At 48.8% G+C, this 212608-nt stretch overlaps 1 protein-coding gene and 1 long non-coding RNA gene across 5 annotated transcripts; one reads left to right on the top strand and one right to left on the bottom strand.

The window, feature by feature from the left end:
* Positions 1–5223: 5223 nt before the first annotated feature.
* Positions 5224–187297, bottom strand: ABTB2 (ankyrin repeat and BTB domain containing 2). 4 transcript variants are annotated; one of them, XM_027115049.1, is made up of 17 exons: positions 185998–187273; positions 54054–54200; positions 46883–47096; positions 26358–26510; positions 24845–25010; positions 21866–21955; positions 21183–21299; positions 18885–18981; positions 18489–18624; positions 16434–16663; positions 14849–15027; positions 14302–14407; positions 13938–14076; positions 13323–13413; positions 9016–9084; positions 8218–8331; positions 5224–6852 (listed from the first exon to the last, which is right to left on the bottom strand). In XM_027115049.1, exons 1-17 carry the CDS (start codon positions 186878–186880, stop codon positions 6655–6657), a joined length of 3129 nt encoding a protein of 1042 aa, XP_026970850.1. In that variant the 5' UTR covers positions 186881–187273; the 3' UTR covers positions 5224–6654. The 4 variants fall into 4 exon arrangements, with proteins under 4 accessions (XP_026970850.1, XP_026970851.1, XP_026970852.1 ...); XM_027115050.1 differs by having other exon boundaries at positions 21198–21299; XM_027115051.1 differs by having other exon boundaries at positions 13938–14040; positions 185998–187272.
* Positions 187292–189627, top strand: LOC113624845 (uncharacterized). The gene is made up of 3 exons (XR_003434484.1): positions 187292–187736; positions 188756–188941; positions 189293–189627. It is a non-coding gene; the product is annotated as an uncharacterized LOC113624845 (long non-coding RNA).
* The last annotated feature ends 22981 nt before the right edge of the window (positions 189628–212608 follow it).

Here is a 212608-nt window from a genome sequence, read left to right as displayed (position 1 = left end):
GAATCTGATACCATTGTTATTGAAACCTTGACCCTGCATCCCCAACCAGGGATCGAACCAGGGCCCCCTGCAGTGGAAGCGTAGAGTCCTAGCCACTGGACGGCCAGGGAATTTCCTCTCTGCTGGTCCTGTAGGATTGTTCCTCATCCACGTCACCAGGTGCAAGGAAAGCTCAGAGTGGAAGTCAGTTCCGTTGCGTTCTGGTTCTGATCCGCCTTTCTCCCCGCTTCCGCATGTGGGTTAATGGCGATCCTTCGGAGCTCGCTGACCGTGTCGGATTTCAGCTTCTGTATTTTTCCTTATTTAAAAAAAATTCATGTGGTGGCCTTGGTTACTGATCTTCCTTGGTTTTTCATAGACTTTAAAAGGACTGGTCCTCTGTGAGTCCAAATAGGTCCTTTCCTCAGCCCTGATAGGTAATCTGGTTCCTAGAAGTCTAGCGTGTGGACGGGGAAGGAAAGGGCGCTTCTGGACCAAAGAGGATTAAACGTGCAACTCCCAGGACAGATGGCTATGGGGAGACAAGCAGATTCTGACTGCGTACCTGGGACCACCGCGCCTTGTCCCCGTAGGCGTAGGGCCTTTTGTCTCCTGGAGCTGCAGACCCCCTATTAAGTCTGAAGGAAAGTTTAGAGATGAAAAAAAAAATTTGATCCGTTTTTCTCAGGTGAGTGCCTGAGCCTGCCTTTCAAAGAGGGTTTTCTTAAGGAGAGTGGCTGAAAAGCAAAGTCACAGCCCCAAATGGTCTGAGTCGAGTGGCATCTTAAAGCTCTCCAGCCGCATCGTCCCACAGCTGCAGGACCCAGATCGGCCGGGCCCTTGCTCGGCCCCTCTAGCCCCAAAGCCCGTCCTCTGATCTGCTCCAGGGAGCCTTCCTGGCCTTGACACTGGCTCTGCCTGGCCCTTGCTGTGACCTGGGGTACACCTCGTAACCCAGGTCCACATCTTTGTAAACCGCAGGTGGTAATGACAGCACCTCCCTCACGCGGCCGGCCTGAGGAGCTGAGAACGGTGCCTGGCCTGCAGCAGGCACTCACCAAGCCTCTCTGGGTTCTGTGGCATGTGCCAGTATAACCCGGGGAGCTGCTCCGTTACCCACGAGCGCTAAGATGGGCTGAATGAGGCCTGTCTGGCTTTGTTCTAAACCACAGCCTGTGCTAGAAGAGGCCCACCGGGGCAGCTAGGAGTGTGCGCTTTGTAGTCAGACCAGGCCAGCTCTGTTCTCTGAGAAGCCTCTTGACTGACAGCCTTTCCCTCTGCGCATGAAAAGGAAGTGAGCATTTCACCTACTATGTACAGTCTTGGCCTTTTTATTTGCAAAGCGTGTGTTCCTAAACAGGTCTCTGCACTTGGTGGTTGTGATCTTGGGTTCTCCTCCAAACCTGAAAAGGCACGCCTCCCCCAGACCTCACCATCTGGCCTCCAGACAGAGTGACATCTGTAAAGCTCGCTGTCTCAGGAAATCTCACTTGCAAAATGAATTCAGATAGGCTGCCTATGAATGCTGTCACCAGCCTGGGGAAGGGGCTGAAGAAGCCTGAACAAAGAAGAGTCCTCAATGGTCCCCACCCCCCCACCCCGCCCCCACCCCAGCTGGGAGGGGGCCAGTACTGGCCGGCTTCAGCGCTTCCAGTGCTCATCTGTCCCCCACAGTCCCGGAGGACTCCGGGGTGACCAGGAGATGACACAAAGGGGGCTGTGAGGCTGGGGGAGGGGAGGAAATCAGTGACCGTCACCTTGGACAAATGTAGACTCATTATCAGAGGCCATTACACCAGCCGGTCCGAAGGCCTGGAGGGGGCGGGGTTGGCATCCCCAGGGCCTGAATAGGCAGTTCAGACTCCAGACGGCTGCCCTCCACTCTGTAAACAACTGGTGAAAGTTGAAAGGTGGTGTGGATTCTGCAGAAGGGTGGGGCAGCAGGAAAAGGGGATGCTGAAGCTTTTCTTGTGTCGCTTCTGCTGAGGAGAAAGCTGTGATAATCCGGCATCTGGATGCTATCGGGCAACCAACCGGCAGGAGCAGAAAGGAAAGGGAAGTATGGGGAGGAGGAGAGCAGGGGGCCGGACGCTGCTGAGGAGGGCAGGCTCGGTGTGGGCCTTGGTGGCTGGACTCGGGCTCCCTCTGCTCCGGATGGCTTTCCTGTGGAGATTCCGGCTGAGTTAGCCCAGCTTTCACTGCCTGCGGGGCAGCTAGAGTAGAGCCAAGTCCCCCTTGCTTTTCAGGGACTCCTGCTAAGGAGAAGTTCACTGTCTTCTTTGGCTGCCGACAGCCTGGAGCAGGCAGCGGACGAGAGGCGCCCCATGCTCCGGAGCAGCGGCCCGACGAGGAGGCCCGGCCGCCGGGGCAAGTGAGGTGACCAGACACACCCCCATTTCTGTTCTAGTCCTCCTGGCCCCTTGGAGAATGTCTGATGTTTTTCTATTTATTTAAGTGCCTGCTTTAGAGCGTGTTTCTGCTACACGCAGGCTCAAAAGGGTCCCACCCCTCCCTTATCTCACCTTCCCTTCAACCGTCTGCCCCCCAAAAAGAGAAAATACGGCTGAGCTCCCGTCTGGAGCCAGGTGCTGACTAGATCTTGCCTCTTAGGCTGCGTGCCTGACTGAGGCACGTCCTGCAGGGCTGGGGGACTTGTGGGGAGGGTGGACACGGACCTCTGCGGGGGATCCCCTGCAGGTGGCGAGTGCTGGGGAGGGACCACCCCGCAAGCTCCCTCAGGGGCCTCGGACCAGGAGGATGGTGCTGAGGGGCGCGTCTCCTCCCCAAGGCCCCCAGAGGGCGCCATGGTCCGTGCTGAGCCCTCTCCCCACAGAGGCCAGGGCCCCAGGCTGCCCTGCCTGGGCTCCACCAAGCAAAGCCCACAGCAGGCCTTTCCCGGACTGACCCGGTGCGGTCTTCACGTTGTCCCCCAGCTCCTGAGTCCTGGCCTGTCGGTCACCGAACCACAGCCACTCCAGTCAGTGTTCCCAGCGGCCTTAGGAATTTCTCTGCCTGCTGCAGGCAGGAAACATTTTTCAAAGCCTTTATTTCTGCCTGGACTTCACACCTAAGACAAACTACAGCCGACCCCAGAAAACCCTTGGGCTTGAGTCACTGGCTTCCGGTCCTCCCTGCATTAACAGGTAACACAGCCAGCTTGGGCTCGGCAGGGTCCCTCCTCAGGCCCCCCTCTTCCTGTGCTGAGCCACACAGATTTTGACTGTGTGAGGGAGGGTTTGCAAACAACTATCCCAGCAGCCCCCTGCGTCAGGGGTGTGGGGAACCTGGCCTCGGGGCAGATCAGCAAAGCCCTCTGGCAGCTGTCTTTCTAAACAGTTTTAAGTATAGTTGATTTACAATGTTAATTTCTGCTCTACGTCAAAGTGATTCAGTTATATATATATATATATATATCCTTTTTTGTATTTTCCATTATGGTTTATCATAGGATATTGAATCTAGTTCCTGTGCTGTTCAGTAGGACCTAGTTGTTGATGCCTTCTGTATATAATGCTTTGCGTCTGCTAATCCCAAACTCCCAGTTTACCCCTCCCCCACAGCCCTCCCCCGTGGCAACCACAGGTCTGTGCTCTGAGTCCATTTCATAGATACGCTCATTTGTGTCGTATTTTAGATTCCACATATAAGTGATATCATATGGTATTTGTCCTTCTGTGTCTGACTTCACTTAGTACGATAATCTCTAGGTCCATCTGTGTTGCTGAGTTCTTTTTCATGGCTGAGTAATATTCCATTGTATGTATGTTCCACATGTTCTTTATCCATCTGTCCATGGACGTTTAGGTTGTTTCCATGTCTTGGCTATTGTAAATAGTGCTGCTGTGAACATAGGGGTGCATGTATCTTTTTGAATTATAGATTTTTTTGGATATATACCCAGGAATGGGATTGCTGGGTCATATGGCAACTCTGTGTTTAGTTTTTGAGGAACCTCCATGCTGTTCTCCATAGTGACTGTACCAATTTACATTCCCACCAACAGTGTAGGAGGGTTCCTTTTTCTCCACACCTTCTGCAGCATTTATTGTTTGTAGACTTTTTGATGATGGCCATTCTGACGGGGTGAGGTGGTACCTCATTGTAGTTTTGATTTGCATTTCTCTAATAATTAGCATCTTTTCATGTGCCTACTGGCCATTTGTATGTCTTTGGAGAAATGTCTCTTTATGTCTTGTGCCCATTTTTCGATTGGGTTGTTTGTTTTTTGATATTGAGCTGTATGAGCTGTTTGTATATTTTGGAAATTAAGCCCTTGTTGGTCACATCATCTGTGAATATTTTCTCCCAGTCTGTAGGTTGTTTGTTTCATCGATGGTTTCCTTTGCTTTGCAAAAGCTTATTAAGTTTGATTAGGTCCCATTTGTTTATTTTTGCTTTTATTTCTGTTGCCTTGGGAGACTGACCTAAGAGAACATTGGTATAATTTATGTCAGAGAATGTTTTGCCCATGTTCTCTTTTAGGAGTTGTATGGTGTCATGTCTTATATTTAAGTAAGTCTTTAAGCCATTTTGAGTTTATTTTTGGGTATGGTGTGAGGGTATGTTCTAACTTCATTGATTTGCATGCAGCTGTCCAGCTTTCCCAACACCACTTGCTGAAGAGATTGTCTTTTTTCCACTGTATATTCTTGCCTCCTTTGTTGAAGATTAACTGACCATAGGTGAGTGGGTTTATTTCTGGGCTGTCTGTTCTGTTCCACTGATCCATATGTCTGTTTCTGTGCCAACACCATGTTGTTTTAATTACTGTAGCTTTGTAGTATTGTCTGAAGTCTGGGAGGGTTAGGCCTCCTGCTTTCTTTTTCCTCAGGATTGCTTTGGCTATTCTCAGTCTTTTGTGGTTCCATATAAATTTTAGGATTATTTGTTCCAGTTCTGTGAAAAATCTGACAGCTGTCTTATTCCTGGCATTGTGTTCCCGTCCTTCCAGTCCAGCTCAGTGGCACTTAAGTGCTTAACGAATGGGAACACACCTACCCCATTTGACAGAACAGGAAAACTAAGGCCCAGTGAGGGCTGGACCCAGGCTCGGGTACTAAATAGGGTAGGACAGGGGTTGGCAGGTGGCCACAGCACAGCTTCCAGCAGGGGTTCTTTCCCTCTGAGACATGAGTGCCCCAAGTAACCAGGGAATCAGCTCTGGGTTCTCTTCCTGGTCCTAAATGGGCTCCTTCCCAGCTCTGAACTCTGGGTAACCCTCTATCAGGAGCCATGAGGCCAAGGTCATTGTTAACAAGTGTTTATTGTTAATAAAACCATAGTACATTTACAATAAGTGACAACATTAATAGATAGTTACAGTATCGTACAATATTACAGCAATAAAATAACGCCTATTCCTTTGTACATCCAGCTCAAGCAGCTAGTTGAAAATATTTTCCACGGTTGCAAGCCCCCAGGGGTTTTTCAAGGTGACCGAAGTGACACCTCCTAAAGTGCCTGGGGCTTCTGGTGAATAAATAGTTTCTAAGGTACGGCCAGACAGCTGAAGGCGACATCCAGCACAAGCTGTCCAGAAGGTGCCCCCAGTGTCTGGCCCATAAATACGACAAGGGTCTAGGCCCAACGATGTGTCTCCACCCCAGGGGAGCCTGGAGCCTGCAGAATGTCAGGGGCAGGTAGCGGGGAAGAAGTAGAAGGGCCTCCTCTCCCAGTCCTTCCCTTCCACCCCTGCCCCGTCCTTTAAATCCCTAAGACCCGCAGTTCCCAGTGGGAAGTGTGGGCCCTGCTCTCCAATCCAAATTAAAGGACTTTTTCACTGGAGAAACTGGACCAGGGGGGCCGTTTGGGGCTCTGCCCCCAGAGCCCACAGAGGCAGCCTAATTCTAGGCTTGGGATTTCAGCATCGACCCTGAAAACAGCAGCAACAAAAGCTGAGGCCACCAGGCTCCTCCACTGTACCCCACGCCACTCTTGGCTCAGACCAAAAGCGTTAAAGGCGTTCAGGGGAACGAACTGCCTTCTGCCAACCACTCTCTGAGCAGGACGGCGACTCCCCCCGCACCGGCACGACCCCGACTCCAAAGGAGGCCAGACACCAAGAGAACGGACTCCAAGTGACCCTCTGTGCACGATCCCCGGCCCCTTGGAGGCCCACGTCGTCTTTCAAAGGCACAGCCCTGGATAAGTTCAGGGTTCGGGCAGCCTTTACGGACGTGACATTGAGGGAAAATACCAAGTTTTGACTGAAATGGCCCGGGGCCCAGACAGAACATACGTTCTGTACACTCATAAGGATGCCCACACCCCCGAAGAGCCCCAGTTTGGACAGTCTGAGCTGCCTGAGGCCCCAGGGGGAGGGCACGATCTGAAGCTGTGTCGAGCAGAGCTGAATCAGGATCACATGAGGGTGAGTGCATGGCGGCCCTCAAGGTGCGAGCCGTAGGTGTCGGGGAGGGGTTGGGGGAAGAGCCACCTTTTGGCCACACCTGCCCTTGGCCCATCACTGGTTGAGCCAGTGGTTAGTTCTGGGCCTGCCCAGGTCTGGCTCCAAGAGGGCCTGTAACCAGCCTCCACCCAGCAGCGCCCCAGCGTGTCCACAGGCCCCGGCTACGTGCTGGCCCAGGCACCCCGGGAAGCACTTGCTCCCGGCCCTTCCCACCCGCTAGGATGCCTGGCGACAGAGCCTGGCCCAGAGCCAGCCATCCCCCAACATCACACACGTGAGGTGACGTAGAGAGAGTGCACGCGCTCCGCCAGGGTGCTCTGCAGGTCCTGCAGGGGGTCCAGGCCCTGCACTTTGCTGCTGCGGCCGTAGATGAGCTGCCGGAAGGAGTCCTGCTCGAGCAGGGCCTTCATGTGCTTGAGGAAGAAGCCCTCACAGAACAGGGCCAGTTCGGGGGCGCTGTGGATCTGTGGGGCAGGGAGAGGGAGGGGGTGAGACCCACTATGTCAGCACAGCCCTGCCTGAAACCTCCCCCTACCCTCACCTCCAAATAGTACCCATGGGCTAAGGCCCAGCTTCAAGCCTCAACCTGGGGGAGGCATGTCCTATCTCTTGGGGTGACTGGCCCCTTATCTGAATTCCTTCCATAAGCCTCTCCTTGGGGTTAGACTGATCGGGGTTCAAATCCCAGCCGTGCCACCAGGAACATCCCTGAAATCTTGTTCTTGGCCTAGGTCCCACTGGTGATGGCTTATGAATGCCAGTCATCCCTATTGGATTGGCAGCTCCCTCACTAAGGGCAGGGACTGCCCACTGTGGTATGTCCAGCACAAGGCCCAGCACACGAGTGTTCACCTGGTAAACGCTCAGTAACTATTTCAGGTCAACAAATATGGAGTGCCCGCTCTGGGCCACGTGCTGGGCACAGGCCTCGAGGCCCAGGTCTGTGATGCTGTCTCAGAGCTGATGTTCCAGTTCAGGAAGACAGGGAAGCCAGGGAACCAACCAGGCCAGGAAACCACAGACTGTGGTCAGTGCTGTGAGGACGTGAGAGTGGGTGAAGGGGCAGAGGGGGTGTGTGACTTGGGGGAGGCCTGGGGAAATCAACAGGGCTTGGGAAGAGCTTTACCGGAGGGGAGGGGACAGTGATCGCAGGAGTTCTGCGGTGGGAATGAGTTGAGAGACGTGGGCCGCGTGGCTGGGTGAAGGCAGAGGGGCGGCATCAGAAGGGGAGATGTGGACAGGGTCCTGGGGCCCACGTAATGGGCGACAGATAAGGGCTGGATTATTTAGTTTGCAGTGGAAAACCTTTGGAGGGTTTACGTGGGGGAGTGACACGGTCTTTACACTTTTCCAAGAGTCTTGTGGATTGCAGGGTGAAAGCCAGGAAGTGTGGAGGCCAGGGCAGCAGTTGTCCACGAGAGGGGACAATGGAGATGGAGGGAAGGGGAGGGACTGCTGATGTGTTTCAGGAGCGTTTCTAGATGTGGCAGATGACCATGGCGTTTGCTGAGAGGAGGAAGAATAAGGAGGGCCGTGCCGGGAAGAAGATCAAGTAGTGCCTGGGGAGCTGATTTGACTCAGAGAGGCTCAGCTCCTTGGCCCAGGTCTCACAGCCTGGCGCAGCACGGCTGGGATGGGAACTGAGATCCACCCGGCTCACAGCTCAGCTCCCAGGCTGCGATGCTGCCCCACTGGGCAGCAGTGACGCCAGGCCACAGAGGGACTTACAGTGCCCTTCAAAGCTGCCTGGCCACCTGCATTTTCTAGCCAGGCAACAGTGGAGCAGAGTGTGTGTTGGGAGGCAGCTGGCGGGCATCAGGGCTCCTCACCTTGGCATACTTGTAGGTGTTCACGGCGCTCTCCACGCTCAGGGTCTGGGAGCACAGGATCTCGCAGTGCCGCTGCAGGGCGTCCAGCTGGAACAAGCTGGCAGCTGACAGCAGCTGGCAGGAGGCAAAGGAGGCCGTGGGTATGCATGGCCAGGTCTGCGGCCCAGGCATCACGGAACAGACCGCTGCTTTGTGCTGTGTGCTCCGCTTCCTCCCGACCTCCAGGGCCCTCCCCCGCTGCCAGTCAAGTCTGGCGGCCTAGATTTATTTCTACTCTAGGCTCTCTACGTACTGGCTGGGACACCTCGGGTGGCACCGGATGGGTGACAGACGCTGCTTGGGATTTCTGACGTCAGGAGGCCTTCAACTACAAGCTGCCTGCTCATCTACTTCTAGCCAGGTGCACGGCCAGCAGCGGGTCCGTTCTCTGAGCAGTGACCTGGTGAGGGGAAGGCCTCGCTGCCTTCTGATCCTCCTGGGCCTTCCGTCCTCAGGGGTGGCCCTCTCTAACCCCGAGGTGTGGCCCGGGAGGCCGGGCTCCGTGGGTGCACAATTTCCCACTCTCTTGGGATGGTGCTTCCCGTCGCCAGAAGAGCAAGGACCAGCAGGGAACCAGGAGGTCCTTACAGAGGCCACCTTCCTTCCCTCCTCATCTCTCCAAGTGCTGTGTTTCTGAGAGCGGGGTTGAGACCTGGAAGATGTCGCAGGCCGGGGACACAGGCATGGCGGGACTGGGGGCCAGGCTCATGGCCTCCCTGCTCCTCCCCCTGGGGCCGGGCAGACCGGCCAGGTCCTCACCTCCAGGATGTCGCCGGTGGGGATGTCCATGGATTCTGTTCCCCCGTAGTACAGATACTGCATCATCATCTGTAAGGAGGAGAGGCCCGGTGTGAGCGCCAGATGGACCCACAGCACCGAAGTCCTCACCCGGCACCCCTGGAGTGCCACTCCAGCCGCTGCCGGCCTCCTGGTGCCCCCTGACCTCTGTGTGCTGACATCTGCACCTCCCCCGACTCTCGTCAGACATTTTTGTGTTTTCCCTGGAATGCGTGTGGCAAGCTTCCTTCCACAGAGTGGTTTCACTTCAATCCTCATGACAGACCTGTGAGCCCAGGAGGGCAGATACTACTCACAGCTGGGGAAACTGAGGCCAGGGAGGGGGGCTGACCCCCCTCCCCAGAACCCTTCCAGCTCACCACCAGGCACCATGCCGCTCGTTTCTCCTTTTACCGAAATTCTAAGTCTGGGGCTGGGAGAGGGGGAGGTGGGGCTCTGAGGGGGTGACTGTCTGACGGGCCACCCTCAGGATCCCAACTCCTGATCTCCCTGTCGGTGCTAGGCCTCCATGTGGAGGTGACAGCCAGATCCCGACTCCCTCCTGGAAAGTAAGTTGCAGAGCTGGGACAGGGATCTGGTCCAGAGGTCACCTTGCTGACCAGCCCAGGACCTTCAGGATTCTTGGGAGCAGAGCGCCCTGGGACGCCACATGAGGTGGCCTGTGGGGAGGGAGGCTATATTTTAGTTCCACTGAGGTCTGAGTTACAAGCTCTGCCATCATGCTGGACACTGGGGAGTTTCCCAGTTGGAAAAAGAAAAATGATTCTCCCTGGTTGGCTGAAGAAACGGCCCCAGCAAGGAGCTGGCAAGTGTGTAAGTAAACATGGCTCCAGCCAGCACAGTCAGGCTCTGTTAGGACTGGCCCCCAGGCTGGAAGCGGCACCAGAGGGAAGGAGCCCAACCTGGGGGAGGTGGGGAGTGGGGAGGGCCCACCAGCCTCATCCAGGCCCAAGGCCTGTCCAGGAGACATCAGTCTCTCCGCCTCAGAGGAGCGGGGGCCCCCGAAGGCCTTCCCCAGCCCCCGCTGGAGCTCACGTGGCGATCCTACAGTTACACGTATGTGTCCATGTGTCCCACGGCTCCAGGTGGTACCGGGCCCACACCTGGCTTCCTCTGCCATCCCCATGCAGCTGAGTGGGTGCTGACCACAGCACCAGCAGGACAGCCCTGAACGCCCAGGGCTGAGAGTGGGGTAGGTCACATTTGCAGGGATTCTTTGCTAAGGGATGGCCTCAGGGCAGCCCCTAGGTGAGAAGGGGCCCAGGGATAGAGGCTCGGAGACAGGTGACAGCCTGCAGCTCCCCTTCCTGGCCTGGAAGGCAGCCTCCTGCTGCATTTGGTAGCTGGTTTTGGCCAGGCCCAGGCATCTCCCTGAGGTCACCTGAATGCACACGAGTCCACAGGAGTCAGAGCGGAACTGCCTTTTTGGAGGCTGGCTGAGGGAGCTGGGCTGCTGGCGGGCAGCCTGTGGGGCTGGACTGGCCGCCCTGTGAGCAGCTGTCAGGACCGGCTGCAGGGGCTGCCAGGCTTCCTCCTGCCCAGAGTGGGCCACCAGGAATGTGACCACAGGGAGGCCACTGATGCTGCAGGGACAGGCCTGGGGTCAAGAGCCACGTCTCAATGGCAGGGCTCTCCCCCAAAGGCCTGGGTTTAGTCGGCAGTGACCTTGGCAAGTGTCTAGACCGGTGCTAATGCAATAGCCACTGGCCATGTGTGGCTTTTGAGCATTTGAAACGTGGCTGCTCTGAGTTAACACGTGTTGTGTCAGAGCTGGATTTTGAACACTTAGTGTGAAAAAAAGAATGTAAAACATTTCATTAATTTTTTATATGTTGAAATGACACTATTTTGGCTATATTAAGTTAAATAATATTAAAATTCATTTCACCTGTTCCTTTTTGTTTCTGTGGCTACTAAGCGATTTTAAATTACCTGTGTGGCCTGCATTATCTTTCTATTGGATGATAGCACTGCTTAGCTCTCCTTGGGCCTCTGTTTCCTGTTCTAGAAAACAAATAATGACCGCCATTTCTCTTTGTGCTGTGAGAGCCAATGAGATGTTTGGGGGCTGCTCTGAAACTTTTAGGCTTTTTTAGGGAGCACCGGCCCTGGATTGATGGCTTCGGGCTCCCCACCAGTGATGGCAGAGCTCTGTCCCCAGAAGACCCATGGGGCGAGGCCAGAGGCTAATATGCCCAGGCTCACGTGTGCCCCGACGTTAGACCTGTTGTCCCCGTCTACCCTCGTGACAACCCCGAGAAGTCATCAAGGGCTGCCCAGCCTGTCCCGGAACAGGCACCCTCCCCTGCTGAGTGAATGCAGCCTTGATGGCAGCGGTCACCCGAGCCACACGTGTGCCCCCCCCCCCCCCCCCGCGACTCCCGCCCAATCCCTTCTGCCCTTCTCAGACCCACCTCCTGTGTCAGAGCCTGACCCCACCTCATGCTCCAACTCACCTGGACTTTGGGCTTCTTAGCCAAGTAAGTTTCTAGAGCTGCTCCTCTCCCCAGTGAATTTGGCTCAAGGGACGGGAAAAGGGGGGAGGGGAGACACCCCATGCCAGACCCTGGGTCTTCCACCCCGATGAGTCACCGAGTTCCATCCACTCTCCCCTCGCCCACTTCCCTCCATCCTGCTGCCACTACCTGGTCACCATCATCACTTAGCTGGATTTCTCAACAGCCTCCTATCTGGTCCCCTGGCTGCAGTCACGCCCCCTCCGGTCCCTTCCTCACCCTCCAGAGTGAGTGAGGTAATGCAAACTGGACCATTCCACACATCCTAAGATTGAATCCTGGCTCTGTCACTTCTCAGCTCTGTGACCTTAGACAAGTTACCAAACTTCTCTGTGCCTGTGACCCCTCATCTACCAAGAGGGGATAACACACCTGTACCTCCTAGGACTGTGCTGGGAAGCTTAACTGAAGAACAGGGGCAAAGCACTTGGAACCACGCCTGGCTAAGTGTCTGTGATGACGGTGGCCTCCTAGTAGCGTCCATCTGTCCTTGCGTTAAAGCTCAGGCCCTTCATGCTGTGGCTCTTGGGGGCAGCTTCAGCCTCATTCTGGATGTTCTTCTGAATCGCTGCCGGGACTAGGCCAGAGGGCATTTCCTGAACAGGTCGTGGTCTCTGGCTTTCAGACCCTGCGTGCACTTCTTCCTCTACCTGGAGCTCCCGATACCTGGCTGGCTGCTCTCGTCCTCCAAGAAACTTCCTCCTCCGCAGCTTTGGGTTAGATGCCCCGTCCTGCTCTCCCAGTGCCTTCCCCACCACACCTATACCATTAATTCACAACCCTGTCTCGTGGAGGGCAGGGTCCCTGTCCCGTTTACCACTGTCTCCACGGTGCCTGTAAGTGACTAAATGCTAAATGAATGACTACAGGGAACATGAGGGGGACCAAACCCTTGTGGATGGTGGCTCCTAATGCTTCTGTGAGGCTGTGATCTCTCCCGTTAAGTCACAAGCCTGTCCTGTGCAAGGCCAGGTCCTGGACCCACCCACCAGCTGCCTCTTGGCCTCAGTCTCAGCCCCTGAGGGTCATGCCTGCAGCCTGGAGATCACTGGAGAAAGGAGCTCCCCACCAGGGCTCAGCGTAGACCCCAGCCAGCCTCCTCCTGTAGACCCCGCCTGCTGGTGGCCAGCCTGTGGAGTTTCCATTATGCAGCCTCTGAGGTTCTCGGCAGCTTAGAGATCGAAAGCCCTGACCTTGATCTTCCACACCCAGGATGGGCTCACCATAGCCATTTCTGCTTGGCCGGCATGGCTGGGGTCCGATGCTCGCGAGGAGTGACTGACCTACACCAGCGCACGCGCACGTCACCCTCCACCCACCGGGGTCTTGTTAAAATGTGGGGTGTCTGGGGTGGGGCCTGAGGTTCTGCATTCCCAACAAGCACGCAGGCAACGCCTGTACTCTAGGAGCTCACTCCGGGGAGCAAGGACTCACATGCTGCACGTGTGCTGTGCGCCTGTCCTTACACGTCTGTCAGTCTGCCCAGACCCCTCACCCGGTGGTTAGAGCTCAGGGCCCACGAGACAGGCTCTGAAGCTACAAAGTCACAATGGAACGGCTACCTTTGCCTGGGAAAAACCTAGATGCTCCAACCTGACCACTGAGATTCAGCAAAACACAGAAGGCACTGGGGACGGAGGGGAAGATTATGACCGACTCACGGCTGCTCCCGCCAAGACGGACAAGCCAGGGTGGGGCTCCTGGGGGGAGGGGGCATCCCTTGAGAAGCGTGCAGCACTGAGGTCCACATACCTGAAAAATGTGGTACTTCATGTCACCGATCTCAATGGTTTTGCTGCTGTCGCCATCTTGCTCTGATTTATTGGTCATCAGTGTCTTGAACCTGGAGCCAAGGAGATGAGACAGGACGGGGCTTGAACGTGACTTTCACTCCATGGCCACGTGGCAACGGCACCGTCCACCACCTGACTGGCCACCAGGGCACAGGAGCATTTTAGAAATTACTGCCGTGCTCTCAAAATAATTCTTGGCGAGTGACGTTTTACATCGTCCAGACGGCTGGGCTGGGCCCCTTCTGTCCCTGCTGCCCCCTAGATGAGTGACTGTGACGCCTGTGGCTGGAAAACTGACTTTCATGCCAGAACATTTATGTTTTCTAATAATCAAAGGCAGCAAGTTGGCCAGAAAGAATACAGCCTCAGAGCTCCTCCTGGAGAACTCTGGGTCCCATCTCGACTGTCCCTCTGTCAACTTGTCCCATGCCCGCCGTGGGGCGGATGGGGCCTCCGCGCTCTGTGACCTCCCTGTGGGGGGCAGAGGCTCTTCTCCATCCTGTCCATCACCTTGTATCCATATGAAGCTGCCCAGCCTCCCGGCAGCTGAGACTTCATTATCCGGGTTGCCTACCTGTTAGAAGCTGTCACCAGCAGGACTTTATGTGCATAAAACAGCTTTCCTTCCACAAGGAAGGTCACATCCGACATCTCCTTGTTGTTCAAAAAGTGAGGATCTGCCAGTAGGGAAGGAGAGGGGGTGACTGAGGAGCCCCCAGGGGTTTCTTACATGTGCGCCGGGGGCAGATGGGGTGGGGAATGTGGAGAGCAGAGAAACTGAGGCCAGGCCAAAGAGGAGAGGGAGAGGGAGAGGAAAAGGGGAGAGGAGAAGGGGAGGGGGGAGGGGAGGGGAGAGGAAAAGGGGAGGGAGGGGAGGGGAGGGGAGGGCAGGGGAGGGAGGCCTGGCAAGCGCGGGTGGCCGGTGGGGAAGGCCTCACCTAGCCTGGCCGGCAGGGTCTTGCGCAGCTCAGGGATGCTGGGAATAGGGCTGCTGCCGTAGCAGTGCATGAAGATGGCAGCCAGCTGCTGGATGACAGAGTCGTTCTGTGGGGGGAGAGGCAGGGAGGGGCCATGAGCTCAATCCCCCATCCTGTGGCCGTCTGTTTATAGCTCCTGCTACATCGGGCCAACTTCAGAAGTCCAGGCCAGGATCAGAGCAGCCGCTGCCTTTTGCTCCTCCTGGAGGTGGCCTGGTGAGGGAGGCCTGTCCCTTCAACACTGATTCCCCAAATCGCTCTTCTGGCCGGGCTCCAGCCCAGACAGATCCACGGCCTCTGCAGCCAGGCGGTGCGCGTTTGCGTGTGGGGTGGGCAACCACCCGCGTGTGTGAAGGTCCCTGTGTCCATCTGTCCGTGGGAGGAGTTGTCCCTGTGTCTGTCTTCCTATGCGTCCGTCTCTGTGTCCGTCTCATGGTCTGCTGGGGCCGTGGGCTCTGGAGCCTGGGTTCTCTGAGCTTGGGGCAGGGACCTGCCCGGAGACACTCACCTTGCTGGTCTTGAGGATGTCGAACATGAGCTGCAAGCCCTCGGTCACCAGCTCCTCGTTGTATTCCTCCTCCTTGATGGAGCCGAAATCCCGCAGGAGGCTCTGCACCACCGAGTACCGAGACTGGGAGAAGGACGTCCTCAGAGACTCGATCCAGACGTGCAGCTTCCAGGGGACGCCTGGGCCCGGGCAGGGGAAGGGCAGCAGTCACCCCTGGGCAGAGCGCTCCCTGCGGGGGCCACCGAGCCCGCCTCCCAATGAACCCCTTCCTGGCAGGCTCTCTTGCGATGCGCCCAGTGTCTGCAGAGCAGGGGGCAGCCCCCAGCCCCCTCGGTGTAGCCAGTAAGCAAAGCTTCCGTTCACACTGACGGGCCTCCCTGAGAGATCAGAGGGCACCCGGGTTCGTGTCAGATGAGGTGGAGGAATGCCTCCGGACCAAGTGCAGGGAGCCCGAGCTCTGAAAATCCACAGCGCAGCCTGGGGACTTTCAAGCGCAATCCCAGCACCCACACTGGCCCGACTCCTTGTTGGGCCCTGGACTGACTTATGGAGGAGGACCCATTATAATTACGAGGGGTAGCCCGGGAGACTCGGATACCCGGAGGATATGCAGGGTGCTTGGGGACGCAGGGGCTCCCTGCCTGTCTAGAAGCCTGAAATCAACCCCGTCCTATCGCCCAGCTCACTGGTCTGTTTATGCACATCCAGTGCCACGTAATTACTGTTTACCAGCTCCCTGGAGTGTGTCGGCGGGGCTGCAGAGCAACTTACAACTACTTTGTAAACATCACGACAGTAACTAGTGATGTTTCTGATAATTAGAGGGATTGCTTCTTACTCCCCCACCTCACCATGGGTTAAAAAAGGACCGATGGCATTCCCTACCCCCCACGACGACGTGCGTAACGTTAGCATCCCTGGTTGACCGACTGTATGTAGGAGCTCATTTCACAGAGAAGAACACTGAGGCTGGCTTGCCACAGCAGGGCCACGTGGCCTCCCGCTGCCTTGGCCCAGCGCCGGGCGTTCGTGTGTCATGGCCCCCGGGAGAGTCATCGTGCACTGAGTGCTGATGGTGAGCTGGCACTGGGCTCTGGGCTGCACGTGACGACACCACATTCACAGAGGAGAGTCATCAGCACCAGCGAACGTGGCAGGGCTAGGCTCTCACCCAAGTCTGTCTGTCTGACCAGCCTCCCGGGAGGGAAGGAGAGGTCGGCAGGCTTGCAGACCCAAGGAGGTGGGGAGGTTGGCTGAGGGACTGGAGAGCATCTAGTTGACCAGAAATGTAGACCCCTAGTGCTACAGATGCTCCCAGAGCTACACATCCCAGGACTTGACCAGGGAGGTTGGGGGACCTGAGGGCACAGGGCTGGGGTGAGGCTCTGAGACACATCCCCACGGAGGACTGTCTGAGGCTCAGGGCAGCCCCTGTCCTGGCTGTCAGTCACCAGGCCTGGGGGAATTGAGCCCTGCCCTACACTCAGCTACCTGGCCCTCTCCTGGCCTGAGGAGCAGCAGAGCCTGTGTGTGAGTGTGTGTGTGCGTGCATGTCCGTGTGTACCGGTACGCTGCAAGGTCTCACCTAGTGCCCGCAGCTCCATGGTGATGTCCACGTAGCCGTGCTCCGCGCTGTAGTACATGGCCTCCTGGAGGGCCTTGGTGCGCGTCCGGCTCAGCCTCACGGTCCCCTCGCTGCCACTGCCCTGGCTCGACGCATCGCTTTCCTCCACGCCCTCAGCCAGGATCTCCTCCAGGGACAGCACGTCTGCTTTGGCCTGCTGCGGCTGCGTCAGGAGCTTCCTCAGGACGTTCCTGTGGGTAAAGGGACGGAGGGTGATGCCTGAGGCTCCTGCCACGGACGGCGCCTGCCGAGCTGCCTTCTGGCGGCCTGTGGTCCAGATGGGCAGCTACGGGGCATCTGTGGGCACAAAGGCTCACGGTCTTCCCCTCCCAGGCAGGCTGGGCCAGGGCTCCCAGCGACCCCCATCCCTGGCCACCTGGGGAGTAAGGGGAAGGTGCAGGAGACCTCTCCCTTCTGCCATCCATGTAGTGACGAGAAGTTGTGGGCTTTGAGACCAAGCAGGTTCTGCCATCCTGTGTGATCTCGGATAGGTTGTTCTACCTCTCTGAGCCCTGACGGCTTTGTCATCTGTAGGACAGGGCGTCAGCATCATGCTGTCCCAGTTAACGTGAGGCCAATGTGATGACCTCAGATGCAGAGCCTGATACCTAGCAGTCCTCCTAAGAGCAGCCAACTTGACACATGTAAACGTGTCCAAAACATAGGACATGCTTGTACTCACTTTCCCTCCATTAGTAAGAATGCAGTGGAGCCGCATTTTATACTGAATTCATTAACATACACAGATGTGTGGAACACGGGATGCTCGACGGAGCATATTCCTGTGTACCGCTGCATTTAACCTGAGCAATCCCATGAACCTCGCCATTCGTGGGCGATGACCACGTCTTGCTCACGGTCACTCTGAGCAGGATGAAGACTCAGACCCAGAGCTTCAAGCCCCAGGCTCGTTCTGTCACAGCCTGTAGGCTGGGGCGCTGGGCAGGCTGCAGCAGGGCCAGGCCCACAGGTCACCTGGGGCTGAGCCTCCTCCCAGCAGCCCTGGCCACCCCTCCCCCACCCCTTCCCCTACTGTGTGATGGAGGCCCGGCAGGGACCCCCTCGAGGGACCTGGGTCATCCTGCTGTAGCTCTGCCAGTTCAGCAATTTAACAGAGCACCCGGTCTGGCGTGAGCTGGCACATGACGGTGAGCGCCCACCACACCCACCCAAGGGAGCCCGTGTTCCAGAGAGAGAGTGGGAAGCCGATGAGCAGGGGGCAACTCCACGCGGGGTGAAGAGGCCACAGCGGTGGGGAGGGGTGGGAAACGCAGGCACTGGGCGGGGTAGAGAGGCCTGGAGGCCGTGCCCTGCGAGGTGGTACCTGAGGGCAGGGCTGGTGGAGATGGGTGAGAGCGGGGGCCGGGCGCAGAAGGCGGGGGGGGGGGGGGGGCGGGGCGGGGGAGAAGCACGCTAGGGAGTGGGCCACAGCAAGGGCACAGTCTGGGCTTGAGGACGGGAAGCAGGTGTCCCGCCTGCCCTCTCTACCTTCTACTCACCTCTTCCCTGTCTCCCTCTGCCCCCTCAGCTGCCTAACGGCTCTGCTCTCAGCCCTGCCCTCTCGCAGCCCCGGCCCCCGCAAAGCAAGGTCCACCATCCGCTCCCGGAGCGAGACGCGATCTCCTGCAGAGCCACCAGTGGCATCTTCGTGGTGGAGCTGCCTGCTGTGTGGAAGCCTCTAGCGCCCCAGGCCACTTCAGGCACCGCAGAAGCACCCCAGGCATGGGAAGGGATGGGGTCCTGGGTGGCTGCAGGGTGGAGAGCCTCACGGGGGAATGGGAGGGCCTGCTCCAGTCCCACGTCTGCCGGGAACTGGCTGTAGGACCTCTAAGCAGCCCAGCGTCTCCGGGCCTCCAACATCTGGGGCCCCCGAGCTGCCTGAAGCCCCGTCTTTCCGGCTGGTGTGCGTTCAGCCACCCCAGCCCCCACCTCTGGAAGGCCCTCCAGGCCTAGTTCTTCTGCTGAGAGCCTGCTTCACGCCCCCCAGCACACGGGGCAGGAAGCCCGGGCGGGTACCTGTGGCCGTGGGCGGCTGAGTGGCTGAAGCAGTTCATATCCTCGTGGAGGGAGGAGGCCATGCCGTTGGTCTCGAGCATGCTAAGGAGGGGGTCGGCGCCCCGGCTGAGCAGCAAGCTGACCAGTTCGTAGTTCCCTGGAAGACAAGGTGGACCGAGGATGCTTCCACCGCCCGTGCCACTGCCCCGCTGCTGGGCCTGCCTGGGCAGCGAGTGTGGCAGAAACACTGATGATGGGGTGAAGGGGAGCCCCTGGGACCCAGAAGGAGGGGCTTCAAGGCTCGCCACAGTGATCTGCGTGTGCAGCTCAGCCAGGCTGGGTGACACCGTGGGGAGGAGCAGGTGGACCCGTGGGGCAGTAGGGGACCCTCACTGGGCAGGGCAGCGGTGTACCTACCGGCTGCAGAAGCCAGCTGCAGGGGTGTCTCTGCATAGCTGTCCTCGCCACCGGTCACTGCCGAGCCCTCCACGTGGGCACCAGCATCCAGCAGCAACTGCCAGGGCACAGGGAAGACACTTCAGGTGGTAGGGAGTGTCTGGGGCACGTGCAGGGAGGCTTTGGGGAGGGGCCTGTAGTTCCCTCCTGTGGCACATGGTAGGGAGTGTCTGGGGCACCTGCAGGGAGGCTTTGGGGAGGGGCCTGTAGTTCCCTCCTGTGGCACATGGTAGGGAGTGTCTGGGCACGTGCAGGGAAGCTTTGGGGAGTGGCCTGTAGTTCCCTCCTGTGGCACGTGGTAGGGAGTGTCTGGGGCACGTGCAGGGAGGCTTTGGGGAGGGGCCTGTAGTTCCCTCCTGTGGCACGTGACCAAGGACCGGCTCACCCGGGCGTCCAGGCAACCAGAATTTTAGAACTCCTGGTTACCTTCAGGGCTCTAAGTGTCTAGAATCTTCACCTCCACTCCTGTGGCCTTGGACCAAGCCCCTAAGCTATAGGGACCTCTGAGCTATTTCTCCCTTTCAAACAGTTTCCTACAAACTGGCTGCAGTGATCTTTGTAAGAACTCACACAGATGAGCAGAAAAGAAGGCACCACCCCCCAATCAACCGGGGGAAACTGGGGCTCTGGAGGCAGCAGAGGTAGTGGGAACGGCAGAGGTGTTAGAGCTGAGTGCCAGTGCTAGCCACAGACCAGTGGGTGACCTGGGGCAGGTACCTCAACTCCCCAAACCTCAGTCTTCCTCATCTGGAAAATGCAAAAGAGGCCCGCCTTGCAGCCTTGCTGGGGATGAAGTGAAACGGTGCTCACCTCTCCATAGGGGCTCAATAACTAGTGGCTTTTAGGGTTCTCATCAGAGAGGTTCGGTGAGCTACCCAAGGCTGGGAAGTGTGGGGCTGGGGCAGAACCTCACTGTCTGGGACACCAGGTGGCCTCTCCCCATTCTAGCAAGGGCCAGTCTTGCAGGGGACAGATGGGGCAGGGCTAACAGATACCAAGCAGCTCCAGCTGAGCCGGCCGGCTTTGCCTTGGGGCAGGGGTGGGTCTGCTTCACCGAGAGGTGACTTCAGCTCCATCTCACCTTTCCTGACCGGCTGCTCTGGAGGGAGCCGCCTTCCAACCCTCCCAGGTTTCCGGAGACCAAAGCCCCCTCAGAGCCCGTGCTTGGCCAGCTAAGGCAACACCACGGCCCCGCCACCTGGAGACCAGGTCCGAGGGGCCCAGGCTGACCTCTCAGCCTCCCCACAGCGTGGAGCATGGGGGCGGCTGTCGGTAGGAGGCCCCGTCAGGCAGAAAGGGCATCGCTGCCTGAGCCAGTGTGCCAAGGTGGAAGAGGAAGAGGCCTGCCCGTCAGGGTGAAAATGGGCACCAGTCCAGGTGAGTCCAGGGCACAGCCCTGCAGGCCAGTCTGGGCTAGCGTGGAACTCTACTCAGGGCCTTAGGAGGACGCGCACCAAAAAGCAGGCAGAATGTGGCAGTCAGCCCACTGACCACCATTTACTGCATCCCTCCTATAGGCCAGGCCTGGGTGCACAGCGATGAATAGGCCGGACACGACTCCTGCTCTCAAAGGCCCCACAATCTAGCAGACAGCAAGGGTGGAATGGAATACGAACTCCCAGGAAGGAGTCTGGAATCCTGTGGGCCTGTGGCCTGAGGAGTGAAGGAGTCTGGGAGCCGAGTGGCAGTGTCACCATGCCCCATCCACGGCTTCCACTTCTAGGCCTGAACCCCCTCCTCACGCCAGCCACAGCTACTGGGACCAAGGTGGGCACAGTGTGGCTTGGCTTGACAGGCGAGCTGTGCCAATCTGAGTCCTCTTTCAGGAACTGGGGAGCTGAGAGACTACGCCTGCTACCAGGGAGGGGCAGAACCGGAAGGACAGCATGCTGTATAGAGCCGGCAGAACTCATGAGGCAGTAAAAACAGCTAAGGGTTGGAAAGATTACTGGAGGAGAGAAACGGAGCACACCTGCACAGATTCCAGATTCCAGCACGCCCCAGGACTCACCCACAGATGCAGAGACGCCAGGCAGGCCTGGTACTACTTGGGCCTGTGTCTTGCTCCCTAAAATTCTCACATGTATCCTCACACTGAAGCCTGCTCCTGGAGGCAGACCAGGTGGGTCTTTGCTGACCAAGTGAGCTAGCGTTAACTAGCGCCTCTGGTGTCTGACTCCAGGCTGCTGCTCACACAGGTAAGGCTGGGGATACGCCTGGGGCTCAACCCACCCAGCAAGACGAGGGCATGCTGCATACCTGGCAGGAGCTCACCTGGACCACAGAGATGTGTCCATGTAGGACAGCAAATGTCAGTGAGGTCCAGTGCCGGCTGTCAGGGTGGATGGAGGGGTGCCTGGGAGAGTTGCTTGGAACCTGGAAAAATAGCACAAATGATCAGTGTTTCCTAGGTCAGTGACATTCCTGGGCAGGTGACACAGCCACCTGAGCTAAGGGGAGCCCTGCAGGGATGGTGACTAGGAGTCAACTCAAGAGCTTTCTACATTCGATTGGCAATGTCTGCCTGGAGTACCCTGTGGAAAAGGCTCAAAAGGATGTTCAATTAGTGATGTCTGCCCTGGGCAGAGAGATAGCAGAGAGGGAACACTTTATGCCTCAGAGGGAGGTAGAGCCAGAAGTATCTGGGGATGGTGGGGATGGCTGGGGATTAGGTTGATAAAATGGGAAAGGTGCTACAGTAACAGAATTACGGCCATTCTCTCTGCTCGACTCCCCTCTGAGCTCACTTCCTCTCTGACAGAAAGTTCAAATCTTGAGGAAAAACCCTCTTTGCTAACTGTGATCTCTGTGCATCTTGCATCTTCAGTCCTCCGAGACACGCCTAGTTGTCCATAGCATCACAGCCAGCATGGATGACGAAGACCTTGGGGTGTTCTCTTGCTGGGTTAGGAGCCCGGTGCAGCCCTTGGGGGCTTTCTCACCTGGATGTCCAAGTTTGCTCCAGCATCAATTAACATCTGGACCATCGCTTCATCCCCAGCAGCACAGGCATACATCAGCGGCGTCATACCCTACATGAACCAAAGGCAGATGCTAAACTGTCTGCAAACAGAACATGAGGACACGTGTTCCATAGGTGTCTGCCCCAGAAACCAGATCCAGGTCTTCCTGCTTGACCAGCTGCTCATCCTGAACAATCCTGTGTCTTGTGCTGAACAAGACAACCTGCCCCTCCTAGGCCCACTGGACGTATGACACCTGAAGGATGAGGAGGGGACATTTCCATGAGCACTACAGGTCGCCAGAAGGGCAAAGGGCACAGGCCCCATGGCCAGACTCTGGTGCAAAGGCTACTTCTGCTGTAAACTTTGTACAACTTACTTGTACTCCTCTGTGCCTCAGTTTCTTTATCTTTAAAATGGGAATAACACCAGTATCTACCTCATTAGGTTGTTGTAAAGAGTATGAGTTACTATGTATAAAGTGCTTAGTACAGCTAACTAAGGATAAGCTAACTAATTAACATAACACAACACTACCACTGCTACTATGTTACACTGCCACATCCAAACCCACCCCAGGCCCTGTGCTGGTAAATCACCGTGTGAAGTGACTTACATGCATCGTCTCATTTAATGACCATACCATCCTTATTAGGGAGGTTCTGTTATTGTCCCCACTTCACAGACGAGAAGCAGAGAAGGGGATTAACTTGCCCAACAGTCACACGGTAAGTAAGAGGATGAACTCAGCTGGAACCCAGGTCTGCCTCAGCTGCGAAGCTCTCCCCTGAGGCATCTCACGGAGGGTGGAGAGGTTGACTTTAACATCTCGTGCTGTGAGCAGTTCTGAGCTTTTCTGAAAGCTGAGGCCCAATCCCTCCCTGAGTTTAGGTGGGCGATTAACGGAGCTGCCTCCCTGGCGGGGAATCTCCTTGGTGGCCAGTAATAGCAAAGGCAACGGTGGAAAGTGTTATTCCACAGCTGGATGCTGGCAAGCGTTTGTCTGGAGCCCCACGATGTTACTTATTAGGTTATCTGTGTGTAGACAAGATCTCCTTACCTCATAAATCCTTGCCTAGTGCCCAGAGATAAAGAAATGGCCCGAGATTAATCACGGGTGAGAGGCCTTTTTACCCACAGATCGTTCTGCAGACACTGAGGCTGAGGGAACAAACAGGACCGAACATTTAGAGAAAAGCCCGCTGCCACTGAGTGAGAATCTGGCTTTGTTTTATTCCCCTTGGCACATGCTTGACTTCTTTTTTCTCCACACATCTGAACATGATTCGGAGTGTAAACCAGGCTACAAGCCTTCTAAGGAGAAACTGCTTTTTTTGTGTTGGCCCCTCCCCACTGCAGGCACCTAAAGAGGCCAAATCAAAAGAGGCTGATTAACAGATTTCAGGGATGATCATCACCGTATCAACAACACAAAACTGGACGGACCTTTATTGAGCATCTACTATGTGCCTGATGTGAAAGCCTCACGATAACCCTATGGGGCGGGTACTTTATTCCCACATCTTAGAGGTGAGGGGACAGGCTCAGAGGGGTGCTTGTCCAAGCTGCCACAGCTATGACAGGAGGGCTAAACTCCAGGTCTGTCTGAGGCTAGTGTCCATGGGCTTCCCCACTGCACTGCTGGAGGAAGATGATGACCCCCCAGGATGAAAGCCCCATAGCCTGCATTGACAGAGGCACCTCGGGGAGATCCCAGGACCCAGCCTGTCGCCTCCCTGAGCTCGGCTGCAGCATACCTGTCCTAGCACGCGCCCGACTGTCCCGCCCCGACGCTCCTGCCCCCAGCATCTCCTTTCCCTGGAATGCCTTCCCCACTCCTCTCCATTGCATGCGACCACCCCTCACTCCAGCTTGGCCCAGATCCCCCAGGAGAAAGCCTTCCCTGGCTGCTCAAGCCCGACCTGTCAAAGTCCACTCTGGCTTGGGTTTGCCAGGCACCTCATCATGCTCTCCACCATGCTGTCATCTCATCCGAGAGGGCTATGTGACCCTTCAGCTGTCATTTAACTTCCCTCATGCTTCTGTGTGGGTTTCTAAACCCATATAGGAAATCCATTACCTATATATTGCAGAGCTCACAAAACTACATCGAATACACAAACTGCATCTTCCACAGTGGTGAAGAGCCTGGGGTTGGACCACTTGGGTTCTTCTAATCCCAGCTCTGCTCCTTACTAGTTGTGTGACCTCTGTACCTCAGTTTCCTTATCTATAAAATGGGGATGATACCTACATCGTAGGGCTGTGGTCAAGATTAAATGAGTTCCTCTGTGCAAAGTGCTTAGAGCAATGCCTGGAACACAGTGAGTGCTATATAAACGTTAGCTATTCACAGCAAAAACAAAAAACAAAGCAAGCCCAAAAAGTCAAGTTAAATTCTACCTAAAATTGTTAATTGCCTCCAACACTTCCTCTCCCCTTTTCTGGCTTCATTTAACGCCTTAGCACTTTTCACTAACATACTCGTGTGTGTGTGTGTGTGTGTGTGTGTGTGTGTGTGTGTGTGTGTTTCTCAGTATCTGTCTCCTCTAATGTTAACTCATGAAGGCAAGGATTTCTACAGGCCTGGAACGTGGCAGGCACACAGGATGCTCCCAATACAAGTCTCAGTGATTATGATCTAGAGCTCGCTATCAAGCTGACTCCTCTGGACTCTTTCCCAGCCCTGCACCCTACGGGGCAACCTCCAGCCTTCCAGTGAGGGGAAGCAGAATCCCTGTTACAAAGGATTTCCAAGGGGTGTTAGGGAAGTCTCTGAGTTGACATTGTACCTGGATGGCAGGGCACGATTCAGGAAGCAGCCCACCTCTTAGAGCACAGAGCTGAGTGGGCGGGTCTCAGGTTTGGGACAGAAGGGACTGTGCCACCGGCTCCAGAGGTCACGAACCCCTGTGGACTCTGGTCCTGAGCCTGGCTGGCGGAGCGCTCAGAACGCACCTGGTCATCCATGGTGTTCACCCCGTCGGGACCCAGGGCCTCGATCGCCTGGCTGATGAGATCTGTCCTCCCGCAGTTGAGCATGCGGAAACCCAGGTCCTGGTTGAATTTTTCAGTAGCCGCTGGGGCATCCAGCCTCCGGAAGGAACTGAAACAGCATTCGGGTCTGCGCAGAAGAGACCGGGGTGTGTGAGCATGGCTCTTCCTGCTAGGACATGGCCTCCCTATGAGAGGTGACACAACTGTTCTGGGCTGATGTGTGGTGTGAGGATGAGGTTGGGGGGGGAGGACTGGGAATTACTATCTAATCGGCAGTGACTGGCCTTGTCACGCTCGGTGACAGGAAGAGCACATAAGTCGGCTGTTCTACAAACACGTTAAAGACATGCTCTGAGCTCTTGGGAGCTGGTCAGTTGTCAGAGACAAGGTTCCCATCTAACATAATCTCTCAGGGGACTGCTCTGAGGAGGAAGAAGCTCCAGCTTTTGGGCCTTGGGCCACAGCTCTTGGCTGTATAGTTTCTGCACAGAGAAGGGCGCACTCTCACTCTCTCAGTCATAGAGGCCAAGCTCCAGTTCTTGCCTCTCCATCCTCTCCCCTCAGTGCTTCCTGGTGAGGCCCCGAAGCAACAAAGAGACAGCAGAGAGTGGCCCAGACTCCCATTGCAGCCAAGCCATCCTACCAAGGAGAGTCACAGATAAAACCTGCGTCTGCAGAGGGCCCACAGGCTTCCAACAGGTGGCTTCAGCCTGGAGTCGTGATTATGCCAAAGAGTAAAAAGTACATGCCACAGAACGAGGTCCTGGCATTTGCAATGGAGACAGAAGACAAAAAAAAAAAAAAAAAGCAAGGCTCTTCCAGGTCAAGCATGGCCAGGGGAACGCTTCTCTGAAACAACTTCAGGAGGCCAGTCCAATACAAGAGAGGCACATTGGGAAGGTAACTAAGAGCCCAGGCTTGGGGCCATACGGGCCTGGGTTCAAATTCGGGCATGGCCACGTTGCTAGCCGAGTATCTCTGGGCAAGTTACTGTTCCTCCTGACCATCAGCTTCTCCATCTGAAACATGAGCATTAAAGCCCCTTCTTCTCTGAGGTTGTCACGAGGACTGAGAAAGTGCACGTAAAAAGGAAGGGCTCAGAGCCGGTCTGCACCTAGAAAGTGCTCCAGAAAATGGTGGTAACCGCAGGAAGGAGGCCCACTTCTGCTGCATACCCCCAAATGGCCCGAAGAGTCAGACTGCGAAAGCTCTCCCACCCAAATCCAAATGGGAGTCTGCCCTGCGGGCCCGACCCGTGGCTGCAGAGGATGCACCCAAGAGCAGCCAAGGTCCAGAACACATCAGTTCCGACAGGTGCGCTTGTGCAGAGAGCACCTTAGCGCAGCTCGAGCGGACCGCCTGCAGCCCCTGCCTGCTGCCCGCTCCCGACCCAGGAGGAGGAGGGAGCAGAGGGCTGACCGGGGGCTGGGCATGGAGACGCCCCCCCGCACCCCCCGCCTCCCTGGTTCCGTACTTGAGCTGCCGGGGCTCACAGTCCAGGCCGGGCAGCAGCAGCCGCGCCGCCTGCCGGATGTCGCCGCTGTCCACGGTGAGGCTGCGGCGGTGCTCCGCGTAGGTGATGGCCACGCGCATCCACTCCATCAGCGGCGGCAGCAGCATGAAGGGCCTGGGAGGCAGCAGAGAGAGGGGGTCAGGCCTGGGCGGTCTGCTCCCTGAAGTACAGAAGGGGACCCCCTTCGGCACCCACTCTCAGGACAGCCGCGGAGGCTGGGTCCCCTGCAGCCTTCCGGCTGTGGGAGGTGGAGGGGGCCTGACTCTTCTCACGGAGAGCGCGATCTGCCCCATTCTACAGGAACTCAGTCAGGACTCGGAAGGAACCCCTGTCGTGGGCTACGAGCAGAGCCTGAGGGCCTTAGGTGGCCCATCAAGGAAGGGGCTTGCCAGCATGTGGAACTGGGGACTCCTGTCCCCTCCACAGAATTCAGACGGGGTCTCCCTCTCTGCAGAGGGGAGAGGATGCCTGCCTTCTGGGTGCTGGGGTGCAGAGGAAAGAGTCGAACAGACCCAGGCTCCAAACCCAGCTGTGCCCTTCATCACCACAAACCACACCCCGAGGCTGTTTTCTTCTTCACTTGTGAGATGGGGCAGTCCCCACTTCTCAGGATCATCGTGAGGCCACGTGAGACGACACATGGCACACTACCTGTGTGTGGTTGACAGCCACTCCTTCCTCAACTGAGCCCCGGGCTGAGGTGGGCCTATGTCGCTTCCTGTGGCAGGCAGGGTGGCCCCAGGCTGGCGCCCGAGGTCCTCCAGGGAGGACCTGTCCCAGGACCTATGTCACACCCAGAACCCATGGCCACGGTGTGGGGCAGCTAGGAGGAGGCAGGGAGAGGCGGTTGGTCCAGCAAGGCCTCTGAGCTACAAACTCAGGGGGTACCGGTCACAGGCGTTCTGGGTGCCAGCAGGGGGCACCATTCACAGGACAGCGACTAGTGCCCCCTGGTGCTGAGCAATACCATGGTCCTGCCGCTCAGGGCCGGTCCCTCCCCGCCCCAGGCCCTGCCGTCCCTACCCCACCAAGCTTGACTCTGGTCCTCCGCCCATTCCGGCCCATCCCCCACGGTGAAGACCTCGGAAGACCACTCCACAGCCCAGCAGACCCCATGCTGTGGAGGGGCCCCGACTGCCCGTCTTGGCTTCATGCCTACCGCCCCCCATGCCCCCTCCACACCCCACTTCATCTGATACCCTGGGATCCTTGTGCGTTAGGCCTTGTGCTGTTGCCATCTTTCCCCTAGACACGCAAAGAGGTACTCTGTCCAGGAAGACGACCTCCACCCTCTCCCCTCAGCTCCTGAGTAAATCAACTGCGGGGAGTCACCTCAAGATGCCCTCACATGGCTGATCTCAGATCTCAAAAGCTTAGGTCACTTCAAAGTTTGCAAAGCTTCTCTTCTTGAGGGCAAAGGATGCTTTCACTTCTTTCTTTATTTATTTATAAAGAGAATCGGATGGGATTCTTGAACGTGGTTCATTTGGAAATTATTTTGACGTCCTGGTTCTGTCATTTCTGAAAATATTTCTAGGTTAGAGTCATTTCACTGGTGCACTGAGTGTACCAATCGCTATGGTGACAAGGCGGCCACAGGCTGGGAAAGCCTTGTAGCCTTGGCCTTCAAGGATACCCAGAACCTCACTCAACTTACTTTCCAAGCCTGGCTCACACCTTTCATCAGGACACACCTGACCGTCAGGCATTCGTGGTTCTCAAGCCCACCCTGCCCGTTCCCACCACCACAAGAACGAACCAGCTCTCACCTCTGCCCATCCAGATCCTATTGATCCTCAAGGCTTAGTTCCAATGCCACTTCTTTCTAGAAGCCTCCCCACATCCCTTTTCCAAAGAAAATAACCTCTCCCTTCTCCAAGATCCCTTACAATTCTATTCCAGAATGAATGCGTCTCATCTTCCTGACTAGATTATTCCTCTTCAGGACAAGAACGATGCCTTCCTCATCTCTCGTTCTCTAAAATGTACCCAGCGCAGGTCCTAGACACAACAGATCCTCAATAAACCGAATGACTGCAAGGATGGCCAAGCATCAGGAACGTGGCATAATGCATCCAAGTTATCAGTTCTGGACCGAGTCCTGTTTCTGCCCAGAAGAGAATGGCATATACTTTTCAGAGTCACAACGTGGACCCGTTAGAGTGGGAAGCCAGGACCCTATGGGGGGGGGGGGAGCTTGTAGAATCCAGGAAGGAACAACAATCCCTTTGTGAATTACTCCCGTTTCCAAGATCTTCTTTAATTGTGAATGCCCATTTGAATTCCCCCCGAATGTTAGTTTGGAATTTTATAATTCTTACACTCCAATGCTACAAGGCAAGCTCAGAGACATACTTCTACATGTCAGTCCTTCCGACCCAAGGGGAAGGTTTTATCTAAACCACCAGCACTGGAGACTGAAGGGTGAACAAAAAGACGGTTCGTGGATTTGCCAGCCATTCTTCCCTATTGTGGCCAACGGCCAAGACAAAGAGCCGCGTGTGGCCGCGAACACTCTAAGCAGCATCTCCCAGCTGCACTACGGGAAATCCAAGAGGGAACTCAGGAAACCATGAAGTCTAATCAGATGGTGTCATGATTCATTCTCCCGCCTTGTGCCTCTTATAACTCGGCACAAGAAAAGACGCAGTGTTGATAACAGGTGGGCAGATACTGGGGATGGGTTCATTCAGCCTCCATTCTACCATCTTAGCTGAAGACGTGGAAAACTGAAAACTACATTTCCCAGACTTCTTTGCAAATTAGGCTTCACCATTAAGACGAAGCTGCACGAGATCTGGTAAATGGATGTGAGGCGGAGGCCGCCTTTGTGTCCCCTTTGCTTGTTTCTGCTAGCAAGCCAACTCATAAAACAGGAGGGATTTTTTTACCCCTACAGAGCATTCCGGTGTCCATTTCCCAGCTTCCTGAGTGCTCCAGAGGCAGCAGTACTGCTACTGAAGGCAATGGCAGAAGCTTCTTGGCTCCAGCTTCAATCCTGAATTGCAGTTCCCAGGGTTATCTCCGAGGGAGTAGCCACCCTGATAGCAAGTTCTGTATTGTCCTTGGAGTCATTCCTGGAGGTTCAGCCTTGAACCTACTCCTTGAGTCCTTCCAATGATTCTTTTGGCACCAAATTCCCTGCATTAAATCCCTTCCTGTTTAAAACACCTGATGTGTTTTCTGTTTCCTGAATTGCACACTGATTAATATTCTTCAACATACAAAAATCCTTCAGGGTTAACATTGTCACTCTGCCTCTGGGGTGGTGGCTGGTGCCCACCTGTCCACAAACAAGGCCATTGCAGCCCCCCAAATGACCCCTTCAGGCCTTTCTCCTTGGTCTACCCACCTCCCTGACCTGCGGCCCATGGGAAGGTAAAATGATAAGCAATTCATGGACTTTCTCAGTAACATCCTTCCCTTGGCCTGTGGGTTCCAGGCTACTATTTCCTTTCTGGTAATTTCATCTAGCCCACTGGGTATGCTGAGAAACTGGCCTGCATTACTGGACATTCTGGAAAATCCCTATAAAAACTCCCATCTGTACCGGCCATGGCTGCATCCTGACTGTGGAGTGAAAAGGCTCTAGAGGAGCAAAGCTGGGAATGACTGAGTATGCGTCATCCCCAGGGTCTCTCTGCTTGGTTCCCTCGCAGAGAAAAAAGCCTGTTTCCCTCCTCTTGCCCTTTCCCTAGGCTGAGTGTGGCTGCAAGCCACTGACCTCCCCCTTTGCTGGGTCTGGCACCACGGAACAGTGGTTCTCAAGCACTTTGGCCTCAGGATGCCCTTTGTACTCTTACAAATTACTGAGGCCCCCAAAGAGCTTTTATTTATGTGTATTGTTCTAGCGCTAATTATTGTATCAGAAATTAAAACAGAGACTTCAGACATCTGAATACACAAACTCATATCCCGTCAGCCATCAGAGTGACACTATGCTCACCTGTCACACAGCTTCTGGAAGACTCCCTGGAAACTTGTGAGAAAATGAGTGAGAAGGCAAATAACACCTTATTATTATGAATATAATTTTGACCCTGTGGACTCCTGAGAAGTCTCATTGAGAACCACTGCCTTAGACAAATGTAGTCGATCCCTGAGGCAAGGCTGCTCTCAGGCGTGGGGCTGGGATTCTGTCCCAGTCCAGCCAGTTCTAGAATGTTGTGTGTTTTATATGCATGCTCCCGGCCTAAGGATCTGAGGATCCCACACTGAATCCTCCCTGGGAGACAGCCCTGGTTTTAGGAAGCAGCCGAACTGGCTCTGTAACCTTGGGCAGATCATTACCTTCTTTGGGCCTGTTTTTCTTTTAAAGATGGCATTAAGTCAGTGGTTTCTAGACATTTTCCATCATGAGAAACCCTTTTGCTGTTATTTCACAGCCTCCACATGACAACAGCTGTACCTACTATACCGAGGTCAAGAGCATAGGCTCTGGTGGGAGACGGCCCTAGGCTGCAATCCATTGCACTCCCAATGAATTAAACTGTGATCCTGTGCAAGTTATTTTATCTCCCTTAGCCTCAGTTGCCCCATCAGCAAAATGGGTATAAATAACAGGACCACCTCACAAGATGGTCAGAAGTTATGTACATAAAGGGCTTAGCACAGCATCTGGCACATGGTAAGTTCTTGGTAAAGGTTAACTATTACTACCATTTTAGTGTCTGTTGATAGAGAAAATACATAATAGCAGAAAAGGCTATAGGAATCTGGTCCTATTAAATGCCTCAGCTCCAGCCTTCTTCAAGTCCAGCCAATTCCCTCTCCACACACCCCAACCCTCCAGCAAGTATAAACATGTAAAGCTTGCAAAAGCCTGCCAGCGAGCTGCCCACCACCCACTCATAAAACAGAGCAACAAACACAACCGCTAAGTGGAGTGTGCTCTGGAGACCGTTTCTGGCCGTGCAGACACTCGGCCTCGGCTGTCAAGAACCTTGAAGAGGGGAAGGGACAACGACAACACAGACCCAGGGGCCATGGGGTCAGAAACATGCAAGGTGGTGACCGGGTGCGCACGGGATGACTGTGAGGGACCTGCCGCCCCTAAATGCCGTTGGCGGCCTAACCAACCTCAGAAACACCACACACACACACACACGCACGCACGCACGCACGCATGCACGCACGCAAGTGCATCCGCATCCGGTCAGGCTGCTACCGTGACAAACAAAGCCACTTAAAAGGGTCACCGACTGGGAGCATTTGCCTTTGTGTGCATAAAATAGCAACTAATGTCACGTGGGGGGAGGTGTAAAATACACCAAAGAAAACGGGTCTTTAACAGGAAGCGGGGTGAAGAGGAGGAAATAGAGACCCGGGGAGGCCGAGCATCTCACCCAAGGTCACAGAGCCCTTTAGCAGCAACAGGGGGCCCAGCCCCATGTGTCATGACTCAGTTTCTCTTCCTCTCTCTTTAAATTAATCATACAGATGAGCCTGAGAATATCAAGTCAATGGGCTCACAAGGTCCTTCAATAGGACCAGGCCTGCAAAAGCCATTTTTGCCTGTTAAAAAAGTGAAAGAGAATAAACTCCTTAAGGCCTTGGTTTTAAGAGGTCCCTACAGCCTGGGGAAAAACAAAAACCTCTGCCCCACTCAGCATGCATATGATTGATTGGGATTACAGTCCTATAAGCAGTGTCTTAACAACATGAAACAGGAAACGCCTCCAATTTCCAGCTCAAAGCAGGCTCTGTTCTTCCTTGAGGTGGGCAGGGCCTTAGGGAGACAGTCAGGTTGGTAGATGGGGCACAAGGCTGGAACTGGAGGCCCAGGCGTGAGAAGGCCTTGTGCCTCTGTCCCCAACTGGCAGGCCAAGTCTGGGGCCAGCAGGTATGTCCTCTCTGCGCCCACCCACGAGAACTGGGTTCAAATACTCAGGCAGGCAGATCTGGGAGGTGCCCACTGGCTGGGCAGGGCCTCGAGACCCGGCCTGAGCTCAGCCCTGGGAAACCGGGCTGTGGTTTCTTAACTTCCACTGTTGGCTGGGAGGACACAGGACTCTGGGGCGCGGGCCTGGCTGGGAGGGTCTGGGGAGGCCCATGATGCCTTAGAATCCACCCTGCCTGTTAGCATCCTTAGTCTAGGAGAGGATTCTCACAGGGACCAGCTACACAGCTGCAGGTGATGGTCAAGGGAGGGGGCAGCCAGAATGTCTCCCACCCTCAGCCCTCAATTCTTGCGCCGACTCTGCCCCACCTTCAGTGGGAATCACTGCTGAGCACTGGCGTTGAATGGGGTGACCTTCCCCCCAGATCCATCATTCTCAGGGACCTTGCTGGGAAGCACACCGCTTCCACGCCCTACCCTGCTGTGCCGCCTGGGCTGGGAGCTGGCAAGTGGCACCGTCACGAACCTGAGAAGATGCCAAGCTTTTCCCAATCAAGCGACAGCTCTTCAAGCAGAGACTGCTCTAGGAAGGTCAAGGTCGGCTCTGCTCTGCCAGCTCTGAGTCCCTCACCACAGGTCCCCCAAGATTTCTGGAGGGCCACAGCGGCTGAACACCAAGCCAAAACATCCATGGAGAATGAAACCAACATTGTCCCAAATGAAGTCAGATTCCACTCCCAGTACAAAGGAAGCGATTCTAGTCTGGTTCACATCTTGGACTAATTCTTTTTCTAGAATTGCTTGGTAAACCAGAATGGTTTGGCTCAGCTTGGAGTCAGAGCCAGGCCGGCATCTCTCTTCTGACCCCGGGGCCTATCTCCTCCGGCAGCCCCGCTGCCTCAGACCCTGTAGCTGACCCCTGGCAGAATCTCCACGTGGGGTCAGGTGACTTCTGTTAGAGGCAGGGCTTAGGACTTTCTTCTGGGAAATACACTTTTCTTATTAAAACCCATCTGGTACAGATTAGAGGCACTAGAAAACCTCCAGTTGCTCAGATATGCATATGGATATAAATTTAGATTAGAACCAAGTCATGATTAGCTGTGAACCATTTCCCTGCCTCTTCCCATTGGCTGCCCGTCAGGGAACCTAAACGTGAGCTGTGGGATGGGAGGCCAATTGGGTAACAATCGGGGCATCCTGGCCTGGCTCCGAGGCATCCAGGAATAACTGGGGAACACAAACAACTAACGTGTACAGAGCATTTGCTAAACACGTGGCATTGTTTTAAGCCCTTTATATCTATTGACTTATTTCATCCTCATATCTACTTTATGAAACAGGTACTATTATTATCCCCATTGTACGCATGGAGAAACTGAGGGCTGGAGAGGTAAAGTAACGTGCTCCAGGTCACGCACCTAGTCAGTGGCAGAGCTGGGATGTGGTCCCAGGCGGGGTACCCCCCATGTCCAAGCTCCCAAATAGTGTACTCCACTGCCACTTAGCTTAGTAAGCTGGCCCTGGCTTTCCATTTTTCTGGACCTGGACATCCTGGGGACTAGACCACTTCTGAGAGGGAAAAGGAGTGCTACTGCCAACAACACTGGGACAGCAGGCATACATGAGAAGTGTCTCAGGCAAACACAAACACCTGGTCACCCTGGCATTAGGCACTGGGGTAAGGCACCTTGCCTGGCTCATGGGTCTCCTCCAGGCAGTGGGAGGCCCTCCCTCTCTGCCCACCCGCCCCGAGCCTGGTCTCCATTCTGCCCTCAGCACTGCACCCTCACAGCACTTTGCCCATTTGGTATCATTTTGTTTGTTCGCATTCTTTGTGTCTGCTTTCCCCTCGGGCTATAATTTCTCTGAAGGCAGAGACTGTTTTACTTACTGATGCTGCCCATCCCCCAGCACAGAAGCCCATGTTAGAAACTCAACCTTTGAATTCAGAAATGCATAGCCCAGGGAATTCCCTGGCGGTCCAGTGGTTAGGGCTCTGCGCTCTCACTGCCGAGGGCCTGGGTTCAATCCCTGGTTGGGGAACTAAGATCCTGCAAGCCGCGCGGTATGGCCAAAAAAAAAAGAACAGAAATGCATAGAACGTTTCTCACTCCTAGAGGCAAAGCCTCCTGGCTGCTAACATGTTCTCAGGGGTCCGCTCTTACTCCAGGACTCTCTGCAGGGCTCCCGAGCTCTAAGTCAGGCAGGTGAGCTCCTGAAATGGGGACGTGCTTCGTCTTCCATTCTTGGAGGCTTGGGCTGTCTTGGGTATTAACAAATGGTTCTCTTCAGAAAAAAAGAAAATATTTCCCTGATAAAAAGATAAGCATGCCGCAGGAGAATCTTCTACCCAGGAACAGCTTCCTGGGGGAGCTCGGCTGACGGGGGCTAAGGTGGTTTCTGGGAGGGCAGCTAGGATGGCACGTGGAGCCGTCTCAGGGAGGGGACGGCAGGTGTGGTTCGGCAGACGTCCATGTGGCCCTGAGCCGCGATGGAGGGGACACGGCCATCTGTCTTTGGTAACTGGGCCTGACTCCAGGGTGGCCTCTTACGTGGGTGGGATGGTACAGATTTCACTGGAGGCTGCATGCGGGCACCGCCCCTCCACCCTCTCCCCTACAGCAGGGAGGGCTCTGAGTGCTGCAAGGGCCAGGGCATCTCTCTGGCCCATTTCTCAGGCCAAGGCTCCCCTGTGTGGCGGCCTGGCCGGCAGGCGGCCTAGCTGGCAGGCGGCTGGCAAAGCAGGCCAGAGCATTGCTGCTACCCACACAAGTGGAATGGAGCCCAGTGAAAGCAGGCCTCCCTCTCTCCGCGTGGCTGGGGTGTGGCTCCCTTGACCTCGCGGCTGCACCTTACCTTCGGGGCTCACTGCTGCACGAAGATGCAAGAGACTCAGAATCACCCAGGCTCGGCGTCTGTGATGGCTGACAAGAGACCACAGCTCTTTCACCCGGTGGAAGCCAGACAGTCAAGGGCCTCCAACCTGTTCAAACACACACTCCTTCTTTTGAACACACACTTTCAGAATCATGGTGAGGGCACTGCCACCAGCGATTGGCCTCTGCCTGCAAGTCAGCTTGGGAGGGCCCAACGGCTTAGCTCTCCTGCTTCATTGACCCAACAGGCAGCTGCTGGGCAGTGGGCCAGGGGTGGGGTCATTTATTTACAGTCTCTGAATAGGTGTTCCTGTCCGGATTCAGCTGAGTATTGTCACACAGCACCCGCCTTCCCCACTCCCCCCACAGTCTAAGGCAGAAAGGTGACCCATTCACGCTGTCAGGTAGAGAGTTTCCAGAAACTTCCAGGAGGAGGTAGAGGCATGGGGCGCTTGAGGCCTGGCGGGAGATTCCCGACTGGCAGCTAGTGGCTTTGACCTGAGCTGGAGACGGAGGTAACCCAGCCAGAGGAAAAGGCTCCCAGCACTTGACCCTGCTTTCTGCACCCACGGCCCAACTGCAGCCTCAGGGGAGACGCTGGCACTGGCTTCTGAGCAGCAAAACCACATTGCTAAGATTTGCTGAGGGCCTACTACGTGCCAGGTAAGAGGCCATTCTGAAAACATCACCCTCTAACACAGCCACCCTGCAAGGGTGTTTTTACAAATGTGGAAACCAAGGCTTTGAGAGGTTTGGACACACGTCTGAGGTCACATAGCTAGCCAACGGCGATCTGTCTGGCTCTAAAAAGAGAGATTCCGAGGTCCTTCCCGAGACCAAACTGCTATACGCCAAGTGCTCTGAGCCTGCTGGCTGGTGGAGAACTGGGAGGCAGAGCGTGAAGGAGAAAAGAGTCGCCCCAGTGCGCCCACTGCCCCACTCTGCCCAACTCCAGCCTCCGCGCCCATAGCCTCAACAGTCCTGAAGGCAGCAGGGAACGGGGTGCTGGGCTGGGCCCCAAAGGGACACTCTGGACCCCGTAAGAGCTTTCTTCCCCCAAATCTCAAATATTAAAGCAGCAAAGGAAGCGGCTGTCAGAGGCAGTTGGTCTTGAGGGAGGAGGGAAACCTGGGGAGCCGGCTGGCAGGCAAGTAGGAGCAGGCCAGAAACCAGCCCAGCTGGACTCCAGACATCGCCCGAGCTCCTATCCTGGCCCATCCTCGGCGTCTGCAAAGTCCACAGCTCAGCCTAGGAAGCCGCCTTCTGTAAGAAAGCAAACTCCATTCCCTTGAGTTGGGACTTCCCAGCACCCAGGCGCCCTCTGGGAGACAAAGGGCATTGTGGCGCCCCGTGACAAAAACACCCCTGGGGCTGGCAGTTCCCAGTCTTCTTCTCTGTGGGGACCCGAGGGCGCAACAATGGGACAGGAAATCACACTCAACAGGCAGCCCCGGGGGCATTTGTCAACAGCTGGGTCGGGATCCTGTTCTTTCTCCAGCCCCTGTTATCTGGCACTGCCACTTCGTCTGTCCCCCATCCCTGGCTCACTCCTTCTCGGATGCTGGACAGATGCCCACCCTCTCTGACCACCCAGAGCCAGCTAACTCAAGCCTGTGGGGGAAGAGGCCCTGAGTGGTTGAGAGCGAGCAGCCCAAGTCACGCTGGGCAGGAGGTGCTCATGGAGACCGGTTCCCAGGGTCTTTCTCTCTCCCCCGGGGGGGTGGGGGGGGAGGTCTCACCCGCCTGTCTGACACTGTGAATTCACTGCGTTCTTATCGTTGGACCTCCCTGCCTGAGCTCAGATTTGTCTCTTCCTAGCTGTGATCTTGGGTGCCCCTCTTACTCTCTCAAGGCCTCAGTCTGCTCTTCTGTAAATGGGAGTGGAAACGGCTTCCTCTGAGAGCTTGTGAAGATCTGCTAGAGAGTTGTGTGTTTAAAGTGACTTATAAACTGTAAAGATTTGTCCGGATGCTTCTAACCCATGTAAATATAAATCAGGTCATATCACTCCCACACTGAACACTCAGCGATGGCAGCCCGTCTTGTGCAGGCACTGTGGGCAAACCAGCAAGTGAGGGGCCAGGGGCACGACTACACCACTAACTTGAGAGTGCTTCACTTGCTGCTCAGTCTTTGAACCGATGGGTGGATGAAATCCAGTTTTTAGAGTTCTTCGAGATTCTCGGGTGGTGGGTTGCGATAAATCCAAAGTCTGTATGTACCTCCGTTCAAAACTGTCTTTGCTGAATTAAACCTTAGGACCATCTGGTCTACCTCATCTTCTCTGTCATTCGCCTGGTTCCCTGGCTACAGTCAGGGGTGGGTTACGAGGGAATTAAGGGCAGCGACTGAAGGAGGTATATATGAGAGGGAAAGAAAACATGCACTTTGAGTAGATGTGATTTTTAAACTCACCATTGTTTTGGGTTATTTATGCATTAAACATGATTTAGTTATTTGAGTCCCTCCACAGGTTTATGAAAACAGTAATTATACTGATAATCACAGCCATCACATACGAAGAGCTTACTCTGTGCTAAGTCCTTTCAATGGATTACCGCATTTGTAGGTAATGGATTACCTACAAAAACCTATGTAAGTAGATCAAGCCATTTTCCCTTATAAGCTGGGGAAACTGAGGCCTGAGAAATTAACTTGCCCATAGTTACACAGCTAGTAAACGAGAGAGCAGAGACCCCACAGATGGTCTGACTCCAAAAGTCCAACCTTTAGGCTCTATAGCCTATTTCACTAACCAAACAAAATATTTAACTGCCTACTCTGTGCCAGGGAATGTTCTATGTGCTGGAGTCACAGTGGTAACACCGGACCCACAGTGCCTACCTTCTAGAGGGGTGAGGAGGGGGCAGAAAGGAAGTAAACAAATTCACAGACAAGGTAACTTCAGACAGAGGAGGGTGTTCGGAAGAAAATAAAAAGCAGCTAAGAGGATGGAGAATGACTGCGGGTAGGAGGGACAGCTCTCTGTGTGAACTGCAGACCACAGACGGGTCACTTCAGAGGTCACTGGATGCACCAGCCTGGGAAACACATGCAAACAAGTACTTAATTCACCCGATAGCTATTTTTACTTCTTTTGGCAGATGGAAATTCAATGCACAAAAGGGGGGAGTGGAAAGAGAGAAAAGAGCTTAACATTGCAAATCTTCTTGAAATGGTATTTAAGGGAACCACAAGTCAGGAGCATAAAGCCACCAGTGCCATCATCTCTATTATTTGATAAGAAAACACTTTCGCAAGCCGAGCAGAAGATTAACGAGCCCACTTCTTCAGACTGAACGCGCAGCCTATCCGCGGGCGCCTCCCACTTATGTGAAGTGCTCATCTGAGGGGAAACATCCCCCTCCTGCATCTGGACTGGAACAAAGAGAGGCCTCTCTTTGCTGTATACTTCATGTGTGTTGGGGGCCCTGCCCCAGAACTTGGGGGGCCCCCAGGAAGTAGGTGCTGCTTAGATCTTCCCTCTACACAGGAGGAAACTGTGGCTTGGAAGGTAAGGAGACCTGTTCAGATCACACAGCTGGAGGAGGCGGCGCTGGTTTGACCCTCACGCACGGGCGCCTCTAAGGATGCAGGTCTCCACGGGAAAACCACTCAAGCGCTACCTAGGAGCATTTGCCTAGATAAACAACAACCACTGATGATTTAAAAAAAAAACAACACAACCTATTCTGTGTTTTAAAAATGTACATGAAATGTAGATTTCATGTACTATGTCATGAAATATGCCCTTTGAAGCAACAAAAACCCTCTGCGACTTCTGCTGCCAATGTCACCCCACCTGTCCCAGTGTCCTGTGGCTGTTCTTTAAGGCGCAGTTAAAACCCCAGTCTGTTCTGACACTACCTCCCCAAAGACTCCAGGATCCTCTGGGCGATGAGGATGAAGAAGATGATGACTGACACACACTGTGTGCCAGGCACTGTGCTTTGCATATATTAACTCAATCCCCATGACACCCCTACGAAGTTGGCACTGTTAGTCCTGTGTTAAGAAGAAACTGAGGCATAGAGGCTAAACGAACGAGGCCACCAGCTTGTACATGGCAGAGCTGGGATTGGATCCCGGCCGGTGTCAGGGCCTGAGGGCTGACCTAATGCATATCATACAACCAAGCTGCTTCTTACATCGTCTGGTGGTTTGTGCTCATTTTCTCCCTCTGTCTTGTTTTCGTCTCTCTTATGAGGCAGGAGACTCAATCACACAAGGCCTCCATAATTCCCTTATATCCCTTCCCTGCTGATCAACAGAAGTACAGTGAGAAACGTGAGGTAATTAGTGAAGCACTTAAGATGGTATCTGTCACTTAATATGTGCTCTACAGTGCTAGCTATAATTAGCAGGAGTGTTTGTAAGTAGGAATAATATTAGGAGTTGCATTATTAACTATTATTATTGGTAGTGGCACTGGTTACACTGGTAATATCAATAGTAGTAGTGGTAATTGTATTAGCTGTAGTCGTATTACTAACCCAGATGCTGCCTGAGAACCCAGTCAGAATGGCCATCATCAAAAAATCTAGAAACAATAAATGCTGGAGGGCTTCCCTGGTGGCGCAGTGGTTGAGAGTCCGCCTGCCGATGCAGGCGACGCGGGTTCGTGCCCTGGTCCGGGAAGATCCCACATGCCACAGAGCGGCTGGGCCTGTGAGCCATGGCCGCTGAGCCTGCGCGTCCGGAGCCTGTGCTCCGCAACGGGAGAGGCCACAACAGTGAGAGGCCCGCGTACCGCAAAAAAAAAAAAAAAAATGCTGGAGAGGGTGTGGAGAAAAGGGAACACTCTTGCACTGCTGGTGGGAATGTGAATTGGTACAGCCACTATCTGGAGAACAGTATGGAGGTTTCTTAAAAAACTACAAATAGAATTACCATATGACCCAGCAATCCCACTACTGGGCATATACCCTGAGAAAACCATAATTCAAAAAGAGTCATGTACCAAAATGTTCATTGCAGCTCTATTTACAATAGCCAGGAGATGGAAACAACCTAAGTGTCCATCATCGGATGAATGGATAAAGAAGATGTGGCACATATATACAATGGAATATTACTCAGCCATAAAAAGAAACGAAATTGAGTTATTTGTAGTGAGGTGGATGGACCTAGAGTCTGTCAAACAGAGTGAAGTAAGTCAGAAAGAGAAAGACAAATACTGTATGCTAACACATATATATGGAATTTAAGGGGAAAAAGTGTCATGAAGAACCTAGGGGTAAGACAGGAATAAAGACACAGACCTACTAGAGAATGGACTTGAGTATATGGGGAGGGGGAAGGGTAAGCTGTGACAAAGTGAGAGAGTGGCATGGACATATATACACTACCAAACGTAAAATAGAGAGCTAGTGGGAAGCAGCCGCATAGCACAGGGAGATCAGCTCGGTGCTTTGTGACCACCTAGAGGGGTGGGATAGGGAGGGTGGGAGGGAGGGAGACGCAAGAGGGAAGAGATATGGGAACATATGTATATGTATAACTGACTCACTTTGTTATAAAGCAGAAACTAACACACCATTGTAAAGCAATTATACTCCAATAAAGATGTGGAAAAAAAAAAAGAAACATCAGCCTACGTCAATGAAGAAAGACTATTCTCAGCGCCAACCGTCACCTAAGCATGTTTATGACCATTTTAGTAATGGAGGGAGCAGGGGGCGGGGCTGGGGCATGACAGTCACCATTTATGAGTACTTTTAGGTGCCAGGCACTGAGTGTTTTACCGCATTATCTCATTTAACCTGAGTAGCATCTTATTATCTTCACTGTTTTACCGCTGAGGAAACTGAGGCTAGAAAGATGGGCTGATGTGTCCCACTGCTAGAAGGTAGCAGAGAGGGCACCTCCGGGATGACCCAAGAGGCTGCTGGAACCCTCTGACCCTTGGGCAGTACCTGAGGTCGTGGTATGGACTTCAGGTGGAGTGGGTAGGACCCCTACGGGCTGGGACCTTTGCCAGCTCCAGTTTTTCTGAGTTCTGTTCACGTCCTTGCAGGAACCCTCTCGGCCAGCATGACATGGATCAGGGCAGCCAAGAGATGGGCTAGACACCCAGCACCTTCTTCCGGGACCTCACCTGGAAAAGGGCTTTGATCTCAGAGCAAAAACAGCTCCATGGGAACTGGGGACTGATAGGTATCAAAGCAGCACTCTGGGCCACTCGTCTCTCCTGAACCTGCCCAGGGTGCAGGACCACGTACCAGACTGCTCCAGGGTGGATCCTGGTAGAAGTGCCTCTCCTCGCAGCAGCACGGGAAGGGCTTCCTAGCGCCTTCATTCTCAGAGTGGTCCAGGTGCTGAGAGGGGATGTGTGGGGAAAGGGCAAGTGAAAGTCAGCCAGTCAGAGAAACACTGAGCAGGCCAGCGGTCCCCAACCTGTTTGGCATCAGGGACCGGTTTCGTGGAAGACAATTTTTCCACAGATGGAGGTGGGGGGCGCGGGGCGGGGGATGGTTCAGGCGGTAATGCGAGCGATGGGAAGCGACAGGGAACGGCAGATGAAGCTTTGCTCACTTGCCCGCCACTCACCTCCTGCTGTGTGGCCAGGTTCCTAACAGGTCGCGGAGCGGTACCAGTCCGCGGCCTGGGGGTTGGGGACCCCTGTCCTAGGCCGCAAGCTCAGCCCTCCCCTCGTCTTGGCCCTGGAGGCCCCAGCTCCCCCGGGCATCGTTCTGGACCGTGTTTCCTTATTCTCACACTGCTCCTTTCTCTCTCCCCCAGGTCCCACACTCTCTCTTGCCACGTGGTCTCGGCATATGCTATTCCTTCTGCCTGATACTAATCATCGCAGTAGCTAATACTGAGCACTTACTGTGCCCAGGTACCATTCTAAAAGTGCTACCTACGTTAACTCATCAGCGCTCGCCTTACAGGTGGTTGTGAAGACTAAATGTTAGTTGTCCACAGAACCTGGGCTCTGGAGAGACTAAGTGACAGCTTGAAGGATCTAAAATAAGAGAGTGATAAGTCTGATCTCAAATGCGCGTCCTTGAATCGCAGTTTTCCCCTCAGATCATGCTCTGCTGGCTGAGAAACAGAACACCAGATGTTTCCAGGTTCCATCCCAAGTCAGACGCTCTTCCTGGCTTAGTGTTCTGAACACCAGCAGGCCCCCAGCCCTCGGACCAAGCTTCCCTCCATGACGGGGCAATGTGCAGGGCTGGGGAGAGGGAAGCAAGGGGGCCCGGGCTTGAAGTTAAGCAGCTGGGCTGGTTTGTGGAAAAGGAGCCCACCTTCGTTTCCAGTATTCCCAGATATTCCTCAAGGATCTGGCTTCTCTGCTGCTGCTGGCAGCACCGTTCGGTGAGTCTGAGCACCCCAGCTCCCGAGGTTCTGAGGCAGAAAATCAGATCACCCTCTATCTCAGCCCCCTCTGCGTCTCTAGCTGCATCTGTCTCCCTCCGTGTGCTCTGCGGGATGATGTTCTCCTCCAGCAATTTGCTGGCAAGCCGGCAGACCTCCCTCTGCTCCGGCATGTCTACACGGCCTTCCTCCCCACTTCCCCAAACCCCTCATTCCCAGGAGGACGATGTCCTCTGCCCAGATGCTATTTCAGCTACCCATCCCTCTGCCTCCAGGCATGACGAGCAAGGACCACATTTAGCCAGATGTGGCTGTCCATTCTCCTCCAGACCATGGGGGAAGAGGCTCCCCCCATCTCCCTGGGTAACCCTGGATCTCTGACAGCAAGTTCTTTCACTTTCTGAGCTCAGTCCTGGGTGATGACATGCCCTGCAGGGGGGCAGCTGTGACTAATCCTGTGTTTGAGATCCTGCTGGTGCCTGTGATGCAAAGCTGCCAGCAAGAAAGGGATCCTGGGAGGGTGCAGGGAGGCTCCAGCTGCGGGGCTCTCCCAGGACAGAGGAGAGGCAGGTGGGGCTGGAATGGCCCCAGAGAAAGTGGCCCCAAGGGCCATCACCCACCCAGATTATCTCAGAGCTTTAGGACTGGGCCTCAGCAGCTGGGTGGGAAAGCTGTAGCCTGGCATGGCGAAGGGCGAGGGCTTTCAGGTCAGAGAGACCTGATTCGAATCCTTGCCCAGATACTCAGCAGCTAGGTACCCCCTGGCCCCGCGCCCTCGTCTGTAAAAGGCAGGTAATGCTAACACGCACCTTGCTGATTCGCTGTGGAGCACAAAAGAAACAGAAGTCAGAGAGCTGCCCTTTAAAAGGAAAAGCTGGGTCTTTTCACATGTGGCATCTCACTCGCCCTCCCTGATGGGTCACTCAGCCCTGTTTAGCATATGAGGAGCCTGAGGCGTGGAGGGGCCTGTGCAGGAGGCTGGATCGGAGCCCAGGTCCCTGCTTGAAGCTGTGCTGCTGCCCGGCTCGCTGCAGAAGCACGTTCGACTGCCTTCTCGTGCCTCGCAAAGCTCCCGCTGCTTCTACAACTCCCTTCTCCCTCCAAACCCAGAGCAGGAGGCCCTGGGGAGAACGGTCCTCACGGAGAGATACTGAGGCCCCACTGACCAGCGCAGACGCAGCTCACGGCGTAGCAGGATGAGCTTCACACAGAGGGTTGAAGGCATGTCCCGCCTGCCCTGTCAGCACACTTGTGGTCACACACAACCCCCGTGGGAGGGAAGAAGGGTACTTTCTTCAAAGCGGAAATCTATAAGCACAGACCAGAGAGGCACCGTCAGTGGTGCCACGGGCCAAACCCAAGCTGCCAAACTGAGCTCCGGAGCCCAGGTAGGCGAGGCGGTGGAAGAGGTCCCTTAATCCCCACGGGCCCAGACATCCCCGAACCATCGAATCCCCAAGCGGAAAGCCTCCAGGCTACAAACCCACCATCATACCTGAAATCAGAGGTTCTGTCCAATTCTGCTTGGGGGACCTGACCCCCATGTCCCAGACATGGGACAGAGGGAGGAACTTCAAGGGAATGAAGTGGGGGAGGGGAGAGAAAGAGACAGACAGACATCCCCAGACTCACAAAAGCAAAGCTTTGTCACCCTGGAGCCCTAGCAAACGCCGGCTCCTTGGTGCACAGGAGAGAAGGGCTCTGCTGAGGGTATTGGAGTGGCAGTGCCTCGTGGGGACATGCGTCCCAGCTTGCAAAGGAAAGGCCAGCCAGGCTCTCGAAGTCCTGCAGGGCCTGCCCTGTCAGAGTGCATCCAAGCACGGCAGGCCCCACCCTGCAGCCAGGAACCGGGCCACCAGAGAGCTGCCGGGCTGTCTGTCCCCCTGGGTATTTTTAAGGTGTCCTTTTAGTGCCCAAATCTGAATTTTTGGGATTCTTTTTTCCTGATGGTGGTTCCAATTTTCCACATGTCTGACACTCACTTGAAACGATTCACGGAAAAATGCTTTTGCAACCGACTTCTTCGTGCCACAGACAGTGTGGTTTGTAAATAAGGAGACACCTAAACACGTCCTCATGTGTATGTTGTCACTCAAGCTCAGCCATCGCAGTCACACACAGACAAGCAGCTCGTGTAGCACAGAAACCCTGATGTCACGTTTTAGAGCGTCAGGGGCTGGGAATCCCCCCAGGAGGAAAGCCAGAGGGTGGCCACAAAGACATCCAAGGGGTTCTGGGCACAGCGTCCACAGAAGAGCAGCTCCCTGGCCAGCACCACAGCCAGTAGCCACGGTCGCAGCCGAAGGGCCAAGCAGCCCAGCCTGGGGCAGCAGGTCCCAGGAAGGTTCCTTGTCCTCCTTTCCCAGCCACCTTTGCTTGGGTGACCCAGACTCAGGCTCAGTCTAGCACCCTTGGGGACCTCACCACTAACGAGCAAACCTCCCCTCCCCATCCCCACCCCCTCCAGATGTTTTCTTGGCCCTCTCTCCCTCCCAGCCAGCTCTGGCAACCACAACAATTTCTCCACAAAGCAGAAACAGCTGGGGCGTAGAGCCTGTGCTCTGGCCCCATCTCCCTGCTGGATGCTTCCTTCAGGAAACCCGGGGCCTCCACCTGCTGCCTTCTTGCTCCGTGTCAGGCCCCACCTGCATTCACTGTCCAGCTCCCCAAGAAATGAGACAACGATGGTCTAATAATGACACCGGTGATAATAACAGCAGTGGTAGCATTTACGGGGAATCTACTGTGTGTGTGGACTGGGCCACTATTGCTTCACGTCTCTCGTAATGACAGACGGTATGGTACAGAGGTTACGAGCAGAGTCTATGTGGCCTTGGCAAGTTACTGACTCTCTCTGTGCCTCCACTTACCCATCTGTAAAATGGGGCTGTGAAGAGCACCTATTTCCTGGAAGTGTGTGCCCACATGTAAAGTGCTCAGCACGGTGCCTGGCACGTGGCAAAGGCCCTATAAACATCGCTGATCATCATCGAATCCTTAAAACTGCTTCATTACTGCCCCATGTTTATAGCGGAGGAAGCTGAGGCTCAGGGAAATTTGGAACCTTGCACAAAGGTCTCAAGGTTCTTGAATGTCAGAGTTGCTGTGCGTGCCCAGGCCACCTGACTCCTGAGCCTCTGCATCCTCTGCTCCCAGCATTTGCCGTATGCCCACAGGATTGCCAGTGTTTTCACTACGGCTGTTTTTAAATGAGCTGGTGTGGGATCTACCCTCGCATCTTGATCTTTTGTGACTGTGGAGGCCCTGGAGAGGTGGGCCTGGCTGTGAGGACCACACCACTGAGACCCAATGCCTCCCGAAGACAATGGGCGGCGGGGGCGCTGGGAAAGCAGTGGCACTCTCTGGATCAAGGTCTCAGATCTCCCTCCTCTGTGACGGGGCACAGAGACCCTGGGCTGCTCTCCCCCTCTCCTGGGCCCTGCTGTGAGGTGGAATGTATGCACCCAGGGCTGCCTAAACTGGAGGCGAGTCTCTCCCACTCCCTGGACCTTCAATTACACAACCCTCGACCCCTGTCCATGAGTCGAGCCCATGGACAGACCCTGCCTTGGGCGGCCATGTGGTGGCCTCCAGGTAAAGCTCCTGTTAGCATATATACTGGACAAATTATAAAAAAACATCTCCTCTGGGCAGAAAATTGAAAAAAAGGTGGCCCTCTGAGTAGACCAATTAGAATGGGCACCCTGTCCTCAGGCTGACATGGCTCCATGTGTGTCCCCCACTCATGCCCCTCACTGCGTCCCCTCGTGCAGTGTACAACCTGTACACCTGTCCTTAGCAGCTCTTTCCCCAGTTGGGAAAGGGCTGGGACCCCGTGGACAGCACTAGACTGGGGGCCAGCAGGCCTGGACCCTGGGGCTATTTATCCACTAACCTGCTGGAGATCAAATAACCTGCCAGAGCCATGACGTTCCCATCTATAAAACGAGAGAACAGGGCAAAATGTGCCTAAGAATGATGATAACGGTGATATCATCATCATCAAAAGAGGTGACAGCCACCACTGATGGAGGGCCAGTTACCACCCAGACATTGTCCTAAGTGCTTTTTCTGAGAGCACTAGCTCACTCGATTCTTACTGCCACCTTTCTAGGTAGGTGCGAATACCTCATTTTATAAAAGAGGCAACTGAATTTCCAAGAGCCCAGGTAGCAAATGCTAGAGCTGTGAGACAGAGGCCAAGGCCCACCTTCTGAGACTCAACGACCCCACCCTACAACAGCCCGGGGTGAACAAATCCTGCTGCACCCCAGGGACAGGTCTTCATCCGTCTGAATTCGCAGCCGTCGCCCGTGTCAGGCCGCCTCCTCACAGGCACACAGGCCGGGGCCAGGGCTCTTTTTCCACCTCATCGGTCACTCGGTCAGTCAACACACATTGGGTCGCACGGCCCACCAGGCGTGCAGCCCAAGGCAGATCCCTACCGTTCGTTGTTCAGGGCCATCCTCGGGGGGTCCAGGTTGGGGTTCTCCATGGACTCCATCTGTGGACACCGCAGGAAGTAGTAGAGCGTGTGGAGGGCGTCAGGGGACCAGGTGATGGGCTGGGGTGGCTGACGGGCCTGGCGGGCGGGGCTGGAGCCAGGACCCAGCGGGCGGCGCCCCTGCATGTGGTGCATGGCGCGGGAGACCAGGTCGCCTGGTGACGAGGGCAGGCGGGAGGGAGAGAAAAAGGAAAAGTCTGAGTTCACAGCCCACATTCTCCCAAGGATCCTGCCAGCTAGAGGAGCAGCTAAGCCGGCATGCCTAATTACTCTTTACCCAGAAGCGGCAGGTGGAGGTGGAAACTGTCGCCCAGACACATGATAGCAATTTAGATTCCCTTTCACTTCCAGTCCTGCCTTAACAGTTGAACGAAACGCTTGGTAGGGGCCCGGCCCCACCAGAACTTACGCTAATATGGTTTCTTTTCCAACAGCCCCACTCCCTCCAACACCCCATGGCCCTTCCCCCAGCTCTCACCACAGGAATCTCCCTGGGCTTCTTTTCCCAACCTCCAATTCCTGTGCTAGGCTGCGTGCGGATTCTTCCCCGTGCTGTCTGGTGCAAAGTCCAGGTACTTCTGCAGAAAAGGGACCTCCCTCTCCACGGCCTCAAGGAAAACTCCCACCACCATCCATTATGCTTATTATATGCTGAGTGTTCAAGTTTCTAGAAACAGAATTTAATCTGATCCTTACAAGGCTGGGCCCGAGTAGGATCCCCATTTTGCAGACGAAGAAACTGAGGCTTATCCAGTAAGCAAACATTTACTGACACCATGCATTTCCCTGGCCACAGCGATGCCGCGGTGCCCAGTAAACGGTAGAGTCTAGATTTGAATCCAGGCCTGTGTGACTCCAAAGTCCATGAACTGAACTGGGACCCAGGCCGTGGCCTGCGCTGATGAAGTCTGCAGGGTCCTCAGGTCCCCATATCCTGTGCTGTGTTTCTTCCCCAGTTGAGTCTTTTCAATTCCCCACCAGCCCAGGACAGGAAACGTCCCATCATTGTGTGAGGCCACAATGCTGAGAAAGGACGGGTGAAATGGCCCCAGGCACCTGCGGGCCCCTCTTGCTAGGAAAAGTGGTGCCTTCCATTCTTCTCAGGCCTGAGAACTCAGGGGGGCGTCCCCTGTGGGTCAGCTTGCCCCTTACAGATAACCCCTTGGAGAGAAAGCCTCTGAATGAGGCTGAGCTCAAGGAGGGAGAAACATATGGCAGGTGAAGTGTTGTTCAACGTTCGACAGGACCAATTCATTCACTTATTCCGTGAACCTCCCCTACAGAGCCTCTGGGTCTGGGACTCTATACCATGTGTCCCCGGAGCCCTGCACAGCTTCTACGGCACAACGGGTGCTCAGCAAACACTTGGAGGATGAAAAAGTAGCCTTACACATTCATTTCATTTAAGATACAACTTCTGGTGGGGCCTGACTTGAGCTCGTTAGCTGCCAGGTTCTCCCATGACAGCCACAGCGGCGATGCTTGTTTCCAAGCAGGGACAATGACAGCCCTGGAATTGGAGATCTCCACTGGGAAAGAGCCCTCCATGCCACCCCCAGGTCCTCACTCCTCTCTACAAAGCGGACTCTGCTCATCCCGCAGTTGTAGCTCAGCTGCCTGGGTGCCTGCTGCCAGACCCCGGGGCCAGGAGGGCTGAGGGCACTGAGTTCCTGATGCCTGGTTCCCATCCCCCAAACTCTAATTTAATTGGCCTGGGGCAGGACCCAGGCATCTGTATTTTGTAACAGTTCCCTCAGTGGATCTGACCTCCAGTCAGGTTTGAGAATCACCAGGTAAGCGGATGAGCGCATAGATTCTGGATTAAGACTTGCCTGGCTTCCAATCAGGGCTCTGCTATTTCTATCCTGTGTGCTTTACGTAGTAAGTTACTTAACAAAGCCTTGGTTTCCTTATCTGTAAAATGGAAATAATCGTTTCTAACCTAAAAATCCTGAGGATTCAAATAAATAACAAACATAAAGCACTTAACATCATGCTTGGCACAGAGTAAGTGCCTGGTAAAGTTAAATATATCACCATTATTGTTACTGTCTTTTGTTATTAATCCTCTATCCTACAGGCCACCTCGTGGTACTCTTCCTTCCGGGACCTCTGCCTGCAGTCAAGCACTGCCTCGCATTTCCCAGGACAGGAGGAGTCCAGCCCTGCCCTCGGGCTCCTGGGTAGTAGAAACTGGCATCAACAAGCCCAGGCCAAGCTGTCTCCCAGCAGCTAGTTGTAGAGCTAAGTTGGCTGCAATAAGTTGAAATCTGGCTCCCGTTTCTCCAGGTCTAAATGTCATAACTGTTGGCATGACCACAGGACCACAAGGAGGAGAGTTCAAAGAGTCCCCGATAGCATCGAAGAATCTTGTTGAAATATCATTTCAAAGACTCGACAAGGTAGAAGTCATTACCATTAATTACGTTTAAGATGGTTTCGTTGTTCCTGGTGTAGAACCCTTGGCAGCACATTTCCAGCCAGGATGCAGGCAAAAAAATCGAGGAAGGAATAGGAATACCTCCTAACAGCTCCCGAAAAGGGAAGCCAGGAACAGAGAGGCCTTCCGAAGGTTCGGGAAGCCATGAAGGCAGCAGAATGGTGACTGGAGATGGAGTCCCCGGACACTTTGCTCCAGGCCCAGCTTCGGGCTTCGGTGTCTCTCAAAGACCAAAGAGACAGATGCCTGCAGACAACTCTGATCGGGCGTCTAAAAAACTTAAGCTGCACTGCAAGTCCAGGTTACGGGCAAAGACAGCCACTTGTTTTGGATGTTCTCCCAGAGGGATTTTCCTCCCTGACGCCTTCTATTTTCTAGGCTTCAAGATAGACATGAAAAGATAAGACAAAATCTCTAAAAAAAATCTCTTTACAGCCACCCCATAAGGGAGGCATTTCCATTTTACAGATGAGGACACAGGCTACACAAGTTAAGTGATTTGTCCAGTGGCGCAAGCAGGACTTGAACTGGGGTCCCTGTGTCCCAAACGCATGTTCTCGACCAATGCGACACTGCTGCTTGAAGTGTGGTCTGCAAACTGCGACAGGTCTGTGAACTGGGACAGGCGTGCAAACTGGTTACTGGTTCGGAAGTTCATTTCAGAAACTGAGAGTGAGCTTAAAAAAACTTCCAGAGCAATCCGACAGAGTGATTTTATGCCTACGTAATCGAATTAATAAAATAAAATGGCTTGCATCTTACCTGTGCTTTATTTCATATTTCTAAACGTTCCTTTTTATTGTATTTTATAAAAGTTTCAGTTTGCAACAAAGCTGGGGGGATACCATCCCTGACCTGCTACCACAGTGAGTTTCAGAAGCTGTGGCCCAACGGGGCTGTGCTCTTGGTTTGGTACAGCTGGGCACTCCTCAGAGCTGCTTCTGAGACATCCTTGTACTAGAGAATCAATTGACCCTAAGCTTGATGAGACCTCAGTCTGAAGTCCAGAAACACCCACAAGTATGGAGAAACAAGCCCTCCCTGCTTGTTAATCATGAGAGCCCTGAGCAGAGGTGCTACGGCTTCCCTCTGGTCTGTCCAACCTGCATCAGGAGCCATCGAATAAAAAGAGAGTGGGAGGGCCTGGGATTCAGCACTGTCTCCAAAATGAGGCCCATACCATCTGGCTCCCTTTGAAAAGAAGTGTTTTGTTTATTTCTTATTCCCTTCCATTTACCTTCTCCTAGGTAGAGAGGGACAGAGGAAAATACAAGTGCCCGAGCTCCCTATGCAGATGGACCTGATACAAGAATGAGACTTCCTGACCTACCTGGCAGGCTGGTCCTGGCCAGGTGCAGGGAGAGAGTGGATGTTAAAGCCGGGCTAAACTCTAAGGTACGAGGTGCTCAGCGCCAAGTATCACTAGCTTCATTAAGCTCTTTAGTCTTGAAGAGAAAAACTGCAGTATCTGCTTCCACCTTCACCTCCTCCCTCCTTCACAACGATTAGCAGAAACCCTGGTTTCAGAGCGAGGGAGCTCGGGCATCTCGGCGCATGACACAGCCTGCTTGGTTGTCGGTGAAAGATGCTCTGGGGATCCTTCTTCCCTTTGATCTGAGGAGTGGCTGAGCCAGGATGGGGACCAATCCTAGGTGGGTTTTAGGAGACAAAAACTGGACGATAGAGAACTTATTCTCTCACACACACACACACCCCAATACACAGCTCAGGTTCTGTTCTCATCACTAGCGATACGTACACCAGGGGATACAACAGAGAAAGTCTCCATTCTCATGAAGCGGAAGTTCTAATCACATGAGAAAGATGACCAACTATTCACAAGTAAATATATAATCAATGCCAAGTGTCCATTAGTGCCTTGAATAAACCAAAGCCATAAGATGGGAGACAGAGAACGAGGGTGGGACCCTTAACCTCTGCAGGGTGCTCAGGGAAGACCTGTCTAGTAAGTGTTATTGGGCAGAGACTAAGAACGTGCCATATTTGGATAACTGGAGGAAAAGGTCACAGGCAGAGGAACAGCTAGTTCGAAGGCCCTGGGGTGGGAGGATCTTAGCCAGGAGGCCAGGAGGCCAGGGTGGCTGGAGCACAGTCAACAAGAGAAGAACAGAAGACGAGGAAGGCAGATCATACGTCCAATCCTGGACTTCACTGAGTGTGCTGGGAAGCCGTGGGGGTAACTGAGAGGATATTGAGCAGATGAGTGACATAATACAATTTGGGTTTTAAATATCCCTGGTTTGGCCCGAGTTGGCAGCCCTGGAAGCGGTGACAGGGGCAAACTTAAACTTTGGATAGTTTTAGAAGGTAGAACTGATTGGACTTGGTCCCTGGGCTGAATGGTAAGGACAAGCCCTTCCCCTGAGGGAAGTTTCTGAATGCTCGCCTTGTGCCTGACTGTGGATTGTAATGGGCACAGAGACCACTACAACAAAAGGCTCTATGATAAAAGTCAAGATCAGATTCCGATCTTATGTATGTATGTATGTATGGCTGCAATGGGTCTTCGTTGCTGCACACGGGCTTTCTCTAGCTGCGGCGAGTGAGGGCTACTCTTCGTTGCAGTGCGCGGGCTTCTCATTGTGGTGGCTTCTCTTGTTGCAGAGCACGGGCTCTAGATGTGTGGGCTTCAGTAGTTGTGGTGCACGGGCTCAATAGTTGTGGCTCGCGGGCTCTAGAGCGCAGGCTCAGTAGTTGTGGCACACGGGCTTAGTTGCTCTGCGGCATGTGGGATCTTCCTGGACCAGGGCTCAAACCCCGTGTACCCTGCATTGATAGGCGGATTCTTTATTTTTTTAAAAATTTTATTTATTTGTTTATTTATTTATTTATTTTTGGCTGTGTTGGGTCTTCGTTTCTGTGCATGGGCTTTCTCTAGTTGCGGCGAGCGGGGGCCACTCTTCATCGTGGTGCGCGGGCCTCTCGCTATCGCGGCCTCTCGTTGCGGAGCACAAGTTCCAGACGCACAGGCTCAGTAGTTGTGGCTCACGGGCCCAGCTGCTCTGCAGCATGCGGGATCTTCCCAGACCAGGGCTCGAACCCGTGTCCCCTGCATTGGCAGGCAGATTCTCAACCACTGCACCACCAGGGAAGCCCCTGGTAGGTGGATTCTTAACCACTGTGTCAGCAGTGAAGTCCCCAGATACCGATCTTGACCTCAGCTGCCCTGAGATGCTGGTGGCTGGGCTGCTAGTCACGTCTACGAAGCCCCTAGCCCTAAGTAATTTAGAGCTTTGCTAAAGTCAGACACAGCAGGAGTCAAGCCCCCTTTCTGATTCTTATTTGCAACCTGACTGGGGGAAAATGACTTTTCTTCTTTAAGCTTCGGTTCCCTCATCAGGACTACCTTGCTGAGTCGTTCTGCACAGTAAATGAGATCATGTGATGAAGGCACTTCATATAGTGTCTTGCACATAGTAAGTGCTCACTTAATGTTCAAAATGCAAAACAAAATCAAGGTGTTCTCCAGTGGACTGAGGCCTAAGTGTGTCCCTCACTGTTCTCAGGCCAAGAGAGTTCACCAAACAGACTGCGCATAGCCCCAAAGACAGCCCACCGTCCAGGAGACATTCCTCAGGGGTGGGGATCAAGCCATACACCCAAGCCCACTTCCTGCAGGGTCCTCAAGAGGCAGGGGACCCAGGTGGCCATGCTGGAATGCCCCGAGGAGACAGAGAGCTCAAAGTCCTTTCTGTCCCAGCCTTATTACCAATCTGCTCTGTGACCTTGAATCAGGCACCTTCACTTCCTGTCCTGGGAAGGGAAGGAAGGGGGTGGGGGGGGGGGGGAAGGGAGGAAGCTGTGTCCTAAAGAAACAGAACGGCCTGCCATTCACTATTCAGGGGCCAGAAACCTCAAAGAAATCACAAGTGGAAAAGGCTGGAGCAGAGTGAAACTCCATCTGTTTCCACACTGTGTGCTATACGACCCTTGGCATGTGTCCCCGCCCTCCGCTGGGTGGTCTCATGACCCCGGGAGGAGCATGCAGTTTGATTTCTCAAATAGTTGGGATAATGAGAGGGAGAGATCGGGAGACACGGGGATCTCATGCCTCCTAACACGATCTTCTGAAAGAGCTGCCGACTGTAATGACCTAGACCCAGGGGTTTCCCGCTGTGTCCCAGAGAGCCCTGAGGTCCTGGGGGATGCCCAGGGCACCGCAGGGCTGAGACCACTGGTCAGCTCCTCCTCCAGCCAGAGAAGCTCAGCTTTTTTCTTTCTTTTTCTGTGACGAGGTTTCGAGAGGTGCTTTCTTTCAAATACTGCTTGTAAATTCAGAGCCCTTGGGGCCAGGCAGGTAAAATAAATAAATGAGACAGGCCAGCTACGAGCGACCGAGGCACGTGGCAATGTAGGGAATGCCTTCTGTCGCCTTAGCTGCCACTCAGCTCCCCCTGATCACTGCCATGCAGGAATAGGGCCCAGCAGGGCCAGATCGTCTGATTTCTCTAGAGAAACAAGAGATCCAAATTTGGATGTGATTAAATGCACCTGCCAACTAAAGCGCACATGTCTGTGGGCCACCAGTTTACAACCTCTGGCTTTCAGAGAAGGCAAGAAGCGTGGAGGAGAAGGAGGAAGCCAGGACCCGGAAGGTGGGCTCTTCCCCGCCTCTCCCTTGGAGCCAGCAGACCGTGGGTGCCCCACTTACTCAGCTCCGAGATGCTCCCCACACAGGTGGCCAGGAGGGACTGCTCCAGGGTCCGGAGCTCCAGCTGCGCATAGGCATCGGCACGCTCGTCGTGGCCCAGGGACCCGCCGTTGTAGGGACTGAAGTACGCAGGGAGGGAGAGGACACCTGTGGGGAAACATGGTGGACAGTGTCAATGAAAATAATCAATAAACAATCAATAGTAAGAATAGCAAAGAGTTTCATTTGAGCCAAACTGAGGACTAGCCCAGAAGCCCACTGTCTAGGTTACTCCGAGAAGCCTCTCTGGAGAAGCAGCGTTTTCAGCACAGTTTTATATCTTGTCAGAACAAAGAATATTAAACAAGTCTGGGTTACATTTCTTCAAGGTTAGAAAAAAAAAAAAAAAGAACAGACCAGCATGTACATAGCAGGTCGGTATGCCTTAGCACCTGGGAAGGGAGTCTTTTTTTTTTTTTTTTTTAACATCTTTATTGGAGTATAATTGCTTTACAATGGTGTGTTAGTTTCTGCTTTACAACAAAGTGTGGGCAGGGAGTCTTATCATCCAAAGAGGACCAGCATTGGCATCCCAGGAAGAGGGGCATTTAATCTTTATTTTTAACCTAGACGTTATTTACTTCTGGTCAATGTGCCCTTTTCTTTAATAATTAAAGCGGACGTACAATGTATGTTTGATAGGCCACAAACAGGCTATTTTAGTTAGCATAAAACTCAAGTTAACTCATGTATAAGCCAGAATGACTTCCCTATATGTCAATATGTGAAAATGCCTTTTATCAACAAGTCACCTGAGGATGGAAGCAAAGCTCAAAGGCCACAGCTCTGCTCCCTGTATGGTCGAGTGCGGGTGGTGGGCAAATTGCAAGGCTCCACTTAGGACAGCTGACTTTTCACTGTGGACGGTGCTGCAAGAACCAGGATGAGGGCGGCCCACCTGTAGACGTGGTTTAAAGCAAGTGGAGACCATCCTTTCTTGGAGCTGCACGAGGAACTGGCCTCCAGAGGCTGGTGGGCCATATACGCATTCATTCATTCCTTCCCTGCTTCACTTGCTGAATATCCAAAGTGCCTCACTCGGCCCAGGGATTCTGCTGCCTTTAGGATTCCGGGGTGACAAAGAGACCTGGCTTTGTCTTCACGGAGCTCAGTGGATGGGGCGTCAGATGTAAACTGTTCACCCTGCCCACCCAAAGGGCGCATTCGCCCTTGGAGTCCTCCCACTTCTTCATGCTGCCCCCTCTTCCTTCTTCAAGCCAAGAATAGGACCAGGAGAAATCACAGAGAAAAGGATGCTGCTTTCCCCACTCCAGGAAGGGGACTCATCCAGCCACTGGCCAAGGCCAATTAGCGTTTTTCATTAGCACTTCAACAATAGAGGAGCAGAGCTGTCAGAATCAATCCCAGGGGGTGACAGCCTGTAAATTTCTCCAACTCACTGTGTGGCTTCTTAGAAAGTACCAGAAAAGCAAAATCAGACTGGCTTAAAATTACATGTTGGTTCTTAAGAGCATGTGGCCACAAAGATTCCCAATTTTTGGTAACTGCCTCTTCTTCGATCAAGGCTTCTTTGTCCAACCCCCTTGAACTTTTTTTTTTTGAAAGCAAAATACCCACAGGAATTTATTTTAGTCGCTTTTGGGAAAATCTCTTAAAATTCCTTGAGATAACAGAAGAGCCCCTGGGATGTGGCCAAATCCAGGCTAGACTTCCCTACCCTGTACCCAGAAACGTCACAAGGATGACAACAGCCATAGGTCCTGCAGCAGAGAGGTTAACACAGGGCCTTGGAGCTGGAACATTTGGGCTCATGATTCTAGCTCTGTCGCTTAAACCAGCGGTGTTACCTTGGGCAAGTTACTTCACTTCTCTGTGCCTCAGATTCCTCATGTGTTAACTAGAGGTAACAAAAGTTACCTAGCTCACGGCGTGGCCGTGAGTTGCCAGATGTCCACGTGTGGACTGCTGCGTGGCTCAGAGTAAGTGCTCTTGCTATTATTTTTCCTATGTGCTGGGAACGCAGGCTTTAGGTACACTATCTCATTTATTCTTTCAACAAGGTGGGCACTGCTGTCTCCATTTTAGATAATGTGCAGAGAGTTTGAATAACTTGCTCTACCAAGTGGCAGAGCTAGGATTCAAATCCAGGTCTGACTGGCTCTAGAATGTACATGCTTCCCCTCTCTGTAAGCCCAGATTCAAGAACACACCACCAAGCTCGCCTACGGCTGTCCCGATTCAGTGTTATTCCTGCTTGGTTCACCCATGGAAGCCCCAGTGCTGGGCCTCGTGTGCTCTTTTATGGGGCAAACGCACATGGCAGCCTTCCTCCTGCCCAGATCCCGGCAGCGTTCTTTGGCCACGCTCTATGTTCGGCTGCCGGTCAGCCCTGCCCTCCTAGCCTGCCCCTCCCCTGGCCCAGCCTCCCTGCCCTCCCCAGCACTGCCTCACTGCCCTGCTGTGTGGCTGGGACCTGCCGCTCTGAATCTCCCTCCGACTCCTCCAGGATGGCAGCGGCAACGGACTCCCGATCTGGGCGCTGGTTCGGCAAAGCAGGGCATCAAAGCACTTCCTCAAAGCTCTGTTTCCAGTGGAAGGAGGAGGGCATGACTAGGTTCCCCCTGCCCCCAGCCCTGTCCCCACAGCAGAACCTCTCCCTGACAGCTGAGGACCCAAACGCATGAGGAAGATTTGGCTCTGAGCATTAAAACAAGTAGTGAAACAAAAGACCACCCTCCCATCCCCACCCGGAACTACAAGCTCAAACCCACGGGCAGCCCAAATGTTTGGGAGGGGCTTCTACGCATCTACGGGTCTAACTCAGGCCCTGCTCTTCCTCTTCTCTTCATTATTAATCCACAGAAACAACGCTGGGGACGTGTGGACCAAATTTACAGAGCTTAGGGCAAGAGAATAGGAAATTCAGCTGATTTGTCAAAGGATTCCCAGAGAGAAATATTATGTCAATGGATCTAGTAACAAGAGCTTGCAGCTCCATTAATAATAGTCCCCATTTTCCCAGTCATCGCCCACCCAAAGGGGTTTTCATTTAATACCGTGGCAAAAGTAATTCTGAGCCTATTATTACTAATAGTAATTGATAGCATCACAGCTTTTGCATAGTACCTTTTGCTTTTAAGGGACTTCGAACACCGAGGAGTACATAATTTATTCTTCCAGCAAGGGAGGTAGGGAGGTCATTATCAGTAATAGCCACTGATGACATTTTTTTTTTTTTTTTTTTTTTTGCGGTACGCGGGCCTCTCACTGTTGTGGCCTCTCCCATTGCGGAGCACAGGCTCCGGACGCGCAGGCTCAGCGGCCATGGCTCACGGGCCCAGCCGCTCCGTGGCATGTGGGATCTTCCCGGATCGGGGCACGAACCCGTGTCCCCTGCATCGGCAGGTGGACTCCCAACCACTGCGCCACCAGGGAAGCCCCCTGCTGACTTTTAAAGAGTGCTCACTATGTGCCAAGACTGTGATAACTTTATATGCATGGTCACGTGCAATTCCCAAGGCTTCATGAAGTACTGTTTGCACCCATCTTATAGATGAGAAAACCAAGGGTCCCGCCCCCAAAGTTAAGTGACTTGCCCAAGGTTACTGAGGGTCTGAAACTGAACTGGGGCTAGAATCTCAACCTCTTGATTCTCAAGCTGTTGAAATGAAATGACGTCCTAACTTTGGCCCCCTTGTCTTTAGTTAAAGAGCACAAGGATATTTGAGAGAAAAGGGGTTCTGTTCTGTTTGCGCCTGGGGTCTGATAGGAGGAAATATAAAGAAAGACCCAGAAATACAACTTTCTTTTAATGTGCCTGCAGACACTGCCTGCTAAGGAACCCTGGGGGCCTCACGTAAAGCTCTTGCAGACTGAAGGCCATCTCTCTTATTCCCTCTGATCTTTCCAGAATGCAGTTCCACAGGTTGCCTTCTGAATCTGCCCCCTTAAGAAAGCCTTTTTTGGGGCTTCCCTGGTGGTGCAGTGGTTGGAAGTCCGCCTGCCGATGCAGGGGACACAGGTTCGTGCCCCGGTCCAGGAAGATCCCACATGCTGCGGAGCGGCTGGGCCCGTGAGCCATGGCCGCTGAGCCTGCGTGTCCGGAGCCTGTGCTCCGCAATGGGAGAGGCCACAACAGTGAGAGGCCCGCGTACAGCACAAAAAAAAAAAAAAAAAAAAAAAAAAGAAAGCCTTTTTTGGACTTCCCTGGTGGCGCAGTGGTTAAGAATCCACCAGCCAATGCAGGGGACATGGGTTTGAGCCCTGGTCCGGGAAGATCCCACAGGCCGCGAAGCAACTAAGCCCGTGCACCACAACTACTGAGCCTGTGCTCTAGAGCCCGCGAGCCACAACTACTGAGCCCGTGCGCCACAACTACCGAAGCCCACGCGCCTAGAGCCTGTGCTCCAGAACAAGAGACGCCACTGCAATGAGAAGCCTGCACACTGCAACGGAGACCCAACGTAGCTAAAAATAAATAAATAAATTTATTTTTTTAAAAAAAAGAAAGCCTTTTTAAAATGTCAATGTGAAATTCTTCTCTCTCCCACATAAGCCTGCTCCTCAGCCATTCTCACTGGAGATGGAAAACACTTGCCTTAAGTTCTCTCAATACTTTAGTGCCTTCTTTGCCCCACAGAAATTCCCGGCTTTAGGGGATGGGCCCAGCGCAAGGTCTTTCTGGAAAAAGGGACTTCCAAAAAAAAAAGAAAAGCAACCCCCCCCCCCCGCCCTCTGTTTACTAAAATCCTTAGAAAAAAATCTGTTTATTTCAGTCATGACGGAGAAAAAGGCATGCTGGAATGAAACCTGTATCCCTTTATTAATTAATAAGGACACCTCAAATCGATCCCTGCTGAACTCTGTAAAAGTTACAAAGAAAACCCACGTGCGTCACTCAGATCGTTGCTGTGAAATGAACTCCCGAGTGTGAGGCAGGGAAGCAGTAGGCATGACCCAGGTACCCTGTGTCTCCCTTGTCTACAAAATCAGCATTTCTGTGGAAACAAGGTTCCGCCCCAGTGTGCTCTGACTGTAGGTGAAGCCTCCACATTTCTCAGTCTGAACACAGAACCACAATCTTCGGTCGCTCAGTTTTTTTCAAGCAGGTTGCCCAACCTTGAATCTCGGAACTCATTACCTCATTCCCCAAAGCTTCCAGTCCCTTCTCTGAGCACAGCACCACATCCACCCAGTTGCCCAAGAACACATCCGGTGAGTCATCCTTATCAACTCTCTTCCTCCTCTCCCCACACATCCAATCAACCACCAAACCTTGCTGCTCTCATCACCTTCCTATCTCAAAAATCCAGTCACTGCCGGTTCAGGCTACCATCTTCCCTCACTGGATACTGCAATAGCCCCTCCCCGTCTCCTCCCTCCGTCTCACCCCATCCCTGACAATCCCTTACTCTGGTCACGCAATCTTATTTACTCTGGCTTTAAACTCTTCAATGACTGCCCACTGCCCTCACAAAGAGGTTCAAACACCTTTCTACAGATAAGAATAGATAATATTCTTCTTTCTTTCTATGATACTTAGAGATGAAAATAATTCTGCCAGTAAATAGGGAAATTCCCAGCACCTCTCAAGAAATCAGCAGTTAAGAAGCCTACACACTGAAGAAAAGGGAACACTCCTGCACTGTTGGTGGGAGTATAAATTGATACAGCCACTATGGAGAACAGTATGGAGGTTCCTTAAAAACTGAAAATAGAACTACCATATGACCCAGCAATCCCACTACTGGGCATATACCCTGAGAAAACCATATTTCAAAAAAAGTCATGTACCACAATGTTCATTGCAGCACTATTTACAATAGCCAGGACATAGAAGCAACCTAAGTGTCCATCAACAGATGAATGGATAAAGAAGATGTGGCATCTATATATAATGGAATATTACTCAGCCATAAAAAGAAACGAAATTGAGTTATTTGTAGTGAGGTGGATGGACCTAGAATCTGTCATACAGAGTGAAGTCAGAAAGAGAAAAACAAATGCCGTATGCTAACACATATATACGGCATCTAAAAAAAAAAAAATGTTCTAAGGAACCTAGGGGCAGGACAGGAATAAAGATGCAGACATAGAGAGTGGACTTAAGGACACGGGGAGGGGGAAGGGTAAGCTGGGAGTAAGTGAGAGAGTGGCATTGACATATATACACTACCAAATGTAAAATAGATAGCTAGTGGGAAGCAGCTGCATGGCACAGGGAGATCAGCTCGGTGCTTTGTGACCACCTAGAGGAGGTGGGAGGGAATATGGGGATATATGTATATATATAGCTGATCCACTTTGTTATACAGCAGAAACTAACACAACAATGTAAAGCACTTATACTCCAATAAAGATGTTTTTTTAAAAAAAATAAATAAATAGGAAACAAAACAAAACAAAACAAAAAAAGAAGCCTATGCACACCTGATCCTGGTTTCTGCGGGCTGTTTTCCGAGTTTGGTCACTTGGCTCTGCTCCAGCCCCGGGCTCCTTCCCAGGTGATTCTCCACCAGTGCCCAGAGAGGGCGCCATTGAGTCAGCTGGGAAACCCAGCGCACAGAAGACTGGGAGTCCCGCCTTCTTGCTGGCTGCCAAGCAGGAATTCGACCTGGGTTTCAGCTGGCAGAGGTTGCCGGCTCCTCCAAGCAAGCAAGTAACCAGCCAGAAGCCAATGGACTGCACACTGGGTTGACAAACCAGATTTTCAGTGCTAAGGTTTTTCAGAAGCAGGGCTCAGCCCAAAGGCCAAGTCGACGGGGATTTCATTCTCTTCTCTGTAAGACGCAGCGGTTAACTGGGTGGCCACTCAAGTCTGCTCCAGCACTGGCATCTTGCACTCCAGCTGGCCCTTCTGTGGATCTAGCACTAAAGTGCACCCCTTAAAACCTTTCCCCCCACTTTCATTCCACTATTTAATTTCTGAATTGTGGAAACAAATAGGCCCTGTTAGCATTATTTCCTGTGATTTAATTTCCCCCAAGTTATAACAACAGCCCCCCAACAGACACAATACACACAAAATTGTAAACGTAAAGATGTCCTTTTTTTGTGAAAACTGGGTAGATTTACAGTTCAGTTTTTCTAACCAGTCATCGAAAGGCCATCAAGACTGTAACGTAACTGTACCCCCAACCTGACAACCCATTCCCATTCCCAGGGCTCTCCACAGATTTGCAAATGTTCTTTTCAGGGCGCTGTGACCACAGTGGGCCCAGCGACCTGTGCAATGCTGCGTGCCTAGCATCTTCTCCCGCCCCTGCCCCCCGACACGCCCCACCAGACTCACTAGCCCCCCAGCTCAGGGAAGCTCATTTGTGAAGATAGCAAAGGCCACTGCCTGTCGCCTGTTTCTTTAAAATGAAACCCGGCATGCAGAGGATTACTCTTTTACTGCCCTTGAGAGGAAACTTGGCAGGGCGGCTTCTGCCACTTTTCTTAGGAGCTGGAAGCTTGGGTGGGGTTCAATCCATAAGCTTCTGAAAATAAAAATTATATTGCCCCACTGAACAGTTTCCAAAGAGCCCACATAATCCAATCCTTTTTATTTTTTTTAAAGTGTTTCCATTCTCTGATCTGGAATTTTATATATAGTACGTTTCACGCTCGGTTGTTGCGTATTAGTCATACTGAAACAAAGTGCTGAAGAGTTAAAGCTGGAATATTTTCCAGAGAGACCCAAATGGAGTATAAGGACAGTTGGTTCTTAAAAAAACCCACTTCACTGAATGGTATTTCTCCTGATATTCGAAGTCCAACGAGATTGGGGGATGGGTGTTGAAGCAAGGGAAGATGAAGGAAATAAGGAGGAAGACCTAGAAGTGGAATGAAATCTGCTTGACTTGATGAATCATCAATCATCCCTGTAAAAATGATTCATCAAGAGTAATTGAAAGCTCATGTAATTCTCAGCCAGAACCCACCTAAAGATGAGACCGCCATACTGTGAGGCCCAAGAATTCAAGTGAGGGGCAAAGGTTGGGAGACAGGAAGAGAGAAGAGTTGGGGTCTAAACTGAGTTTGGGAAGCAGGTCTTAACCACGGGTTAGTAATGAACGGAGATGGGCGACCCCATACCGAGTAGTACTCTATGCCATGAGTGGGATGAACCAGTATTTGAACCCACATGAAGACCCCACCAGTGGTCTCATTACAATTAGCTAGTACTGTTACTAACCCCACTTACCAATGAGGGACGCTGAGGTTTAAATGGGCTGGGTCACTTGGTGAAGGTCACAGAGCTAGAAAATGGCCGAGGTGGGATTCAGACCCAGCCTGTCCATCCCGGGAGTCCACACTGCCTCTCACATGGGGCTCTGCCCATTCAAGCCCAGGGACAGAAGACTTCCGTCACCACTCACCAGTCCAATTAGCACTGCCCGTTCCCCTTCTTCTTCAAGGTCAGGAAATTAAAAGCAGGCATAATCATGCTCTGGTTGACACCTCACTCTAAGTTATCAGAACTCTACCGGCGGAGGGTGGTCTTCCCGTTAAGAGAGGCCCAGAGGGCCAGGAGCTTACCATTAAACTGTGAAATAAAAATGCACATTTATGACTGCCCAGGGAGCCAGGGGCCAGAGAACCCAGGGCCAGCGAGATCAAAGGCTGTTGGAGTACAACACGCCTGTTGCCAGCGTCCCCAGTTCTCTTAAAAAAAATATACGGTAAAAATATAAGGTCAACACTGGGCTGCATTCATCTCTCTCTGGAGTCCTTGACAGTCTTGGGCCTTCTGGCGGCGGGGCGGGGGGATCCTGCCTGGGGAGCTGGCCTTGGGCTGCCTCTTTTCCCTCCAGTTGGTAGCAGCACCTCTGACCTCAGGGCTGGCTCAGTCAGTTCTCAGAGGGGCTCTAAGCAGGGTGAAGGTTTAAGATGGGGAGAGGGGCCACCATAAAATAATAGCCCAACAAAGCAGTGCGGGTGAGCCCAGAAAGTCCGCTAGGAATGTTGGCTCACTGGCATTTTGGTGATTTGTTTAATTAAGGTTCATATCATGTTTAATTAAGGTTCATATCAGAGACCCGGAGGATGAATATGCCCATAAAAGAACTAGTAGAGATCATGGACTGCTGCTTAATTCTTTTGAAGTGAGAAAAGCCCTAGCGAAATGCAGCCTGTTCATTGCCATTTCCCCACCTTGCAAGAGAATGAAATAAAGCCACAGTAACTAAGTAGATCAATTTCAGGAAATTAAACCTAAAGGTGAACTCTGGAAAACCCAGCAACCGTCACAACATCGGGGGGTATGGAGCGGAGAACTCACACGCGGACCACTGAGATTTTTCCTGTGGAAAAAGATCTCTGTTGTGTTTGGAATACTTTTTAAGAGATTCTGGGTGGCCTCGCTCCAAAGTATTGATGTAACACATCAAGAACTTGAGCGACCCAGGAAGCATGAGTCTTGGAACTGCCACCTCTTAAAAAAAAAAAAATCCATCCCATGACCATGGTCCTTTGTCAAATGCTGTCCTTGACCCATGGTGGCTGAGCATGCCAATTCCTGTGAGCCAAGGACAACATCCAGCCACTTTTGTACAAAGGCAACAACACATTTAAAACATAAACATACACAGTCATCACCCTAAAACATCAGCCCTTCCCCCAACCCATGCACACAACCACCAAGTGGTTGAGAGTGGTTCTCTCTGCGCTAGGGCTATAAGAATGTTTTGAACTACTATGCTTTTTAAACTTTTTACAAATACGATTTATTGGTGGTGTAAAAAGTGATTGTTATAAAAGAAACAGGGGACGTGGTGGGGGAGATGTACTTAGAGAGAGAAGAAGGTGATAGAATGTTTCTTCTGAGCATAGGAATAGCCATAATTTCAAATATGTTAGAAAGTTAGTTAACTGAAATTAAATTTTTATATAGGAAAACAAGAGAACGTTTAAAAAAATTACTATGATCTAATTACCTATAAAGAGCCCAGAATGGAGGTCATCTAACATAAAAGATAGTTATTTCTGCACGGGAGAACTTTAGATGATTTTTTTCTCCATTATTCTTCATGCTTTTTTTCTACTGATTAACTAATGAACATATATATTTTAATAAATACAAAACCATTGTTACAACTGTTGTGAGCTCATGGAGGAAAAAAAAGTAAATAGAAGGAAAACTTGATTGTTTTATATAAATATTAATTTAAAAAAAAAAGGTAAGGGAAAGAAACTCAGACAGAAACTGTTCTATATTCCTAAGCAGGAGGTGAGATTTTGTCTGCAAGTCTCATTCCAAGAATTGGCCTGAGAGCCAGCCCCTTCACCTGTCCAGATGGTAGGGACTCTGGGCCACTCAGAGGCCACTCAGGGGCACTTCCTCTGGTCCAGCCATGTACCCACTGGGCTGAGCCTGTGTGATCATGATGCAGCCACGTGGCAGTCTGGACCGCCACGTACTCTCCGTCGGTACGGGCTGCCACTTGCTGGGATTGAGGACAGGGAGAGCTGGGGGACATCCTCGTGCTGCACCAAGTGTGAAAAGAGAGGCTTGCCACTACCAGTGCTGCTGGGGGTGGGGTGGGAGGTACCGGCGGGCCCGGGAATGGGAGAGAAGGCAAAGCACGTCCTGGGAGTGATCCCGGAGCTACTTCTCCAGCGAGAGCAGTGCTGCCTGCAAGTAAAAGAGGGGAGTGGGAGAAGCCTCCAAGTGTCAACTCAGAGGAAGGAGAGGGATAAATGAGCCCGAGCACCTGTAATACACACAAGTCATTCCTTAGGGGTTAAAGAAAAAGAGGCAAATGTCACAAGGTCTAGGGCAGATGGCCAAGATACTTATTAATAGAACATGAATGCATCATTAGTCAGAAATGTACTGTGCTAGAGTCCTTCTAACAAATATAACCTGCTTCAGTCGGCTTTGGTTCCCATTCCAAATGACGCTATTAGACCCTCCAGATGATTTAAGAGCATGAATCAGAGGGAAGAAGGTTCAAAACTCAGCTATGAATCTTATTAGCTATGTGACTTTGGACTAGTTAATTAACCTCTCTGAGCCTCAATTTGTTCATCTGTCTAATATGCCTAATAATAGCTCCGAATTCACTGATTATTTGAGAATTAAAAGAAGTTAAGTAAGTAAGCATTTAGTAAAATGCCTGACACATAGTAAGCATGTAATAAATGGTAATATCTTATAAATGGCCTCACGGATTCCCAGGGCCAATAGCTTTGGGATAAAGCCATCAGATACCATATAAAAGTATTTCTATTCGACAGAAGTGATGGACCCTAGGCCAACCGATCCCATTATTTTCCTAAAGGCCTCTGCTGATACAGAATCATGCTTTATTCACCACGGATGCATCATTTATTCTGCATTCCTCCACTAATTTCTTCAACAACTGTTTACTGATGACCTAATAATCTGCTAAAAGTGGCTATGCTCTGGGGGTAGAAAAGTGAACAGGCCACAGTCTCTACCCTCTTGATGTGTGCCGTCTAGTGAAGGAGGGCAGACAGTATACCAGCCAAGTCCATAATGAAAAGGGTTACATGGAGTCGGATCAAAGAGCCCAGAGGAAGGTCTCTAAGCAGACTACGTAGGCCTAGTAGTCAAGGAAGGCTTCCTGAAGGAAGAGACATAGAGTAGATATCAGTCTAGTGAAGGGGTTGGATGGGTCTTCCAAGCAGAGGGAGGGCCTGTATAGGGAGGTTCTGGGGCAGCGATAGGTGGGGAGGGGCCCCCTGAGACTTGTTATGAAGCTGTGTTTGTAGAGCCAGCACATTATTCATACTTAGACTATGTGTTTATTTGGGGCAGCCTGGGAGGTGGCTAATGGAGATCACTGCCCTCTCTCCACCCACCCTTGGAGCCACTACGAAGTCGGGATCGGTGAACTTTTTCCGCGAAGGGTCAGAGTAAATATTTTTGGCTTTGCGGGTCTGTCACAACTACTCAACTCTGCCGGCGTAATGTGCATATACATAAACAAATGGGCACAGATTTGTATTTTATATCACCTTCACATGTCACAAACTAATCTTCTTTTAGTACTTTTTCAACCATTTAAAAATGTAAAACTAATTTTTAGCTTGTAGGCCATACGAAAACAGGTGTCAGGTGGGATTTGGCCCCAGGGCCATGCTTGCTGACCCCTGTACTAATCCAGAGCCCCTCAGAGGGATGGAGAGGGGTAGCTCGGAGTGATGGGTGAGTGTGACAGGCCTCCGCGGGACAGATCAGGGTGGATGGCACGAGTCACAGGAGTCTAAGGGGCTGAGACTCTGTCCTGAGAGCAATGAGGACTCATTGAAGGGGTTTAAGCAATTGAATGACAGGGTCATACGCACATTCAGACAGATAAATCCGGTAGCTGTATGGGAAAGGGATGGGAGAGGAGATTAGAGAGCCCCACTGCTGGCTGTAGACATCTTCTTTGCCAAGGAATTCATAGTCTAAAAACCCACCTGGGCCACTGCTTGGGCTCTTATTTCAATAAAGCTGCTCATTCCTTTTAGCTTTTGCATTAAGCACTTAAACATCAAAGTCGGAGGTAGCAGATTACATTTTTCGGAACTAAAATTCATTAAGGGATCATTTTTAAGACCAAATAAATGAAAACCATGTTTGACTACTTTTAAAATTGGTGATGTTCCCGGATCAACTTAAAGCAGTTAGCAAATTTCAATCTCAATCTTCACGGCTCCAGCAAATTTCAATCTCAATCTTTATGGCTCCAAAAGGCAATTCACAGAGAATGGGAGAATTCAACATGTGCCTTGAAATCTGGGCTGAAAAAACCCCCCAATGCTAAGTGTGTTGGGGACACCAGAGCCCAGAGTTTAAGTCACTCCCTTCATAACTCATATATGGCAAATATGGACATACCCATGTACCACCCCGTCCCCATTCCCCTGCACAGAAAGGGTTGTTTGCAGACAGTTAAATCCTATGGACAGAGAACACATTCTCTAAGGCCATGGGACCTTCTGTCCCAAGGTTGACTGATGGCTTCCAATATGGAAGAAGTATCCAAGTAGGCTCGGGGAATTTTAGCACTGTGCTATTCTTGTCACTCATTCACTTACTCAAATATTCATCACAGGCCTATTAATCACACTGAGCTTGGTGCTAGGAATACAGAGGTAAGATCCAGTTTCCTGGCTCTAGAGGACAGGAAAAATATGTAGACAGATAATTAAAAGGTACCATAATATGGGCTTCCCTGGTGGCGCAGTGGTTGAGAGTCTGCCTGCTAATGCAGGGGACACGGGTTTGAGCCCTGGTCTGGGAGGATACCACATGCCGCGGAGCAACTAGGCCCGTGAGCCACAATTACTGAGCCTGCGCGTCTGGAGCCTGTGCTCCACAACAAGAGAGGCCGCGACAGTGAGAGGCCCACGCACCGCGATGAAGAGTGGCCCCTGCTTGCCACAACTAGAGAAAGCCCTCGCGCAGAAACGAAGACCCAACACAGCAAAAATAAATTAATTAATAAACTCCTACCCGCAACATCTAAAAAAAAAAGGTACCGTAATAAATGCTAGAGGAGGGCTCTGCAGTAGGTACTAGAAGCTTGGAAGGAGTCTGAAGAGGGGGCTTTTGCTGTGTGCTGTCATCCAGCAAGGGAGGAAAAATAACAGGATGTTTCACAAAGCCACCCCTCCTCACTCCAAGAAGCCCAAAGGGACCGTACAGACCTTATGAGTAGCAAACACTCCCCGGTCATCTCACGGCTGAGCAACGTCACGCAACCTGGGAGTAGGTTGAGAAGGTGCAGCGAAAGAAGCTCATTCATAGGAAGGAGGTCCCTGTAGAACGTTCATTCCCAGGAGGGGGCATCTCAAACCTCACTGTGTCACTTCCAGGACACCATGATCTTTCCCTGCAAAGGTGTATGAAAACATCCAGCCGCTGGATGCTTGAAACTGTGCCGCTGTTCCCAGCGACCTATCCAGTGCCGTCCTTCTCCTTCCTGGCTAACAGAGCCCTGCTTCTGCCTGGAATGACTTGCAGTACGAGCCCTGGGGGGCCCCTTCCCAGACTCCCTTACAGCTGTACAACATGGTTTTGGACATGAGACGTAAATTCAAGACTTCAGGGGTTTTGGAAAATGTTGCTTTTCCTGATCTAAAGGGACAGGCTGTCCAGCTGGCAGGGCCTTTGAGCTTCTTCCTGCCTCGAATGTGACACACTGTCTGAAGAGGTACAGCAGCAGCCATTATGCCAGCAGGAGCCAGGCCGCCTGCTGCCAAAGCTGGAGCAGCACCCTGGGGCTGCCGTGCGGGGGGGAGGCGCTGCAGGAGGGGACGAGGGCAAGATCAGAGCCAACATGCTGAGGATGGCAGAAAGTAGCAAGAGCCTGGGTCTCTGACCGTCTCGCCGAGCAGCTACCCACCACCAGGAACTGCCAATCCCCGAACTTCTTGTTATAGGAAAAAATATCACAGGGAGGGCAGCTTAAACAACATAAATTTGTTTTCTCGCAATTCTGGAGGCTAGAAGTCTGAGATCAAGGTGTGGGCTGGGTTGCTTTCTTCTTCTGAGGCCTCTCTCCTAGGCTTGTAGACAGCTGTCTTCTCCCTGGGTCTTCACATGGTCTTCCCTTATGTGTCTGTGTCCTGATCACTTCTTCTTACAAGAACACCAGTCAGATTGGATTCGGGCCCACTCGTGGGACTTCATTTTACCTTAGTTACCTCTTAAAAGACTCTATTTCCAAATACAGCCACATTCTGATGTGCTGGGGGTTAGGACTTCAACCTATGAATTTTGGAGGGTCACAGTTCAGACCACCACAGGCAGGTTTTTTTGACTTGCAGATGAAGTGATTTCTCTAATACAAGATGGTTTCTGTAAATCATTAGTTTGCAAAAAAACTTTTAAACCATGGAAACCTTTGTTCAAATGAAATCATGTGGAGAGTCTGATGATAAAGCCATCTCCCCGCTCCTGGGGCCCTGCGTCTCTGTGGATGCTAAAAATGCGTGCTCACAGGCTCCTCTGTGTGGCGCTGGCTGTGGACATGCTGGACTCAGACTCTGCTGAGAACAGGGCGGTTCTGGCCCACAAGGCCAAGTTCCCCAAGGGCCTGGGGTGGCTGCAGCAACTCCAGCCCTCACTTTGCTCAACATAAGGCTGGAAGCTCCCTTCATGGGGGAAATCTTCCGGGCAGACCATTGGGCTTCTGCTGGGTGAGTGTCTGCAGAACGCCACTCACAGTTTATGTGCATTTACAAAATGCAGATAGGGGCTTCCCTGGTGGTGCAGTGGTTGAGAGTCTGCCTGCCCATGCTGGGGACACGGGTTCCTGCCCCGGTCCAGGAGGGTCCCACATGCCGCGGAGCAGCTGGGCCCGTGAGCCATGGCCACTGAGCCTGCGCGTCCAGAGCCTGTGCTCCGCAATGGGAGAGGCCACAACAGTGAGAGGCCCACGTACCGCAAAAAAAAAAAAAAAAAAATGCAGATAGGCGAAAAGAAGAGAATAAAAACAGTAATTTTACTGCCCTGAGATAATCATCATTGACATTACAGTTTAATATCCTTTCAGACTTTTGAATATGCACCTCTGCTTTGGAGCGTGCATGTGTACTTTTTTTTTCTCACATGCATACTTTTAATTTTAAGAAATTAATACTTTAATGACCTTTTTCACTTAATATTTCACAGATAGCTTTCCATGGTCCCAAATATTGTTTCTCATCCTCACTTTCAATGGCTGCAGCACACTCCATTCTAAAGGCTCACAGTACCTAGCACTGTTATTTTGGGTGACTCAGGAGCATCCCCCAATATGACTTCACAGTGGGCAGTGGCCTCTGAGTCACATCAAACCCCAGCGCTCTAGCACCGAAGGGACCCCTGCTTGTTGTCCTAGCTCTGGAAGTGAGCCCTGAGGAGGTGAGGCCCCTCCTCTCCCAACCAGGACCTGCTAGAGAGTTGACCCTAACAGGGCCTCATGACAGATGCCAGCACCTCTGTCTCATCCTGATTTTGAAAACCAGGTCTCAAAAAAATGAACTAAAGCCACAGGAAGATGGGGCATTTCCTCACAGGCGTCTTCGGGTTACAGATTCTCGTGCCCGGAGGCCTCAGAGGGCTGGCTGTGGGGCTGTCATCCAGCGAGGGCGCCCCCAGGCCGTCTGATCCCCTGACAACCAGCCCTGGATTCGCACACAGGCCCGCTCCTTTCCTCCAACCAGGAAAGCCAGGACCCTCCTGTGCTTTCCACGCAGAACCAAAATGGGAAGGGCTCTTGCCAAGGCTCCAGGGGTTTCTGCAGCACCTGCCTGGGAAGAGAGGCCTGTCATTGGGGAGCAGCTTCTCCCGCTGCCCTGGGCACGCAGAGTCCTGGCCCGTCTGCAGAACTGCATGTGACCCTGTGTGCTTCAACGGCGACTTTGGGCTTTGGCCGGAGTCCCTCCCTGTTTGTTTTACAGACTCCTACTTAGAGTCTCAAATTAGGCTCATTAAAAAGCCAGCTCCCCGTGGGACTATAAACGTCACATAGACAAGTGGAGAGTGAGTTTACGAGGCTGGCGTGTGATCTGCCCACCAAGATGGCGCGGACCCGGTGGAAATAGTGAATCAGCCTGTTTGGGCAGGACCCCCTCCCTCCAGCCCCCCCTCGATTAAGGCGGTGTCAGCCACAGGCCAGAAAAGGGGCAGACCGTGGACGTCCTCTCAAGCCAGCTGGGCTGGATCCCTGTTGGATGTGAGCGGCATGACTAACGGGGAATGAACTGCCGCTCTGACACTCTGACACCCTCTGCTGCTCTCAGCTTTTCCCCACTTCGTTTGCAGCCCCCCTGCTCTGTGCGCATCCCCCATCGTCATCCTTGCAGGCAGGGGCTGCTGCCCACAACACAACCCCGACATTCTCACGCCTGCCTTCTGCAGATTAACCTTATCTTTCTGTGGGGTGTTTCTCCTGCCTGGGGGGCCCCCAGTGGCCCCAAGTTTAGCTCTGTCAGTTCTGCTTTGCAGCTCATGCATGTGTGAGGGGTCGTGCCTTGCAGGTGGGAGGCCAGGGTGAGTGGAGTGCAGAGAAAAATGGTCTCCTGCCCCCCAGCATCAACCTCATTTATTCGAGTCACTGACCAGTCAGCACGCCCCAGATTACTCCAAGGCTGAAGCAACGCCACCTCGGAGATCTTACCGTCCACCCTGAGGCTACCAGCCAGATGGTGAAGGCGAGAAAGCATCAGAATCTTTTAACCTCCTAGACTAAGTTTCAGGAGGTCACTTCTGTGTCCCAGGGCTTTACTAAAACACATACAAACAGCATCTCCTCCTTCCAAATCCAGAAGAGCATGACTTGTATTTATACAACCAAGGCTGGAAAGGACTACAGAAACCACACAGACTCAAACCCTTTTTGCATTTCCCCAGGACCCATCTTTATTTAATACGCTGCCACTGTGTTGTCAATGTTCACCACACCCCCCCCCAGTACATATATCAGCACTGTCTGATCAGTCCCTGATGTTTGACACTCCTGCACAATACCCTGAGTAGCTGCCTGAGGGCTCAGTCCCAGTGGTCAGGAGCTCACTCTCCCTAAGTGAGCTCATGTGCAGCTCCAAATGCTAGAAAATTCTTATTTAATCCAATCTGTCTTGTTGCAGCTTCCAGCCCTGGTCCTGTGTCCACATCAGTAAACCTAGCTCCCTTCCCATGGTGGGGCCCCTATATCCATCACATGTCCTCACGTGTCGTGGCTCCACACCACTGAAATCTGGGGATCTCAGGACTCATGCGCATTCCCGAGCTGTGTTGTGCGTGTGTGTGTCTATCCTGACTGGTTCAGAAGAGAGGAGGATGGTCCACACCCCTCTTCCCAGATTCTGAAATGCTTATGATTGCAGCCTCTGCATTGGTGGCGTCCCCCATCCTTGTCCATCCTCTTTCTGCCCAGTGACTGGCCACCACCTTCTTCCCAGAGCCTCGCCTTGGTTGCGAGCACAAGCTCACAAGTTAGGCAGAGCCGGCCTCAAATCTTGACTCTACCACTTACTCGCCATGTGGCCTTGGACATGTGATACCTTCTCTAAGCCTCAGTTTCCCCATCTGTAGAATGGGGATAACATCTACTCTCAGGGAGCAAGAGTGAGGGTCAACTGAGGTGACGGGAAGGCACAGTGTCGGGCACAGAGCAGGCACACGATAGAGGGACCGTGTCTTTGTGCCATCACCCCCATCAGGTGGGGATCTAATCACCACTGCACTTGGCCCTCTCCCAGGGTTCTCAGGCTCCAGGTAGGAGTTACCTGTGATATCAATAACCCTTTTACTAGAAGCTTATGAAGGGCAGGGGCTATGCTTTTCACCTTACTCCTTCCCTCTCTCTGCCATCTCTGCAGTTCCAAAAACATGGTAGATGCTTAATAAGCATGGAAAACCCATGTTCAGAGAACACGAATTTACTTTAGCTTTAAGCCTTAGTAAAAACACTGGACACTCTCAATAGTAAAGCAAACCACGAGAATAGCTTTGGCTTCAGATGGTGTGACAAGTTAAAGAAGAAAACTGTCTCTGTGACAGCGTCTCCTCCAATCATCTGGCCTGTTAGGAGACAGCCGTCGGGGGCAGATGTCAGAGGGAAGGGGCCTGCCGGGCGCTGACTGCTTGGGCCCAGGCACTCCAGCAGAATGGAAGGAGGGCAGGCACGTCAGTCTGGCCTCCACCCTCAGCCCTCCCAGCCCTGGTTCTGGTTCACAGATGGGCTTGAGCGGAGCACAGAGGTCCGGGCTGCAAGGCCCTGCCTGGTCATGGGGACGTTGCAGCTCTGAACAGCAGCTCTGACTCTACGCTCTGTGTGCAGACTGCAGAGCCCACCCTCAGCCCCTAGCTCTCCCACTCCCTTCCCTTAAAGAGAAAGAGAAGGAGAGAGAAAAGGAGGGAAGAGAGGGAAGAAAGCGTGTCTGAAAAATAAACAGGTGCCTCAGGAGTGCTTTGAGCTCGGAAGCCCCATGACGCTTGCATTAACGACATGTTTCAGAAGAAGCCACTGCCTAGTTGACTGTTACTTCTTCAAACAAACACTGGAAATGCCTTGGCAGGACGAGCCATCACTCTGCCCCCCAACGCAGAAGCCCGGTCTCTTGGAAGGGGTGGTTTTAATGCAGGGGCTCTCCCGTGGGAATGGAAAGCAAAAAGCAAGATCCCCTTACATGAGTGACAACCCCCCCTCTTCAGGGAGCAGCTAACAGGGGCAGACGAGAGGATGACCTGGAGGAGGGGTGTGGGGTCTGAACAAATGCCCAGGGACCCTTGGTGATGTAATGGCGTCTCCGTTTTACCCTAAGAAAACCGACACTGTAAGAGGTTAAGCAACTTGCCCAAGATCACGCAGCCAGGAAGCAGCAGAGTCCATGCTCTACACTGTTCCATTGTAGGGAGTCTGGGCCCAGCACTTATAAATCAAAACTGGAGACTTAAAAAAAATTGAGATATAATTCACATGTCATTAAATCTACGTTTTGTTTTTTTTTTTGCGGTACGTGGGCCTCTCACTGCTGTGGCCTCTCCCGTTGTGGAGCACAGGCTCCGGACACGCAGGCTCAGTGGCCATGGCTCACGGGCCCAGCCGCTCCGCGGCATGCGGGATCTTCCCGGACCTGGGCACGAACCCGCGTCCCCTGCACCGGCAGGCGGACTCTCAACCACAGTGCCACCACGGAAGCCCAAATCTACGCTTTTAAGATGTAAATTCGGTGGTTTTTAGTACATTCACGGAATTGTAAAACCATAACCGCTATTTAATTCCAGAACAGTTTCAACAGCCCCCAAAGAAACCCCCATTCTCTGACTTCCCCACCGCTGCCCAGGCCCGGCAACCAGTAATTTACCTTCTGTCTCTATGATTTGCCTACTCTGGACATTTTATATGAATGGAATCGTACAATGTACAGTACACAGTCTTTTGTGTCTGGCTTCTTTTACATATGCAGCACAATATTTTTAAGGGTCATCCACGTTGTACTGTATGAATACTTTACTCCTTTTTGTGGCTGAATGATCTTGCACCACAGTTTCTTTATCTCTTCATCAGCTGATGGACATTTGGATTCTTTCCACTTTTTGGCTATTACAGATAATGCTACTGTGAATATTTACGTACAAGTTTTATGAGCACATACAGTTTCATTTCTCTTAGGCATACACCTAGCAGTGGAATTGCTGAGTCATGTGGTAATTCTATGTTTGACTTTCTGAGGAACTACCAGAATATTTTTCACAGTGCCTGCATCATTACATTTCCACCAACAAAGAGTACACGGAGGTTTCGATTTCTGTGCATCCTGGCCAACAACTGTTATTGCCTGTTTGGTTAAAACCATCCTAGTGTGTGTAAAGCAGTATCTCATTATGTGATAATCTTTTAAAAATTTATTCTTTGGCAACGATTCTATGCTAGAACGGGTTTCCTTAGGAGTGCCATCACAAAATACACGAAAGAAGCACATAGAAAAATAAGATAACATAGCTAACAACAAACCAGTCACAGGAGACTAGGATGACCCTAAGAATGAAACTCCCTCACTGGCTTCACTTTAAATTACTTTTATCATTGCCAGAACAATTAATGCATGTTCACTGCAGGGCATAGAAAATATAGTCAAGTCCAAGGTAGAAAATAAAAATCACCCATAATCCCATCACTTAGAGAGAGGTACTGATATACTTTTTAAATATACAGTGTTGTATCATTTTACTTATTACATACCATTTTCTTATGATATTAAATATCTTTGAAACATATTTAATATGTCTTTAGATGTCTATGTAGTCATTGCCAACTGCTTCAGGTTCTACTAGCTTGCTTGACATTTGCTTTTTTTTTTTTTTTTGGCTACACCGCGTGGTTTGCAGGATCTTAGTTCCCCGACCAGGGATTGAACCCGGGCCCCCGGCAGTGAAAGCACCGAGTCCTAACCACTGGACCGCCAGGGAATTCCCTGGCCTTTGCTCTTCTACCTGTGTCCACTTTCCTTTCTTCTAAAACTCCCCATCATTCAGTTCATGAAGCAGAGCCTCTGGCTGGGTACACCTACCTGCCAGGGAAGGGGTGGGAATATGTGAAGCCCCTGGAGAGCCCTTGGGATGGACAGATACACACCTGTGCACGCCTACACACACACACAGCCTTCCCATTTCCCTGTGATAACCATTCTGATCAGAGAAAGCAGAGAGTGTGGACCCATGGACTTGGAGACACCACAGTCCACTCCTGCCTTTGAAGCTAATAGTTCACAAACTACACTAACGGACAGTACAGCTCAGTGAAGGAGAACCTGAGGGCCACACGGAGGTTTGGCTGCCAGGTTTGTCACTTACCCAGGGACGCTGGGCAAGTCCTCAGTCTTTCAGCAGTAAAATGGGGCTGAATGGTATCCACCTAAAGCTGTTGATTTGGCAAAAGGCTTATTAGGGACCACCTCTTCCAGCCCCTTCCCTCTTATTTTTATAATTAATTAATTAATTAATGGCTGCATTGGGTCTTTGTTGCTGTGCACAGGCTTTCTCTAGTTGTGGTGAGCAGGGGCTACCCTTTGTTGTGGAGCACAGGCTCTAGGTGCACAGGCTTCAGTAGTTGTGGCATGCGGGCTCATTAGTTGTGGCTCATGGGCTTAGTTGCTCCGTGGCATGTGGGATCTTCCCAGACCAGGGATCGAACCCGTGTCCCCTGCACTGGCAGGCGGATTCTTAACCACTGTGCCAACGGGGATGTCCTCTTCCCTCTTATTTTCATCACAAATCTTTTGTACAGCTTTGGCTCTTATTTCCCCAGTCTGAAAACCTTCTTCAAAAATGAATGTCCCCGAGCTTCCCTGGTGGCGCAGTGGTTGAGAGTCCGCCTGCCGATGCAGGGGACGCAGGTTCGTGCCCCAGTCCGGGAAGATCCCACATGCTGCGGAGCGGCTGCGCCCGTGAGCCATGGCCACTGAGCCTGTGCGTCCGCAGCCTGTGCTCCGCAACGGGAGAGGCCACAACAGTGAGAGGCCCACGTACCGCAAAAAAAAAAAAAAAAAAGAACATCCCAAGCTCCCCAGTAGCAACCAGCACATCCCACAGGCAGATTCTGGTTTCTAATACCGTTCTCCAGTGAAAAGACCCAGAGCTTCCTGGAGAAATGGCAGATTCTAGGAATGGGGCAGGAAATACACAAGATGAGCTTGGAGCATCTTGTAATGCCAGAAAGTAAGATAGTGTCCAAAAAACCAAAATGATGGGGCATGTGAAAGGGATGAAGGGGCCAAACCAAAGAGCTCTCAATGACCCAGGATGGAGCAATTTGAGCAATAAAGAATTAGAATCCAAAGTGTAAACTAAATATCCCTGTATCCGTATGATTAACAATGATGGAATGTTTGAACAATTGATTGAATAAATAATTGAGGAGAAAACAGACAAATCTTTCACACAAAATAATTCCAAGTAATGTATGTAGATTCATCCCCTTCAAGGTGCTGGAGCATAACTTCCTTTCCCTTAAGTGTGGAATGCACGTAGTGACTTCATTCTAAGGAGTACAATATGGAAAGGTCCAGAAGGGAGGGGGAGTGGGGGAGGTACCCTCATAGTAGAGAAACCTGACAAACATCCCAGGGGGTCAAGATGAACCTCATCATGGTAAGTCATGTTGATAGCATGTACCCCTTGACACGATGTGATGAGAAGAGCACTTTACCTCTGTGGTCTTCCTCCCCCATAACCCACAATCCCAACCTAATCATGAGAAAAACCTCAGACAAACCCAAATTGAAGGACATTCTACAAAACACCTAACAAGTCTTCTGATCAACTGTCAAGCTTACCAACAGCAAGGAAAGGCTTAGATGAGAAACTGTTACAGCTGACAGGAATCTAAGATGTCTGGATGACTAAATGTAGTAACATGGGATCCTGGGACAGAAAAAGGGCATTAGATAAAAACTAAGGAACTCCTAATGAAGTATGTACTTTAGTTAATAACATTGTGTTAGGACTTCCCTGGTGGCGCAGTGGTTAAGAATCCGCCTACCGATGCAGGGGACACGGGTTCGATCCCAGGTCCTGGAAGATCCCACATGCCGCGGAGCAACTAAGCCCGTGAACCACAACTACTGAGCCTGTGCTCTAGAGCCCACGAGCCACAACTACTGAGCCTGCGTGCCACAACTACTGAAGCCCGCACACCCTAGAGCCCGTGTTCCTCAGCAAGAGAAGCCACTGCAATGAGAAGGCTGCACGCTGCAACAAAGAGTAGCCCCAGCCCACCACAACTAGAGAAAGCCTGCGCACAGCAACAGTAGCCCCAGCTCACCACAACTAGAGAAAGCCTGCGCACAGCAACGAAGACCCAACACGGCCAAAACAAACAAACAAAAACAAAAACACCCATTGTATCAAAGTGAGTGATTCGTTGTGACAAATGTAAAATGTAGGGGAAACTGGGTTTCAGGCATCTGGGGACTTATTGTAATATTCCTGCAACTTTTCTCTAAATCTAAAATTATTCTCAAAAATTTACTGAATGTTAATAAAAAAGTATATCCTAAAAAAAATAATAAAAAAAAAGAATGTCCCAGAAAGAGCATCATATGGACTTCCCTTCCCTAATTCCTAGTGAGGGGATCTTTCCCTTAAGGCCCCCACCAAAACCTGAAGACACATATCTCAGACAGCACTTATACTACTTGAAAGCATTATATCTATTGCTGAAATAACTTTCTAAGCTCCAGATTGAGCCACTCCAGCCTGGGGTGCCACGTCAGCACACTGAAACTTTGATAACTTTTGTGTCCCTGTAAATGCTCTGCTTCACCAGAAAAGCAATGTATCCAATCAGCCGATTCCCAAACTCCAAGCCAACTATGGGTCTTTTCACCCCAAACAGGGCTGACCGTGTGGCCCTGACCAATCAGATATTTTCTATTATTCTCCTCCTTGTTCTTTATTCTTTATTCCATAAAAGCTTCCTGCCTTCTATCCTATTTTGCAGTTCTCCAAAAGGAGACTGTCTGCTTCATGAAGTGTTAAATAAAGTGTGTTTGTATCACCTAAATTGTCTTCTTTAATCATTTTTAAACACTATGCAAACTATCAGGATTTTTTCCTCCAAATCTTTTTTTTTCTGATTATAATGGTAAATATGATTATTATTTAAAAATCAGAAAGGCAAATGACAAAGAAAAAGAAAGCTTCCTGTACTCTTACATTCCAAAGATAACTACTGTTTTATATATATATATATATATATATATATATATATATATATATATATACACACTAGTACAGTATATATTATTTCTTCAAATAGCCTTTTTTGTGCATAAATTAACCTTATCAGTATTTTTTCCCTCACAGATAGGATTCTAATGACATTATTTTTCACCTAACACTGAATCCTATATTTTGGGGACATTTTTCAGATCACTACATTTTAAGATCTGCACAGTTTTCTGCTGTAACTGCCTCCCCAAATTTGAATTGTGCCCACAGCTGGCCCCCGTCTCTCAGTACCTAGCGAAGCTGCCAGCTCCAGGGCACCTTAAGCAGAGCCAAGGTGGGACTGCAGGTATTTTCCATGGCAGGTGCCTCAGTGAGGGATTTTCCCCTTTTCCTGGCTCTTCCCCTGTGGGGGTGGGAGCAGAGGCAGGAGTCACTCCCCAAGGAGATGCCCAAAGCAGGCCAGGAGTCAGGCAGATGAGCTTCCTTAGTGAAATCACACTGGGGAGCTACGTGCGGACACCCAGCAGGCCAGCTGAGTGGTTACTCAGTGAGGTAGGAGCAAAGGGAGGGGGCTCCCATCTCAGGAGGGAACAGGTATCGGCTGAGAATGAGGACTGTTGGGTTCTCCCCTCCCTGGACTTCCTAGAGCAGAGGCTGTAATCAGAGCATCGGAACCGCAGTAAATTCCCCAGGGCTTCCCCATCTGGGGGATTCCTGGGTTACTTTCACTGATCACAAGATGACTACCTACATCCAAGGTGAGGCTGGGCAAGGGTGGGACTGGGGCTGGTTCCGCTTCGCAGAGGAGAGATGCAGTTCAGAGTGCCAGCATCGTGGGGACACTTTCAATGCCAGCTCTGGCTCTGCCTCTCATAAGACACGGCACATAATGGTTTCCTAACGCAAACACACGGCTACCAGGCAGTGCTGAGCACTGACTCTGCCTGCTGAGGCCCCCAGGTTCCGAGGTGATGCTGCCTGCTCTTGCCAGCCTCAGAGCTCTGGGAATCCTGGCTCTGCCATGGAAGAGAGCCCTTTTAGTGACCCTGAAGCATTTATACAGATATCGCTGTGTCTGTTTATTTGCTTAGCTGTTCAGAGTCTGGCATTCCCCTCCAAAATAAAAACTCGTTCTGGCAGAGGTTGCCTGAACAATGTCAGGCACATAGTAGATGTTCAATAAATACCTTTTGGGGAAAAAAAAATGACTGCCATCAAGTAGCTGTTTGACCATAACCCTGGGTAAGTTACTTGACCTCTAGATCTCAGTTTCTTCATCTGTAAAATGAATGTCGTTTCTTCTCTCTAGTGGTTACGGTGAGAATTAAAAAGGGCAAATGCACACGAAGCCCTAATGCCTGACACATGGCAAGAGTTCACCAATAAATGAATAAATGGGCTCTCTTTGTTATCACCATCAGAGGTGAGGATAAGTGATATAAAAACAGGGACGAATCTGAGCCCCTTCAGTTAATGGCCACATTTCCAGTATTTAATGAATTGGCCTTTGTTCGACCAGCCCCACAGGAAGGGGATGGCAGAGGGGAAGATCAAAAGGACCTGGTGCCTATGATCCCACCTTCCTAAATGGATTTGCCAGGTCATCCAGGACACTGTCTGAGGGGGGATCCCGCAGTTTGGCTGGTAAGCCACAAGCCACGGGTCCCGCTGACAGACTCCCAGGAAGCAGCAACAAGCAATCCATCACTAATTGTTGTTTTGCAAAGCTTGTCCTGATCCAGGCTGCTCAGGCCAGATAGAGGCAGTAATTAGCTGCAGGAGGCCAGCTGTTAGCTAAGGGAACAGTCTTTGCATCCCAGGTAACAGACAAAGCCAGGAAGGCAGAGTGGAACCCGTCTCCCCTTGATACAAACTTTCCAGGTAGCAAAGCCCTAAATGGAGAGAGAGAGCTGTTTGGTGGAGGCAGGAGCAGCACCTGGCTTCTCCACTGCCCAGGCCCAGAGTAGGTCCATCTCCAGGAGGGGAAAGAAGAGCTGCCAGGAGAGGTGAGGGCTCGTGGGGACAGCTCTGCTGTGGAGAGAAGAGGTTCCGGTGGTAAATCCCTGGAGACTCTTGCCGGGAGAGAGAGATTAAAAATGTAAAAAGAGAGGCTGGAGAAAAAGGAGGAGGAAAAATAATCAAAATAGAAGAAGAGGTCCTTTGGAACAGTCTCTTCACCTAAATTCTTAAAAAATGCATTTTGAGGGGACTTCCCTGGTGGCGCAGTGGTTAAGAATCTGCCTGCCAATGCAGGGGATAAGGGTTTGATCCCTGGTCCAGGAAGATCCCACATGCCGCGGAGCGGCTAAGCCCGTGCACCACAACTACTGAGCCTGCACTCTAGAGCCCGCAAGCCACAACTACTGAGCCTGTGTGCCACAACTACTGAAGCCTGTGTGCCTAGAGCCTGTGCTCCGCAACAAGAGAAGCCACCGCAATGAGAAGCCCGAACGCCACAATGGAGAGTAGACCCCGCTCGCCGCAACTAGAAAGCATTTTGAAATAGCTGAGAAAATACAGAAATTGTCTCCTTCCTTTACTCTTGCAGTTGAAGTTTAGAGAATTCACACTTGCCTTTCACCTCTGGCCTTGTGTGAAGGGCGGAAAACACAGGATTCAGTTGAATATGCTTTTTAAGAATAAAATTCTTCCTGATTTGGGCTGGTTCATCTGATGGGTTTCAGAGACCTTATTTCTAGGGCTGAAGAAGGACCTTCTCCCTCCAGATTTCCCTGAGGGCAGCTCCTTGCAAGTGGGGAAGGGGAGATCCTTTTCCCCCATCTTCAGGGTAAGCGGCAGATGATAGGTAGCCGGAAGCAGAGAGGACCCCATTCTCTTTTGATCCCTTCTCTGCACCCCTCCCCACAATTCACTGATTTACTCTGGGAGGCCTCAGGGCCCAAGGCCAGGCCTATGTGCAGGGCCGGGAGTGGGGAGGAAGGACAAAGAGGCAAAGAGGAGGAGGGGGGGTAAACGAATTCTCATCAGTGGCAGAGCGCTTCTCCTTGTTGGATTAGCCCCTTCCTCTGCCCTAATCACTCTGGACAGCCTCTGCATCTTGGGCCCGCCGGAGCCATCTGGGAACCCTCAGGGATACAGACTCTGGGTTCCCTGGAAATGTTTGGACAGTTACGATCTGAGATCCTCAAGTTTATGAGAAAGTTGAATGTAAACATGAAGACAAAATAAAACCATTTAAATTGTAAGAAGGAATCAAGCTGTTTAGAGGTATCTTAAGGAGTTGTGGCCAAGAGCAGGGACTTTGGGGACAGATCATCTACCTCAGAATTATTCTGGGCAAGTTACCGAATCCCTGTGTGTGTGTGTGTGTGTGTGTGTGCATGTCTGTGTGTGTGTGTGTGTGTGTGTCTGTGTGGTTTTCCCCATCTGTAAAACAGAGTCCACAACACCACCTCTATAGGGTTGTCATGACGATTAAATGTGCTAATGGATACAGAGTAAACACTCAGTGTTGGCCGTTTTTATATCACTTATCCCAGATATGCCCTGCTGGTATTTCTGCACGTTCTGATTTCAAATTGTTTTCCTGTTATCTCTAAAATCCTTCTGCCAGATTATTTATAATTGTTATTTTGATCAGAATATGCTCTTTGTAAAGGATACTCTCACCTTCTGAACTATCATTTGTGTAAATGTGAACTTGCCTAGTTATGGCTGGCTGAAATGGGGACCCAACTCAAGAAGAGCCTGAGGCCACACAGGAAAGAAGCCAGGGGTCCTCTCAGAGGTAATTCAGGATCTGCCATCTCCTTCCCTAAATTACAGCTACTTGTGGGGAAAGGATGTGACCGCAGGCATAAACAACTGTGAAGGCTCAAAGAAGCCCAAGAGAAAACAAAGCCCCAGTCAAAGGAATGAAATCCTGGAAACACCCACTTTCCGAGGCCAGATCAGGTCCAACCCACCTGTATTTCTGTAGCTCTTTTCTTATTTGGGGAGAAAATGTCTGGTCTTGACTTTCTGAGCTACTCTGGCTTCCTCAAGGCGAACTGGCAGGGAGCCAGGTCACCCCAGGGTCAGGGCGCTGTGGTTACCATCAACTTCCTCTGGCATCTGAGAAGGAAGGTCAAGATGGGACAGGGCAGACCACTTCTACCCAGAAATGTACTCTCCTCCCCCATGAGGTCAATTTCCATCTTCCAACTTTCCCTGATACCACCTTGTCCAGGAGACCATCCTTGCTCACCTGGCTTCCTGTAACAGCCTAGCTGATCTCCCTGCTTCTCTCTTTGTCCTCCATTTCCAACAGAACAAAGAGAGGGATCCTGTTCAAACCAAGAAGCCAAGTCTCATCATGGCACTCTTCTTTCCAAAGCCCTACTGTGCCCCACCCCCTGCATGCCCACCCTTCACCCAGCAGAGCACTCTAAGTCTTTAAGTTGGCCTCAAAGCCCTTCGTCATCCCCCCACACCTCCACCTCTCTAGCCACACCACACTGGCGTCCTTGCTGTTCTCAGACATACCAGGCATGCTGTGGTCACAGGGTATTTGAACTTGCTGTTCCTTTTCCTGAAATGCTTCCCAGGTATCTGCACTGGTTATCTCCCTCACCTCTTTCAGGGCTTTTCACAAATGTTGCCTTTTCAGTGAGGTCTTCCCTGACCTTTATCTGCCCACCTCCATCTCTCCTTATTCACATTCCCTGCATTATCTGTCTCCATGATAACACTCACCAAATATACTATGCTTTCTACTTAATTATTATATTATCTGTCTTCCCCAAATATGGTATAATCTCCAAGAGGCAGGGCTTTTGTTTGTTTAATTCATATTCTTAGTGTCTAGAACAATGCCTGGGATATAGTAGGAGCTTATAAGTATTTGTTGAATGGAGACTTGCTATAACCATATTCATATTCATCCATGCATTTGTATAAATATTAATCCAGTACCTACCACACACCAACTACTTAACATCTACAATCCCAGTAAGCCTTGCCACAGCCCGTGAGGGGAGATCTGACCCCCTACTTCATAAATGATGAAACTGAGACGTGGAAGCTAAGTGATGTGCCTGAGCTGGGCTGCTCTCTGCCATTGTGCCTGATCTCATTAGTCACGTCCTGTTGTGAACATAGGCCTTGATTTTCCCTGCTGGATTCCAAACTCCGCGAAGGGCAGGGCTACGTTTGGCCTGTTCATCACTATGTCCCTGGTGCTTAGGATAGTGCCCTGTACCCGGGAGGTGCTCAGGCGAAATGAATCCATCTGATAAGGAGTGGGGGGATTCCTTGCCTGGCCCTTTAGCCAGCTCCCGGGTTTGCCTTCCCACCTACAGAGTTTTTCAGAAGCATGTAAAGCAGTTTACCCTGGGGCTAGGCCAAGCCTAGAATTCACTCTCAGGCCTCTACCTCTTTCCTATCCCACCCACCCCAATCCCGGGCTTTCTGCCAGCAAAGAACTACCCAAACAGACTGTAAGACAGGCTGTAACTGACTTTGCAGTAGTACAAGGTAAGTCTCTTTGACAAGAGTCTAGGGGGAGAACTGACCTTTGGGAGGCTAACTGCAGCTGTCACTCTCCTCTGGTCCTGGCTCCCCTCCCCTGGCAAGGATGCACCAGAGACCCACAGCCATGCAAAGGGCAGGAAGACATTCTACTCTGAATTGACCATTTTCTCAGAGAAGCAAGCTGTCTCCCTCTATGGACACCCCACACCCCCAGTACTCGATAAAGAGCTGGGGGACCGAGCTATCACTTAATAGTCAGGAGGAGTTTCTTATTCCAGTTACACAATTTCCTCACCACAAAAGATGGTTAATGGACACAGAAGATTTGACAATTTGTATGAAAATCCACATAACCTCAACTGCTACTCATTACAGACCTTTTTTTTTTGGTGGTGGGGCTTCTGAGAACAAATGAAAAAGGTTGTGTGTGTGACCCCTATCCCCCAATCTTAAAGCCAAGAGAGCTCTTAAAGAATGTCCTCCTTCCCACAGTTTCCAAAACTTTTCCATTTGATGAATTGACTCCATTAGCTGGCAGTAAAGCCAAGCTGCTGACAGCAACGGCTCAAAGCTGGAGGCCACGATTCTAGGGACTCTCTGATGATCCAACCTGGCCGAAGAATAAGGGATGACCTCACCACTGAGAGGGGTCACGAGAACAGGGCTTTGCTTCCTTCATTGCCAACCGCCCCCCAAAGAGGGTCCCCCCATCAGCACTGGATAATCAGAGACAGGGGAGATTTTCTCATAATGAACCAAGAATGCACCCACAGACGTTCTAGTCACGCATCTCCCATGCCCAGTCCCGTCGGAGGAGCCTGCCCTTAACTGCCTGGGCTGAAATCTTCAGAGAGGCCAAGTTCTCAAGGTTTTGGGGGCAAGAGAGAGAGGGACTTGGAGGCTTTTCAGTCAGAGTTGCCTTTTTTCTAGAAGAGGTGCATTATGGCATGGTGGTTAAAAGGATTTGAGAGCCAGCTGGTTAGAGCTCCAGTCTCAGCTCTACCAGTTACTGTGTGACTTTGGGCAAATTACTTAATCCCTCTATGTCTCAGTTTCCTCATCTGTACAGTGGGGACAACTGTTAGTAACCTCCTTCATCGGGCGTTATGAGGACTGAGTGAGTTAATACTTCTGCTTCTAAAGCCTAACAGGTAGAACAGAGAATGTAATTAAGCATTTCTGGGATAAGGTAGGAGGGTGGAGAGAGGAGGCAGTGTTCACCCAGGGACAGTTTGAGGGTGCCTACCTCATCCTCTGGATTTCCAGCCAGATGACATCCCTGCTGCCCAAGAACCATGGAAGGGGTGAAGAAACGGGAGGGTGGAAGGTACTGGAAGGACACCATGAACCACAGAGGCGTGTCTCTGGGAGTCTAGGATTCAGACGGGAAAAGAACCACTGAAAGATGGCAAGCTTTTAGGATCCAGGGCTGAATTTCAATACAAAACAGGCCATGGTCCCCAGAAGGCTGCTGTGGGAGCTAAACCCTTCTGAGGGGTCTGGTGAAGGTTCCACAGGTTGATCTTACCTCCAGGCCCTTCATTCTCTTGAATAAGTGAGAGAATTAAAAATCGGAGTGTACTTCCCCGGGCTGGCATCTGAAATCTCTCTGCAGAGTCGCTATTCACCTTAACCGTGCTCCTGGGGCCCCCTGCCACCCCCCTCCCTACCCAACTTCCAAGACTGCACCACGACTCTGCACGGAAAGAGTGGACTTTGCCTTTTCTAAATGAAACCAGGATCCATTTGGGCTTGTGATGCTGCCTTCTTGTTAGGACTGCACATCTGTGACATGCCTCCGAGTCACTCATGAGTCAGACCTTGCCACACCCTCCTGGTCTAAGGCGTGATTACTGAACCAAGGGGGCCAAGAGGACACCATTTCCCATCGGTAGGAACTCCTGGGCTTATGACTCTTGGAATTGTGTGGTCTGGTCTTTAAATGAGACAATGACTATCAGGTTCTTGGTACACAGTATCTGACACACGGTGGTGATGGTGGTGAGACAGACACCTGCATGGTGCAAACACCTCTGCACACGGTGCTCAGTGAGTGAGAGCTACTGCTGGACTGTGGGGTTCCTTTCCGGGGGTAGAGGCGGCAGGAGGGGTAAGGATGCTGTAAGAGGGCTCTCTTGCAGGTGTACCTGTATTAACTCTGAGGAAGGAGAGGGACTGGTGTCCTGGGGGAGGAGAGGTGTGGACCCGTGGGAAAAAATGACCAGCTGGGGTCTTCTGTCCTGAGGCGTGTGACGGAGCTAGCTAATCACTGCAGCCTTCTGAGCACTTCTGCACTGAGCTGAGCCGTTCACATTGCATCATCTCCTCGAAGTCTCCACAGGAAGGGTACCACTGTGTCTCCACTTTCCAGAGGAGAGAACTGGAGCTTAGAGGTCAAACAACCTTCCCATTTCACAACCCCTACGTGGAGGACTCCAGGTGCTTACCGAGAACTTTACCTCGGGGCGTGGGCCCAGGTGAACCAAGGCCTCTTCCCACCTCTCCTCAGCCCTCCCCTTTCGCCTCTCCTCATCTCCTCCTGCCCCACCCAGTTCACAGGTGACCTATGTCAGGGAGGCTGATGAGGAAGCAGAGGCCTAAGGAGGAGATGTGCCAGCTGGTGGAACTTTCCACCTTTTCTATCACACCCAACATAACCTCGGCCTCTCAAGGACGCTCTGCAGCTATAGGCGGGGAGGCTGTTATCACCCCACTGAAGGGGGAAGAGAGGTGTGAGAGGCAGCCCCTGTCAGATCCTGCCTCTGCTGAGTACAAACCACTTAACCCTTCCAAACCCCACTTGCCTCATCCACAACCGCCGCCCTCTCCCTCTGCCTCCAAAAGCAGAAATCACTAACTTCGACGAGCACTGAGTCCATGCTAGAACACTTGCTAAATACTTCCCATTCGGTATCTCATTTAATCCTCAAAAATAATCCCAGGAGATAGGTCCTAGCCTTAACCCTATTTCACAGGTTGTTGTTATTTGTAAAAATGAGAACAACATTGACTCTCTTAGGAGGCATCTATGAAGGCAAGATCTTGCATGGAATGTGCTTAGCACAGATTCAGTGTTTAAAAGGGGAAAACCTGAAGCCCAGGGACAGCCCGAAGGTCAAGCATCAGGTTGGACGGGAATGGGGCCCTGAGGCGTCCAAAGCAAGGCTCTTTCTTCAAGGACCCGCCCCCTCCCCAGGCACAGTGACTCAGCAGAGGGCATTCCACTGGCTTCAAGAACTGTGCGGAAAACCCCACCTGCCTGCGGCCAAGACCCTTCTGTACCCTAGGAGTGGAGTAGACGTGTCTGGAGAAACGGAGGGAATCGGAAGCTTTGGATCCTGAGTCTAATGCTGCTATATGGGGCCATAATTCACAAACTACCTCTGGTTCTTTCCACGCCTGTCCCATGCCAGGCCTTGCACTAGCCCTGGAGATACAAAGAGAAACCAGATTGGCTACCCTCTGGGCAGCCAGCCCAGGTACCGGCAGGCCACAGCAGGCCTGCCCTGGGGACCCAGATAATGACCTCTGGAGATGTCACTGTTGGCCAAAAGAGGTGCTTTCTCTCTTTTTAAAAATCACTTCCAGTCGTTAAATGAATAAACAGCTCTAAGACACTTATGAGATAAGACACTCTATCAGGACTCCCGTGATCTTTCAAAGCTCAAAGTGAAAATGCCAGCAGGCCTCGGCCGACTGGCTGTGGGAAAAGCAGATAGCCACCAGTTTCACCGGCAACAAAGAGACTGAAAACCCTGCACATTTTTAGGATGTGACTAGAATAATCCACAGCTGGGCCCCAGCACAAAATGCAGGGTAATAAAGCATGCAGGGAACAGGGGCAGCCGGGGCCTTCGTTAGCACTGAGGGAGGCTCGTTTGGCGCCTGTATTATTAAGCCTTTCATGCAGATCACCTCATTTAATTTCATCGAGTCCTCACCGCAGTGGCCAAGAGCTGGCTTTGGAGTCCGTCTGCCTGGGTTACTCTCAATATTCACTCCCACTCACCCTCTCACCCCTTCCCTCCTGGCTGGGTGACCTTGGGCACCTTGTTTAACCTCTTCAGGCCTCAATTTCCCTGTCCGTAACACTGGGATACTAGAACCCACCTTATAAGATTGTTTTAAACATTAAGTAAGTAAATCCACAGGAAGAACTTAACTTAGGATCTGGGACACAGTCCTCAACAAGTGGTAGCTTTTGCTGTTGTTACGCTGATCGCAGACAGCCCCGTGCCTGGCTGTGTGTCATCTCTTTATTTTACACTTGATACACCTGAAACCTCCCAAGGTCAGAGCCAACCCACACTTGTGCAGTTCCCTCTCGGTACTGATGCTCGTGCCCAGCTCACCACACCACCTCCCCACGAAGCCTGCCTCCAAGCCAGAGGCCTGCTGATTCTTTGGGTCTTGCCATTAGGAAATCACCTCCTCAGTGGGAACCCACCTGGGGGTCTTTCTGTGGAAGCAGACTGCAAGCCAACCACTGGAAATGCGTGCAGGGCAGACCCAAGGCCCGTGAGGTGCCGAGACACCTGAGGAACCAGCGGTGTCTCAGAGCAATTTGTCTCCAGCTGTCCTGGTTCCTGTTTCCTCCTCTGATCCAAAGGGGCCTGGGGGAGGGCAGGATGCGCAGGGGCTGACATCCGGGTTACTCACACGGAGGCCGTCTTCTGGCCACAGGCCGCCCCCTCCCTGTGGCTTCTCGTGCACCTCTACACACCCGGGGCTCCCTTCCGACGCACGGTCTCATCACGAAGACAAACGGGAACTTTGCGGTGGGCTGCTTCCTCTACCCGGAGCCCTGGGCCCCAGCTTGTCTGCCAAAGGTGGAACCCAGAGCCTCACCCTTAAGGGTGAAAGCTGCCCACGCCTCCCTCTGTTCCTGTCACACCTGGGACCACAGGCCCCAGCACAGGTTTCCGTGAGTCGTTCATGGAAAACAAATGACGGGCTGCCGGCGTTAGAGCAGCAGAACGAGACCACAGCCCGTGCCCACAGGGGGTCTACGATCTAAGAGGAAAGAGATACGGATCAAGAAATGCCACCGAGGTCATCCCACGTCTAGACTCAACACAGCACTCAGAATTATCCTTCCAATAAATACCTGAGATCACGTCCCCCAATCTCTCTCAGAGTCCAAGGCGAGACCTGAAGATGTCCTCTCAGTCCCTACAAGGCTGCCCCAGAACTCCTCAGATCTTACTGCCGTGTGTCCTCACTGGAACTCATCAGGCCTGAGGGCTGCCATGCAGGCTGTCCCCTCTGCCTGGAATATTCTTCTCCCATTTTTCCACAGGGCAAAATCTCTCCCCTCCCTCCAGCCTGCGTTTAACAGCCATAAGACCCACTCTGATTACCCTATTTCAAACTCCAGCTTCACTCCCCACACCCCTGTGCCTCCAATCCACCTTACCCTGCTCATTCCCCCTTTCCACCTTCTGGTGTATACTTCCTGTGTTTACTGTGGACCATCTTCCCCTCTCCCCCCAGCCCCACTAGGATGCAAAGGAAAGACATCCGTATGTGTTTTATTTCCTGACATGTCCTGAGCACCCAAAACAGTGTCTGGTACGTCACAGACACTTAGTAAATATTTGTTTTGTTTTGTTTTTTTAATAGATCTTCATTGGAGTATAATTGCTTTACAATACTGTGCTAGTTTCCTACCACAGGGAGATCAGCTCTGTGCTTTGCCATGACCTAGAGGGGTAAATATTTGTTGAATAAGTGAATAAATGAATGAGTGAGTGAGTGAATGAACAAATGAATACCATGAGAGGGGAAGCAGAGGGTGCTGTGAGCACTCATAGCAGAAGAACTAATTCTATCTGGGGGTCAGGGAAAGCCTTCCCCCCCCACCCCCCAGAGCCTCACGGGGTACAGGGGAAGGGGAAAAGAGAGGCACGGGGAGGCTTCCTGACGGCCAGTCCTACCTGAGGGAGGGTGAATGCATTGCTGCTGACCCTTCCCCAGAGAGATAATTCCACCTGCAGGGGGGCAACACCCAGGCCCGACACTGGCCATCCAAGGTACTTCTGGCTGCCTTGGGCATCTCCGCTTCAGAGCCTGAAGATTCCATCGGAGAGAGCTGCTCTCTGAAGCCTGGATCTCTAAAAGCTCTTATCACCCAAATCCCCACTGAGGTTTCTCAAGTCGAGGAATAAACCAAGTCTAACCCTCGCTGTGAGGTGGAAGGGCAGAATGGAAGCATGCAACAGAAAATAAAAATAAGTGACATTTATTGAGAGCACATTGTGACTGAAGCACTATTATAAATTGTTAACCTGCTTAATTACTGATGAATTGTGCGCCTCCAGTATGGTGATAGGTAGGTACTAACAGGACCCACCTCAAAGGGTGGGTTGTGAGAGAGGCAGGAATTATCGGTATGAGGTACACAGAACACACACACAGAGGGCTCTTTACTTGTTTGCTACTACGTCACCATCCTCAACTTACAGGTGAGAAAACTGAGGCACAAAGAGGTGACAGAACTTGGACCATCTTCCCCCACTAACCAGAGACCAAGCAGGATGCAAACGCACGCCGCCTGGGCTCAGGGCTGATTTTCTCTACCCTATATTACACCTTTCCCAGAAATCAAGCTCCTCACAAAACACTTCTTCTTAAGGGACAGAGAGGCTCCTCCGAGCAGAGTTCTTTCTGAAAATCCAATTGTGCTTGGCCTTATTTGTAGAAAGGTGGCTAAAAGATCCAGCGGCCAGGTATGGCTGAAAAGCCCAGGACCCACCAGCTCCTCCCAAGACTGTCCCCACCAAGTGTCTGGGGGAGAACCCTAGCCCTCGATGCTGCAGACACAGAAACACACAAACCCCAGGAGAGGAGAGAGGTCTTCCTCATCCTGGGACCACAAATGTCAGTCATTTATGGATTGGTCTTTGCTGTCGGTTCCCGGCAATGTGTGTCCACCAGCAGCCAGCCACCCGCCACCGCATACAAATGGCAGTGGAGGGGCTGAGGGGCCGGCTGGGAGCCCAGGCTTCTGGCTCCCCCAGCCCCAGCACGCTGAGTCGGATGCCCTCACTACCTCCTACCTAAGGCTGCTGCCTCGGTCATACCCACACCCTCGGGATCAGCCTTGGTGTGGCAGACTCCTCACCGACACACTGGAAGCCAGAAGCATGGAAGCCTTACTCACAGCCCAGTACCCCAAGCAGGACTGGCACAAGCCCCGGGGAGGACTTGAGGGGTGTGGGCAGGGTGTGCTGGACCAGTCGGGACTTCGAGGGCCCAAGCACAGGAGCCACCACCTGGTTCTCCATCCTTATCTCCCTTCCTAAAAGGAGAGGATTCTGTCCAAATGAAGACTCTTCAGCCAAACAAAAAAAAGGAAGAAACCAGTCAGGGCATCAGGTGGGCTTCTTAAACAAGTTCAACAAGAGTGGCCGAGGTTAGGCAACCTCTTGTCCAATCTGCGACAAAGGGGCCTTTGGTTTGTTTTTTGGAAGAAGAATCTGGTCTCCCTCCACCTTCTTCTCAGTATTTGCATAGTGAGCCATCCCAACTTGCTTTGTACCCTCTTACAACAGAAAACCCCACTTATTTCTTTAGGTTGTGTTTTTTTTTTTTTTTTTTAATAAAGCTCCTATTGATATTACACAAATGATATTTCTTTGTATTCACACTCGGAAGGCTCAACAGATCACTTTTTTGCCAGAAGTTCGGTTTCTTAAAAAGTTGGGCCAGGGGCTTCCCTGGTGGCGCAGTGGTTGAGAGTCCGCCTGCCGATGCAGGGGACACGGGTTCGTGCCCCGGTTCGGGAGGATCCCACATGCTGCGGAGCAGCTAGGCCCGTGAGCCATGGCCGCTGAGCCTGCGCGTCCGGAGCCTGTGCTCCGCAACGGGAGAGGCCACAACAGTGAGAGGCCCACGCACCGCAAAAAAAAAAAAAAAAACCCCAAAAAAAAAAAAAAAAAAAAAGTTGGGCCAGTGTCTCCTGTGTAAATCTGCCTTGGCCCGTTGACCAGTTGGTGCTGTGGCCGCTGACATCACAAGCTTCCGAGTGGGCTTCTCCCACCACCACTGCCTCTGCTGCCCTCAACAGCTCCGAAGAGAAGTGCTACAGATCCATCCACGGAGGAGCTAAGGCCCACCCGGGGCCGCAGAGCAGCAGAAATCTTAGCAAAGCAGCGACTCTCACCACCGATGTCAGCAAAGGCTGGCAGCGACTGTGCATTACTGCAAACCAGATGCCCTGCTAAGCACTTCACAGGCATCATTTCATTTAACCTCCTAACGACTCTGTGAGAAAGGCTATTTTTGGTACTATTCTGTACATGAAGAAGTAGGTTCAGAGGTGTAGGGGAGAAAGAAACTTAAATTGGAGCATCTCAGTGCTTCACGCTGGGCCAAAGGCACATATGTGCTGATTGCATACCCAAGCACGGGGGGAAAAGAGCCACACCTGAGGCTGGGGTCCTGCACAGCTAGGAACCCACTGTGGAAAAACCCACATTTATACAAAGGGAATGCCAAGGAGTAATGGTTCATTCTTTCAAAGGGTTAACTGCAAGTTTCCTCTAAAAAAGAGACTTCCTCACTACCTTCAATTACAACTCCATTTTCATTCCACTTTCCACTCCAGGACACGGTGACCCAAAGCAGGAATGATTAAAAAGCAGAATGTGAAGCGGAATTGCAGCCCAGTGCACTTCAGAGGTGGCTCTACCTTCAGAGAAGAACCTGAAGGACCACTCAGGCCCCTGATGTGATCACAACACCCTCTCCTCAGCTCACGTAAGAATGTAAAACAAGTGAATTAATTCACAAGTGTGGTTTTCATAAATGAACACAAATGTACAACTTCTAAAAAGACAAACATGTTGAGTTTGGGGGGTATTTTAACTGCAAAAGTCACTGATGGAGTCATGATATGATGTTTACTTAAAACCCTAAAAACTCTGATGTATCACGGAGATACAAGATGCTTGCAACACGAATTCACTGCAAAGGTGGCCGTGACTTGCACGTAAGCAGATGTTGGCCGTGGGCTGGAGGTGGGACCCACAGACCAGTGCCGACTCAGTGATGGTAGCTCAGCCGTCCACGCCTGGCGCCTGTGCGGACTGTGCCTTTAGGGACGAGTCTGAGTCTGGCCTCTGAGCTACAGCAGTTGTAGTATCGCATAGGTATCAGTGAGCACCTGAAAACGTTGCAAAGAAGTGGTGAAATACTAGTTTTACACCGAACTAGCCAGAGTTGGGTGGAAATTTAAATCAGATTCTATAAAAGCAACCAGCTTAAACTGTCTTTGACCAGAATAACCCCTGAGGCACCTCAGGGAGTTAGAAGCACTTTGGGAATGTCCTCTAAGACGACAGGGCCTTACCGCTGAGGCTCAGAACATTGGCGAGAGGGCAGGCCACCTGGGTAGGTCACTCCAAGACCTTCTGAGAAAGGCAAGGCCGTTTGAGCCTGACCCCACCTGAACACCTAACTCAGAGCTTTGTCCCGGTCAGGGAACTAGTTCTTCAGCACCGTCTCTGCACACCATCAGCAGAGCTGAAGAGGCCCAACTCACAGGTCTGTTCTCACAAAGCCAGCGGTGTGGCTGGTAAGACCTTGTCAGTGTCAAAGCATATGGGTGGCCCCAGCAGAATAACCTCGATGGCGCTCAGCGGCTGGGACGGCTTCACGCGGGACTTAGTGACGACTCGAGCTGGCCCTGGAAGAGGAGCTGGGGAGCTCAGGCAGACAGACGAGTAAAGGCAGAAAAGTGTCAGCTGCCCTGGAACAGAAAGAAGGGGGGTCTCAGGGGAGCAGAACGCTCAAGCGAGAGGCGAGCAGGAAATGCGTACAAGGAAAGTGGAGGCGGAGGGTACCCAGGCGGCAAGGAGCCTGTATCTCACCCACAGGCAACAGGGAGACAATGAAGGTTCCAGTGCAAGAGAAGTCTCTGCAGATCTCCTGAGAGGGCCTTTCCAGGCTTTCGGCACTATCGGATGTGAGTTCCATAGGGGCGGGGGATTCAGTCCCAGCACCCACAAAAATGCCTGGCACGTGGCACACATACAGTAAATACTTGCTGAATAAAGTAATGATAAATGCGAATCCAGAATCCCTTCCCTCCTGGCACAAGGAGGGAAAAAGGGGGCTTTACAGACACCAAATGACAAGGTTTTGGGCAACTGAAACAATTCTTCAAATGACCCCTAGGGGCAGCTCCCTGCTACATGACGATGAGACTCAGTTCTGGGAGAGGAGGAATGGATGTGGAAAGTGAACAGTCGTGGCACAAAGACACTTCCTCCTTCCAGTCTCCACACCAGCTCCTCCCAAACCCCAGTAGCCTTGACTGAGATTCCCCCTCAAGAGGAATGGCTCCAACCCCCAGCTTCTTTCTGCAGCGCGCAGATCAGGTGCCTCCCTTAATAAAACTGCAGCTACTGTTACTGCGATCAGTGTCAGGCACTGTGCAAATCACCCCCTGCTCGTTCAATACTCAGAATGATGCGGAGAGGTAGAAATCATCACCCCCATTTTACAGATGAGAAAACTGAGGTTCAGAGAGATTAAGTAACTCATAAGGTCACACAGCTGACTGGGGCAGAACAGGGCTCGTATTGCTCTGACATCAAAGTACATACCCTCAATCTCTATAGTCACCCCTCCTGAATCTCTGACATTACACCGCGGAGGAAGGGAAGGAGGGCAGATGCCTGTGCACTGGTAAAGAGAAGCTGGAAGCTAAGAGGTGAACATTCCCCCTGGCGTAGGAACAGAGGCCAGCCTGGCTGTGGGAAGGTAGGAGGGGCCTCTCAGAGGCAAGGAGGGTGGCTCTCCCCTTCTTCTATGACAACCACACCAAAATAGACAGGGTGAGACTGCCGGGGGGCGTGGGAGCGCATCACTCCCAGTGAATCAGGCCCTGTGAAGGGCGAGGTACTGTTCAGACAACCCGACACTATTTCTGCTCTGCCAGTGTGAGGGCTGCAGGGTGAGGCGGGGCTCTTTGTCAAAGGAGGTAGATATGCTGAGAAATACAGCAACCCTCCAAAACACACCAAGGGGATGTTGGGGTGACTGGCTTTGTGGAGGACACTGTCTGCCTCCTTCCCCTCTTACTGGGGGTTTGATTCCAGGCTCTGTCAGTCACCAGCCATAGGCCGTGGGCGGTTACCTCGCTTTTCTGAGCCTCAGCTTCCTCATCAGTAACACGGAAAATATAATAGTCCCTTCCTCCCAAGGTGCTTGTGAGGGTTTAATGAAACCGTGTCTGCCCAGCAGTCAGCTCAGTACCTGGCATTTCATAAGCGCTCAGATGATTTCTTAAGTCACTTAAATCGTGACTTGTTATGCTGTCGGTGCTGCTATCACTCTGCTACTATAACATATGGGAAAATATGAGTCGGCGCGGTCACCGCCCTTATACCTTGCCCTGGGGAGGACGGCAGACTTCAGCACGGGAGAGCGAAGGAGGGGGCGTGGTAGTTTTAAGCCCAAGCGGGTGACGGCCAGACAAGGCAGTTTTGTCTCAAGTGCCCTGAACCAGAGAAGGAGCCCATCCTTCGGGCATAGAAGAAGGCATTGAACTCCCTTCCAGTGGTGGAGGAGGGAGGAGGGCCCTGTTCCCAGACAGGAAGAACCTGAGATAACCAGGGCGTTTGGCTTCCTCTGTGGCTCTCGCAGAGTGAGTGGTGGCAGCCGCAGGAGGGGGTGGTGCGAGGGGAGGGTTGTGTCATGAGCGGTGTCCCCAGTCTTTCTGAAGGAAGGAAGTGAAGAATCCCAGGCATCTGTGTCTCGTGGCCCAGGTGAGGCCTCCAGGTACACAAGTGACCTGGGTGCAGGTGCTGAGAGGGGAGACAGTGGCAGTGATGCTCCCAGCCTGGAAGGGGCCAGGGCGTTCTGACTTAGCAGCGGGCAAGCCCTGCTGTCATCTGGGAAGAATGCTGTGGAGCTAATGGAGTTGGGTCTTCCCCAGGATGGACATGGGGATTAGCTGGGGTTGGGGGGGTGCAGTGCTCAGGGTCAGCACTGATAGGAGGTATTTCCACTCACGGCAGCTATGGAAGTGGCTCTTCCTCCTGTGGAAGGAGGGATGGAGTCAGGCCCTGAGCTGTGCCAGGGCCAGGTGACGGCCACCTGGGGCAAGGCAGGAGACGGCCAGATGTCCAGGTCCAGTCACCTTAGGGCTCCCTGGAGACCACCCAACCTCCTCTGGCCCAGCTGGTAGTTTCACTGGCCCTGGCACTAGATTAGGGAGGACTCTTGTGGTCACAATTTATAAAAGACATATTGGAGCATAAGGAGGAAATTAAAAAAAAAAGCAGGTGGGGCCCAAAGGCAGGAGAGCTGGGCCTCGGGACGGTACTGGGACCGAGCATTGGGAGGATGACGCACACCCCCTCTGTCCCCCCTCCCCTTTTCTGCTCTCCTCTCTTCCAGAGCTTCTTTGTAAACAAGAGCACACTGGGGATTGGCTCTTAGGAACTCAGTCACTCTCTCTAGGTCCCCATTCCATATTCTCCGGGAAGGGGCCAGTGGCCCCCCTGCAGTCCAGTGGGGCTGGGTTCCTGCTCTCCAGATGGCGCCTTCCCCTTGTGACTGAGGAGGACCAGTTAAGCAGTGGTCACTGTGAGCTGCCCACACAGCCCTAAAGATGCTACTCCTAAGGGGAGTCAGCCCAGCAAGGGCTCAGATGTGGCCACTTCAGGGAACAGACCAAAAAGAAGTGGGGAAACGTGAAGATTCAGGACAGGGCCTGTGTGCCTGGCCTCTCACTGTGGCCCTGTCATCATCCTCCCAGGTGTGGCATCGTGGGGCTCCGGTGCAGGACCAGGCTGTGTCAGGTGGCTTACCTCCCTTGCTGAACCCTGGAGCCTGAACTCGGAACCGCCATCTGAGACTGACCATCAGTGTGCTTTTCTCAGGAAAGTCTCCTCTTCCCCAGCTGGGCTGCGAGCCCCCTGGGGGAGGGACCTGTTGGGGGGAGTGCGGACTCTGACCCCAGAATGAAGGGATGCTTCTACTACCACCCACTTCCTTATATTCTTATACGATGGTGCTAGTGAATGTGGTAGCCACTAGGCTACCAAATAGGGCCAGTGAGTATCAGGAACCACATTTTTACTTTAATTTTAAATAAATTTTAATAGCCACATGTGGCTAGTGGCTACCACACTAGACAACACAGGTAAAAAATCATATTTTGTACAAAGTACTTCCATATATACCATAGCATTCAATTTTCAGGTGAGCAGAACAAGCAATATTTACCCCATTTACAGATAACAAACCTGAAGCTCAGAGATTTGCTCAAGCTGAATTGGGCTGAATACTCAAAGCTCCCAAACCATTTCCATTACATGACTTTTATACCCAAACTTGACTTCTGACCTGAGGGCCAGGGGAGATGGCCCTGATGGAGCCCATTCTGGCTCTACCATTAACGGGACACGTCACTTTCTCACCTTTCCCTACTCTAAACTGAGAAGGAACATGGTGGAGGGTTCCAGAGAGCCTGGGGCATGGTCTCCTCAGACCAGAGTGACTAGGTGGTCAGGATTCAAGATCCTTCTAAGCTGCTGTGTGGTTTCAAGACAATTTTCTAAAAATGAGGAGAGGGAGGGAGAAATGAGATAAATTCTTTCCCTCCTCCACCAGTCTTTTCCCAGGAGACATAATTAAAGGGGGTTAAAAATAGTGTGATCCCAGGCTGGCCTCAAGGACATTCCAATGCCTCCTTAAATGAAACTGAATTCCTGATCATTTCCTTTAGGATCAATCCAATCCTCAGCATATTGCCATTCCATCAAAAATGGTATAATGCGGGACTTCCCTGGTGGTGCAGTAGTTAAGACTCCACACCCCCAATGCAGGGGGCCCGGGTTCCATCCCTGGTCAGGGAACTAGATCCCACACGCATGCTGCAACTAAGAGTGCGCATGCCACAACTAAGAAGCCAGTGAGCCACAGCTAAGTAGCCCACCAGCCGCAACCAAGGAGCACACGTGCCACAGCTAAGGAGCAGGCGAGCCGCAACTAAGGAGCCCGGCTGCCACAACTGAGACCTGGCGCAACCAAATTAATTAATTAATTAATTTTTAAAAAATGGTGGGCTCCCCTGGTGGTGCAGTGGTTGAGAGTCTGCCTGCCAATGCAGGGGACACAGGTTTGTGCCCAGGTCCGAGAAGATCCCACATGCCGCAGAGTGGCTAGGCCCATGAGCCATGGCCGCTGAGCCTGCGTGTCCGGAGCCTGTGCTCCGCAATGGGAGAGGCCACAACAGTGAGAGGCCCGCGTACCGCAAAAAAAAAAAAAAAAAAAAGGTATAATGCACCAGGTGGGCATTCGGTCCTTACCAAACACCCTGGCACTAACCCAACACTCATTCCCATTCCTGTTCCTTTGTGAAATCCAACTGATGAGTCTCAGCTAACTGTGATGCCCACACTACTGTCAGTTTATAATCTCCTGGGTGGGGGGATGGGCTGGCGGACATCTAGAGGCAGAAATAAATCATACAAGGAAAAGTCAAATGGAAAATGCAAATTTAATATGACACAGACAGAAAATAAACCACCAGCCCAGCTGCTAGTGACCAGCACAATGTTATTTTTCTCCCTCTGGTCCCTGCTGAATGCCCCCTAATTCTGGGAAAGGCTCCCTTTCGACTTCTGAGTCAGGCTTGAAGGAATACTGCAGTATTTCAGCCTTGGGTTTCTAGCAGAGAAACAAACCCGGTTTTGTCATATAATTTTCGGCACCTCTACTATAATAACACATCATTCGTGGATCTATGCTAAAGCAAACACCATCTGGTGGCTGCATAAAAAGCTGTCCGGGGTTCTGACCTTCGAGATGTAAGGGGTTTGTTTGGGGAAAGGAGGCCGGGTGCAGGGAGAATCAAGTTGGTAATGAGAAACGGTGTCGGCAACCTGCACAGTGTGACATTTGAAGGCTCAGTGGAGGAAAAGGAGGCTGGTGTCAGGTTCCAAACACTCAAGGCAGAATCGCCAACGCTTCTTTTTTTTTCTTTCCCAAGTGAAAAATGTTTCAAGAAGTCTCTTTTCCCAGTCTCTGGCCACAAAACACACACACACACACACACACACACACACACACACACACTCTCACACTCACTCACTGGAGAGGGGATGGTCTGGGGGAGCCCCAGGCTACCCCAAAGGAAAATTACCTCCTGAAAAATCTAGCTGGTGAGTTCTCCATTTTGTGGACTGTACTATCTATGCAGCTGCAAGAATGAGACAGAATTTGCCCTTTCCGCAGCCCAGCGTTTCTTGGGTTGCTCTGAATCACTAGCACACCGTGGTTCACCCAGATACAGGGCACTCATAGGACTCAAATACCTTCTCTGGAGCTTATTCGCTGCTTAAACACAAACTTGTTTAAAAATTCTAATTATACAATAAAACTCCATTATTCCTCACACATGAAATGATCCCCAAGAGTTAGTATGAAGGGCGGCAAGTCCTGGTCCTGTAAGTTGGGTTTTCATGAAGATGGGTCTTGACACTGACCTCTGAGTTCTGACTTGTCCATTCGGACTTGAATAAGTCTGTTCCGAGCACACATGGAGAACTGTTCCAGAATAAACAGATATGCCTTGAACATGGGAGGGAGAAATTAAAAGAAAAAGAACCCAAGAGCCATGTGTGGCTCAGGAAGACCTGGTTCTATGGTGTCAAAGAAGAAAACACATGACGGAAACATTTAGAACTGGCCAAAAGCAACTCAGAGCAACTAAGTCTCCAGGAGACCTCTGGGACCATAAGATATGAAGAAGAGTTTTTAGTCTAGAAGGGGCCACAGAACTCAGCCTAAGAAAGAGCAAACTTGCTATCATATACCCAGAAGGATCAGGTAACCGCTAGAACTTTCTATAATGATGAAAATGTTCTACATCTGTGCTGCCCTACACAGTGGTCACTAGTCACATTTGGTTACGGGCACTTGAAATATGACTCATACGACTGAAGAACTGAAATATTAGTTTTATTTCCTATTAATTAAAATACAAATTTAAATAGTCACACTAGTTGATTGGCTACCACTTTGAGCAGTACAATAAGATCAAATGGCAAAGCACTATTTATGGAAAAGCCCAGGACTTCCATGGTGGCTCAGTGGTTAAGAATCCGCCTACCAATGCAGGGGGCATGGGTTTGGGCCCTGGTCCGGAAAGATCGCACATGCTGCAGAGCAGCTAAGCCCATGCGCCACAACTACTGAGCCTGTGCTCTAAAGCCGGCAACCCACAGCTACTGAAGCCCGCAGGCCACAACTACTGAAGCCCACGCACCTAGAGCCCGTGCTCCGCAGCAAGAGAAGCCACCGCGGTGAGAAGCCCGCGCGCCGCAACGAAGAGTAGCCCCCACTCGCCACAACTAGAGAAAGCCCGCGCGCAGCAACAAAGACCCAGCGCGGCCAAAAATAAATAAATAAATTTATAAAAAAAATAAAAATAGAAGAAAGAAAAGCCCAAGAACAGCCTCCAGCAAAGCTATCTGACGGTTACTCTCTTTCTTTCCTTTTTAGCCCCGGGCCTTCAGGTCCTCTCAGTCGAAGTCACATCTTCCAGTCCTGGAGGAGACCTTCTCCACCTGAGGGTTGTATTCAATCACTTGACGCCAGCAAATCTCTCCAAAGCATATCCCAACCATGGGCCATGGTGCCTTGCTCTTCCCCGACCCCCTGCCCCAGAGTCCCTGGGAGACAGGGAGGGAACAGAGGTAGCACCCGGGCTCCCTTTTGGGGCCTGCAGGCAGAGTGCTCTAATGACACCAGAAACTCCACTGTCCCTCAGAACCCCCAACCTGTTTTGTCCTATAAAAATCTCAAGTTTAAAGATGAAGACCCATGGCCTACCTTACGGATTGTCACATTGGCCTGTAAGCTCCATGCCACTCATTCCAGAGGATACTCCTCACATTACAGTATACCCCTCACATGCTTTCTCCACAGCTCATTTGAATAAGGGATAACTTACACATTTGGCTCACTTTATTATTTTTTTCCCTATTTAATCCTGACAACGAGAGAGAGGCAGAGGGAGGTAAGATCACACCTGTTTTAAACACACTTGTCAAGGGTTCACAGAGGTGGAGTTAATGACCCGGCAAAAGACTGAGCAACTTGGGTTGCTCTGGGCAAGTGCTTCAGGGTCATCTGTAAAATGGGAGGAACAACGGTGCCTGCCCCTTAGGGTCGTTGTGAGGTAGAGTATATACCATGCTCGGCACTGCGCCCAGCACAGGGAAAGCTCTACAGAAGCGTCTGCTCTTGGTGAGAAGGGTGTAGTGTGTGTATGTGTGGGGGGAACATAACTATATGTTTATACACCTGGTTGTAGACAGCCTCTGAAGCTTCCCCAGAGACCCTGGGAGGTGAGAAGGGGGACCTGGTCCAGTGGACAGGGAGAAGCAAGCCGAATACAAAATGAGGATTTTCTGGACTCAATAACCCATCTGATCCCAACCGATAAAGTACCTGCCCTCGAAGGATGGTGTGCTGTCTCCTGAATAATACATGCGCAAGGTCCCCACTGCGGATCGCAGTGTAATTCAATGAGGGGTCTCCGGAGAGGACACATCAGTGTGCACTGAGGTTCTGGGGCCTTGAGAAGGCAGAATTCCCAGATCAAGTTTCTCCCCAGACCTCTGTCCAGAAACATGCCTGTATCCTACCAGGGAGAAACCTGTACTGATAACCAGGGAGTAACACTTTTTCTAAAGGGACATTTGGCCCAGCATTGCCTCTTTGGAAGAATTCCATAATAGTTACTTATTTCATGGGTTTTCTTAAATATTCAAATCCCTCATATTACGTATATAAAAGCTGATGCCCATGGAGACCAAGAGTTCTGCCCAAGGTCATAGCAAAGGTAAGGGCAGAGTTGACGGGACACCAAGGCTCACAATTTCTACTCCAGGCTTCCTACCACCCTGCTTCACAGCCACACTTCCTCCAAATGCCCTTTTCTGTCCTGTCTGGGTTCACAGCATCCTTACAGTTAAATGATAATTCAAAAGGCACATTCATACCTTCTGTCTCAGTTACCCTCACCTAGGTTTAATAACCCGAAAGACTTTTTTAGAGAAAAGATGTAAGTTGATATGAAAACAGAAATACTGCTGGGGGGCTTCCCTGGTGGCGCAGTGGTTGAGAGTCCGCCTGCCGATGCAGGGGACACGGGTTCGTGCCCCGGTCCGGGAAGATCCCACATGCCGCGGAGCAGCTGGGCCCGTAAGCCATGGCCGCTGAGACTGCGCGTCCGGAGCCTGTGCTCCGCAACGGGAGAGGCCACAACAGTGAGAGGCCCACGTACCGCAAAGAAAAAGAAAAAAGAAATACTGCTGGAATGGATGACCTGTCCGCTTGAGTACACACTGTAGTAACTGTGGATGTGAAAAATCCAGATTTACCTAAAAGATAAACACACATATGCTTTTTTGCTTGACAAAACTATTGACCACAGGATTCTAACAAGTGGCCTGTTTTTCTCATATATTTGAAAGAGGATTTAACTTACAAAACCCGCCCCCCTCCAACATTTTTGGGTTTATACCAATTGTATTATACGGAAAATGTACTTTTTTCTCCTTCCTGATTTTTATTTCTGAGAAACCAAGGTGGTGATAAAAGGACTAAGGAGGAGGAGGATTAGTGACAACAGTGATTAGATTCCCATCTTCCAGATTAACAGAGAAGTCAGAAGAGAATTATAAACCTTGGAAGAGAGAGGCCCCAGGGAAAGCTGTTGCCTGCTTAGCTGTAATGAGTTAGTCCACAAAGACCTCAGGCATAATGGGCATTATGATACATTTATAATTATCAGCATTTTCACTCTTTTAAAATGCTATCACCCATTCTCGTCTGGCTTCCTCCAACCCAAGGCACAGCCATTTTCATAGACTGGTGAATAAGCTGCATTCTTCTGGTTTTTAACAAACACCGCACAGTGCTGTCTGTACCACCCCCCAAATTAAATCAGACTTGTTGCCACACAGCTGCAGCGACCGGCTGCCAGCGTCTCTGGAGGACAGCGGGACTTCCGACTTGGCAGGGCGGGCTGCTCGTTTTCACAAAGCCCGTCCAGCCCTGAAGTGTCACCACACCCCTGGTACGGTGAGCCCGGCACCCAACAAGAAAACAACACAGCCTCACAGCCTCGTGTGAACAGCGTGAAGGCCATCATTCACAGAGAGGTAAACGAGGTCCAGAAATGCCAACAGGCTCGGTGCTTGGCACCCGGCTCTCAATAAACGGTGGCGTTAGTTAGCACCCAGCATTGCACCTGGATCCTCCCTCTGAGGGGTGCAAGGCACTTCCAGCAAGTCCTTTGTCGTCACACTCTTGCCCCCTGGTTTGGGCAGCTATTATTCCCTGAGCAACGCGAGGGGCTTATCCTCCCATGATCTCCGATCTGGATGCTCCCCAGCAGGTGGGGAATCAGACTCAGACATAAAGGAACCTGCCCAAGGTCACAGTGCTGTGTCAGAGGCAAGATTTAGACCCGGGTCGGCCCAACCTTATCCTCTCTCTGTTCAGAGCCTTGGAGGGGCTCAGATCTGGTGAAAGAAACACAAAGGAGGAGCTGGAGACACTCTTGTGACAAAGTGACCGCGGATGCATAGTGAGGCTGGGGGCATCTTCCGATTATCCCCCCAGCAGCTATAGACTCTCTCCACAAGCTCCCCCAGTGGACTTGCCTTCCTCCACCAGCCTTGATAAATTACAAGGCCCCACGACAGGGACTGCTTCTTCCTCTCAGCTTTGTTTGGAGCATTGTCCTAGCAAGGCTCAAATAAAAGGCCATTATTAATAGTGACAATAAAGCAATACTGTTTTCTCAAGGGCCTCTGCGAAGGCCTGCCAGACCAATGCCAGGCTGCTCCCCGCTGCCTCTCGCTGGCGGTTCTCACCTGTGAACCCTCAGCCGCCAGGGGCCTTGGTACCCAGCTCCGCCCTCCATGTTGTGTTGCCTGAAATCCACCTTTTCTGCTTCTCCAGGGCCCTGAACAGGGGAGAAGGGCCCAGCGCAACGCATCCGAGGCCTAGCAGAGGACGGACGAGGCAGCCACGGGGGACAAAACCAGGCCAAGGAGATAATGGGCCCCAGGTTTGTTTTGAACTGAGCTCGCTTGCAGCTCCAGGCCTAGAGCACTCCGGGACAGAGCTCTGGGATGGGGTGAGCGTCAGAAATGCTCGGGGCAGGGGGGGCTCTGGTTTTCATTATGCACTTGGGCCTGCGGCAGCTGTGAAAAGTTAAGGGTTCATCTCGTGAGAAACGCTGCCTGTCATGATGGAGAGGACACAGAGGGGAGCCACTGTGCAATGGGACTCATGCGTGGCGGTCCCCGTGTGCATGCGTGTGCATGAGAGCCAGGCTCATCCCTGGGGTTCGGGCTAGAAATTCATTAATAAAGGCTTGGTGGGGAAAATAAGAGGCTTTTACGGCTACAGAAGCAAGCAGCAGGATGAGGCGGAGTGAATGTGGAGAGGGGGTGGGGTTTAAATGAAAGTTCCTCTGCAGGTTCTCAGCTTTTAATTAGTACACCTCTGGGGCCAGAGTACTCCCCCCCCCCCCCCCCCCCCCCTACAAACATAAAGTCTCCTCAGGCGTTACTTTTACTGACAGCTGGGACAGACCCAGGTAACCAAAGTTTATCTGGGTCAGAAGAGCTTGGCTCCTCCCTGAGGGTCTCATAGGTAGGGCTGGCATGTTCTCTGAGCGGCTGGAAATGCAGGCAGGTGCGGCACACACGTGCACGGGACCAACGCGCTCCCACTCGTTCCTCAGTAGGTCATGAGCACCCGCAGTGGACAGAGTTCAACTCCAGGCCCAAAGGGGAAACAAAGACACGTGAGCCCACATCTGACCCCAGGAGCCCTCTCCTCCAAGTCCAAAGGGCAAGCCCACGCTCGGAAATTAGAGGCGCATCTGACGTGCACAACAGGGCCACCACGCTGCTCCACCCCAGCCCTCCTGGGGACATCTGTGAGGGAAGCTGTGATCTGGGGGCCTGGGAGGGAGACCTCAAAACCGCCTGCCAGTAAGGCTGGTGCAGGGGAGTGGTGCAGGTCCAGGCAGCTCTCCTTTCCACACTGATGTCTTTATGGAGACTGGTGGTAGATTGGCTTTGCTCTGTGAGATCAATGGTCTGTTAGAGAAAGTGTCCCAGCATCTTCTCTGAGGGAAGTGACCCAGGCCTCCCCTGGCTTCTCCAGCAGGACAAACAGGGAGGTAGTCCCAGCTCCATCAGGTGGGTCTCCAAGCCCAACTGATCTTTGAAGAGCAGCTCCTTGGAGGGGAGCAGTGGATGGGGAGCCCAGTGGGCAGGGCCCAAGGTGGGGAGCCCAAGGCTGGGATTCTAATCTCGACTCTCCCTTGGTACCACTCTGCCCAGCTCTCCCAGTCCTGATTTCTCCCTCTGTGAAATGAAAGCTTCAATTTCTGCTGCCCGTACAAGTAAACAGCAGCCCATCAAGAGCACACGGTGACACATGGACATGGCTCCTTCCCTGGAACTGTGGACAGGAAGAGGCACGATCATTTCTACAATATGCAGGGGAAGCAAGAGCAGGCTGGCGTCCTTGGAAATTATGCTTAGTGGCCCGAATCTATGGGAATTTGCCCGGCTACTCCAAGATCTTTCAGACTGGTTCAGAAAACCTGATTTTGTTTGACTTTCTGCCACCAACATTTATCTGAGTTGGCTGGTTGCTCTATTTCTTTTTTTTCGGTTTTACCCCCCAAAGCTGCTGACTCAGTTATACATACATATATATATATATATATATATATATATATATATATATATTCTTTTCCATTGTGGTTTATCCCAGGACGCTGAATATAGTTCCCTGTGCTATACAGTAGGACCTTGTTGTCCATCCATTCTATACGTAATAATTTGCACCTACTAACCCCAAACTCCCAATCCATCCCTCCACCATCCCCACCCTCCCCTCAGCAACAACAGGTGTGTTCTCTATGTCTTTAACTCTATTTCTGTTTTGTTAATAAGTTCATTTGTATCATTTTTTTAAGATTCCACACATAAGTGATATCATATGATACTTGTCTTTCTCTGACTTACTTCACTTAGTATGAGAATCTCTAGGTCCATCCATGTTGCTGCAAATGGCATTATTTCATTTTTTTATGGCTAATATTCCATTGTGTATATTGTACATATGTACCACATCTTCTTTGTCCATTCCTCTGTCAGTGGACATTTAGGCTGCTTCCATGTCTTGGCTATTGTAAATAGTGCTGATATGAACATTGGGGTGCATGTATCTTTTTGAACTACAGTTTTGTCAGGATATAGGCCCAGGAGTGGGATTGTTGGATCATACGGCAACTCTATTTTTAGTTTTTTGAGGAACCTTCATACTGTTCTCCATAGTGGCTGCACCAATTTACAATCCTACAAACAGTGTAGGAGGGTTCCCTTTTCTCCACACCCTCTCCAGCATTTGTTAGGAAAATACCCTTTTTGAATTGGGGTGGGGCACACTGACCACGAGGTGCCCAGACCTGGGATCTAGTCCCACTCCCACTTCTGCCGCTAATTCAACCTAGGACTGTGCAGAAGTCACATCCCCTGCTCAGGCCTCAGTTTCCCCATCTGGGAGCCGAGCTACTTGATCGGAACAATCCCTTCTCACTGACACTGCGCGCTCCTCCTGTGGAGCAGGAAAACAGTAGTGTGTCTTGTTGGTTCTGAGCAAAGGCCCTAATTGTTCTCTATAGCATGAGCTCCTCTATCTAAAAACCACAACCTCTCCCCTTCCTCCCTCCCCACGGCCACCCCCTTCCTCTGAGATCCACAAGACTGTTACAGAACATTTATTTTTCTTCGGTGCTTGGGCTGAAAACTCTGATGACTAAGCCATTGAATTTTAATATGCTACTGTGCTCCTTGGAGGATTCCTTCATTTCCCAGCTCCCCATTCCCGCCCCCTGCACCCTCAGTGGACATGTGGTAGTCGTTAGGAACAGTTTGATGAAGTTTAGGTTTGCACAGTAAAGGAGGGATGGACGGGGGAGGGCTGGGCGTAAGGCATGATAAATGGACACAACAGTCCAGAGAGCCACTCAAAAAATAAACAGAAAGCTCCTTTTGAGTGAGCCCACTACAAACAAATTCCAAAAAAGCTTTCCCCCCGCTTTTTTTTGGTGGGGGGTTGGTGGTGAAGGTAGGAGAAGGAAGTTCTCTTGATGTAAAAAACCCTGTTCAGAGAAAGAAACAATTCTCTTTCTGGGCAGCCACCAGAAGTGTACAGGGGTTGCGGCCAGCCACAGGTCTTGAACGCTATAAGTCCTCCATAGCTGAAGCTGGCATCTAACTCTCAGGTGTCCAAGAGGCAGTGGCCCTCAGGGGAGCCCTCCAGTGCTGGCAGAATTCCATGGAGAAACCTGGGTCACCACGGCAGAGGGGGAAACACCCAGTGGCCAGGAACGCCCCGCTTGGCCTCAGCCTTGCTGACTTTCTGAAAGCGCCTCGCGTTCTGAGAGGACTTGCTCAAATTCTCTTTTCCTGGACCCCAACCTCAGCCTCTTGTCCATCCCGCACTGGCATCGCTCCCTGCCCCTCAGTCCACATTTTCATCCATGTAGTTTAAAAACTATAGACCTGAACTCTGAACATGAACCGGGTAGCAGTGGCACCAAAGAGTCCCTGTTAACGTGCTTAGGCACGATAATGACATTGTGGTTATAAAAACGATGACTTTTTTTTTTTAAGAGACGCACACTCCAGTAGTAGGGCGTAAGATGACATGAATAAGGGACATACTTTCAAAAACTTCAGCAACAACAAGGACAAAGCAATAGGTGAAGTGGGGCAAAAACAGGTGAAGTGGGAATTCTGGGCAGTAGGAACGTGGGACTTCCCCATACAACTCTTTACACTTGTCTGTATATTTGGAAACAGTCATAATAGAGACAAAGACCATCTTAAACAAAATCCTGAACTTTTAATGGTAAGATTTCTTTGCAACCTGAGTTTCTTCACCAGTGTGTGAGCTGGGAGTTTTCAAGGAATTGCCCTTGTGGAGAGAAGTACAGCATCTCAGGAGCTTTGAGGGCTGATTTCATTTGTTTGCCACACAAATGAGCTTAGCCAACCAGAGGCTACCTAAGAAGGAAGTATCAGTGTTCTTATGCTTTCCAGGAAGCCACTGGAGACTTCCCTTATTAAATCGTCTTCCACGTTGGAGTTTTATGCGGGGTATCTCCCCAAAGATCTCTTAAGTGCATTCTTCAGATGCACTGTAACCTGGTTCAGAAAATGACAGTTCACTCCTCTTCCAATTTTACAACTGTGAAAAGCACACAGATGTATGCAAAACATATCCCCACCTCCACTGTTTTTTTTAAAGTTAGTGACTAATTTTTCCTCCTTCCCATTTGAGAGCCCAAGTGAGCAAGCTCAGATGACCACAGTAAAGAAATACTCTCTGCAGAGCTCCAGGAATGAGAAATGCAAGGCAGGAGGCGCCGTCACTCAGACGACCCGCCCTTCCCTCCACTAGGGTGCGATGGACCAGCCAGAGGAAGGCCGTTCCCAGAAGCGTGGAATCAGAAGGCCTGGGTTTGTATCCTGCTCTGCCACTAGCCAAAACCTCCGGCAGGTCATTGAAACTTGCGGCACCTCTACGGCCTCGTCTGTAGAATGGGGATAGCGCCAAGTGCTTTGAACGGCATTAGAAGGTGGCACCGAGGGTGGGTGAGTTTCCTAGGGCTGCTGTAACAAACTACCACACACTGGGTGGCTTTAAACAATAGAATGGTATTCTCTTACACTTTTGGAGACTAGAAGTTGGAGATCACGCTGTCAGCTGGGCCATGCTTCCTCTGAGACTCTGGGGAGAATCCTTTCTTTCTTCCTAGCTTCTGGTGGTGGCCAGAAGCCACCCTGGCATTCCTGGGCATACAGATGCGTCCCTCCGGTCTCTGCCTTCACTGTTACTCAGCCTTCCTCCCTGTGCGTCTCTGATTCCGTGTTCAAATTTCCCTCTTCCCTCAACAAGATGCCGGTCATGTTGGATCCAGAGCCCTCCCTACTTTAGCAGGACCTTGTCTTACTTAATCACATCTGCCACTACCCTATTTCCAAATAAGGTCACATTCTGAGGTGTCAGGGGTTAGGATTTCAACCTGTCTTCTGGGGGACACAATTCGGCCCTAACACTGCCCTCACAAGCTTATCAGAGCCGTGGCCGCCCTGTGTGTGTCCTGTCAGTCCGAGGCTGAGGGAAGCTCTGCTGACCAGGCCCGCTGGATGGGTGACATGCTGGAGAAACGCCCACTGTGACAGGAACAGCCTCGTCTCCTTTTGCGGTTGTTGCTAAGAGGTGGATTGGTTTAAGAAAAATGCTGTGGTTTTCATCACAGCACTGGATGAAGTGCCCCTGGCTGAAGCCAGAGGAAGGAAGCGTTGCTCCGTGAGAGTTAAATTGAGAGAAATTCTTGATTTTACATCTGAAACTATTTCTTGGGCTGCCTATTTGCAACAGCACCTGAGTCTGGATGGTAGAAGTAGTGAGGGAACGAGGTGGAGGGGCTGAGTCACCGGCACTCCACGCTCTACCCTAGAGGTTGGCCGACTTTTTCTGTAAAGGGTCAGAGGGTAAATATTTTATGCTTTTAGGGCCATCTGGTATGTGTCACGACTTCCCAACTCTGCCACTGCATCCAGAAAGCAACCACAGACAACACCTGAACCCATGGGCATGGCTGTGTTCCAATGAAACTTTATATGGACACAGAAGTTGGAACTGCATAGAAACTCTACGCGCCATGAATCGCAATTTGTCTTTTGATTGTTTTTCAACCTTTCCAAAATGTGAAAGAGGGCAGGATATGTCCTGTGGGCCACAGCTTGCTGATCCCTGATCTACAAATAACACAGAGGTTGTGTGTTATGTGTTCATCCACAGCACGACATTCTGTCATATCACCCGACTTTTCAATACAGCTCTACACTTCATAACATTTTCATTGGATCATGTAACCGGATCCTCTTATCTACCCTGTCAGGAGGCACACTTTACATTATCCCCATTTTACCAATGAGAAAACAGACTCCAAGAAGTCAAGTGCTCATTTAGCAAGTGGTAAAGCTAGACTGAAACTTATGTCCTCCGACTCCTTGTTTGATACCCCAGTGAATATTTCACATCACGTAACTATGCTCCAAGTCAACTACTTCCCCACAGATGGACGCACATAACCATGACTCCCCAAGTCAGCATGTGTCATTCTCTAGATCCATTTTCCAGGAATTCTGCCACAACTGGGGTGTTGCTACAGAGCTGAGAATTCCCCTTGAGGATCTCAGCTTCCTACATAAGACGGCCAGGCATAACACTGACCTAATGGAAGGATGAAGAATGAGCAGCTGCCCACTACTTCTGCTGCATATACACACACAGTCTCAGGATCCACTGTGGACCAATTCGCTCCCGAAGCATTAACAGGCTGCACCTTGGGAGACAGAGTTCCTTCTTCATCTAGGTCAGGAGTTGACAACTAGATGCTTGTGAACGCCAGGCATGCAAGGTAAATGAGTGACCTTGGGGGATGGAGGCTTACAGCAAATTGGAGAACACTTGCTCCATCTAAAGGGGGCAGATGCCACTCAGCTTTAGCCAACTGTTGCTAGATCTGGAAATCTCCTAATTTTATAATGATAGCATAAGAATTTTTTTAAGAGTATTAGGTCAAAAGCTATCCAGAGGCCACCGTGTGCAGCCTCTGCTCTGAGGCCTGTCTCTCGACTTTGGGCAGCCGATACCACCTTGTAGTACATATAAGAAGTTGATTCTCTTTCCTGACAACACTCATTACTGGCAGCCAGAGGTGGGTATGTGTGTTTTTGGAGAAACAAGCAACCGTGGGACCCTGAATAAAGCAGTACGGGAGCTAGGGGGCGTGGAAGCTTGGTCTTTGGAAGTAGATAGACACTGAATTATTCAAGACAGGTTCAGCCCAGGGCAGAAATAGAAAATATATCCTTGCTGTGTCCTGATTCAGACTAAATTGAACTGGACGCTACCCTGTCACAAGACACCTTTCATGGAAATGAAGATGATAATCACTGATGCCATCCAACATGGTGATTGATAATGCTCCCTCTTCCAAACTGTAGCAATGTCCTTGAATCCCAGGAAGGTGCCTGGCTTGGGTCCAAGACCCAGACTCTGTCTGGATCCAGAGGAAGGTGCCTTAGGCTGGGTGGGTATCCTTTTCCCAGCTCACACTCTGTCAATACTTATAACTTGTGTTTTGCACCATGACCCATTACATGCTCCTGGATGGTAGAAACACATCGTAGTTGTCCTTGTATCCCTGGCATCCTCTGTGCCAAACCTCAGCAGAGGCTGTGACTGGCTCATGCAATACTGTGCGCAGCACCTGGCAGGCTTCAATGTTTGCTGAGCAAACATGTGGAAATAAACACTATGGAACATCCATGCACCAAGTGCTTTATCTCTGTAATAAAACAAGGAGGTAGGTACTGCTATTATTCCTGTTTTACAGGTTAAAAAAAAAGTTCTAGGAGTTTAAGTAACTTTCTCAAGGTAAAAAAAACTAGTGAGAAGTCAAGCTAGAATTTGAACCTAGGTCTGAGCCTAAAGTCTGCTCTTTCACTGAGATGTGAGGAACACTTGTGATTCAGCCGCCAAAACATACCTCTAGGGTCTCTGAGCTTGTACGGCAAGCACATCCTTCATGGAAAGGAAGGGATGATGGGGAAAGAGAAAAGATGATGGCAACTGACGGGTTTGATTCCTTTCAGGTCTGCCACAGACCAAACAAGGTCCTAGGGCTGCGGTCACCTGGGGAGCTTGACCCACTCTCAGCTGAGCCTGACACAGAGCTAGGTCCCAACATCACACACCTTCTAAGTATTCTTACATCCAAAAAAGCATTATGAGTTTATGCTCTGAAGTCAGAAAGACCCAGGGGACTCACCACTTTCTACTGAATTTATACAACTTATTTAACCTTGCCGACCTTCAGCTTCCTTATCTGTACCTGAAGATAATAAAGCACCCATACCTCACTGGGCTGCTGGGAGGATTAAATAAAATAATGAGTGTAAAGTGCTTGCCATAAAATCATAATTCAATACAGTGTTGGCCATGGTTTGTTTGTTGGAACCTCTTATTTTGCAATAATTATAGATTCAAGGGAAGCTGCAAAAATCGTATAGAAAGGTCCTGTGTACCCTCACCTAGACGGTACATTTTCCTAGATGGTTAAGTCTTACAGTACAATAGCGAAACTAGGAAACTGACATTGGAAAATTGTGTATAATTCTATGCTAGTTTATCACATGTGTATATGGTTTATTTTTATAATTATAACTTTTATAATTGATAAGTATCATGAGAGGCAGTACAGGGATGTGGTTACGTGTGCAGCATCTAATTCCAGGCTGGGTTCCAAAACTGATTTGGCCTTTACTAGTTGTGTGACCTTCAGCAAGTTACTTCACTGCTCTGTGCCCTGGTCCCCTTATCTGTAAGACGGGAACAACAATAATAGCACTTCTCTGACAGCGTTATTAGGAGAATTACATAATAATATATGTAACGTGCTTAAACACTAGGCAGGCAGGCACTTAAGTAAAACTCCATGATTTTTTAGCTACTATTATGTTTACTATTTTCACCATTCCTGGGACCAGGAAGGGAGAGGGAAGAATAATTTTGGTCTAACTTCTGTGTGTCACAAGGCTCAGATCTTTTTTTCCTTTGGTTAATGGTCACGATGCTTTACAGAAGTGAGTCAAAGAAACACCAGGGGTCTGCTTTTGTTGTTTTGCTTTGGAAGAAACCCATGTTGTAACTCGAAGAGAAAACTCAGGCAGTCTAGGCCCGAGGAGCCTGCCTTTGGAAGGCCTGAGGTCTCTGTTGGGGAGCCTCGGCTGGCTCCAGGTTCACTGCTTTGGAGAGTAAGCTGGCAGGGGAGGTGGGAGGGGCAGAGCTGGCAAAGACCAGCACTTGACCCCAGATACCACCACCCCAGAATGCTCACGCTTTCTCTGAAAGACTCCTCCATCCATCTGAATGGTGGTCCACTAGATGGACTTCATGGCTGAGCAATACTCAGACCTCGGAAGAGAAGGATGAAACAGGACCCAATCCTGACAGTGGGTCCATAGGAGAAGAACTGATGCTGGCCAGAAGGTCAGGTTTCAAGGTTGAAGTTCCTAAGAACTTACATCCCCTTATGTGCTCGTATTGGAGCAATGAGGTAGAAAAGAGGAAGGAAATCAGACACACTGAGCTGCATAGAGGGCATCATCCCAAAACAGGCTGTTGCTATGGGAAAAAGGAGGGCAACCATTACGCTAACAGCTCCCGTTTAGTAAAAGCACTTGTTTCCTGTTAGGTGCACTCAGTTCTCAGGCCAATTTATGGCATGGTACCATCTCCCCATCTTTTTTTTACTAAAAAAAATTTTTTTTCAATGGAAGTACAGTTGCAATACAATGTTACAAAAGTTATAGATGTACAATATAGTGAATTCACAATTTTTAAAGGTTATATTCCATTTATAGTTATTACAAAATATTGGCTATACTCCACATGCTGTACAATACATCCTTGTAGCTTATTTTTCTGCCTAATGGTCTGTACCTCTTACTTACCCCTACCTCTATATTGCCCCTCACCACCTCCCCATCTTATAGTAAGAGGACAGAAGGCTGGAGAGGCCAAGGTCACAGCTAATAGGCCACAGGGCCAGGATCCAAATCCAGGCTCACAGACTCCCAGGTTACAGCTCTTAGCCACCAGGCTACGCTCCACCCCTCACAACAACAGCTCCTCTTGGCTGGGCTCTCATTTTGCCCTTTATTAATGCTATGGTTCAGTTCTGGTTATAGCCCTTCTAGTATGATCTCATGCATCCATCCTTGTATTAACTAGTACATTGGAATGGTTATACTACATATTTAAAACAAACACACAACCACAAAGCAATGCACACCTCTGTTGGATAACCAGGAAGGGAAGGGAAGGGAAGGGAAAGGGGGGGGAGGGGAGGGGAGGGGAGGGGAGGGGAGAAAGGAAGGGATTTCCCTGGTGGTCCAGTGCCTAGGACTCTCCGTTTCCACTGCAGGGAGCATGGGTTCGATCCCCGATTGAGGAATTAAGATCCTGCATGCTGTGTGGTATGGTCAAAAAAGAAAAAGAAAAAATTTAAAAATTAAAACAAACAAAATAAAAGCATTAAGAAAAGAAAAGAAAAAAGGTCATTTCCTTTTCTGGCCAAGCAGGTCTCACTCTGTGCTAGTTGGGAGGTACAAAGTCAGACCAGTGGCTTTGCAGAACCCCATTTCAGTCTTGGGATCCTGTTAGACACACGGGTCAGTCCACGCCAGCTCAGCGTGGCTCAATACCGCGCAAATGTGCCTTAAAACCTGCCTTGAAACATTCCTGTCCCGGAAAGTTCCTGCTTCCCCACTCCCAGCCTGCTCTCGTCCTCCATCCTTCTACACTACATGAGGGGACGACGTCAGCAGAGAGAACTGGACCAGCAGCCTTGACCATCTGCCTTCTGTCTGGACCCAGGCTGCCGAGCCTTGCAGAATAGACGGTGATGACTCACCTGCGCTCTGTGCCGGCCCCGCCCCATCCAGAGCCCCACGGAGGCCTGATCACATCATATCACACACTGACTCCCTTACCTCAAAACCCAACAGGAAAAATCAGATTCCATCATTTGGAATCTATTTGGCTTGGAGCCATGACAGCATTCCTTACTCAAGATCTGAGTCGAAACAGGGCTGTAGCCCACAGGCTGAGGTTCTGTTCAGGGGAGCCTGAGATGCAGGCATCGACCTCCTCACCCTCTTGGAATTAGGGCTATAAGTTATGACAAAAGAAAAGCTGGTACACCCAGTGGAGAACGTTCCACCCCTGCCGTGGAAACAGCACACCCTGGACTTTCTCCAGAGCCGTTTAGTTAAGCGGGAATGCCAGCATGCCACAGGCTCCCCCTGAATCCTGGACATCATTTTCCCTTTATTCTACCCGCAGACGGGGCTAAAATATCAACCTGATCTTGGATCTCTTGCTTAGAAATAAGCACCAACTGCAGCCATGGGTTTCGCTAACAGCCAGGTCCGCCAAAAGTCGCCGCCACTCATGTGGATCCCAGCTCTCTGCTTCCTTTTCTGTATCATCGTCACCTGCTTTTACTAGCTGGCATGACCAGTTTTCCCTGGGCTTCCAGGTCTAGTTAAGGGTAGATGCTAATTACGCACAACAAGCTTAGGACTAACAATACTTTCTGCCACCCTTTCAGGTCAAGGACACCAAAACTTCCGACCCAGAACTCCCTGTCAGGTGAGCTACGCGAACTATTCCTGTCAGGTCAGCTGGATAAAATCCCGTGGTCATCTTCACAGGTGGGCAAGGCCATGAGCAGAGAAGGGGGCTGTCCTGCTGGAGTCGGTACAGGGGGCCACTGCTTGGGGGTGGAGAAGGGAGATGCCAGACAAGCGCTCCAAGGAAGGCCACCATCGGATACCTGAACGGAGACCTTTCCACAGTTAATTCAGCTACTCAATGAGCTTCTGGAAAATAGAAAGGGCGCTTGGGCATTACCAATGTGGGGGGCTCGGAACTGACAACTCAGGGGTCAAACCCTTCTTTTTAAGCGGGGGCCTCCGAATGACACCAAAGGCCCTCCAGCGAGAAAAACGACATGTTGAAATAGAAAACGTTCGACACTAAAGAGAACCACGTCAAACATCCTGACTCAGTGTGACTAATAATTCTCAAGACCGCACTGCTGAAGGGACCTGACCGATTTAAGAGTTTTAAAAAGAACTTAAAATGGATCGCCTTTCTGCTCCCCAAAACTTAATCAGTTATTCTTGGCTGCAAATAAAACCGATGCTGGTACTTACTTAAAGCTATACTTCATAATCCAGTTATTATTCTTAAGGGAAAATATTAACACGTAAAATCCTTCTTGGCTATATACCATGTGGAAAAAATATATGGCAACAGGATTCTTCCACACACACACCCCCTCATCCCTCCCCCCGCCCCCAGCCCAAGCCTGCCACTTCATCTCTCTGCTTTACTGCCATGCACATCTGGATCACATAAATTTCAAGTACAGTTTTCAATATTAGTACCGCTTAGGGTTACAATACTTGACAAATCTCGAATGCCAGGACGTCAGATCAAATTAGCTTGACCAGCCACAGGAGCTGGGGGGCGAGAGGGATGTACAATTAGAGGACTGTAATAAACAAGAGCTCGCAGCGGCCCTTTCTCTCCTGCTGAGCTGGCGCAGAGGTTTTGGAGGTGACCTAATGAACTCTCAGATCCAGGATAATGATGACCCGCAGATCCACACTTCCATTCCTTACCAGAACAGTCTGAGCAAGTGAGCAATGAGGCTCGGGGAGGCGGGTGGGGGAGTGGGGTCTGGTCATCCGTCCCGATTTCCACGGTCCAGCATTTTGAGGACACAAGATATATGAAAAGTATTCTTCAGGATAAATCGATGACTCTGGATCTTTCATTCTGCTCCAGTTTCATACTGCTTGATGGGGCTGGAACAGCTAGATCGGGGCAGGCTCAGGAGGTGCTCACTTGGCTGAGAATGTGTGTTTAAAGGTCCAAATGAAACGACTTGAATGAACAGCCCTAGTTAATCCAGTGTCTCATAAAGAGCATCTTGGAAATGCTCTTTAAATAAATACCTTTATTACTCAAGTTCAAGCCTTACCCCCATTGGGAGCATCTCCTAGCATATCATGACTCTGGTATTTCAAGAGGGCCATGGGTTGGTAAGACACTGAGTATTTTAAGATCAAATCTAAAAGTGACTGGCCACCAAAACAAAATACTTTTTTGCCAAGTACTTTTAATTCTACCATTTTCTAAATGTCTTATTAAAAATGAACAGATTCTCCTTTCTTAATGTTCACATAATCACTTGTTATAAACTCTTTTAGGATAATTAGATATCTTCAGTGCTCTTATTTAGCCCCTAGGGCCGAAAGAAAAAGCGTTCGTGTTCATGGTAAATTTGATTTGGGCACTTCCGGGTTAAACAATGTAAAGTTTGTTTCTTTGCCGCAGGACTTCTCAGAGCCTTGAATATGCAAATGTGTATTATAAAATGCCAAGAAGGAAAGACAGAGTAATGCATTTTCCAAACATATTTGGCCATGGAACCTTTTCCCGTGGTGCATTCACATGAGCAGTGTTCTGAGAATTACTCTGGGGATTAGTTGATACTGGGGTAAGTCCTCTACTCAGTAGTCATCACCCCAAACTCACAGATAAGGAAACTAAAGCTGTCCAGTGTGCTGGCTTCCGTTTTCATGTATTGAGGGAATGGCTGAGTGTCACCAGCCCCTGTGGGCACGTGATGGACAAAATCATATCCTCTCTCTGACTCCCCACAGCACCCTGTAGGGTCTGAGCTTGTCAGGAACACAGCTTACTGCCTGCTAGGTCTCCCAAATGTCTGACACCCTGGTAGCCCGGGCGCCTTCATGAGAAAACTAAATCACTGTACACACAAAGGTGTGTGTTGGCATTTCCAAGCAGGAGAGTCAGCACCAACTTGGAGACAAGCGATGAGCTCCAAGCCAGACCACCACCACAGTGAGGTTGGGAAGATGCCCAATGATCCTGGCCACTACGGACACACAGTGGACTCCAAAGGTCACAGTGAACCTCTGGGGCGGTCTAATGTCTGACACTGGCTTGTGTGTGAAAAGTACTTACAGAAGCGCAGTTCTAAGGGTATAACTGTGGGAAGTGGGAAAGGATGGCTTGTGCATAGGTGTCCTGTTTTCCTTCCTGTGTTCTGACAGTCACCGGCGAAAACTAAACAGAAACCAGAAATCATCCTCATACTTCAAAATGAAACCTGAAAAAATGCAGGAATCACCTACTTAATGTGGTAGAATGAGGCCATATTTTTTTACTGAGGCAATATTTCACTCACCAGCATCAGCACCGCCATTTCCTGAAAGCTCACTACTGTCATGGGCTTCGCATGGGTTCTTTAATTTAATCCTTGCTACAACTCTAGGAGGAGTCTATTCCACTCCATTTTACAAAGAGGTAATGAGGCCAGCGAAGTCAAAGGTCCACAGACAGGGGCAAAGTCAGAATTTGAACCCAGTTCTATCTGGTATCATAGGCTGAGCCTCCCCATCCATCCATCCAACCAATATTTAGGAATCCTTACTAAGTGGAGGTTAAATGGATCAGACAGGGATTCTGCTCTCAAGAAGAAACAAGAGGTTAAGATGAAAGGCCTGAGGCAGACAGAAGGCACTGGCAAACACTGATAAAGAAAATGCCTTCTATATCCAGTCACTATTCCAAATGCTTTTTTATAAATAAACTCATTTGACCCTCATGAAGAACCTATGGGGTAGGTACTATTATCCCCATTGTACAGATGAGAACACTGAGTCACAAGATGGTTAAGAACCTGCCCAAGGTCACACAAACAGAAAGGATGGAGCCGGGATGGGACCCTGGCACATGGAGGCTTGATTACTGTACTACTCAGCATGGCAAAGGAAGGCCATGGGTGAGCCTGGAGCTGAGACGGTGAGGCCAGGCCAAGCTCCTGGGTAGTGGCTCTGCTGCCTGCCTGCTGGGCTGTGGCATCCAGGTCAGAGAGAAGACCATCACAGGGCCCTCCCTGTGCCAGGTCAGAATGCCCTCCTCAAGCCTTCAGCAAGCCGGCACCTTCCTAGCTCCAACAGCTGCCCCAGGGTCGGTGGGTCAGTCGGTCGGTCTGTCTGTCTGTCTGTCTCTCTCTCTCTCTCTCTCCCCGCCTGGTCAGAAAGGCACAGCTCAATAATCTGTTGGCAGTGAATGTTTTCCTAGCTGAGGTCTGGGAGGTGGGATGGCTGTCCCAAGCCTTCTGACCTCAGGGCCCCTATTACTAACCTAACAGTCATGTCTAGTGGGATCTGCCCACAGACAATGATCCACCAACCCTTAAGGACTACACGAAGCCCTCAATAAAAACGGGCGGTTTAAGCACTTACTATCCAGCCAGCTACTAAGGGAACACTTTCTATGTCATTACTTCTAATCCTTACAACCGCCCTATTTTATAAATGAGGACCCTTAGGCTCAGAGAAGTTAAGTAACTTACCCAAGGGTGACCCAGTAATTGGAGGAGGCAGAATGCTAACTGAAGGGCTTGGTGGACTTGTAATTCCTGGGTGCTCTCCCCACACCGTACTGCTTTTCCTGAGACACACATATAACTAACTATAGCATAACAAAGAAAATGGGAAAGGCCCTAGCTGGGACACAGATAAAGCAACACTGGAGAGGTTGTTCCTAGCCAGGAGGAGGTGGTGGCATTTAAGTGGCTGTAGCTGCCTTTCATGGGGGAACATACTGGGCTGAGCAGCTACGTTCCCCAGGAATGAGAACCTCCACCCAAAACCACAGTCGCAGCAATAGCGTGACACCCAGCAGACGCTCTCCCAGACCAGGAGTATGCACCAAGCTTCCGACATCCTTTCCGTGTACATCTGGCAGGAGCTCTCCAATACCTGCTCCCCGAGACAGCTGATCCTGGCTCTGCCCTGGCTGCCTCGCAAATCCTCACCTGCCCCTTGCTGTTGAGGCCACTCCCCTCTTGGATGCTGGCTCCCAGCTCCGCCCTGGCTAGAAACCACCTCTAGTTCCCCTTTTAGCACAGCTGCCCACACCCAAGCCTCGGATCTCTTCTGACTCCTGCCGAAATCCAGGGTGTGGCCCCTATACATACATACAGCGTCATGCTTCCCACTCACAAGAGTCTCTGTACCTCCCCTGGGCCCTTCTGTAGAGATGATCCTGTAACTATCACCGAAGCTTTGCCAACCAGGCTTTGGAATTCTAGCACAGCCTTCTGTGGCTGCCTACCAGGCGGGCCACTGAGCTGCAGAACCCAAATAATTTGTTTTCTTCAGAAAGCCCAGATGATTCCTCAGAGCCATTTGCCACAATGAAGCTGCATCACCTCGTTCCAGCATATTGATGGCTTATCACCTGAAGCTGCCATTAACAGACACAAAGCTACATCCCAGGACGGAGTCAAAACTCAGAGTCAACCTTCTTGTTTTTGGAAGGTTGTCTTTTTATATGTATTTGAAAAGTTATTCTAAATAAATCATTAAGACCATGTGCAAAAGTGTTCTACAGATTAAGTTCATGGCAATGCCAATATAACAGAAAGCACTGTAAACCAAAATGCCCCAAAACAGGTGACAAATTACATAAATTCATTATACAGAACAGCTCATATAATGCAATACTTTGTAAGGCATTAAAAATGAATATGTAGAAGAGCTCTATTTACTAACTTGGAAAGATACTGATAGTATATTGAACGGAAAGGAGGTTATGAAACAGTGTGGAAAGTAACAAAAATCTCTGTATGTGAAACGAAACCAAAATCTCTATATATGAATCAACAACTTGAAGATATAATCTCCAAACAGTGAGATTATAGATGATTTTAGCTCCTTTTTTGACGACACACATTTTAAACTTGTGTCTACATTAAACATATTAGTTGTACAATAAAAGTTATAAAAAAGTTTTCTTTTGATTCAAGAAGCAAGCAGTGTATGTCCATTTAGCAACTGTAAAAATATACGCTGAGAAAAAAAATACCGTCCTATAAATCCAAGCTTCAAAATTTCAAATTTAACAAAAGACAGGTAGCAGTAATTTAGGGCATGGATCAAGACAGAAAAATCATCACTAAGTACCAGTCAACCTAGAGGGTACCATCCAAGGTGGCCCTAGAGGACACTGTTTTTTAGGTGGTCTTGCAACACCAAAACATTTCCTCCAGAATAAGGAGAAGCTGCTGCTAAGAAACTTAGCCCCAGGGGCCTAAGACCCCCACTGGGTTCCTTAGCCTCAGCAAACATGCTTCCAACCGGTTTTCTTGTCTCCTTAACAAAGTCCTCCCCAGGCCAGAAGGGAGAACTCTTCACCAGCCCATTTGATGGAAGTTGCTGAGTTCTCTTACTTCTTGGCAAATCCAAAGGAGGGTTTCCCTACCAGATTTAGGTCCTGGTACAGAGTTTCTCAAACTGCACTGTACACATGATCCCTGGGATCTTATCACAATGCAGACTCTGATTCAGGAGGTCTGGGGTGGGGCCTGAGATTCTGCATTTCTAACAAGCTCCCAGGTGATGCTGCAGCTGGTCCAGAGACCACACTTGGAGCAGTAAAGCCCTCCCCATGATTCTCAGATAGGAGAGCCTGGCTCAGCCCAGGGATGCCGAGGTTAAATGAGACAATGGGCCGAACCACGCCACCCAAGAGGGCAGAAACGTCCTGGCTTTTGTTACACTCTCACCTTCTCAGGCTACCAGTGATCCATTAGCAAACAGAACCCTGAAGGACCTTGATGATTTAATGTTCCTATCAAAATGGGCCATTTAACCACAGTTACCAGAGGGAGCAGCCCCGATGCCTGGGGTGCCTTCCAGGAACTCTGTGTATAACCAGAAACACCCTTGGGTGCCTGGAAAAGATTGGCAACACCAAGGATTCCATTCAGGAACAGAACATTACGACCCCAATAAATCAACCCCCAAACAGGAATTCCGACTGGCTGCTCTGAACGCTGACACTGGAAGCAAGGTATGAGGGTGGAAGACAAAGGTGAGAGGCCACCGTTAGGATGGATTAGAGAAGGATGAACAGGAGCGGAGAATCGGTGACTGGAACAGGAAAGGTGGAGAAAGCAGAGGACAATAAAAACGGTAAAAGATGGACCCAAGTAACACTGCTGCAGCTGGATACCTGTCTCCGTGGGCCCTGAACAATGGCAGCAGGTGCTGTGCTTGCACACGCCCCGCTTGATGCTGTCTGGACCCCGAGGGGCGTTAATGAGGCTGGGTGGCGAGGCCGACTCCATTTTTCATCACTGACACTCAGACGGGCGGTCCTCAGCACAGGACCCTGGCCAGTCTATCAGCCCCCAGCTCGGCTGTGTATAAACACCTTCCATCCTCAATCAGCAAGGGAGGCAGGTGCTGGAGATCTGGTCACGGTCAGTTGGACAATCTGATAAAGCCTTCCTGGGGTCGCTGTGGCCCGAGAATAGACTCGGCATAATTAGACCAGGCAGAGAGGCTGTCAGGCAGCCCAGGCGGAAATAACAGGGTCTCTGCCAATCAAAGGGAAACCCGACCACGGAGGCGGGTGGAGAGGGACATTTGTTGTAGAAGTGGACAGTGGGGGAGGGGAGGTTTCCCCGATGCTGGCTGGTGACTCTGGTGGGGCTGCACAGCTCATTATGTGAGCCCCGGAGCTAGGCGGGCACCATCGATCACTATCGGGGGTGTCTGGGGACTCGTCATCACGCAGCAGGACCCGGTGCGCTTTGCTCTGGCGGTAACCAGAGGAACACAGCAACGCACCCTTGCTAATGGAAAAACAGGTTGGCCTTTTTTCCACTCCCCTACTTTAATTATCTGGCAGGCCTCTTAACCATGAAGGTGCAGAAATGGACAGTAACAATGAAAAGACCGCAATCGGTTTGTGGTATACAAAGTCCTTCTACACATGTGATCTCAGAGAGGCCAGAGGAGGGTAGACGCTTGAGCAGCACAGCTGAGAAGGCAGGGGCTCTCCACCCCGCCCTTCGGTCTTGTTACATTCACTCTGCCACACATGTGCACAAACTGCTCAGTTTACTCAGGGATTCTGGCTTTGTCGAGAACCGGCCAGAGCGCACCAGCCCCTCTCCCAGCCTGAGACTAGAGCATCCGGGCAGCCAGCCTCTCACCGCTTTGCAGGAACGTGGACCCAGGGCACAGTGAGGCACCCACTCCCCTATCCTTTTATTCCACTGTTTCCTGTTTAAGCCAAAAGTTGCCCCCCTGCAGCTTGTATTTTGGATGGACTGGAACCAGATGGGCAGCCTCTGTCCTCGGCTCATGTGTACCCGGCAGGAGGCGGCCAAAAGGCCCTAAATAAATTCAACTCCATAACCCAACCTCCAGTACTGAAGGTTTATTGGGGAAAAAAATCAGAGGAGATTTACACCGCACATTTACAGAAGACAGCTTGATACGATCTCCCTTTACAGACCAGGTTCATTCCCCAACCATCCTTGCCCAGTGCCCGCCTCTGTGTCCCCCACTCCTGTTTTTGGTTCTCACCATCCATTGCCATTTTTGTGCTGCTTCTTCTCCCTTCCCTCACTCCCAGAAAAACAAAAGCCACTTGATTATTATTCTCAACATGTCCCCTTGGAAGCTTAAAAACATATTCATGGGCATTATGCTACATGAAAGAAGCCAGTCTCAAAAAGTTATGTACTGCAAGATTCCATGTGTACGATGTCCTCAAAAGACAGAACTATACTGATAGAGAACAGATCAGTGGTTGTCAGGGGGTGGGGGACCGGGGATGCTGTGACTCAAGTATAGCAGGGAGGAGCTTTTTGGGGTAGTGGAACTGTTCTATATCTTGATTGTGGCAGTGGTTACCCAAGTGTATACAAGAGAACTGCGTCAACATCCCCCAAAGCTGATTTTACCCTACGATAATTACAAATATATATATTTGGTGTGTGTGTGTGTGTGTATATATATATATATATATATATATATACACACCAACAGAACTGAGCTCCTGGGTTGGGGGTGGGAAAATTCTGCAATTATGAATAGTCAACTGATCCTCGTCACCAAATAGTTCCACTTCTTCAAAACTCTTTCAATTTGTGAAGACAGCTTTTACACAGCACACAGAGCCTCTCTGCCCAAGCCAGGGCCTCTACACGCGTGACTTGACTTCGGGGACCCCGGTTCATCATATGCAATGTACAGTTCGGTACCCAGAGGTCTGCCCCACAGGATGCTCTCCCTCCAACCTTGACTGCTTCCTTCAATCAGAGGAACATTCTAGGCCTACCATGTAGGCCTTCGCCTACCCCACCCCCCAGCCCACCTGTCTCTCAGCCACTCCCTGATCACGCGCACTGGCTTTCTTTCCTTTCCTCCAATCCACCAAGTATGTGTCCATTGCCAGGCCTCTGCAGCAGCTTCTCCACCTGTATTGCTCCTCCCTTCATCCTTGCATGGCTAGTGCCTTCTGATCACTCAGGTCTCAGCTCAGATGGCTCCTTCCTGGAGAGGCCTTCCCTAGGCCCTCAATATACAGCAGCTCAGCTCCCTCCTCACTATGTGTTTCCATGGTTGTTTTTTTAAAATTTTTTCTTTTTATAGAACTTTCCACTATTGCTTGTCTGACTTCCCCCCAAAAGAATGAAAGGGTGTGTGTTCTGCAATTAGGGGACCACCTTGCTCACTATTGTATCCATATCACCTAGAACAAGCCCCCAAGTGCCCCAAATAGGCCATGAAGTGAATAGGCCATGAAGACAGAGCTTGAAAAAAAAATGGGGAAACAATTGCAGGGGGTGGGGGGAGAGGTAGGATCCCAAATCCATGAATTGTCTTTTGCCATTTTCCAAAGGTTTTATACTTAGATACTTCATCTCATTTCCTACAACATTTGATTATTAAAATCTTCAAACAGACAGCAAAATTGAAAGCATTTTACAGTGAACACCTGTACAGCCACCATCTAGACTAGAGTCTATCACTAACATTTTGCTATGCTTGTTTATCACCTATCTATCCAACTGTCTGTCCCACTGTCCATGCTTTAACCCATCTGACTTTTTCTCCACCAATTTCTATTCAATCATCTAAAAATGCCCATTGCATAAACAAAGCCAACGAACCAGAGATGAAGACATTCTTTGGGGTTTTCCTAAGTGCAAGAATCAAAGATTTCCAATAGCTGGTCCCCTAGAGGCCATGCACCCCTCCAAGTTTTGAGTTCCCTGAATCAGGCCTGAAAAAAGGAAACAGAAGGACAGAGCACTAGATGAGTTATTTTGCCACTGCCTCATTAGTCTTCCGAGTCGTGTTTTTACCCCGGGGATGAGGGTGGGATGGGAGGGTGTGGTTCGGGACTCACAGGTCCACAGGAGGATGACAGTGAAGGATGACCCCCAGCCACGTGGCCAAGGCCACTGCCCTAGAAGCCGGGCTTCCGCGCTGCTGCAGAAATCCCTCCACGGCTGCACGAGGAAGGTGGAGGGAGGGGTCGCAGCAGAATATACTGGGAAACACTCCACCTTATTGCCCTGACATGAAGCACAGCCTTCCTTCCCTGGACACTCCTGCAACTGGTCATAACATCAGCAGCGACCTTCACAGTCCCTCTGGGGTTATTCATCATGTACCCTTGCCCCTACCCCTGCCTTCACACGGAAACCCAGCAACACGGCCATTTTTACTGAGGTCACATTGGCTGACCGAGAATCTGCTTTTCCAATTCTGATGTCGGCACTGCCTGGAAAACTGGCTCTGTCCTTGGAGAAAGTGGGTCAATGGAATAAATCTCTGATCAGTCAGGTTCTGACGGGGATGGAAAGAGTGAACGAAACTCGACCTTGTGTTTCCAGGTCCAAGAAGACCTGCGTGCCAATGCTCCAACATCTGAGTCCTGTGACAACTTCCTCAGCATCCCTGAACATCGGGGTCCCTTCTTTACCATGGCTGATGCTTAGAATCTGATGAAAGGTAATGGATCTTCTCCCCAGGAAAAATAAAGTGCCCATCAACACAACATTTTACAATTAATTTTCGGGATTCACCACGGCACATCCACAAGGCCTCTACACCCCAATAGCCATGGTTAATGCTAATGCAGGGCTGACCATGTGCTGGGCACTTTCCCTATATTGTCTTATTCAATCTCACGGAAACCCTTTATCATGCTACCACTCTCAGAGGTAGAACGTGAGGCGTAGACAGGCAAAGCCATTTGCCTCCTAGAAACACACAACTGGTGAGCAGCAGAGTTGGAATCTACCCAAGCCTGACTCCAGGACCACCAGAACACACGTGGCATTCTTGAGAACCCCACAAACCAACTTTGCTCAGGCCATAACTTAAAGTTACCCGACCCCAAATCTTCATTCCCATCTAAATGGTTTATTAAAGTCAATTGATGAGATGGTCCTTCCTGGCAGGAGCCAGCACAGGGCCCTGGGCATGAGCCAGGAGCACAATAATCTAGAGCCTAAACAAGGGAGATCTGGGGGCAGGTCACTAAAACCTGAGAGATGGTGAACCAACCCCCAAGGCAAAGAATATCCCATAAAGAACCACAGCTCCACAGCAGATGTCAAATTGCACCCTTGAGCCCGATTCAAACCAGATGTGTGTTGTTTGGCCCACACAGCTTTGCTTTTGTTAAAGTTTAAGTTTGAATAGCCTTCGGGCAGGGCCAGCAGCTTACTGTAGTCCCCACTATTCCCAACTGCCTCACCTCCAACATCTTCATTAAAACAAATGAACAAAGATGAATGGCCTAGCCCCTAAAGACATTTGAATGGAACTCCTAAATCACAGCAAATCAGTTGTATTGACCCTACCATGGAAGTTTGATGCAGGCCCCTAAATGCTCCTCCTACTGCCTTGGATTTTACATGCCCCAAAGCCCCTGCCCTGGATTTTCTCAGAACACCAATTTCCATGTTTGCTCACAAGCTAACACTTCTCTAAGTAAACCAGTAAGAGTCAGCAAACAAGCAGATATTAGCTCACTCCAATTTTTGTCCTCCTAAAGTCAGACAAAGAATGTGAATTAATAAAAACACTGCGGTATTAAAATTTTTTATTATAAAAATTTTCATAGACAGAAATAGAGTTAAAAGATGATTCCAAATGGATTCATTGTAACAGTCGTTAAAAAAATACCTGGTCTAACACAACAAAACAAAACCCAACCCAGTCTTCTGCTTTAGCTCGTTTTATTCCCTTGGCACTAAGAGTTAAAATATTTATGGAAGTTAATAGCTTTTTACACAAACATAGCAGGAGAGAGAGGCCATTTTCCACAAAGAAAGCACATATAATATGATCACACTTATGTTTCAAAGGTGTGTCTCCACAGACACATAAAGACAGGAAGGATACACAATGACATACCACCTCACACCCGTTAGGATGGCTATGATCCAAAAATCAGAAAATAACAAGTGTTGGAGAGGATATAGGGAAACCGCAACCCTTGTACACTGTTGATGTGGTTGTATAATGATACAACCACGGTGAAAAACAGTATGAAGGTGCCTCAAAATATTAAAAACAGAACTACCATGTGATCTAGCAATCCCTCTTCTGGGTATGTAACCAAAAGAATTGAAAGCAGTGTCTGGAAGAGACTATTTGCATATCCATACTCTTAGCAGCATTATTCTCAACAGCCAAGAGACGATGCAACCCAAATGTCCATTGATGGATGAATGGATAAATAAGCTCTGGTCCATACATACAATGGAATATTACTCAGCCTTAAAAAGGAAGGAGATCCTGTCACAAGCCACAACATGGACAAACCTTGAGGACATCATGCTAAGTGAAATAAACCAGTCACAAAAAGACCAATACTGTATGACTCTACTTATATGAGCTATCTAAAGTAGCAAAATTCATAGAAACAGAAAGTAGAGTGACTACCAGGGGCTGGAGGGAGGGAGGGAGGGAGGAAGGGGTTGGGGGGTGTTTAATGGGTAGAGAGTTTCAGATTTGCAAGATGAAAATTTTTGGAGATCTGTTTTACGACAACGTGAATATATTTAACACTACTGAACTGCACACTAAAAAATGGTTAAGAAGGTAAATTTTGTGAGTTTTTTTTTTTTACCACAGTTCAAAAAGATATTAAAAAATGAAAAAAAATGTGGAAGATATAAGGATGAATACTGCTAATGTTTGGGTGTATCTCTGGGGATAGGATCATGGAATCCATCTGCACCCTCTGGGATGCTTTATGTTTTTTTACGATTGGATGTTATCAGACAAAAATAAGTAGAGATACCGCTTTTCAAAAAAAAAAAAAAGTCACGTTTAACAGGGTTCTAAGGATAGGATACGGGATTCTACATTAATAAGGATTACCAGGGTGAGGTACTACTCTGTTTAGGGTAGCTGGCAAAAGAGGCTCCATCTGAGACATCTGGGCCAGAGTGCTGGCCACTGAAGTTATGCTTATTTGAAACAGAGGGAGAGCAAGAGAGATCCAAAAACACTCATATACACGTGCATACATGTAAGTAGCCAGGGCACATGACAGATTGTTGGACTGAATGAAGCATTTTCTTAGCCTCTTTTTTCTTTCTTTTCTGTTTTCAATTAAACATCTTAAATGGTGTGGGGACCCTAATGATTCTATTCTAATCTTTATTTTGGTTCTGTCCTGAACCATGCTTCTAAAGGCTGTTTTTTATACTCAGAGAGGGCCCTGCAAATTCCTGACTTTTGCATAGAACCATAATGTGTTTATGCATAGCTCCTTGTCTTCAGTTTTTGCATCTGTGAAATCAGAATGGGGCTTATCATCTATGTATACTCTAAATACAGACCTTCTGATTTCCCCAAAATAATATCTAAATCATTATTTCAGATAAGCAGCACTTATACTAAAGAAATATTACTCTAAGTGCTGTGCTGGGAAACTTATTGGTACTTGGATAAACATTTCAAAATATTTAATAGTAACGTGTATAATGTGTTAGGAAAAAAACAATAAGCCCATCCAAAACTCAGTGTTGTGGATAGTATTACTCAGAACAAGGCTGAATTTTAAAAAACTGATTTCAAGAGAAATATTGAGTACAATGTAGTCAAATCAATGGACAAAATCATGAAATGATTTTCAAATCATTAGCGGATTAAAGTATAGGAACAACTGGACGAGGGCACGTGTCTCTGCAGAGTGGAATTGGATTTGGGTGGAAGTAGCTACCCTCCCTTGCTCAGTCACACTTGAGGTCAGAAATCTGTGTTTTCAAGATGGCAGCTGGAGTTAGGGGTTACACTGCAGACTGGGAGCAGAGAAGGCCCAACTTGCTCTTGTCAAGATTATATCCAATTCCTCCCTGACCTCAGCAGTCCATGCCAACACAAGTGACCCCAGGAAAACAATTTCTAAACTTTACAAGTGTGGTTCTTCTCTGTAATAGTGGCAGCAGTCAAAGAAAGATATTTTAAGCAGCTCATTAGCCACATATGGCAGATATGAAAATCATCTATACATCATCATGGACAGGTGGCCTTCAGAAAAGCTTCAGAGGGGGAAATAAAAGTGGAACAAAAGAAAAGTGTGTGCCAGAGAGGACAGAATAATTGCGACTTGAACACAGATGGGTAAGTGTCTCCGGGAATTCCACAGTTAGGACTAATGGCTAAAATTACCAGCTTAAACTATTTCCCATGTTCATTCTCTGAAGTGCTATAAATGGAAACAGTTATAAATTTTTTTCCCAATAAAGTGTTCATATTCTTCTTTCTAAGACACAAGAGACTAACACTCACTTAAGACCAACTGAGGAAAAACAGCATTTTACAGCCACTGTACACACCCTGAAAACCTTCATCTGCTGAGTGGAAAGGCAGCAAGTGGTGCCCGGGTTTCCCAGGCTCCCTGCACGTAGGAGAGACTGGGGTCTGTCAAGATATGTGCATATCAATGAGCTTCAGATCTAAGTCAATGCCACAGCGATCCCCAAGGAAACTGGTTAAGTGTTCATAACAGCCGGCTAACTTTGGGAATTCAGAGGACAATAGTATCTTTTTCTAATTGGATCAGAATCCTCTTTGATGTCTTTATCCCAAGTGGACCAGTTGCGGCTTCCCCACCAGCCTCTCCCACGCGGGTGAGGGGTCTGTAAGCACATTCCCAGCCTGGAAGGTGCAAGAGCTGGAGACCCCTTTGTCAGCTGCCTGGCGGGTCTGCTCAGCCAGAGCGCAGGCTGGGACAGAGACGGCTCCACACTCTCTAGGGGTGGCACACAGGAAAGAAAACTGTGCCTGTAGCTGATCTTGATTACATTTGCTTTGAAAATTTGTTTTTAATATTATTATGCAATGCAAATGGGCTTGCAGTTGGGCAAAATGATCTGCACAGAACCATCCCCACTAGTAACTAATTTGAGTCTGGGTTTTTTTTTTTCTTTTGAAAGGTTTTGAGTGGCTTACACAAATAATACAAAGGTACATTGAAATGAATGCACTAGGAATGCACTAGGAATCTGAGCTCGACTGATTTACACGTCTAAAACACAGGCCATAAATACTAATTTGCTGAGTCCCAAACCCAGCCCATATTCTAATGAACCGGGGAAGGCACATCTAAGTAGACCTTAAAGCAAACCAATATTTCATTTTGCGTGAAGCCTGGTCTAAAGTCCACTGGATCAGCACCAAGGCTGAATTCCTTCTGTTCATCCAATAACCCCGCTCCCTTCCCAGTAATGAAGGAAGGAAAAGCCACAGTGTTCTAAGAGAGGACTGGGAACAATTTAGCAAAGACTTACTTGGAAACTTTTAAAACAGCTGCAAGAAGCTACATGCCTTGTGGCACAAAGATGATCTTTCCTACTTTGCAAATTGGTAAAACGTTGGCCTTGACCTGAAACCAGCCAGTTTCCTTGAGGATTCTTTTAGTCATGGTCTGTGAAGATGGCAGCCCAGCCAGAGTCGCTGGTCTCTACTCTTCTCAGAGACCAGCCAGTCATTTTGCCTTTGCCCTGCTGGAATATGGAATCCTGTATGGAATACTTCCTATGTGCCAGGGCATCTGCTAGTAAGCAGACCCAAGTCCTGCCTCAAGGGTACGATAGACAATAAGCAAATATAAACGACAGACAGCAGTTGCCGATATGAAGAAAAATTAAGCAAAGAAAGAATGGAGAGGGGTGGGAGAGTGGAGCTCTCTCCGAGGGAGGTCAGGGAAGGCCTCCTGGAGGAGGTGGCAGGGGAGCCAAGACTTGCACCAAGTGAGGGAGCCTGGGACGGGGCCACCTGGGCGAAGGTAAGAGCATGTACCAAGCCCTGAGGTGTGGTAACAAAGGGGTCACCCAGGAAGGCAAGGGCCAGACCACAAAGGGCATGTAGGCCGCTGGAGGACTTTGGATTTTATTCCAAGTGTGATGAGCGGCCTTTGGGCAGGGGAGGGCCGTAGTACGCCCTGGTTTTCAGGGAGCAGGAGCGGGGGCAGGGAGACAGGTTAGGAGGATGCAGGGGAGGAGGGAGAAGACATGGCTTAAATTAGAGAGAGATCAGTGGAAAGAGAGGATGCTTTGAAGGCAGAGCCAACAGGCTGGCTAATGGACTGGGTGTGGGATGTGAGAGAGAAGAATTGGGGATGGCTGCTGGGTTTTTGGCAGCGCGACCAGACTGTGCCATTTGCTGATGCTGGGAGGCCCTGGGCAAGAAGCAGAGTCTGGGAAGGTGAATCAGGACCCCAGTTTCGGGCATGGGGTGTTTGATGCAGACTGAGAAGCACGAGGAGTGTGGGTGGGCGGGGGGCTAGTCCAGGCTGGAGGTATAAAGTGAGGTCTCAGAACCAAATGAGACTACCCAGAGGATTAGCACAGATGAAGAGGCCTCAGGGCTGGGCGCCAGGAAGCTCCCTCAGCCCTCAGGAGGAGGAAGAACTCACAAAAGGGACTGCGAGGCAGGAGCACTGGGCCCCAGAGGCCAAGTGAAGGAACTGTTCCAGGAAGGAACGAGCGACCAGCTGTGTCAAATGCTGCTGAGACCCCCTCAAAAGGTGGGGGAAGGAATCTGCGCGTGTGCGTGCAAACACACGCACAGCGAGGGATGGGTGGAAGTAAGGATACGGCAAACGTGGTAAAACGTTAATTAACAGTTGGAGATCTCGATGAAGGATATATGGGGATATTTTTGTTCTATTCTTGCAACTTTCTCTACATGTGAAGTTTTGTCAAAATAAAAGCTAAAAGAGGGAATTCCCTGGCGGTCCAGTGGCGCTTCCACTGCAGGGGACCTGGGTGGGGAACTAAGATCCCACAAGCTGCGTGGCACAGTCAAAACAAAGAAACAAACAAACGAAGAAAAAAAATTAGAAGCTTTAAAAAAAAAAAAAGTTAAAAGAAAAAAAATGATGTTTCTGAGAGATCCAGTAAGATAAGGACCAAGAATGGACCAGTGTCTGACAAGGCAGAAGTTGCTGTACCTTAACAAGAGCAACTTCATTGGGGTGCTACAGATGAAACCTTGATCGCTGATGGGTCGAGAAGTGAGAAACTGACAACACTAACTATAGACAATGCTTTCTGGAGGTTTCACTATACACTGGAACACAGAAATGGGAGGGGACACTGAGCTCGGGATCAGTGAACAAAAATTTAAGACGGTACTTCTCTAAGATGGTATATTTTTCTGCTGATAGAATGATCCAGCAGAGATGGGAGAACTACAGAAGCAAAGCTCTTCCGTAGGCTAGAGGGGGTGGCATGCCTATGCACAAGAAGAAGGTTGGCCCTAGACAGGAGGAGAGACAGGTCAACCACTGGAGGGGTGGCAGAGTGTGGGAATTCAGATGCAGGGAGATCATTCAATTTGGCCAAGGAAATATAAGGAGGTTCCCTTCTGATGGCCTCTATTTTCTCAGTGATGTATATAACAAAGTCAGCAGTTGAATGTGAAGGAGCGATTAGGTGTTTAAGGTTTCAGAGAGAAGAGGTGTGGGGAAGAAAAGAGTGAACTGACTATGGAATGTAGAAGGTGTGCCACGCGAAGCAGAAGGCTCAGTTGAGGTATGTGGCCATAAATTTAATGTGAATCCAATCAGCGTGGTTGTGAGCATGTCCTTCTCAGCCACACTGAGCTGCTTGGGTGATGGCATGGAGAAGGCAGACTTGGGTTCAACCAAGGTCAGAATTTTCCAGAGAGTGTAAGATAGAGTGAAAGGCAAGGCAGTGATTACAATGATGGGCCATGAAATCTAAGGTGAGTAAGGAGGGAAGAAAAGGATGAAGGGTATTCAGGGACAGTGGAGTCAATGGGTTGGAGGTCCCCCTGGAATGGAGGAACTACTTGAGTGTTAGGACCAAGAGAATTAAGCTGGAAAGACAGGAGGCGGTGGTCAGAGAGAAGGAAGCTTAAAAAGATGATTTCAGAGATGATGCAGTTATTATTAGTCATAACAAGGCCCAGAGTCTGACCCTGGGAGGAGGTGGCTGAAGTTAGATAAAGGACAAGACCATTGGAAGTGAGACCAGTGTCCTCTGCGGATGTTGATGCTGCCCAGAATGAGGCAGGGGTTATGCGGGAGAAAGGGGCGGTGAGGCAGGGGCCAACACCACCCAGGAAGCAGGTGCGGATGGGGCTCTGAAGATGTGCAGAGGACTGCAATAGGGAGGGACAGCAGGCGACACAACCTGAAATTCTGTATGCTTCAAAGGAACTGGGTATTTTTTTTTCTTTTCCAGAAGAAAATAGGGGGAAATGGTCTGCAAATGACAGTAAGGAGGAAGGGAGAGTTCGGACCTGTATCAAAATCCTGTGTATGTAGGGTGTGGGAGAAGTAAACAGCCACGGCTTCAGAAGGCTGTAGGGACGGTAATGTCCTCCAGATTCAGGCAGATTTCAATTATAGCAAGATGGAGAAGGAAATGTTGGGGGAAAAGGAAAAAAAAAAAAAGCCCTGGACTTCTGGATAACTTGCTCAAAGACCTTGAAAAATTTACCATTCATAATGAGTGAAGAAGACTTTCAGTGTTAGGCTTCTATTCATATATACAATTTAGCTATGTGTATACTGCTTACCATGCCAAAAAGACAAAACAAAAAACCCACCTTTTAAAAGTATTTCACTAAGGAAGATAGATTTAGCTTTGGCCGTTTATGTACATGTTCATTTTATATCCTCACTTGTTAGCCTAGTACCTCGCACACAGTAGATGCTCTGTGAATTTAGGAATGAATTTGCTTTTCCTTAAAGGTCCCTGCCTCTCTGAGGCCTTTGAGTCTTGTGTTTATTCTCTCTCTCCAGTCTTTTGTTTGTTTGTTTGTTTTTGTGGTATGCGGGCCTCTCACTGTTGTGGTCTCTCCCGTTGCGGAGCACAGGCTCCGGAAGCGCCGGTTCAGCGGTCATGGCTCACGGGCCCAGCCGCTCCGCGGCATGTGGGATCTTCCCGGACCAGGGCACAAACCCGTGTCCCCTGCATCGGGGCACAAACCTGTGTCCCCTGCATCGGCAGGCAGACTCTCAACAACTGCACCACTAGGGAAGCCCTTCTCTCCAGTCTTTTCAACTACATATTTTTTAAGTAGTGCAAGAAATGCCAGCCAAATTCTGGTTAACTTTTTCTAATGTGCTGTAGAGTAGAAGATCTTAATATGAAAACAAAAGCACACTGGAGAATTTTCAAGCTGAGTGTAAACAGACAATTTATCCTATTTTTATTATCTCACTCAGCCTCAGAGAGGCTAAGTGACTTACCCAAGATGACACATGGTGTGTAAGAAACGGAACCAGAACCCAGGACTCTTGGCTACCAACCACTCCAACATACATCACAAAACATATGCCCACATTTCACTGCAACATGATTGACCAGACTCAATCACTCATGGCATACCCTTGGCATAAAACTCACGTCTTAATTTCTACCTTTAAAATACAGAAGATTACAGGGGAAAAAAAAAAAATAACAACAACAAAAAAAAAAAACTTGGGAGGAAAATCTCATTTCTTTTCTCTTTCAAACCAATTACTTTAAAAAGCCATTTTACTTTTTCGTCTTCCGATAAAAAACAGCATTCGGCTTGGGTACAACAAAGCAAAAGAGTTTAGAGTTTCTTACATACAGCTGGGCCTGCATAAATGTTTAAGTTAATAAAGATCCCTGTTCTAATTATATTCTTGGTGCTTCTTCACCCTCTTTCAAATTCTGGTCCTTGAATGGTCTGAGTGATTGAAGACGCAGCTTAAGGTTTCATAGGAGCTTCTCAGGGACATTTGCATTAATCCTCTGCTCCATGCAATGTAAAAAACATTAAGTAAAATTGTCTGAAGTTAAAATATGTACTTAATTCCCACGACAGGGGATGGATCTTTTTAGCAGATGTTTCTCTGGAATGGCTGGTGATTGTAAAATAGGAAGAATTAGAAGAATCTAAATCAAAGCAGGTAAGGAGAATGGCTTGGGCAAGGGTTTGGACTGGGAGGCAGGAACGGCACATCAATTAACTTTCCAGACTATTGCTTATGAAAAAGAAGTTGTCTTCGGATTGTTTCTAGGACATGGCTATACACGGTGGCCGTGGACCAGAGAAAATGAACCCAAACTGATGTTAAAAAAAAAAAATTTAAGCAAGACGGTCCTGTGATGTTTAAACCAAAACCTCTGAGGGTATTGGGCTCCCTGGTTGAGAAGGATTGCGTGTTTGTTTGGGAAGTCGTGACAGCGTAGTCCTCGCGGAAAACAATGAAGGCGGTTGTCGGCAAAGCCCAACGAGGCTTCGGCTCCACCAGGGCCCTGCCAGCCCGCCACTCCTGATGGGAGTTTTCGGCCAGCAAAGGAACCCTGCCTGAGCCCGAGGAAGGTGGGCCGTTCCATGTGCAACCGGCATTTTTCCCAGGCTCAAACTGACAGCAGCTACTTTGGGCCCTCATGCCGAGAGACTGCTCATCTGGGGCTCCCACTCTGCATTGCTCTTACATGCAGAGGAAGAGAGAAGCGGGCCATCTGGCTGGGGCAGCAGAGTGTGGCCAAGGTTGGCATCCCGGCTCCACCACTGACCAGCTCTAAGAGCTGGGGTCAGCTAATTAACTCCTCCGTGTTCCAGCTCTGTCTCTGTAAAATGGGAATAATATTACCACCTACTTCATAGAACCACTGGGAAGATTAAATGAGACAAGGACAGAGTAGGTGGTACAGTGTCTGGCACCCAGTCAGTGCTCTCTGCCTCTTAGTCACAAGGGGCGGGCAGGGAGGGGCGGAGGTTGAAGGTGAGGGATGCAAGCACCTCCAAGGTAAGGAAGGGGCTTCCTGTATGGCTCTCAAACATATATTGTTTTCTTTTAGAGGAGCTATTATAGAGCCCGCTGAATCTAACTGCCATGCTAGCTCAGCATGAATACCCCTACATTAAGAATCATGTCACACTCTTGTTTCTCAAGTCGCGGAAACCCAAATCAGACTGCATTCAGCTTTGGGTGGTGGGAGACACACTGAAGGCCTTTCAATTTCCCAAGCCATGATCAGAATGAAATGTTCTCACATCAGGCGTTTCACATTTTAGAATTCAATTACAAAACCCTACCATTTAGCTTGTTAGGCTGACTGCCCCACCCCAGAAAGAGTGACAAAAGACGATCTTTATAGCCACGCTCCAAGTTCCAGTGCTATAAATCACTGGTTATCGGATGCAGTGGAACTCATTAATATAAACGAGAAGGCTGAAAGGCACCCATTAGCATGCTATTAATTTGTTTGACGATCTACGGCAGGGCAAGAGCTAAAATCGTTAGGCTGGGCAATACGGCATCTCACGCAGAAGAATGATCTGGTCCCATTAATTTTTGTCTTGGGCTTGCCAAATGTAATTGGGCATAATCAGAGCTCATACATCTCCTCATAGCGTTTTCATCCTTTCTTTCAAAAGAAGATTGGGGGTGGGGATGGGCTCAAACTCTGGGTACTCAACAAAGGTAAGCAACGAGAAGAGGTTTTAAGTTGCAACAAACCAGCTTAAGGACTGTAAGTGCTTCTACCCTTCTGTTTCCCTTCCTTTGCTCTGCCTTTCTGTGTGTTCCTTTCTCATGAAATGAATGTGAATCATAAACTCTTTTCCAGTTGGGTTAACTTTACTTAAACATCCAGCCATCCCAGTTGGGAAGGGAGGAGGGGAGAATCCATTCTATCCCAGCGGTAGAGATGATTGTGTCCAGTCTTTGTCAATAATGAGGGGGTAGGAGGGAAGGAGAGAGGGTGAAGAAACTTTATCTACATCTCTGTGGTCTCATGTCTTTGTGTCCAATTGCAGTGTATTTCTATAGCTGGTTAGCCTTCCAGCCCCCAGAGCTATTACAGAAAAGCAACTCACAGACTTGAAGGCCTCTGACAGCATCTTGGCTCACCTGGGTCACTTGTGGGCAAAAAGAACATCAGAGTTAGAGGGAGCTGCCCACATGCTCCTAAACACACCTCCTTTCCCGTGGTTACTGCTGTTCAAAGGACATCCCCAACCCTACCCCATCATGCCATCAAATAAACTGAAGACAAAAATTGTGTTTTCAGAGTTCTTCAGATAATGGGATTACAAATAAAGGGTCTGTGGATCGGAACTGAATCTTCCAACGATCATCTTGACCACATCAATTATTTTTTTAAATCTAAGTCAATGAATGTGTACTTTTCCTGCTCATCAAAAAGCTAGAATAAAATAAGCTATGAGGATATATTTTACAACGCAGGGAATATAACCAATATTTTATAATAACTATAAATGGAGTATAAAATATAAAAATTGTGAATCATTACGTTGTACACCTGTAACTTATATAATATTGTGCATCAACTACCCTTCAAAAAAATCCAAACCCCCCCCACCCCCCCCAAAAAACCTAGCATAAACAACAAGCTTGAGTAAATTGGTACATCACAACCACCAGCAGAGCATGAAGGCCTAGCCTCAAAGCTGAAAGGGAGAGAAGCAAGAAAGGCCTGTGAGCTTTGCTATGTGTTAAACGCATCTGTTTCAGCATCACCCTCTTCTAACAATCCAAAGAGGGAGCCACTTCTGAGGATTCAGAACTCTTCCGTTTCTCCTCACTATAGAACACTTAACATTGGAAAACATTTCAACATGTTTTTATGCTCAGGGCATAACATTTGGCAAAAAGTAGAAAGTATAGGGAAGAAATGAAAATCATGTGTGTTTCCACCGCCCTGAGATAATCACTAGTAAGACTCTGGCCTATTTTCACACGTATGACATTTATGTATGTTATTCTAGAGCTGGACCATGGCATATATATAGTGTCCTGTCTCTGCCCTCTTGCCACCCATGCCTGGACATTTGAGGAGCATTTTTCTATGCCATTACATTTCCTTCAAAAATGTATTCGTTTTCTCTCCCTCCCAGCACGTCGAGGCCTGCAGGATCTTAGTTCCCCAACCAGGGATCGAACCTGGGCCCCAGCAGTGAAAGCACAGAGTCCTAACCACTGGACCGCCAGGGAATTCACCAAAAATGTATTCTTTAATGGAGGGTGGTAATGGCTATATATCATTGTGAGTGTACTAATGCCACCAAACTGCACACCTGAAAAAGTTTAGAATGGTAAATTTTATGTTATGTACATTTTACCACAATAACCAAAATACAAAAAAAGCAGCGTTTCTTGTGTGATGCCTGTGCATTCCAAGTTATATAAATAAACACATGCAATTTTGTTTAAAAAAAAGTATTCTTTGATGGCTGGATAAATTTTACCATATCCAAGTGCTATGATTAATTTAACCATTCTCAGATGATAGATAGGATTTTAATCTCTCCCTGGCTTCTTTACTAAAATTAAACTCTTACCTTCCTATCTGAAACCCATGACCAGATAGATTCAAACCTATCAAGGGACATTCTACTGGGGAAACTTGACAGCAGGCATTCCTGCATAAAAGTCTCTGGCAAGAGAAGGTCTGCTGGTTCCCCAGGCCCCAGAGGGGCTCAAGCAACAGCCAGAAGTGTTACCAAGGCCTGAAATCAACTATTGGTCTGCCCGCTATTTCTGTCACCAACTTGTGCCGGTGTTTGTGTCCTTGTGAAAACCTGGGGGCAGCAAGCAAAGCAAGATGCTCTCTGTGACCAGCTAATGCTAAGGAGCCTCCAGCCCTCAGAAACAGGACCTCTTGAACTCTGGTACCCAAAGCCCCCATCAGAAGGAGAGCTGGGACATTCCTGGCAGTGTGGTTTATTACCCAGAGGCGTTATAGATTCACCAGGGGGTTCTAAGCTACCCAGTGGTCTGGAGCTGTCAAGTCTCCAGTTGTAAAAGGAACTTTATCTGTAGATCTGTATCTTGGGTTGGTGCTTCTCCGGGGAGGGTTAAGATCGGCACCTGATAAGACACCTCCAATTCAATTTCCTGCCTCTGGCAGATTTATTCCTGATGGGTTTCATTCCCAACATCCCCGTCCCTTGATTTAAGACAGAGGCCTCAGGATACTTTCTCAGGTGGGAACCAGATAGAGAGACCACATAGTTAGCATCACCCCCTCCCCACAATCCTCTTGGATGTGTGGTATTTAGGAAGATGACAGCGGTCAACTCACTTCACTGGTCAAGAGCGAGAGCCACAGGAAGAGGTGCAGAGGTCGCTTCCTGTGCTGAGCACTTCCTCGGAGTGGCATCCAACCACAGTCAGCCAACCATCAACCCTAATTGCTTACAAAGGTTTCCTTTCTAACTCCATCTACCATTTTTATCAACCAGTCAAGCACGTGTTACTTTACACCATGATAAGAGGATCAGAAACAGCCTCCTCACATCTAAGGCCATCAGAATCAGCTGCAAGGAAGACACGGGTAGCACAGCGTGGAAGCTTCCTGTCTAGAGGAGGAGGAGATCAAATGTTTTCTTCTTAAAAAAAAAAAAAAAGTTTTCTTCTTAAACTGCCAACACTAATGCACACTCTATCTTGACAGTGGAGTTGTACTTTACATGCATTTAACATACATGAACAACGCAAATATACACACGTGAAAGAAAAAACACTAGTAATAAATAGTTGCATGAAACTACTTATGTGCCAGCACTGTTGCGAGCACTTCTTATAAATGAATTCATTTGATCTTCCTAATAACCTATGAGGTAGGCATGATTCCCATTTCACAGATTTAAAAAAACAGACATAGAGGTCAAGTAACTTGTCCATGGACACACAGCTAGGATATGGTAGGGCCAGGATTCGAACCCAGGCAATCCAACTGCAGAGGGTTCTTAACCAACCACATGGCCGCAGTGCCCCTGCCAACTGGCGTTTGCGCTGCCCTCCCCTCAAAGGGTGAAGGCCCCAGAGTGAATGTGGACAGGACCATGAACCTGTGCTCCCTGCTGGCTCAGTTCCCGGGTGCCTCTCATGGTGTACATTACGGGCCATTAAAGAGATTTTCGGCAGAAATGTTGGCCACGTGCAGTTTCTGCTGTGTGCACCGACATCAGAGGCTCACCCCTGAGTAAGGTTAGGACTCCTCGGAGCAGAGTCTGGGATGACACATAAGTGCAGAGCAGCCACGTCAGAGCACACATCTCAGGCTCAAGAAAACGTGCACTCTAAATGAAGACCCCACACAGGTGCAGGTGATCTGGGAGAGGTCCTGCATCTGCAGGTTGAAAATCAAAATGTTAAGCTGAACCTCCACACTAAACTCAGCGACACAGCCGCGAGGCCTCTGGGGCCCATCCGTTAATTCTTGGCGGCGTTTTCCCGAGATTTGTGAGTGGGGAAGCCCTTACGGGACAAGCTGCTGGCTCGTGCACACGTTCTCTCTCACACATGGCTGTTTTCTCTCTAAAAAATAAAACCTTGCAGTCTGAAACATTTGATACTCACGAAGGCATCACCACGAAGGCAATAACACCGCATGCACCTCTTTCCCTGCAAACTGAAAAACTGAGTGACCAGAGCAGCTGAGATTTTTTTTTTTGCCTTCCTGGCCAAAAATAATTTTGCACGTCATATAAATGAATATTCTACTGGTGGCTTTGAGGCTTGACTGGAAATAAGTGAAGTAAAGGAATAGGAGGTTTATAATAAAGACCTGCTATCTCAGTACATTTCATTCATGATGATTCCTGACTTCAGAGACAGTTAAAGGACAGGACCAAAGCACTGGAATTGTACTTTTTTCCCCTTCCAACTTTTCATTTTGAAAATGTTCAAACTTACAAAGAAATGGAAAGGATAGTACAATGAAAAGGATAGTACAATGAAATCTTCACCTAGATTCACCAGTTGCTAACATGTTGCCACATTTATTTTTTCTTTTTTGCTGAAGCATTTGAAAGGTGCAGATACTGCAGCTTCCTCTATTGATAATTCAGCATGTATCACCTAAGATGAGAGACATTCTTCTATCTAAGACTGCCATTCTCAAGAAAATGCATATTGACACAATAATGTTATCTAATATTTATTTTTACATTATATTTACTTCTGATACAATTATAATTAATAATATATTAATGTTATAAGGTAAATATATGTACTTGGAATATAACTATATAATTACATTGACTTCTAAGAGTCAGTAAAACCTCATTTAAATAAAATGATACAACTTGGATTCAATTAAATTGTTAGAGGGAAAAATAACTCTAAAATGTACCAGAGCTCACTAAGTACAACAATGCCGTGAGTAAAATAACTTTCATACGATGATTAAATATTTGCATGATTCTAAACTAATTTTCTCATTATTCAACACTGTAGACCCCACAGGGGGATAAGCTCAAAGTGCCTGGATCCCATTACACATGTGGGAGGTTGTTTTTAAAAAGACATTCCATTATTTGCTTGTGTTCATGCCTTTTGCCATGCAGCTAAAAAGTACTTCTGCTTGGGGGAAAAAAAGACCGGAAGGTGAGCTGTTTTCTTTAGTTGTCGTCTTTTCCTTTTTATAAACAAATATTACTTTATAATATTTAGAAACTTCTGCTACATGAGAATTTGGATGAGCTCAACACATAGGCAGCACTCAGAAGTGCCTGATGGCTGAATGAAAGCTTGCTTGCTTAGATTTCCAGCCACAGCAAGGAAGGACAGCTAACAAGCTAACAGCATGAGAGGATGAGAAGGGACTTAAAAAAGGAAAAAGCAGAACAAAACTTCAAGCAAGACTCGAGGCTGACTTTCCTGCAGGCGTCCCTGAATGATTCACTTACTCAGAGCTTGGTACCCCAAGAACCCTTACAGTGACATCCCGAATCATCCAGACTTCCTCCTGGTGCTGCCAGAATTGTTCAACAGCATCCAATGCTTGCCCGGGCTTCAAAAGTGTAACTGTCACTGGGTCACCAACAGGAGAAGTCCAGAACAACTAGGTCACTTCTCTAAAATACTCATGAGGTCAGGACCAAGAAATGACTAACCCTTAGGTCTCCTCTGGTCTCCTTGTGTGCATAACCTGCATCACCACTACCTCCCGAAACTCTTGGATAACTCAACACCCCACGTACCCAAAACCTAGCCCTTCAGCAATCTCCACCATCCGGCACTCAGCTATGAGCAGGAAATGATGTAAGAGTCTATGCCATCAACAGAAATGCCATGAACCCCATTCATGGCTCTCACAGGAAAGCTCTTCAGACTCACGCCACAATTCTTTCCTTTCCCATACGTTGGAGAGTGCAATTTCCTTGGGGACACAGATCATGCTCTCTGGGTCTGATTTTTACATTATCAATGGTTATGAGTCTGGCCCCATAGTCGACAAATCTCTAAGAGTTACGACGTGGTGGAATAAAAAAGGTGGGTGTTTTGGAATCGGTGTCTTTGGGCAAGTTACTTTACTTCTCTGAGTTTTGATTTCCTTATGCTTAAAATACAGTCTAAAACATATACTTTGAGGGTGTTGTGAGACAAGAGGTTACACACTGAGAAGCCCTGTGAGACAAGAGGTTACACACTGAGAAGCCCCGGGGCACAGTGGTTAAGACTGTGGCTCTGGAGCCAGACTACCGGGGACTGAATCCGAGCCCTTCACCTCTTGCTCTGTAACCTTGGACCGCAACTGCTTTACTTCTCCGTGCCTCAGCCTCCTCTCCTGCAAGATGGGGATAAGGACAGCACCTACCTCGTAGACGATTGTGAGGATTACCTGAGTGGACACGTGTGATGAGATTAGAACACCTGACGTAGAGCAGGCACTCAACGAATGCTCGTTATACTAACCATTATTAGTAATGTACACTTCCCAGACCCTCGCCACCCGACACATAACAGATACTCAGAAGAGTCTATTAATTGAAAGGAAGCTGGCTGGTTTTGTTTCTCAGACCACAGCTTGTTCAAAGCAGCAAGAAATGATAGCTAACAGCTTTAGAAGGGCTGAAAAATGTACAAAAAGAGAAAGCAGGTGTAAAAATGTAAAACAAGACCAAGTGTGGGGCTATTCAGTATTGGGATCAACTCCTGGTCACATCTTGGGGTTCCTGGTGAATCACTCCCTTACAGCAAGCACAGTGCGGTACAAATACTCATACGACAACCTTGAGTCATCAAGAACACATTCACATCTGCTCTGCTCACTGTTTAAGAAAACAAAACTACGTGATATGCTTCAAAAATACTCCAGCACTGGGACTTCCCTGGTGGTCCAGTGGTTAAGACTACGCTTCCAATGCAGGGGGTGGGGGTTCGATCCTTAGTCAGGGAACTAGGATCCCACATGCAGCACAGGCAAAAAATAAAATAAAATAAAATAAAATGAGCCTTAAAACAATACTCCAGCCCTAAACAGTTAAGAAGTTTTACTGTAATGACAAAGCGTGGGCACCTACAGGACACGAATGTGCAGCTATCCTGGATGACTTGCACCCCTATGGTCTGATGGGTGGAGATTTCAAGCTGAGGCAGAGTTATCACAAAGCTAAGGAAGCTTCACCTTCTGGCAGCCCCCACTAGTAGAGGTCCCTTCCAGAACCTTGGGGGGGGGGGTCCAACCATGTGTTCAGGTGAACATGAGTTTTCATAAAATTTGACCAACATAAGATTAACCACATCAGTTAGGACCGCTGTCTCTCCCCACTCCAACGGACACTCCTTTACATGTCCCCAGGCATCAGGAGGGCACTTCTGGGAGTCGGTTGAAGGGAAGCTGAGTTGGAGATACCAACCACTAACCCCAGCTGACTGTAAGCAGTCATTCCTGAGTACAGTTACTATATCACTAACCATCCCAGTGCACCCATGACACCCAGAAGTGCTCCTACTGTCAAACGTGTCCTGACACGAGGGTACAGGTCATATCAAGACATGAATGTGTGCTACAGTGCTTGCACCAGAGGTGCATGGGGAATGGAAGAAATTTAGCTCAGAAGGCAGGGAACCAAGCTAGCCCATAAAAAACCCTTCCAAATCTCACTGCTCTTTAAACGACAGAAATGTGATTGCCATGTCCCCAAATCTGACAACAACCCTATGAAATACTGGACATCACCAATAATGAGTTACAAGGTCAAAATAAAGTTTTCTCAACTCTCAGTGATAAAAGAAAAACAAAAACTTTTGATTATCTCTTCTAATGAAAAGACTGAATTATTTCCACAGAAAATAGTATAGAATCATTGTCATCGGAAAAGGTGAACAAAGCTAAAAAATGCGGGGAAAAAGTATTGTCGAGGTGCGCCAGACAGTTAATAAAATGATTTTTCTGGATTTTGTGACATGCATCAGCTTTTGAAAATGTGTTGGACTCTTTTTCTCATTCTAAATAAATATTTCCTTTTATGCCTCCCTTTGCTTTTGTAAGTTTGAATTTTTTTTTCTTAACTGGATACACTTTAGATCTCACAAAATCTGAACTGCCCCTGACCGTGGAAGAGTGTGAGTCTGACCCTGAGACTAATTAACCATGTGGTTTGAGAGGCACCTCCCTCCACTGCACTGTGCCTCAACTCTCCTTCCTAAAAGAGGGATAAGCACAGTGTGTGTCCCATGCTTGTCACTGAAATGAGATAAGGCACAGAGAGGGCTGAGAGCCAGGACGCACTCCAGAATTAGTACCTTTAAATGTGGCTCATCTAAATGCTGATGACTTTCAAGGCTTTATCTTCAGATCCAACTTGTTATTTACAACTAGATTTGGATATCTCACAGATACCCCATTCTGGGCATGTCCCAAAGCTGGTCCTGTGTGCCACCCTCAACCCCAATCTCTCCCCTCTGTCTTGTGAGAAGTACTGCTTCCTATGTCTCTGCCTGTCCAGCTTGCACTGGACCTCATTCCAGGGGATCCTGGCAGGCCTCACGCACACCCTGGTTTGTCAGGCCCCGGAAGGGCTGCCTCGGGCCTCTGAGAGCTGCGACCGGTGAGGTGAGGCTAGACAGGAACACAGCACTTCCAGGCTACAGACCCAGACAGGCACACTGCAAGTGCTTCTAAATTTATCTGCCGCCAGGAGGTCTAAAATTACCAAAGGTGATGTTTAATCCTGCAAGTCCCAGAGTGGTCTGGACAAGGCCTCAGTCCTCATGGTTCCCCTTAGCTCCAAACCAACCCAAACTGATTTACCGTAAAAGAAAACCTTAGACCCCCATGCACCCAAACTTCACACCAATCCCGCAATCACACCCTAAAACCAAATTAAGGCTGAGAACATCACCTAAGTAGAAATTCTGGAGCTGCTACTGATATTTTAATTGAGAAAGCAAGAGAACATTTCTCTCAGGGACAGTAGCTGAGGTTGCTCTCCAGGACTATTTTTAAAATTTAAAAAAAAAAATTTTTTTTTTAAAATAAGGTGTCCATTTTCAATGAGAGGCAATTATTTAAACATAACCCTAGTTACTAGCGTTCTGCCTCAGGGTAATTACGCCATTTCCCATTTGAGAGGAAGCATAAAGAAGGGAGGAATCAACTCCTACCTTCTGCTGAGGCAGGATTTCTGTCAGTTCATTCAGAGAAAGTGACTCCAAAGGTGGTTCTGCCTGCAAAGGCATCTTCAAATGGACTGAACACATCCAGATGGGCCCCAAACGCACCCATTTGGTTCAACACTGGAATCCCAGGAGAACCCATACTGTCCACCCATTACCAGAGGGTCTCTGAGGTGAGAAACACTAGCCCAGGGGTCAGAAGCTTCTGGGTCAAATCTGCAAAATGGGGTAAAGCGTTCTCAACTCTAACTGGGGGTGGTAACTACCCTTAGCGGTTTGCCTTGAGGAAGACAGGCTGTGAGCTACAGACACTGTACAGGGCTGGGCAAACATCTGCTGCATCAGAACCTAGTCTCTGGCTTTTGTTCCCAGTAGAGTGTTCAGTACTTTATTATTTCTAGATCAAAAAGACCACTCTAGGCTTCCCTGGTGGCGCAGTGGTTGAGAGTCCGCCTGCCAATGCAGGGGACGCGGGTTTGTGCCCCGGTCCGGGAAGATCCCACATGCCGCAGAGCGGCTGGGCCCGTGAGCCATGGCCGCTGAGCCTGCGCGTCCGGAGCCTGTGCTCCGCAACGGGAGAGGCCACAGCAGTGAGAGGCCCGTGTACCGCAAGAAAAAAAAAAAAAGACCACTCTAAGACGTTCCCTGTTCCCAGATGGTACGCAGTCCTCGGAGTTCTCAGTTTTTAAAATTTTCTCTCTCAACTGATTTAGAAAAATAAGCCTCAAGAATATTCCCCTTCATCTCAGACCATGCTTTGCAGCAGCAGCAACTAATGTTCACTGAGCACTTACCAATCGCCATGTACTATGGAGATGTGTTTCATGCATTATAACACTCAGTCCCCTCAACAGTCCTGTCTCACAGCTTCTATTATTTCCAGTTTATGGGAGGAAACAGCCTCAGAGAGAGAAGTTGTGTTAGATTACAGAGCTAGTAAGGGGCAGAGTTCGGCTTCAAACACAAGCCTAAGTGATTCTAAACCCACGTTCTTGGGACTTTCCTGGTGGTGCAGTGGTTAAGAATCCGCCTGCCAGTGCAGGGGACACGGGTTCGATCCCTGGTCCAGGAAGAGCCCACATGCCGCGGAGCAACTAAGCCCGTGTACCCTAGAGCCTGTGCACTGCAACTATTGAAGCCCACGTGCTGCAACCACTGAAGCCTACGCTCCTAGAGCCCCTGCTTTGCAACAAGAGAAGCCACCGTAATGAGAAGCCCACACACCGCAACGAAGACCCAACGCAGCCAAAAACTAAATTTAAAAAATTAAAAAAAATATAAAGCCCATGTTCTTTATTTTATAAATTTATTTATTTATTTTTGGCTGTGTTGGGTCTTTGTTGAGGTGCGTGGGCTTTCCCTAGTTGCGGCGAGCGGGGGCTACTCTTTGTCGTGGCACACGGACTTCTCATTGCGGTGGCTTCTCTTGTTGCGGAGCACAGTCTCTAGGCGCATGGGCTTCAGTAGTTGTGGCATGCGGGCTCAGTAGTTGTGGCTCGTGGGCTCTAGAGCGCAGGCTCAGTAGTTGTGGCACACAGGATTAGTTACTCTGCGGCATGTGGGACCTTCCCAGACCAGGGCTCGAACCCGTGTCCCCAGTATTGGCAGGCAGATTCTTAACCACTGCGCTACCAGGGACTCCCAAAGCCCATGTTCTTAAAAAAACAAATCTTTCTTAGTGAGATACACACATTAAAATTAAATCTATATCCTTGATTTGGAAATGGGCCAGGGACTGAAAGCATTAATATTAGCTCCTTGTCACTGGGGCAATGTATACAGGAGCCCATGGGCAATTTCTTGCTCAGGAGGTTCTGAAGCCTTCTGTGGAGTGAGGTCAGCATCTGGACAGCAAGCGGCTGGCAGGGAAGGGGAGTGAGAAGATGACCGGACACTTGCTCTTCACAGGCACTCTGGCGGAGGTCTGGCTCAAAGACAGACTATCCTACTGGATGGCTCCTGTGCACTCCAGCTGTCTCCTGGGTAGGATGTGGTCTGACCACATTCTTTCAAGTGTCTGGTAGCTCCTTGCAAGCCACCTGGCTCAGAAGGCAAGCCAGCACCTGAGCGGCAGCCTGCGTCACTGTCAGACTCATCTCCTGCCCCAATGGGGCCAGCGCTTCCTGGTTAAGTCAAGGCCCTTCCATCCACCTTAAACAAGCTTGTCAATGTAACCAGAAGCATCTGACTTGTGGATGTGTGGGGAAGTCCTCTCAAACACCCAGAGAGATAGGAGGAGCTGGTACCCCCCCCACACACACACACATGTGCACACACACACACACGCACACACACACACACGATGATATCAGCCATCCCATATAAGTGGGAGTGATGCCAGTGTGAGGACTCACCTGCCTCAGTTTCTTCCTCTGTGAAATAGGGTTAATAGTAGGGCTTCGCAACGCTACGGCAAAATGAGTTAATACGTGTAAAAGCTCTCAGAACAGTGCCTGTGCTTTTTTAACATTCATTAAGTACTGCTAGCTATCATTACTACTATAACTACCCCTGGGACAAGCAGCAAGAATTCATAGATTCACGATGTAGAAACCTCGACCCCTGCCGCCTTTGGAGAGGGGCTTCCCCCAGCACCACCTACGGAAGTTCTCCTCCAAGCTGGGGGTGGATCAGGGGGGCATGACCAGTTGCGACACAGTGATGGGGTAAGGGGCACGGCCTGCAGTGTGGGGAATGACTAAACACACTTGGAAACAGAGACAGGACCCCAAATTTACAACAGCAAAGGGGAGGGGCTGATGCAGTGACAGACTGATGACGGAAAATACTGCCTGGGATATTCCCATGCATGTGGCTTTGCTTAATTCTTTGATATCTAGCATCCCAAAGGCAGCAAGGGCACCCTAGAGGGCCAGTGAAGGCTGGATTAACAGCTGTTCCACATGCCCTGAGGTCCCATGGACCAGCTGGTCCCACCAGACTTCAAAGCTGTTCTTGGATAAATTGAGACAGAACAGAGACTTATGCAATCTGTTCAGGGAAGGAGATGTGGGTATGAGCTTATACTTCAACCTCGATGAAGGCAGGGACCATGCATGTTTTCTTTAATGAAGCATCTATACTCCCAATTCTGATCCAGTATACCTGGCACCCAGTGTGTTGTATTAGTTAGCTGGGGTTGCTATAACAGAATACCACAGACCAAGTGGCTTAAACAACAGAAACTTATTTCCTCTCAGTTCTGGAGGCTGGAAAGTCCAACAGGGTTTGGTTTCTGACGAGGGCTCTCTTCCTGGCTTGCAGATATCTGCCTTCTTGCTGTGTCCTTACATGGCAGATCTCTCATCCTCTGTCTCATTCTCTCTCTGTATCTGTCTCTCATTATCTCTCTCTCTCTCTCTGTCTCTCATATTCTCTCTCTCTCCCTCTTATAAGGCCACCAATCCTATTGGATGAGGGCCCTAATTTCAGGACCTCATTTTAACCTTAATGACCTCCTCAAGACCGTATCTCCAGATACAGTCACATAGAGGGTTAGGGCTTCGACATATGAATTGGGGCTGAGAGGCTCACCATTTAGGCCACAGCATGTATATTCAATAGTATTTGTTGCATGAAGAATGGAATGACTAGAAAGGTAAGCCAGATATGTGTTTTCAAGGACCTACTAAGTGCCACACACCCTGCTAAGTGCTGCAGGGCATAATCTTTTCTTCTCTGCCCAGCAGCTCTAGGGGAGAGATGCCAGGTGTTTCTCATTTGAAAGGAGGGCACTGAGGCCAAGAGGTCAGTGCCTCCTTCGCCCCAAGACTCCTGGCTGGTGAGTGGCAGAGCCCAGCCTTCAGCCCAGATATTCACTCTCAATGTGTGAACCTCATTCAAAAATTATGAATTCAGACAGCAACGACAGGTCACTGAGCTAAGCATGGGGCCCCTCGGAATGCAGGCCGCATGAGACCCCAAAGGCTGTATGCCCCTGTGGCTGGCCCTGCCTCTCGGGGCTGGCGCTGAGAAGCTGAGGGCAACACCGAGTTTACAAGGCCTAAGCAGCCCTGTAATGGTCCCAAAGTTCATTCTGCCAAGTTCCAGCCCATCTCTCCAAACTACTTCTCCAGAAAGGCCGCCACGTATTATCTTACCCTCCTTTCAAAAAGCAAAGACTGGAAAATTCCCTGCCAGAAGGCTTCAAAATTCCACATTAAAAGGAGGCCTGCACTTGGACAGTCTGCGTTTGCAGGAGGCCACGTGAGTGGCAGACACTCTATCTGTAGAAACAAGCTTGCCTGGCATTTAGAAACCTAACTGGGACCAGATCCTTGGTGGAGGAGCCCCAGCTACCACAGAGCGAGCGTCTTGATTAAAACCAGTGGCCTGAGGTTCCTGGATTTCGCTGAATAAACACACCCAGCTCAGGCTGACTGGTGTCTGCTGATGGAGAGAAGCGAGCATCTAAAATCACCTGTGTCCAGGGCCTTCCTGACCCCAGGCTCCAAGAGGTCTGGGATTTGGCTCACTGAGGTTCAAAAACCCATCTCCGGGAGGAAATTCTGAAATAAACTCCAAAACGCTTTGGGGAATACAGCTCCAGTTTATTCACGAGGAGGAATGGAAACAATTAGGTTGATTCCAGAGATGAGTTCTGGGTTCCCATTCACCCCTTTCTCCCCCATCCAGCCCCCTCTGCTCTGTCCTCCTCCCTTTCCCTATAGACAGCTCTCCCACAGCCTCTGCAGATGCAGCAGAGGCGAGGGCTCCCTAGCTGGCCGTGGCCCTGAGGCTTTTTTTCACCATGAATTCAGTTCTTAAGGGCACAGGTGTCCTCAAATTCAATTTCCCTTTTCAAATTAGAAACGACAAGAGCAGCTATCCTTCATGGTTCAGGCCATCTTTCATGGCAGGATCTCAGTGCTTCTGACACACAGACAGAATCCCAGGCACCCATGCGGGTCAGTCTCTTTACAGAGAAGGGACCTGCAGTGGCATAGGATAATTTGTCCCAGACCAGCTTACACAGTAATTTCTAACCAACATCCAGCTGCTAATTAAACATGTGGAATTCAAGTTTAAAGGGAAGAAAAAAAAATCTTACTTTGTCCTACACTTGAAGTGACCAGAACCAACTTTGGGACTAAGCAGCCATATTGGTTAGAACAGGGCTACAGATGTTGATGCCACTCTGCTTTACCGACCCGGCAGGATGGAAACGACTGTTCCAGCCTCCGAAGGATGTTCCCTGGGGCAGGGCGTGAAGTCAGCTCTCAGCCAAGGGCATCGAACACGAGGCTGTGTTCTGTGGTCAGGCCCAGACTCTGCCCATCACAGGAGCAACTTGGCACCTGGGTATTGGAAAAGCTGCAAACTGCTCCCTTTTATCCTTTTTGGGAAGCAAAGAGACTCTTTGGATTAACTCCTACAGTCTGCTCATTTGCTCCCCTAAAACCCACAGGCTTAAGTCAGTGACCAAGGGCAAACGTGTGTTTGCCACAAATATTTCACCAACTACAAACACACCAGGTCAAGGGGTGAAAATAGCAAGGCCAAGTTCCTATTTCTACTGGTGCTGCTAAAACCCAACTTTACAGATAATCTGTGAGCTTCAGAATATAGATATTCTGTATAGATACAGATACATATATATATAGTTTTTAAATACAGTGTGTACTCGAATGTGACAAAACTATAACAATAAAAACCATACACAAAAAGTTTCCAAGAATAGAGGTGTGCTGGGCTTGCCTACTTGACTGCATGACAGGTACACTAAGGACCTCTGCGTACCTATGGCAGCAGTGGGCCCAGCAATAGGTGAGCAGTTTGTGACACAGTTCCCACTCTCTACACACTAATGACCTCCTTGGAGGAAGCCCAGAAAGACACAAGGGATAGAAAGATCTGGGCAGAACACTTGGGCCCGAACAGCATTAACTCCAGAATTCCTGTGAAGGAGGTGCTTAGGGCAGGAGAGGCGTAAAGAGCTGTTTGATTCTCCGCCACTAGCAGGCAATTGCAGAATCAACCGAGCTAGAGCAATTCCAATCAGAAATGTATGGAAGAACCCTCGGTACTGCAGAGTGGATTTTCAGGTGTTTCACGAAAGCACAACCTTTCTTGGGCAGGTTAAACATGTCACCCATGAGCTTTGTTCCTACTCTAGATCGGCTTGACGCACCCTAGCTTTGGCGACCCTCTGTTTCTGCTGCCCTTGGTCATCACAGTCACTAGTGCGTTGCTTACAGGTCCATCTACCCTGGAGACTACAATCTTCCTGTGGGCAAGGGAGCTGGGACGTGTGTCCTCTCCTGCCTACTGTGTTCTTACTTCCCAGGACAGCACATGGCCCACAGGCGGCTTGATGAGGAGGGGTTGACTGGGAGAACAAATGCAGCCAGGAACAGTAAGAAGAACTGCTCATCGACAAGATTTAAAATAGAATCACTGGGGCTTCCCTGGTGGCGCAGTGGTTGAGAGTCCGCCTACCGATGCAGGGGACGCGGGTTCGTGCCCTGGTCCGGGAAGATCCCACATGCCACGGAGCGGCTGGACCTGTGAGCCGTGGCCGCTGAGCCTGCGCGTCCGGAGCCTGTGCTCCGCAACGGGAGAGGCCACAACAGTGAGAGGCCCGCGTACCATAAAAAAAAAAAAAAAAAAAAGCATCACTGATTTTAAAGGCAACCAGAGACCACCTAGAGAGGTCACACCCTAACACGTCTCCGAGAAGGAAACACAGGCTCTGAGGGGTCAAAGGACTGGCGGAGGTCACTCAGCCAGCTGGTGGCAGAGCCAGGACGTGATGCTGAGTCTCAGCCAGTAACAACACAACAGAGCAGTCATCAAAACCTAACTGAGATCTCTGGGCAGTCTGAAGGGAGGTGGTTTTACCAGATTGTGAGTCACCAAGTAAATACAGGGTCTAAGAGCCCAGGGGGCTATTTTCCATTTGGTGCCAGCCGAGGATTCAGAACTCAGTGTTCTGAGTTGAGAGGTGACCCATAATGTGATAAGGATACAACATGTTGCTCTCAGGTCTTCCCAAGTAATCCGTAAAACCCACTGTTTAGAGAAACAAGATACTCTGATGAAGGAATACCAAGAAGTATCATCTCATGGCTAAGGAAAGAAGCTGGCATGTGTCTCAAAGAACTGCCCCAGTTACTAGCCTGCGTCAGCTCTACTGGCAAAGGCACCTCTTTCCCAGGCTCACATTCCAGAGCCAGACATCAGCAGTGCCTTAGCAAGAGTGACAGCAAAGGCTCCTGCAGCTGGGGACATCTTGTCAGCCTTGCAGAATAACAGATCAGCACTGGAGTAGAGACCACCCCAAACTCCAGGAGCACATGGCAGGGGAAAAGGCAGTGCAGTGAAGCCTTGGTTCGAGCCTTCTTTCCCACAGTCCCGCTGACTTCAGGTTCTCATTCCACAGCCAAGTGGAGAAGGTCACAGAGTTCTCAGCAAGGCTCATTTGAGATTTCTTCCCACTTTGTTATCGAGGAGCAGGTCCAATGAGGACCAGCTGATGCCTGGGCTGGTCAGTGTCTAGGAGGCGGGGCAGGGAAAACCTAAATTCGAGACAGCTCCAAGCCAAAGATGAGCTGTGGGCAAGAAAGGAACAGCTAACTCACAGCAAGTAATTGCCATGCTGCCATCTTTGGGAAGCGGTTAACAAGGTGGGCTCTGGAGTTAGCCAGACCTGGGCGTGAATCCCCTCACCATCACTCATCACCTTGTGATAAGTTATTTAACCTCTCTGAGCCTCAGTTCTGTCATCTGGAAAATGAGACACCATCCCTTCTTAGAGAGCAAGTATATTACAATGAGTTAATAGGTATAACGCATTTAGCCCAGTACTTGGAACATAGTAATCCTTTAACACGTTACTTGATTTTATTTTTATCCTTAACACACAGCTTATCCCCTGAGATCTTTACCAGCAGAGCTGGACCTGATTCTATGTCAATCTCCCCTATGTATGTGCATAGGTGACCCAAACAGGAATTAGCTCTAGCTTTGGAAGGCACTGATGGTTTCATTTGAAGGAGCAGATTTACTTCCTTTCTTCCTTCCTTTTTCTTTCTTTCCTTCCTTCCTTTCCTTCTTTCTTTCTTTTTTCTTTCCTTCCTTCCTTCCTTCCTTTCAACAAATTTATTTATTTATTTTTGGCTGCGTTGGGTCTTCATTGCTGCGTGCGGGCTTTGTTTAGTTGTGGTGAGCGGGGGCTACTCTTCATTGCGGTGCATGGAACTTTTCATTGCGGTGGCTTCTCTCATTGTGGAGCATGGGCTCTAGGCACGTGGGCTCAGTCGCTGCGGCTCGTCGGCTCTAGAGCGCAGGCTCAGCAGTTGTGGCACACAGGCTTAGTTGCTCCACGGCATGTGGGATCTTCCCAGACCAAGGCCTGAACCTGTGTCCCCTGCATTGGCAGGTGGATTCTTAACCACTGCGTCACCAGGGAAGCCCAGATTTTCTTTCTTAAGGATGTTAAACTTGGGCTAACATTTAGATATTTTACATTTCCTGGACAAGCTGTGTCAGAAGACAGGGTCCTAGAAATGTACTCAGTGACTGAAGCAGTTCTAGCAGATGATGAGAAACTATCCCTTGATGATTCCCCAACTGGAAAGGCCATGGGCCATTTCAACTCCCTATGGGTGTAGAGACTTAGGACAACAGGTCACCTGAATGGACATGTCTCATTACAGCAGAATCTTTTCTCCAAAGCAGAGTACAACTTAAAAACCCAAGGGGTCATTTTTGGTAGACTGAGTTGACAGCCTTTCCCATTCACACACCTTACCTTCACCAAGTACTTATTCCACAAGCACCATGTGTCCACATTAGAGGGTTGCCAAATTCTAACTTTATTTCCTCTGGGCAAGCCCTGCTCACTGCCTGCCCTCTCCTGAGGACACCTCACTCCATCAGCAAGCAGCACACGCAAGCTTAACCAATCTCCAGCACAGTTTTGTTTTTTGTTTTTGTTTTTTTGTGGTACGCGGGCCTTCCACTGCTGTGGCCTCTCCCGTTGCGGAGCACAGGCTCCGGACGCGCAGGCTCAGCGGCCATGGCTCACGGGCCCAGCCACTTCGCGGCATGTGGGATCCTCCCAGACCAGGGCACGAACCCATGTGCCCTGTATCGGCAGGCAGACTCTCAACCACTGCACCACCAGGGAAGCCCTCCAACACAGTTTTTATCTTTCTTGCAGCCATGTGTGCTAAAACCTTCCATAAAGTTTTACTTTGCACTGTTTAAAGATGTTTTACCTTGGGTTAAGTCTTTGCAAGGAGAGAAGGTACATACTTCCCATCCCACAGAAGTCAAACCTTCATAAATGTTTCTGGACAAATCAGAGAGGGCAGTGTGCCAGGAGTTGAAAGGAAAAGGAGAAACACTAACCAATTTGGAAAAAAAACACAAAAATAAAGAGGTTTAAGCAGGAGGATAAGGATAGAGTGTGAAGGTCAGTTCCCCTATTCTGATCCAAAGAAAATTCAAACTTATTAGGGATGATATTTCTTTTTCTAGAAAGACGCCTGTGAATGGGATGCTTCTGATCTCAAAAAGCGGCATTTTTATCTCATAAAAAGACATCTCTGGTCGAGTGGCTTCAGGACAGTTAGTTCTGTGACTCAACCTTGTCATCAAGGACTCATGCTATTTCCTTTTTACCCTCGGTCTGCATCAGGATGGTGGGTTCTACCCAATGTTCCCTGCACAGTCATTAGATGGCTGCTGCCACAGCTCCAGACACCCCCATGCAACATCCAAAGGTCTGAAAAGATGACCCCAAATTTGGGTCATCCCTGTAAGAGAGGAAAGCCCTCCCAGAATCCCCACCAAGCAAACTTCCCTCGATGGCCTGAGCTGGGACACAGGCCCATTCCTCAATCAGTCACTGTCAAGGGTACCAGAACCACATCTGTCAAAATAGTCAGGACCGGACTTCCCTGGTGGCACACTGGTTAAGAGTCTGGCTTCCAATGCAGGGAACATGGGTTCGATCCCTGGTCCGGGAAGATCCCACATGCCGCAGAGCAACTAAGCCTGTGCACCACAACTACTGAAGCCCGCGCACCCTAGAGCCCGCGAGTCGCAACTACTGAGCCCATGCATTGCAACTACTGAAGCCCGCGCACCTAGAGCCCGTGCTCCGCAACAAGAGAAGCCACTGCAATGAGAAGCCCGCGCACCGCAACAAAGAGCAGCCCCCGGCTCACCGCACTAGAGGAAGCCTGCCTGCAGCAACGAAGACCCAACGCAGCCAAAAAAAGAAAAAGAAAAAAAAATTCAGGACTCACATCTGGGCCAGAGGAAAAGCCCAGACTCATAACGCACATGTCTTCTGATGCCTAAGCAGAGCCACAGCTCTGTTAGCAAGAACAGAGGATGGAGCACGGGGTTCTGATGTCAGTTTGGGAGATAATCCAACAACATCTACAGTAGTTCACTGTCCTCTGGGGCTCCTTACAATTTAAACCACATATTGAGCCAGTAAGACATGCAAAAACCATTCCACTAGTGCAGGTCTGATGTTAAATACCTTTCTCCCAGTGCTCATGATGAAAACACATCTGGGTTAACAACAATTTACAACGTGTAGACCGTCTTCGGAATCTGATTCAAACTAACTAACTCATAAAAGATATTTCTGAGGCAAGCAGGTAAATATGAATTAGGTCCTAGGTTATATGAAAGAATTACTATTATTAAGACAATGGCACTGTGACAATTAAATGTGAGAAATTACATTAGCATATAAACAAATCTTGATTTTTTAAAGGATGCATACTGAAGTATTTAGGGATAAAATATCACGATGTCTGGGATTTGCTTTAACCTATTTCAGACAAATAAAGAGAAGCATCAATGAAGAAAGCATCAAAATGGTGATAACTGTTGAATCTGAGGGATGGGTATACAGTTGTTCATTACCCAAGTCTCTACTCTTTTTAATGTTCGAAAATTATTCATAATAAAAATTTTTAAAGTATTTCAGGGCTTCCCTGATGGAGCAGTGGTTGAGAGTCCACCTGCCGATGCAGGGGATACGGGTTCGTGCCCCGGTCTGGGAAGATCCCACATGCCGCGGAGCGGCTGGGCCCGTGAGCCATGGCCGCTGAGCCTGCACGTCCGGAGCCTGTGCTCCGCAACGGGAGAGGCCACAACAGTGAGAGGCTCGCGTACAGCAAAAAAAAAAAAAAAAAAAAAAGTATTTCAAAAGTAATGACCTCGCCTGCTGAAAGCTTACCAAGCCTTCAAGCTGTTCCACGTCAAGACCCTTTCCACCTTTTCTTCCATCTTCCTGGAATGTTTGCCCAGATCTTTGCATTAGTCAGCCCTCAGTATCCATGGATCAAAAATATTTAAAAAAAAAAAAAATTAAAATTCCAGAAAGTTCCCAAAGCAAAACTTGAATTTGCCACACTGGCAACTATTTACATAGCATTTACATTGTATTCACAACTATTTACACAGCATTTACACTGTATTAGGTATTACAGTCACTTAGAGAAGATTTAACGTACACTGGAAGATGTGCATAGGTTATATGCAAATACTGCACCACTATATATAAAGGACTTGAGCATCTCAGATTCTGGTATCAATGGGGTGACTGTACTGGCTCCTTCTCACATTCAGGCCTCTGTCCACATGCCACCTTCTGACTTCACCTGTCCTGCAGTCCTTCTCTACCTTAGTCTGATTTTGTTGTTGTGGTGGTTCAACACTCTTACCACTACTTGAAGTTACCCCACTGGTCTATTTATCAGTTATTGTCTATTTCTTCCATGTAGAACAATCTTCATGAGAAGAGTGACCTAATATATCTTGTATAATCTTTCCCCGGTGCCAAATCAGCACCAGGCATACAGAAGGTACTCAAATATTTGAAAGAATAAACTGAATTTTCTTTTAAGCCCTTCCCAATGCTAAGCAGAATGATTACCATTTAATGAGCAATTTATATATACTCTTATTTAATCCTCACAATAATCCTATAAGGGCAGGTAATATTGTGCTACAATCAAAATCCAAGGCTTATGTAAGCCCTACACCCAAGGTGACACACACCTGACAGACGTGCTTCCAGCCCGTTCCTGGGCCCATGACAGGCATCACCAATAGATCCCCAGATTCTTTCCACCGAGCCTGTATTCATCACAGGGCTCCAGGCAGTGTTCATCGTTTGATTAGGTTTGGTCCATGATGTGACATCTACTTGCCACTCGCACACTAGGTCTTGCTATTAAAAAGCAGGTGACAGTGTGACAGAGTTGCCCCTCCAGTAGTTCTTTCTGGGGTCCATTGCTGCCTCTTCAGGAAATGCAAAACCTAAGCCTCCAAATAAACCTTGGCCTTGGTGAGCAATACTGCCACACCACCGGATCAGCCTCCAGAAGGTTATTAAATAGCACAGCCCGGCTGCCAAAGTCTTCTGAGGCTTGGCATACAAGGAAGGGCTCCCCGTGGGGACCGCTGGCTGTCCCTGTCAGTTACACATCAGAATTTCCAGCTCTGCTGCTCTTCAGCTTCCCACACCCTCCTGCCAAGAAAGTACACGGAGGCATAAAAACCAAAAGCAGGAGTCAGGAGGCCCACGTCCAGCCCAGGCTCTGCCTCTACTGGCGCGCCCATGGGCAGCCTGCTTCACCACCTCGGATCCCTTATCTGAAAAGTGCACTGGTTAGGCCACATTTAGAGTCCCTTTCAGTTCTAACCTCAGATTCAAGGTCCATTCCCAGAGCTTTGGTATTATGTGCATAACCCCTGGCATAGTTTACAGAAAGACGGGGAAGAGAATCAGTTTGGAAACAAAGGAGCCTCTGAGGTGGACCATCAGTGGGCTCTAGCAGAAGATCTGAAGATGGTGGGGAGTATAAGATCCTCAGGAAAGACCAGGCACTTGTATACCTTCCAGTGTGTTCTTCCCCCATCGAGGCCTTCTGATAACAGGATAAAATCAATGGTCCAAAGTCTGCTGTTTACTGGGTAGTCTGCCGGAACTGGGCAACTCTCGATGCCCTAGCTCCCTCGTTTATAAGATGCAAATAATTATAGTACCTACAGTATACGGTTGTTAGGACAGTGACGTAATGCCTGTAAAGAACTTATTTAGAACAGTGGGTGACTCACAGTAAGTGCTCAAAGCTAGCTATTACTATTGATGAAATAAAATTCGTATTTTATGGCAAGACAAGAAAAACTTAAAATTTTTCTCTGCCCATTTGGGCCTCCATCGTCTCCTTTAGCGTGTATTGTACGTCTGCATTAACCAGACCTCCTCAGAAGATAACCTTCCCTCTTAATCTCATCCAGGATCGCCACTCCTTAGGAGATAAACTTCCTGCTTAATCTTGTAAGGGGCCATGACCCACTACTCTTTGTAGTGTAGATCTGGACTGTGTAAACTGTCAATAATATGTCATTTAATGTACAGTCCCCTGTCTCAAAAACTTATATAACTGCTTTGACCTCTAATGGGCAGAACAGTTCTCGGAGCTTTCTGAAAGGCTGCTCCAGGGTTATAATCCTCATTTTGGCTCGAATAAAATTTTCCATTTCTGGGCTTCCCTGGTGGCGCAGTGGTTGAGAATCTGCCTGCCAATCCAGGGGACACGGGTTCGAGCCCTGGTCCAGGAAGATCCCACATGCCGCGGAGCAACTACTCCGTGCCTGTGCACCACAACTACTGAGCCTGTGCTCTAGAGCCCGTGAGCCACAACTACTGAGCCTGCATGCCGCAACTACTGAAGCCCACACTCCTAGAGCCCTTGTTCCACAACGAGAGCAGCCACCGCAGTGAGAAGCCCACGCACTGCAACGAAGAGTAGCCCCCTCTCACCGCAACTAGAAAAAGCCCGCACACAGCAATGAAGACCCAGCACAGCCAAAAATAAATAAATTAAATAAATAAATTACAAAAAAACAAATTTCCATTTCTTTCTTAGATCGACTGAGTAATTTTTTCATCAATGCTATTATTAATACTAAATACTAGGCCAGCTAGACACTAGGTTACCTAACCCAGAAGGGAGAAGATTCTACTGCCAGCTGGATAAATGTTACTAAGTGAATGAATGAATGGAGATAAAAACAAACTTCATTTCTTCCAGGTCTGCCTCCTCTCTCTACACTGGGTTAGGATGGGTTTCCTCCAAAACTAGATTTTATATGGAACGACCCATATGGTGATGAGCATTCCACATTGCACTTGAAGTAGGAAAATATTAATTCCAAGTTGATTATGAAAACATACGTGTTAAACCTAAGAGCACCTACTTAAAAAAAAACCTACACAGTAAGATATAGTCAAAAGAGGAAAAACAGAACAAAAAATGGTAGAAACTAGATTCAAATATATCAATAGTTACATTAAATACAGAGTCTAAGTGCACCAATTAAGAAAGAGATTGAGAGGAGATAAAAAGCCAAAATGCAGCTCTGTGCTGTTTACCACAAACTCACTTGGTGTACTACATAAACCAGTAAAATTAAGTGTATGGAAAAATACATTAGGTGAACATGTATCAAGAGAAAACCGGAGTAGCTATAATTAGTATCAGATGAAGTTGACTACAGAGCAAAGACAATTATTAGAGACAAAGAGGGACATTACCAACACTAGCTTTTATATAAAGCATCAGAGAAGATGAAGTTTCTAGTAGAATGAGATGGGAGCCCTGCAGAAGGCCCTCTTCTCCCCATCGGAGACTCTACTCTCCTGTCCACTCCCAGCTCCCTGAGGGCCCAGGAGCAGAAAAGACATTGGCTCTCCCTCCCGGGCGTCAGGCACATTTGCTTATCTTCACTCACCCCCAATTCCCTTCCAACCTCAATTAGCTTTAGAGGGAAAGCAACCCCCAAAGTGACAGGAGTCAGTGACCTTGTTGAAAAAGCCATCCCATCCCGAGGATTATACCCTCATTCCTAGCGGTAAATTCTCAACTCTGAAGCACCACACTATTCAGGGTCTCTACATCCGTATGGATAACCATCGGGGGCAAAAAAACTCCCTTGCTTCTACTCCTGCCCCCTCCCAGATATATTTCTCCCAAGAGAAATTTGATTGGGGGGGGGGGAATCCTTCAAAATCCAACTTATCCTGCCCAGGAGAAAGGGTTTCTGGATTACGTGTTCTGCCTCCATGACCAGAACACGGGTTGGTTTAAACAAGCCCCCGGCGGCGTGTGGCATGGATAGGATGCGTTCGGTCTGCCGTCTGGCCTGCCAGACCCGACTCCTCGCAGCCTGTTTAACACCTCCAATCCCCATGCTGCCTGCGATCTCAAATGTGTCATCCAGTCCAATGTGTGAAAACAGAGAGATTACGGGGAACTCCAAAGCTCTGGACAGCTCTGATTCCGCCCAATTCCAGAAAAAAAGATTTGGTTCACGCTCAGACTGGTCCTACTGTCCAGGATGCAGACAGGCTGGACCAGCAGCTCAGAGTCAGAAGTCAGACAGATGGAAGAATCACGTGGGTCAGACAGGCTGGCAGAAGGCCCGCCCAGTCTCCGCCCACCCAGTCTCCTCTTTCTGGAAAGGCACTGGTCTCAGCCGTGAGGCAATCTTCTTTCTTCCCAGGCCTGCAGTCTCACGAGTGATGAAACCTGCTATCAAGGGAGAACTCATTCTTTTGACTGTGAGAAATCCTGCAATGACAGTCTCCATCCACAGCACTGGGGTGAGGGACTTGAGTTTTGCAGCTGGAGAGAGCTGGGTGTGAGCCTGGCTTTGCCGCTCACTTGCTGTGTGACTTGGGGCTGGTTGCTTAACCTCTCCAAGCCTATGTTGCTTCCTCTGCAAACCAAGGACTTAGCATCTGCCCTCCTATTGGTGTTGTGAGGATTGAAAGAAATGACGTATGCAAAATCCTTAGCGCTGTGCCTGCCCAGAGTAACTGCTGAATACACAGTTCCTGTTATAACTGCAGTAGGATCATTCATTCCTCCAGGACAGAAACCACTCCTTCTGTGTCCTTCATGATGCCTACAAGATGCCGGCCACAGGGCAGGCATTCAAGGAACCCTCGTTGGCTAAACATTCCCACTATCTGGACCTAGTTAGCTGCAGGTACTTCAAAAGGAATATTTAATAACACCCCCTCCTTGTCTGGTTTAGTTCTGAAATGGAAAGCAAATTAGCCACCAAGCCACCCAGGATTCTGAAAACATGTGGTCTCTAATATTATCACACCTTCCATTTGCATCTGCAGCCAATTAAAAACAAGGATCTGTGAGATGAAATTGTCTATAATACTTGACAACATGCAGCTCAGACCAAACGTTCTCACTAAAACTTGAAGCACATCAAGGTGGCATCGAATTGGAGACAGACTGAAGAAGAGAAGTGGCACTCCAATTCGTCTGGCATGACTTAAGATAGCGTTAAGACAGAAGGAAGCCCGGCCACCAGCTATTCAAGACTTAAATGGCTCTCTCCCTCAAACCTATAATCTGAATATTTAAGAAGTGCTTTTCGGGGGTTCCCCTGGTGGCGCAGTGGTTGAGAGTCCGCCTGCTGATGCAGGGGACGCGGGTTCGTGCCCCGGTCCGGGAGGATCCCACATGTCGCGGAGCGGCTGGGCTCGTGAGCCATGGCCGCTGAGCCTGCGCGTCCGGAGCCCGTGCTCCGCAATGGGAGAGGCCACAATGGTGAAAGGCCCGCGTACCGCAAAAAAAAAAAAAAAAAAAAAAGAGGAAAAAAAAAAGAAGTGCTTTTCTTCCAGAGAGGAACGTTTACACTAGAACAAATATACACTGAAGTCAGTGGATATAATAAATAATAATTTCTCTAATATCTGCAACAAAAAGATACTTGTGAGCTTCCTGTTCTCATTAATGGTCTGTTGAAACTCACTTCAAATAAAAAATTTACCCTTCCCAGCCTAATGTGGCAGATGTCTTTCTCTACAAGACTGGTTTTTCCATTCTACTTTTCCCTCCGGATCTCCCAGCCCATCTCCCCGCTACTTCACCCCCAGGTCTCCCAGTGTCTCATTTCCACAACATCCACTCTTCCCTCCTCTATAGCCCACTTACGGTTCTCAGACCAGGAGGGCTCCCAGCATGGGAGCAGCATATGGCCACAGGACTACAGTGATTGGTTCAACGGTGGGCACATGACCTAAGTCAGGCCAATTAGAGCCAATGAGACTCATGCAGGAGTTTTGTTTGAGTGGTCAGGGAAGCTGCCTAGTCCCCTTTGCTATTAGGCCTTAAAGCTGAAGCTGCTGCAGGCAGTTTATAATCACAAGAGAAAAGCTGCTGGATAATGGAGCCAACCCAGGGGCAGAATCCAGAGGAGCCAGCAAGCAAGAGGAGACAGGGTCCCAAAGACACCACTGAACCCCTGCATCAACACACCCCTGTAGCCAACCTTACCACTAGGACTTTTAAAAAAGCCAACAGGGGCTTCGTTGGTGGCACAGTGGTTAAGAATCCAGCTGCCAATGCAGGGGACACAGGTTCGAGCCCTGGTCCAGGAAGATCCCACATGCCATGGAGCAACTAAGCCCGTGCACCACAACTACCGAGCCTGTGCTCTAGAGCTCACGTGCCACAACTACTGAGCCTGCGCTCTAGAGCCTACGAGCCACAACTACTGAAGCCCGCACGCCTAGAGCCTGTGCTCCGCAACAAGAGAAGCCACCGCAATGAGAAGCCCACTCACCTCAACGAGGAGTAGCCCTGCTCGCCACAACCAGAGAAAGCCCGCGCACAGCAACAAAGACCCAACGCAGCCAAAAATAAAAATAAAAAATAAATAAATTTACTTAAAAGAAAAGCCAATAAATGTCCTTTTGCTTTAATTGGTTTGAAACGTGTCTGCAACATGCAGAGTCCTGACGTAGAAATTTAGATGGAAGCGTACTTATAAGTAGCAAATTTATGGCTTCCTAGCATCGGTTAAATTACTTCAAATGTGAGAATCATGCACTGGATTACCCCAGAATTATTAATATTAATATTATATTATTATTATTAATGCACTGGATTATCTCAGAATTCCTTCCCATCTGCCTGCCCTGAAGAATGATCACAGGACTGGCGGTTTCTGACCGAGTGGGAGCTGACTTGGACATGCTGACGACCTCACTTGGGTAACACTGTTCAGGGTAACAGGTCTTGGGTAATGACAAAGCACTGGTCCCTCGGGAAACCTCACTTCTGGTCCTTGCTGTGTTGCTTTTGGCTCTGTGACCTCAAACAAACCCTTAGCCTTTGCCATAGGAGAATGAAGCCACCTGCCTCTAACACCAGGAGGACGGGAGCCAGTGCACCACGGTACTTAACAACATGGGCTTTGAGTCAGGAAGACTGGGGTTCAAATCCCTAGTCCACCCTCAACTAACTAGGTGATCTCAGGTAAGATGCTTCCTTATCTGTAAAAGGGAAATAGTATTATCACATAGGGTCATTCTAAGGATTAAATAAGATAAAGTTTGTGAAGTGTTTAGCAATGTACCTGGTATATAGTAAAGACTCAATAAATGTTAATAGCGGTGAGACCAAATGTGAAAGAACGTGAAAGTACTTTGTAAAAACCATAAAAACCATATTAGGGATTATCATCATCACCTCTCCTCCCTCCTAAACTGCTCGTGGGTTATAATGTCACAGTGTGGGATAAAGGCAATAAACTCCATGAACTGAACTCAACTGATAAATTATACGCGACCCGGCAAAGAGGGGGAGAGAGGGAGAGAGAGAGTTGTCAGCGCGGCATGAGGCTGCAAACTCCATACTATAACTGTCATTTTGTCAACAGTGTAGCACACTCCCCAAGAAATACATCGGGGCAGTTCACGGAAAATGCGATCAATAGCGACCTGTTAATTGTTCCTCTGGAGGCCTGGAACTGTGCCCAAGCTACGAACACTCTGGCCCATTCTGAACTTTTCCAGAGCTACATCTGCAAAAGTACAAGATCCCCTTCCTGATTTTTCAATTGCTTTGAACGACTTCATGGGCAGGATGAAAATGTGCTTCTTTATGAATGAGAAACTTCAGTTGCTGGACTTGGCAGCACTGATTGCCAAGAAGCCCAGCCGCGGGGAGTGCTGCCTCACGGCGGACCCCTCCTATTTTCCACTGGCACATCCCATAAAATGAGTGAGGGCTGGGTTTCCAGTGGGCTGCTCGCAGAAAAGAGACAGCCGTAGTAAAACCAAAAAGATATTCCTTCCAGGTGTTGGAGAAAAAGCCCCCCCACCCCCAGACCAAAAGGACACTGGTTCTTTTTCAGTTTGGGAGCTTTAAAAACCACACAAAACAAGCCTAAGAAGTGCTCACCACGAGCAGACAGAAGGGTCACTTCAAAGAACCCAAGTATTGCTTAATGTGGAAAAAATTAAAGCTTGAAAATCAGGTCCATAAAACGTAAGGAGTCTTGGAAAAACAGCCCCATTTGATTTTGCAGTACTCGTTCAGGAAAATAGATTGATTGTTCCCTGGCTCTCTTTTCTAACTGCAGCCTGTATACCCGCCGTGTGTATTTTGGACTCTTTCCCATCCTGCCATGATTTCCTGTCTAAGTCTGGGTCCCATGGTAACTGGAGAAATTTGGCGTGCTGGCCCCATCTGCAAGGACTGGCCACTTGAGGGATGCCAAGTGGGTATCTTCTTCCATAACAAACACATCTCTCTTCTGGTTCTGTGGCAGGGTTACTCTCTTACTCATAAAATCTTACTAATAAAGTCTTCAGTTTATAAATGGATCTCCCCACCCAGCCTCTCTCACCCACCTCGCAGGAAAATGAAAATCTTTTGCAGAATCAGAAGACCCATGGATTCAAAATTCCATTGCACAGGACAGAGGGGCTACAAGGTTGCTGGGGGGAAAAAAAATCAACAGTCTTGCTACTAGCAAAAGAGCCAAACAGTTTAGTAAAAATAAAATCAAATTTATCAGGTGGGCAGAAGTTATCCTTGAAAATGTATTTCCTGAGAGTCCCAAGGATACACTGATGTGGGTCACGAGTTTTAGATGTCTGAGGGCTGACTTCTATTTATCGTTCAGATCTCAACCCAAATGACACCATCTCTAGCACTGCAGCAACCCTGTGCCCCCAGTCTGGTTTAGGGGCTGGGGTCTTCCAAGTACAGCACATAACAGACTGCGTTACAAATGCCTCTTTAATTTTTGCTCCCCAACTAGAAGCTGCTCCCTGAAGGGCAGGGACTGTAACTTTTCACCCATCTTCTGACACAACGCTTGACGTGGCTTAGGTGTTCTGTAAATGTGTGTAGAGGGTCCTGTGGGCAGACTGACCTAGACCACGCCACAAATACAGGGAATTAGCCTTTGTAACCTCTCTTTGCCTCTTGTGTCGTCACTGCCCACCACCGATGGCACAGTTTTAACCCTCCTCCTTCATAAAGACCTCCCCCCAGGAAATGACACAATAAAACCATTCAGGTTAAGATCAAATGGAATCATACCTCGTTAAAGCATGCCCCCGACCCCCCAGACCAGGACACCTGTGCTTCCCTCCATGCCCCCCAGCCTTGACCTAAGGAATTAAATTTTACTTGTAGAATTTCAGGCAATCACAGGGGTAGATTGTTTGGGGGTTTTTGTTTTTCTTTTTTTAAGGACGAGGGGGAAGAGGTAGCTCCCCCTCTTGTTCCTGAAACCTCTCCGATGACGGACTCTGGGCACTTGGGCAAGCCAGCATCCGGGGACCCAGGGAAGTCCGTCCAGCTCAGCCCTCACCAGCAACGCCTCTGTTGATTTTGCTAATAGAGCAAACAGACCCTCTTTGAAAGAGGCAGAAGCAGCAGAACTCCGCTTTCCTGCCCATTTCCTCTGCCTTATTAAGCGAGAAGAACTGGTTTCAGTATGAAACCCTGAAAGCCACAGAGGGCACAATCTCAGAAGTGTGTTCGGGGAGTCCCAGGGCGTGGATGGGTGCAGAGGGCACCAGAAGCATGGGAATTGCAGTGAGCACCGAGGGAAGGGCCTGCGTCCCGGGTAAGGAACAGATGAACACTTAAGTCAACCACGCAATAACCAACAATCACCAGCTCTACCTGACTTTTTTTTTTTTAATATTTATTTGGCTGCGTTTGGTCTTAGTTGCAGCATGCGGAATCTTTAGTTGAGGCATGAGAACTCTTAGTTGCGGCACGTGGGATCTAGTTCCCTGACCAGGGATTGAACCCAGGCCGCCTGTGTCAGGAGTGTGGAGTCTTAGCCACTGGACTACCAGGGAAGTCCCTCCACCTGACTACTGACTGTTTTACAAATGTTCTACTATTGGCTCTACACGTGTTGCTTCATTTGATTCTCTCAATTCAAAGCTATAACACAAGAACTACAATTTCACTTTTAAAAATAAAGAAACTGAGCTGGGGCTCAGAAAGGTTTGATAAGGTACCCACCCCCCAGAAGTTCAACAACAGGTAAAACTCATGGATGGTGACAAAAGTCAGAATAATGGTTACTTGGGGAAGGGAATGGAAACTGACAGGGAAGGGCCATGAGGCATCCCCTGGGGCGGGAGTGTTTTAAATCTTGATCTCGACCTGGATGGGTCACACAGGTATATGCCTGGCGAAGATTTCATCAAGTTGTACACTTCAGATTCTGCCCTTCACGCACCTTAATTTAAAATTAGGAAAACAAATAATGCTTCTACCTCAAATCACACAGTGAAGATCCCAAAATTGAAACCAGGTCTCCTTACCTCCAAAACCTATGCTCTTATCTCCCCTACTTTCTCAGATTCAGAGGAGAGGGGTAAGACATGAGGATCATTTATGCCCAGAGGCCAGGGACCTACAAGCACACCTCTGGGGTGTCTCATGAGCCGCCCCCCCCTTCCTTCCCCTTTCCCTTAAGGGTAGGAGCATCAGGTACAGAAAAGCCACCAGCAAAGGTCATGATGCTTGGTGGTGGCAATGGAAGCAGAGAGGTCTCAGATCATACCAAGGCAAATACCATCAGGTCCAGCCCAAACATCTCCTCCCCTCGGAAAGCAAAACTCCTGGCTAACGTGAGTGCTCAAGTGATTCCAGTGAAAGCCTCTATATCTAGCACAGCAAGGGCAGAAACAACCCTGTCTTTGTCCAGCTACTCTAGACACACACAGGAGCTCATGCCCAAGACCTGCATCAAACCTAAGAAATAAGGCAGCTTAAATATCCCCACTGTTCTGTGTTCTCATGTGGAAGCCGCTGTGGCTGGAGGTGGAAAAGCGTGGTTTTCAGGGTATTTTGACAGATGACAGGCAATCTCAGGAGGTATTAATGGTGGCCTATGGCCCCCTATTGAGAATCCACTAATTTTGTAGCCTCAGGCACACAAATTGAGTGTATCATAATCCTTGGTTCATGACCATTTTTGGTTAGGTATAATAATGTGAACTCACCTCCAAAACAAAAGCTAGAGCCTCGCAAACCATCTCCGCCCCGCACACCGCAGTTCATCCCTTTCCTTCTTCCGACACAACGTGACCATCATCCCATCCACCCGCGTTTACCAACCTTCACTTTCGCCTTTACACGGTATTTACTGTGGCTGTGATGAAGTGTTTCAGTACATTTTAAAATTTTAACTTTGTAAAAATTGTACCATGTTGTATCTAATCTTCTGAGACTGATTTTTATTTTCGCGTATTATGTTGCTAAGGTTCATTCAGCTCCTATTTTTCCTCCTATCCATTCACTGCCAGCTGAAGTTTCGTTTACATTTTTGCATTTCACCTTTACAACAGCACAAGGCAGCTACTGTCGTCCCTACTTTATACGTTAAAAAAAAATAGAACAAACAGGGAGAGGGGCTTCACATTAAAAAAAAAAAAAAATCAGCTTATCTGGGATTAAACCCAGGTTTGTCTCCAAAGCCCTTGATCTTTCCACTATAACACTCAAGACGTGTTCACGTACGAGTGGGCTCCCCCATCACACTATGGGAAGGGTCACCAAAGACCTCCCACCCCAAATAGTCATCATCATCATCATAATGGCTAACATAGTGAACACTTATATGCCAGGCACTGTTTCAGGCATTTTAGAAGGTAAATTCCTTTAATCGCTACAACTACCACATGAGGTAGGTGGTATTATTTCCATTTTACAGACAAGTAAACTGAGGCACGGAGATGTGAAGCAATTTGTCAAGGGAGCAGTGGCTCCAGGATTTGAATCCAGACAGTCCGGCTGCACATCCAAACCCTCAATCACAAAGCTGTACGCCTCTCAGTCTACAGAGGAGGACAACCATCTGAGTACGAGTGACTAGGACGGGTGCTGGCTCAGAGGAGGCCTGTGCTGAGTTTGCATCTGGGTGGTGAGTATGGCACTCCCACAACCTGATCTATTTATTTATTGAGGAAGGCCCTGACCCGAGCCCTCTGTCCCAGAAGAGCTACGTGCAAGGGCTGAGTAGAGAAGAAGGAAGCGAGTGAGAAGGAGGAACAGCAGAGGAAAATACAGCCGTCCTTGGGCTTCCCTGGTGGCGCAGCAGTTGGGAGTCTGCCTGCCGATGCAGGGGACACGGGTTCGTGCCCCGGTCTGGGAAGATCCCACATGCCGCGGAGCGGCTGGGCCCGTGAGCCGTGGCCGCTGAGCCTGCGCGTCCGGAGCCTGTGCTCCACAACGGGAGACGCCACAGCAGTGAGAGGCCCGCGTACGGCAAAAAAAAAAAAAGAAAGAAAAAGAAAAAGAAAATACAGCCATCCTCAACGAAGAGCAGCAAAACTGGCTGGCTGCTGGTCTCGGTCAGGGGCCTGGGCCTTGTGGGGAAATGACCAGGCTCTGAAAACCACGGCTGGAAATGCCAAAGGACAGTGTCTTAAAGAAAGGGCACAGAGGATCCTTCTGGAAAAACTCTGACATTCTACTTACAAGATTCTTATTTGGTGCACTCGCAATAACCTAAGGATTGTGATTAAAACTCTAGCCAGCTTCCAGAAATGTAAGTAAGTCATAGGCTTTGAAGTCTGATCACACTAACCTCAAATCCCAGTTCTGTCCCATGCTGTGTGTGACCTTGGACAAGTCATTTAAACTGTCTCCAGGCCTCAGTTTCCTTATCTGTAAAGTGGGAATAAATAATAGTACATACACCTCCTAGGCTGTTGTGGGGATGCCATAAGATAATCCATGCAAATCACTTAGAATCTTGTCCTATCTCGTAGTCTGCACTCAATAAGTATCAGCCAGTGTTCTCATCTCCACCACCTCACAGTTTGGTTGAGAGGATTAAAGAAGATAGTATCCAGCAGAGGCTGGCTACCTTTATCTTCTCCAAGGCAACACTCATCCTCACCTCCTCCTGCAGTGACCCTAGGCAGTCCCACCGCTCACAGAGGAGAACTTCACAGACCAGCCTCACATGCCACCTCTAAGGGGACCTTTGCCCAGTGCCCACCCTCAAAGGAGCCCCGAAGGCAAAACCCAAATCCAAGTGATAGAGGATGGGATTCACAAATGTGAATCACCTGAGGAGCACTTTAAAAACAGACATTCTGGCCCCCCTTTTAGAGGTGTTTACTTAATACATCCAAGGTAGATCCCGGAGTATGATTTTTTAAAGTGTTTCGGCAATGAGCCAGGCCTGGAAATGACTGATTTAAGGGGTTCCTGTATTTTAGGAAGGAAGGGGAGACGTGTGGACTCGTGCTACACGTACACACATGCACGCACACACACCCACACACACACACAAGCCTCTTTAGAGGTTTGAGGGGCCCCAGTGCTAATGGAAGAGACCACAGCACAGTAACTAACAAGGCAACTATTTGCCCAGAGGAGTCCAAGTTACCCTTTAACCACGGGTGATCTGTCAGTGCCAGGGAAGCCTCACAAGGGACAGGCGCTTGGTCAGCCTGGGAGGGCCCATGGCGGGGCCCACGCTACACAAATGTCAACGCGATGATGTAATATCCTGGCCCTTGTCCTTCTTTTCTTGGAAGCATCTCATTGAGGGTCGTGCGTCCTTCAGTAGAACCATGAACAGAAGGAAAGCAGGGACATCACCATTGCTAAGTAGCATTTGGACTCCCCGGATTTAAACCCATCTCTTGTAACAATTGTGATGAAAATTACTCAAAATTCCCTACACGTGCTTCCAAGCCATTTGGATTTCATTACAAGTGGCAGATTTAGCACATTCTGGATGTGGGCAAATGAGTGGCAATTGCATAACTACCTGGGCATTTCATACCACAAATTAATCCTATAGAAATAATCCGGCTCTGTCTGATTATACTGTTTGACTGGTGGTGCTGGTTGCACAGCCCAAGCCAGCAGGCTGGTGGTTACCAGGTGAGGTACTGAAATAACAACTGCACGGTCATGCTTTTCACCCCCACCATCGTCAAGAGAGAAAGAAGGAAGGAAGGAAAGGAAAAAAGAAAAATAAGACCAAGTGGAGGCCCATGACATACAAATGTAACTTAGACATTCATTTGAAGAGTTAACATTCACTTAAAGACCACTTCTGACTAGACAGCTAGCATTGTACATCCTCAAGTAGAAAATGCAGACAGCACCTAAAAGTGAAAGTGCACCAAATGCCATTGCCTGGAAGCAACTGGCATGCTCCTGGTGGTTGCCATGTGCCAGGCACTAGGCTAAGGGCTTTATTTTGCACTTAATCCTCACAACCACCATACCCGGTAAGCTCTCATATTGTCCCCATTTTACAGATGGGAAAATTGAGGCAAAGAAAGGTTAAATAACTAGCTGTATGATCTGGGCAAGTGAGTAGTGGAGTCAGGGTTTGAACCCAAGCCCCAGGTGTGAGCAAACATCCTCTCAGGCCCCTCTACCCATCACATCAGCGAGGCCTCTTTGGTCCTACTCTTCGCAAGGGATACTCCTTTTAAAGCCATCCTCTGCCAGGATTCCACTGAGAGTTCTCTTAGGCTCAGTCCTCACAGCAAAGGATGCAAAAGGACCACAGGGCATGTGAAGCACTAAAAACCTTAATCTCTTGGGTAAATTTCAAGTTCCAAGGAGCCACAGATTCTGGCAGGAGCTCTCCTGGTGGCCGCTCTCCAAGTGGACGTGGCAGCCTGGCTTTAGGCAAAACACCTCAAATGGTGGGAGGAATAGGCAGTTCCTGAATGAAAGTGAGCTCAGAAGAGCTTCTAGTTCAAACAAACATCCTCTGACTTTATGACAAGGGGTCATCCAACCAGCCCAGGAGGAAAGAAGAGCCTTGGTGGAAAAAAGCAGAACTCAAGTTCAAGTCCTACTACCCTTAGTAGGAGCAGTAGCAGAGACAGTAGCAATAGCTTTCCCCCAAGCCTGTTTCATTGTCTTGAAAATGGCAACCTCCGGAGGATTACTGCCTGGCTCAGATGAGAAAACCCATGAAAAACTCTGTAACACATGTAAGTTGTTACTATGTGTCAAGCATTCTGCTAAGTGTTTTCTTTGTTTGTTTGTTTTGCAGTACTGCGGACCTCTCACTGTTGTGGCCTCTCCCGTTGCGGAGCACAGGCTCCGGACGTGCAGGCTCAGCGGCCATGGCTCACCGGCCCAGCCGCTCCGCGCGGCATGTGGGATCTTCCCGGACCGGGGCACGAACCCACGTCCCCTGCATCGGCAGGCGGACTCTCAACCACTGCGCCACCAGGGGAGCCCTGCTAAGTGTTTTATACATATTTTGTCATTTTGTTTAACCCTCACAAAATCCCTGTGAGGGATTTTAGATCACCATTTACTTTTAGATCACCATCTCACTGATAAGGGACAACTTCAGAGGCTGATTTGCTCCAGGCCATGCAGCTTGGAAATCATAAAACCTGACCTCGTGTCAAGGGTCCAGAGGTTAGAGCCACACAAATCAATGGCCTTAATCTCCACATCCATGAATCTTCTCGTTTCTGCACAGAGGGCTTCAGAGAGGCTAGAGAATGGTTAATATTTTGAGACCTCTGAAAACCCAGAAAGCTGGCCCCAAGTGACCAACCGATGACTCGCTCTAGTGGCCAAGTGTCCCATGGAACTGTCTGCAATGATGGAGATGGTCCATATCTGCCTTGTCCAGTCTGGTAGCCACCAGCCTCCCACGATGAGTGAGCACTAGAAACGTCACATGTGCAACCCAGGAACTGATGTTTTAACCTTATTGAATTTTTATTAAATTTCAATAGCCTCACAAGGCTAGTGTCTGCCGTGTTAATAGAGCAGTTTCTCTCACAGTACGTCACGTGTCTTGGGCTCCCACTCCAGGAAGGCTGTAAGAAAATGCTGCTTCCCAGGGCAGGCCTTAGTGTGAAAGAATAAAATAAATTATTCCTGCCCCAGAGCAAACACCATCGCTATGATTTTGGAACCTCTGCAGCTGGAAGAGAGAAATGACAGATTCCAAAACAAATGGCCTCGCCTCATTTTTTTTTCCTTTTAAAAGAAAAAAAATGAAATGCGTAGAAAGTCCTTGATTAAATTACTTAGGAAAGGCTGTCACTTTTTCAGGTGACAAATTCCTTCGGCTTATGATGACACAAGGGCTAAAATATGGTGGAAAGAAAAAACCAGAAGGTAAACAAGAAGAAGCCCGGCATTCTCTAAGGTGTCATAAATCAGGAGGGAATAGACTCACGAAGCTAACAGCTTCCAAATGCTCTTTCTCTGAAACTATTTTAAGCAACCCGCACAACCTCTCAGAGGTTATTTCATTCACAGCAATAGAAGAGAAGCAACGTGCTTCGCAGCGTATAGCTTTAAACTCGCAAAGAAACAAATACCTACACCACAGCCCTCAGGCCTGTCAGGTTGGCCACCCCTCTGAGAAATGTTACTATTTTAAGGCCCCTAAATGGCTCGGTTGTTCAGAAGCTGCGAGGGATGCTTTTCCTCTCACCCTCTTGGACCAACCCATTCATTTCTTTGCTCAGGAAATCACTGCATGAGTTTCATCCCCACCCAGGCGACTGCTGAGGACAGAAGTAGGGGAGGACAGAGGCAGCATGGCAAGTGAGGAATGGTGCCCAACAGACCTTGGTTTGAATCAGCTGTGTCATTTACCAGCTAGGCTACCTTGACCTCTCTGAGCCTCAGTCTCTTCAGTTGTCAAATGAGATTAAGAGGAATACATACCTCATTGGGTAATTATAGAGATTACTCGATATTATACACATGAAGCACATAGCATAGGGCTGGAACTTTGTAAAGGCTCAACACATGGCAGGTATGTACTGGGGATCACAGCTGGCTTCTCTGGGTAGGAAGGGAACAGGATGTGGTTGAGTGGAGAATCCAGAGTAAGGCTGCCTGGGTTTAATTATAATCTCCACCTCTCATTAGCTGTATGACCTTGAGCAAGTGACTGAACCTCTCTGAGCCTTGGTTTCCTCCTCTTTAAGATGCAATTAACATCCCTCATTTAGCAGCGGGATAAGTAACATTATTACATGGTGCCACTGCCATTCTAGATCTAACTTTGCTCTTTTCATGCAAATCTAACAGTTCTAGCTTCTCTTGGTTGTTCTTTGGTAATCCCACCAGAGGAGCAAGCATGGCTATGAAGTGAAGGAAAGTCGCCATCCTGGGTGGGGCAGACATGAATGCTCCAGAGCAATGATTCTTTTACCACGAATAACAGCTAATGTCTCAGTGCTCAGTGAGCACCAGACTCTCCCAAGAACTCTACCCACATGGTCTGCGCCCTACTCCAGATAATTTATATCAGAATTCCTGGAGGTGGGGACTTAAGACACACACACACTTTTTTTTAAAATTTTTTTAAGCTCTCCAGGTGATTCTAATGTGAATCCAGGGTTCAGAGCCCCTGAAACAACTCTAAGTTCGGAACCATGGTATACCCATTAAACAGAAGAGGAAAACTGAGGTTCAGAGACCTCAGTCAGGAGGGCTGACTCTCAAATTCCATCTCTTAGCCACCTGTGCTACCTGAGGAGCAGAGGTCAAACTATTTCACAGGCACTTGGAGCCTCCCAATGCCTTTCTGAGACTCCTCCAGGCCTCTGTGCCCTCTCAAAGCACCCAAGACGGTTCTCTTTCTGGCTAAATTTCTGACCCAGACTTGACTTCCAGGAATCCAAAGCTGCCCGGAAATGGAGACTCGCTTTCCCAGACCTGAAGGACACATGCACGAAGTCACAGCAATCCACAGAACAACTGGAACTAATTAAACAGACCCCACGCTAATGACGGGAAGCTGTGGATTTGATGATCTTCATTAAAGGCTGCTGGTTGTCTATGAAGAAGCTAGAAGGCAAAATTTAGGGGGGCTCTTAAGGCCATCAACCAAAGAATTATAAGACTGAAAATTAAATCCCCACTGCCTGAGGCCCTATCCAGCCCTGCTGTGCGGCACCTACCATTGGGAAAGGCAAAGGAGGGCAATGTTTCAATCCATCATGTGATTAAGGAGGGAGGCCTTTCCTCCCGGTTACGAAGATCTGGAGGCCACCCTCCTGCTCAATCTCTCTCTAATAAAGTTTGAGACAAGCAACCAAAACCACACTCAGATCGCTGGCTCAGCCCTCCTTCTTCTTCCATACATAGCTGTTCCCCTTTCAATCAATGGCCAATCCCTCCTTTCAGTTGCTCAGACCATAAACCTCGTTGTCACATGGATTCCTCTATCATCCCTCACATCTAAGCTGCTGGCAAGTCCCGTTGGCTTGAACTTCAAAATACATCCATAACCTCTTCAGCTGACACCCAAGCCACCATCCTCTCTCACCTGGATTACTGCAAAGGCATCCCGAGCAGTCGTGCTGCTTCCTTCCATGCTTGAGACTACTGTTCATTTCCAACAGGGCAGAGAGGGTGATCTTGTTAAAATGCAAATCCGATCACATCATTCCTGGGCCTAGGCCCCTCCAATGACTCCCAGAAGACTCAGAATTGAAAGCCGAGGTGCAACACAGTGGCCTACAAGGCCCTACTTGACTACCCACCCCTCCCTTCCCTCTCCAATTGCATCTCCTACTACGCGCCCTGCTCCCCCTCACGTGCCCCGCCAGCCTCCTTGGACCCAATGTGCACTTGCTCCCTCTGTCCGGAGCTGTCTTCCCCAGCCTGGCTGGCCTCACTGTGACTCCTCCAGCAGGTCTTACCCTTCCTCATGATCCACTGGGCCTACACCCTCCCCTCCTTTGTGTCTCTCATATTCATCTATTCTATCACCATGCACAGTAAGTCCTCGACAAATATATGCTGAATAAAAAAGCAGAGGTAGCCAAAACTTTTAGCCCCTCCCTGGATCCTAATCCCAGACCCTCCCACCGTAACCACCGTCTGTCTCCTCCAAGACCAACATGGTAGAAAACCCAGGATACTATACAAGCATCCGCTGGACAGGTGGGGGTCCCTGTAATGCCTTTGCAGAGGCAGCTCTACCCCAGAGGCCCTCTCACCTGCTACTGAATTGGGTCTCAGCATAGTCCTGGCCTGCCCCGCTCCTCCTGGAAAGATTACATCCAGAAGAACAGCTGCAAGCAACTGGCTTCCAAATGGTGTCCCCACATACAACGTGATTTACCCAGCTGCTGAGATGAGTTAAAGAAGCAGCACCAGGCCTCTGGTTTCCACAGAAGCCACTCTTTTTTGGCCACGTGTTCTGCTTTCTCCTGAGCATTTTATAATCTTCAACTTGGGGGTTTGTAGAGTGGACGGGCTGGTGGGGAAGAGGGACAAGCTGCCCCATTCACCCAGCTCTGGCGGGGACCGCCCCAAGCCCTGCTCAGACTCTGTGACTGAAATAAATCGGGGTTCAGAACCCGTACCCCTCGGGGCGCTGAGCTCCCCGTCTCAGCCTTGGAATTCCTGGCAGCCTGTCATTTTCACTTACTCTCACTTTCCCTGCCTTTGAAGAATCGGCCCTGCCAACTGCAACAAAGAGCATTTAAAAATATCTTGCTGGATTATACTGCCCTGCCTTCTAAATTCCTCACAATGTCTGTCTGTCCCACACAGTATAAAGAAGGGTGTAGCATATTTAATTTTTTTTTTTTTCTAGCTGCTCCCTGCTATAAATATCCGAGGTCAGATAGGCGGGCTGCAAACACCGGCTGCATGAAGTCACCTCGGGGCCAATCTCACCACCAAGCAGGCCTGCCAGGACCTGGACACGGCTGCTGAGTGCTGGTGGGGTGGGCTGGCCAAGAGTAGACAGAACTCATCCTTATGAGGCAAGTGGGGGAAGAAAAAACTCTAAGTAGAGTAATCATAGTGAAGCCCAATATAAAAAGGATGGCATTTAGTCCCACTACCTGGACCATCTTCCAAGAGCGCGGCCAGCTCCATCCTGGGCTGCTTCTTTCCCAAGGATAATAATTACAGGGCTCGACCTTAGGAAAGTGATTTCACAGTGTCCATGTGGGGTCTGGAAACATTATCGGAGACAGAAGGGCCATTGGAGAATCTAGTCCAACCTCTTCACACCACAGATAAAGTAACAAACAGCCAAGAAGAGGGAGTGATTCACTCCAGGTCACGGAGAGGCCAAGCTCCAGCCCAGAATCTTCTGGACCCACATCCTTCACTCTCTGGACTGGACTGTCCCAGGCACTTGTGCACATAGACTTGCTTGGTCCGTGAACCTCGGCTTGTGTTTATGAACAGCTCTCCTCACAGCAAATATTGCTTTTCATATCTTAAAAGGTACAGACTAAAAAGTTTTAAAATTTCAACAAAACTTGGCCTCAATTTTAGGGATGATTTTCATGCACTGAAAGACCTGTTTCACCCTCTTTGTGGTCCCCTTTAATCTCTCCCCACCCCTAACCTTTTATCTCTGGTACTTCCAAGTTCAGCTTTCCTGTGTGATTCTTCCATCATGGGCCTGACCACTCCCCTCCCAAACCCCCACCCAGCTCACTTTTAGAAAGCGAATGATGGGTCCCAAACCATTAACCATAAATAACCATATATGTACTTTTGTAAAATGTTCATGAGATTTCTCTTTTCCAAGTGACAAATTCCTTTATAACACTGGGGTCAGGAAAAGGTCTAATACCTGAGTTATCGGCTAAGCCATTGATGACCTATCACATTTTATTACTGTCAGCGGAATTCAACTGGACCCTAGGGAGTCCATTCCAGATGGCACTGAGCTATAAGGTGGTTCCACGATATCAAACATTTAACATGGTGACTGACATCTTTATTATCAATGCTCTGGAAACAACTTTAGCAAGAATTAGAAGGTGACTAAACCTCTTTGAGAATTGAGCTGTTATTTTCCAAAATGATAAATTGTAAACTGAAGATATCAAGCCAGACTCATAACCAAAGTTCTGGGACCCTCTTATCCTGTTTTCTGTCCCTCTCTGCCTCTGTGTTTGAGAATCCTGCCTTGGCAAGAGTCAGTCCAACAGCCTCATTTAACGGGTGTACCAGCCTCGACCTTCATTCCATACTGGGATTGCTTTGGCCTGAAATGCTACGTGTGGAGCCCTGCAAGAAACACCGGGTCAGAAGCCAAATTGCATGGGAGAAGCAGGGGTGATGGCAGGGGTGATTCAGGCCCTCTCAGCCCAGGTTTGCTCGGGTAAAGTCTTCTTTCATTACTTGTACTGCTAGGACAGAGGCCAGGGGCATTTTTGAGGTCAATCTTTCAATCAACAAGAGGGGTAATGGGAGGTCTGGGGCTGTGGTTAAGATGCGCTGGGGAGCAGACACACTCCATTTCTGAATTATAAAAATGAGTTTTGGAAAACTCTCTTCCTGCACTCTGGCAGGCTTCTTAACATCTGGATAAAAGATGTGGGAAAGTTTTCCTCTTTACTGTGTTATCTGCCCTTCTCCTCATCATGCATCTGAACCTTTCCAGCCAAACAGGGTCACTTGCCATTTTCCAACACACACACTCTGGCTTCCATGTCTTTGCTCACACCATTCCCTCTGCCTGCAAGCCTGCGTGCTCTCTGCACCACCTTCCCTTCTCTGTCCCAGCTCCACCTGCCCAAGTGCCCCTGGCTCACATGCCACACCCTCCACAAAGCAGCCCCAACTCCCTCCCTCACACCCAGCCAGGGCTCACCTCTCCCCTTTGAGCTCTCCAGTCACCAGAACTTCAAGGTCCCCATCTAAGGGGTAGGCAGTATATCTCCCTTACAGAGGGCCTTGGGAGGATTAAGTGAAATCGCTCATGAAAAGCACCCCCAAGTGGGCAGTGAGAAAGACGAGGCTTCAGCATCACCCCTCTCATTTGAATGCAGGGACCCCACACTTCCTTGGAAGAATCCACGGACATGCTTTGCTTTCCCTACTAGATTCTAAACTTCTTGACAGGCAAGATAATTCCCGTCCTCCTCCATGGCCCTGGATGTAGCTGGCGCTCGGCAAGCAGTCGATTAACGAGGCCGGCATGGCATTCCTCAGGCTTACTCGGGCTGTGTTTCTGAAGCTTCTCCTCCCAATTCCGCAAGCTGCTCCAAGCCTACTGCCAAAGCTGCAAAACCATTTAGGCCTTTTTTTAAACAAGCAAGAAGATCACAAAGTATGTTTACATGACAGGCCGGCAAAACACAAAACACCTGCTGTCCTGTGGCTCAGAACTTGGCAGCGGCGATGGGCAGGGTCCCATAGCAGAATGACTTTGCAGGGCCTGGAGCGTTGAGTTTGCACCACCACTGTCATCCTGGCAGGGTCAGCCTTGAGCTTGGAGGGAGGGTCAGATGTCAATGGCCAATGCTAGCCTGCTTCATCTTGAGGGCAACAGAGCCATAAGTAAGCAAGGTGCAAAGGTGCTTTTTCCAGATCCCGTAACTTCCTCCTACCTATTAGTCACCAAGGAAAGCCTTGTGACTAACACTCATCACTCTGGGATTTGGGTCCCGATCCTCCCCTGCACTAGAAATGCCCACTTCGGCAAAAGTGAACACGACTGGCCGCAAACCAACACAAGTTTGCAAAAATATAGCAGTGATTAGAATTAATATTTTATGTGCCAGGCTCAGTGCAGAGTCCCTTACAGAGACTTTTAGTAAATCCCACAAACATCCTCCGAGTTGGGTACTCTTTTCAGTTCTATTACAGAGCAGTGTTTCTCAACCAGGGGTGACTTTGCCCCTCAAGGGACATCTGTCAATGTCTGGAGACATTTTTGATGGTCACCACCGGCAGCTGGAGGTGGGGGAGGGAGGATGTCACTGGCATTTAGCGGGTGGAGGCTGGGATGCTGCTAAGCGTCCTACAGGGCATAGGACGGCCCTGCAACAAAAGTTATCCAGTCCAAAGTGCCACAGTGACAGGCTGGGAAATCCTGTTAGAGAGGAAGAAGCTAAGGCACAGCACTGACCTTGCCCAGGATCACACAACTCAAAAGGGAGGGCGCCAGGAATGACACCCGGGCAGCCCTACCCTGTGCTATGTTCTCAGCGCTCAACCCAGAGGCAGCTCTGACATCCTGGGAGCAATGAGTATGCCTGCAGGCACAACCACCCGTGTATAAGAGCCGGCCCCTCACTTTATAGTTGGAGACTTGAAGCAACTTGCTCCAGGCCTTTGTAAGAAGCAAGGCAACTTGGGGCCCAACTCAGACTTCAAAGCCAGGGCATCTCAGTGCTCGCTATGCGGATTCCTTCTCTCCCTGTGCTCCTGGCACTGAGATTTCAGCCGAAACCGTAGTGGACTCTGAGGAAATCAAAGGCCCCCTCATAAAGGCTTTTCCGCCAACTCCAGAGCAAGTGAGTTGAGTGCCCTGAGGCCAGTGGCCTAAACACGGGCTCCCTTTGGGTTCTTTCCTCCTGCGTGTCCTACTTCTCCAGGCCAGCTCTCCCCGCCGTTAGAAGACAATCACAGTGCAGGTGGCAGCTTTGCCGTTCAACTGAGCTTATTGATCACCCAGCAGCTGACACTTGTAAGGCCCTCCCTGGGCGGCAGAGTTCCCCGCCCCTCAGGAGCAGCAATAAAGGCTCCTTAAAATCGATGGCACCTGCAGGACACACTCTGGGACCGTCAGCAAGCAGCATTTAAACAGCCTATCACAGCATCCTTCGGAGGAAGACCCACACCTGGGCCTTGATGCCTGGTCTTCAGCTTGGTTGTGAAGATTCTCTGGCCTAATGGATGTAAAGAGCCCAGATGCAGCAGACATTAACAAGCAAGATCTATAGCAGGTGCTGCTGTGAGTCTGACCCTTGCCTCCACTGGCAGGGGAAAAATACTGCCCTGGTCCTCATTACCTTTGTTTCCCTGATTCTTCACAGAAAAAGCACAGGTCTAGGGCTTGAGCGATATGGGGCTTGGCCCCGGCCCGGCCATTACCAAGCTGTGAATCCTGGGCTCCCAGAGACCCTTCTGTGAAAGAGCATCCCATGGATGGATTTTTATGGGCACCGGGCGAGATCCTAGATAAAAAGGTTCAAGGACCTGTGCAAAGGTTACGCCTATTATTACAGCTGTAGAAGTGTGGAAACAGAGGCCAAAGCATTCACCCACTACACTACTTGGGGAAGGACAGGTAGTGATGGGGAAATGGGATAAGGACCAACCTGAGGATTCGCAGCCCGGGGTCTCTGGCTTATTTTATTATTTTATCTTTATTGGAGTATAATTGCTTTACAATCTGGCTTATTTTAGAACCTTAGGTGTTGTCCGTACGACCCAGGAATGTCTCGGTAGTTGATTGCCTTAGTGCCTTCCTCAGATTGGAGGCAGATGGGGTGCAACACAGATGCACCCTCTTCTGAGCAATAGTCATCAACAAATTGTCCTCTAGGGCAGCTCTGCAGGCAAGGCGGGATTGGTATTGCTATTCTTAGGGGAACTGAGTGCCTCTGTCTTTCAACTCAGTCTTCCTGTGGATCTATCTGTTGCCCATCAGACTTCTGCTGTGAAACGCCCACTATGGGCACTGCACACTGAAGGAAGCCCCCCCCAACCTGAAATCCCTCCCATTTACCTTTACTTATCACAGGTGACCTTGGGAACCCTGCTCAAAATTAGGGGATCAAAAGTTTGAATGATGTCCCTGTGGTTTGGGTACACTCCAAAATGCTGCCTCTATTCATCAAGAACTTGAAATTCTCTGCCATGGTAGAAACAGGGGAAGGTTCTTCTGAGGGGGTTGAAGGATTTCGAATGAAGTTTCTGGAATTGAACATTTTGTATTGTGGGATCAATCGTTTGCCTGACTGCCATTCATGGAGCCCCTACTGTGTGCCAGACCCCATGCGAGGCACAGGGGAGACAGTGATGCCTGTGAGTCCACAGTGTGATGGGAGAGACACAAACAGGAAACAGTTCAAGAATCTGCCCTGAGTGCTGTGGAAATTCACAGAGAGGTGGCCCTTCAGCCCGCACGGAGGCAGGTAAAACCTCCGGGAGGAAACAGAACATCCCCGCCTTGTTCTTCTAACTATTTAAGGCTGGCTTGCATTTCTCAGGCATTCAAGGAAAAAAAAAAGTTTGCATTTCCAAAGCTTGCTTTGTTTCACTTTTACCAGCTCTCTGGGCTTCAATAAAACAGTCAAAGAGGAGGGAAGCTGCCACCTCAGCCCAGACTACCCAGGTGTGCAAACTGATTAAACAGCAACTAGCGGCTCAATTAACCCTTGCTCCTGGAGTTGATTATCTCAATGGAAATCCATCCTATAATCTCCCTGTTAAATGAATCCTACAACTAGAAGAGTTTTCAGCCCTGCTGTAGATGCAGCCCTTTCATTTCTCGGCTGCAAATGAGATTGTTGGGACTCTGCCTCAGCTGATAAATAACTGAATAATTCAGAAAGGTCCTCAGTCACTTTTTTTTTCTTTGCTGAGTGATCCTTAGACATCAGCAGTATTGATATATTACGTACTACTTATGAAATTTCAGAGAGGCCCCCCTTGGCTGTCAATTAAATTAGCCCCAGTCACACTATCCTATTACAGTTTTCTGTTGTTGTTTGTAACACTTACTGCTAAAAGTAAATCCCTATTTGTTCATTTTCTCCTTGTCTCCTCCATTTGCTTGTAAACTTCATGAGAGGAGGAACCTCTCCCTCCCCCAACTTAATCCACAGCACTTTTAACTGTGGTGCAGGCAGGGTCAGTGCTCAATAAATATTTGTTGAATGAACTGCAACTATTTATTAAGCATTTACTATGTGCTACAATCTTTAAATCTATGCTTTCACCTAATCCTCATCAACCTTAAGAATTAGGTGCTGTTATTAACCCCCATTTTACAGATAACAAAATTGAGGCTTAGAATGGTTAAGAAATATGCCCCACAGGACTTCCCTGGTGGCACAGTGGTTGGGAGTCCACCTGCTAATACAGGGGACATGGGTTTGAGCCCCGGTCCGGGAAGATCCCACATGCTGCGGAGCAACTAAGCCCGTGTGCCAGAACTACGGAGCCTGTGCTCTAGGGCCCGCGAGCCACAACTACCGAGTCCACATGCCTAGAGCTGGTGCTCAGCCACAAGAGAAGCCACCGCAATGAGAAGCATGCACACCCCAACGAAGAGTAGCCCCCACTCGCCGCAACTGGAGAGGGCCCGCACGCAGCAACGAAGACCCAATGCAGCCAAAATAAATAAATTTAAAAAAAAAAAGAAATATGCCCCAGGTCACTCATATAAACAGCAGAGGTGAGCTTCAAATCCTCACTGTGATTCCAAAGTTTTTGCTCCTTACCATTATGATAGAGCTACCTTCATGTACATCCTGGTTACTGCTTTGGAGCAGGAATATTCTCACCAAAATCCTATCATTTAACCAAGAGTCTCCAAATGGAAGGGGATTTTCTCTAATGCCATGGACATTCATGAAAGCTTAGTAAGAAAAATGGCCAAGAAGAAACCCCGAAGTGATGCTCAGTATCAAACTGATGCACAACGATGAGAGAGAGAGAGAGAGAGAGAGAGTAGATGAGAGAAGTTTCTAGTTTCTACCAGATCCATGTTTATAAATATTGCCCTATTAAAGTGGTTTCTCTACCTCCCACAAGGAAGATATCATCACTTAATGACATTGCCCTGGAAACAGGGACACAGATACCAAATGAGCAAGCAATATATAACTCCTGCTGCTCTACGAAGCTGAGATCATGTTTTATAAACACCATAGAAATTTTGTCATCCATCTTGGGCTGAGCGAAACCATATTTGCCCAGCACTCTGAGTAATGGATGGGATTAGGGGTCTTAAATTCCTGGTTGGAAGACATTAAAAGTTTAAGAGCCCTATATAGCTGACTCAAATGCATGTGCCCATGCTGTATAACTAGCAGGCATAACAACAATAAATATATAGTATAAAGGGAAGACCAGCAGGACAAGACTTCGAACCAGCACGCTCCCTCCCGTGCGTAGCCATTTCCCACTTAGACTTCAGCTGTATAGATGGTAGCCTTGCTGGCCTTGGCTTATTTTAGTACAACAAAGGTTTAGGATCTCTCCATTTCTTTCCTAAGCAGTTTATGCTTCCTCCTGAAGTCAGCTTTGAGGCATAAGTAATTCATTGTGCCTCTACTAAACATTCATTGCACTTTGTCTAAAGAGAATAAATCAGCCTGGTTATTGTTTACTGGGGCCACCCTCAGGTTCTCATGTATAAAAAATGAGCATCTGTGTAACTCAGGGGAAGCGAATGGTCACCTGTCTTGCGGGAGAGCTCCCTGGAGACCAAGGAATGTATGGAGGGACACGTTTGCTCGGAACATCCCGGAGATGTGCTGCCTGTCACATAGAGTCCTGCTGTCTTGCATGGCTTAAGAAGAATTGTTTGGGGTGGAGGATAGGAGGGAAGAAGTAAAATTATAGGGTCAAAACCCCATCCAGTGAAGAAAATCCCAAGGAGTGATGACCTTAGATAAGAAATCTAGGGCCCTTTGGGATAGCCCTTTAGTTGAAGACACCTGTGTTCTAGCAATTTCTCATGACTACATTTTCAGAGGACCCTGGAGAGGCAGCTGCTCTTAATTGCCTCAGTTTACAGTTAGAAAAACTGAGAAATTCCTCCACCTGAGGGGCACCAGTTCTGCATGAAGGGCATGTTTTGGTTTTGCTTTGTTTCTCTGTCACCCATTATCCTCCTTCATTCTAGTCTGGTTTGTAAGGTCATAGGCCTTTGTTTTTTCCCTCAGGAGTCTTCACTTCTCTGAGTTCAGTCTGGGCCTCCCCTCAGCCAGAAGTTCAGAACGCTTCCCCCCTGGGCTATGACAGCCACATGGAAATCCCCCTGCCCTCCACTTCCTCTCCTGGGGCTGTGTGCCTCATGCTGATGCCACAAACCTGGAGGGTAAACACAATTATCAGCTGTGACATTATCAGCTGAGATCCTGGACTGACCTCAACTCTGACCTAAGAGGAGGAAAATTAAAAGGCGTATGCTCTTCCTTCCATTCCAGGCCTCTCCTTTTGTCAGTGCTAGAATTAAAAACAAAACCCTTGAAAGTCAAAGTCAGCCACACTGGTAGATACAGACTGTCTTCAAAATGAGGCCTTAGGATGTCAGGTACTCTCCTTGAAAATTGGACCAGTGAAAACAAAGCTGCTTCTTCTCCTCTAGTGGCTAAAAGCTTGAACTCTGGAGCCTGCCTGGGTTCAAATTCCACCTTGTCACTTAATATCTGTGTAATCTTGGGTTAATTATTTAACTGACGGGTACCTCGGTTTCCCCGTCTGTATAATGGGGATAATACTATAGGTACCTACAGATTACTCAAGTTAACATATAAAGTGCTAAGAACAGTGACTGACACATTATTAAGTGCTAATTTAAAATTTTAGCTATTATGATTATGTTAAACCACATTTAAATATGACTCCCTTTATGGCATTCCAACACCCACACGGCCTCTTCCACTGACAACTTACTTGCCACTGAATGTTGCCCCCAAAATGGCCTTCCAATCAGATTGCAAGGATGTCTAGCCAAAGTACCATTCCAAATAACTGATGGTTTGCTGACTCCTGAAGTTGGAGTCTGGTAGGCAGTTTACTACTGAATGTATGTCACACCGTAACCTTTCAAGGGAAAAGGTCAAGTGCTTCCCCACCACCTTCTGCACTGAAGCTATGTCATCCTTCAGAGAAATGCAACTACCTAATGGTTTCTTTCCCGGACTTGACACCATGCCATTGCCCATCCCCCCACTCCTCTTCCCAATAGTGTGGTTTACTGACTGGGTCTTGGTTTCGCTCGGGAAAGTCCATAAGGTTGTGCATTTAATATAATACAACACAGGGGTTTTAATCAACTGCTCACTTGGTTGGTGACAGCTTTGAAAGTCAGGCCCTGGGAGCTAGGATGTGGTTCCCTTTCCGGGAATGGGATTCAGGAGTCACCAGGTTCCATCGCTCTGGGCACACAGAGTTAAGAACCCACCAGTACCACTCCACCTTCCAGGAGAGGGCCTGAAAGGCATGCTTCAATCCAGCAAAGCCCAAGGTGGCAGCACCAAGGTCCTGGGCTTCCTGCTCCCTTCCTCCCATCCCACTTACCCAAGGCTCAAGTCTTAAGAGTTTGGGCCCTCTGGCTACTGCTACTGGACTGGAGAGAACCGGGACAGAACCACAGTCGATCTGCCCAGCTCTGGGGAGAGATGCCAACTATAGATCCGTCAAGCAAGGCAGAGAGCGACGGGGCAGTAAGCTTCGCGCCAAGAGAGGTTCAGGGATGGCTTGGTCAAGAGATTCAATCAGTGAACAGCCCCCAGTAGCGACAACACGACGCAGAACAGAAAGTAGAAGATCAACCACGACTTTGCCCTCCAAAAGTCAGTCGCTGAAAGAACAATCTCGGGAAAGACCCTTTAATGAACTCCTCCACCCGTAGACCGAAAGCTTTCTCTCAGGTCTTGAATTTCCTTCGTCCTAGGAAATTCACCCACTGGGTAACCCATGTCCGACTTCTCCCCCACCCCGTCCATGGGTCGGGGGCCCGCGTGCTTACCATTGGCGTTCTTGCCGCAGATGAGATGCTCATAGGGCTGCAGGACGCCCCAGAGCTCGGCGTCATTGTTGATGACCATCTCCAGGGCCTCAGCGGACACCTCCCCGCCTCCGGCCCCTCCGCCGTCGGGGCTCTGGCTGGCCAGCACCCTGGCCCGGATCTCCTCCACCAGATTCTCCATGCAGGCGGTGAGCGAGATGGCCGCGTACTCGTGGATGCGCACGGAGATGCGGGTGTCCACCATCCAGCGGAAAAAGCGGCCAACCGAAAAGGTGAGGCCGCAGCGCGCCGACTTGCCCCGGCGCAGCCCGTCGCCCGCGCTCATGCTGTACAGGGACAGCGCCTTGACGGCGGCCAGTGAGCAGCTCTCGGCCAGCGCCCAGCTGTGCACAAGGCGCACGGCGCTCTGCACCTCGAAGCGGGTGCACTTGGAGTGCAGCACGCTCAGGCGCTGCGCCTCGCGGGCCACACGGATGAGCGCTCGGCGGAGCAGCCCCGCCAGGCGCCTAACCGCCTCGGCGGAGAACAGGGGCTGCCGCCGGCCGCCAGCACCTTTGCGAAGCACCCGGGCCACGTCTCCCTCGGTCCAGGGGAACTCCTCCAGCTCGGGGAGGCGCGGGCAGCGCGAGAAGAGGTCGGCCACTTCGGGGTCCTCGGGCAGCACCGTGTTCACCGTGTCCCAGCTGTTGTGGCGGCTGTTTATGGAGCCGGAGTAGCACCACCAGGCCGCCCCGCGGTGTTGCTGCGCCGAAGAGTTGATCGCCTGCGAGTTGGACTTGGAGGACGAGAGGCTGAGCGAGCGGCACGAGTCCCCGGCCCCATACCCGGAGTCCAAGGTCAAGTCCTCCAGAGTCTTCAAGGTGGAGCTGTACGTCCCGGCCATGGGGAGCCTGCCCGGGGCGGCCTCGCCGAGCGAGAGGTGCTCACAACTCCATGCGTCCTTCCCCCAGTGGGCAGAAACAAGCTCTAGGCTCTCCGGGGCGCCCTCTTTCCTCTCGGCGCCGCGGGCCTCGGCGGCCGCATTGCCCGCCCGCCCGCCCGGCGGCCGCGGGAAGGTGGGCGAGATTCGCGGCGGCCGGAGCCCCACGCTCCCGGCGTCTGGACTCGAAGCCGTCACTGGAAAGGCCCCCCGCCGCTCCTCCTCGGCACTCCCCCTAGCCCACTTCAACTTCCCTCAAGCAAAGCGTCTATCTTCCGCGGAGAAGGAATCCCGAGAGAACAGGGCGGCGGCAGCAGGAGGCGGCTCCGAGAGCTGTGCGAGTACAGAACCGACCGGCGAGGAAGCACTCGGCAAACTTCTGCGCGGCGCCTGCCGCCCGCACCGGCTAGGTACTCTGCCGCCACCGGCATGCAAATAACGCGGGGCAGCCCACCAATCATCGGCCGCGATGGGCAGGGGCTGCACCAATGATCTCCCACAGAGGCGGTCACTATGCAGATTTCACTCAGCCGCGGGTAAATCCCTCGGCGGCGGAGGCGGGGCTGGAGGCCGAGAGTCTGGTAGAGCTGACGGGAGGACGGCGGAGGAGGGGGAAGAGAAGGCGAGTGAGTGAGCTGGGAGGTGGGGAGCAGAGACTGGGAAAGGAGGGATCGAAACGTTAGGCTCGGGAGCTGACGACTTAAAGAAAAATGTGAAGGAAAAGCCACTGTGCGTTGCCCCTTCCCGTCGTCCAGGCTTTGGGCGTTCGCAGCTCCCTTTCGAGCCCTCTGCTACCGAACACTACGCCAGCGAGTCGAGTGTGGGTAGGGAGCAAGGGAGGTGGGGCTGGGGGAGGGCACCGCGGCATGGGGGAGGGGACCCAAGCCAGTCGCTCCACCTCTCTACTAAGACTTTCTGCCAAGGCCCTCCCTTCTTCCAGGCGAAACTCCAGTGAAGTTGGGGAGGGAGGAGGGACGCCCCTGTTTGCTTCTCTTCCCCGATCCGTCTGGTTTTCTTTACGGTGCTCTCTAAGCTCCAATCAGAACAATCTCTCCCTAATCTGGCATCTGATAAATGGACGGGCTCCAGGAGGCCTGCGATTCCGCCCCCGTCCCCCCCACCCCGCCACTTGCAATATTACACATGCAGTAGTCTGAGTATTACTCGGGGAGAGGGCTCTAACTGATCAGATTCTCAAGTGTCCGTGTCTTCGCTGTTACAACTGTACAATACCTCTTGCTGTGTTGGATCCTTCCTGTCCGAGGAGCCAGTGTCCGATTGTGTGTATGTGTACGGGGGGGTGGGGGGTTGTTACACACGTGTGTAATGGGTGTGCGAAGGTGAGAAACGTCCCTAGCACTGGCCTGCGCTCGGAACACCTGGCTAAATGCACCTCTTCCTAACGGTGTGCCCTTGGGAGAGTTATTTGTCCCCCTCAGGACTCGCTTTCCTTCCCGGGTAAAATGAGAGCTGACCTCCAAGCAGCACCCTTGTAAACCTGTCTCAGGCGCGTGTTCAGAGGCGGTCAAAGTTCGATTGGTTCCAGCAGATCCACGCGCGGTCCCACTCCGTCCCGCTGCTGTCCTGTAACTATTCACACACACGTGCACGAATGTGCATATGCCTCCTCCAGTGGAACCGCAAAATCAAGGAGGAGATTGTGTACGCGTTTCCCCCAAGTCAGCCTCCTCCCGCGCTCTTGAATAGCTCCTTTGTGCTGTATCTCACACGGTGCTGACCTTGAGCCGTGAGTTGGATACGAACTAGAAATGTCTGGTTTGTCTCTTTCCTTCTTAAATTAATGGCCCTTTCCCTGTGAAACTCCTTTTTCTTTGGCAGTTTGGCTTAATTTTGCCTTCCTGCGCATCTTTACTTATGCAATACCGCCGCCTCATGGTGAGGGCTGGGAACGGCGTCAAGGACGGACGTACTCATATGAACGACACAAGTCCTCAGGGACCAAATCAAGAGAGGACACAAGGTGTGATTACATCTTATAGAACAAGAGATGAGAAGTCGAAGTAGGTAAGGAGGTTCAACTTGTCAAAAATGCGAAAATCGGATGCAATTTAATATTTATTAGGGGAAATATAATACTAAGGCAAATGTCGCCCTCTAATGGATGTTTACAGGAAAAAATTCGGCAAAGTTTTTTTGTTTGGGTTTCTTCTTTTTCTTTTCATTTTGTTGTGTGCATCCTTAAAAAGTAACGAAAATGACAACTGGAAATTTAGGACAGGGGACTTACTGAATGGAAAGGTTATCTAGGAAACTATCTAGAATATTTCTTGGGGGAAAAGAGCAGATGGGATTTATCTTAATATATTCAAGTTACTTGATGACTTGAAGTGTAAAAATAATCAAACATGCCTACAGCCAAATTTCAGAATGCTGTGAATGTTAAATTGCACCAAAAGGATTTGTTCAGCAAAATTCAGCGGCTGGAAACACTACTGCACAAACAACTGAGTTCCGGAAGTAAATTACATGGAAAGAAAGAGATGGAGAGGAAACCTATACACTGAAAAAAGACTTGCAGCCAATCACAATGTGTGGAATTTATTTGGAATTTGTAGGGTTTTTTTTTTAATCAATAAATATTTGACCTTATGAAACTATTGGAATATTTGCTATTATGAAATCATTGTTAGTTTTTTGATGTGGTAATGGTAGTGTGGTTATGTTTATTAAATGTTCTTATCTTTTAGAGACATACTGAAATGTGTCTTTTAATTTTCACCATTAAAAAAAAGAAAGAAAGGGCTTCCCTGGTGGCGCAGTGGTTGAGAGTCCGCTTGCTGATGCAGGGGACACGGGTTCGTGCCCCGGTCCGGGAAGATCCCTGCCACGGAGCGGCTGGGCCCGTGAGCCATGGCTGCTGAGCCTGCGTGTCCGGAGCCTCTGCTCTACAATGGGAGAGGCCACAACAGTGAGAGGCCCGTGTACCAAAAAAAAAAAAGAAAGAAAAATCTTTATGGAAACATCTGGTAAAGGGGCTAGAAAGTTATGAAAGACAATTAAGACTGTAGATCTCTTGCCTTTGATATATTCCCCAAAGAGTTCTACAGTCTGCTTGAGGACTGGAGGTACAAAATAAACCCAGAGTGTGCTTGTGTTTGTGTTTTGTGTGATGGGGGAGAAAGAAAGAGAGGAAGAGAGAGAGTGACAGAGGACAAGATACACTGAACCATTTTAAACATGAACCAACTGATTTCAGTTAATCTTTTGGGAAGTTGGCAAGCCGGATGAAGTACAAAACTTTGGATCAAGGAAAGAATGGACATGGCTTCTTCTGTTTCTTTTTTTATGAATTTATTTATTTATTTTTGGCCGCGTTGGGTTTTTTTTCTGCGTGTGGGCTTTCTCTAGTTGCGGCAAGCGGGGGCTACTCTTCATTGTGATGCGCAGGCTTCTCACTGTGGTGGCTTGTTGCAGAGCACAGGCTCTAGGCATGTGGGCTTCAGTAGTTGTGGCACGGGGGCTCAGTAGCTGTGGCTTGCGGGCTCTAGAGAGCAGGCTCAGTAGTTGTGGCACACGGGCTTAGTTGCTCCGCAGCATGTGGGATCTTCCCAGACCAGGGCTGGAACCCGTGTCCCCTGCATTGGCAGGCAGATTCCCAACCACTATGCAACCAGGGAAGTCCTGACATGGCTTCTTACATATACGTATGTGGTTAATTAAGGCAATCTGGTAGTAATGTGTTTAACCTTAGGAATGCAAATTAGATTAGAAGAAGAGAAAGCAGACCCACTTTCTCAACTCAGGCCTGGCCCAAACATAATCTTTGAAGAAAAACAACTGTCATGTGGCTGGACAAGTTAATAAGAACATGATGAAACCATAGCAAATATTGGGAGAATTCCCAGTGGAGTGAGAAATTAAAAACCAGATCTGGAATTGCCTATGCAAAAGCTATGTAAGGCAGGAGCTTGAAATAAAATGTAAAAACTTTATCTTGGGCAAGGTCTCATATTTGTTATACAGTTTTTTACAAAATCAAAAACAATGTGAAGGTTAGAGAACAAAATACTGTAGAATTTATCTTGAAAGAGAAGGGGTTAATAATCCCAACTATTTAAGTACAGACAGAACTCTCTTATGAGAAAGGTAGATTATGACCTTGACTTTGGAGAGTGACCAAGTTTTAATTTAGTTTATGGATCATGTTTGGTACATCCTTTCAGCAACATTTATTGGACACCTACTGGGTCTAGAACTAGGCTAGGTACAGTAGAGGTGCATTAGACAAGTTCCCTGCCATAAATAAAAGCATGGTCAATGTGTAGAAATGGGCATATGAGACTAACTCTTCTGCAAAACATGCTTTGTGGAGCTTTTCAAAAACCACTGACCAAGGGCCATTGCCAGGTCATTGACTCACCACACAGATTGATGCATCTAGAGGAGGAGTGGTACAATTGCAAGGAAGGGAATGCTGTGTGGAATGCCAGGAGAGCTGACAAAGGTGCTGGTAGAGAGACGAGTGTGCCGTGGTTAGCAGAACAGCTTTGTAGCTGAATTTCAAGCAGAACACTCAGCTATTGAAAAAGCACCAATGGTGTGGAAACTGTGAGGTAATCCTTCTGTTCCATGTAACCTAAGGTAGCCCATTCCTGACACAGGTATTGTTTTCTGGACCTCAAAACTAAAGAGACATACAGACAAAACAGAAATAGACCCACAGACATAGAAAACAAACTTATGATTACCAAAGGAGAAAGTGGGGGAGGGATAAATTAGGCATTTGGAATTAGCATATACACACTACTATATATAAAATAGGTAACCAACAAAGACCTACTGTATAGCACAGGGAACTATACTCAGTATTTTGTAGTAAACTATAAAGGAAAGGAATCTGAAAAAGAGTACATCTATCTGTCTATCTATATACCTACATATATATATATATATATCTGAATTACTTTGCTGTACACCCGAAACTAACAGAACACTGTAAGTCAATGATACTTCAATTAAAAAATTTTTGCATTCCTGTACATGATAGTGCCAAAACTTTCCAAATAAAAAGTTCCACTTGTAAAAAATAAAATTAAATAAATAAAAAATAAAGGATTCAATAGTTAAATTTGGGAAATTTTGCACTGTTTCTTCCTCTACTATATTCATGATGCAATATTTTTATTTAAGACTCTGTTTATATTTTTTTGACCTAGTATAGCTCAGACTTAACTGGGCAGAGAACTCTCCCCATCCCCGGCAGACCTATTGTAAAGTGACTGGGATTTTTAATTTAACCTGAAGCAGAAAAGACAACTCTATTGTTTATGTGTCTCCTCAGGCAGCGGTGGTAGGGCAGGACCCTTGGAAGGAATTCAGATAAATCCCAGAACAGGGCAAGGTTCACCATCTGACCCCTGCCCAAAGCTGGATTTTGGTGATTCTGTTGGACACAAATATGATTCCAAAGGTAAACATAAACCTAGGGCATTTGTCCACAGGAGAAAAGGAGGTGGAGTGCATAGGGGTGCAGGCACGAGTAAAAAGTTTCACAAAGCAAACAAGATGGGGAGGAAGGAGTCTCTCCAAGAGGGAGTTCTGCCTGTTAGGCAGTTGGTGTCATAGATTTGATAGCTATTATTAGAGATGAAGCCTTCAAGAGCCTGGGGTTGGAATTTTAAGGGATATGGGCTGGAACTTAAAGCTGCAGAGCTGAATTAAAACTACAAGACAGAAAACCCAGGGACTATTGCCAAATCCCCACATCTGGATGTCCTATACACCGGTTATCAATTAACTGCAATTGTGCTCTTCTATCTTGGCATGGAAAATACCTAGAGTTAAATATGACATTTAACTCTGCAATATTTACTAAACATTCAACTTTTAAGATTCATCTGGCATTCTTATTACAAATTTAAAGTCCCAGTCCCCTTTTCTGGAGGTCCTGATTCAGTAAGCCTGGAATGTGATTCAGGTAAAAGTATTTTTAACAAGTATTCCCAGATGATTCCCACTCCCCGTTATGCCATCTGTTACCATACAAAGATATTACAATATTGACTATATTCCCCATGCTGTATATTTCGTCCCTGTGACTCATTTATTTTTATTTATTTATTTTTTAAAATGTATTTATTTTATTTATTCAGGTTTGGCTGCATTGGGTCTTTGCCACTGCATGTGGGCTTTCTCTAGTTGCAGTGAGCAGGGACCACTCTTCACTGCAGTGTGCGGTCTTCCCATTCTGGTGGCTTTTCTTGTTGCGGAGCACAGGCTCTAAGCACGTGCGCTCAGTAGTTTTGGCTCGTGGGCTCTAGAGCGCAGGCTCAGTAGTTGTGGCGCACGGGCTTTGTTGCTCCGCGGCATGTGGGATCTTCCCGGACCGGGGCACGAACCTGTGTCCCCTGCATCGGCAGGTGGACTCTCAACCACTGTGCCACCAGGGAAGCCCCCGACTCATTTATTTTTAATTGGATGTTTGTACCTCTTAATCTCCCTCACCTATTGCGTTCATTCCCCCCCACCCCAGATGATTCTTATCAAGACCTTTCGTGGATGTCCTGATTCCATAAGCCTGGAGTGTGATCCAGGTAAAAGGATTTTAAACAAGCATTCCCAGATGATTCTTATCAGGCAATTTTGGGAACTAAGGCATTTGTCTCTTAAACTTCAAAGTTCATGAAGACTTGTATAAAATATAAATCTTTGAGCCCCACCTGCATGGATTCTAATACAGCAGGCCTAGAGCCTATAAACCTTCCATTTTAACCAGTGGCTCTCAGGTGATTCAAATGGGTGAGGCTGAGGAAACCTGCTCTTCAGTGTTCACGCTCAGAAGTTCACATGTTCCCAGCAGGTGGCGCTCTTGTTCATTTTGCTAAAAACTTGCACCTAAGAAGTCTAATTCTTTAATCATGAGCTGGGGGACTTCCCTGGTTGTCCAGTGGGTAACCCTCCACTCTCCCAATGCAGGGGGCCCAGGTTTGATCCTGGTCAGGGAACTAGATCCTGCATGCATGCACAACTAAAGATCCCACATGCTGCAACTAAGACCCGGCACAGCCAAAAAAAAAAAAAAAAAATCATGAGCTGGATTTTTATTTATTTATTTTTTTAAGTTTTAAATCTCCCTAGTGGATCGATCTGGGACCAAACAGCTATTTCTACTGATGAATTCCTTCCAAAGTTTGAAGATGTCTCTGTCTGCCCTGAAAAAAGGATGTTCAATATTAGGAATGATTGTAGACACCCCCAAGCATAGGGATGGCTGATTTGCAGGTGAGACTGGTGTAAGTAATTTTCAGAGTTCAGACTGTGGTCTCCTTAGACTTTTTTTTTTTTTCTTTTTTTTTGCGGTACGCGGGCAGAGCTCTCACTGTTGTGGCCTCTCCCGTTGTAGAGCACAGGCTCCGGACGCGCAGGCTCAGCAGCCATGGCTCACGGGCCCAGCCGCTCCGCAGCATGTGGGATCTTCCCAGACCAGGGCACGAACCCGTGTCCCCTGCATCGGCAGGCGGACTCTCAACCACTGCGCCACCAGGGAAGCCCTCCTTAGACTTTTTAATACTGAATTCATTTGAAGACAATTAAGGCTACAAATATGATAGGAATATGTGTTAATTTAATACCAAAGAGTTAAAAATTGAACCCTATTTTAGTCTATTTTATTTTTTTTAATAAATAAAATTTATTTATTAAATTTTATTTTATTAAATAAAATAAATTTTGTTTAATAAATAAAGCTGAGCAGCTGCGCTTCTCAGCTTGCAGGATCTTAGCTCCCCAACCAGGGACTGAACCCAGGCCACAGCAGTGAAAGCACTGAGTCTTAACCACAGCCAGGGAATTCCCTATTTTAGGCCTTTTTAAAAGCACTCCAAATCAAAGTAAGACATCAACTTGGAATTGACGAGATTACTGGGTGTTAGGGATGACCCCTGTATTACAGATAAACACTGGAGCACATAAAGTTTTCTTGCCTCAATTTGGTCGGCAAACCAGGATCAAACACGGGATGAATAATCAAGATTAATAACCAAGATTTGTGACTTCTAGTTGAACGATCTTATTTAAACACTTTTAAAAACCTTTTTTATTATTGAAAATTCCAAATACATTCCAAAAAAGAGACAGAATTTTATAATGAACCCCCATGTACCCATTACCCAACTTTAATAATTATCAATTTGTGGTCAACCTTGTTTACACTGTCACCTACTTCCCCATCTCCAGTATTTTTAAAGCAAATCTCAAATATTATGACACTGAGTAATGCTCATCTAAGTCTTTGCTGGGCTGACTCAGTGGTTTTGGACAGGGCTAACGGGACCATCTTAAGAGTCCTGCTAGTTTCACATTAAGAAATATCCCCCAGGGACTTCCCTGGTGGCGCGGTGGGTTAAGAATCCGCCTGCCAATGCAGGGGACATGGATTCGATCCCTGGTCCGGGAAGATCTCACATGCCGCGGAGCAACAAAGCCCGTGCGCCACAACTACTGAGCCTGCGCTCTAGAGCCTGCAAACCACACCTACTGAAGCCCGTGTACCTAGAGCCCATGCTCTGCAACAAGAGAAGCTACCGCAATGAGAAGCTCATGCACCGCAACAAAGAGTAACCCCTGCTCGCCGCAACTAGAGAAAGCCCGCACACAGCAACGAAGACCCAATGCAGCCAAAAATAAATGAATAAATAATTTTTTTTAAAGAAATATCCCTCAGGGTCACAAAATACAGCCCCTGATACCAAGAAGACACTTGTAAATGTGGGCTCTACTTAAGTTATGGGGTTCAGGTTACACTTCACTAGGTATTAGTTTCCCCTCTGATTTGAAAATCACCGTGGTATAGGTATGAACAATTACTGTTACTCTGTTTTCTTAATTTCTGAATTGGAGCCAGTACACCCAAACTTTTATCAAGGGGCTGTCTATAGGATATTGAAGGTAGTAACTAATAATTATTTTTCCTGTGTATGGGTTTTGGTTTCTAAATCATCACCGTCCCCAAGAAAAGCTAGAAGAAAGATGCTTTTAAGGGACTTCCCTGGTTGAGCAGTGGATAAGACTCCACTCTCCCAGTGCAGGGGGTCCAGGTTTGACCCCTGGTCACGGAACTAGATCCCACCTGCATGACACAACTGAGGACCCCGCCTGCCACAACTAAGGAGCCCAAGTGCTGCAATTAAGGAGTTGGCGAGCCACAATTAAGAAGCCCCAGAGCCACAACTAAGGAGCCCACCTGCCACAACTAAGACCCAGTGCAACCAAATCAATCAATAAATATATTTTTTAAAAAGTTTATATTAGGAATCTAGAATAGCAACTTTTTAATATTAACATATTTTCTATATTTAAAATTTGTATTTGGAAAAATAAAATGAAAATAAGTAACAACCATAAAACCACCACTTAAAGTATACAAAGTAGGAAATGAAAGTCCTTTGTTTATTCCTTCAAGCTCATGCCTCTTAACTGTTGGGTGTTCTGAATTTTTCCTTAAGCTTAACAAACATCTCTTTCTACACACATGTGTGCGTGCGCGTGCGCACACACACACACACACACACACTACTTTTTTTCTTTTCAGAGAAATGGGTTTATGTAATATGTAAGGTCTATAAGATATCATGTGGAAAGATATCATGGACATCTTTCCAAATTAGTACTATATTTTACTGCAGTCTTTTTTTTTTTTTTTTAAGAGTTAGAGATATATATATTTTTAACATCTTCATTGGGGTACAATTGCTTTACAATGGTGTGTTCGTTTCTGCTTTATAACAAAGTGAATCAGTTATACATATACATATGTTCCCATATGTCTTCCCTCTTGCATCTTCCTCCCTCCCACCCTCCCCATCCCACCCCTCCAGGCTGTCACAAAGCACCGAGCCAATATCCCTGTGCCATGCAGCTGCTTCCCACTAGCTATCCACCTTACTACGTTTGTTAGTGTGTATATGTCCATGACTCTCTCTCACCCTGCCACAGCTCACCCCTCCCCCTCCCCATAACCTCAAGTCCGTTCTCCAGTAGGTCTGCGTCTCCATTCCTGTCCTACCCCTAGGCTCTTCATGACACTCTTTCTTTTCTTAAATTCCACATATATGTGTTAGCATACGGTATTTGTCTTTTTCTTTCTGACTTACTTCACTCTGTATGACAGACTCTAGGTCTATCCACCTCATTACAAATAGCTCAATTTCGTTTCTTTTTATGGCTGAGTAATATTCCATTGTATATATGTGCCACATCTTCTTTATCCATTCATCCGATGATGGGCACTTAGGTTGTTTCCATCTCCAGGCTATTGTAAATAGAGCTGCAATGAACATTTTGGTACATGACTCTTTTTGACTTTTGGTTTTCTCAGGGTATATGCCCAGTAGTGGGATTGCTGGGTCATATGGTAGTTCTATTTGTAGTTTTTTAAGGAACCTCCATACTGTTCTCCATAGTGGCTGAACCAATTCACATTCCCACCAGCAGTGCAAGAGTGTTCCCTTTTCTCCACACCCTCTCCAGCATTTATTGTTTCTAGATTTTTTGATGATGGCCATTCTGACTGGTGTGAGATGATATCTCATTGTAGTTTTGATTTGCATTTCTCTAACGATTAATGATGTTGAGCATTCTTTCATGTGTTTGTTGGCAGTCTGTATATCTTCTTTGGAGAAATGTCTATTTAGGTCTTCTGCCCATTTTTGGATTGGGTTGTTTGTTTTTTTGTTATTGAGCTGCATGAGCTGCTTGTAAATTTTGGAGATTAATCCTTTGTCAGTTGCTTCATTTGCAAATATTTTCTCCCATTCTGAGGGTTGTCTTTTGGTCTTGTTTATGGTTTCCTTTGCTGTGCAAAAGCTTTGAAGTTTCATTAGGTCCCATTTGTTTATTTTTGTTTTTATTTCCATTACTCTAGGAGGTGGGTCAGAAAGGATCTTGCTGTGATTTATGTCATAGAGTGTTCTGCCTATGTTTTCCTCTAAGAGTTTGATAGTTTCTGGCCTTACATTTAGGTCTTTAATCCATTTTGAGCTTATTTTTATGTATGGTGTTAGGGAGTGATCTAATCTCATACTTTTACATGTACCTGTCCAGTTTTCCCAGCACCACTTATTGAAGAGGCTGTCCTTTCTCCACTGTAGATTCCTGCCACCTTTATCAAAGATAAGGTGTCCATATGTGCATGGGTTTATCTCTGGGCTTTCTATCCTGTTCCATTGATCTATCTTTCTGTTTTTGTGCCAGTACCATACTGTCTTGATTACTGTAGCTTTGTAGTATAGTCTGAAGTCAGGGAGCCTGATTCCTCCAGCTCCTTTTTTCATTCTCAAGATTGCTTTGGCTATTCGGGGTCTTTTGTGTTTCCATACAAATTGTGAAATTTTTTGTTCTAGTTGTGTGAAAAATGCCAGTGGTAGTTTGATAGGGATTACATTGAATCTATAGATTGCTTTGGGTAGTAGAGTCATTTTCACAATGTTTATTCTTCCAATCCAAGAACATGGTATATCTCTCCATCTATTTGTATCATCTTTAATTTCTTTCATCAGTGTCTTATAATTTTCTGCATACAGGTCTTTTGTCTCCTTAGGTAGGTTTATTCCTAGATATTTTATTCTTTTTGTTGCAGTGGTAAATGGGAGTGTTTTCTTGATTTCACTTTCAGATTTTTCATCATTAGTATATAGGAATGCCAGAGAATTCTGTGCATTAATTTTTTATCCTGCTACTTTACCAAATTCATTGATTAGCTCTAGTAGTTTTCTGGTAGCATCTTTAGGATTCTCTATGTATAGTATCATGTCATCTGCAAACAGTGACAGCTTTACTTCTTCTTTTCCGATTTGGATTCCTTTTATTTCCTTTTCTTCTCTGATTGCTGTGGCTAAAACTTCCAAAACTATGTTGAATAAGAGTGGTGAGAGTGGGCAACCTTGTCTTGTTCCTGATCTTAGTGGAAATGCTTTCAGTTTTTCACCATTGAGGATGATGTTTGCTGTGGGCTTGTCATATATGGCCTTTATTATGTTGAGGAAAGTTCCCTCTATGCCTACTTTCTGCAGGGTTTTTATCATAAATGGGTGTGGTGTTACTTTCCAAATTAGTAATATATTTTTCCATTGCATGGTGTACCTTACTTTCTTCAGCTAGCCTTTATTGAAGAACTTGTTCTTTCTTCCTTTCTCTTCCTTCCTCCATTCCTTCCCCTCCTTTCTTTCTGTCTTTCTTTCTTCCCTCCCTCCCTCCTGTCTTTCTTTCTTCCCATCCTTCCTTCCGTCTTTCTTTCTTTCCTTCTTTTCTGTGTTTCTGTCTCTCTGTATTTCTTCTCTTGCTATACAAACAATGCTGTGATGAACTTTCTTGTACCTAAATCTTTCTAGCTATTCAATTATTTCCATATGATAAATTTCCTAGAACTTGGATTACAGGTCATGGGATATGCTTTTACTTTTTAAAAAAAAAAACATTTATCACTAAAATTTCCCCCAAATGTTATACCAGTTTACATGCTACTTTCTTAATTCCTAGCTATCTTCCAAGGCTGACCAGAGTTCCTACTCCCAGCTTCTCCATGAAACTGTCCCTAGTTTAGCCCATTTTACCACTTAGTGCTCTTATCTGTTTCATACATGGCTGTTCTTAAAACAATGTACTTTGTTAGAGATATCTAATGAACAAACTTTAGGTCCTCACCCCCAAGCTCACCTCGTACTTTCCCTGCTGCAGACCTGGCTCGGCCATTTCTCCAGAGATCTCCAGTTCCTTTTAGTGGGGCCTCTTGAACCATCTCCTCCATGAAGCTTTCCATAACCTTCCAGACCCCACCCATGCCTTGATCCCATTTCTGCTGTAATCATCCCTCATCATAGCAGTGTAACTCTTGTTTACTTGTCTGGTTTTTCCATTTTACTGTCAGCACCTTGAAGGCAGAGATTATTTTGTTTAACTGTGTATCCCCAGTTCGTACTTAGCACATGGAAAGCATTCAACATTTTTGCTGAACAGATGAATGAGTGACATTTATCATGTATGTCCAATAATGTGATTGAATTGTTTCATGGGTGTCTTTTTGTTAAAAATAAATTTATTTATGTATTTATTTTTGGCTGCTTTGGGTCTTCGTTGCTGCGTGCACGATTTCTCTAGTTGCAGTGAGCGGGGGCTACTCTTCGTTGCAGCGCGGGCTTCTCACTGCAGTGGCTTCTCTTGTTGCAGAGCACGGGCTCTAGTCACATAGGCTTCAGTAGTTGTGGCACACAGGCTTAGTTGCTCCGTGGCATGTCGGATCTTCCCGGACCAGGAATCGAACCCATATGCCTTGCATTGGCAGACGGATTCTCAACCACTGCACCACCAGGGAAGTCTGAGTGTGTGTCTTTTCTTTCCAACTACATTGCCTGTTTCTTGAAGATAAGAACTCTGATTTATATCTTTCTCCATACCCTTCCCCCCACACCCCAGAGCACAGTTTAAATGCAGAATAGGCACTCAATAAATATTTGTTGCATTAAACTCAGTTGAGTTACTCTGAATTATGCAACACACATTGCTCGAAACCAGAAAGTTCTATCTGCTTTTAACACATTTTGCTTGTTAAGATGGTATGCCAAAGGATTTGTAAATATTCATAAAATACTTCAATGTAGGACAGGGGTCCCCAACACCCAGGCCATAGATGAGTACTGGTCCGTGGCCTGTTAGGAACTGGGCTGCACAGCAGGTGGTGAGTGGCAGGAGAGTGAGCGAGGCTTCATCTATATTTACAGCCGCTCCCCATGGCTCGCATTACCACCTGAGCTCCGCCTCCTGTCAGATCAGCAGTGGCATTAGACTCTCATAGGAGTGTGAACCCTACTGTGAACTGCACACGCGAGGGATCTAGGTTGTGCGCTCCTTATGAGAATCTAATGCCTGATGATCTGGGGAGGAGCCGAGGCAGTGATGCCAGCGCTGGGGAGCAGCTGCAAATACAGATTATCATTAGCAGAGAGGCTTGACTGCACAGAGGCCATAATAAATCAATGGCTTGCAGACTCATATTAAAGCCCTATCAAGTGAGCAGAAGTGAAAACGAGCTCAGGGCTCCCACTGATTCTGCATTATGGTGAGTTGTATAATTATTTCATTATATATTACAGTGTAATAATAATAGAAATAAAGTGCACAATAAATGTGATGCACGCGGGCTTCCCTGGTGGCCCAGTGGTTGAGAGTCCACCTGCCAATGCAAGGGACACAGGTTCATGCCTCGGTCCAGGAGGATCCTACTTGCCACGGAGCAGCTGGGCCTGTGAGCCATGGCCCTGAGCCTGTGCGTCTGGAGCCGGTGCTCCGCAACGGGAGAGGCCACAACAGTGAGAGGCCCGTGTACCGCAAAAAAAAAAAAAAAAAAAAAAAAGGGGTAAGCTTGAATCATCCCGAAACCATCTCCGCCCTGGTCCGTGGAAAAATTGTCTTCCATGAAACCGGTCCCTGGTGCCGAGAAATGTTGGGGACCACTGATGTAGGACATTTAGAACACGCTTTCTCTCTCAAGCAAAGAAGATTCAAGATCAGATAGATTAGCTAGAAAGAAATGAGGATTTGCAGCAAGAAATGTCATTTAGGCCAGTGACTGGGAAGAGTTACCCCAAACACTTAGTCAACAATTGAAAAATAATTTAGTGAAGTAGCTCTTCCAATTACCTTACAACCTCACACAAAATTTGTACATATAGGGAGCAGATGAAATAGAATCAATATTCTTTATTCTTGCTTATTGTTAAAGTGAAAATTGTGCAAAGCAATGACTCAGATCGTGACCGTCTTAACATCCATTTTAATAGCAAGAATCAACGTCATTTGACTCATTCACTCATAGAGGAGTCTGTTACAACCTGTCTGAAATTCTTCAGGAATGATTGATGTAATAATGCTGATTAGGGACTCTGTTTTTGCTGTCATCTCCTTTTTTTTCTTTTTAGACATTTTTTTAGAGCTGTTTTAGGTTCACAGCAAAACTGAGAGGAAGGTACAGAGACTTCCTGTAGACTCTCTGCCCCTCTGTATACATAGCCTCCCCCATTATCAATGTCTCTCACCACAGTGGTACATTTGCTACAATTGATGGACTTACACTGACACGTCATCATCACCCAGAGTCCATAGTTAACATTAAAGTTCACTCTTGGTGTTGTACATTCTATAGGTTTAGACAAATGTATAATGCCAGGTATCCACCATTACAGTATCATACAGAATAGTGTCACTGCCCTGAAAATTCTCTGTTCTCCACCTATTCATTCTTTATCCCCCTCCCTGAGCCCCTGGCAACCACTGATCTTTTTATCGTCTCCATAGGTTTGCCTTTTCCAGAATGCTGTGCAGTTGAAATTCATCTGCCTTTTCAGAGTGTTGAAGATGGAATAAAACTGGATCTTGTTCAGACTTAGTCTGGAAACTGGTGGCCTAAGGGGACCCAGTGGAACTCTTGGGGTATAATCTTGGGGACTGTGTCTTTTGTTCTCTGTAATCTGACTCCTCGGTTGCTTCTAATAGTTCATAACTGGGGTCTTGTGTTCCATCTGGTAATGCCCCAGGCACCCTGGAAACCAGAAGAGCCAGCAAGCTGTGTGGAATCATTGTACACTTATGCCCACATAGCACCTGCCACAGAGTCCCTGGCTCATTGCTTCTCAGTGAAGGAATCTCCCACCTCATTATCCTGCTTCTCACTTTTTTTGAATAAAAATATAAGCCCCAGAGAGCAAGCTGCTCTTTTTTAATATAAATATATATAATTTTTTTTACATCTTTATTGGAGTATAATTGCTTTACAATGGTGTGTTAGTTTCTGCTTTATAACAAAGTGAATCAGTTATACATATACATGTGTTCCCATATCTCTTCCCTCTTGCGTCTCCCTGCCTCCCACCCTCCCTATCCCACCCCTCTAGGTGGTCACAAAGCACCGAGCTGATCTCCCTGTGCTATGCGGTTGCTTCCCACTAGCTACCTATTTTACGTTTGGTAGTGTATATATGTCCATGCCACTCTCTCACTTTGTCACAGTTTACCCTTCCCCTTCCCCATATCCTCAAGTCCATTCTCTAGTAGGTCTGTGTCTTTATTCCCGTCTTACCCCTAGGTTCTTTATGACATGGTTTTTTTTTTTTTAGATTCCGTATATATATGTTAGCATACGGTATTTGTTTTTCTCTGACTTAGTTCACTCTGTATGACAGACTCTAAGTCCATCCACCTCACTACAAATAACTCAATTTCGTTTCTTTTTATGGCTGAGTAATATTCCCTTGTATATATGTGCCACATCTTCTTTATCCATTCATCTGATGATGGACACTTAGGTTGCTTCCATCCCCTGGCTATTGTAAATAGAGCTGCAATGAAAATTTTGGTACATGACTCTTTTTGAATTATGGTTTTCTCAGGGTATATGCCCAGTAGTGGGATTGTTGGGTCATATGGTAGTTAATCTCCAAAATTTACAAGCAGCTCATGCAGCTCAATAACAAAAAAACAAACAACCCAATCCAAAAATGGGCAGAAGACCTAAATAGACATTTCTCCGAAGAAGATATACAGATTGCCAACAAGCTGCTCTTTATTTGAGCAGAGTTAACATGCTGACAGTCAGCTTGGAGTGGACCAAGATCATGTACAAGTTTGCAGCAGGAAATATACCCATGATTTTGGCAAGCCACAGCCACACGTGGCCCAAGCAGAACCTTGCCAAGAGTGCATTTAGATAGTTTGAGATACAAACATGGATATCAGAAAAAAATATCTTGGGAAAAAAAAACAAAACAAAAACCAAACAATCTGGGAAGTAGTCCGCCAGTTATCCTAGGCAACCTGCCAATCAGGCTTCAAGAAAACATTACATTCAGAACTAATCATCATCCTATGTTTTATAGGAAGGTGATAGCCTCCAGCCTGCTGCAGGGGTAAAAGCCACTGAACCCTGGTCCATGGTACATGCCCCTTTGGTCACATTTAATCTACAGCAGCTAGGACTGAAACTCAAGAGGGCAAAAAGCAACTGAGCTGGGAGATATCTAATGTAGTCATTTGTCTCTAAATCTGATTACAAGTGAAGCATTTCAAATGTTACATGATTTCACTTCTTAAATTTTATGGTAAGGAAATAAGAATGAGCATAGATATTTAGCAACAAAATAATTCATTGTGGTATTGTTAGTGATTGTAAAAAGATAGAAACACTATAAATGTCTGTAGCAGATTGCTAAAATAATAGAATACCTATATAGTAGAATAATATGGAACCATTTAAAATAATGTAGAAATATATCTTTTACCTTGCAATATGTTCACCATATATTAAAAGAAAAAAATAGATTATAAAACACGATCCTACTTTTGTTAAAAAAGAATAGAAAACAACTTAGAATACTAAAGCAATGGGAATTCCCTGGCAGTACAGTGGTTAGGACTTGGCACTTTCCCTGCTGGGGCCTGGGTTCCATCCCTGGTCGGGGAGCTAAGATCCTGCAAGCTGCGGGGTGCCGCAAAAAAAAAAAAAAAAAAAAGATAGATGAAATTACAGTTTAAAAGTATCTTTTTGGGGAGGGGGGCCTCGTCTATATTCTTTGATCTTTCTGAAATTAGTAGGTATTACTTTGTTACAATAAAAACAATACATTTGGAAAATAAAAGTACAGTCAGGGCCTGGCTCTAGGAAGTATGATGGAAGTAAATAGATGAACTAAAGATCATATAATGTTCAGTTTTCCCCACATAGCAATTTGTGCTCTCCTGACATGTAACAAAAATGTTTCAACAGCATATTTCACATTACATTGTGATTTACCTGTTTTCCTGTCTGCCTCTCCTTCAGCCCAAGCTCCTTTAGAGCTGGGATTATTATTATTTATCATTATACACCAAGCACGTAGGTCAGGAATCTGATAGGTGATGAATAAATGTTGAATAATTGAGTAAACAGCACACTGAAGAGTGCTGAAAGATTTCAATTTTAGTTTCAAGGTATGTTGATGACAATCACACCATCTGTCTTGCTCTAACCTAGGAATGTAGTCAATGAATTTATTTATATTAAAACAAACTTTGATTAGAAAAAAAGCAGTGGTTCTCACACCTAGATGATGATCAAAAATATCTAGGAGTTCTACTCCCAAATAACCAAATCAGAATTTGACATAAAGAACTGTAAATATATCATGGCAAAAATCAAATTCACCACAGAAGTCCTTGACGCAAAGTTAAGATAAAAGGTGAGGGGACAAAAGCTAAAGGTAAAAAATTCATAGAAATCACATCAAAGAGCATCAAGTTTGGGGATCTTAGAAAGTACTGCAGGAAAACTGCAAACCAAACAAACAGTAATAATAGTACTTCCAAGGGTAAGGAAATGAGGGACTTCCCTGGAGGTCCAGTGTTTAAGACTCCACGCTTCCACTGCAGGGGGCACTGGTTCGATCCCCTTGCAGTGCAGCCAGAAAAAAGGGTAAGGAGATGAATATATACTTGAATGCATTTTTTTCTGGAGATAATTGAAGCATACTCATCAAAAGCCTTAGAAATAAACATAACTTTTGACCTAGCAATTTCACTTCTGAGGATTTATCCAAAAGAAATTATTGTGGATGTGCTCAAGAAAGTAGCTCTAAGGATGTTCAACACGGTGCTGTCTGTAATAGCAAAAATCAACCAAATAAACAATATCGATGCCCAACAGCAGAGATTTGTTAAGGATAATAATAATGGAATACTCATTTAACAGAATATCTCATGACAACTAAAAAGATGCTGGATACTGTACAAATATATTTCTAGGTATGGAAAAATGTTCCTAATATATCATTACATTTTTTTAAAAAGTCACATTACAGAGCAGTATGCAAAGTAGACCTAATTTTTGTAAGTGAAAATATACAGATGGATCAAATATAATTAGTAGTGGTTTCTCTGGAGGAAGGAAATTATTGATTTCAAAAGTTCCTTTTTTTGTCTGTCTTTTCTGAGTTCTCTGGAGTAAACTTATGTTGCTCTTCTAATAAGAAAAAAGACTTTAGAAAAAACATGCACATATTAAAGCATCATACCAATAGGATCAGAGGAGAAAGGCTTTATTTTTTTTGAAGCCAGCTCATATACAGCACTTACTATACACCATGTATGATTTCAAGTAAGTTGCATGTATTAACTGTTTAGTCCTCATGGCCACCCTATGATTTTTTAAAATTTATTTAGTTTATTTATTTTTGACTATATTGGGTCCTCACTGCTGCATGCGGGCTTTCTCTAGTTGCAGCAAGTGGGGGCTACTCTTCGTTGCGGTGCGCAGCTTCTTACTGTGGTGGCTTCTCTTTTTGTGGAGCATGGACTCTAGGCACACGGGCTTCAGTAGTTGCAGCATGCAGGCTCAGTAGTTGTGGCTCACGGGCTCTAGAGCACAGGCTCAGTAGTTGTGGCGCACAGGTTTAGTTGCTCTGTGGCATGTGGGATCTTCCCGGACCAGGGATCGAACCTGTGTCCCCTGCATTGGCAGGCGGATTCTTAACCACTGTGCCACCAGGGAAGTCCCACCCTATGATTAAGTCACAGAGCTAATAGAGCCAGATTTGGTCCCTGGGAGCCCAGCTCTACAGTCTGCCCTCCTCATGCACACCCTACCATTAAGAAACAAATCTAGGTCTGTGTCTCCCTGTCAACACATATTCATGATGTCCATTTTTCATGACTCATTGATTCTCAGCAGCCTGAAGGGAGCAGTGGGTCAGCTTTAATGGCACATACTAGAGAGGAATCTGCCTTGCTCTGCGGGAGTTGGCTTTGAGAGTGACCCTGGGCAAAGAGCAGCGGGTGAATTTTCTCTCTCAGTGCCTCCTGCCCTACTTGCCCCACTTGCTAGATTTACTGCCTTCACCTGATTATTGACACTAACAGTCCATTCTCAGTGTCTAGAGTTTTCCCGATAGATTTCTCCTATGTTAAAGACCACTTTTCTGCGTCTTACCACTTGGTGGCATACTCAGCAACTCCTAGCAAATCTTCAGAAACAAAGTAATGCTAATAGGATAAAGGGCACAAGTATGTTGATGATATGTCACCCTTCCAGGCAACGTGTACGTACAAATAGAAGTCATCTAGAAATTATTCCTACAGCCAAAGAAGTCTCATTCTCGTGGTAGGCATTTTGGACATTGCAGGGGACATATTTCAGGTATTAAGAGCTCAGCTGGCTGAGCTAACAGCTGTTTCCAATTCCCTTATCCCCTGTCAACTTCCCTATAAAGGTTGCAAAAGCTAAATACTCCTGTTCCCAGCCTCCTTCCATCCAGGGGTGGCCAAGTGGCACAGCGTTAGCCAATAAGATGTAGGTGGTAGTCTGTTGGGGGTTTGGAAAGAAAGCTTTTGCCTTTCTGATAAAAGCAAAAGGTTAATGCTTGTGCCCTCCAACACCTCCTCTTTCCCCTCACCAACTGCCTTCAACATGATACCTGGAGCTGTTTCAGTCATTTGTGACGGGAAGAAAAAGGCCAGAAGAACTGCAGAGATGCCAGTCCAGAAATTACTGAGCCACTGAACCATCACCAGCAGCTGCTTATGTCCAGATTTTTGTCTAAATGTGTGAAATACAATCTCTGTTTGTTAAACCACTGTTAACCAGTTGTCTCTCACCGTCAGCCAAAGCATTCCTAACTGATCCACACATCTTTAAAAACAAACCACAGTTGCATTTCATGGCTCTGGTTTTACTCCTAATGTGAGGTCATCTCAGGCTGGCTGGGTCTTTCCACTCCTCTTAACTTGGCAGAATCTACTTGATTTTCTGTCCTTCCAATTCCAGAGACCACGCCCTCCCCTTGTCCCTTCAGGCTCAGGGGTGGTAACAGCCTGGATGCCACTAGCTCTGGGTTGCAAAACGATCTCCTGTGCTTCCCCTACACCTGCACCTTTGTAATTATTGTCTTTTAAATGAGCCCTCCTCAAATTACCTTGTTTTGAGTAAGCCCTCTGTTTCCCATTGGAACTTTGATGCAAACGTGATACCTCACTGTCCAAAAGAGTAACTACTGGCTGCTGGTGTCTATTTAAATTTTAAATGAAATAAATTTAAATTCTAAAATGAAATAAAATTAAAATTCAGCTCTTGGTCACACTAGCCACATTTCAAATGCTGAATAGCAACGCGTGACTAATAGCTAGGGTATTGGACAGCTGAGATATAGAGAATCACCCTCAACCCCGGAAGTCTTGCTGGACAGAACCAATAGAATATTGACAATCCCCAGACCCCCCTTTCTCCATCATGCTTCTTCTGACTTTTATAGTAATCCCTTCCTTGCTTTTCTTTATAATTTTACCACCTTTGTAAACCTGCTAAACAATATGTTTTGTTTTGCCTCTTTTCAACTTTAAAATCTAATTTTACAGCGTGCATTTTTGTTGTCTTGCTTCTTGACTGTTTTGAACACCACTCGTGTGGTAGGTAGGTAATGTTTGTTCATTGTCATTGATACATCATATTCCATTATAGGAATATGTCGCACTTTAAAAAAACCCCATCTATTCTACTGTTGCTGGATGCTTGTGAACATAGACACATTCCTGGAGTGGAATTGAATGGTTTGGTCATAGGGTGTGCATTTCTTCCCCTTTAATGGATCATGCTAATCTGTTTTGCAATGTAATTAAACCAATTCACACTCCCATCAAAGTGCAGGAAAATACCTGTTACTTCACTCCCTCACAAGCACTTGGCATTTATAATAGATGTTTACATGTCAGACATTCTGATGAGTATGTAGTAGCATCTCCTTGTGATTTTTTAAAATTTATTTATTTATCTTTGGCTGTGTTGGGTCTTCGTTGCTGCTTGTGGGTTTTGTTTTTAGTTGCGATAAGTGGGGTCCACCCCTTGTCATGGCGCACAGATGTCTCAATGCTGTGGCCTCTCCCGTTGCAGAGCATGGGCTCTAGGTGCGTGGGCTCCAGTAGTTGCGGTGTGTGGGCTTCACTAGTTGTGGCTCGAGGGCTCCAGAGTTCAGGCTCAGTAGTTGTGGTGCATGGGCCCAGTTGCTCCCCGGCATGTGGGATCCTCCTGGACCAGGGCTCGAACCCATGTCCCCAGAACTGGCAGGCAGACTCCCAATCACTGCACCACCAGGGAAGCCCTCCTTGTGATTTTTAAATTGCATTTTTCTGCATACCAGTGAGGTCAGCATCTTTCAGGTCAATTTCATTTTTTCCCACATATATAGGTAGGTGTCTCAGCATGATTATTAAACATACTGTCCTTTTTCCATGCCCTGTACTGCCACTTCTGTCTAAATCAAGGTCCACGTATATGTGGGTCCATTTTTTAGGATATCCTTTTCTTATCTATTGGTTTCTTTGTCTATTACTGTATCAGTTCCACACTGTTTTAATTATCATAGCTTTGGTATCAAAATATCTTGGTATCTGTTGAAGCAAATCCCCTGTCATTTTTAAGATTTAAGATTGTCTTGGAGATTTTTGGCCCTTTGCATCATCACATGTTTTAAAATTAGCTTGTCAAGGCTTCCCTGGTGGCACAGTGGTTAAGAATCCACCTGCCAATGTAGGGGACATGGGTTCCAGCCCTGGTTCCGGAAGATACCACATGCCATGGAGCAACTAAGCCCATGTGCCGCAACTACTGAGCCTGAGCCCTAGAGCCCGCGAGCCACAGCTACTGAAGCTTGCATGCCTAGAGCCCATGCTCTGCAACAGGAGAAGCCACCGCAATGACAAGCCCATGCACCGCAGTGAAAAGTAGCCCCCACTCGCCACAACTAGAGGAAGCCTGCACGTAGCAACAAAGACCCAACGTAGACAAAAATAAATAAATAAATATTTTAAAAAATTAGCTTGTCAAGTTCTAAAAACAAAACAACACAAACCGCCCAAATTCTGTTGAAAGTTTCAGTCAATGAATATGGTATAACTTCCCATTTCATCAGGTCTTCTTCAATGTACCTCAGTATAACTTTATCATTTTTCCTGTAGAAGTCTTACACTTTTTAAAAACAACTTATTTCTAGGTACTCAATATTATTGATGCTATTATCTATAGCATCACTTTTCAAATTTCCTTTTCTAATTTTTTGAGGGGTATAGAAATGCTGTTGATTTTTCTGTATGTACTTTGTATCCTAGCAACCTTGCTAAAATCTCTTACTGCCCTAATAATGTATAAGTAGATTATTTTGGATTGTTTTCCCATTATTGTATAATCTGAAAATGACATTTTCTTTCTTTTTTTTCAATTGCTGTATCTTGTATTTCTTTTCTTCCTTTATTGCACCATCTAGGGCCTCCAGCATACCCAACAATGTTAAGTAGAGGTTATGATAGGAACTGTCTTTGTCTTGTTTCCAACCTCCAGGGGAAAGATGTCACTGATTCACTCAGTTGATTATTTGCCTTTTTCCCCCCTGCTACCTTTTATCAGAATAAGGAAGATTTCTTCTATTCCTAGTTTTTTAAGAGTTCTTTATTATTTTTTAAAAAATCATTAATGGATATTGAATTTTATCAAGTCCCTTTTTTTGCATCCATTGAAATGATCCTATGCTTTTCCCCCTTCTAATTTATTTATATGCTAGCCTCAGAAAATGAGTTGTCTGTCTATTTCCCAACACAAATATCTTAAAATATGCATTTCTGGGTATTTGAGTTTAGGCTCTTTTGACTGCAAAAATAATGTAAGCCAATAAGGGAACTTATTGTCTCATTTAATCATAATTTTAGCACAGGTGAATTAGGCATCCAATTATGTCGTCAAGACTGTTTCTTAAAAAAAAAAAAAAAGACTGTTTCTTGCCATCACTGTGTCTGCTTTCCTCTGTATTGGCTTCCCTGCCCCCTAACCACTATCCACCCCCCCACCCCCACCTCACCCCCACATCTGGGGCAAGATGATGGCCAGAAGCTGCAGGGCACCTTCTTCAAGCTTCAAGTGCAACAGAATAAGGTTAGGCTTCTTTCTTTCAACTTTCCCAGCAAAACTGTCATTGTGTCGCATTGGCTATGACTGGGTCATGTTCCCATCCCTAAAGCCATCACTATGCCAGTGGAATACGATGACCTGATTGCTTAGGCTTTAGTCTTGTGTCATCCTGGAGCTGGGGATGGCTTCAACTCATCCTACAGCATGTATGGGGGCAAGGGCAGGATGTAGGTGATTCCTCTGAGAAAAACTGGAATACGGTTACCAGAATTAGCATAAAAGTATGTCTCCTACACTAACCTCGATCTTTACTGCTACCAGTACCCTGCTACATCTTAATTTGCTGATTTTATTTGGCTTATGTAATTTAATTGAATTTATTAAGTGCTAGGCATTGTGCTAAGTGCTTTAGATGAATTACTCCTATAGTTCTCACAATAACCCTAGGAAGTGGGTACAAATATTACTCACATTTATAAAAAAAAAAAAAAGTTGAAGGGACAGGGCTGGGACTGGAACTCAAATATATTTATCTGAAGGGTCTGGGATTTTTATATTCCTTATACTGCTTCTCTAATATAAAGAATATGTATGTTTAATCTAAAATATAAGGATATTGAAATTGGTGGATCTAATTTTCTAGACGTAAGACCCTTTACCTCATGTCAACAGAACTTTTGAAATATTACCCCTGAATAATGTTTTGTAATTTAACGTGCCCCAGAGGAATATACAAGTGGAAGTATACACAATTTGTCACATAGGATGTGTGCCAACAAGAAAACTAAATAAAACAAGGATTAGTACGACCTTGACCTGTTGCATATCATGGGGCCATTTCTGAATTTAGGTTCCTTGTGAATCAGCTGCTTAATCCCAGAGCTTCACATTGAGGAAGCTGAAACATTGTCTGTTTGGTAACAGTGGCATAATGAGGATGAAAGGTCCCTGAGGCCATGTAAAATGTTCCTGCACTCATGCTTTCCCTGCTGCTGCTTGAAGTGCTATGCTTCGCAGCATCTAATACCTTGTGGACACCCATGGATTGGATCCCTATATGTCCCAGTGTGATACACCTTCTCTATTCCCTGGTTGTCAGCTTCTACAGAGATGCTTTGATATCCATTCTAATTGGAGAATGAAATTCTACTGCTGTCCAGTTATCAGTGAACTGCTTCTTTCCTCAAGAAAGTCTTAACATTAAAAAAAAAAGAAAAGCTGTACTCCAACTAAAATAGACTCCACATCATTCTGCTATATTTCCTGCCTCCAACTCATTGTTTGTTATTCTCTGTACCTATAATGCTGGGAAACTGGGTTAGTTTAGGTTTACTAGAACAAACTTTGCAAGAGCATAGTTTTTTGTTTTTGTTGTGGGGTGTTTGTTTCTTTTACTTTTTTTATTTTTATTTTTTTACTGATGCACCGTAAGTACCAGGAATTGTTATGGCACATAATAGATACTCAAAAAAAAAAAAAAGAATATAGCTGAATTAGAGTGCTGAGTGTCACAGCTGAGTTCAGTTGATTTGTCTTCTGGGGCAATCTTCTTACCTCATCCCAGAGCAGTCATAGCTCATGAACTGGCACACGTCCTTGGCCCTCACTTTAAGTAGCCTTGATTTCATCTGGTGTCTCTCTATGTGAGGTCTGGGGACCACCCACATCAGTCATCTACAGTGCTTATTAAAAATTGTGAACTGCCTAGCATGGGATTTTTGAATTAACAGTTTTTCATGAGTAACTTGGGCTATTTTTATGCATAT

This window comes from Aethalodelphis obliquidens, unplaced genomic scaffold (assembly GCF_003676395.1).
Source record: "Aethalodelphis obliquidens isolate GAN/ISIS:26980383/991018 unplaced genomic scaffold, ASM367639v1 scaffold14, whole genome shotgun sequence".
Classification (NCBI taxonomy): Eukaryota; Metazoa; Chordata; class Mammalia; order Artiodactyla; family Delphinidae; genus Aethalodelphis; species Aethalodelphis obliquidens.
The sequence above is the reverse complement of the archived record's forward strand: the minus strand, read 5'-3'. Positions and strand labels throughout refer to the sequence as shown.

What these genes read in the sequence shown, in the direction of transcription:
- ABTB2 (XM_027115049.1), bottom strand. Translation starts at nt 186,880, where the DNA reads ATGGCCGGGACGTACAGCTCCACCTTGAAGACTCTGGAGGACTTGACC. An exon ending in TGAACACCATGGATGACCAG is followed by an intron (nt 21,956 to 24,844) that starts GTGCGTTCTGAG and finishes TGGTTCATGTAG; the next exon opens with GGTATGACGCCGCTGATGTA. An exon ending in CCACCGGCGACATCCTGGAG is followed by an intron (nt 8,332 to 9,015) that starts GTGAGGACCTGG and finishes GCCTCCTGCCAG; the next exon opens with CTGCTGTCAGCTGCCAGCTT.